This window comes from Hylobates moloch, unplaced genomic scaffold (genome assembly GCF_009828535.3).
Source record: "Hylobates moloch isolate HMO894 unplaced genomic scaffold, HMol_V3 SCAFFOLD_17, whole genome shotgun sequence".
NCBI classification, from domain to species: domain Eukaryota; kingdom Metazoa; phylum Chordata; class Mammalia; order Primates; family Hylobatidae; genus Hylobates; species Hylobates moloch.
Window position 1 is genome coordinate 44,439,416 of NW_026652292.1, and position 288,358 is coordinate 44,727,773.

At 36.6% G+C, this 288,358-nt stretch overlaps 2 protein-coding genes across 17 annotated transcripts in view; both read left to right on the top strand.

Moving 5' to 3' along the window:
• GABRA4 (gamma-aminobutyric acid type A receptor subunit alpha4) overlaps positions 1–57,515 on the top strand; it is a 77,204-nt gene extending 19,689 nt beyond the window's left edge. Inside the window, exons 7-9 of the mRNA XM_032135436.2 lie at positions 2,977–3,129; positions 8,580–8,839; positions 47,134–57,515. Of these exons, the coding sequence (XP_031991327.1) occupies positions 2,977–3,129; positions 8,580–8,839; positions 47,134–47,664 (944 nt within the window). The 3' untranslated portion in view covers positions 47,665–57,515. The remainder of the gene's footprint in view (positions 1–2,976; positions 3,130–8,579; positions 8,840–47,133) is intronic.
• A 9,333-nt stretch (positions 57,516–66,848) lies between these two features.
• On the top strand, positions 66,849–240,953 carry LOC116456710 (cytochrome c oxidase subunit 7B2, mitochondrial). Of its 16 annotated transcripts, XM_058430190.1 has the most exons (7): positions 66,914–66,975; positions 75,407–75,490; positions 131,191–131,245; positions 186,415–186,544; positions 192,153–192,256; positions 192,348–192,447; positions 240,548–240,953. In XM_058430190.1, the coding sequence occupies exon 7, from the start codon at positions 240,588–240,590 to the stop codon at positions 240,831–240,833; it is 246 nt and encodes an 81-aa protein (XP_058286173.1). In that variant the 5' UTR covers positions 66,914–66,975; positions 75,407–75,490; positions 131,191–131,245; positions 186,415–186,544; positions 192,153–192,256; positions 192,348–192,447; positions 240,548–240,587; the 3' UTR covers positions 240,834–240,953. The 16 variants fall into 16 exon arrangements, with proteins under 16 accessions (XP_058286167.1, XP_058286176.1, XP_031991390.1 ...); XM_058430188.1 differs by lacking the exons at positions 192,153–192,256; positions 192,348–192,447 and adding an exon at positions 207,977–208,119 and having other exon boundaries at positions 66,916–66,975; XM_058430192.1 differs by lacking the exons at positions 192,153–192,256; positions 192,348–192,447.
• Positions 240,954–288,358: the final 47,405 nt, after the last annotated feature.

Sequence of the window (288,358 nt, forward strand, 5' to 3'; positions counted from 1 at the left end):
TTCGCTTTGTTTCTGGTTTTGGTTTTTGATGATTTTTGTGGGGCTTTCCAAAAATTTTCTTTTATCTTGCCCAATTTTATGGTGCCACCTTCTCTCATTTTCTGAAAGTAAACAAAAATCTAAAACTTAATTACAAAGTGTATTATGGGTACACATTAAAGTTATCACATGAGTGGGGAGATGTTTATTATTTATGACTCTTGGTCTCTCTTTTCTTTTGGAACGTGAATAGAATTATAGAATTTAGTTTTTAATCATATTTAGTGGAAAAATTAGCTGATTGTTGCTTGTTCTAAGACTGTTCCTTACATACACATATCACCAGAAAAAATATTTTTTATGATAGTTATCTTAGTTTGGGCCATTGTAACAAAACAACACAAATAGGGTGGTTCATAAACAACAGAAATTTACTTCTCACAGTTCAGGAGTCTGACAAGTCTAAGATGAGGTGCTGTCAGAGTCAGTGTTGAATGAGGACCCATTTCTTTGTTCACAGAATAGTACCTTCTATGAATAAGTCCTCACATGGGGACCCCAAAGGTGTAGGGAGTGGGTGCTCACACTGGGGCCTCTTTTATAAAGGCACTAATTCTATTCCTAAAGGCTCCACCATCATGGTTTAAACACCCCAAAGCCAACCTCCTATTATTACATTGGCTATTATGTTTCAACATCTGAACTTTGAGGACCACAAACATTTAGACCATAGCAATAGTTAAACTTTATTCAGCAATTACCATCTGACGGGCACCCTTCTAAATTATTTCCATGTATTTTTTCTCATAACCATCCCATGAAGTGGATACTACTGTAACATTTATTTTATACATGAGAAGTTTAAGTACAATGTATTTGCCTAGGTCATACAGGTAATAACTGGCAAAACCCAAATTCAAATCGAAGTGTTATGACTTCTGAGTTTGTGTTCTTAAAAGGTGTTGGCCGGGCGCGGTGGCTCACGCTTGTAATCCCAGCACTTTGGGAGGCCGAGGCGGGCGGATCACGAGGTCAGGAGATCGAGACCACGGTGAAACCCCGTCTCTACTAAAAATACAAAAAATTAGCCAGGCGTGGTGGCGGGCGCCTGTAGTCCCAGCTACTCGGAGAGGCTGAGGCAGGAGAATGGCGTGAACCCGGGAGGCGGAGCTTGCAGTGAGCCGAGATTGCGCCACTGCACTCCAGCCTGGGCGACAGCGCGAGACTCCGTCTCAAAATAAATAAATAAATAAAAGGTGTTGGCTGCGAGATAAAATGCTAAGATTGCATTAGTAGAAAATGGGTAGTTTTAAGATCTGGAGCAAATATGTGAGGTAACAAAGTTTTTTGTTTTTGTTTTTGTTTTAAGAAAAAAATGGATAAAGCAGTGTTGTGAAGGGATGATGAATCTAAAACAGTCAAACTCAGAGGCAGCGAGAGGAATGGTGGTAGTCAGGGGCCTCCGGGAGGAGGAAACAGGGAGGTATTAGTCAAAGGGCATAGTATTTCTGTTATATAAGGTGAATAAATCCTAGATATCCACCATATAGCGGAGTGCATATAGTGAACAGTACTGTATTGTCTACTTAGAAATTTGCTGAGAGAATAGATCTCAAATGTTCTTATCACAGAAGATAATAAATAAGAAGGAGGGAACTTTTGGGGGTGATGTATATATTTGTGGCATAGATTGTGGTGATAGATTAATGAGTGTATACTTATCTCCAAACTCATCAAGTTGTATACACTAAATATGTACAATTTTTTGTATGTCAATCATACCTCAAAAATTGGTTAAAAATTAAACATAAATAAGATAAAATGGAAATTTATTATGGATAAATAAAATTAATACATAAGCCTTTGTTTTAAAAAAGGAATTTAGCCCACTGTCTCTTCTATTTAAACTGCTTTGTATAAGTCACACACTGTCTTTGTCATAAAATCAATGGCACTGCTCTTCTCTCCTAAATTTCCATGACTTTTATCTTTATGACACCTGTCATGACTGTTATCATTTTGAGGAAACCTTCTTCACATCAATTATGAAACAATACAGTAGCTTTCTAACAGGGCACTTTGCCTCTCATCTGTCCAGGAAAATCTATTTTTGGAAGGGCATTTATTTTCCAGTCTGCAAGTGGGATTTAGAACACATCGTAGCATGTGAGGTTTCCAAATGCTGTCCTCACGGTTTGTGAATAAGGCCACTGCTTCCTAGATAACTTTCTTCACATATTCTTTTCAGATGTAACAGTAAAAACACTTATCAACAGCTACCAGAAATCTTATGGTTTATTATACTTATTAGTTTTTCAGGTTTTCGTCTAAATGCCAGTAAAACATGCTTGAACTCAGGGGTGTTATATATGCCTGTATGTTATACACGTCTATATTTTTCTTCATATAAAGAACATTTAGAAATTCACCTCTTTCCTAAAACTATGGTAGCCTCTCTCTAAGCTTGTGACTGTGTATGAAATCTATATATGAATGAAATTTATACATATTTATATATAAATACGATATGTATATTTATTCCTTTCTAAAATTAAACTTTATATTTTCATAAATGTGTGTGTATGTGTCAGTGTCTGTGTATGTGTAACTGTGTGCATTTCTATTTTTTTCTAGTGGTTTTTCATAGAAGTTAGGTCTAAATGCTGTTTCTAAAAAATGCTAAAAATGAAAGCTAATTGCCTTAGCAATATTAGACTATCAAAATAGAAAGCACTACAGAAAATTTTTAAAAGTTTTAGCGCAATTTGTTAAATTGCTTAATCATTACACGGAACAAAGTGTTTTTCTGTATAATAACGTTCAATATCATTCTCTCCCTCGTTAGGAAACTACATACTTATTGATGTTTGTGTAGCTATGCACAAAAGAGAATTTCTTTCCTTAGAATCCTGTTTGTTAGTCTGAAATATGTTTATGAAGCCATTGACTAATTGTCTGCAGAACCGATAACACATTTTCCTCCTGTTTTCTTGGCAGGTGAATATATTGTTATGACGGTTTACTTCCACCTCAGACGGAAGATGGGTTATTTTATGATTCAGACCTATATTCCATGCATCATGACAGTGATTCTTTCTCAAGTTTCATTCTGGATAAATAAAGAATCAGTTCCAGCTAGGACTGTATTTGGTAATTGCAATTCATTTCTTGGGTGTTTTTGTTCACATTGCATTTTATTCATGATTCATGGGATATTTCTAAGAAAATCTTAAACCCTAATACATCAGGCTATCCTGAATAAGGAATCACATGGCTTTCATTTTTATCTAGCCAGTACAAAGTAATAAAGCTTGGGGAGATTCAGGCATCCTTCCTTTGCTCTGGGGCTATGCATCAGATTTCCCTTGTTGAGAACCAGACAGGCATAGACCAACTGTGAATCTGGACATAATCTCACTTTCAGTGATATTCTTGGGCTCCTAGTATAATGCTGTGTAATTGAATTAAAATTATATCTCCATGTTAAAATGAAATGCCCTGGCAGCTTAAAATAAAACAAATAAAAGTCATGGCTGAATGAATATGAAAACCTTATAATAATTTAGCTTTTAATGAAGAGGAACAAAATGCAAATGGTTTAAATGCATTGAATTGGAAGGTATTATGTGCTTAGTTTATAAGCTCATCTATTTACGTACTTCTTTTTTCTAAACATTGTTTTTTCTTTTTGTTTTTATAGTGGCTTCATATATACTGTATAGTATTCTGAACCATATGAAGTTCAGAGCATATGAGTTTACAATTTTTATAAATTAATGTGTTCTACATGTCAGTTATGCTTTTAAATAGTAAACTTTGTTATAATTATATTTATTTTAGTTAATGTCTTTCTCTATTATTTCTCTGTTCATTGTGAGTAACAAAAGCATTCAGTAGTAGAATAAGAAGGAAAATGATCAGAATTGCTATGGAATGGTGGTGTATTCCTCACAAGAGTGCCAATTCCTCTTTGATTTTCTACCTAGTAGGATCACAGCCATGGTATAATATCCATTATCACACAATAGCTGAAGAGATGCTGGTGCGAAGGAACTAAATAGAATGGGAACTTTTCATCCTACCTCCCCATCCTTTTGGAGAACTGTTGATTAGGGTGTCTTAGTGTCCTCAATGGATCTGAAATACTCTAAAGACAACTATCCTCCCTTTAATCTTAGATTTCTCTAAGAAGGTGTTGGAGTATGAGGATGCATTAAAAAAAATAGAAAAAAAAGTATTGGAAGTATACTGGAGAAACTCATATGGGGAAGCAATGGTGGAAGGAGGGTGTGATCTTAGGAAGGCAGTGAGGAGGTATAATGGTACCTTAAAGAGTTATAAGGGTTCCATTAAAGAATAACTGCACAACTCAAAGTGTTGAATAAATTTTAGCTCTTAAATATAAGTTTGAAAACACAAGAGAGAAAAAAACAAATCTAAGCTGTGGGTGTCAGCAAGTCTAGGTTTAAACCCAAATCTGCCACTTATTTTCTCCATTCGTAAAATTATGACAATCCATCTCACCCTCATAGACTAGTGAGGATTTAAAAAGTTATGTACAGTTCTCACTGTAGGGTATCTGGACCACTTAGTTCGTATTAATTAATTTCTCCAATACTTCTCTTATCTAAGGAAGATAGATCTTGTTCTGACTCAGTTTCCTTGACTTTTAAGTGTTTTAAAGAAAGCATAACTTTCTAGTGTGTATTGGATGCTCTGCTAAGTTCTTGATGTTCATTATCTCATTTAACACTCAAGCTAATTTTGTGTTTTTACACATCATCTTTCGAAGCACTCTGACCAGGCAAGAAGTATCTACTGAGGCTGAGCATCCAAAGTCTCTTAACTTTTTTCTTGTACAAAAAATATAAATATTTCAGGAGCTACCCTCACTAAAAATTTAAAAGAAAACCCAGAAGTTTCTATTATATTTTACAAATAAAAAAACTCTTGTATACATATTTTTTTAAATGATCCTAAAGAGTGTGCAGAACAGCAATTAATGATCCATCATAGGTGCCTGTAATCAAGAGGTGGTAGTGTCACAAATACAGAATGTGGAGGCAGAAAGCCTACTTTCTAACCCAGGGACTATCACTTATTGCTGTGGACCTTCAAAAAGTTACCTATGAAGTAGCAGGACGTAAGGATATTAGTATTACTAGTACCAATGATAAACAGATTTGCCAAATATTGTTAACCTTAATAATTACTCAGCAAGGTAGTCATTATTTTTATAGATAAGGAAAATGACTCAAACATATTAAGAAACTTGTATAAAATCAAATCGTAATTGGTGGACCCAAGACAATTTCTGTCTAACTTTGACAACTCAGTCATTCTGTCTTCACAGGAGGTGTGGGGATGTGGGGGCTTGTGGAGAATTCCAGAGCTGCTGAGTGAGATTATATGGATATGTGCTAAAGATACTTTGTGGGTGTTTTTTTTTTTTTCATTTGAAATTTACCCATCTCTTGTGCCCATGAGCCAAGATATTGTTTTCAGTTGAGCAGACAGATTATGTCTGTAATTAAGTCTTCAAAGACCTAAGATGTGTCAGATTGATAATTATTAGACTATCATTGAGGGCCTATGAAGGTACTTTCTTAGGAAAGTTAAGTTTTAAGTATTTAGGAGGAAATTAGCAATCTATTTTCATATGAGATTTAGGTAAATATTAATTCTGGGCAAATTTTTTTCTTTCCTAACTCTTATTTCCCTTTTCACTAATAAGAAGATAATTTGTTGGGTCAGAGACATCATTAGAGACTGTGTAAAAACAAAGCAAAAAAAATCAGTGCAATAAAAGGAGGAGAGTGTCCTAAAAATCTCTCCAAAGGCCTTCTATCTCCAAAGCTGTATGCCTCTAAGTTTTCTAATTATTCCAGTATAGTAAAACATTAAACACAAGTAAATGCCAGCTGGCATATCTTAATCATTGCTATTTCATTTTCTAGGAGTGGCCAGCCAAAAATTCACTCTTATGTACAGTCTTTGCCTACTCTTAGACATCCTCACTCAGCTTGTGGGCCAGCCAATATGGTGCATATTCAGCATGCTAAATGCAGGGAATGGCATCAATAATTGGATATATTTTTTAAAATATGGCTTTTAAATGTGTTCAGGGTAGATGCCGGCTAAGCCACACACGACAGATGAATTGTCTTCCTGGATGCAGAGGAAGCATGGATTCTTATTCTGAAGAATTGGTTTCTGTTTGCTATTCCACTGGTTTTCATTTAATCAAATGTTCCACCTAAACCAGTATAATCCACATCACCACTTAACTCATGAACCTGGTGATATATCCTCCTAAACAATTGGAAAGTAATTATTGAATTTATGGGTCAATAACTGCATCAGTATTCTGTTTGCTTGACATTGGTAAGGACATTTATTCACATGATAGTAGGAGAAGATGAAGAACACTACTTCTGATCACCAAGAAAAATTGTCCTATTACAAAAAAAAGTTCAAAGTAACATAGGGAATCTTAAGTTGCTTATATTTGAATTTGAGTATCCTTTTTGGTTATCACACTATGGTCTCTGTAGAATTTTCTGAGTACTGAGTAGTAGTATTATTTATATTGCACTGTTCATATTTTATTCTAACTGCTTTTAGCATTGTTTCTACGACATTAGAGGAAAAATATTGCTTATATATCTGAGAAAGTTATAGAACATTTTTGAATTCTTAATACTCCATTAAATTTAAATTGTTATGAACAAGAAAAACATTTTCATCTATCGTCAAACGTAGCTAAAAATTTTCGGTTATTTTATTGTTTATTCATATATCTCACAGCCAACGTGGGAATGGTGCCACTTTTCTGAGATTCAAAATGAAGGCCTGAATGTTCCAAGGTCTCTTTCTGAAATAAAATCCAATAAATTCACAATATAGCATTTTCATAGATATGTAGATATTTATATATTTGAATAAACTCATTTTATAATCTATTTTAGACTAATAAGAATGCTAACAATGTCACAAAATATTTTTAAAAGGGAATACAACCAAATTCTCAAGTTTCTTTCTCTGTATGGTTTCTCAGATCTTTATAAATGATGTGTAGCTCATGTGCTGCACAGTTGCTCCAATTTTTCATGTTCTAAGCATTGAAGATTTAGAAGAGACTGGATTTCAGAGAAAATGGATTGGTGAGGAACTGGAAAAATGAGTTTTTATTTCCATGCATTTATCTTGTGCCTAGCACCATGTGACATATTATAAACTTGAAGCAATCTTAGACTTGTCCGCCCTCAAGAAGACTGTGGTTAATAAAGCTGTGGAAATAAGGATTACACACATGTATCAGTTAAGGAACAGTAGTGGGAAGAATAAAACAAAATTCTGAATTGAGGAGACAATATCATTTTCTCCAAATCAAAATACTATATTCCTTTAATATCGCATTGGACTCATTATTTCTTTGGTTGAACATGCATTATTTGCTTTTCAGTTGGGGATTGGCATGGATTACAATATGCAGTTTAAATGCCTTCAACATCATTGTTCTATTATTATCATCATCACCATCCCCGAATGTGTTGTGTGTCAACTTCAGGAGCTATCCTAGTCGTTATATGATTCAGTTTAAATGGATGTAGCAAATCCTCACAAAAATTTCCAGACTTCACTGCATAAGATGGATTAGACAGATATATATAGATGCAGAAATAGACGAGTGTCCAAATATTAGCATTCCTAAATAACGTGTTACTCTATGGTACCAGTGGCAAGGATAATTTTTCTGCTAAGAGTGGGAACTGACATTTTTTCCAAGCTAAGGAGAAAACGTTCCTTGATGTGGTGCTTCAGAAGCCTATTGATGGAGGAGAAGTACTTCTGTTCTTTTTGCAAATATTTCCAGCCAGCTGTAAACTGATGGGTGGTATAGATCCAATATTTATAATGCCAAATTGCTCTGGAAATCTATTCGCCCAGTAATATAACTTTATTGTTTTATAAAAATGAGGCTTCTGCACAACTAGCTAATTTAGTATTTTAATTCAATAGATAATATTTAAAGTTAAGAAAGACCTATGTATAATTCATGCCTTTTCTGGCAGTGGTTCTCAATAGCAGTAGCCATGCTTAACTCCAGAAATTCTGATGCTTAAATTTTGGAGGCCAGTGTTGCTCACTTACCATTCCTGGATAAGAGTCAGTGCTTCAGTGAATTACTCTTCCTGATAGGTGTGTGTCAGTTGAGTCCGTTGGGTGTGTTGGCTCAGTTTCCAGTATCATCCCACTGTGTGCTAGGTGCGTTACATGCTTTTAACCTTTATAGAAAACCCAATCAGTAGGTATCAAATAAAGCTCAAAGAATTTTCCAAACTCAAGGCAAGACATATTAAGCCAAATATTATAAAAACTAGGATTAGAACCATATCTTTCTCTCACTCCAAATCCTGTGCTAATTTTATTGAACCACTAAGATTCCAATTCTCCATCAAAGATGGTTTTCTTTGAGTTATTGTGTGAGTTTGTTAACCCTATCCCACATGATTTTCTAGGTTTTTGTTGGTGGTGGCGGTGCTTTTTAATACAAATGATGGTAAGGTGTTCTGTCTCTCTGCTCTTTTGCTTTGAAGGAATAACAACTGTCCTCACCATGACCACACTAAGCATCAGTGCACGACATTCTTTGCCCAAAGTGTCCTATGCTACCGCCATGGATTGGTTCATAGCTGTCTGCTTTGCTTTTGTATTTTCGGCCCTTATTGAGTTTGCTGCTGTCAACTATTTCACCAATATTCAAATGGAAAAAGCCAAAAGGAAGACATCAAAACCCCCTCAGGAAGTTCCCGCTGCTCCAGTGCAGAGAGAGAAGCATCCTGAAGCCCCTCTGCAGGTATTTGACTTAATCTGCCTTCAGTTTAAGATTTTAGCTTCTTGGTCAAATTTATTTTGTCAGGGGAACAAACTGAGAACTTAAAAATCCCAATATCAACTTGTAAGTCATTTAAAAATCCAGAAAAAAATAAAAGTAACTGTATGAGCTTAAACTTTATGTTGGTGATTAACAGCTTAAAAATTAAACAGCTGTGACAGAGCTAGATGTAGGCGAAGCTAATTGTTTGAAAGTTTCTTTCGGAGTTACAGGGTTTTTTTACAGAAGGGGGCAAAATCTCATGTACACTATTAGGAGGAACCTGTGGACATCTTTAAGTGAGTTGAAAAAACATTTTAATAGAGTTCATTGTGCAAAGCAAAGCAGCAGTTAGTTTTTGTTTGTTCCTTTAAAAATTGCTTATGTTTAATTTTTGTGACTACATAATAAATGCATATATTTATGAAGTACATGAGATGTTTTGATACAGGCATGCAATGTGAAATAAGCATATCATGGAAAATGGGGTAGCCATTTCTTCAAGCATTTATTATTTGAGTTACAAACAGTCCAAGTACATTCTTTATTTCAAAATGTACAATTAAGTTATTATTGGCTATAGTTGCCCTGTTGTGCTATCAAATAGTAGGTCTTATTCATTCTATTACTTTGTACCCATTAATCATCCCCATCTTCCCTCCACCAAACTCCCGCTACCCTTCCCAGTCTCTGGTAACCATCATTTTACCCTCTATGTTCGTGAGTTCAATTGTTTTGATTTTTAGATACCACAAATAAGTGAGAACACGCAAGGTTTATCTTTCTATGCCTGGATCATTTCACTTAACGTGATGATCTCCATTTCCATCCATGTTGTAGCAAATGACTGGATCTCATTCTTTTTTATGGCTGAATAGTCATTCACTGTGTATATGTACCACATTTTCTCTAATCATTTATCAGTTTATAGACACTTAGGTTGCTTCCAAATCTTAGCTATTGTAGACAGATCTGAAACAAACATAGGAGTGCAGATATCTCTCTGATATACTGATTTCCTTTCTTCTGGGTATACACCCAGTAGTAGAATTGCTGAATCACATGGTAGCTTTATTTTTAGTTTTTTGAGGACCCTCCAACTGTTCTCCATAGTGGTTGTACTAATTTACCTCCAGCATTTGCTATTGCCTGCCTTTTGGATATAAGCTATTTTACTTGGGGTGAGATGATGTGTCATTGTAGTTTTGATTTGCATTTCTCTGACGATCAGTGATGTTGAGCACCTTTACATATATCTGTTTACAATTTCCATGTCTTCTTTTGAGAAATGTCTGTTGTATTAGTCCATTTTCACACTGCTGCTAATGACATACCCGAAACTGGGGACAAAAAGAGGTTTAATTGGACTTACAGTCTCATATGGCTGCGGAGGCCTCAGAATCATGGTGGGAGGTGGAAGGCACTTCTTACATGGTGATGGTAAGAGAAAAATGAGGAAGAAGCAAAAGCAGAAACCCCTGATAAGCCCATCAGATCTCATGAGACTTATGCACTATCACAAGAATAGCACAGGAAAGACTGTCCCCCATGATTCAATTACTTCCCCCTGGGTCCCTACTACAACACGTGGGAATTCTGGAAGATACAATTCAAGTTGAGATTTGGATGAGAACACATCCAAACCTTATTATCTATTCAAATTTTTGCCTATTTTTGATTGGATTATCAGATTTTTTCCTATTCAGTTGTTTGACCTCTTTATATATTCTGATTCTTAATCCTTTGTCAGATGAGTAGTTTGCAAATATTTTCTCCCAATCTGTGAGTTGTTGCTTCACTTTGTTGATTGTATACTTTGCTGTGCAGAAGCTTTTTAACTTGATGTGATCCCTTCTGTCCATTGTGGTTTTGGTTGCCATGCTTCTAAGGTATTACTCAAGAAATTTTTGTCCAGACCAATGTCCTAGAGATTTCCCTCAATGTTTTCTTGTAGTAGTTTAATGGTTTGAGGTGGTCTTAATTCATTTTGATTTGATTCTTGTATATGGCAGAGATAGGGGTCTATTTTCATTCTTCTGTATATGAATAATACAGTTTTCCCAGCACCATTTATTGAAGGGACTGTCTTTTTCCCAGTGTATATTCTTGGCACCCGTGTTGAAAATGGGTTTGCTGTAGGTGTGTGGATTTGTTTCTGGGTTCTCTATTCTGTTTCATTGATCTATGTGTCTGTTTTTATGCCAGTACCATGTTGTTTTGATTATTATAGGTTTGTAGTATAATTTGAAATCAGATAATGTGATTCCTCCAGTTTCATTCTTTGTGCTTAGGATATCTTTGGCTATTCTGGGTCTTTTATGGTTCCATATACATTTTAGGATTGTTTTTGCTATTTCTGTGAAGAATATCTTTGGTATTTTGATAGTGATTGCACTGAACCTGTAGATTGCTTTTGGTAGTATGGAAATTTTATAATATTGATTCTTCCAATCCATGAACATAAAATATTTTTCCATTTTTTGCTGTCCTCTTCAATTTCTTTCATCAGTGTTTTCTAATTTTCATTATAGATATCTTTCGTTTCTTTGATAAAGTTAATTCCTATGTATTTAATTTTATATGTGGCTATTGTAAATAGGATTACTTTTTTATTCCTTTTTCAGATTGTTAACTATTGACATACAAAAATGCTACTGATTTTTGTATGTTAATTTTGTATCCTGCAACTTTACTACATTTGTTTATCCGTTCTAATAGTTTTCTTGTGGAGTCTTTAAAGCAGCAGCTCTTAACATGGCCACACATTAGAGCTACCCCATGGGGCAGGGTGGGGCCTGTGCCTGTGTATTAAAGAAGAAAACAAAACCAATAAGCAAGAAGATAGATAGCTGTAGTAAATGTACAGTCAAAATTAGGAATTCTCAACCTAAAGAGCTAGATCTAAGAAGATGTGGAAAGCCCAATAAGAGCTATTGTATTTTACATTTGACACATCAGTGAGTCTGTGATTTAAAACAAACAAACAATTAAAAAGTATCTTTTTCTTCATAGAGTCCAACTGTACAAAAAGTCAGATCTTCATAAAAACATAGAAACAAACAAGCAGCGCCCCCTCACTCTCTTTCCTCTTCTTCCTCTTCTTCTTCCTCCGCTACTCTCCTATCTCCTTCTCTCTCTTTCTCTCTCACTATCACTCTACTCAGCTTCTTTGTTGAACCAGCAGACAAATGCCTGTGGTCACTTAAACACAGTCTATGGTATTTGCCACAAATGGTAGTCTAAGACTCCCGTTGTTTGCGTATACCCAAATCAACACGTATATAAATCATCAACTTCATTTCTCTATAGATAACAGATCAGTCCCTTATTCATTCGTTAATTGATTTATTCATTCATTCAACAAATATACAGTTGTGCCAACTTTGTGCCAGATTTCCTGTTTAGAGTCTGTGAGTCAATAGTGTACCAAAAAACAAATATCCTGCCAGGTGGAGCTTACATTTACTTGTGTAGGGCAAGGGAGAGGAGGCAGACAATACTAAAAAACATAAATAACAAAACAGGTGATGTGTTAGATGGTGATAGGGCTATGATAATAGTAAAGCACTAAAGGGGACAGGAAGTGCGGGAGGAGGATGAGGAGGATGGGATTCTGTTCTCTGAGAGATGCCAATTGAAGAAATTAGGTTAGGCGTTCACCCTGGCAGGGATTAACTGGTCAGGGTGCTGCAATTTATAGCTCTGCTCCTACAGGGCACTGGGCCCTTTAAGAATGGCATGTGTGCAGATGAAAAATTAATATCTTTCCACTAAGTAAGTTTAGATCGTTTATATTTTCCTTTAAATGAATCCATTTCATCACGATTTTGAAAATCATCAGAATGAATTTTACATACTATTTATTAGTTTAAAAAGTACTGATCGAGTATGCAGTTTTATTTTCTTTCCCATTCCCCATAGGTAAATTTATACCCTCTGTGCTTGCTGTTTTATTTTGCTTTGCCTTGTTGTATTGAAGCCATGATAGAAGATTCTTTTCATGGAACCTTTCAAAAACTTGAGTCTTGAATTTATTTATTTATTTCACTGTTTCTATTTTCTAGTTATTGAGTCATGATTGTATTTGAACTCCATCTTTCTGCAAGTTAGTTTTGTTACTCCTTTTCTAGCTCCTTGAGTTTGCCTCTTAGTTTATTTTCACTGTGTCTTATTTAATAATAAATTTTTCTTACTGCAATAAGATTTCCTTTGCAAACAGCTTTGGCCATAATTCATACCTTTAGATATGTAATATTATTATAATTATTTGCTAAATATTCTATAATTATGTTGCTACTTTTATCTGTGAACTAAGAATTATTTGGAGATAATATTAATATTTTCAAATGGGATTTTTGAAAACTTCATTGTTAATTTTTAGTAGTATTGCATATGTTCAGAAATATTACCTATACAGATTTGAATGTTACAGATATTTTTACTGTGCCCTGAGCTATGCTAAAAACTTATGAATGTTTGAAGCCAAATTGAAAAAAGTTAATTTTTAATTATTAAAACAATTTTACTTAAAATATGATTTCAGCTGTTTAACATATAACCTTTTATTATCTTGATTTTTCAAATACCAAGAAGTATTCGAAAAATTCTCCCACTGATATTATGAGATCATGTTAATTTTTTTGCATTTTATTTTTATTTTATACATTTTAATGCTATGATATTCAACATGTAAAGACACATAACTGCTTTATTTCTATATCATTCCAGGCATCTAATAACAAAATAAACATTGTTTATTCCAATGTAATGTTTTTTCCTTAAATTCTATTTGGTCTGATTTTAGTACTTTTAATTTTTATATTTCTTAATATTAATTTTGCTATTATGTTTTTATCACCAAGATTTTCCTTATTCTTTCTTTCTTCACGTATTTTGGAAGTTACTACATATTTGTATATCACTAGTACTTAACTTTAAGTTTTAAAACAATGTATTTCAATTTGTGATTTTCTAATAATGTTGAAATTATAAAATATACTGACTGTCTCATGTAGCTACTAACACTCCTCAATGCCAGGATTGCTGTAGGTCCAAGTATTCCAGTTTTGGAGACACAAACACACACACACACACACACACACACACACACACACATATATATATAATTTTTGTGTTATAGTGAGTTGATATAGTTTTATTTTCATTTTTTTTTTTTTTGCAAAGTGATGAGACTCATTGTACTAGTGCTATCATGGAATATTCTAAACACTTCAAAGTACTACTTAATCAGAATAAAACCATTCTGCTGAATTTCCAAAGATGGGAAGAGAATTAATAATCTTCCATAGGCTCCCTGAAACATACTTCCCGACTACAGCAATTGCCATTACAGTAAATGGTTGGTTGAGCTCATTCCATTGGCTAAGTTCATTCTGATTTAGTAACTCCTTTTTCAGCATGATCCACATGCTGTGTGCAAATGGCACATCCAAGGTCAAGAAGATCAAATTTGGTTGTGAAGGACATAGGATTATACCATTTAAGCATTGGGAAAGACTTTAAAATAAATATAGTCAAAGTATGCATTATATGCTTCATATCCTCTGCAATGTGTGACTATGTATGTGTAATGACTTAGATCTCCACAGTGGCTTACTTGAAGACTACCTGTGGTCTAAAGACAGTGATTAATGGGTTGGCCCACCCATCCTCCTGATTCTAGATCCCTGCCAGAGTGCAGCTGGTTTTACAGTATCACTTGTCATCGAATGCCTTCAGTATCAAGTACAACTTTAAAGATTAAGAACATATCAAAATTAAAGGACAGAGAAAGAGAAATAAGAGGAAAGAAATCAAGAAGGAAAAAGTATGTTAAGAGCAAAATGTTACAACGTATAACTAGAAAGAAATATTTATTCTAAGAATTATAAGTTTTGAATTTCAGTAGAGATTTCAATCAGGAAGCTGAAATTTGCTTATTCAAATATGTGTTCCAACTTGTAAAGCTATTTACTTATTCAAATGATACTGCCTTTGCTTAAAATGTGTTTGAACTCCTCACTTTGAATTGTCTTTAGAGTCTACACGACATTTGGTATTTCAGTAGACCTTTGGGTAACTCACTGGTAGTTTGATTCACTGTCACTATATGTGACCTATGGACTGTTGTTGATAACCTGGCACAGGCTTATGGTGATCATTTCGGTTCTTTGGGAATTGGAATAGTTCATAGAATATTCATGAAGCAAGGAGAAAAGGCCAATTGGTGGAATCTAAAAGCATCTATGGGTAGCTTGAGTATGTCTTTGGGCAGCTCAGAAGGCAAACCAGGTGTTCTGTTTCTGCTCATTATTACCTTGACGCTGCATTTGTTCCTCTTCTTATTTGAGTTGAGTCTCATTCTTGTGGTTCTTTCCTTTCACATTCTTAACTATTTCTTAGAGTACCAACTCTGTCATGGATGCAGGTGATTTGGATTAATAGAATGAAAAATAAACAACTATAGAACAAAAAATACAGCTTTCTTAATGAAATGTTAAGAATGTTAATGAAGTGATTTTTAAAAATCACTTCAATCGTATATTCTTTAGTTCTTGTCCAGCCACAAATTATGCATTAATATGTGCACACTGTATCTTATGAAACAAATCACTGATATAATGAGATGGCTAACATTAATTGTGTCAGGTACTATATAATGTGCTTTACGTGTATTACTCAATTTCAAGCTCACAATAACTATTTTACAGATGAAGAAACTGAGGTTTGCAGTTGTTAGGTAATATATTCAATATAACACAGATAGAAAATGGTAAACCTAATATTGAAATTAATTTGGCTCTGTCTGAATGCAGAGCTCTTTTTCTTAAACACAATTCTATGGCATTTAATATTTAATATCTCTATTAAGAATAGACATTAAATTGTATGTATTTTATATATATAAATGCATACATATACATACGATGCATGTATATATGAATACAGAAGATAATAAGCCCAACATAGAATCTTTTTGTTCATATTTCTATGAATAATTAATAGCTTAACATTCTGAATGCTTTCTATGTATCAGTAATAAAAACTTTTACATTTAGTCTATAATTGAATTCTAACAACTTATAAAATATGTTCTATTTTTATCCATGTTTTTACCATTGAGTAAATTATTAGTTAAAGATCAAATAATCTTCCCAAGGTCGCCTATCTAGTAAGTGGCAGGGCTGAGACAGAAATCCTCATGCTTTTAAGATTTCAAGACTTAATGACTCATTGGATATATTGAGTGAGGGAAATTGAGGCTGAGATAGATGGTGGTGGCATCAATCACTAGGATAGGGAAGAGAGATGAAGCACATTTAATGAAGAGGCAAATTAATTCAAGTTTAGATAAGTGGAGATTTCCATAGCAGGACAACTTGTCCTTTCCCACAATAATGACTTTTTTCAAAGTTCAAGTGCAAAATTCTCTACTGTATGCATTTCCTTTTTGATCTACCTAATTTCTATTTCTCTTTATTTCCATTTCACCATAACCATAACTAGTCTTCCCGGACTTTTCAATTTTAAAGTCCATAGATTCTTACAATTCTATTTGCAAAATTAAAGAGCTATTTTCTCTGCTTATAATCTTTAAGAAAAAGATTATGTAAAAAATGTATAAATAATAATTCAAGTACTCTTATGATAATTTTTTCTGTATTTATCCTTCAAAGTCAAACTGTAGCCTTATTTTCTTTTGGGGGCTCATTCTGACTGAGCTCTAGGATCTCGAGGATATGGCCGTGAGTATTCAGATCCTTAAAGTGGGGGTAATAATACAATCCACTAGAAAAGCTTATAATAAGGATTAAGTTATGTCATTCCATAAAGTACCCAGTACAGTGCTTAGTGCCCAGTAAATAGTATCTGTGATTATTACTTTTTATTTCTTTAGGCATCTTAAATAAAGTATGCATGAACTCATTTATCACTTTATAATATTCTGTGGCATTTTGCTTGTTTCCTATGTGATCGCTGTACTTATTTAGCGATATGGCGAGCTCATTAATAAAATGAATATGGCTTCATACAGCACACTTATTTTCCCATACAGCACATAGCATAATGCTTAACAATTACAGTTGTTTATTGGTTGGTTATGAACCAACTATAGGAATCTGACAATAGGAAATGTGATACTTTTAAAAAGCAATATATTTTTCCCCAGTTTTCAAAAAATGAGTCTTTGATGGCAATTTTTTAATCCTGAAATAAATGTCAGCATAAGGCAGATGTTAAGTAGTGAGCCGCAGCAGGCTTTCTGTGACCATTTAGGACAGCAAATACTCATTCTTAGTGTTCTGAGTCACATTTTCAGCAGTTGGACTTGGCTAATGGGCAGCAATAGAGAACTGAGGACACTCTGGGGGAAGAAAAGCAAAACAAAGAGCCTCGGCAGATCTACGCAAACAGCTGTGCAGTGTGAGGAAAGAGTAGTTGGCTCTCATAATACACAAGCTTCATTCCATTCCTAAAGGGTATATAAACTAGGTCAGTTTCAGATTTTCACTTCAATCATTCTCAAAATTCCTCTTAAAAATGCTGTTCTTTAAATTCTATAAATAGTTTAAGCTAACATTCAACAAACCTTATTTTATTCATTTGTCCTTATTTCTTTCATTTTTAAACTTTGTTTTTGGCAGTTTGAAAAGGGACGTGAGGCAGTACCGACAATTCATCTGACATTTAGGTGTGTCTATGACAGGAGTTTAGTGACGTTCTTTAAATTGTATATAAATCAGTACCTCCCCAAACTCATACCTGTTTTAAGTACAGAATGTTCTGTAATTAGTAATGCTCTTTAGGCAATGAGTGATTGTTTACTGCACAATTACTAAATTGTATGTTTTAAGTGTCCAATATATTAGAACTATGTTTCATTTCCAGCCATTTTTTTATGTTAGTTTGGTTATTTTTCACATGTAGAGAAATGATATGCTAAGCATTAGAACAGATCTCAGCTACTCAGATAGCAAGTGTTTACCAGGCAACTATTATGAAGTCACCCTGCAAAGCACTGAGGATTCAAAGACAAAACCCAGGAACTTAGCCTTATAAGAGAGACAGGCTATTAATCTTGTTAGTGGCCGTATTTACTATATAAAAGTATGGTCTGAGTATTAGTTTTAGAATTCAAGTATGTTTATAGTAGAGTGAACTTACTGTCAAATTTTTTTTATTATACTTTAAGTTTTAGGGTACATGTGCACAATGTGCAGGTTTGTTACATATGTATCCATGTGCCATTTTGGTGTGCTGCACCCACTAACTCGTCATTTAGCATTAGGTATATCTCCTAATGCTGTCCCTCCCCTCTCCCTCGACCCCACAACAGTCCCCAGAGTGTGATGTTCCCCTTCCTGTGTCCATGTGTTCTCATTGTTCAATTCCCACCTATGAGTGAGAACATGCAGTGTTTGGTTTTTTGTCCTTGCGATAGTTTACTGAGAATGATGTTTTCCAGTTTCATCCATGTCCCTACAAAGGACATGAACTCATCATTTTTATGGCTGCATAGTATTCCATGGTGTATATGTGCCACATTTTCTTAATCCAGTCTATCGTTGTTGGACACTTGGGTTGGTTCCAAGTCTTTGCTATTGTGAATAGTGCCGCAATAAACATACGTGTGCATGTGTCTTTATAGAAGCATGATTTATAGTCCTTTGGATATATACCCAGTAATGGGATGGCTGGGTCAAATGGTATTTCTAGTTCTAGATCCCTGAGGAGTCGCCACACTGACTTCCACGTGGTTGAACTAGTTTACAGTCCCACCAACAGTATAAAAGTGTTCCTATTTCTCCACATCCTCTCCAGCACCTGTCGTTTCCTGACTTTTTAATGATCGCCATTCTAACTGGTGTGAGATGGTATCTCATTGTGGTTTTGATTTGCATTTCTCTGATGGCCAGTGATGATGAGCATTTTTTTATGTGTTTTTTGGCTGCATAAATGTCTTCTTTTGAGAAGTGTCTGTTCATGTCCTTTGCCCACTTTTTAATGGGGTTGTTTATTTTTTTTCTTGTAAATTTGTTTAAGTTCATTGTAGATTCTGGATATTAGCCCTTTGTCAGATGAGTAAGTTGTGAAAATTTTCTCCCATTCTGTAGGTTGCCTGTTCACTCTGATGGTAGTTTCTTTTGCTGTGCAGAAGCTCTTTAGTTTAATTAGATCCCATTTGTCAATTTTAGCTTTTGTTGCCATTGCTTTTGGTGTTTTAGACATGAAGTCCTTGCTCATGCCTATGTCCTGAATGGTATTGCCTAGGTTTTCTTCTAGGGTTTTTATGGTTTTAGGTCTAACATGTAAGTCTTTAATCCATCTTGAATTAATTTTGTATAAGGTGTAAGGAAGGGATCCAGTTTCACCTTTCTACATATGGCTAGCCAGTTTTCCCAGCACCATTTATTAAATAGGGAATCCTTATCCCATTGCTTGTTTTTGTCAGGTTTGTTGAAGATCAGATAGTTGCAGACGTGTGGCATTATTTCTGAGGGCTCTATTCTGTTCCATTGATCTATGTCTCTGTTTTGGTACCAGTAGCATGCTCTTTTGGTTACTGTAGCCTTGTAGTATAATTTGAAGTCAGGTAGCAGGATGCCTCCAGCTTTGTTCTTTTGGCTTAGGATTGACTTGGCGATGTGGGCTCTTTTTTGGTTCCGTATGAACTTTAAAGTAGTTTTTTCCAATTCTGTGAAGACAGTCATTGATAGCTTGATGGGGATGGCATTGAATCTATAAATTACCTTGGGCAGTATGGCCATTTTCACGATATTGATTCTTCCAACCCATGAGCATGGAATGTTCTTCCATTTGTTTGTATCCTCTTTTATTTCATTGAGCAATGGTTTGTAGTTCTCCAAATTTTTACTGCCACCTTAAACCTGTCTCCTGAAATACAGACCTTTATATTCAGTTATATACTGGGAACCTGTTATATTTATGATAGCTATATCAAGTGTCAGTATGTTGGGAATACTGTGCTCCTTCCTTCATAGATATGAAGGTCGTAGGGAGGATAGTCATTCAACAATTAATTTAAAATAAATAGTGACAAAAAATGCTGTGAAGTAGAGGTAGAAGGGGTAATAATATATTGTAGCAGAGTTGAGCTTCAAATTACTCTTTGAAATGTGAAAAAGTAACAAATTAAGTATTACCATTCGAAATGGCAAAGAGAAGAAGCAATCAATTTTAGCAGTTTATTGAACCAATATTTTGCATATTTTGGTAATTATTGGCAATAATGTCACATGGAAAGAAAAATGCCAACATTCGCATCAAAATTGAAGATTTAGGTTCTTTCCTTTTCCGTAAGAGGAAATGCCATAAATTTAGTGCTGCATTAAGAAGGCTATATATATTAACTGGTGATCAAGGAGGCAGGAAGGCAACACAGTATAATATGGTAGGGTGTGTATGTGTGTTATGTGGTATAAATATAGATGAAAAGATGAATAGTATATTTGTTCATTTATTTTCATGTGTTCTGTGTTTATAAATAGCATGGCAAATGAAGAAGCTGTGAAATGTATTTAGCATAGAATTTAGAGAGCAGCATGTCATCATCATCATCATCATTTATTGAGTACCTACTATGTGCTACATACTGTGCTAGTTGCTTTACATGAATTATCTCTAATCTTTGTAACAAACTCTGCCATCTGTTGTTATGTTGTTATACACATAATTTTATGGTTGAGCAAACTGAGCCTTGGCATTTTGGTAAGTTGCCTAGATCATATGTGTAGTAAATGGTAGACTTGGATTTGAGCCCTGCCTGTTTGGCATCAGAAAGCTGGATGGTTTCAGATTCATGGTGCTGCCTCTCACCTAGAAATAACTGCAGGCAGGCATTAAGGGATTTCGTCTCTACTCTCAGTTCTCCAGTGTAGTGTAGCTTTAATCACACAACCTAATACTTAGGTTTCCATTTCTCCATCTGTTAAATGATGAAGTTAGGCAAGATTATATCTAAATTCACATCTAATTAAAAATGTCTGTATTAGTACAAACTCATCCATTCTTTGTAGCTAATGCAAGTTTGCTCTGCACTCTTATTTATTTATTTATTTTTGGATAGAGTTTCACTATTGTTGCCCAGGCTGGAGTGCAATGGCACAATCTTGGCTCATTGCAACCTCCGCCTCCTGGATTCAAGTGATTCTCCTGCCTCAGCCTCCTGACTAGCCGGGATTACAGGCGCCTGCCACAACGCTCAACTAATTTTTTTGTATTTTTAGTAAAGACGGGTTTTCACAATTTGGCCAGGCTGGTCTCGAACTCCTGAACTCAGGTGACCCACCAGCCTCGGCCTCCCAAAGTGCTGGGATTACAGGAATGAGCCACTGTGCCCGGTCGCTTTGCACTTTTTAACAAGTGCTTACTTTGCTACAAATGATGTATGAAGAGCTGATTAGAGGAAGGATGGTTCTTTGTGGGGTCACCGAGTCAGATCAAATTAAATATTCAGATTATTTTATGCTCACTTCTATAGCAGAAATCTACATTGCTCCAGCAGCAATAAAAACATCAATTATACTGTGCTTATTACTTGCTGGAGAATATTTTAAGCATTTCATATATATTCATATAGCCTTCACAGCAATACTTTTTACAGATGAGAAAATTGAGGTACAGAAATGTCTAAGTGATTTGCCCAGAATTACACAGCTGTTAAGTAACAGAGACCAGATTTAAACTTGGGGGTCTAGATCCAAAGTGTAGGTTCACAACCACTACAGACTGTTGTCCCTCAGTTATAACTCATCACAACCACTGCTGAGCTCTGCTGTGTCCCTGGCCCCATACTTACTCCCCAACTATCCACAATTTTTCTGAAGATTGTCTTAATGTTTACATTGTTAGAAGTGTAAGCCATACTTTGAAACTCTATCCCATTTATATACAAGCCATATCCCTTAGTCAGTGGTTTGGTTTACATAGAAAGCAGTCAGAGAAAATTAATCACATTTTTTAGATCATCTACTTTTCGTAAAATACATGTGGATTTTGTCACCTCTAAAAATCACCAATTAATTTTGCACAGTTATTTCAACAAATTGTAGATTAACTAATCCATAGTTTTCCCAAAATGTTATGACATTTTAAACATTTAGAAAACTTTAGAATATATTACCATTATTTTTTATTTGAAATAATCTATTTTATGTGCATCAACATATTCAATTAACAATACTTATTTACAACATATGTTGTTTTAAACGTGGGAAGTTTAAAGAGGTAGTTTTTGCCCTGAAATACTACATCAGGAGACAGAGTATAGTGATATAAATGAGACAGAGTATAGTGATATAAATAATCCAGAGGAACAGACACTGTATTTGGACCAAGGGACACTACAAAGAAGCTTGCTGGGCTTTAGGGGGTGGGGGATGGTGGCAGAACTCAGACTGGTGGTGAGGTGTATTTTATTGATCATCAGCAGGTAAAGGAGAGTAGCAAGGATAAGCCAGCTCATTATTATGAATATCATGAGTTGGTTTGTAATGTTTATGGCCTAGCTTAAGAATCATTCTAGAATTGCTGTATAATTTATAAACAATTACCATATTATTGGAATTGTTATTATTGGAATTGTTATTACCTCTCCATTTACTCCATCACTTCCCCAGCACATCTGGCACATATTTCCTAACACATAGCCAGGTGCTCAAGAAATGCTTACTGATTGATTTCATTCCTCATAGAACTGAGATACAGACATGGTTGCTGGTGATAGCAATATATGAAAAAACTACACATTTCCATTGGTGAAATTTTGTTATTAAAAGGTTTTTTCTGGTACTTCAATATTTTATTTATTTTATAATCTTTTTTTTCCATTTATATCGCAATGTGAGTGGGCCAGCACTTCTTTTTAGAATGGAAAAAAATCAGCTTCAAAAATATACAACTGCTTTAAACAACTTTCCTCAACATTTAGTTATATTTTCCACCAAGTTCTTATCCCTAAGCTACTGAGTAAGATTATTCATTCCTTCTGGTGTGTTCGACTAAGCTGCCAATTTTCCCTTTTGCTATTTTGAGGAGCTAATTTTCCCACAACATAATATACATCACTAAATCTCCAGCTTTTTGCTCAGCCTCAGATGATTTAGAAGTTTCAAGAAACATCAGTTTGGGTATGACTTATTTTATTTCACTTAAATGAATTAGAGGATATTATGTATGAAAAATGTCTTTGGAAAAAGAAAATTTTTATGTATTTTGATCAATTTTGCAACAGTTTTAGAAAGAGGACACTTTTCACTCAGATTGTATAGCATGGCATGCTTTTCTTAATATTTTCTGGTATTTCAGATGTTACAGGATTTTTTTAGCTTCCTAGATTCTTTACTTGACTAATACATCATGGACTTTTCCCGACTGTCTTTTGCTGCCATGATTAATACTCTTGAATCTTTAACTTCTTAGTTATTCTGTAAGACTATATTCCTTCTCCCTCAGTCTATACCTCCTGAACTTTGAGTTAAATTTTTATAACTCTGATATCTTCATATTGATGACCAGGATGGAGATTTCTTTATACTCTCTAGTCTCACGAATCCCAAACAATGTAGGCCACTAAAGTTTTCTTCTCTCTCAGACTCTCTGTCTCTCTTTTGAGGGTGGCTAAAACAAGCTTTTAAAAAATAAATACTTTGAATTGCTTTTTGTTGGCTAATTGCAAACAGTTTTAGGCTTCCTAGTGAGAGAGAAGGCCATTCTTAGGGGATTCACAGAAGCAGTAGTCAGGGGGGCACTCTGTTTTTGCTTCCCTAAAAAGTTTTTCTAAGTCCAGTAAGTTTAATGTGGATATCAAGATACTTCTTGAAAATTATATAGATACACACACACACACATATATACACATACATATACACACATATATATACACACACATATATATAACAATTTTCCTAGTATTTTATTATATATATTAATACTAGGAAAAGGGAAGAGCTATAGAGGAAGAAGAAGCCCCACCATTTAGCACATCTGCACTTTCTCTTTGTCTAGATCCCTGGCACTTGGGGATTGGGATTGACATCTCCAAAGAGAATTTGGCAAAGAGTGGCAAGGACTCTGTGTATTCAAAAAGCGGAAAGTCAACTCTTTAAATACAAAGTGGGAATATTACTATCTCCAGTGTAACAAGCTATGAGGACATATGGGTTTAGTTTATTGGGCAGATTTATTTGAAAAGTGTTTTGAAGAGTATGAACTTGAAGACCAATATTTAGTACAGGGCCTGGCACCCAATATTTGTTGATTGAGTCAATGAATGACTGTATGAATACAATGTAGTCTCTGTAAAATATTAATTATAAATACATGGTATATATTCAATAATACATAAAAATATTATTAATATTAACTGATTAGATAACATAATAACAGTAAAGAGCCCCACAAACCCATTCAACATTGTTAATTAGCTTTTTGAGGCTCACATATAGGTTTTGGATAACTGAAGGAAATCTGTGTAACTCTTCTCTTAACCACAAACAACCTAATTTCTTTGGAACTCACCCATATGAAGCAAGTGCTATTCCTGTATTCCACTGGCTTTTCCTCTGAGCCTTAGTTTTATTATGCGGGTTGTCTCTGTCTCCCAGTGCAGATAGGTATGAGATAGAAAGTAAGAGTCATGCTCAACTCTGCTGGTCAGAGATACCTGGGGCACCAGTATAGGTTTTCTGGCTGTGAGTGAAGGAAGGAATCTAATACTTGCCTGTTCTAATAATAATCAGATACTCTTCTGAGGGCTAGCTTGGCTGGAAGAGCTCTGATAAGGGTATCTTGCTTGGAAGGAGTAAAAACGAGATTTTCTTGGAGCTTGAAGCTTCTTGCTTCCCTGGAGAGTAAGCAAGAGCTGGACAAGCGTATAGTTATTTATTTATTTATTTATTTATTTATTTATTTATTTATTTATTTATTTATTTTTTATTTATTTATTTATTTATTTATTTATTTATTTATTTATTTATTTTCTTAGAGAATATCATTAGCTTAAAAAAATGTGGGAGGGCAATGATAAGTGGAAGCCTGGGTTAGGCACTTAACTTTCACATGCTGCTCCTTCCATGAAGAAATGAGCCTGAGATTTGTTTTGAGAAAAGCCAGATTTTATTAGGTTGAGCCATTAGAAAATACCATTTTGCTAGAAAAAAAAGGCTTTTAAAGAGGTGGAAAATGGTCTTTTGAAGTAAAGATGAGGCCTAGCTCTGACATAAAATTGCCTTATTAGTTGTCTCTTTTTAACAGCAAAAGAGGTAATTAATAAGAATTTGTCATGAATGATGATAGTGATTTGCATTTTTAAATTTGTTAGCTTATTTGTTTTGAAGACAGAGATTTAGGTTGAGCTGAGAGTATCAAAACCTTGGAGCTGTACTCTGTGTGCCTGGGCCTAATGGGGGCACATCCTCTCTGGGCATCCTAATGGTCTCAGTAGGATTGTTTTGTTAGTTTATTTGCTTTGTTTTATTTTGACTTGAAGCAGTTTATGCTTGTATAGATTCTGAGCTTCAACAGGCGCTCTCTCTTGTGCTTAGCTCACTATCACTGCTTCTGCAAGCAAGAAACCCACTTTGCTAAAGCCTTAGCTGATCCCAAAAAATGTTAACATGCCTTCTGCCTAATGTTTGCCAACGGGCTGATCTAAAAATGGCACCAAGGAGGTTACCTATTATCCATAGAACAAGAATACATTTTGGGACTGAAATAGATCATGGTCAGTGGGGACCTGGTCTGCTGACAGAAAGTTATTTTAGCATCCCCAAGCAATTCATAAAAATAGAATGAGATTTTTATATGGTGCATCCTATTTGTTTTTGGTTAATTAAAAAAAATGAATCCTTGAGTAGCTTTCAATACCTAATTTCTTTTTCTTTATACTTATTTTCCCACAGTGTTTCTTATGAATTGCATTCATATTTCAAAATTCAATAAATCATTCATTTTTGCACATTTGCAATAGGTAATATCCCTTGCATCACAGTCAAATCTATTTTATCAAATTCATTACTACGAATGTTTCAAAGAAGCATATCAACATATTATTGAGATAAAATATGGAAAAGTTTAAAACATTTTTTCAATGAAACATACAGATTTTTTTCCAATGTGATCTTCAAATTCCTAGCAAATGATTTTTTTTTCCAATTAATCTACAATGGATACTTTGATTTTGTCCTTATTTGCCTGCAGTTTCTGGAGTTTATGACTATTGTCCTTGTGGCCTACCCAGGTTAGCATTTGTTCTGGACAAAAAATGTCCTTGCTTGACCAATAGATTTGGTAATCACCCTAACAAGGGAACAAATGTAAAAGATGGTCTTCTAGCAGTGAACATTTGCTAAAGTATTTAATCTAAATGTTTCCAAATAGTAATCTAGATATATATGACTGTAATAGACGTACTATAATGGGCTTAAAGGTTAGTAGTACAATCAAAAAAGGATTTTAGAATACCATAAGAATGTGTGATAATTTTTGACTGCAGTTAACTTACTGTCCAGTCACTTTGTAGCCAGTAAGTGCACCTAGCTACTCACAGTTTTAGAACTCATAGCACTATGCAGTTTCTAAGCTTCAAAGAACATAAAATTGAGGGGTAAGAAGGATCTCAAGTCTTTATTACACTACAACGTCTGTGCAAGGTTTAGGCCAATTGTTCTATGATGTAAGACGGTTAAATACTGTCTTTAAATACTGCTGCTTTACTCTCAGAGATTTTGTTACCAGACTATAGTCCTCATTTAGGAAAAAAAACATATGGAAAGGAGTAAAATTTGGGGCTGAAGCACGTAGGATAAAATCGCAAATATGAAGGTGAGAAGTGAAATCCTGAATAAGATGTCCTTTATTCCACCTGCTGGGATCTAGCATGTGCATTACCTAAGTGCTTCCATTTTTAGGTCTATTTTGTAAAGCAGTCATCAAAGATACCTTAATGTTTAATCATATTTGTTGGCCTGAATGAAAATACATGCTGGACTTTTACTGGGGAGAGACAGTATGAATCCAAGTGTTACATTCGGGGTAGAACCCTGCTGTTGTTTGAGGTAATGGTAATCTGCTTGATAGACCGAATTTAGTACTGTGCAGTGCAGCCTAATTCATTACAGAATTGTTCATCTCAGAAATAGCTACATGAAATAAAATATTATATATGTTTATTTCAGGCCAATCTGCCAGCATAGTAGAGTGAGCACAATCATCTACTCTCAGCAATGCAAGCAATGAGACGTAATTTGCTTCTGTTTTACTAGCTCACCATAATATTCTTCCCTAGTTTGAATGCTCCCCACAATCAGATTACTGTGTTTCCTCCAAGATATTTCTTTGTCATTAATATCCTCTTTTCTGGCAGAGGGTCTCTTTATTTATGATAAAGTTTAATAGGTTTCCAAAGGATAAACAAATATGATTATTTTCAGGGTAACACGCAGATTGGATGTTCAGTGGAGGACTTATGACTTTTTCAGATCACCTGGAGGGGATTCAAGGTCTAGGTCTACCAGGTTCACTATTAGAATAATTTTAGGGTGCTGTGAAAATAAAGACATTAGCCAAAAGCCTCTTGATATATTGACAGTAGTTGATAAAGTAAAATAAAAAGAATGCAGCCCAAAGTGGGGTATGTAAAATGATGCAGTAATTTATTTGGTGCTGCTATTTCCAATATACTGTAAGGCATTCTGGCTGACAGCCCCAGCCTCAGCTGCCAGGCCTGGGAGTGAGGACATCTTCCAGGTGATTCCAACCCAGCCCTTCTGATTGAAACCACATGACAGACTCTGAGTGAATGCTGCTTACCTGAGTCCAGCCAGCCTCCAAACCCTTGAGAGAGAAAATTAAAATGATTGCTGTTGCTTTAAGCCACTATGTTTAGGGGAGATTTATTATGCAGCACAAGATTAACTGGGAAACACATGCTTTTAAGTCAGATACAACCAAGTTCAAATAATGACTCTGCCTCTTGCTAGTGGGATGATGTCAGCCAAGATCTTGAATTTTTCTTATTCTGTTTGTTCATCTTACAGATGTCTAATCTTGAATGCTGCAGGTGCTCAATAAATATGTTTCTCTTTTTTCCTTCCTGTTTAACTTCCTTCCTTCCTTTTTTGCGCCCTTTCTTCGTTCTATCCTTCTTTCTCCCCTTTGCTTCCTTCCTGCTTTCCTCCTCTTCCTTCCCCTATAAATTTAACTAAGTGCAGCTGCTTTTGTGGTAGGCCATTTTAAACTGGAATATGTTAGTGCCAGGTGTGGATTTAATTGGACCTTTACTTAGAACGCAGGCAGACAGAATTCAGGATGCATTTATTTTTTTCAGTGAAAACTGCTGAATCACTGGTTCCAAAATCGGCATAAAATATGCCCAGACCTTCCACAGACGGCGTGTGTGATGTGATCAAGTGCCTTGGGGGAATGGGGTAAACAAATTTTTAAAAAAGGAATATTTCCATCAGTTCACAGTGAACATTATCAGAATTCAGTTCAGGCAAAGAATATCTTAAAAAGCTAGATAAAGGAAATGAAGGCATGAGCAACATGTTATTTGTAGGAATGACATACATTATCTCCTTGGCAACTGCAGGGTGGCATGCAATTTGGCAATCTATGTTGTGTCATCTTGGATGCCTGGAAGTCACTGTTTCCTATGGAAACAAAGGAAAGAACAACATGAGAAAAAGAGTTCTGATTTTAGTATTCTGGAAAAGTATTTTAAAACCAAGAGACCAGCAGGCTTCCACGGCATAACTAGAACTCAAAATGGCAGTAAATTTTTATTTATTAATTCCACAATGCTTTAGAACATGAATTAGATCCAATTATTTTTGGATCTGCTGCACTTTTATTCTTGCTTTGTGTTCAAAAGATGACTTAAGAAATTTGTGTGGAACTTTCAATGCACCAGTGCTTAGTCTTTCATAAACATCAGATTCTCAACTTATGCACATTTATTTATCTATTCATTCAACAGATATTTGTTAAGAGACTAATTTGTGCCAGGCATTGTACTAGGTATCGAGGCTGTATAGACTCCTTATGTCTTATAATCATCCTTTCCTATCTGCAGAATGTTGTGGCATTTTTTTATTTGAAGTGAATCAATAATTTAGCAAGCACTGACTTAGCCCCTCAGTGGAGTCCCTATTATATTGGGAACTAAGAGTTAGCAGAAATGAACCATAGGGCTACACAATATTTGATGGGACACAAAACAATTCTCATAATGCTCTTTCTTTGGTTAGTCATTTGGGAAACCTTTCTTGGGTGTAGAAAAGTGCTGTTTTTATCAACAGCCTCCAAGTAAATGGCTCCAAAATATTTATAATAGTGACTCACGCTCTATATAATTTCATTTGATAGGTCATTTGACAGAAATTGAATGTCTTAAATGAAGGAAATGAAGGTTGCAATATAGCTGGCTAGAATCTATCAGTTTCCACTTTGATGAAATTCAAAGAAGTATCAACATTATAAAATGCTACAAATGCAGCCTAAAGGGTTGCAGTGAGACTGACGGCAGGAGAATGATATGGCCAGTTACATGAGATTAAAGCATCACGTCAGTCTTGCCAGGATCACCAGTGGCCTATAGAGATTTTTTTTTTTTTTTTCAAAATAGTGCTGGAGATAAGAACTTGAGGTTTTATTGTGAAACAGAAATTTGGGTTCAACAGTCAGCTCTTCCCAAGGACAATGTTACCTCTCATTGATTTGTTTACTGTCTTTAAAGCATTGCTTTGACTGCTTATTCTTCATCTATTTTCCAGTCTCTTCCTAGAAAAAGGTGAGGCATTTATTTACATTCCTGGAGACTATTAAGGAATGACTTTGAGGCAGATTGCTAGTATCTACCAAAGTCTCCACAAAAAGCCTGTAGGCTACTTTTTCAAATAGTGATTTAAGGTGTTCTTTTAGCTCAGAAGAGTGGAAGCTATATGCCTGATTTTATAATTCCAGTATTAAAATTAACAACCAGATTTCACTTCCTGAATTTTCCTCCTATAGGGTCTTATTTTACTATGTCCTCTCTAAGAGCAGTATTTCAGTTTAGAATTTTCTTGGGTTTGTGGAGATATTCATGGAAGATTTAAATAGCATTGCAGCTGTACAGAAAAGCTGTTCTAGTGTGTGCTTTAAAAATCAGCTTTTCAATAAACGATAGCTTTAGAACTATGATTGAGAGGAAAAAACCAGTCCTTGTTAAACAAGCTATCACAGCCACTGGCTACATGTTCCAAGCAGTTTGAAGAACAGGCTCATATTTCTTATCCCTTTGCTCCAGGAGAGGCAGGTTGGTGCCCATGGACCTCATGCCTTTCCTGTGTAGCCTCAAAAGGGCAAGAGGAAGGTGCAGGTTGATATAGGAGTTGACCCTTTCCAACTCAGTAGCAGTCACTCAGGCATACTTTTCAACAGGCAGATATATGAGACAGGAGAGGAAAAGCATTTCATTCTGGTTATCAGTTAATATTCCAGGACTGACTCATTAAACAGTCCATTAACTACTATAGTGACCCAGGAAGTATAATCTGGGTAGAATAAAAGACTGTCATCTAGTTTTCAAGTGGATTTAAATGCGCTACTTTTGACTTTACAGCTCTGCCAACTACTTACTTCCTAAACACATTGTGTGAAACTTATTTCTCCTGTTTTGAGCGTACAAGACAGAATGATTTTGTTGCTGATTTATTTTAATACTGTTTACTCATCATTTATTTTTCATCGAATTCATTTGACTTACTTTCATTGAATACTTTCCAGTGTTTGGTACTGTGCTAGTTGGTAGGGAAAGGAAAACAGTAAGACACTGTCGAGGCCCTTAAAGAAACTCACAGTCTGGAGGGTCACTCACACAAGCGTGCTAAATGCTAGGCTAGGAAAAAGCATTAGGATGCGGTGTGAAGATGCAATGGTCCTGATTTGAGTTTATATGGTGTAAGATTTGATGAGGGTGGTGGGGTGTCAGATTAAACCTTTCAAAGGAAGCAATATTTAGATACGATCTTGGAAATTATAAACGGGAGGTAAAGAAGATGGAGGAGAGAAGGCAGTGAGAAGAGAATGTGCAAAGAACCAGAAGCTAGGGAAAATGGCTCACATTTCTAGAACTAAACTAAGACATGCTGGCTAGAGTCCAGGTGTTTTAATTTGGGTTTCTCTCAGAGCAGACTCTGTTGCAAGGATGTGTGCAAGCAATTTATTTTTAAGGTGTTCTCAAGAAGCACTGTGAGGCAAGTGAGAAGGAAAAGAAGAAAAGCCAATCAAGTGTCATTAATGAGCGGGTTTACCACTGTGTGCTCATCGTGCTTGAGACCTTCCCAAAATATGTGGGGGACAAGCCTTAGAACTGCGCCACTGGGTGACAAAGAAGTTGGAGTACTTAACAATTCCTGTCTTTTGTTGATTAGGTTCACTTAGCCGTGTTTTTTACATTGAAATTGTATATACTTAAGGTGTGCAGCATCATGTTTTGACATACATGTACATGGTGAACTGATTACTACAGCCAAGCTAATTAACATGCCTATCTCTTAACATAGATACTTTTTTGTGTGTGGTGAGAATATTTAACTTTTACTTTCGTAGCAAATTTCTAGTATACCATACAGTATGATTAACCATAGTCCCGATACTGTACACTTGATCTCTAGAATTTACTCATGTTACATAACTGAAATATTGTACCCTTTAAACAACACCTCCTCATTCCCCCCAGCCCACACCACCACTAATATCCACCATTCTACTGAGAAATTAGTTAATGGGTACAATGTACGTTATTTGGGTGATGGATACCCCAAAAGCCCTGACTTGACTACTACACAATCTATGCATGTAACAAAATTGCACATGTATCCCATAACTGCATACACATTAAAATATATAAATAAATATATAATGTTTATAAAGATTCTGTAGGCAGAGTGTCCCTCAGGCAAAGAAAGGCAGTAAGTTACCAGCCTATGTGGAGTAACCTCCTGGGTAAACCAAGTGAATATGGACCAGACGCTGATAGCCTTTTCTAATGCCAGGGTACCTGAGATGGCTGAGAGGATGGTTTGGGGAAAGGAAGGGGATGATGAGGCTGGACTGGGAGGCAGGGCAATCATATAGAATGCTATGCCATATAATTTTTTCCCCTGAAAACAATCAGGTGCCACTGAAAAAGTTTAAATAAGAAATTGACATGATCACATTTATAGTGTGTAAATATTTTAATGAAGAGTAGAGAGAGAAAAGGTGCATAGGATGTTAAGTTTCAAAATGTTAATAGGCTGTTCAATGGCTAGGTGAAAAATGTTGAATGTCTTTGCAAGGGCTGTGGAGAAGAAGAGACAGATTAGAAAAATATTGAGAAAAACTGAAAAGAAAAGAGAATAAGGCAGAAGGAAGCAGAAACAGCTGAAGTTTTGTGGCTTGAAAGCTAGCTGGATAGTGTGCTAATCTCTGAGATCTAAACTACAGCAGGAGAGATATTTGTTTGGACAAATATATCGAGTTTATTAGATATGAATAAATTCATACCTCTATTAGACTTTGAATATGGGCAAGAATGTAAGTTCCCTAAGAATAAGAACTTTGGGCTGGTCTCTACTCTCCTATTACCAGAGCCAAGAACAGTGCCTGGCACTCAATAATATCTGAAGAATTGAGTGAATAAATGGGTAGATAGATGAATAAATAAATTAAAAGTTTGGTATGCCTCTAGGATATCTAAATGATGTCTTGCTGGCTATATGTGTCCAGATGTTAGAAAAAATTGGGGGGAGAAAACATTGATTTTATGATATTGATATAAATATTGTATTCAAAGCAACTGAACAGGCCCATTCACCTGAAGATTAAGAAAACTGTGATAACTGAGAGCTAAACCCTATAGAAAAATAACAGAATTAGGTAGGGAAAGAGCATCCCACATTGGAGACTCATAAAGGCAAATGGAACATTGCTAGGATGTAGAATTATGGGAAGAATTGAAAGAAACAAAGAATTCATTAACAGTGTTACATGCTACTGAGACAGTATGTAAGACATACATTTTTTTTTTCTCTGAGACAGAGTCTCACTCTGTCGCCCGGGCTGGAGTGCAATGGTGCAATCTCAGCTCACAGCAAACTCCCACTCCTGGGTTCAAGCAATTCTTGTGCGTCAGCCTCCCGAGTAGCTGGGATTACAGGTGTGCACCACCATGTCTGGCTAATTTTTGTATATATTTTTTAATAGAGATGGGGTTTCACCGTGTTGGCTAGACTGGTAAGACATGGATTTTTAAAAGTGCTAATTATAGTGATCCACAAATAATTTCAAAGGAAAGATGGGAGAATAATCAAATAACAATGAGTTGAAAAGTGAGTGACAGATGAAGAAGTGGAAACCATAATTGTAGACTATTTTTCCCCAGACTTGTAGTGGTAGATAATAGCTGCTGGAAGAGCTCACAGATTTGAGGAGTCTCATGAGCGGATGTTCCATAAAGAAAAGAATTTTGTACTATTTTTCTATACTTGTATCACCAGAACCAAGAAGAATGCCTGGAACATAAATAGGTACTCAATAAATATTTGTTGAATAATGGGATGAGTAACTAGATGGCTGGATGAATCAACAAATTAAAAGTATGTTATGCCGTTAAGACATCTGAATGATGTCCTACTGGATATATGAGTTTGCTTATTTATAACCCAAAATAAATTTTAGCATGGTATATTTTGAGTAAGTGCAAATATTTTTAAGTTGTTAATATTAAGTAGAATAATATCCACAGGATTCTTGATTTTATGCCTCTCTTGAAGCAGTCACCACCCTCAGAGGAAACCTTTTAAGCCTTTTAAACCTTGGAGCTCTTAATCATCTCTTTACAATTGGCAGATCTGGGCAAGATGGTAAGAGTTTTAGTTAGTTCTTAGTGTTGCTCCAAGAATGCTAATTATGTCCACCTAGGAAAAGTAAATAAAATGAATTTTGAACGTGGCACAAAATATAGGCTCTCATACTTTTCCAACATTTACCGAAGTGAAAGTTACAGTATTATCATTTAGTTCAGTTGAAAAAATACAAATATCTGAGTATAGAAATAATGGACAATTCTACAGTAATATCTTACCTGACAGGGGCCATCTACAGATCTGAGTTAGAATATTATATGATAACAATAGAATAAAAACATTTAACAAATATTGATCATTTACTATGTGCTAGGGCAATGTGTTAAGCACTTTATGGAAATTACCACACCACTAACTCTAAGTAGTAGTTATTGTTATTATCCTCACTGTACTCGGGAGAAACCTTAAGCACAGGAAGGCTAAATAAGTTACCCAAGGTTATAAAGCTAGTGTCTAGCAAAGTCCAAAACTTGAATCTATCTGATTTCAGAACCTATGGTTCTGACTTTGTTTTTTTTAAGTACTAACATAAGAATGATAATGAATGATAATGATAGTTGATAGTTTTGGGTTTTAAGATTTGTTTTATACAAGTTGGTAGAGAGCACATTTCCTTTACTGCCTACTAGATATCTGGGTCTTCTAGTTTCTGGCCTGCCTGGCTGAAGTGGTTATATTGGCAGTATACATTAATGTGCTGATGAGCCATTTGCCATAAATTGCAACTCAGCTACTGGTTCAATTCATGCTAAATTTGCAATCTGCCTTTACTGAAGTGCAAAATTGGCTTTCTTGTCATAAAGTGGTAGAACATGCAAAATAGTCTAATACCTTATTTTCTAGCTCAAGTAAGATTAGCTAGACTCAGAGAAAGTTAAAAAAAGTTTCACTTTGGATGAACAGCTGTTTCAGCTTGAGAGCCTTGTTAAACGTTGAATGTGTTTTGATAATGCCCATTGGAAACCATAAGCTGACAGCTTAGAGCTTACTCTTCAGGACAAGTTAAATTATTTTTGGAAAACAGCCAAATGGCTTCAGCAATTTTTTGGGGGGTGTTAAGAGTGGGGGGTGTCTATTTAACAATGTAAGTGCTACCAATCGGTGTCACAGTAGAACTTGAGTTTGTTCTGCTGACTTATTGTGCTGTTTTACTATAGATGGAGTAGATTTGCAATGAATCGTGTTAATAGGCTAATTCACCATATGCTTTATGACCAATTGACTCTACTTCCATTTGTAAAGACTAAGGGGGAGAGGACTGATTTAAAAAATACAAAAACTGACACAATATGTGACTTAATGAATCTTCTTCTGCTATATATACATGTGTACACACAGTTTCTTTATACATAATTTGGCAAGTGTGTTAATGAACTTTATTAACTTTAATTATTTGTAGAAAATTTTGAGAATGATTGAAGAATCATTCTCGAATCAGAAACAAGAGATAGAGCTCATGTTGATACCTTCTCTGGGCTACAAATGGAGCTGAAATTTCAGTGTCCTATGTACCAAAGGAAAAATGTTTCAATCAGTTTTACCATATATCTTGAATAGTAAATTTTTAAATAGCTTTTTAAAGTGCTATATCCAAATTTCAGGGATAGTTTGTGGAAGAAAGATAGGGAATAGATTTCCTCTTGTAGAAGAACATCATAAAAATATTTTTATCACATAGAAGATGCAGATTTTGAGTAGCGTTGATTCATTTTTAAAATAACTCACAGGGAAAGTGTCTTCAATTAAAAATACAACTTTGCTCAGCTAGATTGCACTTGTTAAGATAAAGTTTTCTGTAGAATAAATTAACTAAATGTAAGCCTATTTATAAATGTTTATTTATGCCTGAATATGGAGGGTATTTGTGATACAAAGTATTATCTGTAAGCACTTCATGACAGTCAAACACCAAAGTATAAAGAATATTATGAATGGGAGTAAGAACAATCAGTAAGAACCTAGAACAATTTTCACATGCACTGGGAAGGAAGGATTGTCTAATCAGGAGAAAATTTTTTGCGAGATACAAAAAAAGTTAGTACAGTACTTAGCTTATAATGGAAACTATGTAAACGTAAGTCAAATCCAAACTGTTTACAAGGTTCACTTTGCGGTTTTCCTGGACAAATTTCAGATAAACTTTTTTCTGTTTTTAAAAAAATCTCATAAGCATGTATTTTTAATTCCATGAGTATATATATTTGCTATTGCAGGTGGCCTCTTGAAGTGGTTAAGAGTATGTATTTGGATTCAAATCATGAATAGCACATTTTAATTGTATCATGTTGGGAGAGACAGGTGCTCAACTTTTTAGGTTTCAGTGCCCTCATTAGGAAAATGAAAACATTAGTACTATCTCATGGGTTGTTATAGGAACTATGTGAGGTTATTTGTGAAAGCCCTTTGGGTAGTGCCTGGCCCATATTAAGGGCTCAATACATTGTAGAAATCCTGATGAAATATTCAGGATTTCTGTCTGGAAATTGATATTATCAGATATTAATTATGTTAGAGTAGAATGTATTATAAAATTGTTCACTTTAAAAGAAAAAGTAAGAAGAGAAAGGGAAGAATTTAGAATATCGTCAAGAAACCTCAAATTTCTATTGACGAGGAAGAGTATTGGTCTTCCTTATCCTTATACCACTGAGAGAAATCTTTGAAAAATTGTTTCTAGTACCAACAGGCATCTTCTTCCCTCACCCCATAAGGGAATGCGGAGCTCTTTTGCCTATTTAAAACTTACTTGTTGCTAATATCTCAGCTTAAGTATTACTTCCACAAAGAGGTTTTCCCTCCAGGCTGGAAAATACATTTCCCTCCCAGGCTGGGTAATGTATTCCCTAGTACCTCTAATTTTTCTTTATACCATTTGCTGTTTATTATTTTTTTTTGTGATTCTTGAGATAAATTGCAAGGAGTGTATTATTTTTCACCCCGTGCTCCCAGTGCCCAGCAAAATAACTTGAAACAGTTGAATGAATGAATGAATGAGTTGAATCAGTGTCTTTAATAAGACCTTATTACTTATGTCATTAATTGTGGATAGTCTATTGCCCACTTGACCTGGGTAATAAACTCCAACAAGAGATGAAACATGGAACTTGAACTATTTTTCCCTAAAAATAGATCTAGTACAGTTATTATAAATGTTTACATTCAGTAGGCAAACATTGTCTGGAATTCCAAAGAAATTAGAATTGGAATTGGAATTGGAAATTAGAAGTCCAAATTCAGCAAGGTTCTTGGCTCATCAAAGACTTCCTCACCTTGCATAGCTATGATTTTACAGAGGGACTTGGCTTATAATTCCTGAGCTATGGAATATTTTCTCCCCAGCAAAAGTATACTGAAAATCTCACCTTGATAAATGATTGTTTTTAAGACAGTGCCCCTGTTGCCTTTGCTGATGTAGATAAAATTGTAATTCAGACTACTTGCTATGCCAGCCTTCTATAGGGTTGGCATGGACTTGAATCTTTCTGGATGGCTATTCATCATAGCATAATTTCATTATGATCAAGTCATATCAAGTCTATATTAAGAATAAAGCATTGTGCAAATATTGTCTGAGTTTGAATGTAATTTTCTGAATATATTGAAGCTGAATAAAATAATTCCCATCGGATAATGTGGATGCTTTAAAGGTGAATTTACTTGGTCATCTAATTCAGCATTCTTTTGCAATGTTTGATGAGATCTCTCTCTATATATATTAACTCCACTTTCAAGGATTAAAAATATTCTTAATATAAAGTGTGAAAAAGAAAAGTTATAAATTATATTGTTAATTACATTTTTCAATATTTAAACAAATGCATGCTTTGAAATCCAGAACACATGTACACTTGCACACATACACACAGAAACATACTTATTCACATTATGAGTGAGTCATAATCACTCACTGTCTGAGTGAAAATATTCAGGGAGGTGAAGATATTCAGGGAAAAATATTTGGTTGTTGAAGAAGCAGCTCAAGTTATGTCTAAACTCTGAGGTTAAATAAAAGCTCCACTTAACCGAACTCCCCTGATTTGGGTTAAGAGGTGCTGAAAATAACTCAAGAGTTACCTGGAGGAATCTTATCTAGGCAATTTTGACCAAATTAGGAAGAGGATGTAGATGCCACCTAGTGGGTGTGAAAGTATTTTCTCTCATCAACCACAAGTAAAAATATTAAAGAAGAAATTAATGCTTAATTCTTGTCAAAAGTATTTTAGCTTTTCTGCAAGTTTTATTTTTAATCTTGGCTCTATCTAGAATTTTGGGGTTATCAGAAAAGTATACCCACTCAGTAGAGAAGGCACAACAGAAGAGACTAGATACAAATAAAATACCTGAAAGAAGAGAGAGTGATATGTTGGGGTGGTTTTTTTCCTATAAAAAAGATTAGAAATTTTGGAAGTCTGTGTGTCTTGAATTTAATTTTACTGACATTAGATTATTCTTTTAGTTTGCTCAGGTTGCCATAACAAAATACCACAGACTGGCTAGCTTAAACAACAGAGATTTATTTCTCACAGTTCCGGAGGCTAGAAAGTCTAAGATAAAGGTTCCAACAGGGTTTGGTTTCTCGTGAGAATTCCTGTCTTGATGTGCAGATAGTTGTTTTCTTACTGTGTCCACACATGATGTGGAAAGGTGGGGGTGGTGAGAAGACAGAGAGAAACCTGGTATTTCTTTTTCTTTTATGAGGGCACCAGTTCCATGGGACAGGGCTCCACATTTGTGACTTCACTGAACCTTAACCACCTCCTTAAAGGTCTTGTCTCCAATATAGTCACGTGGAGAGTTCACTTTTCAACATATGAATTTGGGAGAACACATTCCAGTCCACAGTAATGATTAAAACCTCTTAATATTTGCATTTTTGACCTTTGACATTTGTTGCATTCTGCCATCCCTAGTCTGGTGGGCTACACTTCCCCATTTCCCACTTACAATTTATATGTTGAAGAAAGTCCTTTTGACTACTATAATTGAAATAACAGATAAAGGGAAAAAAGTGACGCTATAGTGCCAGACCAATAGATTCACGGATACAATTCTTTTAAATATTCCAATACGTTTAGAAAGAGGGCCAGCCAAACCGGGTTGCCAGTGTTGTAATTGTGAGCCAATGCTATGGGTGTGTCTTTTCATACATAATGGCATATGAATATTCTTGTAGGTTGGGATTGCAATACTTTCTCCAATCTGTGCTGTTTCCCTGACGAGCACTTTCTAGATTTTACTGCTAGTTGGTAAAGTCCCAGAAAGAAACAGTGATCTGGCCAGGTGCTGTGGCTCATGCCTGTAATCCCAGCACTTTGGGAGGCCTAGGCGGGCAGATCACCTGAGGTCAGGATTTCGAGACCAGCCTGACCAACATGGAGAAACTCTGCCTCTACTAAAAAATACAAAATTCACCGGGTGTGGTGGCACATGCCTGTAGTCCCAGGTACTCAGGAGGCTGAGGCAGGAAAATCACTTGAACCTGGGAGGTGGAGGTTGTGGTGAGCCAAGATTATGCCATTGCACTCCAGCCTGGGCAACAAGAGCGAAACTCCATCTCAAAAAACAAAAACAAAACAAAACAAAAGCAAAAAAAATAATAATAATAAGGAAAAGGAATAAAAGAAACAATGATCTGACAGAATAGTACACGAGATCCTCTTCTTACATAACCCACATCTTTTCTTAGACATTGAAACACTTGTGGCTATAGTCTTTCCTACATGGCACATGACATTAGGTGTAGTAGATAGTTCGGTTAAAAGCATGTTAGCTGAGTGCCAGGTGCAAAAGAATCACTCAAGAAAAGTTAACCCTTGTTTTGGCTGTTGTTGTTATTGCTACTTTTTCCTGAAGAGCTTTTTGACATATGTCTTATGCATAAGTTATAAGGTTTACTTTAGTGTTAATTCGCACCCTTACTACCAATATGAATTTTGATTTTTCTATTGCATTTTGTATTTCTTTGTATTTATTTCTCATTTTCACCATCCTTTCCCTGACTGACTTCACCATAGAATATTCTTTTTTTAAAAAACTTTTTTAAAATTATACTTTAAGTTCTGGGATGCATGTGCAGAACGTGCAGGTTTGTTACATAGGTATACTCGTGCCATGGTGGCATGCTGCACCCATCAACCCGTCATCTACATTAGATATTTCTCCCAATGCTATCCCTCACCCAGCCCCCCACCCCGAACAGGCCCTAGTGTGTGATGTTCCCCTCCCTGTGTCCGTGTATTCTCATTGTTCAACTCCCACTCCATAGACTATTCTTCCCTTCAGTGGTCATTTGCTTTGGTAATTATTAGACATGATGGCCATATTTTCACAGGTGTATATTATTGTCTTCTAAAATTTTGTTTCCTGTAATTATTTATTTCTTTTCTTTTATTTTCATTTTCATATCATTTTCTTTTGGAGGCAGAATCTTATTATGTGACTTCAGCTGGATTATTTCTATGTAATATTCATTTGAATCCTACTATGTGCTAGACATTGAGCTAAGTGCCTTACATGCATTATCTTATATATTTATTAGGAGGAAGGCAGCATTATTACTTCTATAGCAAGGGCTTTGAGGTTTTGAGAGGCTAAATAACTTGCTGGATATCTCATAGCTAGTAAAAGACAAATTCAGTACTTGCAACCAGGTCTGTCTGATTCAGGAGCCCACAATTTTAACTGTTTAGCAAGTGTTTTTCAATTTCTGATCCCTGGATCACTGACAACAGCGTAACTAATCTTGGCTCTATCTAGAATTTTGGGGTTACCAGAAAAGTATACCCGGCAAATAGGGCTTGTCTGAGACTTTGAGTTTTTAACTAGTCTCAGATTATTCTTATAAACATTTGGTATGACCACAATACTGCTTTTCTACATTGAATAAGAAAAGATTCATCTAGCTTAGTGTCTGTATTTAGAGGAAGTGAGTGGGGTGTCCTTTGCACTCTTCTCTCCAGGGTTATGTTTGTGGCATTGATGAAAGCAGTTCCTGGCGTGATTTCAGGTAGCATTTGAACAAGTCTGCCTAATGAAGCTAAGAACCTCTGCTCTGACCAAAGAAGTCTCTAACAAAGCGGTTTCCTCCATTGGAGCCATATATCTACAATACAAAACATTTCCAAATAGAAAGGAAACACTAGGAATCAGTATGAAACAAAAGTAATCACAAAGTCACCTATCAAAGAAATTCTAATGTTTTAAACCCTCAACTCTAAATATATAAAGGGAAAATGAATGGATTCTTTAAGATTTCCTTTCCTGGTAATCTCAAATGGAAAACAAAAGTTTATCCCAGTGCCTGATATTGAAGGTAATATTTCCATAACTTATGGAAATACAAACATTGAATTAAATGCCAACATTGAGAGGAAATTAAATCCAATAAATAGGGAACTCAGCATTTTGGTTTCTACATTTTGGAGCTCAATATATGATAGAGTACCTTGCTAACTATTTATAAAATATTTAGCATGTTTATTTGGAGGGGATGTGTTAAAAATTTCTACGTGTAGCGTGTTCTAAAAATGCTGTTGATAGTTCTTTTTTTTTCTTTTTCTTTTTTTTTTAATTATTATACTTTAGGTTTTAGGGTACATGTGCACAATGTGCAGGTTTGTTACATATGTATCCATGTGCCATGTTGTTTTGCTGCACCCATTAACTCGTCATTTAGCATTAGGTATATCTCCTAATGCTGTCCCTCCTCGCTCCCTCCACCCCACAACAGTCCCCGGAGTGTGATGTTCCCCTTCCTGTGTTCATGAGTTCTTAGTAAATCATTACCTTGGAGTTTAGTTCTAGCTGCTCTACCACACTTGTTTATTTCCCTATTAAATAAGATGTGTGGCTTACCCATGAAGTCCTGTCCAAATGATCTGGAATAAATGTCTTTATATTACTAGATTCTTTTTTTTTAGTATGTGACTCATTGATATGCTAGAAGATAAACCTATTCATTATTAGTCTTGTTAGTTTTTAATTTACAAGGACTAAATTACATTTTATTAAACTTCATTAGCTTCTCAAGAAAGTAATATGAATGTAACTGCGTGCATTCTGCAAACCTAATCTTAGTCACTTTATCTCCTTGCTGCTAGAATAATAAGTTGAGATGAATTTTTTTTGCAGTTGATAAAAATTATTTAGAAATTGTGTCAGATCACAGTCATGATTGACGAATTGCTTGGATCTGCTCCTGTTTGTCTGTTGCTGCTTTAATTTGTTGGTAATGTTTAAATCTAGCACCTTGCATCTCTTTTCTTGCTTCAGGCTATTGTGACTAATGACAAAGTAATTTCAACTAAATCATTTTTTTAAAATTCAAATGAAGCTTTTTCTTGTTCGAAACCACTGTGCATCAGCTAAATCATGATAGAACCACTGAAGTCTCTACACACTGTATGAAACACAACATCACTCTGACACATTAGTTGCACCAAAATGTGAAGCCTGGGTGAATATTCTTCCTGGTGAGTCGTGTGCCAGATGGATCAGCCTAAACCTTATTCCTTTTGTGGTCTGTCATCGTGGAAAATGACTACTTTTAACAGAGTAAAACTTGAGACATAACTACAAAAACAACTTGAGTGTCATTACCTGCTTGGCAGAGAGCAATGATTTAAGCCTCAACTCAGTCTAATTCCACTTTCCTTTATGTAGGATATGATATACAGAATAGTGAAACTTCTAAGGCCTTCTCAGCCAGACTTGGGATGGAGTCAAGATAACTTAAATGCCTTAGGCACTACCTGCAATATTCAAAAGATGTCCCATAGAAAAAGAAATAATAAATTGGAGATCAGATAAAAATTTTTGACACTTTCTAATTTGAAAAAGGATCTGGATTCTATAGTATATCCATTTTAATGCAATTTATCAAATATGAAATAGGTGTCTAGTGTGTGCATTAATCTACAATGATTGATAAGACAGTCTTTATACTCTAGCTCATTATTTCTTTGAAACTGGAGTGAAAACACTTGATCTTTGTTTTCAGACAGTAATCTTTTTGGTACTGTTCAAACTGCACACCCCACTCTCAAAAAGTCTCTTACTTCATTGTTGGTTTTTCTAACCACCTTAGACTGATTCTTTTTATTTTTGCTTAGACTCTTCTCTTTCTCTAGGCATATTCTTCAAATGTAAGCTTTTATTTATTTGATATTTATAACTTATCCAATAGTAGGTATCGTCAGAATGTAGTTTTCCAACTGTCGAAAACATGACATACAAATAATGAATGGACAGGCCTCCAAGATTGGTTCAATTGTTAATTAATGAAAGAACCACTTAGACGGTAAAATGGATTCAAAATCTTTTTGAGGAATGGCTACATATAGGCAATTTTTTAAAAGGAAAAGTAAAATAAGACTAATAGGTTAAATACAGAAGTGCTTAATGTCTGACAAGGCAATAAAACCAAAACCTTTGGTGATCTTTTGTACTAGGCAGGAATCCATAACTGAATATGTTAACTTGACAGTGTTTGGGTTCTAATCAAATATTAAATGGCAAAATCAAACTCAAGTAAATTATTCTAAAGACTTAATAATCCTTGAGTGGGCTTGTTAAACAATACTCTATTATGACATTGAAAGGACATGCTGTATTTTTTTCGGATGTCCAAGTCTTGTATAATTTTTCTTAACATTATACTATTACGAGTACTTGACTGACTCAGATATGTGTAGCTTGTTAAGTTCTTTAAAGCCTCCTCCACATTTGTGAGTAGAGAACCTCTACAGTGAGGCAGAACAGACACCAAGTAAGTAACTTGCTGTATGACTTCCAGCCACCTGTAACCTTTCTGTTCTTACTTTTCTCTACTGGTAAATGAGGTAATGGAATAAGTTGATCACTGAAATCCCTTTCTGTTTTAAAATATTATAATTCTTAAAGAGTAGGATTATGAAGGGCAAAATATCGTGGTCCTTCAGCTAGTGTGTGGATTAGGCAACAGTGCCCCCTAAAGGTCCTCTATGAGTTCTGGGCAGTCCAATCTTCTCAGTATCCTAGAATGTCTGAGGAACTTCCGCCCTCATGAGCCCTTGGCAGCACCTCCCATCAGGACCTTTGATCTAAATCATCTATCTATTATTTATTGCCACAATAATATTGCATAACAAAAAAACATGATACTTCAGGTACACGCAATAAATATTTATTTTTGCTCCCAAGTCTGTGGATCAACTGTGAATTCTGTTGATGTTGATAACGCTTGCTTGGGCAGCTCATTTTCTCTTAACGGAACACTCATAAATCTAGTGTCAGCTAGTTGTTGGATGTTCTAGGATTGTCTCATTGTGATAACTGGCTATTCTCCAAATGAGCCCTCAATCTCTAGCAGGCTAGCCCAGGCTGACCTGTTCTTATGGTGGTGGTGTCAGTGTTTCGAGAAAGAGTGTAAGCAAGTAAGAATTGTTGAGGTTAAGAATTGGAAATGACAAACTATCATTTTCGCCACATACTACTGGACAAAGAAAGTCATTAGGCAGCTTATGGAAAAATAGACTCCAACTCTGGATGGATCAGGAGTGGGTAAGCTCCTGGGCATGAATATGGAGCATGAATATGGAGGCATGAATATAGAGAGAAATGGTGAATTGGTGTCACTTTTGAAGCCAGTCTGTTATATAGAACACAATTCACAAGATTTCAGGACCTTCCAGAAGCATACTGGTCTAGAAAGAAAGAACTTAAATGTTTTAATACGTTGTTTTGGGGGGCAGTAAAGTTACTTGGAGTCAGTTTGATCCTTCCTGCTCTTGCTCTTAAAATTCATTAGACAATACGAGAGCAGTGTTTGAGGTTATTTATACTATACTATTAAGACAGGCACTTCTACGTACTCTACCAAATGCTACATGAATGTTGACATTTTCTAGTCCAGCAGGTGGAAACATGCACTATTCCTGGCTTTGGGTGAATGTCAGGTATTGTTTCTTCTAATCATTTTGGATGGTTCCTTTCAGCCTTGGGTAGTTACCTCACATCCGTAAACTGATCTTTGCTTAGTAAAATACTCAATGGGGCCTCTCTTTAGATCTTTGGAGTTCTCTCTTTGTTTAGCATTCTTATCTCTGGTACTTTGTCCTGTAAACTCTAGCCATCTTGGTCTCCCAAGACTCTCAACTCTATCTCTTCAGTTCAGGAAGGCTGCCAGTGTTTTTCTGGTTTTTCCTTTCCTAAACCACAACATGGCAACTCTCTCAAGTTTGCTTCTTCCCTCTGGTGATTATGGTTCTGTGTTGTCTAATGGCCAGTTTCTTCAAACAATAGTTTTTTTTTGCATATTTTGTCAAGTTTTGGGGGTCATTTTAGGCAGGAAAGTAGATTCAGTTCCTGTTACTTCATTTTGGCTGGAAGGGAAAGTCTCCAGTCCTTAGAATTTAGTATTAGGAAACATACAGATTTCTAAAGATCATGGACAACCTAACTGACTGAAAGAAGAAGACAGTATGCAACTATCTTATTTTAAAAAAATGTATTTCTTTCCTGTTTGTCCAATTTATCATATTTACTCTCTTTTCTTCTCTTCTTGGGATATTCAGCATTTGGTCCTAGTTTGGTTCTTGAATATATTTTACCTTTCATTATATTTTTTGTTGTATCATGTGTGTATGTATGTTTCCTTGCCAATGATTATATATGCTCTTTAAATTTTGAGGATATACCTTGTTCTTTTTTTATATTATTCACCGTGTATATAATATTTTAGGATCAATGATAATCAGTTAATTACTATCCTTTTCTGTAACAAGAGATTCAAAATCTGAGGATTAATTGGGAGACATTTACAATGTTCTGTATAGATGAAAAGTGCAGGATAAGTAATGGTTCTTCAGCTTTCAGGTTGACGTCAATTTTGATTTCAATTTTCTCCACCCAAATTCAGTGCCATAGGTTAGGCTACAATTTCTCATTAGTTCAACTGCAACCCGCTTAGAAGAATACTCCAAGCCGACATGACGAATGCTTTCTACACCTGTCAGAGTCTACGTTGGCTCTGTTTTGTGAGGCTGTTTTTCTTTCTCTACTCAGCGACCTTGAAGTCATAATTTATGAGATATGAATTGAACTTTAAACATGCTAGATGAGTATACTAAAAAAGATTACATTTGTAGAATAAACCTTTATGTCTAAAGTGAGATTTCAATTAATTGTGTATAATCTACCTACTTCATATATTAGTATCTGTGAATTGCCCTTTGAGGCTGGCGTCTTCCAATCACCCTTTTATGAGCTGCTCTTCTTTCTCTCTCCTCTATTTCTCCATTTTTTCGCTCACCATCTACTTCACGAAATAGTAAGGGGAGAAGTTATGGAAAGTAATGATCATCTAACATTACTATAGCTAAGAATAAGCATAGTTAGAGAGGACAAATTACTGCAAAAATATCATAGTATATTCTAAAAACTCAGATGTGACTATTTCGGGGAACATCTGAGAAATTACTGTCCTTCATTAGCATGGAGAATCTATAGTTAATTATGTATATAGTTATTTATTGTGGTTGTCAATATTATAAGAATTTTAGTGGTTTACTACACAACTTTCTTCAAATATAATCTTGTTCTACAAATAAAATAATTTGATGAAAAGCAGTGAAATGTATTTCAGTTTAACCACTTTATGGGTTAATGGTTTGAAATCAGATATTTATGCAACTACTGGTTGATGCTGTTTATAAGTCTAATACAACTTTTTTCTAATTAAATTTTATTTGTATTTTCACTATTAATTGAAGTAAAAAATAAAATATGTCAGGATTGTTAGATTTTATAATAATGCGTATAATTACCTATGCCTTTTATGAAAGTAAATTCAAAGGATTTGGAAATCAAGGTTTTTGGACTTTTTAAAATAAAGGAATGTTATGTACATATGGATAGTTGTTATTGTTGGTATTCTGTGTACATGACTAGGTATAGTTCTCCCTGTTTATAAAAACAAACACACAGAAACCTTTGAAATGTATATGACATATACAGAATATTATTTGCAATAAGACTAAACAAATAACTTTTACAGCAGTAATCGTTAACTCTTAAAATGCAATTAAGTATAACCTCAGCTTGTAGTTCTAACAACTTAATCTTCTTTCTATAGATTTAAGGTCTAATTATTTATAAGAATATGCCATATTTTGAAATAGAAGGTTTTTGATTCAAAGTTTCAAATGTATGCACATTATATTTTAGTTGTGTATTTTAAAGGTTTTAAAATCAAGATGAATACAGCTTATTAATAAAGTTTTATTTTATGGAAATGACTAATTTTAAGAATTTTGATCCCTTTACATTTTGTACAAATCTGCATAAAGTTACATAACCAATATATTTTTTCATATACCTTTTCAGAATACAAATGCCAATTTGAACATGAGAAAAAGAACAAATGCTTTGGTTCACTCCGAATCTGATGTTGGCAACAGAACTGAGGTGGGAAACCATTCAAGCAAATCTTCCACAGTTGTTCAAGAATCTTCTAAAGGCACACCTCGGTCTTACTTAGCTTCCAGTCCAAACCCATTCAGCCGTGCAAATGCAGCTGAAACCATATCTGCGGCAAGAGCACTTCCATCTGCTTCTCCTACTTCTAGCCGAACTGGATATATGCCTCGAAAGCCTTCAGTTGGATCTGCTTCTGCTCGTCACGCGTTTGGATCAAGACTGCAGAGGATTAAGACCACAGTTAATACCATAGGGGCTACTGGGAAGTTGTCAGCTCCTCCTCCTCCATCGGCTCCACCACCTTCTGGATCTGGCACAAGTAAAATAGACAAATATGCCCGTATTCTCTTTCCAGTCACATTTGGGGCATTTAACATGGTTTATTGGGTTGTTTATTTATCTAAGGACACTATGGAGAAATCAGAAAGTCTAATGTAATTTCGTTGCTATAGTAGTTTGCTAAAAGATGATGAAAATGCAGAATGTCTTTTTAAATGTTTTTAAATATAAACAAATATTCTTTACTAAAATAAAAACTCTATGTAATTTTTCCATTTAAAGATATAAGCCAGTTATTATTGGGAGAGTTAATTAATTCCTGAGTGAAAAAGTGAACTATGTTTTTTTTTTTTTTCCAGAAAAATTATTTTAAAAGAACTAAGCATTCAGTTAGATAGAATACACACCATCCTGGAAAGTTGGGATAAGAGAAATAGAGCTATTAGAGACAAGTGGCACATATTTTTTCATAGATATTTGAAAACAGACTATGACATTTAAAAAATCTACCCTATGAATATCAACCTGCCACCCTAAATTTCCCAGTGGCACTGCCCTTAACCAGAATTGTTTATTGGATGTCATATGCAGTGACCTTTGGTGACCTTCTTAGGAACTTCAAGAAAAGGAATTTTCCTGTTAAATGAAACATTGGCAAAAGGAAATGTTAATAGTATAAACACTGATCAATAGAGTAAAATCTCTGCTGCATAAAAGCCTAAGACAAAGACCAGAGGAAATATGTTCCCTTTCTCATGTTGGCTAAACAGTACTTAACAGTTGACTTGAAATTTTGTTCTCTGAGCCAAAGTTTAACTCATTGTATGAATTCTTTTTCATGGTAGTTCGTTCAGTTATGTATTTATTTACTACATAGTTATTCAGAGCCTACTGTGTTCCAGGAACTATGCTAGAAACTGTCTCTCTAGGAAAGCTCTTGCACCTTTACCTACAATATTACTTAAAAAGTAGAACAGTCAATGCATGCCAAAGAACCATAAACTAGCAGAGGACATTGCATTCTTTAGTGAAGGACATTTATTTAGAGTCTGACAACATATTCAAAATATTTTTCCACCTCTAGTGATAGTGGATAACAAATATATTTGTTCACATAACCACTTTGATGTTAGTACAACTTCAGCAATTGGTTTTCAAAATAGATGAGAAATGTGGTACAGATTGTTCTATAAGTGAAAAGCATTGTGTACTTGAAAGTAAAAATCTGGGCACTATAAGACTTAAAGATTAACTGTCTCAAATTTGATCAGAGTCACAGAGTAGAATTTGATCAGAATCACAGAATCATCAGACATAGGAACTGAGCACAGGCTTTTTCAGGTGCTTTCCCCAACATAGATCTAGATATTAGCTAGTGAAATGCTAAATTTTCAAGAGTTTTTGTGTCCGTAGTTCTGTAATTCTGGGCAGTCATCATGTTGGCTTTTTGGGGACTTTTTTTTAAGGTTTTATAACTAAGGGGGATATTTTAAAATTAAGAGATCAGCAAATGAAAGGAGTAAAGAAAAAAATAGCTGTGGGGTAGGATGCCACTGACTCTGCTATGTGAGTTATCAGGATTTTCATCTACTGACTTCTTTCTCATTAGGTAGGCTTAACAACTTAATTGAAAATTTTGCAACTGTCTATGCAGCTGAATCTAGGTCTGGTTTTTTGTCATATTGCCTCTAGATTTTCTTCTGTGCTTCTCTCTATCTGCTCTGGAATGGATGAGTGAATGTGTTCTGGGTGTTTTAGGGAACATATTGATAGAAATGGCCACCTTGCAGACAAAATCTTTCTCTCTCTCTTTTTGTTTTTATAGAAAAGAAATGATAGTAGTTAATTGGCATCAATTTTTCAGTTATTGCACTACCTTATAATGGTTGTTTCTGAGACCTGAAAATTGTGCAAATGCCAAATATTAATTGTATATCTTTTAGTCATATCTGAGAAATCTTTCTTGGCTGTCTTTCTAGGTATTCCATAGAATCAACACATTTTAAGGCTGAAAGATACTGTCGAAATCGCCCAGTCCCAATCCCCCATTTTAAAATTGATTCTAGTAAAATTAGGCCCAGTAACATCTGTATATATGTATATATTTAATAAAGAGTACTTGTACAAAAAAGCTTATCACAAATGATTTCATGAATGTGAATAGATTTCTGGCCTTGAGGACAATGTTTGGAAATATGGTTGGAAGCACAATTCACTCACTACTGGTTATTCAGAGCGTACTTTGTTCCGGGAACTATGCTAGAAACTGATAGTTCACTATTCTGATGAAAAGGCTGGTTTTGTTGTTGTTGTTGTTGTTGTTTTTGGTGAGGAACGCTTACTCTTTGCTAATCTATTGGCCTATCTTAAGAAATAATTCATTGGCTATTCATTGGCTTCCTTTAAAAAAAAGTATTCTTCTACAAATCTTACAGAGTGTAAAGAGATAAAAAGGAATGATTTTTTTTCTTACCTTTACATATGAAGGTTTAAAAATAAATCATGTGGCCAAAGAATGGGAAAGGGCAAAATTAACCAAGGATTCTTAATTGTTAATTTGAAGAACACATTAACCAGAAAGCTTAAACATTATTATTAAAATAAATTATTTCATTTGCACACAAAGTCAATAATGATGATGATGATGATGATGATGATGATGATAATAATAATAATAATATGTTGTTTGCTTTCCTTAACTGAATTTCATCAAATTCATTCAGTGATTTTCATTTTGGTCATCATTTCTATCTTCCCAATAACCCAGAGGTACCTCAGGTAAAAACACTTTGGTGAAGAGCCAGTCACTTTTCCCTCTTAGAAAATTTCAGAAGAATAATTAGGGGCACCCAAAGTTCTGGTTATCTGTGAATAATAATGAATAATTTTGGCTGAGAATGGTATCTTTATGTAACTCTTTTAAAGATGAAATTCAGAATAGTTTTATTCAGGACCTAGTATCTGCAGTCCAAGTTGGCCACTAACTGCTGCATAATTACTTTCAATTTCCTCCAGGCATGACTAGGTATAAAAATATATTTACATGATTAATCCACAGTTTAAAATGACTTGCACTTGTGCATATACATAGTACTTTGAATAATGTATATTTTAAATTGGACCTCACAAATTTTGTATTAAAGTAGATGGAGAGTAGAGTCACCTTTTTTTTGATGAAATGAGTCACAGAGAAGTTAAATGACAAAGATAAAATCACAGGGTTGGAAAGAACTTTGAAAGGCATTTTTCAATAACCTCACCTTAACAGTGACCCCTTTTCAAACAATGCATAAACAATTTATTTGTGGCTTATCTTACCCATGAGCTGGCCAATACTTCCTGGCCTAGAAAAAATTCTCCACTCTCCCCATTCCTGTTCTCAATGGTCTTCTCTTCTAAATTTGTGAATAATCTCCAGTAGAAGACACCAGGTGTGGAGATGGGTCACTTAATTTCAAGTTCTGAGTGTCTTGTGGTTTTAAACAAGTCTCTTAACCTCTCTAAGACTGATTCCTCATTTATAACAGGGAGGAGGTGGATAATGTAATATCTAAGAGCTTTTCAGGTTTAATATTCTCTGATTCTCATAGTAAATACAAGCATACTCTTGGAGGAAAAACACTGAATACTTTGCACCACAAATGAGTCTTTATGGACAAAAATTTAGTTCTACTGCTTGATTACTTTAAGTTCACGGCTTGCTTCAAACTAAGGTTTCCCTACCTTCAAAAATATATATAACATCTCTCCATTTAGATAAAGTGTATTCTTCCCTAGGGAAGATTGTATTCTTTAACGACAGTAGAATATTGGCTATTTCTCTTTTCTGGGATTTTCTGGGATTTTATTCACTAAATGGGCTCCTGCCCAGTCTGGGTACTGTGCTGATTTTTAGATACACAGAGATAAAAATAGCCCCTTTCGTTGCAGGTAGTCACAGTCCCGTAGAGATGATAGATGTATAGACAAAAAATTACGGGGTGTAACTAATGCTTCAGTAGAATACAGCAGGGCCAAAACTAGGGTGATACTCATCTCAGGCACAAATATACGTGGGGACATATCAAAACTTCAATAATCAAGATACCTAATATTTAGGTGAAAATTTTTAAAAATCCAAATTAATGCAAAAAATTTATGACGAACAGAATATACAAATTTTAAATAAGTTAATAGAATCAGTAGTAATAATATTTTCTTCTGCCTCAGGCTCCAAAATTGCTCAGCATAGCATTGATCTAGAGGTGGATAAAAGATGCACATAACTTAATAACATTGTTGATGGAGAGGAACAAGAGTGATAGCAGAGAAGGTTTCACAGATATAATCTTAAGCTAAATTTTATAGAATGATTTGGAGTTCTTATAGCCTCCATTCCCACTTCCACAAATAAACAATAAAACAAAAGCACAATTTTATCAGCACCTGAGGCAGGAGAAGAGATGAAGATGTGGAAAGTCAAGGGGAACCCTTACTACAAATTCTTAGTTCTGTGTTTGGAGGGAAGGGTGAAGGCAGGGAAGTGAGAGTTGTTGATGTTGGAAAGACCCAAAGGGCCTGGATTAGGAAGAGTTTTGTGTAAATTACTAAAGGAATGGAATTTGATCAGGATTAGTGGCAATTTATTAAAAATCTTGAAGAATAATACGATGAAAACTAATATCCTTATTTTTCTGTTTTAGAGAAATCACCTGATTATTGTGTGAACTATGGTTTGGAGGGCCACAAATCTAGAGGTAGTGGAACAATTGAGATCTCTTATTTTTTCTTTCCTCTCTTAAACTTTGCCTTCTATTCCTTTTTTTTTTCCTTTTTTTGTTAACCACAATGACTTCATTGTCATTTGTAAAAGTGATACATGACTGTTAAAGATAGATGTTGTAGAAACTTAAAAAAATCTCAAAATTCTACCACCCAGAAATTATAAATATTTTATATTTGAATATGTTTGTCTAGAAGAGTAGATTGCTTGATTAAAAGACACAGTTTTATAAATGTAGAAGCCAATATGACATATATGCTGCCATTAAATAATAAAAAATTAAATTGACTTTTATCTCAAGATAAGATTAAAATTGGAGGGTAAAACTGAAGAAATTGTTGAAATTTGGATGGTGCTTCTTTAAAGCAAGAGATTTAGAGAGGTGGAGATTTTTATCCCAGGTTTCAATCTTTATTTCAGGAAAGTTTTCTGCAATTTTGTCTAAGTTAATTTTTTTTTTTTTAGAAATGCCAATTATGTCAAATCCCTTTTGTCTCTATACAATAGTCCCCAACTGTTTTGGCAACAGGCACCGGTGAGGGTGGGGGAATGGTTTTCAGATGAAATTGTTCTATCTCAGATCATCAGGCATTAGCTGATTCTCATAAGGAGCGGACAACCTTGCATGCCCTCCTGTGAGAATCTAATGCCGCCGCTAATCTGACAGGAGGCAGAGCTCAGGCGATAATGCTCAATGGGTGCCACTCACCTCCTGTTGTGCCGCCCAATTCCTAACAGGCCATGGATAAGTACTGGTCAGTGGCCCAGGGGTTGGGGACCACTGCTCTATAACTATTTACAGTATTCTTTATAATGACTTTGGTATCTTCAAAATTTTCTTTAACTTTTGTCAACCATGACCCTAGTGAGTTTTCAGTTGTGATTATTCTATTTTGTAACTTCTAATGTACTTTTCAACTTCATAATGGTTTATTTTGTTTTCCATTGCTTTCTTGGTCACTGTCATTTCATTTTTCATCCTTTCTCTATTTTTACCATTGCTTTATTGAAATATCTTATTTGAGCTTCTCATATTTCTCTATCATGTCTATAATATTTTTTGAGACTACAGAGAACTGTTTATATAAACTCTTCCTCTATTTCTTGAAAAAGTTTTTATCTGGCATGAGCTTCATCTGCTTTTTCATTGAGTTTTTATCTCCCTTGCCTATTTTTGGGGCTGGTTTCTTTCTATTAATCACTGAGCAGAGCCAGCTATTTACTGAACTAGAGTGTGGGAAGTGGTGGGAGGGTGAGTCAGATCAGCCCACAGAAGCTATTTAAATTTCAGGTTTCAAGCCCACCTCCCCAAAACTGTTTTATGTGTTTTTTCTTCTGCCCAGGCACCATATTTTTATATCTATTTTTGACATTTGGGCGGCCTATGTAGTTCACAGTGTAAAACTCTCTGTTTTAATTTCTTTATGTTATTGCTAGTGATTATTGCTCATACTCCCACCCCCTTCCCCACATTAGCCTTAGTATTCTATATTATTCAGCAAGCTTGTTCACAACTCTCAAATATAGTCTATCAGAATTTTTATCTTTACCTCTACATTCCACTATTCGGAAGTATATAGTAAAATCGTATGAAGACAGATTTTGTTTTTTTCTTGCCTGTTTACACTCCATCTTACAGAGGTTTCAAACAAACCATCTTTGTTTGAAACATCTCAGGATAATGATACTTATTGAAATCTACATCCTGCCTAAGATATATGCCAGTCAATTTCCTTTCTCCTATTAGTGCAGATGGCTACCTATTTAAAAGCTACTGACTATAGTTTGTCATCAATTACTTGTTAATTACAGATATGGTTTTCATTTTTTGTCTCAATTTTTCATTATGTTATTTTTGGAGACTGTCTTAGGTGGGGAGTGAATTATAAATATTTTTATTTCACCACCTTTAACTGAGTCACCGTAAGTTATTTGCACTTCCAATAGACCAGGGATTGGCCAGAGTATCTTTTACTGATACGACCACCAGAGCTACATGGCTTTTACCTTCTGTATATCAGATGTCACTGGAATCAAGCATTAAACCTAGATTAAATCTGGATTAAACCAGCTGTATGGCACCTCAGAAAATTGAGAAGGACTAGGAAGCTGATAGAAAGAACCCCTGTATAAAAAATAAATTCTTTTTACATTTTCCTTGGTAGTATTTCTGCAAGCTTCTTTAGTTTCTATAGGGGAATCCCAGAGTTGTGCTCTGAGATTGCTTCCCTTTCCTTTGTATTTTCATTTTTCCCTCTTGGGTTTTACTTTTCAGTCATGTCTTTCTATCCCAATGTTAATTTATTACATTATTTATATTTTCCTGTCCTTCAATTCATCAGTAGATTAGTGAAGTACTTATTCCTTTAATTATAAGTATAAACATTTTTAATTTCTTTTTGGATAATGATACATTTAATGGAAAATTTTTAAATGCTAATGGTTTCTTAATAGCTTTTCTCTACCACTAATTACTTCTGTTCAAAAAATAAAAGAAATACCCACATGTAATATAAAATAAATTTTGAATAAAGTGGTATCCTTTCCTTTTACTAGAGACAAACATCTCCCCTTCAAAATGGAAAAATGGAGTTATGCAAAGGAAATTTACGATATTCAAGAGTATGATATTATCACTGAACCAATTAATTTAATTGAAAATACTAACCTGCAAAAAAGAATTACCAAAATGTATTTGAAATGTCATCAGATACCTCAAGCTATGACAGAGTTGATCATGTTACACAAGTAGTAAAGGATAAATTAAATATATTCTATATTAACACTAAGATTTAAAACTAATTATAGTCGTCTTTAATTTTTCTACTATATACATTTCATCTAGTTTTCAGTAAAACAAACTTTTCATTAATTTTACTTATCCCATGCAAATCTAGTTGCTATAAGATATAACCTAATTTGGGAATACCTCACTGTAATACATTGGGATTTTGGTGTGAGCGTGTGTGATCAGAGAGAATAAACAAATGGTGTCAGTAAAATAGAATGTAAAATATGGAGATAATGTGGATTTCCACAATTTGATAAAACTTTATCCCTTGAATTTTGCAGATCATATATGAATATCATAATGTGAAGTGCAATTAGGGTTTTTTCATATATTAATACATATACATCATCTCTTTAATACAATATTTTGCTGAACTCGTTTGTTTTGTATTTCTCATGTCTCATATTTTATATTTTCTCATGTCTCATATTTTATATTTTCTCATATATGTTTCATTTTTATTATTACTACAGTATGCATTAAAGGAGTCTGGCAAATACCTGAACAAAGTTATGTTGTTGGCAATATAAGATATTACCAATTGCATAATATTATTTCCAAAGGCAAATTAATATGCAAACTATAGATTTCCATGGGTATCTATACAAATTATTACTTGAAGTCCATAGAAAACAGCTTCCTTAGAAGGAAGTAAAAGAAGCTCTGATAACAGAAAATGTATAGTATTTCAGTTAAAGTTTGATTGACATATTTTTTCTCAGTCTTTTATATTTGTGAATTGCAGTCTGTATTTTCTCTTTATAGATGTTGCTAACACAGTGCAGCACGTTGGCTTGTCATTTTACTGATTATGTATATTGTCTCCTAGTTCAAGTATACAGTAAATCAGAGCTTTCATTTTTCAAGAGGCAGAAAAATAACAGTTGGTTGATAAGGTAAGGTTATATGATTTTGAGGGAGCTTCATTGTAAATTGAGTGAGAATCCAGTTTTCGTGCAAAGGTGTATCTATGCGATAATACTTTGAATGTCTATAGTTTGAAATAGAAGGTTAATTTTTTCCACTGGCTTATCCTTAATGGAAGAAATCCCCTGATAATTACTTTGATTGTGAAAATGTTGAAAACTCCAGAAGAAATAAAGGTTTTCTTTGATTTCTCAGCTGAAGTGTTGTACAAACTGAGGAATATAAAGTCCATTCCCTTCTTTCTTCTCCTGAATAATTTTAAAATTGTTTGTTTAGTTGTACAATTGAAAATATTCCTTATTATAGAAGTAAAAAAACAATAATGCATATTTCCTCATATCATAAAAACTAAATTTGTTATCATCTGAGCTTCAGTATTCTTACTCAATTAGAATAGTAAATGTGAAGTGTGATATTTATAACAGTTCAAGGTTTGATAGGAGATAGAGGTGTTTTGATTTTATGGGAAAATTACTTCCTCAAGATCATTGAGGTTTTAGTAATCACATTTGACTCCCTGAAATTGGAAATTTTATTTTATGTAGGAATACTATCATGGTATATTATAGTGAGGAGCACATAGTCATTATTATTTTGTTTTTGTAAGTTTATTTTGAAAAAAAAGGAGCATTATCAAATATTGGTTTACTATTTTAAAGTAATTCATCAGGAAATGATTTTTTAAACACTGTCCCTTTAAGTAAATGTCCCTTGCTTTTCAAAGCTCAACTTATTACTTATGGTAATAGAGTTACTTTGCTTCTTAAAACAAAGTTTATACTAGAGCATAGCATTGTAGAATTATTCAGGTCTAAATTTCTCACTGGAAAATGAGTCTTTAAAATAGTAAGGATTTAAATTTCTATAAAATTTAATCACAGATACTTATATTTTAAGATAAATGTGTTGGAGCTAAACTCTGGAATTATTAAAATATAAAACGTTATATCCCTCTAATGTATTTTTTCTATTTAAATTTAAAACAATAAACATAAATATCTTTGGAATATTTTTTGGTTTGTGTATTGTTTTTTCTGTCTATAAATATCCTTCCTTTAAACTGGTCACAGTATTGTGTCTGACTTGATAGTTCTTTGGAATCCCCACTGCTATCATGAATGTTCCCGGTTTTTACTTAACATCTAATTCTCTGTATGACCAATACCACCATCAAGATTGGAATTTTGCCAAGTTTTAATGATTTGAAAAATTCTTTGTAGGTTACATGGATGAAGAAAAGTTATAGGACCTGTAATATCTGATGTGGCATAATAGGAACTTTTCACTATGTGGTTTTGGTTCACTAATGGGGTTCAAATGTGTGTGTTTCTGTGTATTTTTTAAAGATTCAACCCAAGGAAGAGAGTTAAAATTAATAAAATACAGCAATCAATCTATGACTTAATCCTAACTTGGAAGACCAAAGTAAATGTCTGAGAGACTGAATAGGATTAACATTTAATAAAAACATGTGAGTTTATGCATTTTAATATTTAGCTCAGATTATTAACTGTAATTAGTTTGATGAAATAAAACACTTTGAATACTGTGACTGTCTTTTATAAAGTTTTTTTTACATCATATAATGTACTATGAAATATTCTAAATGTAGTATTCCAAATCACCTCTTTCTTGAAGAAAAAAATGTAGGTTTTTGATTATAGCTTTTAAAGAAGAGAATGTTCTTGAGAGGAAAAAGTTGACCGCAGATGTTCACAACACACACACAACCTATTCCTATATGAACACAGATTAACAAAACACATAATACACAAAGAATTCTTTTGTTTACTTGTTTTTTTTTTTTTTTTTTTTAAGACGGAGTCTTGCTCTGTCGCCCAGGCTGGAATGCAGTGGCGCAATCTCGGCTCACTGCAAGCTCCGCCTCCCTGGTTCACGCCATTCTCCTGCCTCAGCCTCTCCGAGTAGCTGGGACTACAGGCACCTGCCACCACGCCCGGCTAATTTTTTGTATTTTTAGTAGAGATGGGGTTTCACCGTGGTCTCGATCTCCTGACCTCGTGATCCGCCCGCCTCGGCCTCCCAAACTTGTTGTATGACATATTACTTGGGTTAAATCCACTCCCAATTTATGGTACTTGGTCACTTAAATATGATTTTATACTCTAGTAAGAAAAATTATATTTAAAATTTAATATTTAAAATGTACAGCTCTTTTTATTTATTGTCTAGTGATTTGTGTTATATAAATTTATGTGTGTGTTTTTATATTCACTTAATATTTATATGCACATATATATGTATAACTGTACATACACACACACACACACACACACACATTTCTGAAACTCTCATTGATTGCCAGACTCTGTTTCCAACTGAGTTGAATACTATTTAGAACGTGCTTGCCTCTTATATTCAATGTTGATAAGACAGAATTATAGTCAATATAGAAGAAGATGGAAGTCAAAATCAAAGAAACAAAATTTTCCACAAACACAAGCATAAATAGAGATGTAGGGGAAATAAATTAATGGAATACTTGGAGGTATGATAACTTTTAAAACTGGATTAAATCAATGGCATACATTATACTAGTTTCATTTGTTTTAATCTTTGATGAAGAATTTCTATATAGCTCATTTTCTGGATAAGTCTAGTTGTCCAAGGTCAATTTTCTTTCTGATTAATTGGAAGCTGAAGCTCAATGCTGGTCTCTTGGTTATGAAAATAAACTCTCGGGCGGTTCAGTAATTGTCTACTTGTTTACAATGTTACCTAGTCTGCATTGTTATCCTCTGTGCATTCTGAGAATTACTCTCTTTTACAAGAAAAATTATATGAATTCCTGCTACGTTATTCCAGTATGTTTTACTGATGTCAAATATGCATTCATCATGTGAATTGTTAAATGCTATCCCTCTCATTTTGTTCTGAAGAATGTAAAATAACGTCACCTATTTAACATTGGTTTGGATTATGTTCACCTTTGAAAACTCTTCAGGGTAACATTCATCAACTGAGCATTCTAGGCAAATGGATTCATGAATCTGTATCATTAGCGTTAAGATAAATGCTGATCAGTGGCATCATTTTTTAAGTAAGGCCCATAATTCTGCTTGTGTAATAATATTATTGTCAAGATGCTCCATATACATTTATTAGTTGAAAACTGAACATATTGATACATGTGTATGCTGAGCAGAGGGATATACCTCAATTGATATGTTACCCTGACATACTGATAGCATTTCCATTTTTTCTATGACTTCAGTTTCCTGCATTTTGCCTACTCTTAACGTGGTGTAAATGTAGTACTGTTTGGTGCCAAAACCCCTTCCCTCATATTTTGTAGTGTTTCTAGCAGGGCCACAGAGAGAAGAGAACAAAAATCCCCCTCTCTTCTGCGTGGAAAATGGAAAAAAAAGAGGGCATATTTCTATTTTTGAGTATTTTCAAGTGCATAGTTCTCTAAACACTACATCATATAATAAATAATACTCCTCTATAAATGAGAACAATCTATTTTTCACTCATAAGTAAGACTAGGTCTAATGCTTATTTTAGCACAAAAAAAGCAAATGTCAGGGGTTGGGGGAAGCTATTGCTGTTTATTTTGGAAAAGATTGCATTGTAAATAGAATTATACCTTCTGGCCACTCGAAGAATAAACCATACATAGAATTGAAAATGCCCTTTAGAGACTGTGCTAACTGAATTATTCAAATATATCTCTCCAAGAGCAGATCTAAAATGCTGGCATTCATCATAAAGGTTGAGTGATATGTAATTTATTTTCCATTAGACAATTACTCTTTGCATTTCTGCTCAAGTGATGGCCTTATTTCAGGCTTCTTGATCTTGTCTTTCCAGACTCATCCATTCTACACTCTGATGCCAAATATTTTTAAAGTTCATTTCTGTTCATTTCACATTTGCCGCAGTCTCTATTTGTTTCAGGGGGATAAAATATAAATTCTTTACCATGACATTTAGGGCCCAACACCATCACCTTTATCCTTTGCCTCCACCTATTCTATGACCTAGTCACCCAGGACTGCATGAAATTCTCTAAACATATCCTGTATGGACATACTTTGATGCTTTGTCAAGCTAAATCCTTCTCCTGGACTGCCTTTTTTCTGCTCTTGTCTTGCTGGCAACCTGTAAATCACAGCACTGGCCATCTTGCCTGCTGAGACCACCTCTAGGTTCTCCTTAGTGTAGTTCCTGGCATTTTCCTATGTTCTCCGTATCTACTTTGTGATTATTTGGTACAATTTTTAAATCTGTAAAGCAATTATATTTTGATAAAGGATGAATACTCTCGGATACAAGTTCACAGTTTTATCCTGTAAGTCTAACAAGCTAAAAATTAATATACTCATTTGATGACAAAATGAGGGTCGTAGCATAGCACTTTGCAATTTGTAGGTTTAGTTTATTGGCTAATTTGAATTGTAAGTTTAGTTGAGTAGTTAAAATCTAATCGCCTCACTAATATCACCTTGCATATTTTATCAATAAAGTGTTGATATTTTAATGTCAGAACTGACCTATTACAGCACGCCAACAATAATTTTCACTTTATGTGTTTTTGATAATATAATATTAACTATTTTTAAGAAATGGGGTAGACAAATTGCTTCACACAGTTCCAGTTTGAGATTGTGTACTATGACTAAAACAACCATTTGTAATGCTCTGAACTAAAGATACTACAATGGATCTATAATCATAATTCTGATGTTTAGAGCAATTGAAGAGGGAGTCAGATGTAATTAGTCAAGAATGTTTTTGATGTTTAAATAAGTTGAACATGTCTCGAAAGTGTCTTACACAAAGTTAAGTGCTTAATTTTTTTTTTTTTTTTTGAAATGGATTCTTGCTCTGTCGCCCAGGCTGGAGTACAGTGGTGCAATCTTGGCTCACTACAATCTCCGCATTCTGGGTTTAAGTGAGTTTCCTGCCTCAGCCTCCTGAGTAGCTGGGATTACAGATGCACAGCACCACGTCTGGCTAATTTTTGTATTTTTAGTAGAGATGGGGTTTCACAACGTTGGCCAGGCTGGTCTCGAACTCCTGACCTCAAGTAATCTGCCTGCCTTGGCCTCCTAATGTGCTGGGATTATAGGTGTGAGCCACTGTGCCTGGCCCTTAGTAAATATTGAGTGTTATTCCAGTTGTCCATTGCTTCTGAACAAAGTTCCTTGAAACTTGCTTAATAAAAAAAAAAAGCATTGTTTTGGGTTTTCTTATTCATTTTTTTGTGGGCTTACCTGAGTGATTCTCACTTGGAATTTCTTATGAAGTTGTAGTGAAATATTGCCAAAAATGGAGTCATAAGAGTGTTTTCTCACTCACAGGCCTGATGCCTGGGCTGAGAGAAGTACAACAGTAGTGGTTGTTTGAGGATCTTTCTCTGCAAATGGCTATATTGAGCTTTCTCATAGCATGGCAGTGTCAGAAGTCACACTTCTTATGTGGCAACTGGTTTCCCTCAGAGTAGGCATTCTAAGTGACAGGAAGTGGAAAGAGCAAATCCACTACTGCCCAGCATACAAACTAGAATATTGTTACTTCCGCCATCTTCTATTAGTCAAAGTAGATACAGAGTCCACTCCAATTCAAGACAGGGGGACATAGGCCTTGCCTCTGTATGGAAGAGAGTCAAAGTATTGTGGCCATCTTTAATTGTCATATATATTGGCACTATCCAGTAGTCTATTTAGTGAATGTCATCATTTCACACCTGCTTGGCAGTTGAAAAACTGTGAAATTTAGATGCCTTGGCCCTAGATCCTCTACATTGAAGTATCAAAAATATGATTGAGGACAGGCATGGTGGCTCATGCCTGTAATTCCAGCACTTTGGGAGGCTGAGGTGGGTAGATCACGAGGTCAGGAGTTTGAGACCAGCCTGACCAACGTGGTGAAACCTCGTCTCTACTAAAAATACAAAAATTAGCTGGGCGTGGTGGCACGCACCTGTAATCTACTCAGGAGGCTGAGGCAGGAGAATCACTCGAACTTGGGAGGCGGAGGTTGCAGTGAGCCAGGATGGCGCCACTGGGCTCCAGCCTGGGTGACAGAGCAAGACTCCGTCTCAAAACAAACAAAAACATGTGATCGAATAATTTGCCTTATAGTTAGCACATAATTGTGGCCTATGAAAAATAACCCTTCGACCCGTATTATTTGGTATGTTTTTGTGTATGCTGCCACTAACTAATAGTCAAACACTAATCCAGATAAGATAATTTAGAGGAAGAACTATTTATTTTTCATGAAATCCATAGAGGATACATATCTCTACATTCATAACACATGAAACAAGACTGTGAGAGAATTGGGTCACAGATGTTTTTCTAGGCAGGGTGTTAAAATTAGAGGTCATCAGGTTCTAGTAAAAAGAATTGCCAGAGTAGAGGGGCTTCTTTCTAAACCTTCACTAAAAATAACCATACAATTTAATAAATCAAAGAGACTCTGACCTTTGGGACTGTACCACTGAAGCTATATCCTTCCTGCTAATATTATGTCATTCCCTTAACTGTCCCTTTAAGTAGTTGATTAACTCCAGATCTGATAGTGGGCAGTAACTGAGCCATTAAGTGGCAATTTGAAACTAGGCAAATTTGAAATTAGCTTTTGAGGTTCACATTTCACAAAGTTGGATGGTCTATGTAAATAAGCAGCTCATATGATCTAAATAGAGATGTCACTTCTGCCAAATAACTTGCAAACCATTAGATTAAAAAACAAAAACTTTCCAGAAAGCATGAAATAGAGCCTTTCATAAAGTCATGTGGTCAGGCTGCAGGGCTATGCAGTCTGGTATCGTAGATAAAACACATTTTACAAGTGCTAGTATAGCTAAATAATAATTTCAGATTTGAATTCTTTCTTGATCAAGACATTATTTTATGAAATTTTTTTCTAAATTCCATTGGTTGTTCTCTTTTTAATCTTATTGAAATCACAGAATTACAGCATGGTAGTCAAAGAATAACAGCACAGTGATAAAAATTAATTTAAAAGGAAATTTATTTCCTTGGATTCCTTAAACACCATGAAGTGTACATATAACACAAATGAACACTTTTGAAAAACTCCTTTTATCTCTCATCTTTTTTCCCCATATTCCACATTTACTTCCATATCCTTGCCCCCAGATGTCTCTATGCATGTTTTCCTGAGACCTATGCCATGCACCACTCAGCTCCTTATCCTTCCTGTTTTCCTCCTGGCCCTGTAGTTTAATTTCTCCTCATATTCCATTACAAAAAAAAAAAAAAAAAAGCTAACCTGACAGTTGGCCAAATCTACTTTAGAGAGTTCCAATCACTCCTCTCCCTCAAATTGGATTTATGAGGGGATCTAGACTGAGAACAAAGGTGGGATGGTTGGTGTTTTGGAGACATATGAGACTTACGTGAAAAGAAGAGGTGAGCACATTGTGCTTCTTCTCACTTCTAAGATCAAGGCCTGGGAAGGGGTGGGAGATGGGAAAGTAAACAAAGTTTGTGTTTTGAGAGAAGTTAGGTGGGAGAAGATCTTGCCATAGGAGACTTTTATGTGTACTTGATCTGGCAAGTTCTGAAGGCATCAGGCTCACAGAAACATACCACCCAAAAGAATGTATATCTTCAGGCTCACAGAAACATACCACACAAAAGAATGTATATCTTACTTCTTAGCATCTTGTTCAACATAGTGTTTATCCCAGATGTTTTATTTTTGTTGAAAAATTACTATTTATGTTTGCATTAAAATAAGTCAGTGTGGATTTATTAGATCTTGACTTTTTACTTCTAGCTTCTGCTATTATCTCATTTTAAAAAGTATGAAATGTGTGCAGTAAACAATATTATGCCTTTAACACACGGACAAACCTGACAAACAACTAGCAATAGCCTGTTTCTGTTTATCTGACCTTTCCAGACCAAACTTTACTCACCACTGATATAGTTTGGCTGTGTCCCCACCCAAATCTCATCTTCCAGTGGGAGATAATTGAATCATGGGGGCAGTTTCTCCCATATTGTTCTTGTGGTAGTGAATAAGTCTCATGAAATCTGATGGTTTTATAAGGGCAAGCCCTTTCACTTGGCTCTCATTCTCTTTTTGCTGGCTGCCATGTAAGACATCCCTTTGCTCTTCCTTCATCGTCTACCATGATTGTGAGGCCTCCACAGCCATGTGGAACTGCGAGTCAATTAAACCTCTTTCCTTCATAAATCATCCTGTCTGGGGAATGTCTTTATTAGCAGCATGAAAATGGGCTAATACAACCACTATTCTATTAAATACATCATTAAGGATACTTACTAATAAAGGAAGGTGGTCTGGGACACTAGCAGCACAGGAAAGTTAGAAAAACTATATTGTAAATGTATATTTTATTATTTACTAAAACTTACATTAATTTATGCAGTCAAATTAAGACACTGGAAAATTCATTATTCAAAAGAGTAAAACATCAGCTGTTATCGGGAATGTGATTTTATATGCAGTTCAAGCAATTTTTAAAATAAATGATTACAGTAGAATATGAACTTGAATTGGGAAGAACACAAGGTCCTAGGAGAAAATAAATATTCATATTAAATTGAGAAACCTATGGGATAATTATATTCTTGGAATGGGCTGTGGTATGCACACAAATAATTAATGCCTCTAAACTGCGGTTGAAATATAAGCTGTAATTGTTAAAATTCACAAATAGTGTTATATGTAATAATTAGATGAATCAATTTTTTTGTGAAACTGGAATTGAGTAAAACAAACAAACAAAACTGTAGACTTAAACATAATGGAACGTTTTGTTTCTTTGTTGCTTCCAAACAGGATTTTACAAATATTTGATCCTTAAAAAAAACTTTGTAAATAAATTATCTACAAAAATAGTAAACTTTTTATGACAGAAAAAATGTGTTGAACTGTATTAAAATCATTTGAACATTTTCAAAGAATTCAATTGTTTTGCCAATAAAATATGGGTTTTGAAAATGTAGCAGACTGTAGTTATTAAAAACAAAGCCCATGACACAGGAAAATATTTAAAATACTCATTCAAAACCAAGGGATAATATGAACAAATTTAATTGGATCTTCAATCTTATATAATATTTAACTTTCACATTCTATAATTGTGCTTTGGAATATTCTAAATTTATATAATTTTTTTCATGGGATTTCTACTATAAGTAGTATAAATTCACATTTTTAGAGACTTAAAATTTAAAAGGCTTTCCAATTTGCAGAATCTAAATTTGTAAAACCTTCAAAAGAGGCCGGGCGCGGTGGCTCACGCCTGTAATCCCAGCACTTTCGGAGGCCTAGGTGGGCGGATCACGGGGTCAGGAGTTCGAGACCAGTCTGGCCAACATAGTGAAACCCTGTCTTTATTAAAAATACACAAAAAATTAGCCGGGTGTGGTGGTGTGCACCTGTAATCCCAGCTACTCAGGAGGCTGAGGCAGGAGAATCGCATGAACCCGGGAAGTCAGAGGTTGCAGTGAGCCAAGATGGTGCCACTGCACTCCAGCCTGGGAGACAGAAGAAGACTCCATCAAAAAAAAAAAAAAACCTCAAAAGAATCATAAATAACAACAAAGTTAATGAAATTTGTCTCATACAAATATTTGCTGAAGATAGGTTCCCTTAATACAGGCCAAAAGAAGGTACTTGTGAAAATATTTGGGTGCAAAAATTACATATTTCAAAATGAAAAAAATAGAAAGGATATTTTCTGTTTAGCAGAACTTCTAAGAGCTTATTTTCTCAATTTAAAATACTATAATACATGGTGAAGAGTTAAGTGAAAACGTCAAAAGTTTTACATATATCACCCATAAAGTATGTATTTGAGAAGACTATACAATTTTAATATGGTATTATTTACAAGCAATAATACCATATTAAAATATATTCTTTAGAAAATACCAGTGACCCAGTCTTATAGACCAAAACACTAATTAAAATACATCAGCATACAGCAAGAATGAACATTTTATTATATATTTATATATATTTTGAGATGGAGTTTCGCTCTTGTTGCCCAACTGGAGTGCAATGGCACGATCTCGGCTCACGGCAACCTCCGCCTCCGTGATTCAAGCAATTCTCCTGCCTCAGCCTCCAGAGTAGCTGGGATTACAGGCGTACGACACCATGCTCAGCTAATTTTTGTATTTTTAGTAAAGACAGGGTTCCACCATGTTGGCCAGGCTGATCTTAAACTGCTGACCTCAGGTGATCCACCTGCCTTGGCCTCCCAAAGTGCCATTTTATAATGTTCATATTATCAATACAGGCTTTACAAAAAGTTTTAGCTTTAATATTCAATTATATCATTTTAATTTTTAGAGCTAATTTACTTTCCAAAATGAATTTTGAATTGCACTTTATTGGCCCACAAATATAAAATCTCAAAGTCTCAAAAAATAAGAAAACATATAATTTTAATAAATTACATTGCCCTCTTTCACTTTCAAGGGTCTCAGTTTGAGCAAAATATTATATGGTCATCATAATTAGTATCCTAGTATGCTTAGGACAGATCAGATGGGCTACACGGGATTTATGACTTGCTTTGGGTTACAGGCAATCTCAAACTTCCCTCATCACCAGGTGGGATAAAGATGTAACACGGAGTTAGAGGGCTTGCCAAGAGATAGCTGTGACATGGAAGGAAAAGATCCCTACAGGTGTCACTAGGAATTATGTTGGTAAGTAGGAACACTCATCTCAATTCTTTCGTTTCCTTCATTACAGAGGGACTTATATTAGAAGAACACTCCTAATGGCTGTCTTTTTAGTTCTTCCTGTGGAGTTAGCAATCATCTATCTGACTGGTCAGTTTGGAACGTGCAGTCCTTCATGTGATCGCCTCTTCCTTTCGCCTAAGGCGGAAACTGCTCACCGGAAGTACCTGTTTTACCCGCCCCCTCCCGGCTGTAAAACGGAAAGGTTCGGAATTTGCGTCTGCGTCATCTTTTTTTGGCTGTTACCTGTGACGTCCTTGGTAAGTTTGTCTAATTCTGGGGTTCGTTATCAGTAAGCTGACAGTTATAAGACATGGTCTTCATTCGTGGCTCTAACAGTTATCAGGAAATATTTTGGATTTTTTTTTTTTTTTTGAGACAGAGCCTCACTCTGTGTCCCCAGGCTGGAGTGCAGTGGCGCGATCTCCGCGCACTGCAAGCTCCGCCTCCCGGGTTCACGCCATTCTCCTGCCTCAGCCTCCCGAGTGGCTGGGACTACAGGCGCCCGCCACCACGCCCGGCTAATTTTTTTTTGTATATTTAGTAGAGACGGGGTTTCACCATGTTAGCCAGGATGGTCTCGATCTCCTGACCTCGTGATCCACCTGCCTCAGCCTCCCAAAGTGTTAGGATTACAGGCGTGAGCCACTGCGCACGGCCAGATTTTTTTTTTTTTTTCTGCCACTTGTTTTGTTTCATTTCTCCCAGAGGGAATGGAAAGACGTTGTATTTTGGACCTTCCTCTCACTCTGACGTCTAGGACATAGGGTGGGAGTAAAAAGAAAATGAAAAGGAAAGGAATTCCATGTTGCAGAGCGATTTGTGTAGTTGTATCTTCTGGCATGGCTAAAGTGGGAAGTGTTGCACTCTGGCAGAACTGGTCTAGGTACCAATCACATATGTTCAGCTGTAGTGGCAATTTTGCCCACAGGAGAGTGGCTGTTTGTATGTAAGCAGGTTTGCATACCTTGGGCTGTAAGCAAAAGCCAATAAGCTTTGAGGGACTCAGCAAACAAAATCTGACCAGGAGTGCTGAGGCATCCCTATTAAACAGGTGTTGGTCAAGTGATTATTGCTGCTTGGCTTTGAAATCTGTAGAGGCAGTTTTTTCTAAGTAGCCTTGACTGGGAGAAGGGTTTGATTATAGAGTCTTTTTGTGTACGAGCCTTATAGATCTCAAAGTGGTTCTAGTATGGCCAGTGGTATTTGCAGGAAATGTTTAGTGCCAGGCCTACTTAGGGGGCATAGATAGTCTGCTCAAATTCTGGCCGGGTGCAGTGGCTGACACCTGTAATCCCAGCACTTTGGGAGGCCGAGGTGGGAGGATCACGAGATCAAGAGATCGAGACCATCCTGGCCAACATGGTGAAACGCGTCTCTACTAAAAATACAAAAATTAGCCGGGTATGGTCGCACACGCCTGTAGTCCCAGCTACTCGGGAGGCTGAGCCGGGAGAATCGCTTGAACCCGGGAGGCGGAGGTTGCAGTGAGCTGAGATCGTCCGTTGCACTCCAGCCTGGAGACAGAAAGAGACTCTGTCTCAAAAAAAAAAAAAAAAAAAGTCTGCTCAAATTGTGATCTTTTATATTGTTTTGACTCCTCTTCAGAGACAATAGATGGAAGTTTGGAGTGACAAATCTTGGAGTTATCTGACTTGGCCATCGATTTAATAGTTGTTCCTATTTTTTTAATCTCACGGTGGCTTTGAATTTAACAATTCTGTGTACTCTGGTCATAACTTTTGATCTTTGAGATTCACACTGTGACTCCACCCATAGGAGGTGCATATGGATATCAAATTATGGAGTTGGATATTAAATTAAAAAGCAATGGGAACCCCTTCTTGTAAAGACCATATAGATTTTCATAAGTCTTCATAAATTGAGGATGAGAAACCATTCAATACAATTATTGCAAAAACAGTGACTGAGAAAGCAATTAAGTCTCATGATTGGAATATCTGGTTCTAAAAATCATTTTTGCTTAGGATTTTTAGGTGCTAGAGTAGTTTAAAATTTATGCTTCATTGTTAATAGAGAGCAATAGAAAAATGAAAGCAAGAGTAAAATAAGAGCTGGGGAAAAAGAAAAGTTTTTAGGAGCAAATTTGTGAAATTAGGACACCAGCTTAAGAGAAATGACATAGAAAATGAGATTTCAAGTTAAAGTAGAGGGAAATAGAGATTCAAGAGGATCTAAATGTTGTATTCATAGGATTGGTAAAAGAAGAGTTTAAGAGTTTAGTTGTTACTAGATTGAGATAAGGACCTGAGTCAAATTAATCAAAAAGAGAAAGAGGCAAGATCTCAAATGGAATGGCTCCTTGAAAGAGAGTCAGGAAATAGGAAACTGTTAAGAAGTCACAGTTAAGGGATGACGTTAAAGGCAGTTAGAACTAAGACTAGGGACATCTGTTGAACTCACAAAGTGTCATTAGGTGATTTTCAAGGTAATATAGCCATTATAGATTTCGAACATAGTTACATTTTGTGCCTTGAAGGATTGTGCCCAAAAATTAGGATTGAAGACAAGACTCAAGCAAGAGGGGCATATTGGGATGAGCCAGGCAAGAAGATAAATTCAGGCCTAAATAGACTAGATGTTGGTCTAATGAGAGAAAAGTTCCTGCATGGAACTATTTGTCTCAGGTAGGAAGAGAGGAAAATATGCGTTTGAATGGTAGATACTTTTCGTAAATTCAGAATTGAGTGATTTCATCGTTATTGATAGAGAAGAAGATTCTGGAACTTAAGAACTAGAGGAGCATGTTAGAAAAAAACTAATGCCTAGAAAAAAAATAAGGTAGTCAGGTATTCATTTCCAGCAAACAGCATTAATGCCATGTGTGTTGGAGAAGAGACCAAATTAATAAGCAGGTTAAGCAGTTAGAAACTCAACTTCCTAAGTTGATTACATAGCTAAGAACAGTTAAAACTTTCTGAAAGATATAAGAGAAGGATAGAAGAAAATAAAAAGTAGAGGTGTGTTTCATTGTTGCAGAAAAATATGTAGCAGAAAAAAATGCTATTCAAGGTCTGCATAAGTTTATGATGAAAGACAGTGCCTAAAGGAGCACATGGAAAAGGAATTAGTTCTCTTTGGGCCCCTGGAGGCTCAGGCTTCAGAATCATCAGTTGCAGCTTCAATTCAGGAATCTGCTGAGAGTGGCTTTCCAGCTGAAATAAATAGATGAGAGAGAAACCCTCCCTGAGGGGCAGGTCACCAGCTTATCAATTCCATAACAAGAAACAGTGGAAAGAATTACTGTAATATAGGATTGAAGTATATGCTTATCAGAGATGGTAGGCTCTGTTTTATAAGATAGAGTCCACCTTCAGCTGCACCAAAGTGGCAGAAACTGAGGGCTCAGAGAGGGAATGAAAATGAAGGTTTTAAAAACAGGTTGTAGAGGGAAAATTTTATGCTTAATTAAAACCTGGTGATCTTGATTGGAAATTTTTAAACTTTTCTGTAAGGCAGAAATGTCTCAAATGTCATTCTCTGAGAGAGGCAACAGTATACTGAGTGCATTTGACTCCCAAGTGGAATGAATCCTTAATGTCAAAATTATCGTATTGATAGGAGTTTTCAGGATTTTGTGTTACTCACATAAATGACAAGCATCCTGATGAGGCTGCAACCAAGAATATTTTCATGTCCCCTTCTTCCTCTAGATGACATTCAGTTCCAGTTTCTAAGAACACAGTGTGCTTTGGGATAACTGTTTTAGGGTTTGGGAATGTGGCTGTGTTGAAATTACATAGGTGTGGGGACAGTCGTGTTGAGTATATGTATTCTTTTAGTATTGTTTTTGAACCATACATTTGTAAAGTTAAAACAGATGGAAAAATGTAAATATGACAAACCTTACTTCTATTCATATATTTACCCATGCCTGCAGGTTCTATTTATTTAGTTGTTTGTTGCTTTAAAAAAAAAACTTGTGTAATACTTAAGTGTCCAAATACAGTCCTATGTACTTTGCAAATATTAACTCATTTATATCTTGTATCAACTCTCTGACGTAAGAATTTCTATACTCCCCATTTTAAAGATAGGCTCGAAAAGGTTTTAATTTGAAAGTGGCAGAAACAGACTTAGGCAATCTAGCTTCAGAGTCATAAGTAGATAGGTAATCCATTTAGTAGGTTCTGCCATACTATGTATACCTTACATGTTGTCTTTTAACATGCAGACACATACAGATAGGAATCCACGTTCTTAATTTTTCCTTTTCTCTACAAAAGATAGCAAACTTTACACACTCTGCTCTGTACCTCATTTTTTTTTTCAGTCAACTGCATGTTTTCAGTATGTGGAAAACTTCTCCTTGTTGCATGGAATTAATATTTTGTGATGTGAATGTATCGTAAACAGTTTCCTGCTAGTGGATGCTTGCATGTATAAATTCCTAAAAGTAGAATTGCTGTATCAAAAGATAAATGCCTGTGTAGTGTTTGTGTATTACCAAATTTCTCCCTGTATATGTTGTACCATTTTGCATTCTTCTTACGGTGTGAGATCTGTTTCATTAACAGAGTATTATGAAAATTTGGATTCTTGAAAATCTGATAAGTGAAAAATATTATCTCAGTGTTGTTTTAATTTGTATTTATTATTTAATAAGAATATGTGAATGAGTTGTATATCTTTGCATTTCTTTAAGGGCCATTTTAATTTCTTTTTCTGTGAAGTGATTTTCATTTTCTTTGACCATTTTTAGGAATTTATTACTGTTATCTCCATTTGAGTTCTAGCTGCTCTTTTTATATGATGGAGATGAATCTTTTGCCTGTGATGTGAGTTTGAAATATTTTTTCTCTAGTGTGTCATTTGTCTTTTGACCCTGATTTTTCTTTTAATATAGTACAATTTATCAGTATTTCCTTCTTTATGTAATGGGTTTTAGTCATTTAGAAATGTCTTTTTCACTCCAGATTTTAAAGGAATTTGTTTGTTTTCATTTAGTACTTCACGGTTTCATATTTCTTTCCCTTTGTACATTTAAATCTTTGATTCAGTTTTAGTTTATCAGAGGTCATAAGAGTATGATAGAGATACAGCTCACTTTTTTTGCGGATGATTATTCTTTGGCCTCTTTACAATGTAGCTAGGAAAAATTTGTCTTTGATGTGATATAATATTTGAATCCCTGGAGGAACTACAGTCATGCATCGCTGAACAGCAAGGATATATGTTCTGAAAAATGCATCATTAGGTGATTTCATCATTCTACAAACATCATGTAGTGTACTTAAACAAACCTAGATGGTTTAGCTTACTACACACATAGGCTATATGGTATAGCTAATCGCTCCTAGGCTACCGACCTGTGCAGGATGTTACTTTACTGAATACTGAAGGTCCTTGTAACACAATGGTCAGTATTTGTGTAGGTAAACATATATAAACATAGCAAAGGAACAGTAAAAATACTGTATGAGATAAAAGATGATACACCTGTATTGGGCACTTAGCATGAATGAGGAGCCTACAGGACTAAAAGTTGTTCCGGGTGAGGCAGTGAGTGAGTAGTGAGTAAATGTGAAGGCCTGGGACATTACTGTATACTCCTGTTGACTTTATAAACACTGTACACTTAGGCTACACTGAATTTATTTAAAAAAAATTAAGTAATTTTGCTACAGTATTACAGGGACTACAATGTCACTAGGTGATGTGAATTTTTCAGCTCCATTTTAATAGTATAGGACAGTCCATCATTGACTGAAATGTTGTTATGTGGCACATGACTGTTTGCCCATTCCAAGTATTAAGAATGCCTCTGAGAGGTGGCAGAAGAATAAATTCATCATGATATTTTATTGACTTTTATCTAAGCATTCTGATTTGAACATTTTCAAGGTGTAGCTCATAAGGGCATGAAAATTTGATAATGGACTTTAATTTCTTTGAGTGTTAATGGTTTTTTATTTGAATTTCCAAGGTGATTTAGTTTTTGGACTTAAATTTATTCTTGGGAATTTAATAATTGAAAGGGCTTATTTTCAAATTTGGCGTATCTCTATAATGTTAGAATTGTATTCCTGGAATTTCTTAAGTTGTTTGATCTCATTGCGGGACCCAGATGTATTATGCTAGATATATACCTGTCATAATTTTCGATAAGACAGAATTAGAAATCAGTTTGCAGCCTTAGTTATAGAATGACTACAAATTTTTTATTTTTATTTTATTTATTTATTTTTTTGAGACAGGGTCTCCCTCTGTCACCCAGACTGGAGTACAGTGGTATGATCTGGGCTCACTGCAACCTCTGCCTCCCAGGTTCAAGTGATTCTTGTGCCTCAGCCTCCTGAGTAGCTGGAATTAACAGGCATGTGCCACCATGCCTGGCTAATTTTTGTATTTTCAGTAGAGACGAGGTTTTGCCATGTTGGCCAGGCTGTAGAATGACTACAGATTTAATTTAATTAATGTAGTTTTGACCTACTTTGGAGAATTCGGGGTTCAAAAATCTAACTGCTAACAGTGGTCTCAGAACGATACCTAAAGTAATAGATGGTGTAGGTGACTCATGAAATGGAAGAAGCAAAGAAGCAATGTCTTGATAGGCTGCTGATTCCCTTCTCTGAAGGAGAGCCATGCTGGCTGACCATAAGCTTAAAGATTAAGTCCAGTGGTTTAGTAGAACAAAAATGCTGCAGATTATTGGTATATGGAAGGGATTATAGAATGCTTTCTTTCTTTTTGTGATGTTTCCTTTTGTGTGGAAGGTCCACTGTTATAACATGTTTGATCTCTTGACCTAACTTTTATGTGAGTAGTTAAGGGAGTTATATGATCATCGACTTTAGAAGTAGAAACTAGAACATTGTCCTCCTTTTTTTCTTGGGATTCAGCTGTCCTCAGGAAGTTGCTCTGCACTTCCATTTTACAGGGGTAAGAGAAGGACTTTCCTTATACTGTGTGCTGAGACTGAGTGGGAAGATCTGTGTAATATTGGAAAACCCATTGTTCATAGATGTATTAGGCAGGGGTTCTCCAGAGAAACAAAGCTAATAGGATATATAGAGATAGATATAGGAATAAGAAGAGATTTGTTAGGGGAATTGTCTAATGCAACTATGGAGGCTGAGAAGTCCCATAATATGTTGTCCCAAGATGGGAAACCAAGAAAGCTGATAGTGTGATTCAGACTGAGTCCTTAAATGTAAGAACCAGAGGAACAGATTGTGTAACTTCCACTCTAATACCTAAGGCCTGAGGACTTGAGGGGGACCACTGATACAAGTCTTTGCATGTGACATCTGGTGAACCAGAAGCTGCAGTGTTTGAGGGCAGGAGAAGATGGATGTTCCAGCTTAAAGAGAGAGAGAGTTGGTTCACCCTCCTCTGCCATTTTGTTCTGTTGGACCCCCAATAGATTGGCTGACGTAAGTCCGCATTAGTGAGGGTGCATCTTCTTTACTCAGTTTACTGATTCAAATGCTAATGTCTTCTGGAAACACTGTCACAGACACACCTAGAAATAATGTTTTACCAGCTATTTGGGCATCTTTAAGCCCAGTCAAGTTGACACATAAAATTAATCATACAATAGATTAAACTGTACTCTCTAAATTTGCTTCATTAGATGCAGAGGTAATATATTAATTTCATCTTAGGACAACTCCTTTGTATCACTAAATTGTTTAGAACTTGGGTAGGGCTGCCAGTTACTGATTTTTTCTACCCCCAACTCCATCAGAGTGGGAAGCCTATGATAAGGACAATAGGATGATTTATTGGAAATTTCTGTTGATTGATTATGTCTCATAGCTGAGGTGGGAATCAAGTCCATCGGTGAGACCATAACTTTCAATACCTGCTCTAGTAGCAATCCATGTTGTGGCAGTATATGACAGGTTGTATTATCACAAGATATCACAAATAAAATGAACGAGGGTCATCTGAATGCCACCCTTCATACCTCAATGTTACATATGCTTTTTCTGAAACCAGAATAAGAAATCACAGGAAAATCTGAATTTATAAGCAGATTGAAGCTTTATGCTAGGCTAGGTAATCAAAGGCAGAAATCATAATAAGATGTAGAAATAAAGTTACATATTATACACCTGAAGTTCTAGAACTGCTAAGAATATCAAGTTCACATTGTGTTGAGTTTTTAATATTTGTCTTTGTCTTTTTGGGGCTGTTAATAACAAAATACCATAATCTGGGTAGCTTATAAGCAACAGTAATTTATGTCACATAGTTCTGGGGACTGGGAAGTCCAAGATTTAGGTGCCAGCAGATTTGGTGTCTGGTGAGGGCACCATTTGCTTATAAATGACATCTTCTTGCTGTATTCTCACATGGTGGTAGGGACAAACAAGCTTCATTGGGCCTCTTTTATAAGAGCACTAATTTGATTAATGAGGGTGACCTATCAAAGGCCCCCACCTCTTAATGTCATCACTGTGGGGGTTAGAATGTCAACAAATGAATTTTGGGGGGAACACGAACATTCAAATCATAGCAGTATTTGTTTTTATTAATTTTATTCTGAATTTGAGGTGCCCCATATCAGTAACAGATTTCTTACTGAGAAGTAAGACCCCCTTCCTCCCCGCCACCAGTTCTTATATTTCTGGTGAGACAATGAGAGCCAGGTCAGTTGTTCTACTCAAGAAGCCAAACTACCTATGGAAGAACAAGAAAAAACATTTTCTCTGCTTATTTAAGGGCAAGGAGGCAGCTGTCCACCTCTCTTTCTGCAAGGGTATCCTTGGAAACATAATGGGCGTGATTCCTATCTCCAGCACTTTGGTATGTAAATAAAAATCTCCCCAGGAGCCACATAGCCCTGTGTGTGACAGACCTAGAGATGTCTCCAAGCCCTGGCTCTCATTCTTCCTTAAAATATAAATATCTAGGAATTTTCTGCTCTATGCTTTCACCCAGTAACTAGGTAACTATCCCAGTATGTAACCTTTTGATTTGGGGAGAGCTAAGTTTAATTTTGGATCAGAACAGTTAGCTCCATCATTAGGGAAACAAATTGCTACAGATTTAATCCTTGTGGTATGTGAAAATGTTTTTATGAGAAGTGGAATTAAAGATTTTGTGACTATATAGTGAATATATTTCCATGTTGAAGGAGGCTTGGGCTTTTTATAGGAACACTGAGAAATCTAGGGTTGTTTTATTTCTCCATATATCCAGTACATGACTTTTTGTCATTTGTGCTTGATAAAATTGTTAACACTATACCTGGAGCATAGCAAGTACTCTACAAATGATAGCTATTATAATAATTACTATACTTATTATTTTAAGATGTCAAAAATGCCTGTGTAATTGTTGCAGAAATAACCATTCAAATGGAAAATACTTTTACATTAATTTATTTTATTTATGAAATGAATTTGTGGATGAAATTTAAGTTGGATAAAGTCTGTCATGAGCCTGGAGACCTACAGAGAAGAATCTATACTTTCTCATGAAAGGCCAACTATTTCGCTCATGACTCACAATCTCTCTCTCATTGGTGAAAAAGCACCCACCGCATACATAAATGCACAGATCACACACACACACACACACACACACACACCCTCCGATTGTTAAGCCTGTCTTCTTGAAGTGCATTTAGATTTTCTCTTAGGGTTTTATGAAAATGGATTTTATGCCTATCTAGGAATTGAGACTGAATCTATTCTCTTACTAGTAGCTAAACTCACTAGTTAGGAGATGATTTCTTGCCTTTCTTAACTCATCTTTTAGATTCTAGTTACAAGGTTTCACATTCTTTTTATTTTCTAATACTGTGACACTTTTTCAAATAAATGGGTACTGAAATCTAGCTCGAAAGACAAAATTGCTACAGATGGAATTATTAGCATACAGTATAATATAGCATATTTTAAAGCTATAGTAGTTGAAAAAGGAGAGGGATCAATAAGGGTAGGTTGGAGTAATTGATAATTTTTAGTAGAGAAGAAGGATAATGAGTTGGACCTTATTTTGTATAAGAGGTAAATAAAGAAGATAGCATATCAACAACAATGGGAATTGATAAAAACTAAGATCATTTCTTGAACATAATTTGTTAATTTTTTTCTCCACCGTAGTAAAATACAGCAATGAACAAATAAGAGGTGATGAACAGTCCCTTCCTTCATGAGGTTACACTATAGTAGGTTTACAGTACACTGTGTTCATTGATTAATTTTATCAGTGAATTTGATAATCTAATTTTATGATCAGGGAACAGAAAGATATATGCAAAAGGATACAGGGCTAGACCAAAGAGTTCAAATCAGATGCTACAGACAATGTGGCATTAACACAGTTTTTAAACAGGGAAGTGAAATAATAAGAAACAATATTTTATGAATATTTATCAATGGTAAATTGAGTGGACTGGGCATGGTGGCTCACGCTTGTAATCCCAGCATTTTGGGAGGGTGAGGCCAGTGGATCTCTTGGGCCCAGGAGTTTGAGAACAACCTGGTTAACACAGCAAGATCCCGCCTCTACAAAAAATAAAAAAAATAAAAAATTAGCCAGGCATGGTAGTGTATGTCTGTAGTCCCAGCTTCTTGGGAGGCTGAGGTGGAAGGATTGCTTGAGCCCAAGAGAATGAGGTTGCAGTGAGCCATGATCACACCACTGCACTCCAGACTGGATGACAGAGCAAGACCCTGTCTCAAAAAAAAAATGAATGATGAGATGGAGAGACGTTTGAATCAGGATGGCCAATTTAGGGAAATACTGGAATAATTTAAGAGTAAATGATAAGAACATCTAATATAGATTTGGCTTTTGGAGAAGAGACTTCAGAAGAAGAGTCCAAAGTTCTTGTAGACCCAAGTTATGAATGGAATAAAAGAAATAATTCCGAGATTACTTGAGGATTTGGAGAAAATAATATAAATTTGGAAGGGAAGGTGACAAGTTAATCTTTATGCATATTTAGATATGGCCAATGACTATATCCAGGAGAAAAATCTCTTTAGACATTGAATATATAGTACTGGGATTCTAGGCAGGAGATACAGGTTCAGACTTCTCCAACCTGAAGGTGACAGCAATCATGAGAATGAGTAAGCCCTTTGCGCTATAAGGCCAAAAATTAGGCTTAGAGCCAGCCCATAGAGAGTTAGAAGGAGAAACGGAGAGGTGGAGATCAGAGAACATAGCCAGCATAGTTAGGGGAACTGAGGAAATTACAATGTCAAGTTAATGTGGTTAACAATACCAGATTTAATGTGAGGTAAGGGAAAATGAGGTCTGTTAAATTCTCATTAACTTTCTGGCTTAAAATATTACCCAGGGTAGGGGTGAGCTGTTTATTGGGGGACCTGATCTCTTGTGTCCATGTAAATATACACTTTAAGCCACTGTCATCTGTTATTGCAGACTGATTTGTCAGATGAATTGGGAATGGGCTATTTAATTTGAGCAGTGGAGAGGAAGGAGGGATGGAAGTATGGACGGGGATAGGACAGCAGTGCTGAGTTGACAGCCGTAGGGATTACCCTGAGGGGTGCATGAGACAGAATATTTGAGAGAGAACAATAACAGACTAGTTACTAATTTTGTGTTTTCTGATCATATTGGGGACAATGAAGTACTCTTTATTAGCCACAATTAAAATGTTGTCTGTTGAATGGAAGTAAAGGAAAGGTGACTCAGAGAAACACAACTTTTCTTAATACTCAAGAGGGGACACACTTAGCATTCTCCTGAGACAGAGAGAAAGAATCCAGCTGAGCTGGTGTTGGATTGATTTTTTTTGATGTGGAGATAGATGAGAAGAAATCTGGAGAGATATCGATTCATTTTCTTTCTTAAGACCTGAAACATGGGTGGTGGTGGTGGGGAGAAAGGAGTTGGAACCTTTATTTTACAAGAGCTGGCAGTTCATGACAGGGCCTGTGGCCTGAGTGACCTGTATTCCCAGACAGTTGCACCTGTCTTGACCCTGTTTGTTCCTGGTTCTGTTGTCTGTGCCCCTGGGGTGAGGCTAACATAGGACATTTGGGAAGCCAGCCATAGTCTACAAAACAAGCCTTCAGTTGTCATTTTAATGGGTATACGATTTCACCTTAATTAAGTTTCCCTACCTCCAAGAATATATCTTGTTTTGTAAGTTCAAGAGCTGACACTTCATCCAGAGAGACTATTTATTTTCCCTATCTTCTTCACACAAAGGCTGAGATTATTCTTGCAACAGTAATCAAGATCTTCTGTCTTTGGGTTGCAAAGAAAATGCATTCAACTGTACTTGGAAAGAGAAAATTGAAATTCGGCTACAGATGATAAAGCACATTCTCCTTCTCTTTCAGTTTTGTCTGTCATATCAGCTGAACTGCATTAACAAAAGCAGAGGGTGCCTGTTGCTTGCTATTGGCAAAAAATACAATATTCATTGTCCAAAACTGTGTATGAGGTGTGTTGTGGTTTACTTCTATTAAGGATTCTTGTTCTTCTAGTCGTTTTTTTTTCTTTTTTGTTAATTCTAGCATGGTACAAAATGAACCAGGAAAATAGTCCCCAGAGGAAGGTTTTTCCACTAGCTTTAATGGCTGAGAAACTGTGAGTCTTTTAGAAAAATGATCAAATCTTGAGTGTGTTTGGCTTGCCTATATTCCTATTTTAACAGTTTTACAAAGCTGATGTAATTGTTTTAGGAAACATGTAGACTTATTAGCATACTTAATGCTGGCTTTAATTATTTATTGCATTTATTGGGTATGTAAGTCCTAAAATTGCCACTGGGTACATTTACCAATAGCATAACTGCTACAACAATAAAAAGCATCTAGAAATAAAAGTAGGTTGGTACCACTGAGATAGAGATTTCCATAAACAAAAGGTGTATTGCAGAATTTTCTTTTTCCCCATTAGACAGTTCTCATGGGCATGCCAGTTGTGAAACCATAGTCAAATTTATAGGTATGCAAAGGTAAGAATAAAATATGAGTTTATACTCAGGTATACGCAGTAATTCTTTTTAGTCAGCTATATAACAAGAGGCCAGTGACACAAGTCTAGGCAAAATTGTAAAGTAGGAATAGCTTATGTTCAGATACTTGTAGCCTGTGTTTTGTGTGTTTAATAATAACTTTTCCAGAAGCTTCCTTGATTTTTCTCTCCCCTCCAAATGTACTTATTCTCAAGAAGAGATGAAATGTATTCACACTGAGGTTTAACTGATAATAAAGGTGGTGAAAGTGCAATAGAAAGAACTCTTTGAGACCAGCCAGTCCTGGCTTCAAGTCTAATTGTAATTATTTTCTAGCGAAGTAATTTTACTGAATTTCTCCCTTAGGGAGATCAGGGTTTGGTGCAAATGGAAGATTATACAATTTTAGGGAGGCTTTAAAAAATACAAAACCATGTATATAAATTAAGAAAGTGATTATGTGTAATTACATATGAAAGTGACAAATCAAATAAACTCCAGAAAAACAAATAATTTCTAATTAACTTCCTAATACTTAAAAAACACTTTTCTTTTAGGTTTAGGGGTATATGTGCAGGTTTATTATATAGGTAAACTAGTGTCATGGGGATTTGTTGTACAGATTATTTTGCCACTCCGGTACTAAGCCTAGTACCCAATAGTTATTTTTTTCTGTTCTTCTTCCTGCCACCCTCCACCCTCAAGTAGGTCCCAGTGTCTGTTGTTCCCGTCTTTGTGCCCATGAGTTCTCATCATTTAGCTCCCACTTATGAGTGAGAGCATGCGGTATTTGGTTTTCTGTTCCTGCTTTAGCTTGCTAAGGATAATAGCCTCCAGCCCAAACATGTTCCCACAGAAGGCATGGTCTCATTCTTTTTTTATGGCTCCATAGTATTCTGTGGTGTATATGTACCACATTTTCTTTATTCAATGTGTTATTGATGGGCATTTAGGTTAATTCTGTGTTTTTGCTATTGCGAATAGTGCTGCAGTGAACATTGGTGTAGATGTGTCTTTACAATAGAATGATTTATAAACCTTTGGGTATATACCCAAAAATGGGAGTGCTGGGTCAAATGTTAGTTCTGTTTTTAGCTCTTTGAGGAATCGCAACGCTGCTTTCCACAATGGTTGAACTCATTTACACCACCACCAACAGTTGCTTGGCACAACTCCAACAATTGCTCAATAACCTCACCAGCATCTGTTATTTTTCAACTTTAAAAAAATAGCCATTCTGACTGGTGTGAGATGCTATCTCATTGTAGTTTTGGTTTGCATTTCTCTAATGATCTCTGATATGGACCTTTCTTTCACATGCTTCTTGGATGCATGTATGTCTTCTTTTGAAAAGTGATCATGTCTTTTACCCACTTTTTAATGGGGTTGTTTTTGCTTGTACATTTGTTTAAGTTCCTTATAGATGCTGGATATTAGACCTTTGTCAGATGCATAGTTTGCAAATATTTTCTCCCATTCTGTAGGTTGTCTGTTTACTTTGTTGATGGTTTCTTTTGCTGGGCGGAAGCTCTTAAGTTTAATTAGATCCCACTTGTCAATTTTTGCTTTGGTTGCAATAGTTTTTGGTGTATTTTTCATGAAATCTTTGCCCATAGCTAAGTCCAGGATGGTATTGCCTAGGTTGTCTTCCAGAGCTTTTAGAATTTTGGGTTTTACATTTAATTTTTAATTCATCTTGAGTTGATTTTTGTATATGATACAAGGAAGGGGTCCAGCTTCAATCTTCTGCATATAGCTAACCTGTTATTCCAGCACCATTTATTGAATAGAGGGTCTTTTCCTCATTGTTTGTTTTTGTCAGGTTTGTCAAAGATCAAATGATTGTAGGTGTGCAGCCTTATTTTTGGGCTGTCTGTTCTGGTACCATGCTGTTTTGATTACTGTAGCCCCGTAATGTAATTATTGAAGTCAGTTAACATGAATACTTTCAGCTTTGTTCCTTTCTCGCAGGATTACTTCGGCTATTCAGGCCGTCTTTTGGTTCCATATAAATTTTTAAATAGTTTTTTCTAGTTCTGTGAAGAACATTGTTGGTAGTTTGATGTACATTTCTTTGGGCCGTATGGTCATTTTAATGATATGGGTTCTTCATATTCATGAGTATGAGATGTTTTTCCATTTGTTTGTCTTCACTGATTTCTTGGAGTAGTATTTTTAGAATTCTCATTGTAGAGATCATTCACCTTCCTGGTTAGCTGTATTCCTAGGTATTTTATTCTTTTTGTGTCAGTTCTGAATGGGATTGACTTCCTGATTTGGCTCTTGGCTTGGCTGTTGTTGGTATATAAGATAATTCTTTTTCTTACTTTTTTAAAAACTATATACTCTTTGATTCTTTAATGTGACAACATTTTATATCATTGTCTGTAGAGAGAAGAGAAAGATATTTTGACTTCTTTAAAGAAGAAAGATTGGTACTTTTTGTTAGACTGGAAAAGTTTCTTCTACTTTGCTGTATGTTTTTGGAAATGCCACATCTTTGACTTTATCCATGGATTCTCACTTAGACTGCTTCTTGTCCATGAATAATCCCTGGAAAACTCTAGCATTTTGAAATTTCCTTGTGTTCCCTCATTGATGCTAGCTGCCACAGCTATTGCCACAGAACTCATTCAGCCTTGAATATATTTCTTAAACATTTATTCAGTGTTTTCTTTCTGCCATTGTGCCGAGTCTAGAGAATAAAAAATGAAGGAGGCATTTCTACCCTCAGAGAACTCACAGGCTAGTGCAAATGGATATTTTATAATGCAATATGAACAGTTCAGCAGCGAAGTATGTACAAAGGGTATAGCTTATCCGTGGAGGGAATTTCAACTGGCTGGTATAATGCAGACCACTTGTGTAAAATGCTATAAAGGAACGAATTTTTATAGCCAAGTAAGTTTGAAAGACATACAATATTATATATTCCTCTCAGACATTCACAATATACTCACCATAATTAAGGCTCTTAGAAGTCCTACACCCAAAAAACCTGTTTAATGGTTTAACTAGGCATTCCTTAACTCTATTTGTCCATGTGTTAGTCTGTTCTCATGCTACTGTGAAGAAATACCTGAGACTGGGTAGTTTATAAAGGAAAGAGGTTTTAATTGACTCACAGTTCCTTATGGCTCGGGAGGTCTCAGGAAACTTACAATCATGGCAGAAGGCACCTCTTCACAGGGCAGCAGGAGAGGGAAGAATGAAAGCCATGCCAAGGGTGAAGCCCCTTTTAAAACCATCAGATATCCTGAGAACTTACTCACTATCATGAGAATAGCGTGGGGGAAATCCCATGCTATTGAATGGAAATCCCCCATTCAATTATCTCCCACTGGGTCCCTCCTGCAACACTTATGGGAACTACAACTCAAGATGAGATTTGGGTGGGGACACAGCGAAACCATATCGGTCCATGAAAATAATTACTTCCACAACAACAAAAGTCAAAATAGCTAGTGGTCTGGACATAAAATGACCTATTTCACTCCTTATTTTCTGAAGATGTTGAGGCTACTTTGATTTTCTCTCTTGATAAGGAGTCATTTTTTTCTGATTATGGAATTTTATGTGGGGATGAAGCTCAAGGTTTGGGTGAAAGAGTCAAGTGTTATTGCATAAATCACCTTGTCAAGTACCCCAGGCTCTATCTTCCATATAAGCTGATGGGAAGTCATTAAAGTAACTCATATGCAAAGAATACATGTCACTACATGTTTCAGTTTCTGTATCATGGCCAAGCCAGTACACACCTCATGTAAAATGTGTCATGAATTTCATCATGGATAATAGAAGTAAAGATACATGACAATGATTCAAAACAAGTCTATCTATACTGTGTACATATGATAACTCATGTGACATGTCTGATGTACTTACCCCACTAACCTTATAAAAATCAATAAAGTTGAATAAACAATTAGTGTAATATTGCTCTTTTCTTTTTAGTCTATACCATAATCTATAACAGTGGTACCAGTAGCCCCAGTAGTTAATATCAAAGTCAGGAAGACTCACAGCCTATTGTAGTTAGCAAGAGGGAATCCATGACTCCTCTGGGAAGAAAGTTGATCATCTTTTCTTTGATATTGGTATGTTGATCAGTTCATTCTGTGGAACCTGTGGGTTGTACTCCAGTAGAGTCCTTAGGATGGTCTCTCCTGAAGGATGCCCAACACTAGCTAAAAGTAAATTTACCAGAATAGGGTGAAAAGGTAAGGAAATAAATGAATACATAAGATATGTGTTTCACAGAGCTGGACCAAAAGAAACCTACTTAGATCTGAGGCTCATTTTCTCTTCATTGTATCAGAATAGTGTGCCTGCAATTTAATTTTGTTTTACAGTGCTCACAACCAAGCTTGGCTTGCAGGATGTATTGCCCTGAAACATCTGTGGTCTCTTCAGCTTTTCCTGAATCTTCTGTTTTTGCCTAGTGACACAGGTTTGAAGAGAAGGGCAAGAAGCTAGAGTGGGTGAAGGGCTAAACAAACTTACCAATAATGGGATGACACTGAATTCACTGGTCTACTACATGTATTTCAACGGGATGTGGAAACTTCATTTTTATCTAAGGTAGTGTGTTTCCACCAGGGCTCCGATATCAGAAGCAAGACATGGAAACTTTAAGAAGTATTATTCAAAGTTCATTCTCTTAGATAGTTTTTTCAGTTGACTTTTGGAACATCGTTCTCTCACTTTCCCTCCTTGCCTCATTGCTGCTCCCTGTCAATATTTTCTGCTAGATCGTCTCTTCATTATGACCTCTAAATGTTGAAGTCCCGAGGCTTTGTCCCTGGACCCTTTCTCTTGTTTAAATGTGTTCACTTCCTATATTATGTTTTAATTACCATCTGTATATGGAAGATTCCCCAGGTTCTATTTATGCCTTGAATCTTTCCCTTGAACATCAGACTCATATTCAAATGCCTACTTAAATATGATATATCCAAACTTGATTTCTTGATCTGCCAAATGTGTTTCTACCATGATGTTCTCTTTCAAGTAAACAGTAACGTCTAGTTACTTAGGTGAGAAATTTTGGGATAATCCCTGTTGTCACTCTTTGGTTCACATCCCGCATCAGCAAAACTGTTGGTTCGACAACTTTTGAAGTTTACTCTGAATATAACCACTCCTCTCCATTTCCACTGTCACCACTTTCATCAAGACAGCATCATCTCTAGCCTAGACTCTTACTTTATCCTTCAACCCCTTGTATTTCATCTTGCCTCCATTTAATTATGTTTTACACATGACTTGAAAGATCCATTTAAAATGTAACTATGCTATTATCCTCTGTGTAAAATTCTCTAGTGACTTATTATATTGAATAAAATCCAAAATCCTTACTATTTCCCAAAGCACTCCATTAGCTGTCCCCAGACTACTGTATCTTTCCTCACTGTTCTCCAAGCATTGTTACTCAATACTTTAAGAACACTCCTTCAGAGTTTTTGCACTTTCTAATCCCTCTGTCCAGAATGCTCTTTAACCAAATGTTCATATGGTTTGTCCTTTCACTTCTTTAATTCTCTGTTTAAGTGTCAGCTTGTCAGACTTCACTGAATATCTTGCTGAAAGTAGCATCCTTTCTCAATTTTTCTTTATATTTTTGTTGCCTACATCCTGATAAAATGTAAGATCTGTGAGAGAAGAGACATTGTCTAAATGTTTCATTTGTCCTCTTTTGAATACCCAGAGTATAAAATGTTTTGGAATAGGAACTGAGTAGTCCCTCAGTAAATATTTAGGTAATGAATTAATAAAGCATCAATTGTGTTCTAGGGGTTCCATTTGCTTTACAACAATGCCCTTTCTGTTGGGGTAGGCAAAAAGAATATGGCCACAGTCAAATCTGTTATAGTTCGCAGCTAGTTGCCAGATCTAGCTTTTAGCAGCTAATCTCTACTAGAATGGAAGCCAAATCCTTGTGATTATGCAAACATAGCATGTACTAAGGAAGGCCTAGACTTACTTTTCTCTTCAAACACACTAGAGTAACATAAAGCTTTAGAACTCATTCCAGATTCTGCTCAGTGGGAGCTTAAGCCTGCTGTCTGCTTTCTTCATTATTATTAGATCCATTATTTCTGGAGCTGAGCTCAGTTGACCACGTAGGTTAGAGGTGTCAATGCTCAGATGAGTTTCTTACCATTCAGGATGCTGGCATATATTTCTTTTTTGGATAAGTCATTTTTTTTTCCCTCATAATAAAAGTAACCCAGACAAGATTCATTAGGAAAATTAGAAAAAAAAAAAAAAAAAAAAAACAAACTGTACCGAAATGCAGAAAAGTACTCAAAAATTCAACTCCTTAGAAACAACTATTATTAACATTTAGATGAATTTCATATCAGTTTTAGAGTGTGTGTGTCTGTCATTGTAGTGAACCAACAATATTTACTGAGCACCTTTGTTCCTGTACTAAGTAAACTTAATTAAAAAGCTGAGAGAATTTGAGTTTTTGCCCTCATTATCAGCTACTCCTCAAGAGGCATTCCTTTTGTTTGGAAATTATAGACTGTTCTGTCCACATTGCCATTACCCATTGAATGTGCACTTGTCCTCTTTTCATACCTTTCTCACCTCTCTGTGGCTAATATTTGACATACAATGCTTATGGCAGCCTTGCCTACCTTGCTTCTCCGTTTGTCAATTATTTCTGCTTAGACAAGCCACAGAAACATCGGAAAACAGAATTAATCAATGAAAACGTGAGTTAAAATGTGTGAGAGCATCCCTGACTTGAAGAAAAATGTAGTATTGTGGTGTTAGGTCTGGTCGACATGGAGAAGAGTTGAACGTTAAGACTACTTTGTGACAGTTCTTACATCCAGGGAATAGGTGACAGGTTTATTGTAGGACTACAGTTTGAAATCCAGGCCAGTTGTTAGAAGTCCTAGCCAGAGAAAATGTAAATAAGCATAATGGGAGGAGGAAATATGAGAACCATCTATAAAGGTGGTTTAACTAGTTCTATCAAATGGATTTTTCTCCTTAGATTTTTTAAAATTTATTTATCATTATATTTTTAAAATTTAAATTTGTGGGTACATAGTAGGTGTATATATTTATGGGGTACATGAGATGTTTTGATACAGGCATACAATGCATAGTACTCACATCATGGAAAATGGGGTATCCATCCCCTCAAGCATTTATCTTTTGTGTTACAAACAATCCAGTTACACTCCTAGTTACTTTAAAATGAAAAACTAATATGTAATCATTGCAGGAACACGGGATGGTACAGATAAGTAGCTGCTCACTTAAAGATATCTGTTGGCACATGTTTTGTGGTGTTGGTGGCATATAGAATGAGGGATTAGAGGAAGATGCAGAATTGGGATTGTAGTAATTATTATAAAAACACAGTAGGGAAGTAATATCAATACAATATAAAATGTTTAAGAAACATAGGCCGGGTGCAGTGGCTCATGCCTGTAATCCCAGCACCTTGGGAGGCCGAGGCGGGAGGATCACGAGGTCAGGAGATCGAGACCATCCTGGCTAACATGGTGAAACCCCATCTTTACTAAAAAAATACAAAAAAATTTGCCAGGTGTGGTGGTGGGCGCCTGTAGTCCCAGCTACTCAGGAGGCTGAGGCAGGAGAATGGCGTGAACCTGGGAGGTGGAGCTTGCAGTGAGCCTACATTGTGCCACTGCACTCCAGCCTGGGCAACAGATCAAGACCCCCCTCAAAAAAAAAAAAAAAAAAAAAAAAAAAGAAGAAACATAATCTGCCCCGTCCAGTACCATTATTTAACTTGTATGAATTACTTTTGTGATTATAAAACAAATCTAATATTAAAAAAATTAAATTCTTAAATGGGCATGAACAAGCTAGAAATAGGAAACTGGATGGGCCAAGATTTAAATGTGGCTTATTTCCCATAATCGTAAAGGACTGAAGTCTTGGTTGAATGCACCGTTTATTACATCTATTACCTGAAGGCACCACTGTGAGATGCAAAAGCCTTTCTCTCAAAGGAGAGCACTGAATTCTTGTGGCACCTTGAAAGGGACACCGCTTTGCTTCTCCTGTTGAGCTCCTAATGCACACTACACACCATGTGAGTTATTGCTTATCAGTGAAGTTGTGATCATCACTGTGAAATGTTGTTTTCCAGATGTTTGAGTCATTAAGAGTGGTGTCAGCACAGCAAGCAGGTCTTCCATTTGGGTATCTATACCTTCAGTAGGGGTTGGCAGCCTACTGGTTCTGGCTTGATGAATGGCTCCAAATAGGAGTGAACCATCTCCAGGAGATGACAACAGAATCCATGGACAACTCCCAACCTTTTTTTCATTTTTGAGGCTGCTTGCATGGTGCAGAGCAGAATGAGGGAATTTGGGGGAATAGTCAGGTAGTGACTGCTTGCCTAGTTGGGATGCATTGCCAAATATGACTTGATTGTCTTGTCTCTGTATAGGATACTTACTTTTTTGTTGTTTTTTTTTTTTTTTTTGAGAAAGAGTCTCGATCTGTCACCCGGGCTGGAGTGCAGTGGCGGATCTCAGCTCACTGCAAGCTCCGCCTTCTGGGTTCGTGCCATTCTCCTGCCTCAGCCTCCCGAGTAGCTGGGACTACAGGCGCCCGCCACCATGCCTGGCTAATTTTTTGTATTTTTGGTAGAGATGGGGTTTCACCGTGTTAGCCAGGATAATCTCGATCTCCTGACTTCATGATCAGCCTGCCTCGGCCTCCCAAAGTGCTGGGATTACAGGCGTGAGCCACCGCGCCCGGCCAGGATATTTACTTTTTAAATTAGTTTTGTGTACATGATCTTAGATGAATCCTCCAGGATCTGAGCCCTGGGTAGTAGGATGCATTCAAATGAAGGTCGTGTGGTAATTTTTTTCTGTTTTCTCAGAGTTATCAAGCCAGCTAGGACAAAATAAAGTTCTGCTTCTTAAAATGTGCTTGCATTTTTGTCCATACCCTTAAGGGTAGGATACTAGTATCTTTCAATTGAAAATGTACATGAAAATGTATTCGTTAAAATGCTTCTCAGAAAACAAATGGGAAGATTAGGAAGGAGAAATGGGATTCGTTCCCTCTCTTCTTTCTTTTTTTCCTTTCTTCCTATTTGATTTTTATTAAGCCTTCCTTAATGTGAGGCACACATAATGGTTAGAATTGTAATACAAATTGTTTTTAAAAGGCCTTTACATTTCACGTTGCTGAGAAGCTTCCTGTGTTGAGTTTAAAATGTTTGTGATTTTTTTTCCACACCAATTAACAGTCTGTCCAGTAGGTGGACTCCTTCATGTACACTTAAGGGTTTTCTCTTTCCTTTATCAAGTGTTCCTTAAATCTGTGAAAAGGCATTTTTGCATATTGAACTAATGGTTTCACCAATTTATTATCTGAAAGGCTGAAAATAGATTCTGAGATTCTGCTTACTTCTGTTCGAGAAAAAAATTCATGTTTAGTTACTTTTATCTTTCCCTTTGTTTTTGTTCTAGCATATATTCTGACATTTTTATTTTTTAATCAGGGATCTTTTAAAGAAACTAGTTGCTTTTCTTAGGTCAAACTTTAAGATTTATATCAAATTCTTCTAGAACAAATTACATTTCTGAGCTTATTTTCATCACAATATACACAAAGGACTAAATTAATTATACTTGTGAGAAAAAGAGTTGTTTAATGAGTATGAAAATAAGCTGGATAGAAGGAATAAGTTCTTGTGTTCAATAGTACAATAGGGAAATTACAGTTAAGAATAACTTATTGTATACTTCAAATCAGGTAGAAGAAAAGAATTACAAAGTTCCCCACACAAAGATAAGATGAATGTTTGAGGTGGTGGCTATCTTAATTATCCTGATTTAATCATTACACATTGTATATATGTATGAAAATATCACATGTACTCAAAAGTTTATACAACTATGAAATATCAATTAAAATACATTTTTATGGTCTCCATAGTTTTCTACATTTTGTTTTTGAGTGCTTTTAAGAATGGATTTTATACAGAAGAATCTGAATGAGTCATTTTTAACCTGATCCCTGTAACGTCTACCTAAAGTCAAGTGGCTTTGGCAGTTTCTTTGCCTGCCTTCAAGGCCATTGGGGCAAGTGCAGATTAATATTATTAATTAGCCTTCTTTTCTGCCCAAATCTTTACTTTTCACCCCTCTCTTTTGAAAATCTACCTCATCATTGGCTTGTAGGCAGTAAAATGTCTGCATGGTGAAATTTTCAATAGTTGATTCAGTACATTTATTCTAACATGAAAAATAAACTCTTGACCTGGAAACTCAATTTTGGAAAAACCTCATTTAGGTAACCTTGTATACTGTTTCTCTGTGACTAGGCCAGCAATGATAGACTGTTACTCAAAACTAACCTTTACTAAAAATTCATTGTCTTCTTATATATTACAGTTTCTACATCCACTGAAAGAATTAAATGTTAAGATAACTGAAGGAATTAAATGTTTAGATAAATGAGAAAAAAAACCACCTGTTTTCTGAATAATCAAGCCTAGTTTTGATGCTTTTAATCTAGATTTTTAAATTGTTGAAGAGAAAGGTTGTATCTTGTTCATACTTATGTCTCTCCTAGCATCTGATATCAACCATGGAGGTATAATATCCTGCCTATAATCACTGGTCAGCAGATGTTTCTTGAATAGAATGGGTTATGTTTATTCATTTCATAAACAAAAAACAGTAAGGCGCTGCACAAATACAAATCTACAAAATCATTTGGAACTTGTTTATATGTTTACTTATACAACTGCACTATTACGTATATATGTATATGCTGTTTCTCCTTGAGAAGAAGAGGCACATTTCAAAATTTTTTATATTTCTATTACCTACTACACAGCTTTATACATAGCAGCATTTATTAGGCGTGTGATTATATGCATGTTTTATTTTCCCTGCTAAAATATAATTTTCTAATAAGTATAATGAGTGTTAAATTCACATTTGTATCCAGTAGTGCCTTATATATTATAGTTTTCAATAAATGTTGTGGAAGGAGTGGGAAACGGCCACAAATCAAAACAAGACTTGGATGTAATAATAATGAAAATAATGTAAACACTAATATTAGTGGCAGTATATCCTAAATTAGCAAATAAAGGAAAATTATGTTTGATGTATTTTTATCTCTGTGATTTATATGTATTGGCATTTCTTTCTTACAACACATGTTTTGTGAAAAATTATAAACTAGTCTATAAAAAAAGATGGGGCAGACAATTGAAAATCAGGGCATTAACAAAAATATTACAGTCCTCAATAAAAATGCTAGCATAATAAAAAAAGGCAAATAGATCAAATAGATTGTTTGAAGCCAATACTCAATAAATTTAGAACTTCATCACAAAATAAAGTTGAAAGTAATTTGACAGAAGGAGATGTGAAGAAGGGTTGAGGCTGCTAAGCCAAGGAGACAAGGACAAAATTCAAAAAGATTAGGAAAAACTGCTCAAAAAACACTTCCAAAACAGAGCAATAAAAGGAGCCAAAGAAAATAAAAAGGGATGAATGCGCAATGTGAATATGACAGTACTCTTCCCTGGCTTGCTGGGTTCATCTGCTGGTACTTGGTAGCATAAAACATTAATGTGTTGGGGAAACAATCACGGATGAACTAATCTGATTTCTGTGTTATACTAACAGTACTCCACTATTTACTGATCACATATGAGCTAATTTTTATAATAAAACTCAGTGAGTAGAATATTTTCTGTTGCTTCAAAAACTGAGATAATAGAAGTCGGAACCTTCTATTAATCAGAATAATTAAGGACATCATTAGAGAACAGAAACTTTTCTTAAAAAAGAAACGCAGTCTGGCAATGGTGGCTCATGCATGTAATCTCAGCACTGTGGAAAGTTGAGGCAGGAAGATTGCTATGAGCCTAGGAGTTCGAGGCTGCAGGGAGCTATGATGGTGCCGCTGCACTCCAGCCTGTGTGACAAATGAAACATTGTTTCTAAAACAAACAAACACCACCACCCCCACCCCCCACCGGCCCCCTCACACACAATTAGATATGCTTGCGAATTTTGACTCTTCTTGGGCTAGTTATTGAAGTTCTTGGAGGTTTAGATTTCTCATTTCTAAAATGGGAAAAGCAATACTTAGAAATAATTGAAGATAGGATATTATTATAATTTATCCATTCATTTGTTATGAAAAATGAAGATTCAAATTCAGCTCTTCTGATTTTTACTGCATAACACTGAAATTGTCATTCTATACTTTAGTTACCTACAAAGGAGTCTCCAGACTAGTTGTAACATCATGTTTCCAGGATGATTTATAAGGAGAAGAGAAAAGATAATGTTTGAAACTTCATTCTGAAAGCAGGTTATTTAAGTTTTGAGACCTTGACAATAATTTAAAATTAATGTTCAGGTTTTTTTTTTTTTTTTTTTAAGGTTTATTCTGATTAATAGAAGATCTCGCTCTGTCGCCCAGGCTGGAGTGCAGTAATACAATCTTGGCTCACTGCAAGTGCAATCTTGGCTCACTGTAACATTGACATCCCAGGTTCAAGCAATCCTCCCACTTCAGCCTTCCGAGTAGCTGGGACAACAGGCACGTGCCACCATGACTGGCTAATTTTTTTGTATTTTTGGTAGAGACGGGGTTTTACCATGTTGCCCAGGCTGGTCTCAAACTCCTGAGCTCGGGTGATCCACCCGCCTTGGACTCCCAAAGTGCTGAAATTACAAGCGTGAGCCACCGTGCCCAGCCAATTAAATAGTTAATACTTAGTTGATATATGAGAATTTTTCAGAAAATACTAGTGCAAAAATTAAAAACAAATACAGAAAGGGAATTCTGAAAAGGCCAAATTAGTGAGGTTGCTATTTATGTAAATTAAGCCAGACAACCATGACTTCTACCAAAATACCAAATCTACAAAGTATTTAGGTAAATGAATCATTGGGATTGTCGGAGCAATTGAAAGCAAATGATAATGTCCTTCTCATGGTTAAACATTTCCTTCCAGAATTAAAACATTTAATCTACATATGATGCCAAAATAATTATACTCAGTATTGGTACTAGCTTTACCTGTGATTCAGTCTTAGATATGAAATCGGTTTTCATTATTTTCATTAAATGTTTAATATGGAGATTTTATTTCTCATTGCCTATCAATATAAGAAAAAATTAATCTTAACTTATAAAATTATAGCCTTCAAATTGTTACCTAGCTGAAGTATATTTATTAAACATATGTGAGAAATTAAGTCTCTTTCCCATTGCAAAATTTATCACAAGTAATGGAGATATATAGTGCAGATATATAGTGATAATGATTTGTGGCTTAAATTCACGTATGGTGGACTCATTTTGTCTTAGAAATCAGAAGACTCATGAAAAAAATTTAATAAATAAAACATCACAGTGGAAACACACATTCTTTATGTAATCAGTAACTTTAGAATATGTAGTTGTTAAAAAATTTGGGTCAGCCAGTAGTATGCTGTCTTCAAGAGACCCATATCATGTATAATAACACTCATAGGCTCAAAATAAAGGGATGGAGGAAAATCTACCCAGCAATCAGAAAACAGAAAAAATCAGGGGTTGCAATCCTAACTTTGGACAAACCAGATTTCAAACCAACAAAAATAAAAAAGACAAAGAAAGGCATTACATAATGATAAAGGGTTCACTTTAACCAGAAGACCTAACTATGCTAAATATGTATGCATGCAATGCAAGAGCACCCAGATTCATAAAGCAAGTTGTTAGAGACCTACAAAGAGACATAGATTCCCACACAATAATAGTAGAAGACTTCAACACCCCACTGACAGTATTAGTACAGATCATCAAGGCAGGAAATTAACAAAGATTCAAGACCTGAACTCAACATTGGACCAGATGGATCCGATAGACCTTTACAGAACTCTCTACTGAAAAACAACAGAATACACACTCTTCTCATCGCCAAATGGTACATACTCTAAAATCGACCACATAATTGGACCTAAAACAATCCTCAGCAAATGTAAAAGAACCAAAACCACACCAAACACACTCTGAGATCACAGTACAATAAAAATAGAAATCAAGACTATGAAAATCTCTCAAAACCATGCAGTTACATGGAAATTAAACAACATGCTCCTGTATGACTTTTGGGTAAATAATGAAATTAGGGCAGAAATCAAGAAATTCTTTAAAACTAATGAGAACAAAGATACAATGTAGCAGAATCTCTGGGACACGGAAGTCAGTGTTAAGAGGGAAATTTATAGCACTATAGGCCCACATCAAAAAGTTAGAAAGACCTCAGATTAACAATGTAACATCACAACTGAAAGAATTAGAGAATCAAGAAAAAAACCTCAAAGTTAGCAGAAGACAACTGTGAAAGGAAAATATCTTGGGCCCCCAAAATCACTAAAGAAAACCCAAGCTGGAAACTGCTTAGGGCAAACATGCCTCCTATTCTGTTGTTATTATTATTATTATTTGAGATGGATCTATTGCCCGGGCTGGAGTGCAGTGGTGTGATCCTCAGCTTCCTTAGTAGCTGGAATTACAGGAGCACTCCACCACGTCTGGCTAATTTTGGTATTCTTTTAGTAGAGATGAGGTTGGCCAGGCTGGTCTCGAACTCCTGACCCCAAGTGATCCGCCCACCTCGGCCTCCCACAGTGCTGGGATTACAGGCGTAAGCTACCATGCTCAGCCGCCTTCCATTCTATTCAAAGTTACCCCTCTGCTCACTGAGATAGGTGCATATCTGATTTGTATCCTTTGGAAAGGCTAATCAGAAACTCAAAAGAACGTAAACATTTGTGTATCACCTATTTGTGACCTGGAAGCTCCCTCCCTGGTTTGAGTCTTCCTGCCTTTGCTTCCAGTTGTTCCGCCTTTCTAGACCGAACCAATGTACTTCTTACATGTATTGATTGGTGTCTCATGTCTCCCTAAAATGTATAAAACCAAGCTGTGCCCTTACCACCTTGGGCACATGTCGTCAGGTCTTCCTGAGGCTCTGTCGTGGGTGCATCCTCCACCTCAGCAAAATAAACTTTCTAAGTTAATTGGGACCTGTCTCAGATTTCCTGGGTTCACACAAGAAATAACAAAAATTAGAGCTGAATTGAAGAAAATTGAGACATGAAAAAACCATTCAAAAGATCAATGAATCCAGGAGTTTTTTTTTTAAAGGAATAAAATAGATTATCTAGGTTAATAAAGAACAAAAGAGAGAAGATCCAAATAAACACAACTAGAAATGATGAAGAGAATGTTACCACGGACCCCACTTAAATAAAAATAGCCATCAGAAACTACTATGAACACCTTATGTACACAAACTAGAAAACCTAGAAGAGATGGATACATTCTTGGACACATGCACCCTCCCAAGACTGAGCCATGAATAAATTGTTTTCCTGAATAGACCAATAATGAGCTCTGAAATTGAAAAAAAAAAAAACTCCTTAACAAAAAAAAAAAAAAAAAAAAAAAAGAAGCCCAGGACCTGATAGATTCATGCCTGAATTCTACCGGATGTATTACAGAAAGAAGAGTTGTCCATTCCTACAAAAACTATCCCATTCCTATAAAAACTATTCCAGAAAACTGAGAAGGAGGGACTCTTCCTCAACTCTTTCTATGAGGTCAGCATCATCTTGGTATAAAACCTGGCAGAGACACAACAAATAAAGGAAACTTCAGACCAGTATTTTTTATGTACATCGATGCAAAAATCCTCAACAAAATAACTTGTAAACCGAATCCAGCAGCACATCAAAAAGTTAAGCCATGATACTGAAGGAACCTACCTCAAAATAGCAAGAGCCATCTACGACAAACCCACAGCAAACATTATACTGAATGGGCAAAGTTGGAGGCATTCCCATGAAAACCGGCACAAGGCAAGGATGCCCTCTCTCACCACTTCTATTCAACACAGTATTGGAAGTCCTAGCTCAAGCAGTCAGGCAAAAGAAAGAATATACTCATGTAATTATATCTCTCTACGGAGAAAAAAACTGTGAGTTCTCATTAATACACAGAACACCAGTCCAAAACCACAGCATTTATTTTGTGTTAATTAGTAGCACTTTTTGGGTACAATGAAGAGTTGTCATTACAAGGATCCTGAAGGATTGGAACAACACTCCTTCAAGTGAACTATAAAAACAAAATATGTCTCAACTGGCTTTTTTTTTTTTTTTTTTGAGGTCTTCGTTTTCTTTGATAAATCCATCAAGGATTCATCAAAGCGGTACAATAAATGTATTGAAGAGGTACAATAAAAGAAAAACTTGCAATTATAAAACAGATAAAGATTATGCAACATACTCTAATGGATCGTCATTTAGAAAAGATCAAGGAGAGGTCTTGGTGTGGTGGCTCCAGCCTATAATTTACATTTCATTGGCCTATAATCTCAGCATTTTAGGAGGCTGAGGTGGGAGGAACGCTTGAGGCCAGCAGTTCAAGACCAGCCTGGGCAACATGGTGGGACCCCATCCCTATGAAAAACTTTTTAAAAAATCAGCAGGGCAGCAAGCCGTGATCACGCTGCTGCACTCCAACCTGAGTGACAGTGTGAGACCCTGTCTCAAAAAAAAAAATAAAAATTAGACACAGTGGTACATGGCTGTAAGTAGGACTTACTGATTAGTCTTTGGAAGATTAGAGGCTACTTGGAAGGCTGAGTTAGGAGATCACTTGAGCCCAGGAGTTCAAGGTCAGGGCTTCAGTGAGCTATGATCACGCCATTGCACTTTGCCTGGGCAAAAGAGTAAGACCCTGTCTCAAAAAAACAAACAAAAAAAATCAAGAAAAGGAGAAAAAAATCACGGCCTTACTTCATTACGTCCAGATATACTAAATATACTTGCACCTTAATAGTAAGTTGAGAGTCAGTCAGAAAAGTGTCAAGTGACCTATATGTTGTTCACCTACAATCATCTTTGGGCATGAACTGGTTTAGTAATATAATCTTGAGTCTTAGCTGAGCACATGTCTGATTGGCTAAGACTGTAAGTCCTTGCCTTCTTTGTTAGGCGTGTCTGTGTGGTTAAGTTCTGGCCAATGAAATATAAGTAGAACTAGTGATGTAGGAAGCCTCTGAGTCATGCCCTCAGAGGGAAGGGGTAGACTTTTACTTCACCAGCTTCCCAGGTTTCTGAAATACGGATTCGATAAGGAAAGCTAGAGGAATCATAGTTGCCCGTGAGGTAGAAACTAAATATTGTGAAAGACGGAGCATTAAGATATTAGGAAACTGAGTGGTTCCTGACACTTTACAGCCAACATGTTTTCCCTGGGCTCTGTATGTTAAGATTATGATGTGGGAAAGAAATTTCTTTCTCTCTTGGCACTAAATTTTTGGGTCTTTAAAACATGTTATTGTATGTATTTAAGATCCTAAATATAATGTGTATATATGTGTATATATATATATATATATAATAGTGCTAATTTATGTATATGTAGTAAAATGATTACTACAGTCATGCAAATTATCCTATCCATCACCTTTGTTTTTTGTGGTAAGAGCACCTAAATCTACTCTTTTAGCAAATTTTTAGTATACATTAGAATATTATGAACCATAGTCATTATGCTCTACATTACATCTCTAGACTTAGTCATCCTATGTAACTGAAAGTTCATACCCTTTGACTTTTTTCTCCCCTTTTCCTTACCTCCTCACCCTTGGTAACCACTGTTCTACTGTTTCTATGACTTTGATTTTTCTTTTAAAAAAACTTCTGCATATAAGTGAAATCACACAGTCTTTCTTTCTGTGTCTGGCTTATGTTACTTAGCATAATGTCCTCCAGAAACATTCATGTCATGGAAAATGGCAGTTATTACCTTTTTTTTTAAGGGTGAGTAATATTCTTTGTGTGTGTGTGTGTGTGTGTGTGTGTGTGTGTGTGTACACTACAGTTTCTTCATCCATTCGTGGACATGTAAGTTGCTTCCATATCTTGGCTATTGCAAACTGCTGCAACGAACGTGAGAGTACAGATATCTCTATAAGGTGCTGACTTCATTTCCTTTAGGTATATATCCAGCAGAGATATTGCAGGGTTATGTGATTGTTATGGTTTTAGTTTTTTAGGAAACTTGAAACAGTTTTCTGTAATGTCTGTATCAATTTACATTCCCACAAACAGTGTACCAGGGCTCCCTTTTCTCCATACCCTCACTCATATTTATTATTTTTTGACATTTAGTATTTGGTATACCTATTCTAACAGGTATGGGGTGGTATATCATAGTGGTTTTGATTTGTACTTCCTTGATTATTATTGATGTTGATGCTTTTCATACACCTGTTGGCCTTTTTGTATCTTCTTTGGAAAAATGTCTATTCATGTTCTTTGCCCATTTTTCAATTGGGTTTCTTTGTTAGTAGAGCAGCTTAATTCCTAAGATACACGTAATAACTATACCAGGATCTATATCTGTGTAAAGACAACTAGATGTGAGTAGAAAACTTTGCGGTCACAATGTCCTCCTATACCAAAGAAGTAAAGATTAACCAGCAGTGAAAGACAAATATGTTAGGCATTTTAAGGAGAGTGAAAGATGTTTTATCCAGAGACATGTCATAGTAAATAAGAAAGCATCGGTTTTGGACACAGATGTCCTTGAATTTGACTATGAAACCCCAGCTCAGTCACATAACAAGCTAGTACTATGTTTCCTCATGTGTAATGTGGTAATACTTATTACTTATTCCATATACTCATCTCCCACCTCTTGTCCTCTACTTATCACTCCCTGATACACCAAGTTCAGAGTAATGTGCACTTTAATTCATTTCTATTTTGTATTTAGGAATTTTAGATCATTTTGCCATCCGTCATACTAGAACTGAAACTGGGTTTTGAGAGTTGTTCAATTCTTACTGCTAATGGTTTTAGTTCAAAAACTTAACATTGTAAACTCAAAGTGATAATATGATTTCTTTCCAGACTCATCACAGATTTGTTTATGTAAAGGTTGGTAAATTTTTAGATATAAAAGTAGCTGTTGTCAGAAAACTATGAAGTAGCTTTAGCCTTTAACAAAACTCATACTTGACAAAGTTTCACAAAGATTTGTAATGTAATGACAAAGGAGAATATTGACATTTGGACTTAACTTAATTCTCTCATCTTAACACAGCTGAGATTTCTCCTTTTTTTCTATTCTTGTTTTAGAAAATGGAAAGCTTTCTTAAGACAATAGGACAGGCCGGGCGCGGTGGCTCAGGCCTGTAATCCTAACACTCTGGGAGGCCAAGGTGGGCAGATCACGAGGTCAGGAGATCGAGAGTATCCTGGCTAACACGGTGAAACCCCGTCTCTACTAAAAAAATAGAAAAAATTAGCCGGGCGTGGTGGTGGGCATCTGTAGTACCAGCTCTGCGGGAGGCTGAAGCAGGAGAATGGCGTGAACCCGGAAGGCGGAGCTTGCAGTGAGCGGAGATGCGCCACTGCACTCCAGCCTGGGCGACAGAGCGAGACTCTGTCTCAAAAAAAAAAAAAAAAAAGACAGTAGGATGGACTCTGTGTTTGAAACTGAAAATCAGAGGATCATCTTCCCTTTATAAAGAGATACAATTAAATATTATTTAAATATCACCATCTGGTATATTTAGCCTACAGTTTTATTTATAAAAATGTTATCTCTAACTTTTTCAGAGCACATAGATTGCCCCATGCATGTCTCTTAGGCAGTCATTAATCTATCCCTGGTAATTGTACAGCTAGTACAGTTGTATTTTTAAAACCTTTTGTTCTTTTTAAAACATATCATATTGAGTTTACTTTGCATCCATAAGATGTAGTGTGTTTCCAGCACTGAAAAAGCACTGTGGTTAATATGAAAAAAATTGCATAATGAATATTCATGTCTTCAATTGTTTTATAATCTATTTGGACTAACAGTAGTTCCATAGGAGAAACAATACAGAGCAGCATATAAACTTCACTTAATTACTCTATGTAGTGTAAATTCAGAGATAAGTAAGACCAGTGGGCTGTAGTAGTTAAAATTTTAATAGAATTTATAACACTTCAGTTGTTCAGAATTAATAGAATTTATAACACTTCAGTTGGCCTTGGAAGGCAGGTAGAATGTGGACAGCTGAAGAGATGGAAAAAGTAGGAGAGAACATTAGGAAAGTCACCGAGCAGAGTGACTGGGCTACGGGGGATGAAAAAGAATGTGTTCTGATGGAAGCAGAATTTAGTTGGGAAGTCATAGGACATTAGATTGATAACTAAAATGGGATGCTGTTTCCAAAGCCTTGGAAACCTGTCAGTGTAGGGAGTATGGGCCTTTTCCCATAATCACTAGAACCACAGTATGAACTTGCACAAGATTGTGACATGATGAAGGTGGTGTTTTAGGAGATTTAATCTAGAGGATGTTTATAGTGTGCATTGGAGGTGGCAAAAACTGTCATTGGGCAGTAAAAATGAGCTGAAATTGTTCAGAATTGAGCTATGATATTAAGGATTGAAAAGATGGAACAATTTTGAGCTCTTTTCAAGGACAATTGAGAATACAGTATGAAGAAAAAATGCAAAGGGTTAAAACTGGCTCCAGAAGCTACTGGGCAAAATTAGTGCACAATGCTTTTTCCATTTGAAAGAAACATGTTAAAATCCAATGTTTTACCTGCCATTGAGTTTAAAATGCCTTTAATTTCCTTTTTTAGTAATTATTGTTCCATAACATTTCCAAAAAATCTACAAAATTCCTATTTAAAAAGCAAAACAGAAAAATTACAAAGAACTGGTAATGAATGGTTAGAAACACATACTTGTGCAGAAGGTATCTTTATTTGTAGGGTAGCAGGTACCAATAGGCAGATGTTTGTTCTAGATAAGTTATGCAGCCTTAGTACCCAGCTATAGTCCTGGAAACAAAGGGGCAGGTGTGAAGTATTTTTAATAAGCAGTACTAGGTGGCAGGAATGAGCCTGTAGTTTTCAGAGAATTACCTCAGAGACCAGCCTATAGTAACAGCAGACCGCTCAGGTAGAAAGCAGATTGGTTAAATAGAACTATGATTATATGTCTATGTACAAACAAAAACAACAAAAGGGAAACAATAAGAGTAGATTTGCATGTGTCAGTCTTACAAAAATATCAGTGTTGAGAAAAATTTCCAGAAGACATCTACCCAGTTTGCAGGAATTTGGCTAAGTATACATTTTTTTTCCTGACATTTTAAAGTAGTTTATCTAGTCTACATAGATAAATATTGTGTGCTTTCAAAATGCATCAGGGACTATATAAAACCTATGTATCAAAACATAAACTTGATTTTGAAATATGATTAATGTAGCTGAGAATGTACTCTGCTCTTGGAAGAAAAAAATCCACACAAGAGAATTGATATGATGGTCCATATGTTCTTTGGTAGTTACAGAAATGGAATAGAAAATGAAGATCAGATAAGTTTCAGCTTGTTGTTTGTTTTTTGTTTTGCACATTAGATGTAGCAATTGCAAAAGCATATTCCCAGTGAAGATTTCAGAGGTGAAATTCTACTCACCACTTCATTCCTTTGGGAACCTCTTGTCTCTTCACTGCAACTAAAAACACTTCAGCTTTGCCTGAAGCATATTTTGTGGTTCTTAAAAATAACATGAATTTAAGCAAATTCTGATTTTTTTCTTCTTCCCAACCATGTTGCTCGTACTTAAATAAAACATACATTTTGGATTTTGGTCTTATGTTTTAAATTATGCATATATTTTGGTCTTCAAGGAAATCTGAGCTGAATGCCCATGCTTTCTTTTTTTAAAAAAAGACAACAAAATGTATGGATAAGCCAACTTGCCAAACTAAGGGAAGCTTTGCTTCCCTTTGACCCAAGATACAAAGAGAATTATAATCTGCAACCAATATATTTTTCTGCATAGGGTCCATGATCTTTTAATCCCATTTACCCATTGGACATCAATTTCAGTCTCCTGATAATTTAACTAGTAGAATGGCACTGTGGCTTAAATAACAAAGAAAATAATACCTCTACTAAAAAAAAACACCACATGTTCTCACTCATAGGTGGGAACTGAACAGTGAAAACACTTGGACACAGGGTGGGGAACATCACCCACTGGGGCCTGTCATGGGGTGAGGGGAAGGGGGAGGGATAACATTAGGATATATACCTAATGTAAATGTCGAGTTAACAGGTGCAGCACACCAACATGGCACATGTATACATATGTAACAAACCTGCACCTTGTGCACATATACCCTAGATCTTAAAGTATAATAATTAAAAAAATAGTAATAGCAAAATTTATTAAGCTCCTACCATATTCTAGGTGATTTATATGTTAATTAAATTAATGCATCCAACAGACATATGAAAAAATGCTCCTCACCACTGGTCATTAGAGAAATACAAATCAAAATGACAATGAGATACCATCTCATGCCAGTTAGAATGGTGATCATTAAAAAGTCAGGAAACAACAGATGCTGGAGAGGATGTGGAGAAATAGCTTTTACAGTGTTGGTGGGAGTGTAAATTAGTTCAACCATTGTGGAAGACAGTGTGGCGATTCCTCAAGGACCTAGAACTAGAAATACCATTTGACTCAGCAATCCCATTACTGGGTATATAACCACAGGATTATAAATCATTCTACTATAAAGACACATGAATACGTATGTTTATTGCGGCACTATTCACAATAGCAAAGACTTGGAACCAACCCAAATGTTCATCAATGATAGACTGGATAAAGAAAATGTGGGCACATATACACCATAGAATACTATGCAGCTGTAAAAACGGATGAGTTCATGTCCTTTGCAGGGACGTGGATGAAGCTGGAAACCATCATTCTCAGGAAACTATCACAGGAACAGAAAACCAAACACGGCATGTTCTCACTCATAAGTGGGAGTTGAACAATGAGAACACATGGACACAGGGAGGGAAACATCACACACCGGGGCCTGTCCGGGGGTAGGGGGCTAGGGGAGGGATAGCATTAGGAGAAATACCTAATGCAGGTGACAGGTTGATGAGTGCAGCTAACCACCATGGCACGTGTATACCTATGTAGCAAAACTGCACGTTCTGCACATGTACCCCAGACCTTAAAGTATAATAAAAAATATTAACACCAAAACCCTATGAAGAAGTTAGCATAATTGTCCCCATTTTGTGGATGAGGGAAGTTAGGCACAAAATGAATCAGTAATTTGTCCACGTCACACACCCAGGAGGAGGCAAAGACATGCACTCAGATTCTCACATTCTGACCTCTGAGATCATTTCCTTAATACTGTGCAATAGAACTGCTCTATTGACAATTTATGAGGAATTGCCTTCCTGAGATAGAATTATGAAGCAATGGTGATGAAGGACAGGCAAGCCCCCAAATTGTAGTTTAGCTTGGGATAGTTCTTGGCTTTGCTTGGGAAAGAATTCAAGAGCCAGCAGTATTTGTTTATTTATAACTTTTAGGTTCAGGGGTACATGTGAAGGTTTATTACATACGTAAACACGTGTAATGGGTTTATTGTACAGATTACTTCATCACCCAGGAATTAAGCCTAGTACTCAGTAGTTACGTTTTCTGCTCCTCTTCCTCCTCCCACCCTCCACCCTCAAGTAGGCACCAGTGTCTGTTGTTTCCTTCATTGTATTCATAAATTATTATTATTTGGATCAGTTTATAAGTGATAACATGTAGTATTTGGTTTTCTGTTCCTGCATTAATTTTATGAGGATAATAGCCTCCAGCTCCATCCACGTTCCCACAAAAGACATGATCTCATTAATTTTTATGGCTGCATAGTACTCCATGGTGCATATATACCACAGTTTCTTTATTCAGTCTGACACTGATGGCCATTTAGATTGATTCCATGTCTTTGCTATTGTGAATAGTGCTGTAATGAACATTCACATGCATGTGTCTTTATGGTAGAATGTTTTATAGTCCTCTAGGTATATACCCAATAATAGGATTGCTGGGTCTAATGGTAGTTCTTCTTTTAGCTCTCTGAGGAATCACCATACTGCTTTCTACAATAGTTGGACTAATTTACACTCCCACCAACAGTGTATAAGTGTTCCCTTTTCTCCTCAACTTTGCCAGTATCTGATATTTTTTTTTAATAGCCATTTCGACTGGTGGAAGGAAATATCTCATTGTTTTTGATTGGCATTTTTCTAATGATAAGTTACATGGAGCTTTTTTTCATACGGTTGTTTGGCCACATGTATGTCTTCTTTTGAAAAGTGTCTATTCATGTTTTTTGCCCACTTTTTAATGGTTTTTTTTTTTTGCCTGTAAATATGTTTAAGCTCCTTATAGATGCTGGGTATTAGACCTTTGTCAGATGCATTGTTTGCAAATATTTTCTCCCATTCTCTAGGCTGTTTACTCTGTTGATAGTTTGCTTTGCAGAAGGTTTTAATTTTAATTAGATCCCACTTGCAAATTTTTGCTTTTGTTGCAATAGCTTTTGGTGTCTTTGTAATGAAATCATTGCAAGTTCCTATGTCCAGGATGATATTGTCTAGGTTATCTTCCAAGGTTTTTATAGCTTTGGGTTTTACGTTTAATTTAATCCATCTTTAGTTGATTTTTGTATATGGTGTAAAAAAGGGGTGCAGCTTCAGTCTTCTGCAGATGGCTAGCCAGTTACCCCAGTACCATTTATTGAATAGAGAGCATTTCCCTGTTGCTTGTTTTTGTCAGGTTTGTCAAAGATCATATGGTTGTTGGTGCACAACCTTATATCTGGGCTCTTTATTCTTTTCCATTGGTCTATGTGTCTGTTTTTGTACCATTACCATGCTTTTTTGGTTACTGTAGCCTTGTAGTATAGTTGGAAGTCTAGCAACATAATGTCTCCAGCTTTGTTCTTTTTGCTTAGGATTGCCTTGGCTATTTAGGCTCTTTTTTTCGTTCCATAGGAATTTTAAAATAGTTTTTTTTTTTTCTAGTTCTGTGAAGAATGTCATTGATAGTTTGATAGGAATAGCATTAAATCTGTAAATTGCTTTGGGCAGTATGATAATTTTAATGATATGATTCTTCCTCTCCATGAGCATAGAATGTTTTTCCATTTGTCTGTGTCTTCTATGATTTAATTACAAGTGTTTTGGAATTCTCATTGTAGAGATCTTTCACTTTCTTGGTTAGCTGTATTTCTAGATATTTTATTCTTTTTGTGGCAGTTGTGAGTGGTATTGAGGTCCTTATTTGGTTCTTGGTTTGGTTGTTGGTGGTGTACTGGAATGCTAGTGCCAGTGATTTCTGTAGGTTGATTTTGTATCCTGAAGCTTGGTGATGTTGTTTATCAGCTGGCAGAGCTTTTGGGCTGAGACTATGAGGTTTTCTAGATACTGAATCATGTCATCTGCAAATGGAGATAGTTTGACATCCTCTCTTCGTATTTGGATGCACTTTCTTTCTTTTGCCTAATTACTCTGGCTAGGATTTCCAATACTATGTTGAATAGCAGTGGTGAGAGAGAGGGCATCCTTGTCTTGTGCTGGCTTTCAAAAGGAATGTTTCCAACTTTTGCTCATTCAGTATAATGTTGGCTGTGGGCTTGTCATAGATGCCTCCTTATTTTGAGTTATGTTTTTTTCAATACCTAGTTTGTTGAGAGTTTTGAACAGGAAGGGGTATTGAATTTTATCAAAAGCCTTTTCTGTGCCTGTTGAGATAATCATGTGGTTTTTGTCCTTAATTTTTTATGTGATTAATCACATTTATTGATTTTACAATGTACTTACAAGTAGTAACAGTAAAATAAATCAAGCTGAGGAAAGAATCTCAGAACTTAAAGACTGGGTGTCTGAAGTAAAACAGTGAGACAAAAATAAATAGGAATAAAAAGGTCTGAATAAAACCTCCAAGTATGGGATTATGTAAAGAGGCCAAATCTACAAATCATTGGCATCTCTGAAAGGGAGGAGGAGAAAGCAAACAATCTGGAAAACATATTTCAGTATATGGTTCATGAAAACTTCCCCAACCTTGCTAGAGAGGCCAACAGTGAAATTCAGGAAATGCAGAGAACTCCCTCAAGACTCTATGCAAGAAGATCATCCCCAAGACACATAAGCATCAGATTTTCCAAGGCCAAAATTAAAGAAATAATTTAAAGGCAGCTAAAGAGAGAAATGGCAGGTCACCTACAAAGAAAACACCATCAGGCTAACAGCAGACCTCTCAGCTGAAATCCTACAAGCCAGAAGAGTTTGGGGGCCTATATTCAACATTATTAAAGAAAAAAAAAACTTCAACTAGAAATTTCATATTCAGCCAAATTAAGCTTGCTAAGCAAAGGAGAAATAAAATCCTTTTTAGATAAGTGAATGTTGAGGGTGTTTGTTACCCACCAGACCTGTCTTACAAGGGAACTTGAAAGGGTTACTAAATAGAGAATGGAAAGTTCACACGAGCAATTACAAAAAGACACTTAAACACACAAACCAGTGTCACTATAAAGCAACCACTCAAATAAGCCAACATAATAACTAGCTAACAACATAACGATAGGATCAAACCCACACATATCAATACAAACCTTGAATGTAAATGAACTAAATGCACCACTTAAAAGACACAGAGTGACAAGCTGGATAAAAAAGAAAGACTCAGTGGTATGCTGTTATCATGAGACTGATCTCACATGTAATGACACTCATAGGCTCAAAATAAAGGGATGAAGGAAAATCTACCAAGCAAACAGCAAACAGAAAAAATCAGGGGTTGCAATCCTAACTTCAGATAAAACAATTTCAAACCAAATAAGATCAAAAAAGACAAAGAAGGGCATTACATAATAGTAAAGGGTTCAATTCAACAAGAAGACCTTACTATCCTAAATATGTATGCACCCAACATAGGAGCACCCAGATTCATAAAACAAGTTGTTAGAGACCTACAAAGAGACATAGACTCCCACGTAGTAATATTGGGAGACTGTAACACTCCACTGACAGTATTAGATAGATCATCAAGGCAGAAAATTAACAAAGATATTCAGGACCTGAACTCAACATTGGACCAAATGGATCCGATAGACCTTTACAAAGCTCTCCACCAAAACCCAACAGAATACACATTTTTCTCATTGCCACATGCCACTTACTCTAAAACCGACCACATAATTGGACATAAAACAATCCTCAGCAAATGCGAAAGAACCACAATCATACCAAACACACTTTTGGACCACATTCAATTAAAAAATAGAAGTCAGGACCAAGAAGATTGCTTAAAACCATGCAATTATGTGGACATTAAACAACCTTCCCCTGCGTGATTTTTAGATAAATATTGAAATCCTGATTTTTTAATGATGGCCATTCTAACTGGTGTGAGATGGTATCTCACTGTGGTTTTGATTTGCATTTCTCTGATGGCCAGTGATGATGAGCATTTCTTCATGTGTTTTCTGGCTGCATAAATGTCTTCTTTTGAGAAGTGTCTGTTCATGTCCTTTGCCCACTTTTTGATGGGGTTGTTTTTTTCTTGTAAATTTGTTTGAGTTCATTGTAGATTCTGGATATTAGCCCTTTGTCAGATGAGTAGGTTGCAAAAATTTTCTCCCATTCTGTAGGTTGCCTGTTCACTCTGATGGTAGTTTCTTTTGCTGTGCAGAAGGCAGAAATCAAGAGGTTTTTTGGAACTAATGAGAACAAAGATGCAACATACCAGAATCTCTGGGACACAGCTAAGTCAGTGTTAAGAGGGAAATTTATAGGACTAATGCCCACATCAAAAAGTTAGATAGTCCTCAGATTAACAATATAACCTCACAACTGAAAGAATTAGAGAAGCAAGAACAAATCAACCTCAAAGCTAGCAGAAGATAAGAAATAATAATTGGAGCTGAACTGAAGGAAATTGAGAGGCAGAAAAAACATTCAAAAGTTCGGTGTATCCAGGAGTTGGTTTTTTGAAAGAAATAATAGGATAGGCCACTAGCTAGAATAATGAAGAAAAGAGAGAAGATCCACATAAACACAATTAGAAATGGTAAAGAGAATGTTACCACTGACCCCACAGAAATAAAAATAGCCATCAGAAACTACTGTGAACACCTCTATGCACACAGACTAGAAAACCTAGAATATATGGATAAATTCTAGTACATATACACCCTCCCAAGTCTCAACCAGGAAGAAACTGATTTCCTGAACAGACCAATAATGAGTTCTGAAATTGAATAAGTAATAAATAGCTTACCAACCAATAAAAAAAGCCCAGGACCTGAAGAATTCACAGCCAGATTCTACCAGATGTACAAAGAAGATCTTACACCATTCCTACATAAACTATTCCAAAAAACTGAGGAGGAGGGACTCCTCCCCAACTCTTTCTATGAAGCCAGTGTAATCCTGCTATCAAAACTTGGCAGAGACACAACAAAAAAAGAAAAACTTCAGGCCAATATCCTTGATGAACATCAATGCAAAAACCAAAAAAAAAATTAGCATACCAAATCCAGCAGCCTATCGAAAAGCTAAAATCCATCATGATGAAGTAGGCTTCATCCCTGGGATGCAATGTTGGTTCAGCATAAGCAGGTTTATTGAGGTGGCCATGTATGGCAGAGTGGCTGCTCCTTGTGGAGGAATGCCAACCCATAGGCAGTGCACTCAGAGCAGCAGGGTATGGGCTGTTCGTTAGATGCATTTAGATCCACTATTAATTACATGCAAATTAAGGGTTGGGCTATTCAGAAATATCTGGAGAAAGGAGTGGTTATTTCTGGATGTTGCCATGGAACTTGTAAACTGTCATGATGCTGGTAGGGGTGTCCTATGCTGATAAGCATCAAAGGCAACTGGAGACAGCCTTTGGCACCATTGGCTGGTTCCAACCAGTTTCTTGATTTCATCTGGTCAGGATCAGAACATAAATCCTGCTGGTCTCCTACCTTATTTTTTCCCATTAGGGATTATATACTACTCCTTAATGTTAAAGGGGTTGCAGAAGAGTGGAGGTCCATCTTCTGTAACTGCTTCCTGCTGATCTTATGAGTGTAGGCACTTGCTAACATTGGAGGAGTAGAAACTCTGGTTATCTGATGTAAGGAGGCCAAAGGCAGTATCTCTGTTTCCTGGGTCAGAAGGCAGGATGAATTGGAAGCCTTTTGACAACATTGTTTTTAAATGGAATTGTTGTAATCTGGAAGACACAAACTTTACTAAGGTAACAAGCAAAGGCCAAAAATTAGTAGTAACAAGATAGCTATTAAAGGTTTTATGAAAGGTAAAAACCAGGTGAGATTTGGTAGGGCACTTTTGATAGTCGATTGGATATAGGTGGAGTCAGTGCCCTGATTGTATCTATATAGCCATGTAACTTGTTCATATAATTTTTGAATGTTAAACTCAACTTGTCCAGAGTTATTAATATATCCACAGCAGGTAATAGTGACATAGACTATTGTTCAACTAGTAAATAATGCAACACTAGTCAAGGATTACATTTGCCAAAGGTCTAGGGACTCAAATTCTCTTCAGTGCCCGACCTGTGTTGGTGGCCAATGATTCTGAGGTTTGAGTCTAATTCCTTAGGGTTGTCTCAGGTAGGCAAAGCCACTCCAAGAAGCCGCTAGTCCTATTGCTGCCCTGCTTCCCACCAGAAATAATGCTACTGTTTGTTTATTTCCGGTATTATTAGGCCTTAGGGTGTTATAGACAGTGACCCTCAGAGGGGCAGTGGTGACCAACATACATTTTTGTTTTGATATACAAAACATTTTGTTTTTATGTACAAGTTTTTGATATACAAAAGAAAACTACTCCTAAAGGAATAGGTAGCTCTCCAGGGAGTCAGGAGTAGTTAGTTGCAGGGTCGGATTTCTTTCCAATCATAACCACAGACAAAAGTGAGCACAGTTAGGGCACAAATAGAGGCCATATGTGGTGTAACGTCTGTTCTCTGCTGCCAAGATGGATCTATAGAGGTATTTTCCCCAAATTCCAATGAGAGTGGTTAGACAGCTCCTGTTTTCCAGAAGGCGGGATACTTCCGTCTTCCTAGATCAGGCAGTTGCTTTTTCCTTGCATGTATTGACCTTGGACATGGCCTCATGTATGGCTTCCTTACTTAGAAGTTGGATCCCATTTATTTTAGTGCAGCCTTGGGACTTGGAAACTAGGGTTGGAACAGAGCACTGTGGGGAAACTTCCACTCTTGTGTCATTAACACAGCAATGGGTGCAAAAGATAGTGTCATTAGATCACTGGATGTACCAGTACCCAATCTCCCAGGTCCAGATAACAGTGGTGGAGGAAGTTAGGTAGAATCTGTTAAGTGGGGGAGAATTGCACCTAACAAGTAGGGGTCTGTGTACTAAGGGATCATGGTGGTTAATTAGAAGGTCCAGAGACATGGTCGTAAGATTTTCCAGATGTGCCAGAACGTGGAACTCTCTATCCTGGGGATGTTGATGACAGAGTTGGCAACCAAGATGATTCCTTGATGCTATACTTTTTTGAAATATTTACTATAGAGATTTCTCCCACCCACACTGAATTAGGTTAACTGGGGGAGCAAACAGGATTGTCAGAGGCAGCATGATGTCTGGCTGGACCTTAGAGTGGCCTCTACGCCCAACAATGACAAAAGATGTGTTTCCTAGGAGGAAGCGGTTGTTCAAAGCGGTAGAGAAGGAGTATTATGATCAAGAAGAAGAGAAAAATTGATACTCCTATGCTTACCACAGCACCACATCTCTGTACCAAACTGAGCGTTGGTCCTTTTACAAAGGTAATGGACCAAAGGAGAAGAGGTTGTTATATGAAAAAGATACTTGCACGCATATGCTTATCACAACACAATACACAATTACAAAGATGTGGAACCAACCTAAGTGTCACCAACTAATGAGTGGCTAAAGAAAATGTGGTACATATACAACCATGGACTACTACTCAGCCATTAAAAGGAACAAAATAATGTCTTCTGCAGCATGTTGGATGGAGCTGAAGGCCATTATTCTAAGTGAAGTAATATAGGAGTGGAAAACCAAAAAACATATGTTCTCACTGATAAGTTAGAGCTAAACTATGAGTACCCAAAGACATACAGAGTGGCATTAATATAATACTCAGAAGGGGGAGAGTAGAAGAGGTGCTGGAGATTAAAAAACTACACAGGTATACTGTATACTACTCAGGTGATGGGTGCCCTAAAATTTCAGAATTCACTACTATTTAATTCATCCATGTAACAAAAAACACATGTACCCCAAAGCTATTGAAATAATAATAATAATAATAATAATAATAATAATAATAATAAAAGCCCGGGTGTGGTGGCTTATGCCTGTAACCCCAGCACTTTGGGAGGCTGAGGCGGGCGGATAACGAGGTCAGGAGATCGAGACCATCCTGGCTAACACGGCGAAAACCCGTCTCTATTAAAAATACAAAAAATTAGCCAAGCGTGATGGCAGGCGCCTGTAGTCCCAGCTACTTGGGAGGCTGAGGCAGGAGAATAGCGTGAACCCGGGAGGTGGAGCTTGCAGTGAGCCGAGATCTTGCCACTGCACTCCAGCCTGGGCGACAGAGTGAGACTCTGTCTAAACAAACAAACAAAAAACAACTCTGACCAACAACTCTAGGAATGGGCTGACTGGCTTGATAAGAATAGGCTGATGGTGCCTGCAGAAGACCACAAAACATTGACCAAGAACGCAATGATTAACTGCCCACCTGAGACAGCACACGCTCATTTCACAAAACTGTTTTGATGATTTCTCTTAACTTCTCTTAAAAACTCCTGATCCAGAGGCACAACTTGGAGAGGTGGTTTTTGAATGCTACTTCACTGCCTCCCTTCAGTTGTTGGCTTCTCCAATAAAGCTAACTTTCCTTTAGTTAAAAAAAAAAAAAATCTAGTGGGTGGCCTTCAGGGACTCACAAGTGTAGGTAACATTGTTTGTATCTGAAACCTGGAGGGCTCCTAAGAAACAGGTTTAATCCTGGATAGGTGTACTCAGCTGGTGATCCCCTGAAGCTTAATGGCAGTGGGGATACTTAACAACACCTGACAGGGGCCCTTCCATTTTGGTTGTAATTCATCCTTGGGAGATCCTTCTTTCCAAATTTTCAGTAAGACTAAGTCTCTTGGTTGAAAGGGGGAATTAATTATTTCCCTTGTTGGAAAGGGCAATGCTTTATTTCCGTATTCTTGAAGGGCCTTTTGAATGTGACCTAAATTCCAAATAGGGGGCATAGTGAGGCATGTCTGGCCCCTGTTTCCCATCATGACCTGAATTAGTTTTTCAGGTTTCGATAGCCAATTAAACATTTTAGTCCAGGTGAGAATGGAGGTTGCCCAACACTCATTAGGCCTTAAAACTTTTTTAAAGCAATCTAAGAATTAAAAAACAAAGGTCAAATATAAAGTTTCAAGAACAGCAAAGAGTATAAAATCGAGCTATCCTGGAGGAAAACATTGCTTTTATAGACCTCTAAGATAAAATATTTCAGCATCAGTCAATATCAAGAGTTAAAACCGGAGGAGAAAAAGTCACAGGAGTTCATGAAAAAGCTGGAGCATTATCGTATTAGGCCTTCTCAAAGGGAGAAAGAATTGAAAGCAGCAAGGCGCAACAATAGTTGAATATGAAATATGAATCTGAGAAGTTTTAAAAGGAACAGGTTATGGAATTAAAATAAAAATTTCTTGTAATTTTATTAATGATAGACTGGATTAAGAAAATGTGGCACATATACACCATGGAATACTATGCAGCCATAAAAAATGATGAGTTCATGTCGTTTGTAGGGACATGGATGAAACTGGAAAACATCATTCTCAGTAAACTATAGCAAGGACAAAAAACCAAACACCGCATGTTCTCACTCATAGGTGGGAATTGAACAGTGAGAACTCATGGACACAGGAAGGGGAACATCACACTCCGGGGACTGTTGTGAGGTTGGGGGAGGGGGGAGGGACAGCATTAGGAGATATACCTAATGCTAAATGACGAGTTAATGGGTGCAGCACACCGACATGGCACATGGATACATATGTAACGAACCTGCACATTGTGCACGTGTACCCTAAAACCTAAAGTAAATAATAATAAAAAAACAAAACAAAACAAAAAACAACAACAACGACAACCAAAAAAGAGCAAATCAATATCTTAAGAAGATCTTGCTTTAACATGGAAGACCATTCTCTAGAAATACAATTATAAACAATTCCCTTCTAATGACAGCCACTTAATTACACACAAAATTCCTTCATGAATTTTCTTTTACAAACTTTATCATGACTTATACAGACTATCACATGCTTGTACTTTCTGACTTGTCCTATACTATCTCTTTCTTAAATAACCAGTTGTTCTACTCTAGGACAAGAATTCAGCATACAAGACCCTGTCTTGTATAAAATTAGTCTTTTTGTTTATATCCTTCCTTACCAAAAATACATATGTATATCTATAACTTTATTTACATTTCTCTCTCCTTATCAGTTCCTTTCTACCTCATTTCATAAATAACCTTTTCAAGTTGATAATTTGAATTAACCTTTATATAGCTTTTGAATTAGACAGTTATTCTTTTTCTCGATAAAAAGGCATCTTCTTTGGCACATATTATATAAACCTACGAAGCAAGAAATCCTGAACTCTTTACCAGATGTTAGCATTTTAAAGATGAGAACCATTTCACAATTTTTAGAAACTTATCTTCTCATATATTATAATAACCCTTTCTTAATTGGAAATGACCCAGACATCCAGTAAACATCCAAAATGATTTTAAGATTTTAAGCTATACAAAAAGTTCACTTACAAGCATTTATCTCATTACATTTACCTAATTTATTATTACTTTTTAATAGTTTAGCAAGATTACTTATAAAAGTTGTGCTATTAGACAAATCTAGTCATCATTCAAAGTTACTTCCTGATTAAACATTTTTAAAGTCTGAACATTAGGTGAACACCTAAATAAGAATCTTACAGTTGAATACATGAGCATTTTGCTGATAACCCCGAAGATTCAGGTGTTTTTATTGAACCAACAATCTTAAATTAGTCTTATTTATCAAAATTTGAAAATTTGGAAGACATTTCTATTTTTATCGATAATTTTAAAGCCAGTTTTATTTACCAAAGATTCACATGACTTTGAAAAGCATTTGGACTTAATTTATGAATATTCATTTGCACTAATTTGATAACATGCTAGACAGAACACATAATACATGTACATACATAAACATATCTAAACATGTGTATACACACAGAAAGATGGAACACTTACCCATTTGTTTTTACCTCAGAATTCTAGTCATAAGATAGCAATACAAAATTTACCACTTTATAAAATATAGCTGGATTCAAATTATTTCTTCAAAGATTGAGACCTGTCCATGTGGCTAAACTTCGTTTTCCCTGATAGGTAAGCCAAGGAAAGCTATAGAATAGAACTAGGGTAAAGTAGTTTTTATTACAGTTTTGATTTTAAAAACCTCTTTTCTCCTTTTTAATGAGGGGAGAGAGGGAAGGCGTTGATAGGATTGTTCTAGGGGTGCCCTTGGAGTCCTTGAGCGGCTAGAGAACTTACCCAGCAGTGGAGAAACTGAAGAAAGTGTTCAGGTGGCCACTTTCTGATGCTGAGTGTCTGCTGCTTCAGGGAGTTGTCCATCAAGTCAGGGGTCTGGGACCTCCAGACAGATGGACTAGAGCAAGGCAGTAGTAGGGAGTGTAGGCTGGGGCTAATTGGATAACAGGGAGGGGTGTCTCATGACCTTGGGGTGGAACCCTGAGCTGGAGAACTGGCAGGATCTCTCTTCAGAATCAGGGGACTGAGGACCCTCTGTGGGAAGGGGAATGGCCTTTCTAGGAGGAACAGCTAAAAGGGGGTTGTCTAGCAAAACTGGCACAGCTGCTTCGTGCCTGGAAGTAACATGAGCCAGAAACACTCCACGACCTCCCCTTAAGTCAGGATCCTGGTAAAGGACCATAAAGGCCTTTACTTAAGTAACCTCTCCCCATTTTGTTTCTTTTCTACAGAATAAATCTAATTGTAAAAATAGTTTTATAACAAAGAACCATTTCTAGGCCAAATATTTTGTTTTCCAATTTGTACTAGACCTGAGCAACGTTGCAGTAGAAATGAGTTTCTTTTTTTTAAGCCTTCTAATTTGAATTTAATTGCCAAAAAGGCAGCCCAGCAGTGAGTCCTTCTGGATGCTCACCATTGTCCACAAGTCTAACAGGGTTCTCTACCAGACACAGAGGTTTATCTAAGTCTAGCAACAGCTCCGTTATTTTCTCTTTTGCATTCCCACCTACTTTTTCTCAAGAATAGTCAGTACACAGTTGCTGCCAATTCCTGCAAAGAGGGCATAGGTACAGGGTATAACAAAAGTAAATGATGAGATATGAGTGGGCAGTGGAGTGATAACTGCATTCCCAGCAAACAGAATATGACAAAAGAGGTGACTTTTCTTTTACTAAGCCAAGTATAAAAGGAAAGATAAAAATAGAGTGACAGGATTAAGAACCCCCTAGAGAGGGACTCTAACCCACACTCATAGAAGGGAAACTAAGGAATAAATGAACCCCCTTGGGTAGGACTCTAATCTACAATCTTAGAAGGACATGCCAATGCTGAAAACCCCAGAGCATCTGAGGGTAGCCAACAGTACCAAATGCTGAAAAACCTGCAGCACCTGGGTATTGGCCAGTGAGGGTCCCCTTACCATAGGCCAGAATCCCCAGAGCATCTAAGGGGTGTTCAAGAGTGAACCCCAAAGACCACGTTGGGGCTACAGAACAATGTGACTCTGATGTCACAGGGTCCTCTCACAACAGGGGACCTCTCACAACCAAGTATCCTGCCTTACACAATTGCTCAAATAAAGTTGGCAGGGAGTAAAAGCAAAAACTGTAAATGAAACATACATTGCAGGGACGAAAATAAAAGGACCCATGGAAAAATAAAATGGCATTAGAGTAAAAAGGACCTAGAGAAGGGGCAATGATGATAAAGTTGGTCAGATATACCTCTGTCTAGGCCACTCAAACTATGGGGGATTTTGAATTGACCATCTAGCCAGAGACTTCATTTCCTGGTTCACCAGATGTCAAAGAAGGGGCAGAGGGAACATTTACCCATCTGCAGAAGCCAAAATGACGCTGACTGGTCTCTAACTTGGGCCCCTGGTGAAGGTCTCCCCTAGGTTCCCAAGTTTGGGAGGGTTTGACTGCTGCAAGGAGACCAATGTGCTGACCATCAACTTGCCGACCACAGTTGGTCCAAATGAGGTGTCAGCCCCTTGCCCATCAGCTCAATCTGCTGCTGTCACCTGACAAGAAAGATGATGGCTCTGAAAACAGCCTTCGGCTGGTTTTATAGCTCTGCAGTGTTAGTAGGTATTTGGTGCTATAGCGTCTGTGCTACAGCTCTGCAACTTGGATTGTCACCTTGCTGTCTCTCTCGACTGTACCACCAATCACCATCTCACTGCCTTGCCACCTCTCTTTACCATCTTCTCACCTTCTATTTGCCATCTCACCACCTTGCCAACTCTTGCCATCTTCTCGAGCCATGTATTGGGCACCAGATGATACAGGGCAGGTGAGCTTCAAAATTTGGGCTTATCCTGGGAGTATTCATGGCTTCACTCAGGAAATAATTCAAGAGCAAGCTGATGGTGGAAAAAAGCAGGTTTATTAAAGCGGCAATGTACAGAAGAGTAGCTGCTCTTTGCAGAGCATGGCTAACTCCTAGGCAGTGCACCCAGAGTAGGAAGTTATAGGCTGTTGACTAGCTGTATTTACACCCACTTTTAATTACATGCACATTAAGGGTTGGGTTATTCAGAAATCTCTAGAAAAGACATGGCAACTTCTGGGTGTTGCTATGGCATTTGTAAACTATCATGGCACTGGTGGGACTGTCTTATGCTGATAAGCAGCAAGGGCAACCAGAGGTTGCATTTGGTGCCATTTGCTGGTTCTGGATGGTTTCTTTATTTCATCCTATTCGAACCAGAAAATAAGTTCTGCCAGTCTCTGATCTCAAGGTTATGTATTGCTGAAAGTCAGATAAAGATATAGAGAAATCAAAATTGCCATTAATCTCATAAATATGACAGTAATAGTTACCAGACAGACCTCTCAGGTTTTCATAATTAGAAGTCCTTCAGTTATTCTACTTCCCCAGCACCATTTTCCAGATGAGAAAGGTAGAGCTCAGAGATGTGAAAGCTCCTTCATCAGTATCACAGACTTGTAAATGTCAGATTCAGAATTTTAAAATAGATATCTGACCCCTAAAATCTGTGCTCCTTTCAATAGGACCTAGTAGTTAAAAAAGAGGGAGTGTAGAGAGCAGTTGAGTCAACATTGTGAGAAATGTTTGGAAGAAGCTGTACCTGTGGCTATGGCAGTAAAGGGAAAGCAGGTAGCTTGATAGGGCTGGGGTCTGGGTGGAAAGGTGGAAATGACTTCAATAGGAGGAGGACACTACATTCCTTGTGAGACACAGACATTTTCAGCCATCTCAGCCCATTTATGGAGCCCAAGGGTAAGGACTATTTCATCTAATCATGCATTCTTCCTCATACTCATCCACATATTTTAAGAACAACACATTGTCTCTGAAAGAGTATTTTTTACATCCTAAGTTGACAGATCTAGTTTGAGGTTCTGACTTTGCCAGATACAAGATGAACAGTGAAAGGAAAATCATCCTTTATGAGCAATAAGAAGCATTAATCTCATAAATTGGTAAGTAGCATTTGATGATGTTTGTGAAGTGACTTATAAAAGTGGTTAATCCCTTCCTACGTGTTAGGCTGTTATAACTGGTTACCTTTTATTTCCTTATATGTCTGAAGAGTAAGTCACTTCCACATCAGTTACTGAAGTCTAAGGCTGTGACTGAGAATCTTGACAACTCCTTTGACTCAGGCAAATGCCACATCTGTACACACACACACACACACACACACACACACACACACACACACACACGCAGCATTCATCAGGAATTGGAGTAAGCAGAGCTATAGTGTTTCCAAAAGTCTCCTACTCCCCCCAAATTATTAAGTACTCCTTCTTGGCTGTCTCAACCTTCCCCAAACCAAATAATTAGGTCAGGTATAACTTTGAGATGCAGCATTTTAAAGCTCTAGAATGATATCTTTCTTCCTCTTTTTTTCCTAATGTTTAAAATGTATTAAATATAAAACTAATATTTTCATGAATGAAAAACGGCCTGAAACCAACATGCTACTTGCATTATTGTACTAATATGTCTTAAAATATAAGCGATGTGGCCAAGCGTGGTGGCTCATGCCTGTAATCCCAGCAGTTTGGGAGGCCGAGGCGGGAGGATCACTTGAGGGAAGGAGTTCCAGACCAGCCTGGCCAATATGGCGAACCCTCCCATCTCTACTAAAAATATAAAAATTAGCTGGGCATGGTGGTGTGCACTTGCAGTCCTAGCTACTCAGGAGGCTGAGGTGGGAGAATCTCTTGAACCTGGGAGGTGGAGATTGCAGTAAGCTGAGATCACTCCACTGCACTCCAGCCTGGGTTAGAGTGAGACTCCATCTGAATGCGATGCTACAATAATTGTTTACTTTTTTCCAGTGTATATTGGGGTGGAATGGGATTGGGATGTCAGCCAGTGGCAGGATGTAATAAAGTTATTCAAAAATATCACCAGCTTTGAGTAGTTACGCAAAATGGTAAGTTAACACATGCTAGTTAAATTAGATTATGAGGTAAAAGGATGTAACTATTTCGGTAGAATACATTTTAGACTATAAAGAAGAGAAACACAGAGAAACAAAACAAAACAACACAAAAAAGCTCTTATTCCTTTTACTCTTCCCAACACCAGGGTTAGTTTTTCAGGTCTTTTCTCCCATTCATTGGTTCACTGAAACTTTAGTATTGCATACATTCTGAAAACTCCGTGTTTTGATCTGTTTTTACTTCTGTAGCTCTTCCACTGGGGAATTCTACTTGCTTTTTGTTTAATTTGGCTGTTACATAAATATGTTGAAATGTTCCACTATTTTAGTTCCTACTGTGAAAATATTTTGTAAGCAGCAGTATTAAAACTCTTTTACTCCCAGCTCTATAGATCATAGGAATTTGAAAGCAGCAAAGGAGTATAAGGCTTTATCCAGTACAACCCCTCATGACACCACTGAAGCCTAGAAAAGAAAATGGTTTGCCCACAGTTCACCTGGAGGTAGAAGACCCTCAACTAGGATTCAGCATTCATGACTCCAGTGCAAACTGATGTTTAAATTATAAAAATACATTTAGCTTTTTATGATATTTGTAAAGCAAATTAAATGGATTTCACTGAAAAATGTTTTCCATCTCACAGTCCAAATCAACTAGTACTTGTCAACTATGTGGTATAATTCTATTCTCACAAGAACTAGATAGGGTAAATGTTGTTATTATCTTCATTTACCGTGGGAACTTTGAGGTATAGAAAGGCTAAGTAACTTGTCGAGTTACAAAGCTAGTGAGAGGTGGACAGGAGATGTGTACTGTTACCACCAGGCTCCAGTTCTGTGCCCTTAACCACTAGGCTTGTCACCATGTGCTTGTTTTCTTCACTATGTAATACACTTAACCATGTGCTTGTTTTCTTCACTATGTAATACACTTACCATGTGCATGTAAGAACTGGTATAATGGCAAAGTTTTCAGTTTTTTACCTCTGATTACTTGAAGTTTAACTTTTAAAGTTAAAAGTTTCTGCCTTCATTACACAGGTCTATCAAACTCTATCTCTATTGCCCAATTATTTCTACTCCTATTCACCATTTCACCTATCTGTGAAATTCTGAAATTACTATAGTTGTGACGTTTTCTAGTGCAAATATATCTTACCATTCTTTGCCTCTACAAAAAAACAAACCTTCAGCTATTGGATGAGTAAAAAAATAAAATTTATCTTAACAGCTTTGCCTTAAGCCCTTTCTCAATTATTTAAAACAAACCAAAAATACCTCTTCACCTGTAGGGGTAGTTTTGTCTTTCAACTATTAATTTTACCCTTTCTGAGAAAAAGGTGCTTTCTAGGATGAAAAACTATAGTTTCTATTTGGGGTTGGGGCAGGGGCAGTGTTCCCTGTCCAACGTTTTGATGTCATTTTTGGCTCAAGTTATATCCTGTACTGAATGAGTCACTATGGGAGGAAACTAAAGAATAGAAACTGGACTTCGCAGTTGAGAAGGAGAACTTATGAATTCCATGACAAATTACCTTAGTCCATGTAAAATAATCTGAATAGTGAAAGTTAATGCCCCAGTCCTCTAGTGCTGAGCTGAGGTGAATGTGTGGAGTGAAGCAGGACTGAGTTTGCTGATGTTAGCTAAGAGCTTTGGAAAGAAATACTGGTCCCATAGTCACACCCTCTGCCTGGTTCTCAATCCTCACTGATCTTTAGGAATTGGAGAAAGCAGATAATTTAGGGATTTATTTTATTTTATTTTTTGAGACTGAGTCTTGCTCTGTTGCCCAGGCTGGAGTGCAGTGATCTTGGCTTACTGCAACCTCCACTTCGCAGGTTCAAGTGATCCTCCTGCCTCAGCTACCCAAGTAGCTGGGATTACATGGGTGCACCAACATGACCAGCTAATTTTTGTATTTCTAGTAGAGACGGGGTTTCTTTATGTTGGCAAGGCTGATCTCAAACTCCTGACCTCAAGTGATAAACTCGCCTTGGCCTCACAAAGTGCTGGGATTACAGGAGTGAGCCACTGCGCCCAGCCAGGGATTTTTTAAATAAACATTAATTTTTCTTATTACTAAAGAAAACCAGACTTATTTCAGTGTTTTAAGACTATGAAAGTGTTTTAAAACTATGAAAATTACTTGTCACTCCAAGACCCAGAGAAGCTCATTGTAAAGTTTTTTGTTTCCTCTCGTTTCATGTATTTAAATACTTAAACACCTGTCTGAATGAAAAATGATCTGAAACCCACATGCTATTTGAGTTAATATGTTAAAGTATCTGCATATCATGTAATAAATATTACATATCTCTTCATTACATGAGTTCAACAAATTTGGTTCTTGTTATTTAAATGTTTTTTTTTTTAGTTTTTTTTTTGTCAATCTGTAAATCAGAGTATCACAATATAGATGAATAGTTTACCACAGATTAATATTATTCAAAAACATATTTTTAATGCCTTCATCATATTTTCTTCTATGAAAATTACTATTTTGTCATTCTCCCCGTATGCTTTTCTGTCTTTATTTTAAATCAGGAATAAGTATTGAAAATCTTTACTGAAAATCCTTATTTTCAATACTTATTCCTAATATAAAATAAAGAGAGAAAAGTACACAGGCACATAAATCATTGATTTTTTTTCCTTTTTTAATCAAATAAATAATATATAAATATTTTTGCTAATAATATTTTATTAATTTCTTGTGCAATGGTGCGATCTCAGCTCACTGCAAACTCTGCCTCCTGGGTTCAAGCGATTTCCTGCTTCAGCCTCCTCAGTAGCTGGGATTACAGGTGTGTGCCACCATGCCTGGCTAATTTTGTATTTTTAGTAGAGATGGGTTTTCACCATGTTGGCCAGGCTGGTCTCAAACTCCTGACCTCAGGTGATCCACCTGCCTCAGCCTCCCAAAGTGCTGGGATTACAGACATGAGCCACCGCACCTGGCCTAATAAACTTTTGTTAATTTCTTTAAAATTAATTTAAAATTCTATGACAAAGTACAACATTATTACAGAAACTTTATAAAATACATAATGACAAAAGAAAAAATGTCTGATAACTTGATACCACTCTTAGCTTTTGATGTTTATATTTTCATTATTATTTCCCATTAAAATGTTACAATAGCATATTTCACTTAACTATAGAATATAACTCTTTTGAAGTCTTAATTTTTTGTAAGCGGCCTCTTTAATGGTTTTATAATATTCTATTTTAAGAATGTATTACTTTAATGACTGCATCTTATTGGATATATAGGTTTTTCTCAATGTCTTATATTATAAATATTCTGTAATAAACATCTTTTGATATATGTTGCCAGATTTTGTTCCTGATACTATTGCCATTTATTCACTTCTTTCCCAAATCTGTCCTTAGTGTCTACTACGTATTAAGGCACTGTGCTGGCACAAGAAAAATAGGCGCTAGCCTTACGGATTTACAGTGTAGAACAGTGCTGCCCAATAGAACTTTCAGCAGTGATGGAGGTGTCTGCATTGTGCAATGCAGTTATTTTATCTTTCTAATTTAAATTTGAATTGAAATAGCCACATTTGGCTAGTGGTTACTGTCTTGAATATCATCGTGAAGAATTCTCCTGTTCATACCGTCAAATCTGTCAGCTTTCTTGATTACTGTATACTGTTAGCACTCTCATGGGATCTATATTAAGATGTCCTTTCATATATTATGTAAAGAGGAATACTTATTCTATTGCATGTTTTATAAATTCAGTACTACTTTTTAAAAACTCAACATATTAGCTAGCCAGTTACCCAGAGTAAATGTGACAACCCTAATATCTTGTATGCTGATACATATTGATGCATATGTTAATATAGATTATAATATATTTGGTCCAAGTGACTAATTAAGAGGCACTGGAAAATCAACAATTAGTCTAATTTTAAAATAATCACTCTATATTCTACTCAACATATCTTTCTGCTTTGATTTATATGGCTAAAAAATAGTTTTAAAGAAACAGAGTTAACCTTCACTTGAATTATCCACAAGTAAGACATTTAATTATTTTGCTTTAAAATTTTCTCATTCCACCTGTGTGAAAACCTATACTTAAATTTACAGCTACATGTGGTAAATTTAAGTTCCACAATTGAAATGGAAACAGTTTAAATTCATAATTTGTAGATAATGCAGAATCAATTGAGTGAAAAGATAGCACTAATCACAATTCTATGAATATATCTTTTTCTGTAACTAACTTTTAGAATTATAGTACTATTTTATATATTCTCTTAATAAACAAACAGTTAAAACAAATACTGATGTTAGGGAAGCCAAAATAAAATACAAACAATAAAAGACAAGCCTAATTGTATTACAAATGAATAAGATAACCACACTAAAGAGAATAGAGAACAACTAACTAAAATTACTATGGTAAAACATTATCTTGACTGGATACTGTATGGTTAAAGTAAAAAAAAAATGTACATAACTGCTGTAATCATATTATAAATGTTTTTACAGGAGTGTTGACTAGCAAAATATGTATTTTATACACATATTTGCTAAAATGTTTATGTATATGCCATAATTGAACAAATAAGTAAACAAATTTTAGATGATGAGAGTCAGATTTCTGACTGTTGGAGAAAGAAGTATATAAATAAGGAAAAGAGGAAGGGTTAAATGAATCCTGTGGTGTTATGTGGATTAGAATGATAGGTATTGATATAAGTTCTTTGTTTTTAGCATATATACTGCTAAGTAGATAAAGAAATACAGCTAATCCCTGTTACTCACAATAGTGATGGTCCATAAAATCACTGAGCTAGCAAATACAGCACCATTGCTCCTAAGGAAATACAGAGTTAGGTTCCCATGAGCCTCTGGTCACGTTTTCATCAATCAATCAATCAATGCATAACCTTGTTTTATGTATGTTTCTAGTTAAAGACATTTAATACACATTACTGACTCATTACCATTGAATTCACAGCCAACAGCACTATAATGTATGCCTAAAGGAAGCTTATCTAACATACATATGTTCTCTGTAAGGCACACCACAACCGCCTTGTGCCTAAGAACACTAGCCAGTGCTTCGGCACTACACTCGGGATCTATTTTAAACAGCAAAGTCAGCAACACAAAGCACAGGAAAGCAAAAAATGTACACTAGATAGATCTCCAGTGGGACATGTATCTACAGTATGAGAACTGAAACAAGATGGCAAAGCATTGCCTTGTTCACCTTCAGCTGTGATCATGTGCATTGGGTGACTCAGATTTTTCACACTCTGCCCAGGTCTGCAAATGACTTTGAAAATATCTTGAGAATTGATTTGATTTTGGGGTTACAAACAAATTTTAATGAATTGGTGAATTTGCGAATAAAATTGCAAATAATGAAAATCAGCTCTGTGTTTGTGTGTCTGTATTTGTGTATTCATATTTATATAATCTAGCTATGACTGGTAAGAGGGTCAAAAGCAATGGCACCCCTTTAAAAATGATGATTCCTAGCACCTAAACTTTGGTCCTTAAACACCACTACCCAGAAAAGGAAATTAGAACTCCTTAGAGAAGTAGTTGATTTCAGGGTTAGGGAAAGAAAAATGCTAATTAAGTATTTAACATGTTGAGTTATTAGAAAGTAAGAAAGTGCTAAATGAGAAAAGAAAAAAGTGGTTTGTCACAAGAGCGTAGGAGACAATCTGAAGGAGCTCCTAATGAACAAATTGAGCAATAAATAATAATAGTGCTGGATTTTAACGTCCAGAATAAAACAAAATGCTCTTGAGTCTTTGCTGACATCAATAAATAATTCAGTAAATAAATTGATATATGAGGGAAAAGAGACAACCCCTTTTCACAGTAGAATTTTAATTAATAAATGCAGGAGGAAATAAGGAAATAGAGAACACCATTAGGCAAACACTGTAGTAATACATGTCATAAAGTCTCGATGGATACAAAAATTAATTGGGAGAAACAGAATTTTGCATAGTTTCAAAGTATATTCCCAAGATACTTACCAACTACAAAAAGAAATCTGTGGGAAAACCTGGTTAACACCAGCTTTATCAAATCAAGGTAAACATCATTTGGAATAAGACACACTGATAAATATGTGAACCCCTTGGTCGTGATGCACTAAGAAAGTCACAAAACCGTTTTTTGTAGTATTCTTATCAAAAAATGCATAACCTCATTCTAATTTGATAGATCATTAGACAAACATAAATTGAAGGACATTTTACAAAATAACATTCTTCAGAAGTATCTAGGTCATTAAAGAAAAGGGAAGACTGAGGAACTATTACATTTTGGAGGAGACTAAGTAGAAAAAACAGCTAAATGCAGTGTGAGATCCTGAATAGGATCTTTTGGAACAGAAAAGGGCCATTAGTGGAAAAATGGGTGACTATCAAAGTCTAGAGTTTGGTTAATAATATTGTATCACTGTTAATTTCCTGTACTTTTGTTATGTAAGTTGCTAATATTAGGGAAATGAGTGAAGGATATAACAGAATGCTTACTAATTTTGCAGCTTTTATCTATGTCTGAATTACTTCAAAATAAAATGTTTAAAATACTATTAAAATTCATTGAGTTCATTTTCCTTCTTTCATGTCTGATTTGAAATTAGTTTTATTATCTGGAGTAAGAGAAACTGAAATTCATAAATATCTAAGAATACTTTAAAACTAGTTTTGCTTACCTTAGACATACAATTTCTTTTTCTTTTCTGGTTCCTCTCAAATAATACTTGCACAAGTTATCTCAAGACAAAGATGTTTTCTTGTTACAAGTGGATTAATATCTAACTGCAAAACCAGTCCTCTCGGAAGTCACCTACCTTCTTGGATCCTGTCATGGGCCAAAAGATCTATAATAGCAGCTCTACTGCTCTCTAAGACGTTGTTCCCCAGTAACTTGCATTACCTCTTTCTTTATGCCTCTGTCACAGGCTGTCACTGCTTCGTGTTCTTGGTATTTCTTAGTTCACATCCAAAGAGAAGGAAATAAACTGGCAACATCAGTTTTTTAAGTTGAACCCAGTCCTCATTGAATGTCACAAGCAAACTTAATGGATTCCTTGTCCTTAGATTACAATGGTAATCTTGTCAATTCTGGCCCTTTTGGTACTTGGACACATAGTACAAAGCCTGACCACCTAATGATTGCACTTAACAGGGGCAGTGGGTTAAGTAGCCGAGCACAGTATTGGCAGGCAATATGTTTGACCTATATACAGTAGTGAAGAATAACAGTTTGCTGTCACTTATGTAATACTGTGGTAAGTAATTTTACTTCTTTACAGTGTTAGTAATTTATTTTTTTTCAGTACTTTACAGGCTAACAATGTGTTCACTCATGTAACTTCATGTGGCACTTTATATTAAAATGAAGTCTTACACTTTTAGGAAGTGGAAAATAGATATTAATACTGAGGTATATTGAGATTTTTTATGTGAGATATCTATATTATTTGAATACATTGTGCACTTTGAAAGTACAAGACATTTTTGTTCATTTAGCAGTCTGCTTTTCCCCCTCGGTCTTGAAAATGCTCACCAGCTTGTCCTAATGATTAATTACTGAGGCGTCAATAACACAAAGAGTGACAGTTAACAGAATCAAAGTGTAAATCCTAGGAGGAGGCTTGTATCTTATTCAATCCAGTATCTCATTTTTAAATCAATTTATCTATCTTCCCTAAGACCATTAAGGAAGACACATGCTCTTATTTTTGCTTTAGTATAATCATCCTTGTAATAAATTCTTACTAGAATTTACCACTCAGGAAAATTTTTGTTGTTGATAAAAAAAATCTTTTAGTTGGAAATACAATTACACAATCTATGTTTCTCTTTTTATGATCGCTGTGAGAAAGCACAGGGCTAGACTTAATTTTCAAGTATGGTAGTTATATGAACATATTTTTAAAATAGAAGGGGAACATCACACACCAGGGCCTGTTGTGGGGTGGGGGGAGGGGGGAGGGATAGCATTTGGAGATATACCTAATGTTAAATGACGAGTTACTGGGTGCGGCACACCAACATGGCACGTGTATACATATGTAACTAACCTGCACGTTGTGCACATGTGCCCTAAAACTTAAAGTATAGTAAAAAAATATTCATTGTCTCCAGTTCATTAAATTGTTAAGTAAAAGCTTTATTAAACATTATGTAATACCTTATTTAGCTGTAGTTTATACATGCTTATCTAACAGCGTATGTTCTTCTCTGAGTCTCTATTCCATTTTCATGCAAGCCACCTCAAATCATTTTGGAAAGCTGCTAATCAGTCAATGCTTATTGAGCATATACGATCCATTAAAAGCTACATCAGTGAAAAATTCACAGGAACCTCTGTTGTGGAGGAGCCTACATTCAAATGGGGAGGGCATTTAAAAAATAGAAAATTGTTAGTAATAAAGTAAGTTAAAAACTCCTCCATGCCATGATCTAATCTTATATTTCTCTGTGTTTCACAATGTCAGAGACATTACTGAGAGAAGTGAACACTGCTAAACTAAACAAAGCAAAACATAGGAGCAGTTGATTTAATCTTTTAGCCTTGATGATGGAGCAAAACCTGGGGAGAAACTGATGGTGCAAGGGGCAGAGTTGTATTACTAGCAGATGCAGAGCCACATAAAGTGTGTATGTGTGTCGTGTGTGTATAGTTAGCCCTCCATATCCATGGATTTTATAGTCATGTATTCAAATAACTATGGATTTAAAATATTTGGGGAAAGAATTGCAACTGTACTGACATGTACAGACTTTTTTTCTTGTCATTATTCCTTTAACAATGGCGTAACACTACGTAGCATTTACATTGTAGTGGCTATTACGGGTAATCTAAAGATGATTTAAAGTATACAGGAGCATGTGAATAGGTTATATGCAAATATGACACCATTTTATGTAAGGGAATTGAGCATCTGAAGATTTTGGTATCCAAGGGAGGTGCTGGAACCAATGCTCCGTGGAATCCAAGGGACGATTGTGCATATATAAATATATATACACATATACACACAAACACACACCATATATATTATGTATGTAGACATATACACATACATAGATAAAGTGTATTGAATACATAAAATAAAAGGGACACATTTTGGATGTGCCTTACACAACTTTAAATACTCTATTTTTTAAATCCTACTTTCCACTTTGTGTAACTAAGTAAGTGCTCAGTAAATCTTCATCGAGTGAATGAATAGAGGAAAAATTGCTTTCAAAGCGTTGTAGGAAAATAGTATGCTCCCTATAGCTAAATATAGATTAAAGCTGAATACTAATCACATTAGGGCGTAACACAGTTTTTGTACAACGGTAAAAATAGCATAAGTTTGCATACAAATTATAGGTATACAAAAAGCAATAGGGCCAGCTTTTTTCACTGAGCTATACCTGGTTAATTCAGGGCCTTTCGCATAATAAATGCTCATTAGATTTGATTGTATTGATTTTTTTGAAAAATAAATTAAAAGCCAATCCAAGTATGTCTTACAACAATGAAAAGTTTAAAAATAAGTATGTTAGTGATTTAGTAATTAAAATGAGTCTACTTTGATTAGTATTAGTTAGTGACTTTTGAAATACCAACCTTCAAAGCCTCATAAACAGTGAACTAGCACAGCTCTGGCACTAATTGGGTCTTCTCAGGAGCCTAATAAGGCTGAATGTCATTTACTTAGCAGTGAACAGCTTGGCTAGGTTACGAGGACTCCCACTCCCCAAAAAATTCATCTATGCTAAAATCAGCTGTAAATCTTTATATGTAAAATCTAGTGTGGTTAGTGAATGAGCATCTAGAACAGAAAGAACAGAAACACTTTCTGCCTTCTACCAATTTCCATGCAACATCGCAGCCTCTTACCACCTTCCACTAAGAAGGGGTAAAATAGAGGACCTTGAGGCTGGAGTGGAAGTGGCTGAACCTGGCTTTTCCTGTCCTTTTCAATGCTGATTACCTGTCAGCTTCTAGAAGATTCAACTTTCCCTTGCATTTTTGTCTCTATTCCTCTCTGAGAAAGCTGGCAAGAAACCACTTGCTGAAATGCTTTTCTCTTGGTTTTCCTCTTACCTCACTGGCCTTTCTCTTCCTTGGTCTTTTTGTTGGTGCTTTCTTAGCTCCCTTGCCTGCAAATGCAGGAGTAACCCAGGAATTACATTACTTTTTCATTGGTGCATAACAAATTACTACCAATGTAGTGGTTTAAAATAACAGACTTTTTCTTTTTTATCTCATAGTTTCTTTGTGTCAGAAGTCTGCTCACAGCTTACCTGGGTCTTCTGCAAGGCTGCAGTCAGGGTATCATTTGGGCCTGGGATATCATCCGAATGCTTGACTTCAGAAGGATTTCTTTCTAAACTTACTCAAGTTTTCTGCAGAATTTATTTTATTCGAGCTATAGGAGGGAGGGCCTTATGTTTCATTGGCTGGAGGCTGAAGGCCTTGCAAGCTGGCAGCTGGAGGCTGCCCTAAGTTTCTAGAGGCTTCCCTCAGTTCCTTGCCAGACTGTTTCCCCTCCATGACTGTTTGCTTCACATACATCTCACCGTCACATATTCTATTGGTTAGAAACCAGTTACAGATCCTGCCTACATTCTGGGAGATGGGCATCATGCAAGGATGTGAACACAAGAAGGTGAGGATAATGGAGCATCTGAGTCTGTCCACTTGAGGGCTCGTTCTCTGTGCTCTCCCCTGTATCTGCACTCATTTCTTCTTACATCTCACGGCTATATCTATGGTGTTAAACTTGATCGTCCTCAAACTTCACACCAGTATAGCCAACTGCATAGTTTATATATAGTTCCTCTTGGATAGATTAGTGGACATCTCACATTTCACATACCTAAACCCAGAATAATTATTTCCCACCAGTCACCTGTTTTTTCCCACACTCTTCTAGCCTCACCAAATGCCAGCTCAGTTACTCAGATAAAAACCTTTGTATCATCCTTGACTCCGCATTCTTCATACCCACATCTAGCTTATCAGAAAATCCTGTCCCATCTATTTTCAAAATATATTCAGCCTCTGACCATTTCTCTCCACTTTGTAAAAATGCTTCCCATGTTGTTCCCAGTAAAAGCTACACCATCTGGCTTTTTTGTTACCTCTCTAGCCTCTTCTACCACTGTTCCCTTTTTCATTCCATTCCAGAATAGTGGCTAACTTTCTGTTATCTGAGCAGCCCAGGCACCCTCTCACTTTAGAGCCTTTCAACTCACTGTTTCCTTTTACTGGAACCCTCTTCCCCCAGAAGACTGTATGGCTGACTCCCTCACCTCCCTCATGGCCTTTCATATGTGAAACATTACAGATGAGGCCTACCCTATTCACCTTTTTGCTGTTGCATCTGTTTTTTCTTTTCTTCCTGTGTTCCAAATGTCCTTTATACTGCTCTCCCCTGTCCTTTTTTTCTTGTACTTATAATCTTACAACATTCTATATAGGTTATTCATTATATTTATTGTTTATGGTCCCTGTTTCCTACTAGAATGTGAGTTTCATGAGGACAGAGATCTCTGTCTCTTTTGTTCATTGCTCTGTCTGCAGCCCTTAAATGTTCGTAGTATATAAATAGATGCTCATTAAATATTTGTTGAATGAATGAACAAATAACACAGTTAGTCTTGTTCTCATCTTGGTATCTGCAGCACCTTCAATTAATTCCGGATTCATAAGCACTTACAAAACTATTTTACCTTCAAAACGTTTGAAACTTGCCATTTCTTGTTTAGTATCTTCAGTTGGCACTAGGGTCTGATTTAAAATTTAGGTTACTTGGTAGCCCTCTGGTTACTGTTCCAGCCCTAATGGGGGTAAGTAAGGTCTACCATTTCCTAACAACTGGCTCAGAACCTACTTCTAGCCAGATTGACCACAAAGAACCCCAACACCACTGCCTCTGACTTTGCTGTTGATGGAAACTCATGCAGTTTAACCATATGCCAGATTATTTTACATCAAATGTTGCCTCTCACCAAACATGGCTACACGTACCTTGGTGAATATCTCAGTTCTTGTTTCACTCCAAGCATTAAGAAGGAGGTAAAACAGGCAACGGTAGTCATCTGACTCCTCTCCCAGCATACCCCTCCAGGGTTTTTTCTTCTGAGGACTGTTTTTCTTTTATCCTGTGCTCTTTTTTTCTGTGTCCCTGCATCCTTAAGAACTAACTTAATATCTGCTTTTTGGGTAGGACTTTCTGTTACTCACATATACTATAAAGTAGTAAATAAATGTATCATTTTCTCTAGATTTTTTAAATTAAAATCCTCACTATTGTTATAGAATGAAAAATGTATTCCTTTCAACCACATTCGAGGCATTAGTATGCTGGTTAATTTGATTTAGGGCTCAAACATTAGAGAAGTCCATTTCTGTTTCCTTGAACTTGCATGAAAGAAGTTGCTGAGAAGTCTCCATGCATATTAGGCAAACCTTGGCCAGAACTTTCTGTTTAAGGTTGGGTACAGGTGAATGGTGACTCATGAAGGTAGCTGGTATAAAAAGGAGAGTTAACCACATGGGTTGAGAAAAGTTTAAAGACTCGTTCTCTACCACTACTGGAAAACAGGTAGCTAGACCCTTGTCATGTGCTTTATGATGCTTCCTTTTCAACTTTAAGTTGTTCCTTAAAAATTATTTTAATCAGATATCATTTGTATGACAATATTTACTGTTAATGGAGTAGTATATGGTGATTTTCTCTGAGTAACATAGTCTGTACTTACCTTTGGCTTTTTCATTGTCTTTGAAATCTGACAATTTTCTAATTGTATTTTTTTTAGGAAGCAGAATCTGAAACTTTCTGAGGAGAGCATTTGGGCTTCAGATTTCTAACAGGTAATGAGAAAATGTGGAAAAGACCCACACTACCTAGATTACACTTTCACAAAGTAAAAGTTCTGGTAGAAAATTTTGTAAAAAATAAAATTCACACTGAATTCAGTTTTAAAAATTGTATGTACTTTTAAGCACGATGTTTATTATTGAGAATCAGCTCAACTACACAAAGAGACAGATGTCAGTTTAAGTAGACAAATGTTTCAAAAATAAAATATTTTTTATCAGCGGTAAATGTTTTACTTGATAGACTAACTTGATAGTCTTAACTACGCGAACAGTTGGATACAAAAGAAAATGTGTGTATTGCCAGCAAACATTTTCAAAAGATAAGCACTTGCGCCAAGTACTACATGCTTAGAAAATCTTTCATTTGGCCAGCTGAGACCACCACGTGTCTTAAAATAGGCCATCCATCATTTCAGTGTTAAGAGCGCCCCCTGGTGTGGTTGTATATTTATATGCTTCTGTGACTTTCAGATGTTTTAAAAATTTCATTTTGCTATTAGATGGTGATGGGCTTTTTTTGCTGGGTTGACTTGGTCAGTATGGTGTGTAACTGTCTAGAAATTTGTGTTTAATATTTTTCTTGTCTTTATCCATGACCGTGTCTGGAGTCAGTGGTCAGCTTGAAAGCCGAATTTGGGAATATTTAATTCCTAAACTTCCTCAGTAAAGCTAATGGCCAATAATATATTATTTATTAAGTGTGAAATTATATATTGCGATAAAATTTTATAGGATAATCAAGTTATTTGGTGGTAATAACTTTGTTAAGTGGCAAATTGCTGTGAACAATTTCTTTTTGGTAAGCTCATGGACATTATAATAATTTAACATGAGAATTCAGACAATATATTTTGCTTTTAAAATATCTATTGTATAAAAACTAAATAACCCAAATGTTGATATTTCCTTACAAGCCAGCAACTCCTCTCTGGTGACATAACTTGCAAATATAAGCAAAATAATTCACCCATATATCATAAATAGGACTCTTATTTATTACCTGCCACCAGGGAATAACCCCATAGATTTGCAGCCAAAATTGGCAGTAAAGTACCTGTTTTGTAACTTTTTTTTCTTGTATTTGATTTTTAATCCTTTAGGAATATAAACCATTCTTGCAAAGTAAAAGTACACATAATATTCGAAATCACATTTCTGTAAATTTGATAATTGCAATTATTTTCCCTTATTGTCTCTTCTTCAGACTAAATTATCTTGATTGTTTTAACCATTTCTCGTATAAGTTGTTTGAAATTTAATAATTTGCAGAACTACAATTGTGAACTGTTTGCAGTAGACTGCTTTTTTTTTTTTTTTTTTTTTTCTCTATGTTCCTCTCTCCTTTGATTCTGAAACCATAAGCTCAGTACAATATTTACAGTAATTCCTGGCTGGTTGAAAGAATGTTTTTAAAAACATAGATGAAAAGAATCAGAGCAATGAATCTGCCTTAGTAGACCTGTGTTTGAATCCCAGCTTTCATATTTACTTGTGAAAATCATGACTGTGGACAAGTTGATGACTCTCTCGGAGCCTCAGTCTTTTCTATAAAAGAGGAATGCAAATCACTACTTCAGAGCATGTCCTTAATACATTCTTTACATTAATATGTGCTTAAAACTTATTATATGCCAGATATGGGTACCTTACGACACCCCTTATTTTTCACAAGTCTGTGAATGTGGTACTATTATTTCTATATTATTGATGAGGCTTAGTGATGCTAAGAAGCCTCATAAATGGGCAAGCCAAGATTCTAATTCAGGTCCTTCTGACTTAAAGTGAGCTCATAACCACTGTGCTATGCATTTAATTTAATCATGCTTATTCATTTCTACTGATTCGTTAATTTATTAGTCATCACTGTCAAATAATCTCCCACTGCACATAGAGGGAAGCAACCTTCAGAAAAAGCATAGAGGCATCATTTTGTATGGATGCTCTTGTCTGAAAATCATTTTGTATGGATGCTCTTGCCAGAATTGCTTTGGGCATTTATTCTTCTATGAAGTTTTTTCAGACCAGGTGGTGTATTAAGACATTGCTTGTTATTAGCATGATTGAGCTGATAATAGCAGTGACAACAAATAGGGGTATTAGGTTAGTGAACTTGAAGGCTCCTTTATGAATAATATAAAATCGGGGTAATGGAATGTTAATTTTAGAAACTGTTGCATCCTTCTAACCCACCATTTATTTTGTGTTTTTTGTTTCTTGGACCTGGGAGCATAGTATAAGTTTTATGTGCATTGCCATTCAATTTAAGTGTCTAATTGCTTGCATTGGCTTCCTGAAGCTTGTATCATTTTCTTTATGGGTTAAGAATTATTTTTGGATTTTTATATACCAGATTTTCTGTAATTGCTACAGAGGCCAATGTAATAAGTTTCTCATTTCATTAGTAAGTAGTTTTGAAGGCTACTAAGTAGCTCATCACAGAAACACAGAGTGAACAGGCCTGTTCTTTGCTTAATAAAATCTGGTGTTGCATATTATTTCCTTGTTCCTTGAGATTTGCTCTAAGAATTAGGCTGGTCAACCACAATTCAGAGCACATTGTTAGGCTCCCCAATGGCTGAGTGACTGTTTTCTTGTTTAGGTTGTGTCATGTCCTGCTTGGGTCAGATGTATAGGCATTATTAGGAGTATGTATGCATATTATTATGTCTTACAGAGAGGTGACAGCCTGCTGGCAGTCCTCACAGCCCTCGCTCGCTCTTGGCACCTCCTCAGCCTGGGCTCCCACTTTGGCGGCACTTGAGGAGCCCTTCAGCCCACCGCTGCACTGTGGGAGACCCTTTCTGGGCTGGCCAAGGCTGGAGCCTGCTTCCTCAGCTTACAGGGAGGTGTGGAGGGAGAGGCACTAGCAGGAGCTGGAGTTCCGGGTGGGTGTGGGCTTGAGGGGCCCAGCACTGGGAGCAGCCGGCCAGCCCTGCTGGCTCTGGGCAGTGAGGGGCTTAGCACCCGGGCCAGCGGCTGCGGAGGGTGTACTGGGTCCCCCAGCAGTGCCAGCCCACCGGCGCTGCGCTCAATTTCTCACCGGACCTTAGCTGCCTTCCCGCGAGGCAGGGCTCAGGACCTACAGCCCGCCATGTCTGAGCCTCTCACCCGCTCCGTGGGCTCCTGTGCGGCCCGAGCCTCCTCGACCAGCGCCACCCCCTGCTCCACGGCGCAGTCCTATCGACCAGCCAAGGGCTGAGGAGTGCAGGCACAGGGTGCGGGACTGGCAGGCAGCTCCACCTGCAGCCCGGGTGCGGGATCCACTGCCTGAAGCCAGCTGGGCTCCTGAGTCTGGTGGGTACGTGGAGAATCTTTATGTCTAGCTCAGGGATTGTAAATACACCAATCAGCACTCTGTATCTAGCTCACGGTTTGTAAACACACCAATCAGCACCCTGTGTCTAGCTCAGGGTTTGTGAATGCACCATCGACACTCTGTATCTAGCTACTCTGGTGGGGCCTTGGAGAACCTTTGTGTCTAGCTCAGGGATTGTAAATGCACCAATCAGCGCCCTGTCAAAACAGACCACTGCGCTCTACCAGTCAGCAGGATGTGGGTGGGGCCAGAGAAGAGAATAAAAGCAGGCTGCCTGAGCCAGCAGTGGCAACTCGTCGGGTTTCGTTCCACACTGTGGGAGCTTTGTTCTTTCGCTCTTTGCAATAAATCTTGCTACTGCTCACTCTTTGGGTCCACACTGCCTTTATGAGCTGTAACACTCACCGCGAAGGTCTGCAGCTTCACTCCTGAAGCCAGTGAGACCAGGAGCCCACCGGGAGAACCAACAACTCCAGATGCGCCGCCTTAAGAGCTGTAACACTCACCACGAAGGTCTACAGCTTCACTCCTGAGCCAGCGAGACCAGGAACCCACCAGAAGGTAGGAACTCCGAACACGTCCAAACGTCAGAAGGAACGAACAACTCCAGACGCACCGCCTTAAGAGCTGTTAACACTCACTGCGAGGGTCCGTGGCGTCATTCTTGAAGTCAGTGAGACCAAAGACCAACCAATTCTGGACACATTACTAAGATAGCACATTACCTCAAACCTTACGAAAATCAGTTTAACAGAACCAATGAATGAGTGAAGAAATGGAAGTTTTCTTAGTATTTTGCCTTCATTTCTGCCCTGCAGTGGCATCTCCTGCCAGCCCCTCTTACACACACACACACACACACACACACACACACAGAGCACATTTGGTAAGTGGGATCTTTGACTTGTTTACTGTCTGTGGAACCTCTGATATTGTTTTAGTTTAGGCCCTGATACTTCGAGCAATTAGAATAGTTTCCTAACTGGATTCCGCCTCTCTATTTTTATCCCTCTCTAATCAATTAAGAGCAGGCTAATTTTTCTGAGGCATAGAACTAATATCAGGTTAAAATAATTCAGTGTCTCATTGCTCAAAACCATCTTCTGGTTCTTGCTTACCTCTCTTCTAGTTTGTCTCACTGCCTGCCATTGTCCTCACTCCTTGAATGTTGTGCTTTGCTGTACTGACAAAATTACAGATCCTAGAATGCTTTTTGCTTTCTTTGCCTCCCTTTGTCTTTATGCACCAACTCCCTATATCAGTAACAGCCTTCTGTACTTCTTCATTTAATGAGTCCTTTAATTTTTTTTTCAAAACTCAGCTCTACTTTTATTTTTTACTGTAATCCTTCCCAGACTAACTTCCCACTGCACAAGCATACACCCAGGCTGAATTAGGTACCTCTTCAGGGGGCCACTAAAGTCCCTATGACCACTTCTGTTACTGCAAAGTTCTGTTTACAGTGGACAACTTGAAGTAGGTATTATTGTATCACAATACGAGGTACATTGAAAGTGTTCAGGAAAATCATTATTTATGAAGTTCATGAAGAGGCTGAATGAAAAATATGAAGATGTTGTATTAGAAGTCCCATGAAGCCCATGCCTTCAGTCAGGCTTTAAAGCTGATAGATCAAATGCCTGCTATCAGCCATTAGTGGGCAGGATGGGAAAGCAGCCATTAGTTGACTTCATGTGTGCTTTCTTCTATTTACCTTGACTCTCTCAGCACTCATGTACTCCTCAGTGCACCCAACTATCCCTCATGACAGAGAGTTCTTGTGGCTTATTTAATATAATATCCTCTCTTTCCTACCTGCTGAATCCTATTATTGTTGCAGGCAAAAACAAATATACAAGTCCCCTGTTTTCTAATTCTCGTTATTGGTATGAAAGATAATCTGCCATAATTCTATCCAGTGAGATATGAACAAAAATCCGATGGAATTTCTGGGAAAGTCCTGCCTTATTGATATAGATTTTTGCCTCATCTTCCTTCAGGCCCCTCCTTCCTTTCTCATTCCTGGAAAGTAGACACGATGACTGGAACTAGAGCAGTCACCTTGCAACCTTGAGGGAAAGGTCAGAAATCACTGAGACTTTAGCCCTGACATCCTTAAACTTCTAAATCAATATCAGCAATTGCCTTCCTTTGGACCTTTCACCACTGAGAGAATGTCCTCAGGTTGTGTTGAATCCTTTGTTATCTGGGTTTACTGTTGCATCAATTGTCTCTGTTCCCTAATGGATACTCATTAGTATTACAGTTAAAATAAATGCATTAAAAGTTAATGGTATAAGTTTTTCACCTCTCCACCTATATTTTGTATTTTTTAATTCAACAACCATATATTAAGACCCACCATTACCATGTACTACCTTAGATACTAAGATGTAAGTATTGACACACCATTATTATGCAAATGGATTTCAGTCTTATGAGGGCACAGAAACATAAAATCAATTGCAATAAGCAATACAGTGTACTATGGAATATATAACATGATAGGCACAACAGTAGTTGTGTAGAAAAGCCTGATAATTGACAGAAGATATTATTTGCATTTTGATCAGGATGCCCTAAAATATTAAAAATTTCGATAATCAGGAAATGAATCTCTCGTGTGGAATCTCTGGCAGCCTGGACAGGACTAATTCCTTGTGCCTTTTCAGTAACACAGTGTAGGTGGTCACCTACTTGTGTCAGCCTTACTGCCTCTTAATAATAATTAAAATGAGCTCAATCTAGGGGACTTTGAGCTGCTGACAGGCTGTCTTTGGAAAGCCAAATTGGTGAGAAGCAATCTGTGGAGAAGGAGGGGCCAGAGATGACACGGGAAGTTACCAAAGATGCTATTGACAAGCGGACTGAAGCACTAAGCAGAGAGCTGTAACAATGAGGGCAGTAAACAGGAAACTGAAGCTCTGTGGTTGAAAGGCAAGAGTTAGTTAATGGACAGAGACATCAAAACATCAGGCAGCCCACAGCCCAGAACAAATTCACAGTGAGGGAGGGCTAGGGAACAAGTCTCCTCAAGAGAGCACAAAAATAGGCTGCTCTACTCTGGGAGTCTCAGCAAAGTCTCTGTGAGAAAAGCCAGAAGCAGACCATAATAAGGACACTATTTATAAAATCACAGAGGCTCAAAGGAGTTAAAATGAGAAAATATTCCCAAAATAAAACATAAAAATTATAATGAGTTGATGTTTTGAAAAGGGACTAAATGCACAAAGAACCTGATTCAAAAACACGGTCTGGGGACTTTGATTTCATGGCATGATCTTGAGATTTATTTGGTGCAGATTTTGAAATTAAAAAAAAAAAGTTCCAGGAAAGGCAAAATTAATCTGGAATAAAATTTCTATGATTGGGCCAAATGCCATTCAAAATTATCAGGTCTTGGGATAAGCTACAGAAGGAAATTTAAGCACATTATCACTTCTTCCAACTGTGACACGCAGAGTTTTCCCAGAAGACAAGTGAAATGAAAGCTGCCAATGATCTAGGTTTTGAATAGTAAGGACTGACCATCTTCAGTGTGCCTTAACACCACACACTTGAGAGAAACTGTGAATACTAATAAGGCATCAAGGTATGTTTATGCTGTCACAAAATACTCCATACTGTTACTCTACCCAAGGTTAATGGACCAAGTTATGCTTTGATGCATGACCACCATGTCTGATAGTGAATAATAGATACTTTTCTTTGGCAAAAGTCCAACCTTCCTTAAAAATAAGTAAACTGGCTTCTGTGACTATAGTCAGCCTGCACACTTCACCTAATACAGAATGCCAATTATGTCATCTAATTTTACTGAGAGTGATTTTCTGAAATATATATATTATACGTTTGCATTTTGTATAGAAGTATATATTAGATCACTTATAACATTACAGATGATTTAAATTATTCCCAGTACAAGACATAATGCTAGTACATGCATAATTTTTTTTTTTACTTTTAAAGTGCTACCTATGAGGCAGCATAATTATTTCACATGATGTCAAATTCCATAGAATACAGACGTAACCTATATACCTTTTAACTTTCCTTGATAATTTGATGCTGATAAAGAATGTACAAATTAACCCACAAATTTTTTGAAACTATTTTGCTTGTAGTTGGCAGACTGCTTTGATCTATGAAACATAGTAATGAACCTCTAGAGTGTACTGTTTTCGAGATTTAAGTTCTAGGCATTTAAGATTCCATAAATATCTATGTTGACTTCCATGTCTTCAATGTTTACAATGATTTCAGTTATTTCAACCTTAGTGTTTAGATTGAGAAGTTCTGACCTTTTGTATCTTTCTTCATTTGTAAATTTGTTCTATGGTTAATTATTATTATTCCCCATACCTTATCCTGAGCTTTGATATTTCTGAAATGTGGCAACAAACAGCATAAGGCAGTGTGGGAACACACAAAGCAGAATGTTACAAAAAAACCTCTCAGGGATATTTAATTGCTATTAGTTTTCCAAAAGTGCTATCTTATCCTTATTTTTATTTTTTAATGTAGAAAAATATCTATATAATGTAAAATTTTTAATTTTAGCTATTTTAACTGTACAATTCAGTGGCATTAGTTACATTCACAGTGTTGTTGAACCATCACCACTACCCATTTCCAACATTTTTTAATATCCTAAAGAGAAACTCTAAACCCCTTAAGCAGTATCTCCCCATTCCTATCTCCCCAACAGACTCTGGCAATGTAATGTGCTTTTAGTCACTATGAATTTGTCTATTCTAGATATTTCATATAAATAGAATCATACACTATTTGTCCATTTGCATCTGGCTTATTTCACTTAGCATACAGTTTTCAGGGTTTATCCATGTTGTAATGTATATATTACTTCATACCTTCTTATGGCTGAACCTTATTCCTGTGTGTGTGTGTGTGTGTGTGTGTGTGTGTGTGTGTCTGTGTGTGTTCATACTACATTTTGTTTATCCATTCATCTGTTGATGTACACTTGGGTGTTTCCACCTTTTGTTATTTTTAAAGCAGCTGTATTTCTTAAACTACTACATTTTTATTGAAGTAACTCTGAGAGTCTCTTAAAGATCTTTAGGCACACTTTCTTTTGGAAACTGAATCCTGCACTGAAGTTAACATGTTAAGATGAACATATCTCAATTAAATGTTGCTGTATTTATGAAGTGGATTAAACTGTTGACTAATCCATATGTAAAACCGTACACACATTTACTTGTAATTCATAATTTTAGTGTCAATATACATTCATGTGCTGCATAATGATGTTTCGATTAAGGGTAGGCTGCATATGTGACAGTGGTCGCATGAGTTTAAAGTGGAGCTGAAAAATACCTATTGCCTAGTGACATCGTAGCTGTGGTGAAGTTAAGGCTGTCATGACATTGTAGCTGTCATAATGTCATAGTGCAATGCATTACTCACCTTTTTCTGGTGATGCTGGTGTAAACAACTGCATTGTCAGTCATAAAAAATCTATCACATACGATTATATGCAGTTCATTATACTTAATAACAAATGACTATATTACTGGTTTATATATTCACTCTACTATGCTTTTTATTCAATATTTTAGCTTGTGTTCCTTTTTTTTTTTTTAATTTAACTGTAGAACAGCCTCAGGCAGGTCATTCCCTAGGATATTCCAGAAGAAAAGGAATTGTTCTCACAGGAGATGACAGCTCTATGTGTGTTACTGCTTCTGAAGATCTTCCAGTGGGACAAGATGTGGAGACGGAAGATAGTAATATTGATGATCCTAACTCTTTGTAGGTCTAGGCCAATGTGTGTTTTTGCATTTTAGATTTGAACTAGTTTAAAAAATTAGAAAAAAATTAAAACTTTTTAAAATAGAGAAAAAAACATATAGAATAAGGATATAAAAATATTTTGGGACAGCTGTACAATGTTTGTGTTTTGAGCTAAATGTTATCACGAAGGAGTCAATAAAGTTAAAAAAGTAAACTTACACAGTAAAATGTTAAAAGAAGCTAAGGTTAATTTATTATTGAAGAAAGACATTTTTAGTAAGTTTAGCCTAGCCTAAGTGTACAGTGTTTATAAAGTCTACAGTAGTGTACAGTAATGTCCTAGGCCTTCACACTCACCCAGCACTCACTTACTGCCTCACCCAGAGCAATTTCCAGTCTTGCAAGCTCCATTCATAAGTGCCCTATCAAGGTGTACCATTTTTATCTTTTATACCATATTTTTACTGTACCTTTTCTATGTTTGGACATGTTTAGGTACATAAATCGTTACCCTCGAGTTATAGTTGCCCACAGTATTCTGCAAAGTAACTTGCTGTGCAGCTTTGTAGCAGACGAGCAATAGCGTGTATCGTATAGCCTAGATGTGTAGTAGGCTATATCATTGAGGCTGTGTAAATACACTTCATGATTTTTATACGTTGATGAAATTGCCTAATGATGCATTTCTCAGAACATGATCCCATCGTTAAATGACACATCACTTATTTATATTTTTTCAGTACACATTTTCAAAGGCTATTGAAAAAGCTTGTGGCTCTAAGAAATAAATGGACCTATGTTACTTTATGCATTGAATGTCTAGGTTGATAGTTGACTGTTCTGTAACGTGCTATATATCTTACGCAGTTTTTTCCATTGAAAACCATTTTCATTTCTGTTTCACCAGGAGGACTAGGCCTGCTTACCGTCCCAAAATGTAGCTGCCAGACTGTTCTTCCACCATGATTCTCGAACAGTCTGCCTTATTAACATTTGTATGTGTGTTTTTGAGGGGAGATTGGTTTGTGTATCTCATAACAGTTATTGCATTTTTTTTTCTGATTTTAAAAGCAACCCATTTTCATTTTAGGATGTTTACACACTAGAGAAACATTGGATTTGCTAACTTTGCTATTATAAACAATGTTACAACATATAGCCTTGTGCCTACCTTTCATGTCTGTGTGCAAATATTCCTGAAGTTAAAACTGGGTACATTTGTAATTTTGATAGATGCTTTCAAATTGTCCTTTATGTCATGCTGTCATACACATTACATTCTCACCAGCAATGTGTAATAATCCCCCTTTTCTTACATCATCCTCAATATCGTAAGTATTACCAGGTTTTTGAGTCTTTATCAATCTATTAGGGAAAAAAGGTCTTACTTTTATTTCTCTTATTATGATTGAAAGTTTTTCTTGTTTAAGAATTACTCATATTTCTATTTTTGTGAATTATCAGTTTACATAATTTGCTTCTTTTTCTTTCAAGGGATTTTTTTGTTTTGAAGTTTGGAGACTTGCACATTGCCTAGCATATTAGTTGTCAATATTTTTCCCAGTTTGTGTTTTGATATTTTTCCTCTAGAGTTTTGTCATTATTTTTTAATGTGGTTTTGTTTTTGTTTTTCTGTTTATGATAAACAATAGCTTCTATGTGAGATTATTTTAAAATATTTCCATGATTTCTTTTAGTAATATTATGCACACTCTTCATATTCTATATTTAAATATTTGATTTATTGATAATGTATTATATTGGACTGATAAGACAACAATCAAGAAGTAAAGTGTCGGGGAATAATTATAGTAAAGTGCTTCCAAAAAAAGTTGGATAAAAGCACTTAAATGTTTTTATTTGTTTTCTGAAGGGTAACTTAGTTGCCCTAATGTCTTTTATTGAAATATTCATTTTTTTACATGAATTTGCAATGCCACGTTTATCCTATACACAATTTCCAAATGTGCTAGGGTTTATTTGCAGAGTTTTTAATGCTATTGACATTATGTCTTCATGCTTAGCACTATACTAGTTTAGTTATTCTAGCTGTAAAGTGTATTTCAACATTCGAGATAGATACTGTTTTTGTATTTCTTTTCTTGTCTTTTTTCATGAATTTCACAGATTTTCATGCCTGTTTGTATTACCATCTGAACTCTAGAATCAACGTATGTACTTCTCCAGAAGAAGACAAAACTTGTTGGTATTTTAAAATTGGGATCATTCTATATTTATAGTTTGACTTAAAAATAATTGTCATCTTTATGCTTAGTGTTTCTATCCAAGAATATGTATCTCTGGTCACAATTTTTATCTTTCAATCGTTATAATGTTTCTTCATAAATAACTTACATAAATCTTTTCAGATTTTGTTGTTGTTGATTTATTTGCTTTTTTTTAGCTTCTTATTTACTCCCGTTATTCTCACAACTCTTCTTCACACTCTCTGTGACCTTGTTTTCTCAGTACTACAGTTTATAGCTACATCTTTACATTCTTGTTCTGAGCTGGATCTTTACCTTCAAACTTAAATATTTTTCATAGAATTCCAATTTGCCAGCCCAACAAAATTTCTGTCAACCCACCATATCTTCAACATTCCATATTTTTTGCACACTTCTTTTTTTTCCCTTAAGTTATCTGTAAAGATTAATATCTACAAAAGCTGAAGTTTCTCAAAATTCACTTGTTCTGTCATCCTTTTTCATATGGTTTCTGTTCCCACAACTGTTAAAGTCACAGTATTATGAAGTGACATAATGGTCTCATAGTCATCAATTCCCATCAATGTTTCTCTCTATTCATCTTCCTTTCCCCAATGCTTCTTATTGCCTCTGCTCTCTTAAAACACTCTATAGATTTTTCATTGAGTTTCTCTGAGTTTTATTTTCCCTTTTGAATCTTACTTCAAAAAGTATCTGATTGCTAGTAACCTCCATTTGGTATACTTTTTCCATACTTTCTCCATTGGAATGTCATATTTCCTATGAGTTCTGCATAGGAATTAAGCATACACCTCCCAAATTTATATATCTATTTCTAACCTCTTTTCTCGTTCTAGTTACATCCTCTTGTTTATGTTCTCTTTGGTGAGCCATTCGTGAAAGATATATGCTCATGCTCGCTTTTTAATTGTAGAGTTGATGCCAGGACATACTGTGTTAGTTCTCACATTGCTATAAATAAATATCTGAGGTTGGATAATTTATAATGAAAAGAGGTTTAAATGGCTTGGTGGGGCACGGTGGCTTACGCCTGTAATCCCAGCACTTTGGGAGGCCAAGGCGGGTGGATCACTTGAGGTTGGGAGTTGAAGACCAGCCTGACCAACATGGAGAAATCCTGTCTCTACTAAAAATACAAAATTAGCCAGGCAAGGTGGTACATGCCTGTAATCCCAGCTACTCAGGAGGCTGAGGCAGGAGAATCACTTGAACCCAGGAGGCAGAGGTTGCAGTAAGCCAAGATCGTGCCTTTGCACTCCAGCCTGGGCAACAAGAGCAAGAGTCCATTTCAAAAAAAAAAAAAAAATGGCTCACAGTTCAGCAGGCTCTACATGAAGCATAGTTCTGGCATCTGCTTCTGGTGAGCAGAAGGCGAAGGGGAGCTAGTGGGTCACACGGTGAGAACAGGAGTGAGAGAGAGTGGGGAGGTCCCAGATTCTTTTAAGCAACCATTTCTTAAGTGAACTAACTAAACAAGAATTCTCTCATCATCAAGAGGATGGTACTAAACAGTTTATGAGGAATCTGCCTCTGTGGGCCAATCACCTCTCTCTCTTATCTGGTCCCACCCACATCTTGCTGATTGGTCCATTTTACAGAGAGCTGATTGGTCTGTTTTAACAGGGTGCTGATTGGTGTGTTTACAATCCCTGAACTAGACACAAAAGTTCTCCACGTCACCACTAGATTAGCTAGATACAGAGTGCTGATTTGTGTATTTACAAACCTTGAGCTAGATACAGAGTGCCAATTGGTGTATTCACAATCCCTTAGCTAGACATAAACATTCTCCAAGTTCCCACCAGATCAGCTGGACACAGAGCACAGATTGGTGCATTTACAAAACCTTGAGCTAGACACAGAGTGCTGATTGGTGCATTTACAAGCCTTGAGATAGATACAGAGTGCTGATTGGTGTATTCACAATCCCTTAGCTAGACATAAAGATTCTCCAAGTCCCCACCAGATTAGCTAGATACAGAGTGCCAATTGGTGCATCCACAAACGCTGAGATAGGGTGCTGATCGGTGTGTTTACAAACCTTGAGCTAGATACAGAGTGCTGATTCATGTATTTACAATCCCTTAGTTAGACATAAACGTTCTCCAAGTCCCCACTAGACTCAGGAGCCCAGCTGGCTTCACCCAGTGGATCCCGCACCGGGGCCACAGGTGGAGCTACCTGCCAGTCTTGTGCCATGCGCCAGCACTCCTCAGCCCCTGGGTGGTTGATGGGACAGGGTGCCGTGGAGCAGGTGGTGGCGCTCGTCAGGGAGGCTGGGGAGGTGCAGGAGCCCGTGGCGGGGGTGGGGTGGGGTGGGGTGAGGGGGCACTCAGGCATGGCAGGCTGCAGGTCCGGAGCCCTGCCCCACAGGGAGGCAGCTAAGGCCCGGCGAGAAATTGAGCGCAGCGCTGGTGGGCCGGCACTGCTGGGGGACCTAGCGCACCCTCCGCAGCTACTGGCCTGGGTGCTACACCCCTCACTGCCAGGGGCTGGTGGGGCCGGCCAGCCACTCTGAGTGTGGGGCCTGCCAAGCCCATGCCCACCCAGAACTCTAGCTGGCCTGCAAGCCGCCGCAGCCCGGGTTCCTGCCCATGCCTCTCCTTCCACACCTCCACGCAGGCTGAGGGAGCTGGCTCCAGCCTCGGCCATCTGAGGAAGGGGCTCCCACAATGCAGCTCGGGCTGAAGGGCTCCTCAAGCGTGGCTAGAGTGGGTGCTGGGCCGCTGAGGCCGAGGACGCGCCAAGAGCGAACAAAGGCTGCGAGGGCTGCCAGCATGCTGTCACCTCTCACTTTCTCCATACTTTGCCTCTTGTGAGCTGACTGTACATTAATGCCCAGTAAAACTTTGAAAGCCATTTGCAGAGACTTTCAGCCAAGGTTCCTAAATTACTGTGGAGCAGACTCCCTTCCTCCTGCCGTGCTCTTACTAGGCTTATATGAGCAAGAAATAAGCATTTATTGTGTTAAGCCACGTAGATTTCAAGGTTTTTCTATTACATCAGTTAGTATCGCCTCAACCAATACAATTGCTCTGTGAACACTTCCTGTTAAAGGTATTTTAGACACTTCAAACTATGTCTAGAATACATTTTCATATGTTTTGTTAGACCTAATCTTTCTCCTTTTCCTATTAATGAATACAATATACCGTTATATTATTATATACCAAATACCCAGACTACAATAGTCATTTTAACTTTTTATTTCATATTTTCCTCAGTGGAGTATAATACTTTCCATTGCCTAGAAAAGTTTTCCTACATACATTGTTTCTTTTCTCTCCGTTTTCTCTTTCTTTCTTTCTTTTTCTTTTTCTTTTTTTTTTTTTTTTTTTTTTTGGAGACAGAGTCTTGCTCTGTAGCCCAGGCTGGAGTGCAGTGGCATGAGCTCAGCTCATTGCAACTTCCACCTACTGGGTTCAAGCGATTCTCCTGCCTCAGCCTCTCCAGTAGCTGGGATTACAGGCACACACCACCACCCCTGGCCAATTTTTGTATTTTTAGTACAGACGGGGTTTCACCATGTTGGCCAGGCTGGTCTCAAACTCCTGACCTCATGATCTGCACGCCTTGACCTCCCAAAGTGCTAGGATTACATGCGTGAGCCACCGCGCCCGGCCTCTCTCCATTTTTGTAGTATCTATTCTATTTCAGGTTCTTGTTATCTCTAATTTGACAGTTGCCATAACTTATAACCAATTTCTCCATTTAATTATTTCTTCACATTCTCCATACAACTGATTAATATTCCAAACTTGGTGTGATATGTCATTAGTTTTTACTCAAAACTATATGTAATAAAGTTCAAAATCTTTATCTGTATTGTACCCTTCAATTTAATTTTGCTGTTATTTTATGTCACTTCCTATATGGTATAATATATTGTGTAAACAAAAATACGTAATACATCTTTTACACCCTGCTCATTTTCCTACTTCCCTTTGTTCTGTTTACATGGAAATTGTAAACCTTCTTAAGATCCAGTTCAAATGTTGTTTCTTTCACAAAGCTTCTCTGATCCCCTTCTTTAATAATAAGTAATTTCTTCATCCCATGATGAAGTGCCATCAGATGGAGTGTCATTTATGACACATTGCTTTAATTATAGCTACGTGTGTCTCATCTCACCTACTAGAGGAGATTCATGATGACATGCTTTAAAAAAACTATTACTAATTGAATGTTACCTGGAAAAAAAATTGCATGTTAAAATAAACTTATTTTTAAGAGTTGTATCAACAATTTTCTTATCAGCAATTTTTCCAAAAGATAAAAGTGGGTGCAAACTGAATTAGAAAATAGATCCTCAATGTGTTTCTAAATAGATTATTAGTAGATAACATAAAACATATTCCATGGTCATTAAATGATTGTTATGAAATGAGAGACTATTACTTTATAATATTCAACTAAATCGACTCATGATTCTTTACATATTTTTCAATTTAAAACAAGATGGGTATGGGCAGTATCACATACACCATGAAAAATAAGTATATTCTCTTTGGAGATAAAAAATTTGTGATGAAATGAGACTTTGATGTTTCCCAAGGAATGCTGTATCCATTTTAATATGCAGAAAGACAGTAATCTCAAGCACATGCTCAGAATACTGCTGTTGTCTTCATAGTTTCTTCATTTGAGAAAGGCGTAATAATAGTTCATATATAAGGCTCAGCATTACAAAAGTATTAAGATTCATGAATGGAGAGAAATACATTTTTTATTTTATATGCAGAGAGTTAATTATACTTCGCTGTTATCAATCTGCACAAGGTCTCTCTTATATTTTTCTGCAATTACCTTTTTTTACATGATTTCTCATATTCACTGACATTTCTCTCTGCCCATATCCGTAGACAAGACTTCACGTGTATCCCTGAAAACTATATAATATTACTCCATATATTGATGTGTTCATGTTTTCATTTATATAAATGATGTTGAATTATTCTATTTAGTAGTTTTATCACTCATAATTTTCTTATGATTTACTAATTGTACTCTATATGCACTTTTCTTCTTTTCCTTATTGCCTGGAATTCCATCTTGTGAATATTATCACATTTTATTCCGTTTATCTCTTATGATGGGCACCTAGTATTACCAGTGGAAGGTTTTGTAAGTTATTTGCACATATAATTTTTACTACTTCCTGAATGCTTTACAGAATGGCTGACTCAATTTCTAAGTCCGTCAGCAAAACCCAGCAGCTTAATTTCACTATTATACTTTCTAACATTTGGTGTTAACCAACTTTCTGAATTTTGTTAATTTGAAAACTCGTAATTTGAACTTTGTGCTTCTTTAGTAGGGAATATGAGCCTTATTTTCATATGTGAAGCTTTTGTCAACTCCTTCTATTGGGTTTTCTGTTTTTCTTTTTTGTTTTTCGGAAATTCCTTATATAATCTAGATTAATACTGTTAGTTGTAAACATTGCAAATATTCCTCCCTGTCTTTAATCTTTCTTTTAACTTTACATTGAGCAGAAATTCTTCTTTGTATTTTGTCAAATTTGTTACCTTTTGCATTATGTTTTCCTAAATCAAATTTATTAAGGTACAATTCATATACAGTAAAATGCAGCCATGCTAAGGGTACAGTTTGATGAGCTTTGACAAATGCATGCATCTGTGTACCCTCCACCGCAAACAACATATAGAAAATTTCCATCCCCTCCAAAAGTTTTCTTGTGACCTTTTGCAGTCAATTTCTGCCTTTGATCCCAGTGCCAGGCAACCAGTGATCTGTTTTCTGTCACTAAATATTACTTTTGCTTCTTCTAGAATGTCATATAAATGGAACCATGTAATTTGTACATTTTGCGTTTGGCTTCATTCACTAAGCACAATGTTTTGAAAGAAAAGGAAAACAGGTATATATTATATATAGAAACACACACATTCACACATACACTATATATATTGTTTGCCATTTCTGGTGCTCTTCATTTCTTCCTGTATATCCAGCTTGTTATTTGGCATCACTTTTTTTCAGTCCTTTGAACTTCATTGAGCATTTCTTTTTAGTGCAGATATGCTACAAATAGCTCATATTTTAAAGACACAAAAGGTTTTTATTTCAACTTTTAAAATTTGTTTGTTTTGCTAAGCAATTCTACAGACATAATTACTTTATTTTTGTAGGGCACTTTCTTTTTTTTTTTTTTTTATTATACTTTAGGTTTTAGGGTACATGTGCACAATGTGCAGGTTTGTTACATATGTATCCATGTGCCATGTTGATTTCCTGCACCCATTAGCTCGTCATTTAGCATTAGGTATATCTCCTAATGCTGTCCCCGCCCCCCGCACCCCCCACCCCACAACAGTACCCGGAATGTGATGTTCCCCTTCCTGTGTCCATGAGTTCTCATTGTTCAATTCCCACCTATGAGTGAGAACATGCGGTGTTTGGTTTTTTGTCCTTGCGATAGTTTACTGAGAATGATGTTTTCCAGTTTCATCCATGTCCCTACAAAGGACACAAACTCATCATTTTTTATGGCTGCATAGTATTCCATGGTGTAGGGCACTTTCAGTAGATACAGAATTTGGCTGAAAAACTTTTCCTTCTTTACTTTGGACATGCCATTCTGATGTCTTCTGGCCTCCGCTGTTTGTGATACAAAAACCTACAGTTGATTGCATGATTGTTACCATCTACATAATTTCATTTGTTTTTAGGTGCTTCCAAGATTCTCTATCTTGGAACTATGAGTTTCTCCATTGTGATTTTCTTTGTATTTATCCTATTTGGAGTTTGTAAATTTCTTGGACCTGTAAATTTATAGCTTTTTCCTTTCTTTCTTTTTACCAAATTTGGGAAGATTATAGCCTTTTATTTCTGCAAATATTTTTTTCTTTCACTTTTTGTCTCTATTCTCCTGGAACTCCAGTGACATAAATGTTGAATCATTTGATATTATCCCTCAAGTCTCTGAGCCTTTATTGTTTTTCAATCTTTTCTTCACTGTACTCCAAATTTTATTCAATCTATTAATCTATTTTGAATTTTATGGATTTATTTTCTTTTTCCATTTTAAAACCATTTGGTCATATTCAGTGAATTACATTTCAGTTATTGTACTTTTTGGCTCTAGAATTTCCATCTCATTCTTTTTTTATTGTTGCCATTTTTTCTGCTCCTCTCCCTCCTCCATCCCTCCACACGCTAGTAGATCACAGTGCCTGCTGTTTCCATCATTGTGTTCATAAGTTCTTGTCATTTAACTTCCATTTATAAGTGAGAACATGCAGTATTTGGTTTTCTGTTCCTGCTTTAGATTGCTAAGGATAAGAGCCTGTAGCTCTATCCATGTTCCCACAAAAAACATGATATCATTCTTTTTTATAGCTACATAGTATTCCATGATGTATATGTACCACATTTTCTTTATCCAATCTGTCATTGATGGGCATATAGATTGATTCCACGTCTTTGCTGTTGTGCATAGTGCTACAATGAACATTCCTGTGTGTGTGTTTTTTTATGGTAGGATAATTTATATTTTGGGGAGTAATGGAATTGTTGGGTCGAATAGTAGTTCCGCTTTGTAGCTGTTTGAGGAATTGCCATACTATTTTCCATAACAGTTGAACTAATTTACACTCCCACCGACAGCATATAAGCATTTCCTTATCTCCACAACCTTGCCAACATGTGTTATTTTCTGACTTTTTATTAATAGCCACTTTAACTGGTGTAAGATGGTATCTCATTGTGCTTTTGATTTGCATTTCTCTAATGATGAATAACATTGAGATTTTTTCACGTTTTTTGACTGCATATATGTCTTCCTTAAAAAAGTGTCTGTTCATGTTCTTTGCTCACTTTTGAATGGGGTTGTTTTTCTCTTGTAAATTTTTAAGTATTTTATAGATGCTGCATGTTAGACTGTCAGACGCATAGTTTGCAATATATTTTCTCTCATTCTGTAGTTTGTCTGTTTACTGTCAATATTTTCCTTTGTTGTGCAGAAGCTCTTAAGTTTAATTAGATCCCACTTGTTAGTTTTTGCTTTTGTTGCAATAGCTTTTGGCATCTTTGTCATGAAATCTTTGCCCATTCCTGTGTCCAAGATGGTACTACCTAGGTTGATTTCCAGGGATTTTATAGTTTTGGGTTTTACATTTAAACCTTTAATCTATCTTGTGTTGGTTTTTGTGCATGTTGTAGGAAGGGGTCCAGCTTCAATCTTCTGCATATGGCTAGTCAGTTATCCCAGCACCATTTATTTAATAGGGAGTCTTTCCCCATTGCTTGTTTTTGTTAGGTTTGTAGAAGATCAGATAGTTGTGGGCATGGCCTTATTTCTGGTCTCTCTATTCTGTTCCATTGGTTGATGTATCTGTTTTTGTACAATTACCATGCTGTTTTGGTTACTGTAGCCTTGAAGTATAGTTTGAAGTCAGGTAACTTGATGCCTCCAGCTTTGTTCTTTTTGCTTAGGATTGTCTTGGCTATACAAGCTCTTTTTTGGTTCTATGTGAATTATAATATAGTTTTTTTCTAGTTCTGTGAAGAATGTCATTGGTAGCCTGATAAGAATAGCATTAAATCTGTAAATTGCTTTGGGCAATATGGCCATTTTAATAACATGGATTCTTCCTTCTATGAGCATGAGATGTTTTTCTATTTGTTTGTGTCTTTTATGATTTAGTTGAGCAGTGTTTTGTAAATCTCATTGTAGAGATCTTTTACCTACCTAGTTAGCTGTATTCCTAGGTATTTTATGCTTTTTTATGGCAATTGCAAATGGGATTGCCTTTCTGATGTGGCTCTTGGTTTGGCCGTCATTGGTGTATAGGAATGCTAATGATTTTTCAACATCGACTTTGTATCCTGCAACTTTGCTGAAGTTGGTTATCAGCTGGAGGAGCTTTTGGGCCAAGACTGGGGGCTTTTTAGATCTAGAATCATGTCATCTGCAGAGATAGTTTGACTTCCTGTCTTCATATTTGGATTCCTTTTATTTTTTTTCTCTTGCTTGATTGCTCTTGCTAGGACTTCCAATACTGTGTTGAATAGGAGTGATGAGAGGGCATCACATCTTTGTCTTTTGCCTGTTTTCAAGGGGAATGTTTCCAACTTTTGCCTATTCAATATAGTGTTGGTTGTGGGTTTGTCATAGATGGCTTCTATTATTTTTAGGTATGTTCTTTCTATACCTAGGTTATTGAGAGTTTTTAACATGAAAGTTTGTTCAATTTTATCAAAAGCCTTTTCTGTATCTATTGAGATAATCATGTGTTTTTTGTCTTTAGTTCTTTTTATGCAATGAATTACATTTATTGATTTGCATATGTTAAGCCAACTTTGCATTTGGTGATGAAGTCTACTTGATAATGGTGAATTTGCTTTTTTAAATTTTTTTCACAAACAGTAATACTCACAGAATAAGCGGGCTCAGAAATATATCAGAAAGTTGAACTTCATTTTTGAGTAGGCTAACCAACAGTAAATGATCAAGTGTTTTTTTATTTGTTTGTTTGTCTGTTTTTCTGCTTCTTGACTGCAATCACATATGGCAGCATGACAGGTTAGGGGATAACAAAAAAGCTGGTTGACTTTGGTGCAAGTAAGGCTGGTTCAAAGGGCTAAATTTCATTCTCTCATGAGGGCCAGCAATCTATACCTCACTATCTTGCAAGGATGTCTTCCAAAAGATGGGCATGTTGCCAGATTTTGGTATGAAGATGATGCTTGCCTCATAGTATGAGTTGAGCAAGAGTCCCTCCTCTTCAGTTTTTTGGAATATTTCTGTAGGAATGGTATCAACTTTTCTTTGTACAGCTGGTAGAATTTGACTGTGAATCCATCAGGTCTTGGGCTTTTTTTGGTAATAGTAGGCTATTTATTACTAATTCCATTTTGGAGCTCATTATTGGTCTGTTCAGGGATTCAGTTTCTTATTAGCTCCGTCTTTGGAGGTTAATTTCATTAATAGATATAAGGTTATTCAGGTATTTATTTTTCCTTTAGTGAATTTTGCTAGTTTGTGTATTTTTAAGGATGTGGTAAATTTCACCAAAGTTATTAAATTTGGGGGAATAGAGTTTTATAGTATTTTAAAATTGTCTTTTGGGTATCTGTGGTATCCAGAATGATGTCTTCTTTTTTTTTTCATTCCCGATATTAATAATTTATGTTTTCTCTCTCTTTTTTTGATCAGTCTTGTGATAGGTTTGTCAATTTTATTAATTTTTAATTTACCTTTGTTTGCTTCTTTGATTTTTGTCTGTTGTTTTCTGCTTTAGTTTCATGATTTCCACTCTAATCTTTACATATTTTTTCCTTAATTTTGGCTTTGTATTTAGTTTGCTACCTTTTTTTCAATTTTTGTAAGTAATTTATGTTGCTGACCTTACAACTTTATTTTTAATGTAAGCAATTAATGATATAAATTTCTTTCTAATACTACCTTAGCTGAATTCCACAATTTTTACACATTGTATTTTATTATATTAAAATTTTTCATTTTATAATTGATCCTTGAGAGTTCCTTTTCAATTGATAAGTTATTTAGAAGTGTGTTGTTTAATTTCCAAATATTTGGGGCTTTTTCAGGTGTCTTTCTGTTATTGATTCATAGTTTAATTCCCTTATGGGCTAGAAATGTACTTTGTTCATTTCTATCATTTTAAATTTCTTAAAGTTTAGTATATGGTCAAGGAGATATACATACACACATTATATATTATATGTGTGTGTGTGCACATACATAGAAATACATATACTAATATAGTATAATATAGTATAATGTAATATAATAAATATAATATGATACAATATAATATAATATAATACAATATAATATAATATAATATATAAAACTCTACCTACAGATCAAGGCTTTTATTGTATAAGATAATTAGTAGTGATGTATCTAGATGGAATTTTGGAAATACTGGCTATTTCCCACCCAGCAGAACCTTGGAGGGCTCTGTTTCAGGATTTTCACTGATTTTCCTAGTTATCATGTGATGGGTTTCCTGGAACAAAAGCCTATAAAACAGAACACACCTATATCTGTAGGCCCTTCTGGGCTTCACACTGTAACACTGGCACATTTCCATGTTAAGGAAATGCTGGTCCTGCTTCTCCATGCAGGCATCACTTTCCCTCTGGATTTAGAGTAGTTGTCTATATTGAGACCTCGGTTCTCCACTGGGCTTAAGAAAATTGTTAATTTGCTATTTGTATAGTTTTGTTTTTGTTTTTTTGGTATCTAAAGATAAAACTGAAGCTCTTTCTAGCTATTTTTATTTCTGACCTTTTTTTTATGTATTGGAATATTCAATTATCTAATAATTTATGTCTACATTCATGAACCCTTTTCTTATCTGGTTTTAGAATCTGGGTTTTAATAGGCCCATGAAATACGTTGGGTAATCATTTAAAAAGTTTATGTGAGATGGGTATCTGTTCTTTGAAATCTTGACAGAATTGTGAAAACATCTAGGCCATAAAGGCCATTTTAAAATAGAATTTATTCCATTTATTTAATGGTTTTTTTAATGCAGTTATTTTTTCTGTTTCTTTGCCAGTTTTTCTGTTTCTGTGCCAAGTTGACATGGTGTTGTATTCCTTCCTGTGACAAAGGGTGGGCAAACATTCATCCAGGTCATGTGAGGAAAAAAAAAAAATCAACAAGTAGATACCTCTCCCTTCCCCTGTGCCCCAGAGCCCTCTCCTCACCTGGATCCTCTCTATATTATTATTTTTTTATCTCCTCGAGCTTTTCTCCTAGTTTATTTTGTATTCTGGAGTCTTACAGCTGTAATCTCTCACTTTTGAGGCATATGCCATGTTAGTTTTGTGGAAGTGATTTAGTTCGTGTTTGTGGCCCTCTCCTCAAGAAACAGAAACTCCCGTATTTTCTGTTGAAAACAAGTGAGGCTGGGCATGGTAGCTCACGTCTGTAATCCCAACACTTCGGGAGGGTGGGGCAGACGGATCACGAGGTCAGGAGATGGAGACTATCCTGGCCAACATGGTGAAACCCTGTGTCTACTAAAAAATACAAAAATTAGCCCAGTGTGGTGGCGTGCACCTATAATTCCAGCTACTCAGGAGGCTGAGGCAGGAGAATCGCTCGAACCCAGGAGGTAGAGCTTGCAGTGAGCTGAGATTGTGCCACTGCACTCCAGCCTGGCAACAGAGTGGACTCCGTCTCACAAAAAAAACAAAAAACAAAAAAACACACACACAAAACGAACAAAAAAAATTGAATAACCTCTGTACCTCTACTGTACTAAACACTTGGCAACAATTTTGGCAATGTGAGAGACATATGCCATGATTTTAGTTTCCTAGGCTTAGTTTATAATATAGGTAATCAGCAGAGACTCCATAACATTTCATTATAATCTTCAGTGTTCTTTATTGATAATAAATATTTTTGATAATGATGATTATTTAACTTATACATTTGAATAACACTTCAGATTTTATACTGTTTACACTCTTTATTCTATTTGATTCTCCTTCCTACGTGTGTGGTATAGGTATTAATAGCCACATTACTGAAGATTAGGGAACTTGTTGCACAGAAGGATTAAATGATTGGCTTAATATAAAAAAGTAAAGGGTAGAGTCCTGTCACATTCTGTATCTAGTTCTTATATCACTGAACACACTGCTGCATAGGATTAGACATTCTTTGCTTATTGTGTTGTGTACTAATTTATGTCAGTTCAAGCATAGATTGCTAACACATAGAGTCAAATATATTTAAGGTTTATTTGGGATTTGATGCAAACTTCAAAGAATGTTGCTACCAAATAGAGTCCATGTTTTCTTCTGGAAAAGTCATTTCTCTCAGAAGAAATTATCTATGCTATCTAACAATACTTTCTTTGATGAGAGTGACTGAATTCTCTCTGGTGCATCTTTCAAGTGTCTCTCATGGCTTTTACCTCATGATTCCTTATTGAATTTATTTGACACCTTGTTAAAAATAATTAATTGAAAATGCATATTTGAGACTGAATTCAGAGCAGAAGAGCCTTAACTAAAACAACCAGGTACGAAATGCAGTAGTTTTTAAAGAAGCAAGGTCAGCATAAGGCAGTGGATCTTACTTTAGCATGCATACAACTCACTTAAAAAAAATTGTTAAAATTCAGATTCTCAGGTTTTGACTGTAGTAATTCTGACTGACTTTCTGTCATGGGCTATTCAATCTAAATTTTCAACTCTTACATGAGATTGGATTACTTTTTGAGGTATACTGCCTGCCTACTGCTGTAATATATATATATATATATATTTTTTTTTTTTTTTTGAGATGGAGTTTCACTCTTTTTGCCCAGGCTCGAGTGCAATGGCACTATCTCAGCTCCCTGCAACCTCTGCCTCCCAGGTTCCAGTGATTCTTCTGCCTCAGCCTCCTGAGTAGCTGCGGTTACAGGCATGTGCCACCATGCCCAGCTAATTTTGTATTTTTAGTAGAGACGGGGTTTGTTGGTCAGGCTGGTCTCGAACTCCTGACCTCAGGTGATCCGCCCACCTCGGCCTCCCAAAGTGCTGGGATTACAGGTGTTAGCCACTGCGCCCAGCCTCCTTAATATCTTAACCAAAAGCAAGATATCAGATTAGATAGAGCTGGGATCCCCAACCCGCAGGCCATGGACCGGTACCAGCCCATGGCCTGTTAGGAGCTGGGCTGCACTGTAGGAGGTGAGAGGCAGGCGAGTGAGTGAGGCTTCATCTGTATTTACAGCTGCTTTCCATTGCTCATGTCATTGCCTGAGTTCCACCTCCCGTCAGATAAGCAGAGACATCAGATTCTCATAGGACTGGAAACCCTATTGTGAACTGTGCATGCTGAATTGTGTGCTCCTTAGGAGAATCTAATGCCTGATAATAGGTCACTGTTTCCGATCTCCCCAAGATGGGACCATCTAGTTGCAGGGAAAGAAGCTCAGGGCTTCCACTGATTCTATATTACGGTAAGTTGTATAATTATTTCATTATATATTACAGTGTAATAATAATAGAAAGAAAGTGCACAATAAATGTAATGTGCTTGAATCATCCTGAAACCATCCCCACTGGTCTGTGAAAAAATTGTCTTCCACGAAACTGGTTCCTGGTACCAAAAATGTTGGAGGTCATACATCAGCTTTGAAGAAGAGATGAAATGCTTGATGGAATGAAGACATCTAATTGAAATATCTGGCATATGGTGTTGCTTATCCTAATCCATATCTAAGAGTAGATCAGGATTCCCTGTCTAGTCCCAAGTAAGGATTAGGATGATCAAGTTAATTGTGACCATGCCACAATGACACTGACAAAATTTTATTTATTTATTCAGTCACACATTCAAAAATAGTTGTTGAGCACCCTAATATATAAAACAGCTGATACATTGTAATAAGTAGAATTATATACTGTTTTACTTTAACACAAACAATATACTGCTTTAACACGAGCTTCTCTAACCCTTGGCCTATAGGCCACATGTGGCCCAAGACAGCTTTGAATGTGGCCCACCAGAAATTCATAAACTTTCTTAAAACATAATGAGAGTTTTTTGTCTGAATTCTTTTTGGTTTTTTGTTTTGTTTTCGTTTTTTTTTTATTTTTTTTAGCTTATCAGCTATCTTTAGTTTTAGTGTATTTTATGTGTGGCCTAAGACAATTCTTCTTCTTGCAGTGTGGCCTGGAGAAGCCAAAAGATTGGACACCCCGATTTAACTTTTAACCATGGTTTGTAATTGTTGTCTCTTTTAGTGACTTTCCTACCTTTGAACTGAAAGCTTCCTAAGAGTGGCATGGTAGTTTGCTGCTCTGCCTCCAGCCCTTAGCCTGGGGAGTCAATATACCTCTGTAGAGAGAATGAATGAGGTGTGACCCTGAGATGGTTCCACTAAAGGGTTTTTGATAAATGAGAGTGGGTTGGAAAGTCCTCCAGATCAAATTTACCCTCATTTTTTAGATTTTTTTTGCATGAGAAGTGGTCATTTAATAATCTCTATTATGCAAGAAAATCTGTCACCTATCAGCCAAGAGAAGGCTATGTGGTTTTTTAAAAAGGCTTTGTTTTAAAAAGGGCAAAATTCGAGGTGATTGTGAACATACCAAAGTGAAACTGAAAACATTTTATTCATTTATTCAATCATATATTCAAAAATAGTTATCAAGCACCTTACTGTATAAAGCACCTGATACACTGTAATAGTAGAAAGAATTTTTTATGCTTAAAACTTACAGTGTTGGGGGGAAAAACAGCCAAATAAGTAATTCATGCAACATTGGCCTATCTAAAGTCGTTAGCACAGAACATTGTCCCTGTGTCTGTGGAACAGTTAAGACTAATGTACCATCTGTGGTTCATTTTATAGAGAAGACTGATAACTCATGTGTGTGCCATGCCAAAGGGCAGTGACCATAATAATGACAACATTTTTGTGTACTTGTTTTTCCATTACAATGAAAGATGCTTGAGATCTAGTAGTCTGTTTTCTTTCTTTTTTTTTTGAAACAGAGTCTAGCTCTTTCGCCCAGGCTGGAGTGCTGTGGCTTGATCTCGCTCACTGCAAACTCCACCTCCTGGGTTCACTCCATTCTCCTGCCTCAGCCTCCTGAGTAGCTGGGACTACAGGCGCACGCCACTACGCCCAGCTAATTTTTTTAGTAGCGACGGGGTTTCACCGTGTTAGCCAGGATGGTCGCGATCTCCTGACCTCATGATCCGCCCGCCTCGGCCTCCCAAAGTGCTGGGATTACAGGCGTGAGCCACCGCGCCCAGCCTCTAGTAATCTGTTTTCTATGTTCATGTATTCTTTATCAAGTTCATTGCAATTCTCTGAACAACGGACCTTCAGTAAAAGACACTGACAAACTGACCCTTCCCTCTTCTGCTGGATGTGCAAAAGATTAGTGAGACAGGAGATTCCATAAAGGTCACTGACTGCATAGAGGGGCATTGATTAATTGAGAATTTATCTTTTCCTTTACCTATTCTCATTTTTCCAACCATCCTGTGTGTTTTCAAATAGTCCATCCAAGTGTGGATGCCAGTGTACTTACCTTTTGTAATGAGCATAATAAGACTCACTGGAAGCCTCTGCATAGTATTTTGGGAAGAAATCTCTATTTTGCAATTTTGAATGTTTCTGAAATTTAAATTTCTAATCAGTTCCTTTCCTGTGTTCTGCTGAGAAATGCGTAGGTTCAAAGATTTATTCAAACATCTCATATACAAAGTAAGTTCTGAAGCTGAGGGAAAAACATGCTTGAAGGGGGTCTCAGTAGGGTGACCCTTCAGCTCTTCTCAGTAACAAAACTGTAATCTACTGAGATGATTAGGGAACCTGCCCTTCTTTCAGCTGTCCCAGTTTTATCCTCACCTCCTGGCTTTCTTTAAATTTCATTGAGTCTGACTCTGCAACTAGACTATTAGCCTCTTCGGGCTATATTCACTTTATCATGTTTCCTTAAGAGGGAAGAGTATTTGAGAAAGTTCGACTTACTTTGTGACCTAGGATTATGACTTGATTATGTAATTATTCAGAATGTTTAGAGCCTAAAATTAGATAAAAAATTAAATTTGCCCAATTAAAGAGTGTCAGAAAAGTTAGAGAAAAGAGGACAGTAAAAATGTGAATATTCAGCTTATATTTGAGTTTATTCAGCATGTTATAATGGAGAGCCCATAGACCTGGGGGACTGAGAGACTGAAATGTGTACCCCGGCTTGTCTATTGACCTTGTAGCTACATTTATATCCTGAAAACCTCAATTTCCTCATCAATAGAAAGGGGATATTGAATCTACCTATATCCCAAATTGTTATTATAATGGAAAAAAATAATTTATGCAAATCACTTAGCAGAGGGCCTGACTCTTGGCAAACATTAAATAACTTTTACTTTCCTTCTAATTCTTCCTATTGTCCATGCATACACAGTTCAATCAAGAGAGACTCTAGCAAAGAACAGTAACTGGTTGTCAGTTAACCATTTAGCTTGAATAACTGAGGCTTAAAATTAACTTGCTTCCCCTCAGTTATGACTCTATCCTCCTTTTTCTTGTATGTCTTTTTAAAAAATATTTCCTACTCTGTAGCATGAGCAGCTGCTGAAAGCACTGAGCTAAGATAGAATCACTCTTTCTCTTCAAACACTGAATCTAAAAGACAAAGTGAAGCAAAATACTGAATCTAACTTCCCACTTAAAAAAATTCTCTGAGGCTTACCCTCACAAACAAGCTACAAGGACTTAAAAGTAGGACTCAATCAGTAAGCGGTGATAGCTCAGCAATTACTTATTACATGAACGTCTCTAACATAGATTTATTTCTAGTCTACATACAACCTCAGCTATAGTGAAAACAAATCAATGAGAAGTTATATTCTGCTTCAAGTGAATCCCTCATAGACTATAATTCCTTTATTATTTGCAGCAGATTGTTTTTCTGCCTGTGGAAAAGCATCCTAATGCAAAAAAAATGACATTAAATAATATTTTCAGCATTCATTTGAGGTCCTATGATGTATAAGATGCTTTGCTCGTAACTGCAGGAGATTAAAAAGATTCAGACAAATTATAATTTTATGATTATTACAACATCATAATAGATATAATAACTATAAATAACTATAATACAGAATAGACCTTTTTAAAGAGTTATGAGTAAAGTACCATGAGAATTTAAAGAAGAACTTCAGTTCAGGTTTAAGGATGGTTGGAATTTCAAATGTGGTCGCATTTTAGTGGCCATTAGAGATAGAAGATAGAGAAAGAATTAAGAGGGGTCATTCAAGGCCGAGAGAACAGCCCAATAACATAACTGGAGGCCAGAAAGGACAAAGCATATGTTAACGATGGCAAAGAAATTCAATATTCATGAGGTTTAAAGGAAGAATATGAGTTAAGGTTTGACCATATCAAGGTCATTGAATACCAAACAACAATTTGTTTCATTCAGAAATATTCAGACACACAACAATTTTACAGGCTGTAATAGTTGTAGGGTATAATGTCAGTCCTGTACTCAGTATATATTTATATGTACACTTTATTACCCAGAGGACTGACCGAGAGTGGCCAACATTGGTGAGGATATAAGGAGGGCCTACATATCCATAACAGTCACGGTCTCATTTCATGCCTGAGAGTGAGAGAGGAGAGGAGTGTTAGTGGTCCTCTTGTGGTTTGACAAATCTTATAAGTATTGGTACTTTTTCAAAACAGAAAGGTCAATATAAATATTATTACCAGGGAAACAAAGTGTTATCTGCTAAGACAACTAATCTGTATTAGAGACATTTTAGAGGTTAAAGCTTATTTTCACAGAACACTGCAACATATCTCTGAAGCCCTGATATCATAAGAATCCTTTGTTCAAATAACACTTCCAGGGACAGTTTTAATAATAGAAAATAAAAGGATTACATATTCCCCTCATCCTGGACAAGAAATAAGAGTGATACTCTTTTTTTTAAGTTCTTAATTCACCATTTGTGCAAAATTGAATCTGCATTTCTGCATCTGTAGGAGAACTCAGATTCTTTTTAATTTGCTGAAACTTCTTTTATTTACAGTTAACCTGTAATTTCCAAGGTTAAAGTCTGGAATTTTCTTGATTAGTAGTGAGGAGAGGCAAGGAAGATTCAAGATGCACAAAACATACAATATAAAAAGAAAAAGGTTTTATTAGAATTAACAAGTAGGATAGATAATTATTACACTGCAGGCCATAATAATAAATGTGACTGTCATGAGTTCTGAGTAGAGTCAACTCTGTGTCAATTTATTGAACCTGTAGTTTTGTTTGTACTTATTCCACAAAATTAATAGATACCACAAAATGTAAGAGAAGAGTCTAACTTTAAACCTCAGTTGGAGATAATTATTACTTGCTGTCTGAGTACTTTCTTGCTTCTCAAGTCACGTTTTCTTTTTCTTTTCTTTTTTTTTGAGACAGAGTCTCGATCTGTCGCCCAGGCTGGTGCAATCTCGGCTCACTGCAACCTCCGCCTCCCGGGCTCAAGCAATTCTCCTGTCTCAGCTTCCTGAGTAGCTGGGACTACAGGCATGCACCACCACGCCCGGCTAATTTTTGTATCTTCAGTAGAGATGGAGTTTCGCCGTGTTGGCCTGGCTGGTCTCGAACTCCTGGCCTCAAGTGATTCACCCACTTTGGCCACCCAAAGTGCTGGGATTACAGGCGTGAGCCAACGTGCCTGGCTGTCAAGTGACATTTTCTTAAACCACATCTAATTTATTGGAATATACTGAGGATATAGAAGAATGATAGAATTGTTAGAATTTTTTAATCAACAGATACAAATTCCCTATATTAAAAATGACTACTGTAAATGATCATAAATAATGCTGAAATATCTTCAACAGGAGCAGTCAACTCATCAGTAATACATTGACATAAAAAGAGATCAATCCTGCAGTATAATTAATTAAAATCATTCATTGCCAAGGACCTTATCGTAACTTACCGTCGTTCATTAATATGAGGTATATAACTCTTGCTTTACATATATGTTTTTAAAGGAAATTTTTCTAAGCTGGCTTTATTAAAAAGTAACTATAGACTTAGTTTATATCCTAAATAACTAAGTAAACTTTTCTTTTGGCTATAAATGTCGTATAGTTTGCACTCAGGTTGACTATACAGTTAGTAATTTTTGTGGGAAAATGAACACATCTAAAAAGGATCCACTTAAAGAGACACATTATGGATCACTTTTTCCTGGTTTGCATAGGACTGGGGATTAATGATTCACATTGGAAAGCCAAATTTTGTTATCACCTTGCAGAAAGCACTTCTCCAGTGAGTAAGGAAACAAAATGGAAGTCTATTTCTGAAATCTGAAACTGCTACAAGTTTGGTGTTCAATGACAAACCAAGATTAGGCAAATAAGTCTTTAAAAACAGTCCCTTTAATATACCGATTTCCTTTCCTTTGGCTAAATACCCAGTAATATGATTGCTGAATCACCTGGTTTTCTGTTTTTAGGTTTTAAAGAACCTCCATACTATTTTCCATAATGGTTACCAACAGTGTATAAGAGTTCCCTTTTCTCCACATCCCCACCAGCATTTTCTAGTTTTGTCTTTTTGATAATTGCCTTTTTAATGGAGGTGAGATAATATCTCATTACAGTTTTGATTTTCATTTCTCTGAAGATTAGTGATATTGAACATTTTTTCATATATTTCTTGGCCACTTGTATGTCTCCTTTTGAAAAATGTCTATTCAGAATTTTAAAATCAGATTATTAGTTTTTTTTCTGTTAAATTGTTTGTGTTTCTTTTATATTCTGGGTATTAACTGCTGGTCAGATGAATAGTTTTCATGTATTTTCTTCAGCCCTACAAGTTGTCTCTTTACTCTGTTGATTGTTTCTTTTTTATTTTTATTTTAAGTTCTGGGATACACATGCAGAACGTGCAGATTTGTTACATAGGTATACATGTGCCATGGTGGTTTGCTGCACCTATCAACCCGTTATCTAGGTTTTAAGCCCAGCATGAATTAGGTATTTGTCCTAATACTCTCCCTTCCCTTGCCCTCCACCCCACGACAGGCCCCAGTGTGCGATGTTCCCCTCCCTGTGTCCATGTGTTTTCATCGTTCAGCTCCCACTTATGAGTTTCTTTTGCCGTGCAGAAACTTTTTCGTTTGATATAATCTGAGTGATCTATATTTGCTTTCATTATCTGTGCTTTTGAAGTGTTCCATTTAAAATCTTTGTCCAGTCCAATGTCCTGAAGTGTTTCAAGGAAAAGAAATTCATATATTGAAGAGAGAATCTGCACTCCCATGTTTACTGCAGCAGTATTTACAATAGCCAAGATATGGAATCATCTGAATGTCCATGAACAGATGAATGGATAAAGAAAATTTGGTAAATAGATGTACACACACAATTGAATATTATTTAAACATAAAAAGGAATGAAATCTTGTCTTATGGCCTACTCCCTAGAGTCAAGCTACCACAAAGCTATTCTTTTACCCCCATCCCAGTTGCTGGTGCATTCTTCCCTCAGGGTCAAGCTGAAGTGGTGCCCTGCCCTCAGGAACCTGGAGCCTTTTAACTGTGGGGACAGTCATGCTCTGGTGCCACAGCTGAGGCATCAACTCATTTCCCAGGGACCTCAAGCCACTGGCATACTGGAGCAGTACCCCCCCTGCCCTATGCAATAGGTGAGGCAGCAGCCTGCACCCTGGAAATATGAGCCTCTGGCCCAATGAAGCAGCTGTACCTCTAAGCATCATAGCTGATGCCACACCCTGAGCCCAGTGATCCAGAGGCTCTGCTGACCCATGTAGCTTCACTTTCTGGGGCTAAACAGACACAGTGCTTTTAGTCCCAGGGAATCACAGCCTTGGCTGAGCTGCGGTTATGCACCTTCAGGTCGAAAAGCCCACAGTGCCCTCTCTACCTGGAACTGGACTAGACTCCCACAGTCTGAGCTGCCAAGACATCCCCCTCTTCTGGAAGTGGAAGCACCACTGTACTGCTCCCTTCCCCTGGGGCCTAAATCACATCAGGAACTTACATCCTTGCTGCTATACCTGGCCTTATAAAGTCTGGGATACTCCTATGTCCTACCATTTCCAGTTCCAGAGTCACCACCTCATGGTACCTTATTCCCTGGAGCCCACCTGCCAGTGTGCCCTGTTTGTTCTGGGTCCTGAATTGCAGCTGTGCCCAACTCTCTGGGGCCTGAGCCTCTGTAGGACTTCTTCTTTTTTTTTTTTTTTTTTAATTCAGATCCATGCTGGTGTCTCCCAAGGTCAGAACCATAGCTACATCCAAGCTCCTGGGACAAAGCTACTGGGATGTGCCTCAGAGAGATAAGCCTCAGCTTAGTGGGAGAATTGCATTCTCTTGTGCTTTGGAGAGTGAGCCTGTGGCCTCAAGTTCTGGGAACTACAGTATTTTGACAAAAGCCTTAGCCCAGGAACCCAGTTCCACAGCTGTTCCAAGCACATGTGTCCTATATTCCAGTGCTACTGTATTATATACTGTATTATATTATAGCGCTGCACTATATTTCAGTGCTGCTTGAAAGCCGTATCAGACCCAATTTCAAGAAAAATCCCCAGCTAAGACTCCCCACTGTGAGAAAAACAAGAATAAGAGGATCCCTAAAGCCTTTGCCCTAATAACCTATGCAGCCACCATTACTGAAACAAATTCCTATAGTCTAGGCCACGTAAGCACCTCCAGTCATCACTAACACTGATCACAGTGGAAGGAGCTGAATGTAGATTACACCTCTGTGTCCACATGGAGAGTTGCTTGCACCCTGTTCAACCTGTATGTGAAGGTCTCCCCCTATGAAAGCTGCTCTGTAAAGTTTAGAAGAAGTGACTGCACTGTCTGATGCACAGATATCAATGCAGAGACACAAGAAACATGAAAAGGCAAGGAAATAGGACTCCACCAAAGGAACACAATAATTCTCCAGTAACTGACCCCACAGAAACAACAATTTACAAATTGCCTAAAAAGGAAATCAAAATAATGATCTTAAGGAAATTTAGTGAGATACAAGATAATAGAAATAAATGATTCAATGAAATCAGGAAAACAATGATCTGAATGAGAAATTCAAATAAGAGCTATATAAAAGAACCCAACAGAATTCTTGGAGCTAAATAATTCAATCGATGAAATAAAAAAAATATATATATGGTTTAGGTTTAACAGCAAACAAGATCAAAAAGAAAGAATTTTTGAACTGCAGTATAGGTCTTTTGACGTGACTCAAAAGAAAATTAAAATAGTTTTAAAAAAAGCCTACAGGCCTGATGGCACACCATTAAGTGAATAAATATTTGATTATTGGAGTCCCCAAAGACATAAGAGAAAGACAAAGGAACAGCAAGTCTATTTAATAAAATAATTGCTGAAAATATTCCAAGTCTGCGAAGAGATATGGACATCCAGATCCATGAAGCTCAGAGATTTCCAAATATATTCAACCCAAAGAGATTCCTTCTGAGGCACATTAAAACCAAACTGTTGAAAGTCAAAGATAGAGAATTTTAAAAGCAGTAAGAGAAAAACCATCAAGCCACATATAAGACAATCTCTATTAGACTATCAGCAGATTTCTCAGGAGAAACCTTGCAGTTTAGGAGAGAATGGAATTATATTGTCAAAGTGCTGAAAGGAAAAAAATAAATCTGTCAGCCAAGAGTAGTATTCCTAGCAAAGCTGTCTTTCAGAAATAAAAGGAGAAATACTTCTTTGACAGACAAGCATAAGCCAAGAGAATTTATTACAACTGGAGCTGCCTTACTAGAAATGCTTAAGGAAGTTCTTCAAGTAGAAACCAAAGGTTGATCATTACTATCATTAATACATATGAAAATATAAAACTCACTGCTAGAGGCAAATACATAGTCAAATCCTGAGTGTTCCAATACTTTAATGGTGTTGTGTAAGTCATACATATCTCTAGTATGAAGGTTAAAAGTCAAAATCATCAAAAATAACTAAAGCTATAATAAATGTTAGAAAGTACACAGTAGAAAAAGATGTAAATTATGACATCAAAAATTTAAATGGGATTAAAGTCTCGAGTTTTTGTATATAACAGGAATTATTAGCTTAAAATAGTAGACTATAAGATGCTTTTGCCAGCCTCAGGGTGACCACATACACACAAAAAAACCTACGTCAGCTACACTAATAATAAAGATAAAAGAAACAAAGGTTAGCACTAAAGAAAATTATCAAATTATAAAGGTAGATGACAAGAGAGAAAGGAATAAAGAAACTACAAAAGAAGCAGAGAAAAAATAGCAAAATGGCAGTAGCAAGTCCCTATGGATCAGTAACAGCCTTGAATGTAAATTGATCACATGCAACCAATCTGTGTAATTTGATTGGATAATTTGATCCATTTACATTCAACACAGAGTAGCTGAATGGTTAAGAATCAATATCCAACTATATGCTGCCTGAAAGAGACCCACTCAAGCTTTAAGGATATACAGAGGCTAAAAGTGAAGGGGTGGAAGAAGATATTAGATGCAAATTGTAATCAAAGAAAGCAGCAGTGGCTATACTTATCTGATAAAATAGACTTCAAGTCAAAAAGTAACATGGGACAAAGGAGATTGTGACTGAACGACATGGATCAGTTTATCAAGATGATCTAATCATTGTAAATATATATTTACACAACATTGGACCACCTAAATACACAAACTATTAATGAACATGAAGAGAAACAGATAGCAGTACAATAATAGGATGAGGCTTCAGTACCCCATTTTCAACAATGGATATATTAACCAGAGAATTAATTAGTAAATGCTGGACTTAAATTGCACTTTTGACCAAATGGACTTAGCAGACATATACAGAACTTTCCATCCAGCAGCAGCAGAAAAATAGACATTTTTTCCAGAATACATGAAACAGTGTTAGGTGATAAAACATTTCTTTAAAAATGTATGAATATTTAAGTCCTATTGAGTATCATTTCTGACAATAATTGTATGAAACTAATAATTAGATAAATCACAAAAAATTCATGAATTTGTGGAAATTAAATGACATGCTCCTGAATAACCAGTGAATTGAAGAAGAAATCAAAAGATACATTTTAAAAAAATCTTGAGACAAACAACAATGGGAACACAACATACCAAAACTTATGAAAGACAGCAAAAGCAGTTTTAGAGGAAAGTTTATAGAAATAAATGACTACATTAAAAAGAAGAAATATTTCAGAAAAATAGTCTAACATTAAGCCTCAAGGAACTAGAAAAAGAACAAACTAGAAGAAGGAAATAAATAATAAACATCAGAATAGAAATAAATCACATAAAGAATAGATAAGCCATATGAAGAGTAAATAAAACTAAGAGTTTTTCTGAAGAAAAAAGAGTTGTCTAACCATAAAAAAGACTCAAATTAATAAAACCAAAGATGAAAGAGAACAAATTACTGCAGACACTTTACAAATAAAAGGGATAATAAGGAACTATTATGAACAATTAAATGCCAAAATATTGTATAATCTAGGTGAAATCAAAAAATTCCTAGAAAAATACAACCTACCAAGATTGTAGGTAGGACCTTGATACCTAAGTCAGACAAAGACATAACAAGAAAAGAAAACTACAGACCAATTTCTCTGATGAACAGTGATGCAAAAATCCTTAGTAAAATATTAGCAAATCAAATCCAGCAACACATCAAAAAGATCGTGACAGAATGAGATTTATCCCTGGCATGCAAGGCTGGTTGAACATATGCAAATCAATCTTTTATTTGTGACACATCACATTAACAGAATAAAAGATACAAACCATGTGATCATCTCAATTGAGGCAGAAAAAGCCCTGGCGTACCCCAATGTCCTTTCTTGATAAATACGCTCATCAGTTTAGGTATAGAAAGAAAGTTCCTCAACATAAGGGTCTTTTATAAAACACCCACAGCTAATATTATAATCAATGGGGAGAAACTGAAAGTTTTTCCATTGAGATTTGGTACAAGGCAAGTGATAACCACTCTCACTACATCTATTCAATATAGTACTGAAAGTATTAGCAAGAACAATCAGACAAGAAAACAATAAGAAACAAAGGACATGAAAAGCCATCTAAGTTAAAAGGAAGAAGTAAAATTATCTCTATTTGCCCATGATATAATTCTATATGTAAAAACACCAGAATTCCATAAAAAAATTCATAGAACTAATAAATGAATATGGCAAAGTTGAAGGATACAATATTGACATACAAAAATCAGCAGCATTTATATACACAACTGAAAACCCAACCTAACTAAAAAGATCTTAAGAAAATAATTCCATTTACAATAGCACCAAGAAAAAAATATACAAGAACAAATTTAACTAAGGAGGGAAAAGATCACTACACTGAAAACTATAAAACATTTAATGAAAGAGATTGAAAAGACACAAATAAATAGAAATGTATCTTGTTATCATGGATAAGAAGAGTTAATATTGTTGAAATATTCGTAGTACAGAAAGTCATATGCAAATTTAACACAATCCATATCAAAATTCCAATAGAGTTCTTCACAAAAAATAGAAACAACAATTTTAAAACCAATATGAACCTTAAAAATTCCTGAATTGCCAAAGCAATTCTAAGAAAGAAAAACAAACTTGGAAGCATCATATTTCCTGATTTAAAAATATATTACAAATCTATAGCAATCAAAACAGCACGGTACTGGCATGAAAACAGATACATGGACAGTGGAACAGAATAGAGACCCCAGAAATAAACCTAAATATATACTATCAACTAATTTTAGACAAGGACTTGAAGACAATGTAATGGAGATAGGATAGTTCCTTTAAAAAATGGTGCTGGGAAAACTAGATTTCCATATGCAAAAGAATGAAGTGGGCCCTTATACCATACACAAAAAGTCAACCCAAAATGGATGAAAGCAGCTTAAATATAAGACCAAAACCATAAAGCTCCTGGAAAAGTATGTAGGGGAACTGCTTCTGGACATTGACCTTGGTAATGATTGTTTTGGACAGCACCAAAAGCTCAGGCCACAAAAAAACAAAAATAAAATAAATGAGACTACATCAAACTAAAAATCTCCTGCATAGCAAAGAAAATAGCAAAACAAAATGACAGCCTATGGATTGGAAAAAAATACTTGCAAACTATATATCTGATAAGCGGTTAATGTTTAAAATTTAGATAAAACTGATATCACTCAGTAGTGGAATAACTAATAACCCAATTAAATCATGGGCAGAAGACATGAATAGACACTTCTCCAAAGAAGACATAAATGGCCAACAGATATGAAAAGTGCTCAACATAATTAATCATTAGGAAAATGAAAATTGACACCACTATGAGATACCACCTCACACCTGTTAGGATGGCTATTATAAAAAAAATCAAAAGATAACAAATATTGACAAGGGTGTGGAGAAGAGGGATCTCTTGTACACTGTGGGGCTGTCGATTAGTATGACCATTATAAAAGAAAACACAGTGTGAGGTTTCTAGAAAAATTAAAAATAGAAGTACAGTATCATCAAGTAATTCCTCTTCTGGCCATATATACAAAAGGAATGAAATCACCACCTCAAAAAGACATCTGCACTCTCATGTTCACTGCAGCATTATTTACAGCAGCCAAGATATGGAAATAATCTAGAGTGTCCATAGCTGGATGAATGGATAAATTGTAGCATGTAAATACAATGGGATATTATTTAGCCCTAAAAAGCAAGATCTTGCCCTTTGTTATAACATGGATTAGCCTGGAGACATTATGCCAAGTGAATTAAGCGAGACATAGAAAGACAAGTATTGCATGATCTAAGTTACATGTGAACTCTAAAATAAATTCACAGAGATTAAAAAAACAGAGTAGTGGTTATCAGAGGTGGAAGTGAATGTGGGAACTGAGAGATGTAAGTTAGAGGATACAAAGTGGTAGATATGAATGATGAATAAGTCTAGAGATCTAATGTGTAGCATAAAGACTATAGGCAGTAAAATTGTATACAGGATTCATGCTAAATGCATAGCTGTTCTTGCCTCAAAAACAAAAAAATGAGTAAGTATATGAAATGGTGGATATGTTAATTTGCTTCACTATAGTAACCTTTTTAACCTCATAATATCATATTATATCCCCTAAATATACAAAGCAAAATCTATTTAAAATAAAAATTAAACAAAAAAACTCATGAATATTACATGAAGACATGGAAAGGATTTTATTTTTTACTTTATTTTTTATTTTTTCATCATATGGAAGGTCTGTCATCAGTATTGTTTTTTCTCTTCCATTTTGATGCTTTAAGTTATGCCTATTGTCATTTTACTTTGTTGGTTATATAATATGAAATATTAAAATAAGATACAAAAATATAGACATCTGTTCCCATCATCATTAATAAAAGGAAGAAGATTGCAAGGGCATATTTAGGGCCAGTACATTAAAAGGCAATGTGAATCCATGCAACATACAATAACAGCAAAGAGAAGATGAATATGCAATAACAAAAGACTGAATTTTAAACATGTATTTTATATGAGGCAATTACAAGGACACAAATAATGCCTCTGAGATTGTATATGTCCATATTAATTAAGCTTACATTCTGTGCCAAGAATTAGGAAGATAAAGGAAGAAGAAAAATCCTGGATCCCAAGTGATTTTAAGGATAATTTTTAAGGACATTCAAGATATTTTCTAGTAAAGGGTTTGTTACCTTCCCCGTGTCTTTAAATATATAGAGGTTACATAGAGATGTCTATGGATGTTCCTTTTATTTTACTTTATATATATATTTAAAGCAACATCTAATAGAAGCAGGAGGGAGTAACAGTATATCAAAAATTACACTGATCTATGAAAATCCATAAAGTGGATGAAAATAAAAAGGGGCCTTGTGTGAAGATGAGTGAAGAACAAAACAGGGCAAAAAGGAGAGGGAAATAGAAATTACATCATTAAAACATTAGACTCAAATTTTTAAAAAACCTGAGTTCAACCTATATATACTATTTGTTATCCACATAAATTTGCATTTCAGTAGTCTTACCTTTAGCATTACCATCTGTGAAAAGGGAATGAGAATTATTGATGTATTTACCTTGCAGTACTGTAACACAGATAAAACAAGATAATGGATGTAAGGGAACTCTCCCATCTATAACATAGTCTCACACACACATAAGTAGTTTTGTGGTATATTATTTACTTAACATGTAGCATATTTTACATAATGTGATACTGAGAGGTGACAGCGTGCTGGCAGCCCTCACAGCCCTCACTTGCTCTCAGCACCTCCTCGGTCTTGGCGCCCACTCTGGCCGCACTTGAGGAGCCCTTCAGCCCGCCACTGCACTGTGGGAGCCCCTTTCTGGGCTGGCCAAGGCCAGAGCCGGCTCCCTCAGCTTGCGGGGCGGTGTGGAGGGAGAGGCGCCGACGGGAACCGGGGCTGCATGCGGTGCTTGTGGGCCACCATGAGTTCCAGGTGGGAGTGGGCTTGGTGGGCCCCGCACTCAGAGCAGCCAGCTGGCCCCACCGGCCCCAGGCGGTGAGGGGCTTAGCACCTGGGCCAGCAGCTGCTGTGCTCAACTTCTTGCTGGGCCTTAGCTGCCTCCCCGTGGGGCAGGGCTTGGGACCTGCAGCCCGCCATGCCTGAGCTCTCCCCCTCTGTCATGGGCTCCTGCGTGGCCTGAGCCTCCCTGATGAGCACCACCCCCTGCTCCATGGCACCCAGTCCTATTGACCACCCAAAGGCTGAGGAGTGCGGGCACACGGCGCAGGACTGGCAGGCAGCTCCACCTGTGGCCCCAGTACTGGATCCACTGGGTGAAGCCAACAGGGCTCCTGAGTCTGGCGGGGACCTGGAGAAACTTTATGTCTAAGGGATTGTAAATACACCAATGGGCACTCTGTATCTAGCTAAAGGTTTGTAAACACACCAATCAGCACCCTGTGTCTAGCTCAGGGTTTGTGAATGCACCAGTCGACACTCTGTATCTAGCTATTCTAGTGGGGACTTGGAGAACCTTTGTGTCGACACTCTGTATCTAGCTAATCTAGTGGGGACCTGGAGAACTTTTGTGTCTAGCTCAGGGATTGTAAACACACCAATCAGCATCCTGTCAAAATGGACCAATCAGCTCTCTGTAAAACAGACCAATCGGCTCTCTGTAAAATGGACCAATCAGCAGGATGTGGATGGGGCCAGATAAGAGAATAAAAGCAGGCTGCCTGAGCCAGCAGTGACAACCCGTTCGGGTTCCCTTCCACACTGTGGAAGCTTTGTTCTTTCGCTCTTTGCAATAAATCTTGCTGCTGCTCCCTCTTTGGGTCCACACTTCCTTTATGAGCTGTAACACTCAGCGTGAAGGTCTGCAGCTTCACTCTTGAAGCTAGCAAGACCACGAACCCACCAGGAGGAACGAACAACTCCACACTCGCCACCTTGAGAGCTATAACACTCACCATGAAGGTCTGCAGCTTCACTCCTGAGCCAGCAAGACCACGAACCCACCAGAAGGAAGGAAGTCCGAATACGTCTGAACATCAGAAGGAACAAACTCCGGACACGCCACCTTCAACTGTAACACTCACTGCAAGGGTCCGTGGCTTCATTCTTGAAGTCAGTGAGACCAAGAACCCACCAATTCCGGACACAATGTTTTCCTAAGAGACCTCAAAAGTAGCACAAAGGTAAGATTTAGTAGAGAAGATAGCTCTAGAAAGCTTCATTTTGATTTTTAAAATATTAGGTTGGGGAAGGATAAACTGTATTAAATACTTTCTTTGTGGAGAACTTTATCTCATGGAATGTAACAAAAAAAAAAGTAAACCATTCTTAATTTAAGCTAATGAGCAACAACATTTGTGATATGAAAGCACTGGAAACATGAGAAAATATCCACGTGATCTGAGAAGGAAGATGTGCTATATTTATAAATATATGCTAAACACTTTTGGAGGGAAATTGGGAGAAAGTGTAAGCATATAATTATATAGTTTGAGACTCTTAAAGGAGCATTACCTTAAGATATTCTCATAGTCTTCAAAAAATATGACCAATGAAATATTTGATGAAGTGGGAAGCATGCCAACTAGATCATAGTAACTGGACAGGGAGCACTAACCGAACTCAAAATTTTGAATATACAACAAATAATTTTTGCAGTACAATTATATCCCAAATAGTTTATCTGGCAACCCTGTCTCTAGAGGGCAACACAACTTTTTTTTTCTAACGCTTTTCTGGCTTACATTGTATCTTTTTCTGGGAGGGTAAGGAATAAAGAATGAAGAAATTACACGCAAAGCCACAAACTACTGAGATTTGATTTCAGGCACTTTGCCAAAGATCGTTAAATGCTATAACCCATAGAATCACAAAACTGAAAAGAACCTTTATACAACTCCTGGGCAATTCCCTGATTTTAAGAGGAAAATGGAAGAGTTGACTTCTCTGAGACAGAACATAATGAAATATAAAAATATTTATCACAGATACTGGTTGCTAAGGAAGTTTATGGAATCTACTTACAGTCATTCAGGATCACTTAATGGTAATTCTTACTGTGTATATGGGAGTGGAACGTAGGACTTCTTCAGGTACCTATTAGCTCAGGATGCCTATTTTTAAGCATTACTGGAGTCCCCCTTTAGTACAATCTCTTCACAGTTTTATAGCTCTATGTTTTTCACCTCATCAATCCTTAAAGTTCCAGTAACTTCATTACAGATAGTTGTGGGGATAATTTAAGCAAGTTCCAGATTCCTCTAATTTCCTTTTGCACAACTTCTCTTACAAAATAACCCATGCGTGAGACACTTTGCAAATGTGACAGCTGAGTTTTTAAGCCTCTGCTGTAGTTAGAAACTCTTGTGACTAACCTTTGGAGAGCTGACTCAAACTAGGTATCCCTCAAGTAGATTGCAGTATTGTCATTGATTCTTTGTTGCTTGAATAACTTATATGAAAAGAGAGCAATGTTTCTGGAATGTGATTATCTGACTTATAATTAGAGCCGTATGCCCCAAAAGCAGCACATTTTAAAAAAAACAACTGGAAAATCCTCTATGATCAACATATCTCCAACATTAGCATTTCTATAAAATCAACATTGATTGGACATTTCATGAAGGAAGTCATAGAAACTAGCTAAATAAGCAAGTTCTTGCCATATCAAAAGAGACCTTCCAGGATGTTTAACATGGTTCCCTCGTTTAGTTTTGTGTATTACCTTTAAACAATTAGCCTTTCCAACGAAACGTGGAGGCAAAACCACAATATAGGTCCTACAATCTTTTGGGCTTCTACCTACCTAAAAGGGCCAGGTCTTAGGTAGGAAGCAAAGTCTCTTTTTGCTTCTTGCCTAAGCACTGGTCCCTTAGAGTGACACTACTTTTTGATTTATTTTGATCACATGAATGGAAATCACTTCAAACTGAAATCCCATTGCAGAGATTTCACCTCAAACTGAAATCTCATTGCCTTCTAAGCTGGTTGTCATTTACCAAGGGAAGGGTTATCTCTACTCTGTTGACATATAGTCTACTCTGTCTAGAGGCTATTGTGTCTAGGCCTCACTTACCTGAGAGTGAGTTTCTCTGTTCTAAAATCTGAAGAGCTATACAAATAAGGGATACATTCAGAACTTCTTTTTCCCCCCACTATTACCATTTTAATTCAATATTTTCTTGGAGATTTACAGATTCAAAGAAATGTAATAATGTAAGAAAATGAAATGATTAGGACAGATATTAGAAAGAAGTGATAAAGTATTGGAATATTTATTTTTGCTCCTGTTTCTATCTGTTCATTTTTTTCCGCTTCCAACTTTTATTTTCGGTTCAGGGGATACATGTGCAAGTTTGTTTCATGGGTAAATTGTATGTTGCTGGGATCTGGTTTAAAAATCATTTTGTCACCCAGGTAGTGGGCATAACACCCTATAGGTACTTTTCATTCCTCACCCTACTCTCACTCTGTCCCCTCAAGTAGGTCCCGGTGTCTGTCGTTCCCTTCTTTGTGTCCGTGAGTGTTCTCACTTGTAAGCAGGAACATGCGTTATTTGTTTTTCTGTTCCTGTGTTAATTGCTTAGAATAATGGCCTTTAGCTACATCTGTGTTGCTGCAAAGGACATGATGTTGTTCTTTTTCTTAGCTGCAATGTATTTGTGTATATGTACCACACTTTCTTTATGTAGTCCATTGTCGATGGGCATCTGTGTTGATTCCCTGTCTTTGCTATTGAAAGTAGGGCTGTGATAAACATATGTGTGCATATGTCTTTGTGGTGGAACAATTTATATTCCTTTTAATATATACTCAGTATTAGGATTGCTGGGTTAAATAGTAGTTCTAAGTTCTTTGGGAAATTTTGAAACTGCTTTCCACAGTGGCTGAACTAATTTACGTTCCCACCAGGAATATATAAACATTTTCTTTTCTCCCTAGGTTTGCCAGAGTCTGTTATTTTTTGACTTTTTAATAATGGTCATTCTGACTAGTGTGAGATGGTATCTCATTGGAGTTTTGATTTTATTTCTTTGATGATTAGTTGAGAATTGTTCATATGCCTGTTGACTGCCTATGTGTCTTCTTTTGAGAAGTTTCTCTTCATGCCTTTGCCCATTTTTTAAATGGGTTGTCTTTTGCTTGTTGAGTTGTTTAAGTCCCTTACAGATTCTGGGCTTAGACCTTTGTTGACTGCATAGTTTGCAAATGTGTTTGCCCATTCTGTGAGTTGTCTGTTTATTCTGTTGATAGTTTCTTTTGCTGTGCAAAACTCTTTAATTAAGTCCCACTTGTCCATTTTAATTTTTGTTGCAATTGCTTTTTAAGTCTTTATCATGAAATCTTTACCAGGTCCTATGTTCAGAATGATATTTCTCAGGTTTTCTTCAAGGGATTTTATAGTTTTAGGTTTTACTTTTAAGTTTTTAATTCATCTTGAGTTGATTTTTATATATGGTGTAAACAAGGAGTCCAGTTTCAATCTTCTGCATATGGCTAGCCAGTAATCCCAGCACCATGTATCGAATAGGGTGCCCTTTCTGCATTGTTTTTTATTGATGATTTGGTGACGATCAGATGGTGTGTTCTTTTTTTGTGGTTCTCTAATCTTTCCCATTGGTCTGTGTGTCTGTTTTTGTGCCAGTACCATACTGTTTTGGTGACTGTAGCCTTGTAGTATAAAGTTTGGTACTGTGATGCGTCCAACTTTGTTCTTTTTGCTTAGGATTGCTTTGGCTGTTCTGACTCATTGTTGGTTCCATATGAATTTTAGAGTAGTTTTTTTCTAATTCTGTGAACAATGTCCTTGGTAGTTTGATATGAATAGCATTGAATCTGTAAATTGCTTTGAGCAGTATGGCCACTTTAATGATATTGATTCTATTTATGAGCATGTAAACACCGTCTGTTTGTGTTATCCCTGATTTTTTTCCACAGTATTTTATAATTTTCACTGTAGAGATTTTTCAGCTCCCTGGTTAGCTATATTCCTAAACTCTTAAGAGACTAATAACGAGTTCTGAAATTTAATCAGTAATAAAAAACTTACCAGCCAAAAAAAGTCCTGAACCTGACAGATTCACAGCCAAATTCTACGAACCAGATGTATAAAGAAGAGCTGCTGCAAATCCTCCTGAAATTATTCCAAAAATTGAGGATAAGGGACTCCTCCCTAACTTATTTAATGAAGCATTATTTTGATACCAAAGCCTGGCCAGAGACACAATGAAAAAATAAAACTTCAGGCCATTTATTTCTGATGAACATAAACAAAAAGATCCTCAACAAAATACTGGCAAATTTAATCCAGCAGCACATCAAAAAGCTAATCCACCAAAATCAAGTAGGCTTTATTCCTGTGATGCAAGGTTAGTTCAACTGCATAAATGAATAAATGTGATTCATTACATAAACAGAACTAAAAACAAAAACCATGTAATTATCTCCATAGACACAGAAGAGGCTTTTGATAAAGTACAACATTCCTTTATATTATAAACTCTCAACAGACTAGTTATTGAAGGAACTTACCTTGAAATAGTAAGAGCTATCTGTGGCAATCTCACAGCCAGCATCATACAGGTAAAAGCTGAAATCATTCCTGTTGAGAACTGGAATAAGACAAGGATGCCCACCCTTGCCGCTTGAATTCAATATAGTTTTGGAAGTCATAGCCAGAGAAATAAGGGGAGAGAAAGAGATAAAAGGCATCCAAATAGGAATAGAGAAAGTTAAACTCTCTCTTCACAGATGATATGATTTTATCATTAGAAAACCTCATCGTTTCTGCCCAAAGCCTCCTAGATCAGATAAACAACTTTAGTAAAGTTTCAGAATAAAAAACCAATGTACAAAAGTCAGTAGTGTTTCTATACACCAATAACGTTCAAGCTGACAGCCAAATGAAGAATGCAATCTCATTCACAATAGCCACCCACAAGAAAGAGAAAACCTTCAGAATACAGCTAACCAGAGCTTCTGAAGATGAAGTTTGTATGACTTCCTTGATCTTTCTAGCAAAGGCCCCATTACTTCTGTGTTAATAAATGGGGAGCCAGATATATCAAGAGTAGAAGACACTTAATTGGGGGCCTCTTAGAGCTGAAAGAGCTCGTGAGTGCAAGTTATCTGACGATGTAATTTCCTCCGTCATGAGGCCACTGGTGTAGGCTAAGAGAGAAAAGGCATTGTAGCAGGCTTGGGGACCATGGGCATTTGGCTACTACTTTATGTAACTTACTTATGCCTTCAGAGCCTACTCAGGACACATCATGTATATATCACTTCTGTTGGATGATAGAGTGTTGCTATACATGCCAACTTTATGGCTTGGTATGTCAGAAAACACCCAGTTTATAAAGGGCAACTCAGGTCGCATGGGAACTTGGTGACCCGTGGTTAAACATTCAGACTCTACTAAAGCCCAGTAGCAGGCCAAGAGCTATTTTCCAAAAGGAGAGTAGCTATCTGCAGATCATGGCAGGGCCTTGTTCCAAAATATGAAAGGCCTGCACTGTGATTCACCCACGTGGGTTTGCCAAAGACTCCAAATGGCATTTCTATCTCTAAGTGACACTTTAAGTACCACAGGGGAGGCTGGGTTATATGGCCCAAGTGAAATAGCAGCTTGCACAGCCACCTGAACCTGTTGTAGAGCCTTCCTTTGATGGCCCCACTCAATGCTACAAGCTTTTTGGGTCACCAGGTAAATGAGATAGAACAGTATCTCCAAATAAAGAAAATATTGCCTCCCAAATCCAGAGAGGCCTATCAGGCATTGTGCTTCTTTATTGGTTCTAGGAGAGGCCAGTTGCAATGACTTTTCCTTCACCTTTGAAGAGATATTTCAACATGCCCCATACCACTAGACTCCTAGAAATTTCACTGAGGTAGAAGGCCTGTGCATTTTTTTGTATTTATTTCTCAACATGTGATATGTAAATCTTTTACTAATGATAGAGTAGTTGCTATTTCTTGCTCACTAGTTCCAATTAACATAATGTCATCAATGTGATAGACAAGTGTGAAAGCTTGTGAAAGGGATAGGTGATCAGGATCCCTTTGAATTTAAGACCTGGGGCTGGCCAGTTTATATAATCCTGGGGTAGAACAGTGAAGTTATATTGTTGCCTTGCCAGCTGAAAACAGACCACTGCTGGTGTCTTTACTAATGGATATTGAGATAAATGCATTCATCAGATCAACAGCTTCATACCAGTTATCAGAGGATGTGTTATTTGCCCAAGTAATGCAAACCTCATCTGGCACAGCAGCTGCAGTTAGAGTCACCACCTTATTAAGCTTATGATAATCCACAGTCATTCTTCAAGATCCATCTGTCTTCTTTAAAGGCCATATAGCCAAGTTGAATGGAGAGGTGGTGGGAATCATCGCCCCGTATCCTTCAAGTCCTTGAAGGTGACACTAATCTCTGCAGCCCTTCCGAGAAAGTGGTATCGCTTTTGGTTTACTATTTTCCTAGGCAGAGGGAATTCTAGTGGCTTCTGCTTGGCTTCTCCCACTATAATAGCACTCACTCTACAGTCAGGGAACCAATAAAGGAATTCGGCCAGCTGCTGAGCATATCTATTCCAACTGTATATTCCAGAAGTTGAGAAATAACTATAGGATGGATTAAGGACTTACTGAGCCCACAGTGGGACAGACCTAAGCTAAAACTTCATTAATCACATGGCCTTCAGAAATCCCTCCTTTGACTGGTAGAACACAGTGATGTTTGGGTTTCCTAGAATTTGCGTCAGTTCAGAGCCAGAGTCCAGTAGTTCCCAAAAGGTCTTATTTTTACCTTTTCCCCAGTGTACAGTTATTCTGGTAAAGGGCTATAGATCCCTTTGGGAAAGACTGGGAGAAAGATGAACAAAATAAGTTTTTGGTAGTGCACCAGAATCCTTCCTTGAGATAACCCTGACTCTCCTTTATTCTAGGGATTCTGAATCTGTAAATTGGCTTAAATCTGGGAATTCACTGAGGGGCTGTTACTTTCTGTTTTTATGCTTCAGATTAAAGTTTTGTTCACTTGACCTTGAACTTTTCTGCTTCAGCAGATCAAGAAAGAATTTAGTAGGCTCCTACTATTTTCTATTCTATGTTTTTTACTTCTAGGAGCACCGTAGTCATTTAGCCAACACCATAAGTCTGTGTGAGTAGATTATTATTACTGCTGCTTTGACTCTGCTCTCCATCATAGTAATCATGCCCACCTTGTCTTTGGCAGTTGAGTGCTACCACTTGGCCCCTGCCACCCTAGGATCTCATTATTTCCTTTACATTTAGGTTTCCTAGTTCAGTTTCTGTAGTTCCCACTACAGACGAGAGAAGAGCAATTACAGAGCTCTTCAAGGATGCTGGGGCTCCCCTCAAAAATTTATTTCTCATAGTATTGGTGAAAGTCATGTCTCTTGGCCCCTCTCAGTATGGGTGAGTAGGTCTTAAATGACAGAGGTACTCTAACAGTTCTGTCTTCCTAAGCCTTTGAATATCTTCCTACATGTTAAACCAAAGCATTTCTAGAATACCTAATTTACTCACTGTGTACCACCTTTTGGTCCATGTTTTAGCCAACCAACCAAACAATTATAATCCTTCCTAATTCCCTGAACTGCAACATTAAGTGCAGAATCTCTGTTTTGTGAGTCCATGTCACTATATTCATCCTAATCCAACTTGTTTCTTCCACCATTATCCCACAGCCACAGCTTTAGCATCCATTTAAACATGTTTTCCCATTTTCTCTGTGTATAAATTAGAAAACTCAAGTAGTTGTTTTGGAGTGTAACATACTTTATGTGTTATACTTTGTACCTCACCTTTGGAGGCCTGCTGATACTTGAGCCTTGTCATAGATGTAGAAACAAAGAGAGGCTGGGAGATGGGTACTGAAGAGAATTGGTATTGTCTTTCATGGCAGCTGCTTCAGGGGAGGCCATTATACTGTCCTTAGGAGGTGGAAAAGCCAATACCACTATGAATATAGATGCCACAGCCAAAGGGTGGGGAGACCAATTTCACTAGAAAAAAAAACTAATCAGAATTTAGGGGTTCAATGTAACTAGCTTCATCAGGGTCCTCCCACACATCTCAATCCCAATTTATAGGATCCCATTATTTTCCAATCAATACCCTCACTTCAGCAGCACCTGGCCTTTGAGGCTGGGGGTTCAACTTGCATTGTAATCAGCCAGTCACAGGATGAGATTCTCTGTTTGATCTCCAGCAGTCTCAGCCCTGTGGTTATAGGAGCTAAGGGTCTCCTTCAATGTACACATAGATACCTCTGGTCATTTATGTGGTGTTTGAGCTGCACATCTGAATCCCTGAGCTCATCCTTTTCTTCCACCACTTTGGCAACATTAGGAGCAACCAGCCAAACTTACTATATTTGTTAGTTTTCCAAAAGTCACCCAGTTGCTTGTGACAGAGCAGGAGCATTGCCATCTTGGACAAGCCTCTCATTCTAAAGTTCACCTTAATAAAAAACCACCTAAATCCAAAGGTCATCAGCCTAATGGCTAAGGTTAGCATGACCATAAATCATAAATAACATCTCCAACCAGAAACATTCCAAACTCCTCCCCGACCGGAGACATGCGCTAGCCCCGAGATAACCCCTCTCCAGCCGGGAAGATACCAGTCTGGAGATAACCCCCCTCTGGCTGGAAAGATGCCTGGCCCAAGGTAAATTCCCCTCCACCCAGAGACATTCCAACCCCGCCATAAAACTTCTCCTGCAAACAGGAACATTCCAAACTTCTGATAAGCCCCCTTCACCCTAAAACAAATATATACTCTTAGTCTACGAGAGAAAGCGTTCCTGACCACAGTCGGCCAGGAGCGCCTCTTAAGTTTTAACTAAAGAAAACCTGTCTTTGACTGCCAAGCCATGTTTTGTGTTTCTTTCCTCTTTCTTTAATTCTTACACCTTGCTTATGGTTGGAACTGTTGGTTGATTTGTGGTTGATTAGGTGTATCCAATGCAGATGTTTTGTGTGTCTCTATTGCCAGATTATGCCATGGACTGTCAGTGCTCTATTACTGGAAATAGAGTCATTAGCACCTTAAATCTAATCAAATTAGAGACAATTCTAGAAAGCCCAGAGTCAATTTAGAAAACTTATCCTTAAAATTCTGTTACTCTGCAGTCACTCTAGGTATCAAAATCTGTCCTAGACTTCTCCAGAGAATGAGAAGAATTAGGATGAATGTGTTGTAAGGAATTGTCTCACATGCTTATGGAGGCTGAGAAGTCCCACAATCTGCTGTCTGCAAGCTGGAGACCTAGGAAAGCTTGTGGTGTAAATTCCAGGCTGATTCTGAATGTCTGACAACTAGGAGCACTGATAGTGTAAGCATCAGTCCAAGGGCAGGAGAAGACTGATGTCTCAGTCTGAGTGTCAGGGGGAGATAGAGAAAGAGAGAATTCAAACTTATTTTACCTTTTTCTTCTGTTTGAGGCCTCAGTGGATGGGTTGGTCGATGGTCACCCTCATTGGGGAGGACAACGTGCTTTACTCAATCCACCCATTCTAGTGTAATCCCTTCCAGAAATGCCCTCATACACAAACCCAGAAGTAAAATTTAGCCAGATATCTGGGCATCCCATTGCCCAGTCACATTGATACATGAAATTAGCTATAACATTGGCTGTGAGAATGCCTTATAAGAATTCCAGGTTCAATATATATAGAAGTACTTTCAGTAACATCTCCTCTTAGTCAGTATAGAATTGCTTGATTAATCATCTGAAGGTGAAGGTCTTAGGCAATCCAATAGGTTTTGCCATCATAAATGATCCCTGATCTGTCAAGGGCACAATAGGGATTCTTACCACAAGTGCTGACACCTACTTCTGGTAGTTAATCAGGCATGTTTTATAGGATCTTGTGATAGCTGAAATATTTAAAGAGTTTAAGATCCTCTTTGGCTCTGCACTGATTTGACCTATGTTATCTCATTTTACTGGTATAAACCCCAGAATCAAAAATAAAAAAGAAGCCATCTTTCTTGTAGTGTATAGTGCAGACTTGGGTGAACACCAATAAACATCACTGGGTGCAAACTGGAACTCACAGGCAAGAGAATCAACAGATACAAGGATCCCGTTTTTTCAGTGTCCTATGGAAAAGACTGCTTGGATTTGAGCACTGCTATATGCTGCATGGGGATGGGTTCCAGGAGAGGAACTTCAACACCTGTTGTTCTTTTTACACTGGGCTAGTGTTTAGAGTGCAGACTTTGTTGCATGGAAGGAAATGGACAATTTGGATTAAGGTGCCAGCCGTTTAGTTGAGTGTTAGAAAAACAACTGCCCAACACTTTAGAATTTTGGAGGTTCCTGGTCACTTTTGAGTTTAGAAGGATGGGAGCATTTAGTTCTAGCTAGCTAACTACAAACAGCCCAGAAGAAGCTCTCAACATTATTTACCAGTTTGTCCAGTGTGAAGTTAAAAAGACAAGTAAAAATACCAAGGCGAGTTAAGATTCACCTATAAACTTAAAACCAATAATTTTTGTTCAAAATAACAGTTGTTTACATTAGAATTATAAAATGTCATGTTTATGTCCTCATGTTATTTCTACTTAAAAATGTGGGTTACTGTTGCCAGGCATGGTGGCTCACGCCTGTAATCCTAGCACTTTGGGAGGCCAAGGCGGGCGGATCACGAGATCAGGAGATCGAGACCATCCTGGCTAACACGGTGAAACTCCGTCTCTACTAAAAAAAAAAAAATACAAAAAATTAGCCGGGCGTGGTGGTGGGCACCTGTAGTCCCAGCTACTCGGGAGGGTGAGGCAGGAGAATGGCGTGAACCCAGGAGGCAGAGCTTGCAGTGAGCCGAAATTGTACCACTGCCCTCCAGCCTGGGCGGCAGAGCGAGATTCTGTCTCAAACAGACAAACAAACAAAAATCTGGGTTACTGTTACATAATATTAGGACTTCAGGCATTGGCTGAGGCTAAAACAAACTTCTCTCATGAAATGGACCGAAGTTCACAGTGCAATTTCACTCTCACTGGAATTTCAGTTTCAGAAAAGTGGTAATAAACCTAGGGTTTGATTCTTAAGCAGCAAGTATCAGGTATTATCAAAATTAGGAGGTTAATAGAAATGATGGTTGGCCACGTGACTCATCAGACCCCAGTGAGACTGTTCATATATTGCCTTCTTTGACCAGATTTGCCGCAGGAATACTAAAGTCCAGGTGGTATGGGGACCCAGAACAGATACAGGCTAAAAATAATTATAATTAATTGGAAGGTGAAATACTAAAAGTTAAAAATACAGTTTGAGATGACTGTAATTGTCTTTGTCTTAGGTGAAAGAGTCCTAAATTGGGATAGTGGCAGTGACAATGGAAAAGTAGCAACAATAAGATAAGCCCAGCAATAATAAGTAATAAATTACCTGTATAAATATATTTGAGTTTTGAAAATGAAGTGACCAGACTTATTGCTCAAAAACATATAATTCAAAATGAGGCACTGATGTATGTATGAGTGAATAAAAGATTCAGGAGTCTGGCTCTTCAGGAGCTATTTATCTGCCTCTTTCTTCTCAAATAAAATAAAACCAAATAAATTTAGCATGCAAACTGTTAACCATCTGCAGAGCCAACCTTAGGTTAGAATTTAATAAATATTTGTGGAGTAACTTAACAGAATCACAAGGAATACACCTAAGACAGATAAATTGCTCGTTCTGTTCCTGCTTCAGATTTTTGTTTCTTGAGTCTAAGCAGACATCATGGTGTAAAGATGTGCTTAGATAGCAGATATAAAAATTATAAAGTAGTACCTTTTCACGTAAAGTATATTTGATTTCAAGATGTGTGGATATCTAAAACCAAGTTTTTGCTGTTTTTTTTTAACAAACCTACATAATTTTTTGACAGAAAAAAATTATTTCCTTCAGTTACTAAGTCACAATTCCAGAGAGAGTCTCACTTTTATTATGTTTTTAAAATCCTAAGAATTGTCACCTACGTTGGAAATATTTGCTAAACCTGAACTTTCAAAATGCTAGTAGGATACACTTTAATTGAATCGATAAAAGTAATTCCCCAAAGAGTATACCTTTGACCAGTTTACAGAAACCAGTTCAGGATTTACAGAGGAAAATAAATAAATAAAACTGAAAAAACGACTGGTCTTCCTTTGTTCAGCTTAATGTTTAAAATTTGAAAGACTTAGGAATTAAGCTTTAGTGATTCATATGGATGGCAATTCGCTTTTTTTGTTTTTCACTTGGAACAGTTGAAGTGTATATCTCTATTCCATTTTATATGGTTCACTCCAACGGTCCAGGACATTGTTAATGTCATGAACAGTAATAGGCCAACTAGAAGTTCTTGGATTTCCATGGTAGTCGTGAGCAGTGGTAGATCAATGAAATTAACAGATAACTCAAAAAGATATTTTTATTAAATAAACAGTGTTAATATTCCTAGACAAGATTTAAAAAATTTTTTTGAGATTATTTTTGTGATGGTTGTTTTTGACCAGAACTAGCATAACAAGTTGGAGAAGCATAATATTGGTCTTTGGTGTTCTGTGATTCCATAGACTTGTTTTACTTGTTTTGAACTTTCCTATACTTGAGTCTTATCTGATAACAATTCAGATAGACAATTTAATAGTCAAAGAAGAAGCAACTGGAGAACACAAGTAAAATAGCCTTGATAATCTATACACTAGCTAATCAACTTCCTAATTTTTGAATGTTGATTGGATTCATAGACTGTGAAATGGAGTTCTGTAAAGTTTTCTTAACTAAACCTCAACTTAATTTTGCTCTTCTATAAAAAATTTGCCCATGTTTGTGAAGTTCAGAAACAAAATACTAAGTTGAAATACACCAGGGTTGACTTAGGTCCCAAAGCAGAAAATGGAACAAGCAGATATTTTAGGAAATAGGCCGAGTCAGCATGGTGCTTATTAGAAATGGTTATCTGCACACCTAAATCTCTCTACCACCCTGAGGATAAATAATTTTGTTCTATGAATCATCTCATTCGCTGACTTAGATCAATGTAAGTTTATGGTTTCCATCAAAAGGTAGATGAAATCATGTTTTCCAAGCACTTCTGTTTGTTTGTTTGTTTTCCTGTAGCATTTCATTAATCTGGAACAATGTGAGTTTACTATTAGCTTTGCTTTGATCATTATCCTCATTTTGTGTCTTCTAAAAATAAGTTATATATACACATACATAAATTGATTTCTATATGTAGAGATATACATCTGTAAATATGTATGTAGGTAAAAATATTTTATCAATTGTAGTGAAACCAAGGATTCTAAACATTACCATTTGAGTCAAAGCATGTTGGCTAGGAATTCTTTTTACATTTATAACTTCTTATTTTAAATTTCTGACTCCTTACAAATAGCCATTTTACTTGAAATAGATTTTAACTGAGAAATGACCCCTAGCTGTTAAAAAATATCATATGTTTAACAAGATAAGCCTTTTCAAGAACGCATTATTGTCATCAAAACTCACTAAAACTTTTCCTTGGATAATCTTAGTTATGTATGATTTTTTATTGTCTATCAAAGAAATAACATTGTTTTCTCAGTTCAGATTTTAAGGTGTTATGCAATATTGAGTATTGTTTGGTTCTATTTATCTTTGATTTAAATATAATGGGACTGAATATAAATGACCAATCATATTAAACATGATATACCATGAAATATGGAGCTTCTTTCTTATTTCATACTTTGTTTTACATGCTACTGTACTACGTTTTCCTTTACTTTTTTTCTCTGGTTTTGCTTTTGTTATTTTCTCAATCTGTAAACAAGTCTGTGTGCCCAGCTGAGTTTGTTGAAAGCCTTGGTCTCTGAAGTCCTAAATGCAAGAAAGCTATAGAGGAAGGAGTTGGGGATCGGAGGCCATACACATTAAGACTGCAAGCTATCCAAGATAAATTGAGTAAGTGAGAAGACATAATTCATATGGTGGGATGACATGGGTGGTCAGCAATTAGATAAATAAAGCCTCTAAAACTCGGTTGACTAAAACCCCAGGAAAGGAAAAAGGCAGAACACACAAAGTAAGTAGAGCCAAGGCAAGCTGTGAACCATTACAGATTCATCTCCAGCCTCCCTGGGCAGCTCAATAAGTCTTGCTGAGCAGGTGCCTAGGTCTTTGTGTATCAAGGCTCTGCTAGACATTGTCTCCTTAGCCTTTGCGTCTCAAATGTTATCTCTTCAATAGAGTCTCTTCAGTATCCCCAAAGCTACAGTTAATCTGTTCCTCAATACTTTATCAGTTCCCATTTTATTTTTTTCTCTCTAATGTTATTCAGTCAACATTGAGCATCTACAGTGTGCCAACCATTCTGGTGAAAGTACCAAATGAGGTATGAAAGAGCTGTCACATGTCTCTCTCTTTTTTTTTTTTTTTTTTTATTTGAGACGGAGTCTCACTCTTGTTGCCCAGGCTGGAGTGCAATGTCGCGATCTCGGCTGATTGCAACTTCTGCCTCCTGGGTTCAAGCGATTCTCCTGCCTCAGCCTCCCGAGTAGCTGGGATTATAGGCATGCTCCACCATGCCTGACTAACTTTGTATTTTTAGTAGAGACAGGGTTTCTCCATATTGGTCGGGCTGGTCTCAAACTCCTGACCTTAGGTGATCTGCCTGCCTCGACTTCCCAAAGTGCTGGGATTACAGGCATGAGCCACCGTGCCTCGGTATCATATTTTTTTTAACAAACACCTTTTTTTTAACTTTTTATTCCTGATAAGTTTATTTAAATATTTATTACCAACAATTCTTTATCACTAAATTTCTACTTTCAGGCTTACAATATTTACAGTTACTTTTTTTTTATTGTACTTTAAGTTTTAGGGTACATATGCACAATGTGCAGGTTTGTTACATATGTATCCATGTGCCATGTTGGTGTGCTGCACCCATTAACTCGTCATTTAGCATTAGGTATATCTCCTAATGCTGTCCCTCCCCCCTCCCCCCACCCCACAACAGTCCCCAGAGTGTGATGTTCCCTGTCCTGTGTCCATGTGTTCTCATTGTTCAGTTCCCGCCTATGAGTGAGAACATGCGGTGTTTTTTTTTTGTCCTTGCGATAGTTTACTGAGAATGATGTTTTCCAGTTTCATCCATGTCCCTACAAAGGACATGAACTCATCATTTTTTATGGCTGCATAGTATTCCATGGTGTATATGTGCCACATTTTCTTAATCCAGTCTATTGTTGTTGGACATTTGGGTTGGTTCCAAGTCTTTGCTATTGTGAATAGTGCCGCAATAAACATACGTGTGCATGTGTCTTTATAGCAGCATGATTTATACTCCTTTGGGTGTATACCCAGTAATGGGATGGCTGGGTCAAATGGTATTTCTAGTTCTAGATCCCTGAGGAATCACCACACTGCTTCCACAATGGTTGAACTAGTTTACAGTCCCACCAACAGTGTAAAAGTGTTCCTATTTCTCCACATCCTCTCCAGCACCTGTTGTTTCCTGACTTTTTAATGATCTCCATTCTAACTGGTGTGAGATGGTATCTGATTGTGGTTTTGATTTGCATTTCTCTGATGGCCAGTGATCATGAGCATTTTTTCATGTGTCTGTTGGCTGCATAAATGTCTTCTTTTGAGAAGTTCATGTCCTTTGCCCACTTTTTGTTCATGTCCTTTGCCCACTTTTTGATGGGGTTGTTTGTTTTTTTCTTGTAAATTTGTTTGAGTTCACTGTAGATTCTGGATATTAGCCCTTTGTCAGATGAGTAGGTTGCGAAAATTTTCTCCCATTTTGTAGGTTGCCTGTTCACTCTGATGGTAGTTTCTTTTGCTGTGCAAAAGCTCTTTAGTTTAATTAGATCCCATTTGTCAATTTTGGCTTTCGTTGCCAGTGCTTTTGATGTTTTAGACATGAAGTCCTTGCCCATGCCTATGTCCTGAATGGTATTGCCTCGGTTTTCTTCTAGGGTTTTTATGGTTTTAGGTCTAACATGTAAGACTTTAATCCATCTTGAATTAATTTTTGTATAAGGTGTTAGGAAGCGATCCAGTTTCAGCTTTCTACATATGGCTAGCCGGTTTTCCCAGCACCATTTATTAAATAGGGAATCCTTTTCCCATTGCTTATTTTTGTCAGGTTTGTCAAAGATCAGATAGTTGTAGATACGCGGCATTATTTCTGAGGGCTCTGTTCTGTTCCATTGATCTATGTCTGTTTTGGTACCAGTACCATTGCTGTTTTGGTTACTGTAGCCTTGTAGTATAGTTTGAAGTCAGGTAGCATGATGCCTCCAGCTTTGTTCTTTTGGCTTAGGATTGATTTGGCGATGTGGGCTCTCTTTTGGTTCCATATGAACTTTAAAGTAGTTTTTTCTAATTCTGTGAAGAAAATCATTGGTAGCTTGATGGGGAGGGCATTGAATCTATAAATGACCTTGGGCAGTATGGCCATTTTCATGATATTGATTCTTCTAACCCATGAGCATGGAATGTTCTTCCATTTGTTTATATCCCCTTTTATTTCATTGAGCAGTGGTTTGTATCATATTGTTTAAATTGACTCAATTAGGCTTTAAGCCACCATTCCAAAAGGATGCTAGGAAATTCCTTATCAATTCTTCTTAGTCTTCCATTGTTTCCTAAGATCACACAAGGAGAATTTGCAATGCTCAGAAGATGGAAGAAAGCTACTGCCTGTTCTCTCTGTCATGGTTGTTAGTATCATCATCTTTTCCAAGTTCACAGCAGACCCTGGAAGTCCAGGAACTCTCTCTTTTATGCCACATAGGAGGGTGGGTTCTTTGCTCAGATTCAAACTTCTTATACTATCCTCCTATCATACTCTCTTAGGTCTGGCTACCTCTTTCGGGACCAACTATGGTCTGTACTACTGAAGAAACCTACAGGCATCTTTTTCTCTAGCCAGGCATCCCTACCTTGCTACTTTCCTCCCTAAGATACCTGACATAATCTCCTCAGTGATTTTAGGCTTTTTATAAAAGGCAGGCTTCTTCAGGCTACTTTTACTTCCTACCAGGCTGTAAACCCTAAGGGGAAGAATTACAAAGCTAGATTATCTCAGCAAAATGAGAAAAGAAAAAATATATATCTGAACCTCTCACAAATGTATTTGTCAGTCTAAAATGGAAGACAGATATTGTACAAGTGACTATTATACATGAGAAAAATAATTGTAATGCACCCAGAGAATTTATTCCTAGAAGCAAAATAAGTAAGCATGCCAATATTTAGCTACATTTGTGCCCATCACAGCATTACTTACTTACTAAAGCCAAAAACAAAAACAACAACAACAGCAGACACCAGGAATCAACATTAGTGTTCAACAATGGAAGAGTGGTCAGATAAAGTATGTTGCACATGTGCAAGTCTGTATTACGTAGGTACATGAGTATCATCAGAATTTTGACATTAACATGAGAAGATGTTCATAATATATTTTAGGTGCAAAAGTAAATTATAAAGAGTGTGAATGGCAAGATACTTTCCAATATTTTACCAGTGGTTATGACTAAGTAGCCTGGCTGGTGGGAATTCAGGAGTTTTCAGTTTTACTCTTTTGTTCACTTGCATGTTTTCATTTTTTTTAATCAAGGAATGTGTATTTTCTTTTAACTATGAAAATAAAAGCAAAAAGAACTATTTTGAATTTCAAATAAAGAACTAGTAGCTTCTATCTATTGCATTTAACTGTGTCAGTCACTTTGAATAAGCATTTTTTCATGCATTATTTATATTCTTCTTACCAATCCTGAGAAATAGGTATAGAAAGATGAATTTTTTTTCTGTTTATTTCCCTTTTTTGTTCCCCATAAGAGAGAGTATTAGATTGGTGGATGGAGAGGCCATGTTTCCTCCTAGGCAGGGTTGCTGTATGGTAACAGATTGCTCTCCCATGGGTTGCTCCCCTTCTCTATTCATGTGGTTAGGTGAAGATCTCCCGTCCCCTGTCCACCCAGGCTTTCTTTTATCCTTGTCCTTCTATTAATATCTTAACATGCTTGTCATTGCTTTTAATTTGGGTAGAATATGGCAATAAAGTGAGCATAAAAAGGCTTTACACGTATGAATGATATGAAGAAATCTAATCTTTTAAAAGATGTATGTTCAGTGATTTCCATACAAACATCAAATTGCTGTATGATAGCCGGGCGCGGTGGTGGGCGCCTGTAGTCCCAGCTACTCGGGAGGCTGAGGCAGGAGAATGGTGTAACCCAGGAGGTGGAGCTTGCAGTGAGCTGAGATCGCACCACTGCACTCCAGCCGGGGTGACAGAGCAAGACTCTGTCTCAAAAAAAAAAAAACAAAAAACAAAATTGCTCTATCAGATTTTGTGGAATTCTTTCACATCAATGTTTTCAACAAGAATAGAGATTTTTTTTTTAATGAAAGCAGTATTGTATTAGTTTTAAATTTTTGGTAGTTGTTTCTACATCATGATGGCATACCTTTCCTCAGCAGGTTCTCATCTGCTCAATATTCATGTGAGTGTAGTTCTACCGATTTGTCAATATACGAGACAATAGCTGCACAAGCAATCAGACATAAAGTGCTAAAGTCTGTGCTTTATCTGAGACTTTTTAATGCTATTTAAATATATTTTTAAAACTCTTTGGAGTAGTGAAATAGATTCTAAAAATTTGTTTGCATATCTTTATAGTTTCTTTGTAATTTCATGCCAGATTTGTGCATGTGCCTTAAACATATTATGATTTAATTATTTCCCTTAGTAAACACTTTTAGCTGAAATTTTGAAAAGAAAAATAATTTGTTGTGAAGTGAAATATGATAAACTGTCAGAATCAAGGAGCTAATATGTGATGATATTAAGTATTTTACAAATACAAAACTGTATAAGCAGCACTTCTGGATGGCATTAAATATAAAGCTAAGCAATCAACACTTATTCATAAGACAATTAAGTGACGAGTAGTAGGACATGTCTTTGCAAAATTGATCCTTCTGTGGATCTTGGGGTTGAGAATTTTACTTCAGGTAGTTATCAGTAATATGGAAATAGATCATTTACTTGATTAAAGCTTCTTTTCTAAGTCTTTTTTTTTTTTTTTTTTTTTTTTTCTGGAGTGCAATGGTGCTATCTTGGCTCACTGCAACCTCTGCCTCCCAGGTTCAAACCATTCTCCTGCCTCAGCCTCTTGAGTAGCTGGGATTACAGGCATGTGCCACCATGCCTAGCTAATTTTTGTATTTTTAATAGAGACGGAGTTTCACCATTTTGGCCAGGCTGGTCTCGAACTCCTGACCTCGTGATCCGTCTGCCTCGGCCTCCCAAAGTGCTGGGATTACAGGCATAAGACACCGCACCTGGCCCTTATCTGTCTTTTTAATCTTTAATATCTAAGGCTAAATTAGATATTAAATTAGTATTACTTTTTATTAAATTTGTATATTATTTTATTTTACAAAATAGTATTTTTTGTAATGCACAGCCTGATTTTTGTCTACTCATTATATGTTTTTCTGATACAAATATCCTCTCCTTTGTAATTTTTCCCCTCTCTTATTCCATGAGGTTCTGATGAGACTGCTATTCAAAAAAGTAACTGGGTTATGTAGCAGAGTTGTGACATAACTGATGTCTGGCTGTGATTTGGAAGTACATGTAACCTAAAACAAGTGAGTTAGAACTTTTGATGAGATATACACAGACAATGGGAAACAGAAAATAAGTTCATGATACTGACCCAATCATGTCATCTGCCAAAAGACAGGACTCGCCTTAGTAGAAGAGGAGGAAACCATAAAGAGAAGTAAAGCTGCCCAATTCAGAGTCCTGATAATATCTGATTGTTTGATGTCTGATGCAGGTACCACCCCTAACTTTCCCAGTTGTGTGAGTCAGTTACTTTCTCTCTTTTCTTCTTCTTTCTTTTCTTCCTTGTTTCTTCTTTCTTCCCTTCCCTTCCCTGCCCTTCCCTGCACTGCCCTGCCCTGCCCTGCCCTGCCCTTCCCTTCCCTTTTTGTTTAAGCTAGTTTGACTTTTGTTCATATCATTTGCAAACAAAATGTTATTTGGCCTCACGGAATGGGCCTAGCATGTGTGAGTTTTCCTTAGGAACACCTGGCTTGAAAGAAAGCTTTAAGTAAACAGAAAAATAGGATGATCCCCTCTGTAGATGTAGTCATTCTCCCTCCTTAGTAAAGCCAGGGTTTATTAGTGGACTTATTTTCAAAATGGCAGAATACGGCAAGTATGGAAGTGTAATACATGTATTAATAATATGGATTTCTCACTTACCACCAGTGACCTAGCTACTAGTAATGTGACTGTCTAGTTTTCTGAAATCACTGGTAAGCAAAGGATCCCTGTTATGAAATGATAGTTCGAAGACATCAGCCAGCTACCTGGTTACAGGTCAATTACACTGACCTTTTTCCACTTTACAAAAGTGAGCAATCTGTAGTTTCTAAAGTACTTCTTTTGGATTTGGTTGTGTTTTCCAGCCTGTAATGCTTCTGTCAAAGCCTTTACTCGTGGGTTTACTGAATGTTCTAAACCGGGTTGCAGTATTCCACTCAAATCACTCTCATCTTCTAATTTACTTTACAGTGGAAAAAAAGCAGTACAAGGGACTTGTTTGTTCATGTACCCCATTTTTAGTGGAGTTTCATTTAGAATATGTGATCATTTAGCATTATCAGGTTATCACTTAGAATTATTTTATTGGTGAATAAAGAACTAAGCCAAGTATAGTATTGTGTCCGGAATTGGTGGGTTCTTGGTCTCACTGACTTCAAGAATGAAGCTGTGGACCCTCACGGTGAGTGTTACAGTTCTTAAAGATGGTGTGTCCAGAGTTTGTTCAGATGTGTCTGGAGTTTCTTCCTTCTAGTGGGTTCGTGGTCTCCCTGACTTCAGTAGTGAAGCTGCAGACCTTTGCGGTGAGCGTTACAGCTCTTAAAGGCAGAGCATCTTGAGTTGTTTGTTCCTTCCAGTGGGTTCCTAGTCTTGCTGGCTTCAGGAGTGAAGCTGCAGACCTTCAAGGTGAGTGTTACAGCTCTTAAAGGTGGTGCAGACCCAAAAAGTGAGCAGCAGCAAGATCTATTGCAAAGAGCAAAAGAACAAAGCTTCCACAGCGTGGAAGGAGAACCAAGCAGGTTGCCCCTGCTGGCTTGGGCAGCCTGCTTTTATTCGCTTATCTGACCCCATCAACATCCTGCTGATTGGTCCATTTTACAGAGAGCTGATTGCTGCATTTACAAACCTTGAGCTAGACACAGAGTGCTGATTGGTGCATTTACAGTCCTTTAACTAGACACAAAAGTTCTCCAAGTCCCCACTAGATTAGCTAGACACAAGCACTGACTGGTGCATTTACAAACCTTGAGCTAGACACAGAGTGCTGATTGGTGCATTTACAATCCTTTAGCATTTACAGCCCTCTAGCTAGACATGAAAGTTCTCCAAGTCACCACCAGATTAGCTAGATACAGAGTGCTGATTGGTGCATTCACAAACCCTGAGCTAGACACAGAGTGCTGATTGGTGCATATACAATCCTCCAGCTAGACATAAAAGTTCTCTAAATCCCCACCCAACTCAGAAGCCCAGCTGACTTTGCCTAGTGGATCCCACACAGGGGCCGTGGGCAGAGCTACCTGCCAGTCCGCGCCAGCGCTGGCACTCCTCAGCCCTTGGGTGGTCAGTGGGACCGGGCACTGCAGAGCAGGGGGCGGCGCCCATTGGGGAGGCTCGGGCTGCACAGGAACCCACGGGGTGGGGTGGGGGGTGCTTGAGCATGGGGGGCCGCAGGTTCTGAGCCCTGCCACGTGGAGAGGTGGCTGAGGCCCAGCGAGAATTCAAATGAGGCACGGGTGGGCCGGTAATGCTGAGGGACCGGGCGCATCCTCCGCAGCTGCTGGCCCAGGTGCTAAGCCCCTCACTGCTTGGGGCCAGTGGCACTGGCCGGTCGCTCCAAGTGCAGGGCCCGCTGAGCCCACGCCCACCTGGAACTTGCGCTGGCGCCTGGGCACATGGGCTCAGTCCATGTTCCCACCGGTGTCTCTCCTTCCACACCTCTTGGCAAGCAGAGGGAGCCGGAGAGGGGCTCCCACAGTGCAGGGCTGCACACTGCAGGGCTCCTCAAGTGTGGTCAGAGTGGACACCGAGGCCAATGAGACACGGAGAGCGAGCCAGGGCTGCTAGCACATTGTCACCTCTCAGTATGTGTAGGAAAGGATTGAAAAGGTTTGAAAACCAAACCTTGAGAAGGGCAGAGACCAGGGAGGCTTTGCTTATGTCTGAGGAAGGTGTGTCAGAGGACTCAATTCTAACTAATCTTGGTTTCTGAATGTGTGTGTTCATGTTAACCATGACTGAAATCTATGGAGGAGAGAATCCGTTTGACTTAGTTTGGGTCGTGTGCTCACGTTTGTGATCAGAGTGGGAAGGGGTCCATTATCCGAATAGCAGTATATCAGTATATTAAATGGTAAGCAGTCCAGGGCAGAACTGTAGTAGCTACATTTTTGCTTTCTCAGTGTGTTGCCTTTGTGCCCCCTTTCTCCTCTACTGCCCACCTTCTAATAGTAAGTCTACTAGCTGTATGTTGGTACATATGATCAAAGCTGTTGGTAATCATATCTGCCTGCTCTTAGGGTTACTTTTCTAATGTAAAAATAACAGATACCCTATATTTGCCATATTGAAATCCATTACCAGCTGTAGACACCTCTGCAGAGATAATTATAATGAAACATATTTTCATATTTTTGATAAATGTTAATGGTTTCTGAAGTGCAGTAAAGTAAGACATTGACTTATGAAAATGATATCGTTTTGTGAAGTAATGCAGTGTTGTAATATTCATTAATTTTATGGAGATGATGAGTATGGACCAAGGCCAAATGTTACTGATGGTATAATCTGTAAACAAAGGTTTCACAGTTGTTCAGATAGATTAAAAATGGGAGCCAAAGTTAGTCTTTTTATGGAGCACAGAAGGAGGCATGCTGAAGACAAGTAAAAAAGCCATAGCAATTAGTGTTGTATTTATGTTTCAAGTATATGTAATCACATATCCAATCATTTAAGTCCTTAGGGAACCAAATGTCTGCAAGGCAGCGATCTTATACCTCTATCATTCTATCTGTCCTCTAGTTAGGGATCTGATAGCAGTGGTTTAGACTTTTTTTTTTTTTTCTTTTTGAGACATAGTCTCGCTCTGTCACCCAGGCTGGAGTGCAGTGGCATGATCCGGCTCACCACAAGCTCCACCTCCTGGGTTCACGCCATCCTCCTGCCTCAGCCTCCCAAGTAGCTGGGACTACAGGCACCCACCACCACGCCCGGCTAATTTTTTGTATTTTTTCTTTTTTTTTTTTTTAGTAGAGACGGAGTTTCACCATGTTAGCCAGGATGGTCTCGATTCCTGACCTTGTGATCCACCTGCCTGGGCCTCCCAAAGTGCTGGGATTACAGGCATGAGCCACCACGCCCGGCCAGCAGTGGTTTAGACTTTGAGCAAGAGCTTTACCTTTAGTCATAGCTGAGTTTGATTACTGGATCTACCATATTCTAACCGTGTAACCCTGGATTAGTCATTGAATCTAATCAAGCTTATTAAATTCTTTTTAAAAAATATTTTTAATACACTTTATTTTTATTATGTTTGTTATACAACAAAGTTTGATATGCATATCCATAGTGAGATTATTACCACAATCACACAAATTAACATGTCGATGGTCTCGCATAGTTATCTAAAATCTACTTTTAACACATTTTTACTATAGCATATAATATTATTCACTATAGTGAATTATTTATTAGAATAATGTATTTCACATAATTATTAATAAAACTTTGTACCATTTGACCTCCATTTTCCCATTTACTTCCCCCCACTCCATCCCTGGCAACCACCACTCTACTTACTGCTTCCTTGTATTCAAGTTTTTTTTTAAATTTTTTTATTTGGTTTAGTTTTTTTTTTTTTTTTTTTAGATTTCACTGTTAGAATGATAGTTATCAAAAAGACAAGAGATAGCGAGTGTTGATGACGGTGTGGAGAAAAGGAAGCCCTTGTGCACTGTTGGTGGGAATGTAGATTGGTGCAGCCATTGTAGAAAACAATATGGAGGTTCTGAAAGAATTCAAAACTAGAACTACCATATAACCCAGCAATCTCTCTTCTGGGTCTATACCCAAAGGAAATGGAACCACCATTTTGGAAAGATATTAAATATCTGCACCTTCTTGTTCATCACAGCATTATTCACAGTAGCCAAGGTATGGAAACAATCTATTTCCATCAGTGGATGAATGGATAAAATGTAAGACATATATATATATATATACACACACACAACAGAATATTATTCAACCTTAGAAAAAGGAAATCCTCCTATTTGTGACAACACGAATGATCCTAAAGAACAGTTTGGTAAGTCAAATAAGCCAGACACAGAAGGAAAAATACTGTATGATCTCACTTATATGTGCAAGCCTATTAGATTCTCAATGTGTGATTTGGAAATAGCATTGCCTCTTTGGGTTGCCTGAGAATTAAATGTAATAATGTAAGTAAATTTTGAATCACAGTCTTCAGCATGTAATATTTAAATGAATTGTAGCTATAACATTGGTTATTCATTAAACACTTGTTGGATTGTCAGGTCAATGACTTCTGAGGACTTCTTAGTTAAAGCCACACTCTTTGTCAAAAGAATTATATCAATGAATGTAAAAATTTTCAGAATCTACATTGCAAGAATAACAACTAACATTTGTTTTATATTGTATTTTTAGATCCATACACTTATGAAAACTCAGTGTATTATTGAATCAGAGCACATGTTTGCCACATAAAATATTATTATTTTTAAAGGAGTCCAACAATTTAATAAACTAGGCAGATGAACTATTCAATTACTACAGTGAAAATTTAGTTTCACTGATCATTCTACTCACTGAAGTAACAGATGCTAAAAATACTAGCAAATACTTTAATACTGATGGAGCTAATTGATATATCAAATTATTCAGTGGATCATCAGCTGATGTGATTATACATGCAAGACATAAGCTATATTTAAAAATGTCTGCTGATTCTATATTCTTCATCTCACACATTAGCATCAGATGCACATTTTTTAATTTGAATGTGACAGTGGGAAGCTGTTTAAGTAGGTCACTCATAATTGAATTTGATATACGGTGTTTATTTTTCTTGTTCTACTAGTCAGTGAACATCTTGGTTGACTGGTCATAAAAAATAAAGAAACTGAAAATCCGCATGCATTTACCTAGAAATGCAGTGTTACCATAAGAAAATAGCAGTAACAGAGAGAGTTCAGATGATAACCTGGTTTGCTGACTACATGTTCTTGTCATTGTTACTGTATATTGAAAAAGGAAAGTTAATGAGTATAGGAGACACTTGTGTAATATGAACTAGGTTAACTACCTTTGGGAGAATTATCAACAGAAATTATAGTGATAGGAAAAGTTTTAGCCTTGTTCATGGATACTCCTGAGACAGAATCTTGAAATTTTCAAAGTTCCTATCACAGAATTTGATTTTCAAATCACACATTCCACACTCTTCCATCCCCACCTTCAGACTCATGCCAGTTAAGAAAAATGCCCTTTGTCTTTGTGAAGATAAGGATCACTTCATTTTGAACCAATGGTGGTGTCAAAATGAGCTGGTAGTGATAATAATAGATCACATTTATTAAATATTTACTATATGCCAGACACCATGTCAGTACAATTAAAAGAGAGAGAAAAAAAAAGATGGAAATCCATGCCTTCAAGGAGCTTATATTTTACTGGGAGAAGATAGATATATCGTGTCATCATCTGTTTATGAAGTAAGCACCAGTGTTCTCTCCATCTATTTTTGAGGAAATTGAAGCATGAAGAAGTTTAGTATTTGCCTTATGTCACATGGCTAGTTAAGGACTGAACCAGCTGCAATGTCCAGCTATTCCATGATAATTCTATTTTTCCTAGTCTTTTGCTTCTTATTTTGACAATCTATGCATTTCTTAGACTGAAGCTATCTACTTGCTGCCAGCCTTCATAACTACATTCTTTCCCTTCTTTCTTATAATACAGATGAACTGAGTACCTTTCTGAGGCAAGCTCCCCCATTTATACCCAAGATTCCCTTGTCCTTGTTTAGTCAAAGGACTTATCCAAACAGTTCCTCCTTTTCTTTTTCTACATTGGTGTTTCCTGTGTCTCCACTGGATAATTCTACATCAGAGGACATACATGCTATTGTTTTTCCATTCATTAACACTCACTCTCTCCTCACCGCCACCGCCTTCATCTCCCTGTCTCTCTCTCTCTCTCACTCCACTTTCCCCTATAGCTACTGGCTCACTTATCTGCTCTTTGATAAAACAAAATTCTTCATGAGTTATCCATACTAACTGTATTCAATCGCTCTTCCCTTTATTTCTTAACAGCATTTCATTCAGGCCTTTTATTTCATGGAATTTTTTTGGTCTGGTTTCAAGGTCCAGATTCTGTTTTCAGAATTAGAAAATACATTTTAAAGACCATTGAGTATCCTTACTTTCATATATGATAAGCCTTATGTCCATGGCATGAGCTTACTAACACACATATATATTACATTTCCTCTGGATGATGCAGCAGTTTAATCTGCATCTTTAGCATGTTTATATTTAGTATGCATCCAATGGAAGGGCGTAAATGGTAAGAAGAAATTGAGATGTTGACAGAACCATCTTACTGCCAACTGCGGCAAATTAGATGTTTTGCCACATAGGTAAAAAGAAGGAGGACAGCCTATACCATTTAACTTTAAACTAGCTGGTGTCTGGTGATCAAGAAAAGCCCTGAATCTCTGGGATAGAACTCTTAGAGATCCTATCTTGCATTTGTAAGTTCTATGAGGTTCATGATCTTTACTAATCTCTTCCTGGGTATGTGGAGAAGCCCAAAGGTTTATCTTATTGCTCCATCTGTAGCTGCTGAAATAAAACGGCTAAAGAAAGGAGACAGAAAGCCAAGAGGGATTATTAATTACTCTTTTGTCTTTCTTCTTTGCAACCAACCAGTCACCAAACCCAGGAGAGACTGATATTTTTTGATCTTGTCCCCTTCTCTGAATTCCCACTGCCAGTACTTTACACGCTTAATCATATCCCACTGAGTTTATTACAGCAGTGCTTATCTTGCTCAGAGACACATGGCTCAGAGACTTTTCTTTCTAACACACACACACACACACACACACACACACACACACACACACTCTGAAACTACTCTGCAGCTTAAAAGTTTGTAGTGACCGCTTATGGCCATTAGGATATAGTCCAGACATTGTAACAGGAAATGGTTAAAAACAAAGTTCAAAAAGTTATATTTTTGCCATCATTGTTATTTTGCTGTTTGGGAATACTGTATGCATATTCCTTTAAAAGAAATTTTTTTAGGGCAGACCCCCACTTTCCCCATATCTCAGGCATGGACTTTGTCTGTCTACTAGATAATCCTCCACTGCCCCATATTCATAGGAGCAATGGTATATGCATTTCAACCTGCCTATAATTGTCTGCTGTCAGAAAGTATGTCTTATTTACTGGTTTATCTTCAGGGCACAGGAGCATTCCTAATACACAATAAATACATCTTTAGATAAATATTCTTCAATTTAAATAAACATTCCATCTTTTCTCAAATTGCCAAGTATTGGCATCTCATATTTTTATAGAAACTTGGGAATAACGTTGGGGACTGTCTTACCAGTATTTGCATTTGTCTTCTGGCATCAGGCCTCTCTGAACACCTCAGATAACAGCGATCTCACTACCTCATAAGAAAGTCTGTTTCTTTATACGATACGATAAACTTTATTATTTATAATCCTCTTTTTGTGTTTAACCAAAATTTACTTATAAATTCCTATTCTAATTTGTAATACTTTAGCCCCATTGAACACCATCTACTCTTCTTGTAGACATCATACATAATGGAAGATTTTGACTCTCCATGTATCTTGCTGCTGTAATAGGTTTTACATTGTGGAGAAAAAGACATTATTCAGAAGCTTCTTTTTATAATATCCATACATAATGGAGGGGGATATTCATTGCGGTATGACCCAATTGGACAAAAGCATTTAAACAGCTTATTCATCACTAAATAGTAAAAGATTCTGCTAATGGAAGTAGTGCACAGTAATGTGTCATATACTTCAGGAAAATGTAAAAGTCTAAAAACTGAGCATTCTGTTTTCCATGATGAAAGATTTAGTCATCCTAAAATACAGTGACTTTTTGCAATTTTGTTACAACACCAAACTGAATAGAGATTATTCTGTTAACAACATATGACCGTAACACTAAAATTTGGCTCCAGAAAACCTGATACTCTGTTGCAAAATACTGCCTTATAATATATGCTTTTCATAACATATTGGAAGTCATATTTGTTATGTTTCATAAAGAATATAAATAATTTCTGTTTTCTTAGTCATTATCTTAAAGAATCTGACTGGCAAACCATATGTACTTGTAATTTATGTTTAAGTATCAAGCAGTATCACTTACGATGTCTAGAATTGAGGTAATTATGTAGTTAAGGTCTCATATATGTGACCACAGAAAATCCACAGAAACCTAATTTTATTTCATAGATATGGAAACATCAACTATTTGAAAATTAAACAACATATCTTTGTTTATATATTAAAGTAAGTATAAGCTGTGTTCTTATTCAATGCCTTATTTTTTGAGTGAATAACTTGCTTTAAAATTGTATAGTGAAAATGTAAATCACATTTAGTCAAATCTCTGATACATTTAAATTGTTTACCTTTTGGATTCCAGATCACCCCTAGGATCAATTATTCCTTCATTCCAAGAGTGCTTATTATCAGCTACCATATTAACCCACCAGTGATAAGACTTGAGGGTATAAGAAGTCCAGATAAAAATGGATAGAGATATGAGAGAAGAGCAAAGTAGGTATCAGAGAAAGAGAAAAACAATACATAATTTTATTTATTATTAAAACTCTGTATTAGTAAACTCTGTATAGCCATCAGTACCAACAAATGGCACTTTAGACATGGAAAATAGGGGGAATAGACAACAGTCCACCAATGATATAGAGATAAGACAGATATCACTTTCCCTTTAAAGTCACGTCCCTTACATTGATGCCAATATAGTAGGACTATCCACAAAATATTTAGAATGGAAATCTTCTGACATGAAAAATTAATAAAACTAAAGCACTGGAGCAGAATATAGTCAGACAGAGAGTTAGTATAATTTCTCTGAATTTGAAGACGAGGTCAGGTAAATTTTAAATTCAACACAATGATTGAAAGTAGCCGTTGATAGAAGAACCAGACCCTAAGATAATGGGTTATAAATGTGTTGCTAACCAAGCCAAGAAGGGAATTTAGTTTTTTGTTTGTTTGTTTTAAGATAAACACTTGAAAACTTGGGGGCACTTTCCAGAAAGGAAATAACAGAATAACATCTATTTGAGTTATTGAAAATATCGAAAGCGTGAACATCTTGACTGAAACGGAATCACAGAAAGCATAACTTAACTAATTCTGTTGGATCTGACTGTCTAGCAGGAGATTGTTAATGAGCCGTCATGGATTCTGGAAAATCAGAGTCAGAGAGGAAATATTCAGGTCAGCCTAAAGAGAATGATGGAACAAGGGAATTAGGACGGCACATGTTTCCAATTACTGTGGAAGTACAGCTTTCTCTGAATCATGAAATTCAGTTTAGTCATTGTTTGGCTGAAACATGCTTCTAGATAAAAGCCTCAAAGTGGCAGTCTATAGACTAAAGATAGCCCCCAGGTCTCGCTTGCCCTACACTGTATTTTAGAAATTAAGTCTATTAAAAATGAACATATTTTAAATTAGAAATCTAGATGCTCAGCTTCTTTCTAAAAGATTAGATCCAGAAGCCCAGCTCAAATTCCAGCAAGGCAACAGTCAAGTTGCACATGATTTTGCTACTTCACCGTGGTTTTTAATATAGCTTATTTCTCCCCAACATTGAAGCTTTAGTGTCAGTTCTTATTTTTTATCATGCTTATACTATGCATTTTCCTTATGTATTAGTCCATTCTCCCACTGCTATAAAGAACTGCCCGAGACTGGGTAATTTATAAAGGAAAGATGTTTAATTGACTCACAGTTCAGCATTGCTGGGGAGGCCTCAGAAAATTTACAGTCATGCAGAAGGGGAAGCAAACATGTCTTCTTCACATGGCAGCAGGAAGGAGAATCGCTGTGCAAAGGGGGAAGAGCCCCTTATAGAACCATCAGATCTTGTGAGAACTCATTCACTAACAGCAGCATGGGGGTAACTGCGCCCATGATACAGTTACCTCCCATCAGGTCCCTCCCATGACATGTGGGGATTATGGGAACTACAATTCAAGATGAGATTTGGGTGGGGACACAGCCAAACGATACTACCTTATAACAGTAGAAAATTATTTTTCTCTTTTCTTGTTTCTATCTGGAATAGAACATAAAATCAGTTAAAAGACATCGTATTTCATGTGCTGCAAAAGAACAGAGAATATGTGTACTTTCATTGAAGTGTAAAAATTTTCTACCTAATTTTAGGAAAATCCTCAGCCAATTTACTACTTTTCCATTATTTTTCTGGTTTCCACGGACATTTAATTATGTGTCTTATGTTCTAGAGTCAACAATCAAAAAAACATTTTTAAGTCTATTTAAAGCCCACCAAACAAACTCCATTGGTAATTTGGTTTCCTACTGTCTACTTAAAGGAAATAGGTACCTTTACTACTGGACTAAGTAAGCACTAGCAGTAAATCATCCTGTTGTTTAAAACTGTAAGTTTGCACGGTGTGATTGGATCATCTGAAACCAAAACAATCCTGCGTATGTTGAAAGAAAATAAATTTCTGTGAGATGAGAATCAGGTACTAGATTGCAACCACTCTACTTAAACTCTACAGTAGCTAACTTTTCTGTTCCTTGGCATTTCTTTCTCTCCCTTTCTTTCTTTTTTCCTCCTTCACAGCTTTAATGAGGTATACATAAGAAATACAAATTATACATATTTAAGATACACAATGTCATGTTTTGATTTATGTGTACATTGTGAAATAATTACCACCATCAAACTAATTAACATATTCATGAACTCAGATACTTACCACTTTCTTTGTGTGGTGAGAACATTTAAGATCTACTCTCTTAGCAAATTTCGAGCATACCATACACTATCATTAACTATATTGCCCATGCTGCACATTTGATCTCTAGAACTTATTCAATCTACTGATACTTTGTGCCCTTTGACTTGCAGCTCCCCATTTCCCCCACACCCCAGTGCATGACAACACCATTATTCTCTGTTTGTACGAGTTTGATTTTTTTAGGTCCATATATAAGTGAGATTAACCAGTATTGTATTTGTCTTTCTGTGCCTGGTTTATTGCACTTAGCATAATGTACTCCAGGTTCATCCATATTGTCACAAATGGAAGGATCTCCCTTTTTTGGCTCAATAATATTCCATTGTATGTGTGTGTCTAATCACATTTTTAATATATTTATCTGATGATCTACACTTAGGTTGATCCCACATCTTGCATGTTGTGCATAGTGCCACAAGGAATGAGATACAGGTTGTGCATGCCAAGTCCAAAAATCCAAAGTTAAAAATACTCCAAAATTTGAAACTTTTTGAGCACCAACATGATACTCAAAGGAAATGCTCATTGGAGAATTTTGGATTTCAGATTTTCAGATTTGGAATATTCAACCCGTAAGTATATACTGCTTTAGTATTCCTTATCTGAAATGCTTGGGATCAGAGGTTTGTCAAATAGAAATTTGATTTGTTGTTTTTGTTGTGGGGGGGTTGGATTTTGAAATATTTGCATTATATTTACCAGCTGAGAATCTCTAATCTGAGAATCTGAAATGCTCCAGTGAGTATTTCCTTGGAGTATGATGTTGGCACTCACAAAGTTTTGGATTTTGGAGAATTTCGAGTTTCAGATTTTCAGATTAGGGATACTCAAAACTGTAAAGCAACTATTCCAAATGAAAAAAAAATCTGAAATCTGTAACACCTCTGGTCCCAAGCATTTCAAATCTGATATAGTCAACCTGTACTGATTTCATTTGCTTTAAATGTGTACCCAGAAGTGAGATTGTTGGATCATATGGTGGTTATGTTTTTACTTTTATGTAGAGTCTCCATAGTGTTTTCCATAATGGCTATACCACCTTACATGGCCACCAACCATGCCCAAGGGGACCCCTTCTCTCCACACTCTCACCAACAAATATTATCTCTTGTCCTTTTGATAACAGCCATCCTCATGGGTGTGAGGTAATTTCTCATTATAGTTTTGATGTGCATTTCTCTGATAGTTAGTGATGTTGAGAATTTTTCCACACACCCGTTAGTAGTTTGCATGTCTTCTATGGATAATTGTCTTTTCAGATCCTTTTCTTGTTTTTGAATTGGGTTACTTATTTATTGCTGTTGTATTGTTTGCGTTCCTTATATATTTTGGATATTAGTGCCTTATCATGTATGGTTTGGAAATATTTTCCCTCATTTCTTAAATTGTTTATACAGTTGATTTGCTTTGCAAAGCTTTTTAGTTTGATGCAATCCCATTTGTATGTTTTTGCTTTTATTGCCTGTGCTTTTGGGGTCATATAAAAAAATTACTCTCAACCAGTGTCAAGAAGCTTTGTCTTTATGTTTCTTTTGGTAGTTTTACAGTTTCCGGTCTTATTTTTAAGTCTTTAATCCCTTTGGAGTTGATTCTGCATATAGGGTAAGATAAAGGGCCAATTTTATGTTCTTGGATATGGAAAACAATTTTCCCAACACCAGTAAATGAAGATACAATCATTTCATCATTTTATATGATTGACACTTTTGTTGGAGATCAATTGACCATAAATGTGTGGTTTTTTTTTCTGGTCTCTCTATTCTGTTCCAGTGGGTGGTCTATATATCTGTTTTTATACTAGGGCCATACTATTTTGGTTAGTAGACCTTTATGGTATATTAGAAATCAGATGGTGTGATGCTTCCAGTTAAAATTGATTTAGGAATTCTTTTATCTTATGGTTCCATATGAATTTTAGGATTTATTTTTATTTTCATGAAAAATGCCATTGGAATTTTGATAGAGATTGCATTGAATCTAAGATTTATTTGGGTAGTATGGACATTTTAACAATTTTAATTTCAACTCATGAACATAAGGTTTTTTTTCATTTATTTGTGTCTTCAGTATTTTTATCAATATTTCATAGTTTACAATGTACAGATTTTTAACCTCCTTGGTTAAATTTATTTCTAAGTATTTCATTTATTTATTTTTGATGCTATTGTCATTGGGATTGTAGTTTTGGATTCTTTTTCAAGCCGTTCCTTGTTAGTGTATAGAAACACAACTCAATTTTGCATGTTGATTTTTTATCCTGAAACTGAATTTATTTATTATTTCTAGCAGGATTTTGGTAGAATATTCAAGGACTTCTTTGTATAAGATCATGTCATCTGCAAACAGAAAATTTTAATTTTTTCCTTCTGATTTGGTTGCATTTTATCACTTCCTCTTGCTCAGTTTCTCTGGTGAGGCCTTCCAGTACTGTGTAGGATGGAAATGGCAAGAGTGGGCATCCTGATCTTGTTCCTCATCTTAAAGGAAAGGCTTCAGCTTCTCATCACTGCATCACTGAGTATGATATTAGCTGTGGGCTTATTGTATATCATCTTTATTTTTTCGAGGAACATTCTTTCTATACCTAATTTGTTTTTTTTATCATGACAAGTTGGTGAAATTTGTCAAAATTTTTTTCTGCATTTAAGATCATTGTATACTTTTAAAATCATCAGTTTTTTTTTTTTTTTTCTTAAGACAGAGTCTCACTCTATCACCCATGCTGGAGTGTAGTGCGTGATCTTGACTCACTGCAATTGCTGCCTCCCAGGCTCAGGTGATTCTCCTGCCAGTCTTCTGAGTAGATGGCATTACAGGCACATGCCAACACACCTGGCTGATTTTTTTTGTACTTTTAGTAGAAACGGGGTTTCACCATATTGGCCAGGCTGGTCCCAAACTCCTGACCTCAAGTGATCCACCTGCCTGTGATTATAGGCGTGAGCCACCGTGCCCGGCCAAAGTCATCACTCTTAATGTGATATATCATATTATTGCTTTGCATACATTGAACCATTGTTGCATTTCAGGAGTAAGTCCTTATTAACCTTTTATTGTTCTTTTTAATTTGTTTTGCTAGTATTCTGATGAAGATATTTGCATCTATGTTCATCAAGAATATTGTCCTATAATTATTTTTCTTGTAGTGTCCTTGTCTGGCTTTGGTATCAGGGTAATGTTACATCATAAAATGAGTTTGGAAGTGTTCCTTCCTCTTCAGCTTTTGGGAAGAGTTTGAGAAGGATCGACGTATATTCTTTTTTTTTAAAATTTTATTATTATTATACTTTAAGTTATTCTTATTTAAATGTTTGTTAAAATTTACCAGTAAAGTGATCAGATCCTAGGCTTTTCTTTATTGGGAGGGTTATTGGGAGGGTCCATTGAGATTTTCTGTTTCTTCATAATTCAGTATTGATATCATGTATATTTCTAGGAATTTTTTTCATTTCTTCTATGTTATCCAGATTGTTGTGTAGTTAGTTATAGTTGTCTCTTATGATCCTTTGTATTTTTGTGGTATTAGTTGCAATGTCTTTTCTTTCATTTGTAATTTTGAGTCTCTTTTTAGTGGGTATAGCTAAAAGTTTGACTATTTAGTTTATCTTTTCAGAAAACTAATTTTAGTTTCATTGATCCTTACTGTTGTCTAGTGTATTTTTTTCATTCTTTCATCTTTATTATTTCATTCATTCTGTTAACTAGCAGCTTAGTTTATTCTTGTTCTGGTTCCTTGATCATTAAAGTTAGATTGTTTATTTGAGATGTTTCTTTTTCTTAATGTAGGCACTTATTGATACAGACAGGAGGCAGAGAAATACTAGGTAGAAAAGAGTGGGGTCCCTGGCGAGGGTTCCACCCTCAAGCATAGACCCATGGCCCTAAATGAGAACTTCAAATCTCCATTTTCCCACCAGAATTTTGCCTTTTGGCCTGCCATGCCCCTGTCCTGTTCCCATAAAAACCCCAAACTCCACTGGCAGAGGAGCAGAGTAGCACGGCAGAGGAGGGAAGAGAGAAGCATCTAAATGTCAAGAGGAGAAGCAGCAGCTAGATATTGGAGACTATGGTTGGAGTGGAGTTTGCCTGGGGACGGCTGAACTCCAGGGGAAGACTGCTTTCCTATTCCATTTCCTTTCCAGGTCCCCATCCTGCTGAGAGCCACTTCCATCGCTCAGTAAAATCTCTGCATTCACCATCCTTCAAGTCCATGTGACCACATTCCTCTTGGATACCAGACAAGGACCCAGATGCGGGTGCACCAGGCTGTCACACTGACTCTCCAGTAAGCTGTTTAACACGCAATCCATGAACAGCAACGTTAAAGAGCATGCTGTAGCACGCGCCATTTGGGGCTCCAGAAGTTGCGGGCAACCCCTGACGCTGCTGGGACCTGTACAGGGTTCGTTCCTGCCAGTGCCCAAAGGCACTCACCCGAGCCCTTGCACATGCTCACCTGTGTGCTCCCCCTCCCATAAGGGATTTGAGCACTGCCGACTAAGTGAGCCACACCTTCAAGGGTCAAGGGAACTATCCCATCTCATTATCACTATAAACTCTTAGTTTAGAACTGATTTTATTGAATATCAGAAGTTTTGGTATGTTGTTTTTTTAGTCTCCATTGTTTAAAGATATTTTGTGATTTCCTTTTTGATTATTCTTTGAGAATGTGTTTTATTTTCACATACCTGTGAAATTTCCAGTTTTTCTCTTGTTAGTGATTTCTAATTTTATACCATTGTGATAGGAAAATATATTTTATATGATTTTAGTCTTTTTAAATTTGTTGAGACTTTTTTTGTAGCCTAATAATATCTAACCTGGAGAATGTTTTGTGTGCTTTGGAAAAAATGTATATTCTGCTCTTGGATAGAATGTTCTGTATATGTCTGTTAAGTTTATATGGTCTATAATACTGTTCAAATGCCATATTTCTTTATTGATGTTTTATGTTTGGATGATCCATTGTTGAAAGTGGGGTACTGAAGTTCCTTACTGTTATTGTATTGTCTATTTTCCCTTCAGTTGTGTTAATTTTTGCTTTATATACTTAGGTAATCTGACTTAGAGTGCATAAATATTTACAATTGTTAATTCTCCTGATGAATTGACCACTTTATCATTATATAGTAACATTCTTTGTCTTCTATGACAATTTTTGACTCAAATTGTCTATTTTCTGATACAGCTGTAGGTACCCCTACTTTGTTTTATTTGCCACTTGTGTGGAATATCTTTTTGCATCTCTTCACTTTCAGCCTTCATGTGCCTTGAAAGCTAAACTCAGTCTCTGTAGGCAGCACAGAGTTGGATCTGTTTTTTAAATCCATTCAGTCACTCCACACCTTTTGATTGGAGTATTTAATCTATTTACAGTTAAAGCAGTTATTGATGGGTAAGGACATTTGTTGTCATTTTGTTAATTTTTTTCTGATGGTTTTGTGGTTTTTCTTCCTCTCTTGCTTCATTCCTGTACAGTGTGATAATTTTTTTTGTGGTAGTAGGCTTTGATTCTTTTCTTTTTATGTTTGGTGTATCTATTACAGAGATTTACTTTGTGGTTACTATGGAGCTTACATAAAATATTTTATAATTGTAACGGTCAGTTTAATGCAGATAACATTTAACATCAACCATATGCAAAAATTCTGCACTTCCCTTCCCCTGAGTTTTTTTTTTTTTTTTTGAGACCGAGTCGCTCTTTGTCGCCCAGGCTGGAGTGCAGTGGCACAATCTCAGCTCACTACAACCTCCTCCTCCTGGGTTCAAGCAATTCTCCTGCCTCAGCCTCCCGAGTAGCCGGGATTACAGGCATGTGCCATCACGTCTGGCTAATTTTTTTTTATTTTTAGTAGAGATGGAATTTCACCATGTTGGCCAGGCTGATCTCAAACTCCTGAGCTCAAGTGATCCACCCACCTTGGCTTCCCAAAGTGCTGGGATTATAGGCATGAGCCACTGTGCCCAGCTGCTTCCCTGACATTTTATGATGAAGTGTGACAAAAAAGATGTCACACTGTACACCTTTTGATATTGTGGATTTGTTAACAAATTATTATAGGTATAGATATTTTTAGTACTTTTGTTTTTTAACTTTTATACAGATTTAAATGTTTTACACACCACCATTACAATAAAAGACTATTCTGAATTTTACTATATTCCTACACCTTATTGGGGTGTTTTATGTTTCTTTGTGTGTTTTCATACTATTAATTAACATCCTTTTGTTTCCATTTTAAGCACTTCCTTTAGCATTTCTAGTAAAACAGGTCTAATGTTGATGAACTCTGTCATCCTTTGTGTTGGAAATAGGGTCTGGCTGAGTGCTTGTGTCTGTAGGTTTATGCCTGGGGCCTGTGTCCACTGAGTGGACCTGGACTGGAGTTTGCATCCACATGGGCAAGCTTGGCACCTGGATCCACGGAGACCATCCCAGTGCTGGAGTGGGCCTGAAGACTAGATCCCTGGAGGCTAGCCTGGAACCTATGGCTGTGGGAGTCAGCCTGGCACTGGGATAGGCCTGGAGCCTTGATCTGCAGGGACACACCTGGGGCCATATGGGCTGGCCTGATGCTAATATGGGCCTGGAGCCTGGGTTCATGATCCTGGAGCCTGGGGACTCAGTTGTGGTCCCTGAGCTTAGAGCCCCAGGGTCCAGCCTGGAGCCTTGGTGTGCAGTGATGTGCCTGGGGCCACATGGGCTGGCCTGATGTTGGTGTGGGCCTGGAGTTATGGGGCCTAGCCTGGAGCCTGAGACCACAGGAACCAGCCTGGAGCCTGAGACCACAGGAGCCAGTCTGGAACCTGGGGTCATGGGAGATTGTCTGCTGTTGGGCCAGGCCTGGGGCTTCAGTTTACAGTGACTTGCCTAGAGCTGGAGAAAGCCTGGAACTTGAGTCTGGGGGACAGGCCACGTCATCAGTGTGGATCTTCGGCTTCAGAGACTAGCCTAGAGTCAGAGTTCAGCAGTGTTGACCTGGTGCCTGTGGCTGGTCTGGTGCTAGGATTCACTGGAATACCCATGCTGCTAGGGTCCATGGCAAAATTGAGTACTCACTTCACTCTCCTTACCGCCTACAATGGCTATCTCTCTCCATGCTGTACAGGCTTGAGGGAGGGATGACACAAGTTTTGTGAAATTGTTTTTCCTACTTCAGTGCGTCTTTTCTTATTCTGTGTGTCGCCCAGGTGCTCTAATATCTCAGTTGAATTTCTTAGCTCTTGAGAATTTTTTTTTTCACGCATGGATGATTGTTCAAATTGATTTCTGTGAGTGGACAAGTGCTGGCAGCTTCTATTCTGCCATCTTGTTGACATCACTTCTGCTTGGCATTTCTTTAAATGAAAAAAATGCATTTTATTTGTTTTGAATTTTGTGCGTGTTAATACTTCAGAATAAGTTCAGAATAAGGATTTATCTTTTTTTCTTGTCCTGTTGTCATTTTGTTAATTCTTTTCTGACTGTTTTGTAGTTCCTTTGTGTTTTTTTTCCTCTCTTGCTATATTCCTGTATGATGTGATAATTTTTTTTGTGGTAGTGTGCTTTGATTCTTTTCTCTTTATGTTTGGTGTATCTATTACAGAGATTTACTTTGTGGTTACTATGGAGCTTATATAAAATATTTTATAATTGTAATGGTCAGTTTAATGTAGATAACATTTAACTTCAACCACATGCAAACATTCTACTTTTTTTTTTTTTGAGGCGGAGTCTCACTTTGTTGCCCAGGCTGGAGTTCAGTGAGCCACTGTGCCTGGCCAATGATTTATCTTTCAATAAATGTGTACATTTCAATGTGGCAGTATTTTCTTTCTTTTTTTCATTTTGGAGACTGAGTCTCACTCTGTTGCCCAGGCTGGAGTGCAGTGGCCTGATCTCGGCTCACTGCAACCTCCACCTCCCAGGCTAAAGCAGTTCTCCTGTCTCAGCCCCAAGTAGCTGGGATTACAGGCGCCCACCACCACACCCAGCTAATTTTTGTATTTTTAGTAGAGACTAGTTTTCGCCATGTTGGTCAGGCTGGTCTCGAACTCCTGACCTCAGGTGATCCACCCGCCTCAGCCTCCCAAAGTGCTGAGATTATAGGCGTGAGCCACTGTGCCTGGCCCCAGTATTTTCTTCTTATATCTCTAAATAACTGTTATTAAATGGATAGCATCTTCAAAAAGAGGAACTTAAGTAATGCTCACTGCCTTAATATGTACACTCAAAGGTTGTACATAATAAGCAACTATGCTGAAGAATCCTGTAGTAGCAGTTCTAGAAGAGAAATCATTTTGGAAAGGTAATCTTTCAGATCAATTTCAACCAGATATGTAGGTAGTAATCTGCTCCCTTACCTGAGTATGTTGTTCATAGCCATATTTTTAATTCTAAATTCTTTCTGACTGCCCTAACATTCTACAAGAGTTTTAATTGTTTTCTTCATGTAGCTAAATTATAGTCAGGCTACATGAACAAGTTCAAGTATTAGCTTAAGTAAAATCTGGACTGGGGAATCAATTTTTTCTAAAGTCATTAATCATTTGTCCGTTTCAATGCATGTGTGTATGTGCATGCACACATATATTTATATATACATATGTGTTTACGCAGCTTTAAGTGTGATTCTCAAATTCTCTGTTGTTTAGTCTTTAGTCCATTAATCAAAACCTTGTTTTTTCCATTTAAGAAATCATATATAATATATACACTATCCTTGCCTCTTGCTGGATGTCTTCTTTTGTAAGTTCATAAAGTGTATAATCCATTTGGCAGGAGTAGGGAGATAGTTATATATAAGTGTGATGAAATAAGGGCTAAATTTGGCTGAATTATAAACATGTGCATGAACTTAATAGACATGGTCAGAAGCAGAATTGGAGGCCATGTTTTGTGCATGAAAATTTAAATGTAGTCCTCTGGAAAATGTTTCAAAGAAATGTTTAAAGACAACTCGAACAACTGGATCACCACTGGTAGGAACAGGATTCAACACTCGGGCCTGCGGTAAGATCATGCAACATAAAGAACACACATACACAAACATGAGAAAACAAGCAATAACTTTCCCTCTAAGAACATGAAATTATATGCTTTATAGAAGGGGAAATTGAAACAAACAATTGTGTGTGTGTGTATATATATGTATTTATAATTATATATATTTAATATACATATTACATATATGTGGTATATATATTTAATATATATATTACATATATATGTGGTGTACACTACCACAAATAACCATATGAACAGTGTGATTGTGCATACAGGATCCCACAAATGCTAGTGTCGGCTCTGCAACTTTATTAATTATGTGACCTTGAGCAGGGTGCAAACTTTCCTTGTTCCCCTTTTTTCATATGTATATGAAGATAATAACATCTATTGTAGTCTAAACAGAAATGGCTCATAATAGATTTAACAAGAGTAGTACCAGGTGACAATGGAATATGCCAAGTAGAGAGAAGAGAATAATAATAGACATCAGTCATGGACAATACACTCAAATATCCACTTCTGCAGATCTTCTATGCTCTCTACCTCACAGTTTAGAACATTAGAAAGCAGCTTATCTAAAATTTTCATTGCATATACTGAACTATATTAATAATGGCTGCCCTCTGTTTTTCTACTTAATCATAATATAATATATATTGTAAATATATATTATAATATATAATATAATACATATTTAATATATGTTACATTTTATATTTTATATATTACATAAAATATATAAATATATTATATATAAATAATATATGTATTAAATATATTTAATATATATAAATAAATATAAAATATATTTAATATATAATATATATAACACATATATTATTATACCCAATATATGTCTTATTTTCTGTTTAGACTACAATAGGTGTTATTATCTTCATATACATATGAAAAAAGGGAACAAGGGAAGTTTGCACCCTGCGCAAGGTCACATAATTAATAAAGTTGCAGAGCTGACACTAGCATTTTTGGGATCCTGTATGCACAATCACACTGTTCATATGGTTATTTGCATTCTCACTCAATGGTTTAAAAAACAAAAAGACAGTAGGTGAGTAGACAGCAGTTGTGATTAAGGAGATCAGTAAGATGCCTTAATGGATGGTGGAATTTTGGGGTCTTTTATAATTCACTCATCTCAGCAACTTCTGACCTGTAGTTAGAATTTCTGATTTCTCCTGGGCTCTCTTGATTCTTAATCCCTAGTACTTTCAAAGGTCTGAGAAGGGCAGAACAAAAACCAATTCATCATGTGGGCAAGCAGAGATCTATATTTCCCTGGAGGAAAGCAATGAACCTTTGAGTTTCAACCAGCTTAGGATATTGAGTCCAAACATTTGGATTTCAGACATAAAAGAGTAAAAGAATTAGTAACCTCTGGAAAATGCGTTCTCAGCCTGAAATCTTATCTTATACTTCCTCAGAAAGAAAGAATGTTACTGTAACAGAAACAGGAACAGTTCAGCTCTTTCACCTGCCTTGGGACCAGGAGAAAACAGTGCGAATGATTGACAAATTAAAGCAATATAATCTATATGTGGAAGGAAAAGGAGACTGTGTATTTAGTGAAAGCCATTTCTAATGTGCTTCTCTAAGCTGTGCCAGCTCTTTAATGGATACCTTGGCTGCATGAAAACAGCAGGAAACTATATTGCAGTCCAGATGCTACCATTTAGGTGGCCCCCTGCTACTGGTTCTGTTGACAAGTAGGTTGTACAGATAGAACAGGGGCTATTTTTCAAGAAGCTCTGGTTTCTGATGTCATAGCATCCTTTTAAAAGCTTGTTCTACTCACTTAAAAATGCTCTAATTGAGATAGAGCTCAGGTCCTACTAAGAGAACACTTAAGCTTGCTATGTAAGTAGCTCATCTGCCTTACAATAAGTTTTTCTGTGTTTGATTTGCAGCCAGCTCAGGTGACAAAGCAATAAAAGGCCAGAAGGACTTTAAAGGCTCAAAAAAGAAGGAAATCCCCAGGAAGTCCAGTAGGAAGGCATAGTTTTCTATAATTTGTTGCCATATACAATCACCAATGTAATAATCAGTTCACTTCAAACACATCAAACACTTTTTTCATATTCTTTCTTCATTTCTTTGCTGAATTTTGAACACTTAACTAAGATTTATCTTCTTGTTCATTAATTGTTTCTTTAGCTATGACTAATTTGCCATTAAATGTATTCACTGAATTTTTAATGTTAATTATTTATATTTCAGAAATTTTATTTGGTTTTGCTTTTAGTCTTTTTAGGCATTCCTTTTTTAATTATACTCTAAGTTCTGGGGTACATGTGCAGAATGTGCAGGTTTGTTACATAGGTATACACATGCCATGGTGGATTGCTGCACCCATCAACCCATCATCTACTTTAGGTATTTCTCCTAATGCTATCCCTCCCCCAGACCTCCATTCCGTGACCAACCCCGGTGTGTGGTGCCCTGCCCCTCTGTGTCCATGTGTTCTCATTGTTCAACTCCCATTTATGAGTGAGAACATGCAATATTTGGTTTTCTGTTCTTGTATTAATTTGCTGAGAATGATGGTTTCCAGCTTCATCCATCTCCCTCCAAAGGACATGAACTCATCCTTTTTTATGGCTGCATAGTATTCCATGGTGTATATGTGCCACATTTTCTTTATCCAGTCTATCATTGATGGGCATTTGGGTTGGTTCCAAGTCTTTGCTATTGTGAAAAGGGCTGCAGTAAACATACATGTTCATGTGTCTTTATAGTAGAATGGTTTATAATCCTTTGGGTATATATCCACTAATGGAATTGCTGGGTCAAATGGTATTTCTAGTTCTAGTTCCTTGAGGAATTGCCACACACTGTCTTCCACAATGGTTGAACTAATCTCCTTTTCCTTCCACATATAGATTATATTGCTTTAATTTGTCAGTCATTCCCATTGTGTTCTCCCGGTCCCAGGGCTGGTGAAAGAGCTGAACTGTTCTTGTTTCTGTTATGGTAACATTCTCTCTTTCTGAGGAAGTATAAGATAAGACTTATATAACTTATATAAGATAAGACTTATATAACTTATATAAGATAAGACTTACATAACTTATATAAGATAAGACATATAACTTATATAACACTTTTCCTAACAAGCGTTCCTAAAAGTATTCCTATTTCCCCACATCCTCTCCAGCATACGTTGTTTCCTGACTTTTTAATGATCAACATTCTAACTGGCATGAGATGGTATCTCATTGTGGTTTTGATTTGCATTTCTCTGCTGACCAATGATGATGAGCTTTTTTTCATATGTTTGTTGGCCGCATAAATATCTTCTTTTGAGAAGTGTCTGTTCATATCCTTTGCCCACTTTTTGATGGGGTTGTTTTTTTCTTGTAAATTTGTTTAAGTTCTTTGTAGATTCTTGATATTAGCCCTTTGTCTGATGGATAGATTGCAAAAATTTTCTTCCATTCTGTAGGTTGCCTGTTCACTCTGGTGATAGTTTCTTTTAGGCATTCTTCATAGTTTCTTGTTCACATAAATATTTTAAGATTAGAAAAAAATCTCTGAGTATATTGAATATGTTTTCCTCATAGTTGATCTCTAACAATTACATTATCTGAAGGACTTCTTAGTTTATTTCTTCTGGTTTTTGCTTCTGGAGCCTCATTTCTCTATGTATTTAGTACTTTTGTCCATGAGTTCCTCATTTTCCTTAGATTTTTAATTTTGGAATTTCTCTGAGATCTGGGATAGAAGTGTATCTTTCCAGAGAGGATTTACATTTAATTCTGTTTGTCTAGGATCTCTGCAAACTATATTCTCAGTTTAAAGGCTATCAGACTAAGACAGTGTGAGATTGTGCATAAACCTGCAGGAGGGCCAGTTTGTGGTTCCACAATCTTATTCACTATTTTTCACCACTGCCCCTTTAGGCAGTTTGGAGATTCGAGAGAGTTAATTTTTCATGTGGTTTTCTGCAAAGTGGGTTATTTATGGACTACCCTTTGCGTGAAGATATAGCTGTTTGCTATCACAGTTTTAAGAAGATAAATGTTCTGTCTTAGGCCTAGACTTTGATTTTTATTTTCCATGTATTGTGAGTCCATGAAGACTGAAATTCACGTTCACATTTTTGGGCAAATGCTCTTTGAGTAAATGCTGGCTACGCTCCTATGCTTATTTCTTTGGGTTCACTAAATTTCTACTTTGAGAATATATATCCCGCCACTTTGTTGCAAATAGAAATCTTAATCAAAAACATTCTGGCTAAAAAGAGTTGGACTTATTCACAGCTATTCATATACAGCTTTCTTATAAGTTATTTTCTTGCTGAGATAGTACGGATACCTCTTTGTTATTTTTCCCTTGTAATATCAGCTTTGTCACCTGAACTTTTGGGGATGGAAATATATGAAATTTTCATCAATAAAAAGCACACAGAGACTGTCTGTACTTTAGGCACTTGCCAGCATGCAGAAACATGAATTGACTATCATCTAACTCCTGCCAGATATATGACTGAAATAATGGTTAGTTGAGATAACTGACTCTCTTTTGAAGAGCCATATCAACCACCCACTTTGATATATTTTCTATGCTCTATACCTCTCAGTTTAGAACATTAGAAAGTAACATATCTAAAATTATATTAATTACTATACACAAAGTTTCACAGAATTCTGATTGAATAAATGTTGCCTCAGTTTTTATAGAACAATGTTATAATTCTTATGCTAGTTATAAAATTACTATAAAGTATTGTAGAATACTTATAGAATGAAATTACCATAAAGTATTGTAGAATACTTATAGAATGAAATTACCGTAAAGTATTGTAGCTGCAAATAAAATCCAAAATTGCTTGGAGGCCTGCAAGCTTCTGCATTATGCTCTCCTGCTGACCCTTCCTAGCTTACCTGATGCCAGCTTCCCTCCACCACATGATGCCCCAGTCACATTGGGCTTTTTTCAGTTTCTGCCTCAGGGCGTTGTGTGTTAAGCCTTCTGCTTATAATTGCCTTTCTTCTTTGCTACAGAACGTTTCTCTTTTTATTTTTATTTTTTCAGTCTACAAATATTTATTGCACACCTGAGCTATGCCTTCTCTGAACAGCAGTGGATAAGACAGAGTTACACAACAGTGAACAAGATAACATAAACTCCGTAAGAATAAGAGTTTATATTCTAGGGGCGGAGTGACAAATAAACGAACAACTCCCAAAATGCACAGGCTGTATGGGGAACAATTTGGCTCGAGAGAGTATGTCTAAGGACTGGGGAAGATAAGATTTTGTAGAAGTAAGGCAAATTGGTAAAGATCTTTGCCTTGCAAAAGGGCAGTGTTTTGGGGGTTAGCAAAGCAGAGAAGTGACAAGTGAGTTTTTTAAAGAATAGCTTATTGGCTGGGCGTGGTGGCTCACGCCTGTGATCCCAGCACCTTGGGAGGCCGAGGTGGGTGGATCACGAGGTCAGGTGATCGAGATCACGGTGAAACCCCGTCTCTACTAAAAATACAAAAAATTAGCTGGGAGCAGTGGCAGGCGCCTGTAGTCCCAGCTACTCGGGAGGCTGAGGCAGGAGAATGGCGTGAACCAGGGAGGTGGAGCTTACAGTGAGCCGAGATCGCGCCACTGCACTCCAGCCTGGGCGACAGCAAGACTCCGTCTCAAAAAAATAAAAATAAAAAAAAATAACTTATTGTAGTAAATTTAAGGGGTACAAGTGCAGGTTTCTTACATGCATATGTTGCATAATGATAAAGTCTGGGCTTTTAGTGCATCCATCACTAGAATAGTGAACATTGTAACCAGTAGGTAGTTTTTCAGCCCCAACCCCACTCCCATCCTCCCACCTTTCATAGTCTCCGGTGTCTACTATTCCACTCTGTATGTGCATGTGTACATATTGTTTAGCTCCCACTTATAAGTGAGAACATATAATATTTGATTTTCTGTTTCTAAGTTATTTCACTGAGGATAATGGTCTCCAGTTCCATCCATGTTGCTGCAAAAGACATGCTTTCATTCTTTTTTATGACTAAGTATTATTCATAGATAGATAGATAGATAGATAGATATCACACATGATATAGATAGCACTTTTTAATCCAGTCCTCTATTGATAGACACTTAGGTTGATTCCATCCATATTTTTGCTATTGTGAAGAGTGCTGTGATAAATGTACAAATGTAGGTATCTTTTTAATATAATGATTTCTTTCCCTTTGGGTATATATCCAGTAGTTGGATTGCTGGATTGAATGGTAGTTCTATTTTTAGTTCATTGAGAAATACCTAGTTTGTTTTACATTTGTTTGTACTAATTTACACTCCCACCAACAGTGTATAGGTGTTGCCCTTTCTCCACATTCTTGCAAACATCTGCTGTTTTTAGACTTTCCCATTCTGACTGCTATAAGATGGTATCTCATTATGGTTTTTATTTGCATTTCTCTGATGACTAGTGATGTTGAACATTTTTTCATATGTTTGTTGACTGCTTGTATGTCTTTTAGAAATGTATGTCCTTTGCCCACTTTGTAATAGGGCTATTTCTTTTTCCTTGTTGTTGAGTTGCTTAAGTTCTTTGTAGAGTCTAGATATTAGTCCTTTGTCAGGTGCATAGTTTGCAAATATTTTTCCCATTCTGTAGGATGTCTGTTTACTCTGTTATTTGTTTCTTTTGCTATACAGAAGCTTTTTAGTTTAATTAAATTCAATTTGTCTATTTTTCTTTTGATTGCTTTGCTTTTGAGGACTTGGTCATAAATTCTTTGCCTAGCCCAATGTCCAGAAGAGGATTTTCCTAGGATTTTTATACTTTTAGGTCTTATGTTTAGGTCTTCAACCCATCTTGAGTGAATTTTTATGTATGGTGAGAAATATGGTTACAGTTTCATTCTTCTGCATATGGCTATCTGATCTCCCAGCACCATTATTGAATAGGATGTCCTTTATCCACTGCATATTTTTGTTGATTTTGTTGAAGATCAGTTGGTTGTAGACAAGTGGCTTTATTTCTGGGTCCTCTTCTCTGTTCCATTGACCCATGTGTCTATTTTTATACCAGTACCATGATGTTTTGGTTACCATAGCTTTGTAGTATAATTTGAAGTCAGAGAATGTGATGCCTCCAGCTTTGTTCTTTTTGGTTAGGATTTCTTTGACTATTTGGGCCATTTTTTGGTTACATATAAAATTTAAGATTATTTTAAATAATTTTGTGAAAACTGATACTGGTCATTTGATAAGGATTGCATTGACTCTTTATATTATTTTGGGCTGTGTGATCATTTTAACAATTTTGATTCTTCCAGTCCATGAGCATGGGATGTTTTCCATTTGTTTGTGTCATCTACAGTTTATTTCATCAATGTTTTGTAGTTCTCCTTATAGATATGTTTCACCTCCTTGGTTAAATACATTCCTAGGTATTTTATTTTTGTATCATGTTAAGTGGGATTGCTTCTTGATTTGGTCCTTAGCTAGATTATTATTCGAGTATATAAATACTACCAATTTCTGTAACTTTATTTTGTATCTTGAAATTTTATTGAATTCATTTGTCAAATCTGAGAATTTTTTGGTGGAGTCATTAGGATTTTCTAGATATATTATCATGTGATCAATAAACAGGGATACTTTGACTTCCTCTTTTCTAATTTTTTTTTCTCTTGCCTGATTACTCTGTTGAGGGTTTCTAGTGCCATGTTGAATAACAATGGTGAAAGTGGGCATCATTTTCTTGTTCTAGTACTCAGATTAGAGGGAATTAGAAATCATCAGAGGGAATGATTTCAATTTTTCCCCATTAAGCATGATGTTGGCTGTGAGTTTGTCATATATGGCCTTTATTATGTTGAGATATATTGCTTTTATGCCTAGTTTGTTGAGGATTTTTATCATGAAGCTATGCTGAATTTTATCAAAGAATTTTTATTCATCTACTGAGATGATCATGTGGTTTTTGTCCTTAATTCTGTTTATGTGATGTACAGAATTTATTGATATGAGTATATTGAACCATCCTTGACTCCCTGGGATAAAGCTCACCTTAATATTGTGTACTATTTTTTGATGTGCTGTTGGATTTGATTTGCTAGTATTGTGTTGAGGATTTTTGTATCTGTGCTCATCATTGCGTGTTTTCTTTTGTTGTTGTTGTTGTGCCCTTGTATGATTTTGCTATCAGGGTGATACTGGCCTCATAGAATGAGTTAGGGAGAATTCACTCCTGCACAATTAAAAAAAAAAAGTTACAGGAGGATTGGTATTAGTTCTTTGTACATTTGGTAGTATTTGGCTGTGAATCCACCTGGTCCTGGCTTTCTTGTTGCTGAGAAATTTTTTATTAATTATTTTATCTTGCCACCCATTACTGGCCTATTCCAGAATTCTTTTATATATATATATATATATATTTATATATATATATACATATATATAATATTTTATATATATATATATTTTATATATATATAAAATATATTATATATATGTACTTTTAATTCTGCAGGTTTGTTACATATGTATACATGAGCCATGATGGTGTGCTGCACCCATTAACTGGTCATTTACATGTGCATGTGTCTTTATAGCAGCATGATTTATAATCCTTTGGGTATATACCTAGTAATGGGATGGCTGGGTCAAATGGTATTTCTAGTTCTAGATCCCTGAGGAATAGCCACACTGTTTTCCACAATGGTTGAACTAGTTTACAGTCCCATCAACAGTGTAAAATTGTTCCTATTTCTCCACATCCTCTCCAGCACCTGTTGTTTCCTGACTTTTTAATGATCTCCATTCTAACTGGTGTGAGATGGTATCTGATTGTGGTTTTGATTTGCATTTCTCTGATGGCCAGTGATGATGAGCATTTTTTCATGTGTCTGTTGGCTGCATAAATGTCTTCTTTTGAGAAATGTCTGTTCATATCCTTTGCCCACTTGTTGATGGGGTTGTTTGTTTTTTTCTCGTAAATTTGTTTGAGATCTTTGTAGATTCTGGATATTAGCCCCTTGTCAGATACGTAGATTGCAAAAATTTTCTTCCATTCTGTAGGTTGCCTGTTCACTCTGATGGTAGTTTCTTTTGCTGTGCAGATGCTCTTTAGTTTAATTAGATCCCATTTGTCAATTTTGGCTTTTGTTCCCATTGCTTTTGGTGTTTTAGACATGAAGTCCTTGCCCATGCCCATGTCCTGAATGGTGTTGCCTAGGTTTTCTTGTAGGGTTTTAATGGTTTTAGGTCTAACATTTAAGTCTTTAATCCTTCTTGAATTAATTTTTGTATAAGGTGTAAGGAAGGGATCTAGTTTCAGCTTTCTACATATGGCTAGCCAGTTTTCCCAGCATCATTTATTAAATAGGGAGTCCTTCCCCCATTTCTTATTTTTGTCAGGTTTGTCAAAGATCAGATGGTTGTAGATGTGTGGTATTATTTCTGAGGGCTCTGTTCTGTTTCATTGGGTGCTGGTTTTTTGAAAAGATCAAAAAAATTGATAAACCTCTAACTAGCAAGACTAATAAAGAAGAAAAGAGAGAAGAATCAAACAGATGCAATACAAAATGATAAAGGGGATATCACCACTGATCCAAGAGAAATAAGAACTACCATCAGAGAATACTATAAACACCTCTACACAAATAAACTAGAAAATCTAGAAGAAATGGATAAATTCCTTGACACATACACCCTCCCCAGACTAAACCGGGAAGAAGTTGAATCTCTGAATAAACCAATAACAAGCTCTGAAATTGAGGCAATAATTAATAGCTTACCAACCAAAAAAAGTCCAGGACCAGACGGATTCACAGCTGAATTTTACCAGAGGTACAAGGAGGAGCTGGTACCATTCCTTCTGAAACTATCCCAATCAATAGAAAAAGAGGGAATCCTCCCTAACTCATTTTATGAGGCCAGCATCATCCTGATACCAAAGCCTGGCAGAGATAACAAAAAAAGAGAATTTTAGACCAATATCTCTGATGAACATCGATGCAAAAATCCTCAATAAAATACTCACAAACCAAATCCAGCAGCACATCAAAAAGCTTATCGACCACGATCAAGTGGGCTTCATCCATGGGATGCAAGGCTGGTTCAACATATGCAAATCAATAAATGTAATCCAGCATATAAACAGAACCAATGACAAAAACCACATGATTATCTCAATAGATGCAGAAAAGGTTTTTGACAAAATTCAACAGCCCTTCATGTTAAAAACTCTCAATACATTAGGTATGGATGGGACGTATCTCAAAATAATAAGAGCTATTTATGATAAACCCAAAGCCAATTACATACTGAATTGGCAAAAACTGGAAACATTCCCTTTGAAAACTGGCACAAGACAGGGATGCCCTCTGTCACTACTCGTATTCAACATAGTGTTGGAAGTTCTGGCCAGGGCAATCAGGCAGGAGAAAGAAATAAAGGATATTCAATTAGGAAAAGAGGAAGTCAAATTGTCCCTGTTTGCAGACGACATGATCGTATATCTAGAAAACCCCATCGTCTCAGCTCAAAATCTCCTTAAGCTGATAAGCAACTTCAGCAAAGTCTCAGGATACAAAATCAATGTGCAAAAATCACAAGCATTCTTATGCACCAATAACAGACAAACAAAGTGCGAAATCATGAGTGAACTCCCATTCACAATTGCTTCAAAGAGAATAAAATACCTAGGAATCCAACTTACAAGGGATGTGAAGGACCTCTTCAGGGAGAACTACAAACCACTGCACAAGGAAATAAAAGAGGACACACAAAAAATGGAAGAACATTCCATGCTTATGGATAGGAAGAATCAATATTGTGAAAATGGCCATACTGCCCAAGGTTACATAAATTCAATGTCATCCCCATCAAGTTACGAATGACTTTCTTCACAGAATTGGAAAAAACTACTTTAAAGTTCATATGGAAGCAAAAAAGAGCCCCGTATTGCCAAGTCAATACTAAGCCAAAAGAACAAAGCTGGAGGCATCACGCTACCTGACTTCAAACTATACTACAAGGCTACAGTAACCAAAACAGCATGGTATTGGTTCCTGATTTCTTTTTCTTTCTTCTAGAGAAAATTTCTAATCATTGCCTGGTCTCACCCTAATTGTCTTTTCCTCAATGAAGTCTTTTCTGCCCACCTAATATAAAATCACTTTCCTAGTATTCTCATTTTTATATCGCTATATGTTTTATACAGTTTATCTCATACTACAATTATATAGGGTTGTGGTTGCTACAATAGTTTGCTCTCACACTATACTGATTTCCACAAGGGCAAAAAATGCATGTGTTTTATTTATCACCACGATTCCAATATATACATGAGTTGACAGTAGCATAATGTAAAAATATTGTTTCATTTGCTCTAAACTGAATATGATAACTAACATGTACATTTTTTGCTAGAAGTGAAAAGAGAATTAAATGCTGGTGTAAGAAATGGACTATAAAAGTAGACATATAAACGTTGAATAAATAACATGGTATACACTCTACCACCAAGAATGAACAAGTTCATATGTATGCCTTTGCAAAATTTTAAATGATGCATGACATATACCTAGTTTGTCACTTAGAAGCAATTGAAACAGTAGATGAGAGAGTATAAATATCTCCCCACGAACAGTTTGAGCTGATGACAGGAGGATGAGTTGGAACTGACTATGTGAAATGAGAAGCAACAAAACTAAAAAAAATCTTTGGGAAGAAGGAATGTCTATTCCAGGAAACTGAAAGAAGGTCACTGGGATGTAGAAAGTGAATAGGAGATTTGTGTGAAATGTTGCTGATTAAGTGGTCAAAGACCATGAAAGTTTTATAGTTCATTGTTGTGGACTGTTTGTGTCCTCCCCAAAATTCATAATTTGAAGCCCTAACCCTCAATGTGTCTGTATTTGGAGATAGGGTCTGTGAAGAGGTGATAAAGGTTAAATGAGGTTATAAGGGTGCATCCCTAATCTGAAAGGGCTGGTGATTTTATAAGGAAAGAAACATCAAAATGAGCTTCCTTTCCACTATTTCAGGACATGACGAGAAGCTGGCCATCTGCAAGTCTGCAAAAGAGCCCTCACTAGAAACAACCCTGCTGGACCTTGTTATTGGAATTTCTAGCCTTCAGGACTTTGAGAAAATGTATTTTTGTTGTTTAAGCCATGCAGGCTCTGGTATTCTGTCTGGGCAGCCTAGGCAGACTGAAGAAGTGATATCAAAGAAGTTAGCCTTTACCTTAAAAGAAGTTAGAAACCATTGAGTGTTATTCTGTCCTGACTTAAAACAACTGACCTTTCCACCATTTTCAAGTTATTTTGGTAAATATCTGGACTCTTTAATAGTTATATTTAGGAACATAAAGAGTCTTGATACTAGATATCATTATAATCATATATATAGTCATTATAATAAAAGAAATTCTCATTTACTTTTTTTTTGTTTTAGTTTTGAGACAGAGTCTCTTTTGCCCAGGCTGATGGAGTGCAGTAGCATGATCATAGCTTACTGTAGCCTCCAATTTCTGGGCTCAAGCAATCCTTCCATCTCAGCCTCCTGAGTAGCTAGGACTACAGGCATGTGCCACCATACTTGGCTCGTGTGTGTGTGTGTGTGTGTGTGTGTAGAGATGGGATCTCATTGTGTTGTCCACGCTGGTCTTTAACTCCTGGCCTGAAGCGATCCTTCCACTTTGGCCTTCTGAAATGCTGGATTATAGGTGTAAGCCACCGCACCTGGCCAGTAAAAGAAATTGTTAAACTTATTCTGTGGAATTGGATAGAACATAAGAATAGGAATGTACATCCAGTGAAGTCCTTACTCTTTGTCCTTTGGCGTACTCCTTACATTAAAATAAAGCCAATGGTATTCCTTTAACGGTAGGAGCATCTGGTTTGGTTGTTGAATCAGGTAATAGAATTCTCTGTGCAGAGGAGAAACTTTCCACTAATAGAACTCTAGATCTGAATTATTATTCCCAGTGTGTTAGACTGCTATACTTGCCAGATTCTCATACTTTATCCCTACGAAAGCATTAGGCCTGACACAACCTTTCTAATCAACCACATATCTTGAATATCATTCATCTCATCAGTGAAAAAGTATTTCTAACATGCATTAGATGAATTAACACACCCTCTGGTTTATACTTCTATAATTGTGTGGCAGGTACATCTTGTAGCCATTCCTAGAGTATGGATTTCTGATTAGTGTACTTCAGATGCAAACTAACAATCCTTACACTGTAAATTGAAGTTAACTTATGTACATGTACATAACACTATTTATACTAAAATGTTTTTAATGTAAATTATCACTTAGAGAGTATAACAAAGAGTTTTCATTGTGGATGTGATATAGTCACGTTTCTTCTCTTAGGCCACCTTGTTAGCAGTTGGGAAAATAGATGGAGGATGGGGAATGGCAGAGGTATTGTGGAAAGACCATTTAAAGAAAGCATATGAAATGAAGTTAAGTTAGGATGGAGACATTTTGGATAGAGAAAAGTTAGCAGATTTGAGATATTTTTAAATATTTTAAAATTTAATTTAAATTTAAAAATTAAAGAATAAAATATTATATATTGCGAGGGAGCTGAAGGCATCAAGAATGATTTCTACATTTAACTTGCTCAGCTAAATGATGGAGATGCTGTTCACTGGGATGAACATCAATCCCAGGCAGTGTAATACACTTATTTGAAACTTTAGATATAGAAACAAAATCATAAAGGAGGAAACATTCATAAGGATCAAACTTGGGAGTAGAAGAGCATGATTGTACACTTATTCTATTGATTTTGCAGACACTTTGAGCTATTTTAGGAGAGGTGTTGGGAAGGAAGTTTAATGTACTGTATTGCTCTGGAACTAACAAGAGAGTTCATGTGTGCAGATGTAACATGGGAGTTGTCTAATTCCCCATGACAATTAAGTTTATTAGTGTGGTTGAACTACCTAGAGAGAGAGAGAGAACATAAAAAGCAAAAATAGATGAGAACCTATGAGTGAACCCTGAAGAACTCCTACTTCTAAGAATTTGTTAGAAACTGAGTTTGTAAAGAAGAAATAGCCATATAGACATGAAGAGTAATAAGGAAATATCATGGAAGCTAATGGAAGAAGAGTTTCAGAACAGGGAAGCATCATTGGTATTATTGCAGTGAAAAGTCAAGAAAAGTGAACTAAAATGTTCATTTTGCAGGATAGAGAGGCCATTGACCCTTGGACTACTTATTGATATAGAAAGAGGGAATGGAAACTGCATGGAGTGAAAGAAGAGTGACTGGAAGTTCAGGAAATGGCCAAGGTTTTTTGAATAGTTGTCTGAACCTAGATTCCTTTTCCTGTGGGCAGCCCCCTTTGCTCTTGCCCACCACAATTATATAATATTCTCATGCTGTGTACAGTTCACACAGTATAAATTGCTGTTTTAGCCTAACGTATTTTTTTGTTTTGAGACTATTTTCTTCAGTTAAATACAATAATGTTTTATGTAGGGTACTTTCATGGTGGGTATATGCTTTATCAGTATTTTTGGTTGTTGCCAGTATTTGAGCAGTAATAATTTGTAGGCTCCTAAGATAATTTGTGACAATTGTTGTAAGACATACTTAAAGGAATACCTTCATAAATCTAGCTTAAGTCTGGTCCTGGATGAAGCATGTGCTTATGAAGCATGGCTGCTATTGAATTGGCCAGTATTGGTTTCAAGATTTTTAAATTTATTCTTTCTGGTTCTTTAATGTAAATCAGAAAGTTATAGGTGTTGATGCAACATCATGAACTTTGAAGTATATATAAATGGCTCCACTTTAGATACTGTTAATTCTAAGCACAATTAGATTTTAACTATGTTGGTTCTGATTATTTTGTGTATATTCAGTATTATAAATTACATTTGTTCTTAAAGATGTCTGTGAGGTATATTGGCTATTATTTCATAGTAACGTTAAAGACAAATTTTATGGTGATTACAACATGATGTTCAATCAAGATGAAAATGTGTTACATCATTGGCAAAAAGCCAGAAGGAGCTTTATTCTAATGTGATGCTTAAGTATAATATCAATATTATTTAAGCTGTCTTTAGGAATTTGACATTAAAGGAGATTCTCTTGATTATATAAGGTTGCACTTGAAGGTCACCTTTAAAGGAGAAGTGTTTGAAAACTATATTTTATCCTTGATAGGTAAAGAAAAGTCCACTTATAAGTGGGAGCTAAGGCCGGGCACAGTGGCTCATGCCTGTCATCCCAGCACTTTGGGAGGCTGAGGCGGGTGGATCACGAGGTCATGAGTTCAAGACCAGCCTGACCAAAATGGCGAAACCCCGTCTCTACTAAAAATACAAAAATTAGCCAGGCCTGGTGGCACACATCCGTAATCCCAGCTACTCAGGAGGCTGAGACAGGAGAATCGCTTGAACACGAGAGGCGGAGGTTGCAGTGAGCCGAGATTGTGCCATTGCCCTCCAGCCTGGGCGACAGAGCGAGACTCTGTCTCAGAAAATAAATAAAATAAAATAAAATAATAAAATAAAATAAATAAAATAAAATAAAATAAAAATAGTGGGAGCTAAATGATGAGAATATATGGACACATAGAGGGGAACAAAACACACTAGGGTCTTTTGGAGGGTGGAGGGTGGGAGAAAGGAGAGGATCAGGAAAAATAACTAATGGATACTAGGCTTGATAACTGAGTGATGAAATAATCTGTACAACAAACCCCCATGACACGAGTTTACCTATATAACAAATGTTATATAGGTAAACTTACTCCAGGAGGCTTTTCCTGGTCTGTTTGTTTGGGAAAGATGTCTCGTATTTTTGGTGACATAGCAGCCTGATCATATTTTTTATTACTTTTTGCACATTGAAACCTTATCATTATCTGTCTCTTCTGCTGAGCATTCCTGAAAAGATAAATCATTCTTATCCATTTTTTTGTGGTAATTCCTGTTTAGTAGGCTGTAGTCACATAATAGGAGCTCAGTTTAATCATGTTTAAGTAAACAAAATAAGTTTAAGTAACAAAATAGTGCTATTTAGGGTTTTCTAAGGGTTCTTGTCATGCACTAAAAACCTTGGAAAGGGCAACTTTTATTTGTGGAAACAAGTTGCATAAAAAGACTGCATGTTCCCATCCTCACACATTGTAGATTTCCCCTAGCCTTAGACTCCTCTGGGGCAGTGTATCACAGTTATATGAAACTTTAGATACAGAAACAAAATCATAGAGGAAGAAGAAACTTTAGAAAATCTAGTCCACTGGTCTCTCTCAATGAATAAACCTCTTTGTTTCCACTGCACTTTCAGTGTATAATGGATATCTTTTGTTTGGGCCCCATTTAATATCCATTCTGCCTACTTCTGGTGACAGCGTACTCCATGTTCTACTTTTGGTCAATGCCCTGATTCTAGAGGAGGGCAAAAGATTCAGGTCCCTTACCTGTTCTACACTTAGATCTTTGTGCCACTTTTATAATTACTTTTCATTAAAAAACACATATATGAGTTTGGCTCTCCGCCTTTTCCTCAAATAGAGTGTAAAGCCAGGAAAGGATTATTGGGTTCTGTGTATTTACTATTTGCCATTCACCCTCTAATTTCTACCCACATTATTCTTCAACATCCATCAAGTCATGAATGGCCAGTGACCAAAAGATTATTAAAATATTAAAGGTTAATATAAAATGATCTCTATGTCTTTCAGATCTGATGATTTTTATTTGATGAATATGATAAAATACATTATCTGTATAAGAAAACCTACCATTCCATTATCAACAGTGGCTCTAAACTATATAAATTCTATCTACTTTTGAAAATTATGGCCTTTTTGCATAGAAATCTTAATTTTCCAATTAACAAATATTCAAATGATTATGTTAATTTAGTTTAGGGGTGCCCTTTTAGACTAAGAAATTTTAGACTCAGATTAATGAAATAGAGGTTGAAACCTTGTAACCTCTCTGAAACAAGAATGCAATTGGAAATTGTAGGATTTCAAAACAAAAATCTGTATTCTGATTTTTTGTTGCATGTTTTTAGATGGGTAACCTCTTTTAGGCTTGCTTTCTTCCTTAAGATCCTTCCCTCAGGAATTTAAAAGAAAAACTAAAATGAAATATCAGTTCACTAAAATAAGCACCCTGCCCCAAGGTTTAGCAAAGTGCATCCTGTCTCACTGTTTCTGCTGAGACATCTACAAGAAGGAAAAAAAAATCAGTTTACCAAAGTTTGCCCCTCTGGCCAGTTTTTCTCACTTACAAATAATGAATCCAAGGGGGAAAAAAGTATAAGTAAAATATCTCGTTAAAAGTTATTTTAACCAATATCTTGTTAAAAGTTTTTTTAAAGTCTCCAAAATGTTATGAAAGTGAAAAAAAGAAAATTATACTGAAAGCACTGGCCTAGTAAACCAACTTGCAATGATTAGAGTTACTACTTCAATGCTGTAATGTGTTCTTCTCATCAGATGAAATTTCTCTGCAAATGCACCATAAGTTATCTAGGTGATAGCAATAACAAGAGCCTTATTCATAAAAAGATTAATTAACAGGTATAGTTTGAGCAGAATTTAGGACAGAGATAGTCCAAGTTGGAAATAAATAATCCGGAGTTTGCAGGAGCAAGGTGGAAAAGATTACTTTGCAGTGCTAAATATTCCAATCTAAATGGGTAGTTTTATCAAAATTAACTTCTGGACTGGACCCTTACTGGCTTGAGTTCTGGTTGGCAACTGCAAACAATTTTAATGCAAAATGGAAACAATTGGTAAATGTGCCTTTAAAAATTAAAATATCTGGCTGGGAGCAGTGGCTCACACCTGTAATCCTAGCACTTTGGGAGGCCAAGGCAGGCAGATTGCCTGAGCTCAGGAGTTCGAAACCAGCCTGGACAACACAGTGAAACCCTGTCTCTACTAAAAACACAACAAAATTAGCCGGGCATGCTGGCGTGTGCCTGTAGTACAGCTGAGGCAGAAGAATTGCTTGAACCTGGGAGGTGGAGGGTGCAGTGAGTGGAGATTACGCCACTGCACTCCAGCCTAGGTGAGAGAGACTCCGTCTCCCCAAAAAAAAAAAAAAAAAAAATTAAAATATCTTTGATATCTAAAAGTTAAACAGGCCAATGTTTCCTGTATACTTTTACCTAAATGTATCAGTGATAGATTGAAGGCAGAAATGACAAGTCCATTTCAAAGTTTTAATGAAAGTTTCAAATTATTCAATGAGGGGTCACTGATTCACCTCTAATGGCCACTGTAGAATCATGAAATATTTTTTTTCAGAGTCTATTTAATTAATAAAGATGGATGTGTTACCATAACACCAAGGGTTTGGTCCAGGTTCTGCTGCTCAACCACACAGAAAGCCAATGACTGAGGCAACGATTATAGCAGAGGTTGGCTGCTATAGCCAAGGAGATGGGAGGGAGCTCAGTCTCAAATTCGTCCCTCTGATTGACTGAAATTAAGGGCTTATATAGCAGGTAAGAAATGTAGCAATGCATAGGAAAATAGGAGCTCAGGAGGCCTAAGGAGGTAATCATGATGAATGAGGGGCCTGGTGTCACATTATCTGGATGCAGGGATCTGGTACTTTGATGCTTTTTGAGACACCTGGGGGTCCTTTTCAGAGGAAGGAACTCAGATGAAACAAATGTAAGTTTCAAGCTTTAAAACAAGAACGGTCAATTTTCTGTTTATACAAAAAAAAAACTATGGGACCGTTGGGTCAATTTCAGATGTTGAAACCAGAGAAACATCTGCACAAATATTAAAACTGCCAAAATTAGAATCATGTAATGAAGGCTAGAGTTCATTGCCCTTATGAGTGTTGTTAAGACAAACTGGGATTACCTCACATGCTGTACTCCTTGAATCTTACATTAGAAGTTCCCACAAGGAAATGATTTAGTTTGTGAGATGCCTCCTGGATCCATTAAGCCTTTGGAAATGAGTACAGTGATGTAACAGTATTGAGAACACAGAGGCATCCTTTGGTTTTCCCCTAATTGTGTTCTGCAAAATACTAATATGGAGATATGCTTCAGGGGGAAAAAAGCATGGCATGTTTAGCTACATTTGGAATACACCACATGCTATCCCTCTCAAAGAATCACTGTTTAGCACAATAGATGTTGGAAAAAATACTTCAATAAAGAAAATATGACTTTGTTAACTGCATACTTCTCAAAACTTAGATAACATTGAAACCCCGTTTTCAAGTAACTTCTATTAATATAACATCAAAGAGAACTAGTGAAATAGGCATATTTTGGGAAATACTGACATAAAATCCCTTTTCAATTGGAATCAGTGTCAAACTATTAAAGATAAGAAACTATTTCAGCCATTAGGATGGAACATACTTTTTTTAAGTTAATGAAATACATTCCTACATTCCAGTTTATACATCAATTTCTGAGAGTTCCATTAGCATGAGACAGATCCTCTGAGGTTTGTCCTTTTTAGGTACCTGTGCAAAGTAACTGTGATCTTGCCCTGCAAAGCTGAAGATTGAATGCAGAGATGTGATTACGCTAAGGGACTAGCACATTTTGGGACCTTAACTGGTGAACTGTACATATTTGAAAGGTAGTGTAATGTCAAAATAACATAAACATGTGATGGGCCTACTTGAAGTTTAATAATGAACAATTATAAGAATTGTTGCACAGTTGGTACACTGACTCGCAGCGTGACATGTAGAAAAGCCTTCAACCTGTATGCCACTGTTTTGTTGTCTCTTACTCATAGCTATCAGAAAGGAAAAAGAGTGAGTATAGTTGGAAGAACCTTATGATTAAAGAAAATATTATGGGTACTTCATGAGTGAACCACCTTAATGTGATCCGCCCCATAAAAGAAACGGCCTTAATGGGCACTGTGATTATTCTCAGACTGGACATTACTGAGTGCTTTCAACACTCCATATGGGATAGAAATGATCTGTTCATTTAGACTGTGACTGGGAAGGATGTGAGTGAGAGTGCATACCTCAATATCCCTTTACTCTTCAGGCAACATATGGCATTTGAGGACACCAGCTCACAGGTTCTTTGTCCACTCTCTTATTTTTCCTCCTGGCATAACAATTCACTGCTATAATCTGCCTTCCTGTTTGTTTAGGTAGCATCCATTTATGTAACTTTTTAGGCTTAATAAAGTGACATAAAACACAGCCTTAAGCAAATGGTTGTACCATCCATCAATTCAGTGACTTAGGAGATGATGCCATTACATATAAAATAGAACCATTGTTCAGCATTTTTACCAGCGGCGTTGCTTCTTTCAGAGTTCCCATGTTTCCTGTTATGAAATGGCTGAAAACTTGAATACACTGTGAAGGGGGACACTTTGCACTGTGTATACTTAATCCCTACTTGAGCATCATCATCTGCTGACAAATACATAAATGAACTGAAGACACTGCAGGTTATGTGCATTTCCGTTTCAAGAAGATTGCCTTTTTTATTGTTTCTTATTTTGCATTGATACCACGAAGCTATAAAAAGAAGAGTGGAAATAAAAGCAAGTGGAAATCAAGGTATTTCAATTGAGTAATGTCCAGGAGTCCTAGCTCCGAAAGTGTGTCATTCATTTGTACAGCAGAACACCTGTATTACTAACGCTTTTAATGTTTTTAAACGCTACCAAATGTTTCTCTTGACTAACTTATTCCCAGGGGGTCCCTATAACTCTTTCAGGTCACTCAGGTACTGCTTTCTAAATTACCATGGTAGTAGATTCAATTACTACTGTACTCTTTCAGTGGCCTAAAAGAATAAATGGTCTTCCTAAAATGCTTCTTTTTATTTTTCCCCCAAGGAAAAGCCCAGAGTGTTAGAGCTGGATAGTACCTTAGAGATTATCTGACTCAATGTTCTATAAATATTTCTGATGAAAAAACTCTCCTGAGAATTTGTTTTAAAAATACAGATTCTCAGGCTACTCCTCTTGGAGACTGTGTTACAGTACATTTGAAATTGAACCCGGTAATCTACATTTTGTAATAAAGATTCCAGATAACTTTTAGGATCAGATAGGTTTGGGAAAACTAAATTAGTTCAACTTTTTTATTTTATAGGGGGTAAGCAGATGTCCAGGTAGATTAAGTGATTCATCTGAGTTGTATCATACAACATTTTAAATATTGGGATTAGTTCAGGAAAAATGTTGATGGGCAATCTTTTTGCATCCCATGGTAGGGACCAGAATAATTTATTTTCTTAGATTTTAAGTTGCCTTCTCTATTGTATAGAATGGTGTCATTCATGGTGGAGAAGTGATAGGGGAGGATACACCTTTCTGTATATACAGCAGTGGTTCTGAACTGGGAATGATTTTGCACCCCAGGTAACATTTAGCAAGGTCTGGAGACATTTATGGTGTCAAAACTGGAGGATACTACTGCTGTTATTTAGTGGGTAGAGGTAGGGATGCTACTAAACATCTTACAATTCACAGGATTACTTTTCCCCTCTCCAACAAAGAATTATTCAGACCAAAATGTCAGTTGTATCCAGACTGGGAAACCCTGATATACACCTTAATGCCTTCTTGAGCTTCATCTTCCTCCGAACTATTTAAGAGTAATATCTGGGCAATTTGAGAAATAGGACTCTGTTTTGTTTTCTTCTTGAGATTACATAGAAAGCCTATATCGAAGCTAAGTGGGTCATTTGTTGGTCCATGTTGGGCTATACTTACTTAGACTGGATACAGTTATTATTTTCTTTTTGGATCATACAGCAAATCCTTTCAAGATGCCTCCCCCTTCTACTCAGGCATCTAAACCTGCCTTTCTGTGGCACACCTTAATTATGTTTGCTTTGACCTCTCAGTATTCGGTGCCTAGATCACCCAAACTCTGATTCCCAAGGTCAGCAACAAGCTACAATGTCAGTATCTGCTGATTTTGAAGAGAAATCAGGACAGAGGTTTTGGCTGAAATCAACCCAGAGGTTAAGTGAATGGAATACTCAATTTAGTTAGAGTAACGTACTTGCTAAGTTAATCGGATTTTTATTTTATTTATATTTCTCGATTCTATCTTCTATTTCTGGTATCAGTACTTAATTTAGATCCTTATTTTATTTTTCATTAATCATTGCCATCAATAGTTAACTAACATCTTAAATGTTTGCCATTTTTGTCATCTCTCCATCCATTTTACACCTAACAATTATGTTTGTAAAATGTGTTTTCTGATTATACCAGTCAATAGTTTCTCCTCACCTGCAGGAAGGTTTCTCAAACTTGAGTTATGTTTGGAATCTTCTTAAAGGGGAAACTTTATTTCATCACGTACCATCTTAAATTATTTTATTACAAAATCACTTACATATGGGTAAACTTGAAACTGAATAGATCTTCATTATATTGGGAGCTTAATACAATGATAAAACCAAAACATGTTTTCAATAAAAAGAACTATACAACAAATAAAGTTCAAATTTGTCATATTAACAGTATGACAGTTAACGTTGTCCTAAAACTCTAACACTGTTTGTAGTGATCGTAGTTCTTTTATTTTCACATGTCTATGTCTATGGTTAGTAAGCTTTGGTATGACTCAGTTCTTCTAATTCTTTATTTTGTCCCTTGCATACGAACACTTTAACATAAAAGCTGCATGCATTCTTTTTGCATTAACCCAGGGCAAATAATTGCTATACCTAAAATGCAGAACAAACATAAACCAAATTTATCTCTGACAAGATAAATTTGATAATTTGATACTGATAAGCTACATCATCCAGGTCTCATATTATTTTTATATTATGAAAATTAAAAACTAAAAATGAATTTTGATTTAATTTATTAATAAATTAAAAATTCTCATTGTTAACACCAAAGGTTGTGAGTATGACAACTGTTTTTTAAATAATGGGAAACACTGACCTGTAGAACTGACTCAAATGCCATAGCAAAGCATTTAAAGTCCCCAGTGTGCCATTCTTTTCTCTTGTCTCCAGGCTCATCTGTTGGGCATTTGTTGCTTCAATGCTTATTACGTAGTGTTATCGAGCTCACCAGATTGCCCTGTCTCTGTATGAGTTCCAACCTGTGTGCTTACGCTCTGCTTCTCCATCTGTGTATTCCCTCCCACCACCAATTTTTGTTTCTGTCTATTTCAAAGTAATATTTCAAGATCTAGCTTAGGTATCATCTCTTCTAAAACCATTCCTAGGATCCCAAGATAAAATGCCCCCTCCTCTGTGAACTAAATACACCCTGTGCTAATTTCTAGCCTACTTCCTTCTGTAGAGCAATAATTATTTATTTCTCCACTATACCATAAGCTTCTTGAGAGTAGACATTGTACTGACGACATCTATCCCAGGCTGTAACGTACAGTAGTTAGTAGGTAAATAAATAGCAAAGTGCTGTGAACCATTTGCAATTAAAGAGCCATCTCTGGTAACCAGCTTGGTTTTGTTTTGGTTTGGTTTGGTTTGGTTTGGTTTGTTTGATCATTTTCCAATACTCAGAGTTGAATACACTTTTTTTTTTTATTTAGGTTTTAGGGTACATGGGCACAATGTGCAGGTTTGTTACATGTGTATCCATGTGCCATGTTGTTTTGCTGCACCCATTAACTCGTCATTTAGCATTAGGTATATGTCCTAATGCTGTCCCTCCCCCCTCCCCCCACCCCACAACAGTCCCCGGAGTGTGATGTTCCCCTTCCTGTGTCCATGAGTTCTCATTGTTCAATTCCCAAGAAAACATGGTATGGCTGAAGAATTCGTTGGATTTAGAATCAGAGGACTTACATTCACATCCTTTCCTGTCATTTGTTCTTAGGTGTAAAATGGGCTTAAACAGTCATCCTTCCACACCATTTTTTCAGATGTGCAAAATCTTGGCACAATGTCTTAACACACAGGTATATACTCAATAAATGTTAGTTTCCTTACTACACTATTGTTTTACTTCTTTTGATAGCCTTCAGAGATTATTATTGTTACCAGTGAAGCTTCAGATTTATGTACTTCCTTATTGTAGTTAGACTGAGATCAAGTATTAGTTATTTTTTTCAGAAAGAACTTTAAGATGACTACATATAATAGATGACACAATAAGTCTTTCAACTTCAATGAATACTTCACTCCCTTTAACCATTTATATTTATTCGGAACATACTTCTTTTATTGCCATGGGCATGAGGGAACTTTTACTTTGTTTTTACTAACTAGAGAAATCTGTCTTCCTCTATCTTTTTGTAGTCTGTTTTCGTCAGAAAGATCTACTTTCAGAAACATTGCCTTTACTTACTATATTATTGAATTTCTTTTTTATGCTTTCATATGGATATTAGAACCTGTAGCTTTAGTTGTTTAGATAATACAAGTAGGACTCACTGATAACACAAAATTTATTGTAGAGGTATGTAATATGGGTTTAAACAATATGGAAAATTCCTTGAATTTTCTTAGCTTTTACATGTATTTTATAAATAAAGATAAAAAGATAGATCTGAAGGCAGTTGAGACGGATGTAGCTGATGCCGACAAGGAAAAGAGAAAGAGCAAAGAGACTGCAGTTTGTTTATTATAGGATGAAATGCCAGCCGCAAACTATGGAAGGAGTTCCTAAAGGAGAATTCTTAGTAATAGACTTACTGGATCAAGAAAATTCAGGCTAGATGGAAAAGAAAAGCTTTATAGATATGGGAATAGCCAAAGGATGAACTAAGCTTCTAAGAAATGTGATCAATGTCACTAGAGACAAAGGATCTGAATTTAAATGTAACATCATGAGTATAAGAAAAATGAAATCAATTTGTCATAAAGCAGCAAGCATGAGCCGACCCACTAGAGATCCCTGTTATCACAAATTATTCTTTGGTCATGTGTCTTCCTAAAGAACGAAAGCAATGTGTGGCACAGGTCCTTTTGTACTGGATTAAGGCTGCACCTGTCATACCCTGACCGATGTCACCTTCTGCCTACTCTCTGAATTCAATTCAAATGAAAACCTTGGTGTCTTTGGGTGGGAAGATTCATGACTACAGGAAACATTTTTGAATATCTGGAACCTCGGAAGAAATTAACTTGGCTCTATTTTGCCCTGTTTGTCACAATCATGATGAGTACCACTTACCATATGGTAGGAAATAAAAGAGAACCTTAGGGTCTTGTTTTCAAAGTTGGAATAAAGTCTTCTGAGCTGGAAAATCTCAGTGAATAGTTATGTTTACGAGTATTGACCTCAGGGCCTTTTATATGTGTGTTGTCTACCTTTGGGCCACAGTTAACATATGTCATTGCTGAAGACAGTGTTGTTTGACAACTTGCACACAGGAAGATACATTTAAAGAATTATTTTATGTTTCTACTTCCAGATTTTTTGTAACTATCTAAGAAATAAAATAATTTTGGCTATTATGAAATGCACATCTAATTTCATTGTATTTCGACTTGTTCTTAGTATTCATTTTAGCTTCTTATGAGGATACCAATATTCACTTATATTTCAGATTGGTTTTAAAAAGACCTTTTTATGCTTTTGTGTCAGCTACTTTATATGCAGTTACCTCCCTTGCTCTTGGAGAACTTGCAGTTTATCAGGAGAGAATAAAAAGATAATTCCTTAGGAGAATGACAAGGCAAGCCACAGGCTCGAAGAAAGTATTTACAAAATCCATATCTAATTGAGGACTGTTATCCAGAATATACAAAGAACTGTTAAAATTCAACAATAAGAAAATGAACAACCTGATTTTTTAAAATAAGCAAAAGGCCTGAAATAGCCACTTCTCAAAAGGGAGATGAAGATGGCAAACAAGCATATAAAAATATGCTGGACATTATATGTCATCAGGGAACTGCAAATGAAACACCTATTTACCGATTAGAATGGCCCAAATCCAGAACACTAACATCAAATGCTGGCCAGGGTGTGGAACAAAAGAAACTCTCATTCAGTGCTGGTGGGAACTCAAAATGGTACAGCCACTTTGGAAGGCAGTTAGGCAGTTTCTTGCAAAACTAAACAAATTATTACCATGTGATTCAGCAATCATGCTCCTTGATATTTACCTAAATTAGTTAAAAATATATTCAGACCAATCCCTACCCACAGATGTTTATAGCAGCAGCAGTTGTATTCGTACTAATTGAATCTTAGAAGCAATCAAGATGTCCTTCAGTAAAATAATAGATAAATAAATTGTGGTACATCCAGACAGTGGAATGTTAATTAGCACTAAAAAGAAATGCACTCTCGAGCCACAAAAAGATATGAATGAACTTTAAAAGCATATTTTGAAGTGAAAGAAGCCAGTCTGAACAGGTATACTGTATGATTACAACTATATGACATTCCGAAAAAGGCAAAACTGTGGAGACAGTAAAAAGATCAGTGGTTGCCAGGAGTAAGTCAAAACAGAAAGATGAATAGGTGAAACGGAACCATTGCCCCGTAGACTGTTCTTTTTGATAAACATAGAAATTGACCCTTGTAGTGTTAAGAAGGTTGAAACTTATATTTGTTTTATCTGAGTTCCTTCCTCAGGAAATGACCTTTAGGTCTCTCACCAGATGCCAGACCCATCATTCACCGTGATTGCTTCCTTGCTCTTCCCAGATGCCTGTTTTCTTACACATTTTTACATTTCTTGCCTGCTATATAAAGCCCTGGTTTAAGTCAGGGAGATGGATTTGAAACTGAGCTCCCATCTCCTCTGCTGCAGCACCTGATTAAACCCTTCTTCCTTGGCAATACTTGGTGTCTCAGTGATTGGCTTTCTGTGTGGTGAGCAGCAGGACTGAGACCAAACCTTTGGTGTTTCAGTAACATAAGCAGAGCACAGAGGGCTTTTTAGGGCACTGAAACTATTCTGTATGATACTAAAATGGTGGATACATGTCATTATACATTTGTTAAAACCTATAGAATGTACAATATCAGGAGTGAACCTTAATGTAAACTATGGACTTTGGGTAATCATGAAATGTCAATGTAGGTTTATTGATTCTAACAAATGTACAACCCTGGTGGGAGATGTTGATAGCTAGGGAGGCTGTAGGTGTATAGAGTCAGGGTACATGGGAACTCTCAATGTCTTCTGCTCAATTTTGCTGTGAACCAAAACTGCTTCCCCAAAATATGTCTATTTAAAAAGATAATGCCTCAATGTTAAGTGTTATGAAAAAAAGGTTGTAAATTGTGTGATAACTCAGAGACAAAGGGGCGTATTCAACTTAGTGAAGTATGGAAAAGACTTCACAGAGGTGGTAACTCTTAGAGTGGAATTTCAAAGGCAAGCAGAATTTTGCCTGTAGGAGGGGGAAGGTAAGTATTACAGTTAAAGAAGAAGGAAAAGGGTTAAGCAGGAGGGAGAAAACGAGGAGGAGGAGAGTGAGGAGGCATGGCGTGTTCTGTGACTTTCTGTCTATTGTAGCCATGTTAATAAGTTTGCAGTCTATAGAGTCAATGAATTGGATATTTGTGATGAGTAGAAAAGCTAACATTTATTACATGCTTACCTTGTTGTTGTTTTGTTTTGGATTATCACACGTAATACTGAGGCAAAAAGAGGTTAAATAATTGCCCCAAATTCATATAGCTAATCGGTGGCAAAGCTGGGATTCAAATTCAGATATTGTTATATCAAAACTCACATTCCTGAACACCACTCCAAGGGGTGATGTAGCCAAACATTCAAAGTGGAAGGATTGAATGAAGATTGGACATCAATGCATTTCTTTTCTGTCTTTCCAGCCTCTTTGCAACAAAATAGACCAGTCAACTGCAATCCTTCATGATGTTTCCCTTGGCCAGAAATGCACTAAGCAGTCTCAAGATTCGAAGCATTCTGCAAAGTATGGCAAGACAGAGCCATGTAAAACACGCACCAGATTTTCATGATAAATATGGTAATGCTGTGCTAGCCAGTGGAGCCGCTTTCTGTGTTGCTACATGGGTGTTTACAGCCACTCAGACTGGAATAGAATGGAACCTATCCCCTGTTGGCAGAGTTACTCCAAAGGAGTGGAAACATCAGTAACCATCACAGTTGCTGTAATGAGAGAATTGTTTAAAAAATCAACTTGTCATGTAAGCACTCTACTGCTTATTAAAATATAGCACAATTGAAAAAATAAAATATGTTTTAAATCTTTAAAAAGCCATTGCAAATGGTCATTATATTGCCTGGAAGCCATACAAGAGCAGTGGGTATAGATTACAGGGGATTATGAATAGCAAATATTTGAATGTAGGATTAATAAAACATGCATTCCTCTGGTTTAATGACTTACACCAGGTATCTTTCAGTGAATATAGACACATATGTAATTTACAAATTAATTTATTTGGCTGGAAAATCCTATTGAGTCTTCCTTGAAACTCTATAGATGTTTCTTGACTGGGGGTTACATCCCAGTAAACCCATCGCAAATTGAAAATGTTGTAAATTGAAAATACAATTAATACCCTACATACCCATTGTAAAGTCAAAAAGTTGAACCATTGTACATTCAGATGCTCCTCAATTTATGATGGGGTTACATCAAGATAAACCCCTCAAAGTCAAAAAATCATAGGTTGAGCTGTCCTTAGTAGGGGACTATCTGTGTTCAGAAACTGACCATTTTTCACGTCCTTCATCATTCCCACCCTGGTCTGAACCATTATATTCACTGAGATTATTATAAAAAACTTTCTAACCAGCCTTCTTGTCTCCGCAGTTTCTGTCCTCCAAACCTGCCTCCCACCACCACACACAATCTTTTTTCAGCTCATCAGCCAGTGTTCATTTTAAAACATAGTCTAGTCATGTGACTCTTCATTCAAAACCTAATTCTCATTTCATTCCAGAGTTAATGCTAAAGTCCTTAGAAAGGTACACAGGTCCCCTAAATGCTGCACTGGCCAGTTTACCTCCTGCATCAACAGGTTTCTACTGTCTCCTCCCTCTGGGTGGCATGCACTTCTGGATTCTGTATGACTCCCTCACACCTTTTTGGGTTTTGTTCATGTCATCTTTTCAGAAGAGGCCTTTATCCTTTCTAAAATTGCAGACTTTACTTTGGCCTGGCTTTCTCTCTCTTGCTTCTTTACTTTTTTCTATATCACTTATCATAATCTCACTTAATATATATATTTATTTATTTGAGATGCAATCTCACTCTGTCGCCCAGGCTGGAGTGCAGTGGCACAATCTCATCTCACTGCAACCTCTGCCTCCTGGGTTCAGGTGATTCTCCTGCCTCAGCCTCCCGAGTAGCTGGAATTACAGGCACCCACCACCATGCCTAGCTAATTTTTGTATTTTTAGTAGAGATGGGTTTTCACCATGTTGGCCAGGCTGGTCTCGAGCTCCTGGCCTCAAGTGATCCACCCGCCTTTGCCTCCCAAAGTGCTGGGATTACAGGCTGAGCCACCGCAGGCAGCCCACTCTTAAGATATATTTAACTTACTTATTTGTTTATTGTCTACATACAAAACTCCATAAAAGCATAGGTTTTGCAATTTTTTTTTATAAGTTGATCACAGGACTTGGTGGCTTTCAACTAGTTTGAATTAATGCATTAATGAGTGGCTTTAGGTAATTCAGAGTCCCCATCAGTCTGAAATTAAGAATTTGCCTATCAATCATTGTGGGTTGCAATGATTATTGGAAGGCATATTAGTTCTATATTGCTGTTTTGCAAATTATCCCAAAACTCAGTGGCTTAAAACAACATTTATTATCTCATAGTTTCTGTGGGTCAGATCTGAGCATGACTTAGTTGGGTGCTCCTGGCTCAAGATCTGACATTTCTACAACCAAACTGCCAGACAGGGCTGCGATCATCTCAAGGCACAACTGGGGGAAGAAGCACATCTAAACTCACTCATAAGATTGTTGGCTGGCCTAATGATCTTGCTGAATGTTGACTGGAACATCATTCCTTTGTCATGTGAGTCTCTCCATAGAGCAGCTGATGATACAGTAGCTGGCATCACTTAAGAGTGCGAAAGGGTGCCCAAGACAGGAGCTTTTTGTAACCCAATCTTACACATGACATAACACCTCTACCACATTCTATTGAGAAGAAACGAGTCATCAAATCAAGCTGATACACAAGGGGAGGAGATCACACAAGGGCATGATTACCTGATGGCAGGAACCACTTGGCACTATTCTAGGGGATATCTACCACAGTTGGCAGTACAGACCTTCTCCTCCTACTGGATAACCAACTTCAGTCTGTTTCTCAAGCTCTGTTATATATTAGTATCATTATTCTCTAGACAGAGATCATTAAATGTGCCCAGCCCCATTTTTACTATTTGAAAGTTTCTGTATGGTCCCTCCTTGATGTGAAATTGGTAGGTCTTAGGGGTTGCCCATTTACAGTATTTCTAAATCATTCTCCAAACTGGTTAAATGGTTTACAGTCTCACCAGCAATATAAATAACTTTCTCTTGTTCCACCTCCAGACTTACTCTTAGAGTTGTCAAACATTTTAATATTTTTGTTCCTTTGATGAGTGTGAAATAGTAGCTCATGGCTGGGCGCACTGGCTCACGCTTGTAATCCCAGCACTTTGGGAGGCTGAGGTGGGCGGATCACGAGGTCAGGAGTTTGAGGCTGGCCTGGCCAATATGGCGAAACCCCATCTCTACTAAAAATACAAAAAATTAGCTGGGCGTGGTGGTGGGTGCCTGTAGTCCCAGCTACTTGGGAGGCTGAGGCAGGAGAATGGCGTGAACCAGGGAGGTAGAGGTTGCAGTGAGCTGAGATCACGCCACTGCACTCCAGCATGGGCGACAGAGCGAGACTCCATCTCAAAAAAAAAAAAAAAAAAAATACAAAAATGACCCGGGCGTGGTGGTGGAGTGTGCCTGTAGTCTAGTCCCAGCTACTTGGGAGGCTGAGGCAGGAGAGTCGCTTGAACCCAGGAGGCAGAGGTTGCAGTGAGCCAAGATTTCACTACTGCACTCCAGCCTGGCAGACAGAGCAAGACAGTCTCAAAAAAAAAAAAAAGAGTAGCTCATGTTTTAATTTGTATTTCTGTGATTACTAATGAGGCTGGATATCCTGTGTTAGCTCTTTGCTTTCTTCTGTTTTGTGATTTTTCTGTTTATTCATGTTGCTGCTTTTCTATTTGGTTATTTGTCTTACTCATTCGTAGATTTTTTTTTGTATATTTTGCATACTAATTGTATCAGGATTTAATGAGTGAGGCAGAACCAGTATGAGTAGTATGCAATACAGGATTAATTGTGAGCATTAAAATGAATGCAAATATGGGAGCTGGGGGAGAACTCTTTACAACGTTATGGCCTCCATGTCTGGTGTTGAATGGTTCTCAGTAAAGGAAGAAAGCTGCATGTGAAGTAGAGAAGAGCTAGGACCAGCTGGAATTGGGAACACTGAAATCAGGAATACAAATTGGAAGGTGTGCCTTTTTCTCACTTTCTCTATCTAAGATGACGTGGATGACCTGTAGGAGAAATTGATGCCCTTCACTATAGAGCTGCACATTCAACTGGCCCAGAATTCACAAAAGCTGAAGGAGAACAATTGATGGGATTTTGAATAGCTGTCAGTGCGGCAGGCCAGAAGATCAGCAACAAATTGCATAAGCTGCCACAGTGTTGGTGCTCTATGCCCACTTTCTAAATATAAAATGGTTGATATTTCATGTTCATCTTTCCTATCTCATACATTGTTTGTTATTCTTGTGGCCAACTGTAATCTGAAAATATAAGGGGAAGGGTGTAAGTAGTTCAAACTTAGCAAAGTTGACACTCAAAGAGCCACAGTAATCTACCCTGTGTCAACTTCATATCAGTGTACATCTTTTCTAAACATACCTGTATTTCAAACAAAGACTGTAGCAACACATGCTTCTACTAGCATGATGGCAACCTTTCCTCATAAGACTAAAAAACATACTGTTTGCTCTTACTCTCAGGGTGGCACTCTGAATTTCCAGTTTAATGGCACCATTGCTATGGTCCGTAGTTGACACCTAAGACTTCTAGAACAGCAAAGCCTAAAGTAATGGAAACAAGAAACAAATATTTCTCTAGTGGATCACTAGGGATAATAGTGAAAGGAACCACTCCCATATTCACCTCTTGATTCCCAGATCTATAAATCCTGGCTCTGGGAAAATAGCACCATGTATTTTTGCTTATTTAGAGCATATTCAGCATTCTGGGAGACATTACCTCAGCCTTGCAAGGTGGTATTATCCAGCTGTTACTGTAACTAACACTTCAAAAAATTATTACTCCATTCTATCAGTGATGGGAAACATGGCAATACCAGTGACTCCCATAATCAAGAGCCCATTGCTGCACTCATTTGCTGTAAAATGAGTTTCTTAACCAAAATCAGTGATGCATGCTATACCATGATACGGAATAAGGCATTTTTGCAAGTCCGTGGATGACAGTATTTAAGAAGAGTTTTAGGGAGGGTAGATAAATCTACACACTTAGTAAATGTACATTCATGTGAAAACAAAGTGCTGCTTTTTCAACAATGGAAATGGTCCAGTGGAATCAACCTGACACAGATGGCTGCATGATCCCCTCCCTTCCCCCAAGAAATGGTGCCAAATGGAGATGCAGTGTTGGTCTCTCCATTTGGTAGGTTGGGAACTTAGCAGTGGCTGTAGCAAGACTAGCCTTGGTAAGTGGAACTCCATGTTGTTGAGCCCATGCCCAACCTCCATTTCTGCTGACATAGTCATTTTGTCTCTGAGGCATTGTGAAAACACAGGACTGCTAGGAAAGGCTGATGGACATAAGGATGGGTCATCTTGTCCACCTGATTATTGAGATACTCCTCTGCTGATTATCCTTTTGGTGAGCATTGATATGGAACATGAATATCTTCCACTCTTTGCACATTTGGAGAAGTCTGTACACAAAATCCATTCCCAGACTTCTTTTCACACATTTTGCAGTAGTGTCTCTTCTAATTTCCCAACCATCCTGTCAAGCCATTGGCTGGAATCCATGACTCAGTGTAGAATTTTATCTTTGGCCATCTCTCCCTCCAGGCAAAATGAACGACTATGTACATTATTTAATGCACTGCCCACCAGGAAAATTTCCCTTTTACTTTAGGGCCAACATAGAGTTAAATTACATGGCTGAAGCTGTCTACATTCAGGTATGGTCAGCATATCTTGCAGAACCAGACTTGAATTTTTTCTTCTTTGGACAGCTCATAATAGGAAGTCTTACTTGTAAACTTTAGGTTCAAAGTGACATGAAACTTTCTCAAACACACAGCTTACAAAGAATGGAGCCAGGACTCAAGCCCGTATCTCTCTGGCTTTAGAATCTGTTCTTTTACTTGCACGTTACACTGTTTACCAGTCTTTCTTCATATATGTAAGTGGCAAGCTCTGGAGAAGGATTCAACTCGAGCTAGAAAAGACAGGAAGTCATTGTAGATTGTTGTAAAAATTATGGGAAGTAAGATCAAGAAAGTGCATCAGCCTGCAAATGGGGATATAAAATACATATGGAATATAATGAGGTTTTTTTTGTTGTGGTTGCTTTTTTGTTGTGATTTGTTTGTTTGTTTTTTGAGATGGAATCTCAGCTCACTGCAACATTTGCCTCCCGGGTTCAAGTGATTCTCCAGCCTCAGCCTCCCGAGTAGCTGAGATTACAGGCACCTGCCACCACACCCAACTAATTTTTGTATTTTTAGTAGAGACAGGGTTTCGCCGTGTTGACCAGGCTGGTCTCGAACTCCTGAACTCAGGTGATCCACCCACCTCGGCCTCCCAAAGTGTTGGGATTACAGGTGTGAGCCACTGCACCCAGCCTGGTTTTTGTTTTTAAACAGAGTCTCGCTGTGAGGCCCAGGCTAGAGTGCAGTGGTGCGATCTTGTCTCACTTGGTTCAAGTGATTCTCATGCCTCAGCCTCCCTAGTTGCTGGGACTGCAAGCGTGCACCACCATGCCTGACTAATTTTTTGTATTTTTGGTAGAGACAGCGTTTCACCCTGTTGCCCAGGGTGGTCCCAAACTCCTGAGCTCAGGTAGTCTGCCCGCCTCAGCCTCCCAAAGTGCTAGGATTACAGGCATGAGCCACCACGCCTGGCTATAGTGAGCGTTTTTAAATAATGGCTTATTTCTTAATTTTATGTTGAACATTTTCTGATTTGAAATTAGAATTAAAGTCTACCTCTTTGGGTTTATGTATATATATATGTAAGTTCATGTCTGAGGGAGAGAGAGAATGTGCATGTGTATCTATATATCTTTCTTTATAGATACATAGGTATAGATATATATGTATACATATGCATAAGTATTTTTTTTTTTTGAAACAGAGTCTCACTCTATTGCCCAGGCTGGAGTACAATGTCATGATCTTGGATCACTGCAACTTCTGCCTCCCGGGTTCAAGGGATTCTCATGCCTCAGCCTCCCAAGTAGCTGGGATTACAGGCGTGCACCACCATGGCTGGCTAATTTTTGAAATTTTAGTAGAGATGGGGTTTCACCATTTTGGCCAGACTGGTCTCAAACTCCTGACCTCAAGTGATCCGCCCGCCTCAGCCTCCCAAAGTACAGGGATTACAGTTGGGAGCCACCACACCTGGCCTACACATCTGTATTTTTAGGATCAAAATTATTTTAGGAGCATGTATATGCTTAAAATTATTATTAAATCTAAATTTTTGGCCACAGATTTCTTATAATCAAACTTAGATGTTGATTTTAGTTACTGTTTCTTTCCTTTTTTTTTTTTTTTTTTTGAGAAAGGGCCTCACTCTGTCACCCAGGTTGGAGTGCAGTGGCTGGAGTGCAATGGCACAATGGCAGCTCACTGCAACCTCCACCTCCTGGGTTCAAGCAATTCTCCTGCCTCAGCCTCCTGAGTAGCTGGGATTAGAGGCACATGGCACCACACCCAGCTGATTTTTGTATTTTTAGTGGAGATGGGTTTCACCATGTTAGGATGGTCTCAATCTCCTGACCTCAAGTGATCTGCCCTCCTCAGCCTCCCGAAGTGCTGGGATTATAGGCATGAGCCACCATGCCCAGATGATTTTTTTTACTGTTTCTAACCTTTCTCACTGGAAATTATATTCAGGCCATATGTAAAACATAAAAATTATAAAAAATGCAGGGTCTGTTCCAAGACGGCTGAATAGGAACAGCTCTGGTCTGCAGCTCCCAGCACGATTGATGCAGAAGCCGGCTGATTTCTACATTTCCAACTGAGGTACCTGGTTCATCTCACTGGGACTGGTTGGACAGTGGGTGCAGCCCTCAGATGGCAAGCCAAAGCAGGGTGGGGCATCGCCTCACCCAGGAAGCTCCTTGCCAGCAACAGAACAAAGCTGGATGGAGAATGACTTTGATGAGTTGACAGAAGTAGGCTTTAGAAGGTTGGTAATAACAAACTTCTCTGAGCTAAAGGATGTTTGAACCCATCATGAGGAAGCTAAAAATCTTGAAAAAAGATTAGATGAATGGCTAAGTAGAATAAACAGTGTAGAGAAGACCTTAAATGACCTGGTGGAGCTGAAAACCATGGCACAAGAACTATGTGATGCATGCACAAGCTTCAGTAGCCCATTTGATCAAGTGGAAAAAAGGATATCAGTGATTGAAAATCAAATTAATTAAATGAAGTGAGAAGATTAATTTAGAGAAAAAAGAGTAAAAAGAAACGAACAAAGCCTCCAAGAAATATGGGACTATGTGAAAAGACCAAATCTACATTTGATTGGTGTACCTGAAAATGATGAGGAGAATGGAACCAAACTGGAAAACACTCTTCAGGATTATCCAGGAGAACTTCCCCAACCTAGCAAGGCAGGCCTACATTCAAATTCAGGAAACACAGAGAACACCACAAAGATACTCCTCAAGAAGAGCAACTCCAATACATATAATTGTCAGATTCACCAAGGTTGAAATGAAGGAAAAAATGTTAAGGGCAGCCAGAGAGAAAGATCAGGTTACCCACAAAGGGAAGCCCATCAGACTAACAGCAGATATCTCAGCAGAAACTCTACAAGCCAGAATAGAGTGGGGGCCAATATTCAACATTCGTAAAGAAAAGAATTTTCAACCCAGAATTTCATGTCCAGCCAAACTAAGCTTCTTAAGTGAAGGAGAAATAAAATTCTTTACAGACAAGCAAATGCTGAGAGTTCTGTCACCACCAGGCCTGCCTTACAAGTGCTCCTGAAGGAATCAATAAACATGAAAAGGAATAATAAGAGCTATTTATGACAAACCCACAGCCAATATCATGCTGAATAGGCAACCAGCCACTGCAAAAACATGCCAAATTGTAAAGGCCATTGATACTAGGAGGAAACTGCATCAACTAATGGGCAAAATAACCAGCTAACATCATAATGACAAGATCAAATTCACACATAACAATGTAATATAATGTAATATAAAACAATGTAATGTAATGTAAATGGGCTAAATGCCCCCAATTAAAAGACACAAATTGGCAAATTGGATAAAGAGTCAAGACCCATCAGTGTGCTGTATTCAGGAGACCCATCTCACATGCAGAGACACACATAGGCTCAAAATAAAGGGATGGAGGAAGATCTACCAAGCAAATGGAAAGCAAAAAAAAGCAAGGGTTGCAATCCTAGTCTCTGATAAAACAGACTTTAAACCAACAAAGTTCAAAAGAGACAAGGCCATTACAGAAAGGTAAAGGGATCAATTCAACAAGAAGAGCTAACTATCCTAAACATATATGCACCAAATACAGGAGCATCCAGATTCATAAAGCAAGTCCTTAGAGACCTACAAGAGACTTAGACTCCCACACAATAATAATGGGAGACTTTGGCCGGGTGTGGTGGCTCATGCCTGTGATCCCAGCACTTTGGAAGGCCGAGGTGGGCAGATCATGAGTTCAGGAGATTGAAACCATCCTGGCTAACATGGCGAAACCCTGTCTCTACTAAAAATAAAAAATAAAAAATAAAAAAAAATTAGCCAGGCATGGTGGCGGGCGCCTATAGTCCCAGCTACTCAGGAGGCTGAAGCAGGAGAATGACATGAACCTAGTAGGCAGAGCTTGCAGTGAGCTGAGATCATGCCACTGCACTCCAGCCTGGGCAACGGAGCCAGACTCTGTCTTTAAAAAAAAGGGAGACTTTAACACCTCACTGTCAATATTAGATCAACGAGACGGAAGGTTAACAAGGATATCCAGGAATTGAGCTCAGCTCTGCACCAAGCAGACCTAATAGACATCTATAGAACTCTCCACCCCAAATCAACAGAATATACATTCTTCTCAGCACCACATCACACTTATTCCAAAATTGACCACATAGTTGGAAGTAAAGCACTTCTCATCAAATGTAAAAGAACAGAAATCACAGCAAACTGCCTCTCAGACCACAATGCAATCAAATTAGAACTCAGGATTAAGAAACTCACTCAAAACTGCACAGCTACATGGAAACTGAACAACCTGTTCCTGAATGACTACTGGGTAGATAACAAAATGAAGGCAGAAATAAAGATGCTCTTTGAAACCGGTGACAACAAAGACACAACATACCAGAATCTCTGGGACACATTTAAAGCAGTATGTGGAGCTGGTTTTTTGAAAAGATCAACAAAATTGATAGACCACTAGCAAGACTAATAAAGAAGAAAAGAGGGAAGAATCAAATAGATGCAATAAAAAATGATAAAGGGGATATCACCATCAATCCCACAGAAATACCAATTATCATCAGAGAATACTATAAACACCTCTAGGTAAATAAACTAGAATATTTAGAAGTAATGAATAAATTCCTGGAAACATAAACCCTCCCAAGACTAAACCAGGAATAAGTTGAATCACTGAATAGACCAATAACAGGCTCTGAAATTGAGGCAATAATTAATAGCCTACCAAGCAAAAAAAAAGTCCAGAGCCAGATGGATTCACAGCCAAATTCTACCAGAGGTACAAGGAGGAGATGGTACCATTCCTTCTGAAAATATTCCAATCAATAGAAAAAGAGGGAATCCTCCCTAACTCATTTTATGAGGCCAGCATCATCTTAATACCAAAGCCTGGCAGAGACACAACAAAAAAGGAATTTTAGACCAATATCCCTGCCGAACATCGATGCGAAAATCGTCAATAAAATACTGGCAAACTAAATCCAGCAGCACATCAAAAAGCTTATCCACCAAGATCAAGTTGGCTTCATCCCTGGGATGCAAGGCTGGTTCAACATATGCAAATCAATAAATGTAATCCATCACATAAACAGAACCAAAGAAAAAACCACATGATTATCTCAATGGATGCAGAAAAGGCTTTCAACAAAATTCAACAGCTCTTCATGCTAAAAACTCTCAGTAAACTAGGTATTGATGGAACATATCTCAAAATAATAAGAGCTATTTATGTTAAACCCAAAGCCAATTACATACTGAATGGGCAAAAACTGGAAGCATTCCCTTTGAAAACTGGCAAAAGACAGGGATGCCCTCTCCCACCACTTCTATTCAGCATAGTGTTGAAGTTCTGGCCAGGGCAATCAGGCAGGAGAAAGAAATAAAGGGTATTCAATTAGGAAAAGGGGAAGTCAAATTGTCCCTGTTTGCAGATGATATGGTTGTATGTTTAGAAAACCCCATCGTCTCAGCCCCAAATCCCCTTAAGCTGATAAGCAACTTGAGCAAAGTCTCGGGATACAAAATCAAAGTGCAGAAATCACAAGCATACTTATACACCGATAACAGACAAACAGAGAGCCAAATCATGAGTGAACTCCCATTCACAATTGCTAAAAAGAGAATAAAATACCTAGGAATCCATCTTACAAGGGATGTGAAGGACCTCTTCAAGGAGAACTACAAACCACTGCTCAACAAAATAAAAGGGGACACAAACACATGGAAAAACATTCCATGCTCATGGATGGGAAGAATCAATATAACGAAAACGGCCATACTGCCCAAGGTAATTTATAGATTCAATGCCATCCCCATCAAACTACCAATGACTTTCTTCACAGAATTGGAAGAAAACTACTTTAAAGTTCATATGGAACCAAAAAAGAGCCTGCGTTGCCAAGACAATCCTAAGCAAAAAGAACAAAGCTGGAGGCATCAGGCTACCTGACCTCAAAACTATACTACAAGGCTATAGTAATGAAAACAGCATGGTACTGGTACCAAAACAGATATATAGACCAATGGAACAGAACAGAGGCCTCAGAAATAACACCACACATCTACAACCATCTGATGTTTGACAAACCTGACAAAAACAAGAAATGGGGAAAGGATTCCCTATTTAATAAATGGTGCTGGGAAAACTGGCTAGCCATATGAAGAAAGCTGAAACTGGATCCCTTCCTGACACCTTATACAAAAATTAATTCAAGATGGATTAAAGACTTAAATGTTAGACCTAAAACCATAAAAACCCTAGAAGTAAACCTAGGCAATACCATTCAGGACATAGGTATGGGCAAGGACTTCATGACTAAAACACCTAAAGCAATGTCAACAAAAGCCAAAATAGACAAGTGGGATCTACTTAAACTAAAGAGCTTCTTCACAGCAAAAGAAACTACCATCAGAGTGAATAGGCAACCTACAGAATGGGAGAAAATTTTTGCAATCTACCCATCTGACAAAGGGCTAATATCCAGAATCTACAAAGAACTTAAACAAATTTACATGAAAAAATCAAACAACCCCATCAAAAAGTGGGCAAAGGACATGAACAGACACTTCTCATAAGAAGACATTTATGCAGCCAACAGACACATGAAAAAATGCTCATGATCACTGGCCATCAGAGAAATGCAAATCAAAACCACAATGAGCTACCATCTCACACCAGTTAGAATGGCAGTCGTTAAAAAGTCAGGAAACAGCAGGTGCTGGAGAGGATGTGGAGAAATAGGAACACTTTTACACTGTTGGTGGGAGTGTAAACTGGTTCAACCATTGTGGAAAACAGTGTGGTGATTCCTCAAGGATCTAGAACTAGAAATACCATTTGACCCAGCAATCCCATTACTGGATATATACCCAAAGGATTATAAATCATGCATATGAAGGATTAGAAAGACACATGCCCGCCTATGTTTATTGTGGCACTATTTACAATAGCAGACTTGGAACCAACCCATATGTCCATCAATGATAGACTGGATTAAGAAAATATGGCACATATACACCATGGAATACTATGCAGCCATAAAAAAGGATGAATTCATGTCCTTTGTAGGGACATGAATGAAGCTGGAAACCATGATTCTCAGCAAACTATCGCAAGGACAGGAAACCAAACACCGCATGTTCTCACTCATAGGTGGGAATTGAACAATCTGGACACAGGGCAGGGAACATCACACACTGGGGCCTGTTGTGGGGTGGGGGGTGGGGGAGGGATAGCATTAGAATAAATACCTAATGTAAATGATGAGGTTTACCCATTAGGGTGCAGCAAACCAATATGGCACACGTATACATATGTAACAAACCTGCACGTTGTGCATATGTACCCTAGAACTTATGTATAATAAAAAAAATTTTTAAAAATGCAAGCCATATTGCTGTTCTCTATGTATTTGAAAATAACTTTTGAATAAGTTTTTCAAATTACCAGCCACAACGTCAATGTTATATTGCCTCACACTCTTCTTGGAAATTACATTAGTGTATATTATTATGAGAAAAATGTTACTTGACGGTTACTGAAAGCTTCATTTTGACATGTGTTCTTCCTTTATTTGGAAAAACTGTGCTACTAGGGCTATGTTTTGCCATTGCAGTGTGGATAAGTGTGAATCATAAGTGTACAGAGAAAAGCTAGAATTTGCCATATCAATGTGCCATGACAGTTGTTAAAGGATTAAATTTTTTTTCCCATTTGAAATATACGGTAATCCCAGAAAGTCTGTAAGCTGGTCATTTACCCTATTGAATAGATGTTTACCTATTATTAGCCATGGGTTGGTTAAGTGACAAGGAAGTCACTTAAAAATAGAGATAGAAATAATATCCACCTCTCCTGCTTTTTAGTCTACTGCTCCTTTGGAAATTTCACATACTTGCTCCAACCAGACAACCTTGATCTCATCCTAAATGATGATGGTAAATGGATAGATAAATAGTGTATCTGCATGCCAACTACTGGGAGAATTGGTAAGCAAAAGAATTAGACTGGTGAATAAGGCCAATATGAGGCTGTGTGTTTGATCAGTAAGATTTATGTGCAGCCATTTTAATGGGATTTGAATGTTAGGTCCAGTATTTACTGGTTCACAGCTTCATCACTAATAGTAAAATCTATCCAAAAAACTGTATGGATGTTGGTCTCAGGTGTGAACAATGGATAAAGAGATATATCTCTGCCATGGAATTTTACTCATGTACTGACTTAAATGCACTGTGTGACATCTTTAAAGATGTGATGTAAGGAAAATGAAGTGGAGATTGCAAGCCAGTTATCAGTAATCATTGCTAAAACATGTTTCATTAAAACCCCTTTTAAGCGAGTGTCTGCTAATTTGGGAAATTATTCATGTATCATGATAGTTCCTCATTTATTACAAATGCAGAAAAGTGCATACGTGTATAACATACATCATAAAGTCTTTCATGTTTTGCAGTAACAGCAGTTGTTTTCCTTAGGTCATGACATTAATTTGAGCAGTATTTCTTATTTTCTAATAACCTTTTACATTACAAAAAAATCTGCAACTTCATTTTCTTCCCCTATCTGGAAACCATAGAAACCAACGTGAAATTATAGCTAAGAAGCTCGTCACTGGGCTATCTCAAGCTGATCTCCATGGAAACATTTCACATTCTTGAAAGGAAAGATCTTCCAATCAGACAGACAACCATAACTGATGGGTGTCTGACAAATATAACAACAAGAAGAAAGAAGTATATAGATATTTTACTGGATAATATATGCAGGAGAGTTTTTAAACTACTTCAAAAATAAGAACATTTAAATGGTAAATATGATGCCAACTACAGAAATAAAGTAGAATACAGTTTTGAAAAAAACATTCTGTTACTCTTTTTACATATTGTTCTTTCTAGATTTTTGCATTAAAGACAACTTCCTAAAATAGTATGGACTTTGGATTCAGAAAAATCTGTATTCAGAGGCTAAATCAGCCCTTTAGCTAACTAGCTTATCACTCCCATTTTCTTATTATAAAGTTGAGGGGAATACCTGATTTACAGAATTTGAAGATTCCATTAGTTAAAATAAATGCTTAATAAGTAATCATAAAGTTTTATCTGGTGAAATGAATAATTGAGTAAAGGAAGTATTGACAATAGGATGATGATAATGTTGATCATGGTTTCAACTTTGTAAAGAATGGTTATTAAGGGGTAGTACTTAAATATGAATGCCACATTCTCTAATGTAAAGAGCTCTATTATTTAACTTTGATAATATAAAGACTGTTCCTAGTTCAAAATTTGGATAATCTCCAAAAATTCACTTTATTGATTGTTTGGAGCTTGGATCACATGAATGGGGTAGAGGAAACAGCTTCATCATATTGTAGGATTGGACTCTAAAAATAAACCTGTTAAGGTAAAAGTTATATTTTCAAAATTATCTTAAATTACACATATAATTTATACATATAATTTTTATATAGCTTTCTCTTATGCATATATAAAATGTATATAGTAATATACATTTGCCAAGGCATATATATGATGAATATAGTTGGACAATAGACTCAGAGTGTGAGGCTGTGCCCTTTTGTGACAGTGAAGTGCAACCAAAGAGCATGTAGACTTATTGAGCAGAAAAACGGATGCAATTTTCAGCCCTATATACATTTTTTCTGTCCTTTTTTGTCTTTGTGATTCTATATCTATATTCCAGTCTCTTTAGTTTCTCCCTGCCTTTCTCTCTGTTTGCCTTTCCACTGTCTCTGTTTCTATCTTTGTCACAAAGCCTCTATAGTTGAATCTAATTAAGTTAAATACATATATGATGTGATTCCACTATATTACCATAGAAACAATATTAAAATTAAGCAGTTTTTAAACTATTTTTGCAACACATGCTGAATAGTGGATGTATGACAAATTTCTATGAATATATTCAGAATTTGATTTTTCAAAAATAGGGAAATAAATTGATAGAAACAAATGTGAGTTAAGAAGTCATAGGTATTTATTAAATTATTTTAGGCATATATAAGTACATTGATTATATAATTTCTCAAATGACTGTTAATTTTAAGGAAATAACTAGAGATTCATAGGCCATGTGTACATTAATGTACTTTTAAAAATTTTGATTACCCCAGGTAAGCAAATGAAGTTTGCAGTTACTACAAATTTCAAATACGTTATATTTGGCCCCACACCAATGAAACATTGAAACAGAAATACTGGTATGTAAGACAAGCATATACTAGGAATAACCTTAACCTTAAATTCTCTCCAACTTTTTTCTTTTCCTTTGTTTATAGAGATCAGGTCTCACTCTGTCATGTAGGCTGGAGGGCAGTGTTGCGATTATATCTCATTGCAGCCTTGAACTCCCGGGCTCAAGTGATATTTCTGCCTCAGCCTCCCGAGTAGCTGGGATTGTGAGTCACCATACCTGGCTTAACTTGAGTATTTAACTCTTACAACTATAATAATAGAGTACTCACAACAGTCTATTATTATTGCATCAACTGATGTAATGAGAATGGTGATTAAGTTCACAGACCACCCTAACAAAGTTTGTGTATCTCATAAGTTCCCTAACTTGTCTATAATTTAACAGTTCCAATAACTCCATAAATTACTACCCAAGAATACAAAAGCAATAGAGGTTATCATCCCCCATTGAATGGGATAGGACTTCTGACCTCACGCCATTTCAGAAAAGTTATTCATATGTTAATTACTTGTAAGTAACTGCTCAGTTCTCTCGTATATGTGAATATTCAACTTGTCAACATATTTACAAAGTACTAAATCTGAAATGCAAATACATTTGAATTATGTTTCTATTATGTTCCTACTGTGACAACATGAAATGTATTTGTTGAACATGATAATTATTTTGTAAAATTAAAAAATAGTATTCATTTTATTTTATCTTGATGGAACCATATTGAAATTTAGTCATTTTCAAATTTTCAATTTTTTGGTAAAAATAAAGTAATCTTTTTTCTTTTTCTATTTGATATGGAGCCTCTCTCTGTCACCCAGGCTGGAATGCAGTGGCATGATCTTGGCTCACTGCAACCTTCGCCTCCTGGGTTCAAGCAATTCTCATGCCTCAGCCTCCTGAATAGCTGAGATTACAGGTGTGTGCCACCACACGTGGCTAATTTTTTTTTTTTTTTTTTTTTTTTTGTATTTTTAGCAGAGACAGGACTTTGCCATGTTGGCCAGGCTGGTCTCGAACTCCTGACCTCAAATGAACTGCCTACCTCAGCCTCCCAAAGTTCTGGGATTACAGATATGAGCCACTGCACCCAGCTTGTGTTTTCTTTATTTGCTAAATGTTATACAGCTGAAAAGTGACCAATTCTTGAGCTATTTCCTAATATGTGAGAAAATTTAGAATGGTAGGTTTTGTGAAATACAATTGTAAGAAGAGAAATATATTGTTTGGAGATAGTTAATCTGATATTTGAAAATTTTAAGCAATATTATTCACTTGGTCTTAAGTATAACTCATTTATATAGTCATTCAGCTAATAGTTTGCATTTCTTACCCTTTAGAAATTAGTAACATACTGGATTGTGTTACGAGTACCCTAAGAATACATAACTAGTTTATGGAATTGAATTACTGGAATTTGAAGTGATTGTGGGGAAGAAAGTGGCAAAATAACAGAAAGCATCTTCCTTTATGAATTAGTCCCAAATGCAAGCCACATTTCATTTTCATTAGGTGGAACTGATCGTTTGATGAAGGTATCTTGTCACTGAGCCAACCTCTCTTTGGAGCTACAAATTTGTTACATTTGTCTATGGTTAGTTATATACAGTAAAGTGAAGCTGAATAGAGAGATCAGAAATGCAGTCTCAAAAAATAGAAGTTTATTTCTCTCCAATTTACCATTCCAGTTTAAGCAAACAGTTTAGAGCAGTAGGTTGAATACACCATAGAAATGACTTTCATAAAACAGAAGCCACAGGAGACTCAAGGACAAATAAAAAACATCAATGACTGAAAGGAGAGTTACACATTTCTAAAGCCAAAACAGATCATGTTCTAACATTGCCCCACAACAATATAGTTATAGAATTCCTAAACAACAAAATTATGTATGCGTAGTTGAAATAATATAAATACCATTATTTGAACATACTGCAGTTAAAACAAAAAAATCCAAAATCATAAAACAGAAAGCTCCTTCCACTTGTAATTTAAAAACAACAAAAACTCTGTTAAACCACTTGTATTAGGGTTCTCCAGAGAATCAAAACCATTTGTGTGTGTGTGTGTGTGTGTGTGTGTGTGTGTGTGCATGTATGTACATATTATATGATATGTTTTGGCTCTGTGTCCTCACCTAAATCTTATCTTGAATTGTAATCCTCGTAATCCCCACATGTCAAGGGGGGGACCTGGTAGGAGGTGATTGAATCATGGGGGCAGTTTCCCCCATACTATTCTTGTGATAGTGAGTTCTCGTGAAATCTGATAGTTTTATAATGGGCTCTTACCTCTTCACACACTCACTCTCTCCTGCCATCATGTAAGACGTTCCTGCTTCCCCTTCCTCCATGATTGCAAGTGTCCTGAGGCCTCCCCAGCCACGTGGAACTGAGTCAATTAAACCTCTTCTTTTAATAAATTATCCAGTCTCAGGTATTTCTTTATAGCAGTGTGAAAATGGACTAATATGTGTATGTATTAGAATACATATGTATTCTATATATAGATGTATTATATATACATATATGATGCACATATATGTATACATTATATATACACATATATATGTATGTACATAGTATATCTATAGAAAGACATTTGTTGTAATAAACTGGCACAATTTTGGGCCCTAAGACATCCCTGGATCTGCAGGTGGCAAGTTGGAGACCTAGGAGGGCCATTGTGTAGTTATATTATGTATACATACATATATATATGTAATACACATATACATATACATTACATATGCATATGGTATATGTATATATACATATATATACACATATAGAAAGAGATGTATTTACCAAATTTGCTGACATGATTACGGAGGCTAAGAAGTCTTGAGACCTGCAGTTGACAAGCTGGAAACCCAGGAGAGCACACATTTAGTTCCAATTCAAGTCCAAAGTCCTAAAAACCAAGATAGCCTATGGTATAAGTTCCAATTCAAAATCCAGAAGGCCCAAGACCCAAGAAAAGCTGATGCCTCAGGCTGAGCCCAAAGATCAGAAAGGACTGTGTCCGAGTTCAACAGACAGTAGGAGGAGTTCTTTCTCATTCATGGGACTATCGGGGTTTTGTTCTATTAAGGCTTCAACAGATTGGATGAAACCCACCCACACTGGGGAGGGCAATTTGCTTTACTCCATCTACTGATTTAAACATTAATGCCATTGAAATAGTCCCTCATAGACACACTCAGAATAAAGTCTGACCAAAAATATGTATACCCTGTGACTCCATCAAGTTGACACATAAAATTAACCATCACATGCCTGTTGTGTTGGAGAGAATATACTAAAATTTCAGACCCCAAAAATAAAGGATCATGAGAATGCAGTATTCAGAATTGGTGGGATATAGCAAAGTTTAGGTATTAGAGAAAAATTACAGATTATATAAATACCTATAACAATGAAAATGAAAAGTGTATTAAATACTCAACTGTTAGGAACAAGAAAATTTTAGAAAGGACTATACAAACAAAAATGAAGCAGAACTGACTCCAAAACTGAAATATATAGCAAACAGAATACCATTAAGAACTAACAATAAATCCAAAAGTAAACCCTATTATTTGAAATTATCAACTAGACTAGATGAACAACTAGACCAATGTTTTTAAAAAGTGAAGGGCAGGAACACAAATACAGAAAATTAGAAATGGCAATGTTTCCTTCTCAACTGAAGGAAGAATACCACAGATTATTCTGCATACCTCTATGCAAATACATTTGAAAATCTAGATAAAATGAATGATATTTAATTATAAGACAGCTATCGAAGAAATGTACAAGATAGAAATAAATGGAAGTATCCTTTCATTTATTATTCTATGTTTATAGATTAGAAAAAATTATTTATTTATTACTTTATTATTTATTATCTTATGTTTATGGATTAGAAGAATTGATATTGTTAAATCTTCATAATACCCAAAGCAATCTACAGATTCAGTGTTATTATCAAAATTCCAATGGCATTTCAGAGAAATAGGAAAAAAAAATCCTAAAATTCACATGAAACCACAAAAGACCTTCATTAGCTAAAGCAATTTTGAGAAAGGACAAAGCTGGATAATCATCACACTTCTTGATTTCAAACTATATTATGAAGCTATAATCATCAAAATATTATGCTGCTAGCATAAAAACAGGCACACAGACCAATGGATTAGAGAGGCCAGAAATAAACCCACACATATATGGTTAACTAATCTTTGATTAGAGTTCCAAGAATACACAATGAGTAAAGGATAGTCTCTTTGTAACAGTCTAGGGAAAACTGGACATCTACATGCAAGAGCAGAAACTGGACCCTTATTTTACACTGTATACAAAATTAACTTCAAATAGATTAAAAACTTAAATAGCAAATTTGCCATTTAAGATCTAGAACTATAAAACTTCTAGAAGAAAACATGAAAAAAGCACTTTGACATAGGTCTTGGCAATGGTGTTTTGGATATGGCACCATAGGCACAGGCAACAAAAGCAAAAATAAACAACTTGAACTATATCAAACTTAAAAGCAAAATCAACAACCAACAAAATGAAAAGGCAAACCACAAATTGGGCGAAAATATTTGCAAATGATGCCTCTGGCAAGGAGTTAATATCCAAAATAAAGGAAGTCACAAAACTTGGTAGAAAAGAACCAAATAACCCAATTTTAAAATGCTCAAAGGACTTGAATAGACATACAAAAGGCCAACAGCTATATGAAAAGGTGCTCAACAGAACAAATCGTCATTCAAATGCAAATCAAAATCACATATATCACCTCACATGTTAGAATGTCATTATCAAAAAGACAAGAGACACAAAGTGTTGGTGAGGGTGTGGAAAAAAGGGAACCCTGGTATCCTGTTGGTGGGACTGTAAATTGGTGCAGCCATTGTCAAAAACAGTACAAAGTTACCTAAAAAAAAAAAATAAAAACTACAGCTATCATATATCTACCATCCCAGTTATTCTTCATGTATATCCAAAGGAAATGAAATTAGTATGTCAAAGAGATATCTGCACCAGCATTATTCACAATTCTTAAGATATGGAAACAATTCATGTCTATTAAAGGAAGAATGGATAAAGAAAATGTGATATATACGTGTGTGTGTGTTGTGCACACACACAATGGAATGTTATTTATCCATAAAAAAGGAGATCCTGCCATTTGGACAATATGGGTAAGCCTGAAAAACACTATGCTAAGTGAAATAAGTCATGCATAAAGAGACAAATACTGCATGATCTCACTTATATGTGAAATCTAAAAAAGTTGCATTGAAGCAGAGATTAGAATGGTAGTTACCAGGGGCTGGGGGTGAGGGAAATGTGGAGATTTTTGGTGGAATGGAAGAGTAATTTCCTAGCAAAATACAATTTGTCAAAATGAAATGATCCTAAAACATACAAAGTTTAAACATATTTACCTTAGGATAAATAGAGGAAATACTTAATGAAATTACTCAACAAAATGAAACCAAAACCAAGAATAAACCTGAACGGGTCCAGAGGAGAATTTTGCCAAAATTTGAAAATAAGAAAATCATAAGGCTGTCTAAACTCTTCTAGAACAGAAGTAATAAAGAAAAACCCAAATTGATATCAGGAAGTGAGTATATTATTGATTCCAAACATTATACATATTGTTCCAATAATAAAATAAAATTAAAATCAAATCTAATTTCTTAATATTGGAATAATAAATAATGATCATGTTGAAATCAAACTATTCTTGTATCCCAGGAAATGAACAAACAAATTCCAGAAATGCAAGGATAGTTAAATATTAACAAAAAAACTCTAGGAATGTAAGGATAGTTAAATGTTAACAAACATTAATATAATCCATTTTATTAATATGGAGATAAATCATATATGCATAGATGCATAAAGATATTTGACAATATTTAAAATCTATCATGCTTTAAAAATAAAAATTTATGACTTTTATTTGCCTGAGCATGTGTACACATTCAGACACATACACATCTTGCCTGAAATTCAGTCTCTCACCTAGTGGGAAAACATTGGAGACTTTCCCTTTCATGTTAGATACAAGGCAAATGTATTCTCTATTTCTATTACTATTCATCATTTTATTGCAGATATTAGCTTACAAAATTAGTTAATAAAAAACACAGAGGCATAAGAATTGGAAAGCAAGAATCTCAATTTCAGATGATATGATTATACATATAGAAAATCAAAAGAATTGGTAGAGAAGCTATATAAGAATTTGAGGGCAGTATCAGCTTACAAAATCATAAAATGAATCTTCAAAAAGAGGATAAAGATGAAACAATAGCATTTACAAAAGGGAAAATAAATAAACAAATAGAATACCTACATGTTAACTTATGTCCAACAAATGTGTATTTGTGTGTGTTTGTGTGTATAAACAAAAACACATACTATGTTCTTGGATAGAGAGACTTAATATCACATAGAATTTAATCTTCCATGAGTTGATTGATAGCATTAAAGCTTCCCTAAGAAAAAAACTAATTTTTTTCCTTGGAGTATGGGAATTTAATTATAAACTTTATTTAAAAGAACAAATAAATAAAATTCAGAAAAAGGCTAATTTTATTAATTATTAAAACATTGTCTTGAGTCTCTATATTGAAATTACTTTATTATTGTACAAATAGAAGCCAGACCAATAGAATAAGCAATGCATAAATAGACTTACTGCATATGTAGATGTAGTTAGTATATGCTAAAGGTAACATTAAACAGTGGGAAGGAGATGGACTTTTAATAAGTGATGATGAGACAACTGGTAAACCACAGGGAAAACAGATAAAGTTGTATTTATTTCTGACACTGTAGACAGGATAAATTCCAACTGGTTTAGAGTTCTAAATGAAAAAATAAATTACACAATATCAAGAAAATATGAGAAAACATGAGAGTGAGGAAATGTCCTAATTATGAGTCAAAATTCAGATGCAGTAGAAAAATATTGATTAATCATATTAAGAAATGACTTTTGCATTGCAAAAAAATAAGCAAAGTAAAAAACACAAATGAGTAATTGGAAAAAGTGTTTAAAAAGTATATCAATTAAACTAGTTACTATCCCTAATATTTATAAACCTTCTGAAAATAGAGAAGTAAATGACCAATGAGCAAAAGAGGTAAAAACAGATAGTTCACAGAAAAAGAAATGCAAATAGCTAATATATATGTATGAAAATACAACTATCTCATAACAAGAGGATATGCTAATTTAAACTAGACTGAAATACTCTTTCTCACCCATCAGACTGGTAAAAATCCCAAAGTTTGACATGACATGTTGATGAGGCTGAGAGAATAGAGGCACAGTCATAATTAATGTTGGAAATGCAAAATGATAACTATCCTAGGAGGAGAGTTTCTCAATATTCTGCATTTATCCTTTGACCCAGCAATCTCATTTCTAGGAATCTATCTTAAAATCTGGTAAATAGATGAAAAATTATATGGATAATGCTACTCATATAGCAATTTTTTTTTTGTAATTGCAGGAGACTGTAAATAAGTCAGTTATTAAGCTTTTGTGTCTGAGCTTCAAATCTCGCCCTTCTTTAACTGACTTGGTATGCATGCTGGGACTCATCCCGCTGCATTTGTTTGCTTGCTGTTTTTCTTAGTCTCTGTCTGCAGGAGGCACTATAGCAAAATTGGAGCCTCTAGGAAAAGTAAAATGATGATAGCCTTCCTGTCTTGCCTCCAGTTCCTGTGAGTGTCACAACAGCAGCACTTCTTCATCCCAACTACAAGAATTTGTCCCCCGCTGATTTAAATACTACCTTTATCATGTACTAAATGCTTGCGTCTGGAGCTTGACATGTTGATTACAAAAACCCATTTAAAAGAAAAAACAATATCCAGGAAAACCTTGACTTTTTAATAAGTAATTTTGAGTTAACTGATTAATCATAGGAAAAATAAATAAACTGTTTCAATTTCTGGTATCATTGACAAGATTAGTTCAAAATTATTCAGGGGGTTAAATATTTTAAAAATGAAATGATTTAACTAGAAAAAAATAGGAATACCAAGATTTCATACAAGTATTAATGACAAAAAACAACTGCTACCTATGACCAGGAAAATAAAGGAAGAAAGTTGCAATTATTAGAAATTGGAAGCATAAAGAGGAGCTCAACAGAACTGGGACTCAGAACTCTGAAGAAGGGTTCTTCAGAGATGGTGCTGGCATCTTTGAACTTGGAAGTCCTGTAGAGTAGGCATTCAGACCTCCAAGAGAAGGCCTGTGCTGGTTGGTATCTGCAATCAAATGCTAAAGACTCTTCCACTAGAATAAGAAAAACTCTAAACTAGAATCAACAGCTCCCCTTGAAGAATATTAGGAAACCACCTTATTTAAAAAATGTATATGTGTATATATACACATTTAAATTACATACGTATGTTTATATATTTAAACATGTATATATACATTATATATAATAAACCATTATTTATAATAATTTTACATATTTTATATACATTGTATATATATACATATATAATTTATATATACATATTTTATATATAATTTATATATATATTTTAAGTCTAGTATTCATCCTGCCTTTTTTATGACTCTAATAAAAAGTAAGCAAATACATGGATGATGAGGGGAAGTTTCTTTTCTTATTATTCCAACAAATAAATGGAGGGAAAAAAATGACAGAATATTGCCATCACATGAAAGAATGTATTGAGGCAATGATAGTTAGTGACAATTAATATAAAAAAGAAAGCAACCAGACTTACACCAACTGGTTGTAGAAATGCCATCTATTAGCTACTCTTGCCAAAAAACACAACGCTGACTTTCAATCTAACTGCCAACTTACAGGAACTAAGGAGATGGAGGAAATTGTTGGACAACACCATGGGACGGGAGTAAGTAAAATCAAGACTGTGGGAAACTCTTCTGTACAAATAACCAGTTTCATCCACAAATAAATGGCAGAGAAAGAAATAGAGGAATTGGAAACCTATTTATTAAATGACCCTGATGTGGTTATTAAACATTGAATACCTATATCAAAATATCTCATATACCCAATAAATTCCTACAAGTACTATGTAGTCACAAAAATAAAAAATATGAAAACTAAAGAAACAAATGAGACTAATGAGACATAATAAAATCACAATTTATGGTCGTTTTTTATCTTAATTCAAAGAAACAAAAGGTATGGGGAATTTGAACAGTGTATATATGGCAATTTCAAAGGATTTTTAGCTATAATGATAATATATCAGTTATGTTGAAAATATAGGTGCTCATCTTTTAGAGCTATAAAATGATGAAGCAAGATTTTTCTTCTCAGTCACTCTGCAAGCCGTGGACCTCTGGCCAGAAACACCCCACCTGTGCCTTGCTCAGCCATGCTGGCATGCCCCAGCTTGCCTGTGTTATAGCTTGTACCCATGTTCAATGGCTCCCAAGCTTTTGTACTCCACCCAAAAAGAAAGGATATTCTGGACATTGAAGGGTGAGAAGGGTGGAGAAGAATTTGAGTGATGAAAACGGCTCTCAGTGGGGAGGTGAGCTGGAGAGGGGACAGGAAGAAAAGGTTGTCTTCCCCAAAGTGAGGCTGTTTCTTCCCTGAAATTAGGCCATCTCTCCCTATATTAGTCTACTTTCACACTGCTGATGAAGACATACCTGAGACTGGGCAATTTACAAAAGAAAGAGGTTTATTGGACTCACAGTTCTCTGTGGCTGGGGAGGCCTCACAATCGTGGTAGAAGGTGAAAGGCTCATCTCACATGGCAGCAGACAAGAGAAGAGAACTTGTACAGGTGAACTCCCCTTTATAAAACCATAAGATCTCGTGAGATTTATTCACTATCATGAGAATAGCATGAGAAAGACTCGTCCCCAAGATTCAATTACCTCCCACTGGGTCCCTCCCACAACACGTGGGAATTGTGGGAGCTACAATTCAAGATGAGGTTTGGGTAGGGACCCAGCCCAACCATATCACTCCCTCTACTGACTGAGTTTGGGGCCTTTATAGGCACAGGATGGGGAGTGTGTGCTGATTGGTTTACTACTATGTAAAAAAAGGTTAAAGCAAAGGCACCACTGGAAGGTGGGCACAACAGTGTAGAAAACCAATTAGGAAAGGGTAAGTATATGTTAAAATAGGTGAAGGGTGGGGACCAATCAGAAAAAAGCTCGCCAAACAGAAAGACAAATTCTCAATCCAGTACTAGGATTTAACATGTAGCTTGGCTTTTGGGCTTTAAACTGTCTTTGGCTTGGAGGTGGGGTTGCACCAAATACTATGCCTATCTGCTTAGGCATTTGGCTGCCTCCTATCACTATCAATGAGATGTTGTCTGGAACTTGCTTCAAAATAATCCACTGTTGAGAGGATGGCAGAGGGAGTATGCATAAATGAAACAAGATTGGCCATTTATTGAAAAGTATTAAAATGCTTAGAATTGTATCTATGGGAGGATTTTCTAATTGCTTTCTCTGTATTTCTATCTTGTTTTTGAAATTTTCCACGTTAAAAAAGACATACATTCAGTATGCTCATTTGTAGTATATGTTTTTGATATACATAATGATGACAATGTGCATTTGAGTATTATTGAGAGGTGAAGCAGGCCTGGTTTCTGGTTCCAGTGGGGACTTAGAGAACTTTTCTGTCTACTAAAGGATTGTAAACACACCAATCAGTGCTCTGTGTCTAGTTAAAGGTTTTTGTAAATGCACCAATCAGCACTCTGTAAAAATGGACCAATCAGCGCTCTGTAAAGTAGACCAATCACCAGGACTCGGGCAGGGCCAAATAAGGGAATAAAAGCTGGCTACGGGCCAGCAGCAGCAACCCCCCCGATCACCTTCTATACTGTGAAAACGTTGTTCTTTTGCTCTTCACAATAAATTTTGCTGCTGCTCACTCTTTGGGTCTGCACTACCTTTATGAGCTGTAACACTCACTGCAGAGGTCTGCGACTTCACTCCTGAAGTCAGTGAGACCACGAAGAAACTCTGGACACATCTGAACATCTGAAGGAACAAACCCTGGACACACCATCTTCAAGAACTGTAACACTCATCGCGAGGGTCTGCGGCTTCTTTCTTGAAGTCAGCGAGACCAATAACCCACTGAAAGGAACCAATTCCAGACACATTATCATGTTTTGGTCACTATAAATGCATGTCAAATGTATTATTTCTTCACATCTTCCCAACAAATATTTGATCTGTGCATATTTATCCTCATTTGTTTGATTTCAAAACCTTTACTCTTTCAATTAACTGCCCCTCTGCTGTTATAATGAATAATACAAGGTGATAATAATTTTAGTTGTAAGTTGGTCAGTTAATCCTAAGCCCTTTTATTATTACTTTTTTTTTTTTGAGATGGAGTTTTGCTCTGTGGCCAGGCTGGAGTGCAGTAGCGTGATCTTGGCCCACTGCGACCTCCACCTCCTGGGTTCAAGTGATTCTCCTGCCTCAGCCTCCCGAATAGCTGGGACTATAGGCATGTGCCACCAAGCCCAGCTAATTTTTGTATTTTTAGTAGAGATGGGGTTTCACCATGTGGTCCAGGCTGGTCTCGATCTCTTGACTTCATGATCTTCCCACCTCAGCCTCCCAAAGTGCTGGGATTACAGGCGTGAGCCACCGCACGCCCCAGGCCTGTTATTAATATTTAATCATGAAGAAATAATAATAGTTAATGTTTATTAGTGTTACGTGCCGGGCACTATTCTAAGGGTTTATATGTATTTATTTAAAAATTTCAACTACTCTATGAAGTAGAACTATTAGCATTGTTTTATAGAAAATGAAATTGAATTTGCTGCAGGTCATGCAACATGTAAATTGCTTATAAATTTGAGAATTAGGATTTGAACCTAGGTAGTCTTGTACAAGCTCATGATATGTGCTTACCTTTGTATTTCCCTCCCAAAATCTGAATGAAAAAGATTTAGCAATTTATTGTGCTTGGAAAGCTTGGGTGATTTGAATCACCTATCCAGAATTATTTAAGTAATTTCTCTTCTGTTAGAGATGTAGATTTCTCCTTCATTACTATTAGAAATGATACTATATTGAGCAGCTCTATACACAAATCTTGAACCTTCATTTTGGCATTTTTAGGAAGAGTCATGACTCTACTAGGTATAACCATTTTTAAACTTTTGTTATATATTGTCAAAATGCTTTGGGGAAAAGTTTTGCTAGCTGTCACCAGTTTCACACAGTAGTTTCAACATTCTGGAATACTTTAGCCCCACTTAGTAATCTTATTTTTTAAAATGAAAAACTGAGAGGTGAAAAATACCATGTCATTTGTATGTTAATTTTCATTTCTTTGAGGATTAATCGTATCACGTATCTTAAAATATGATTGTTGTGTGTATGAATATGTGCATGTGTGTGTATGTACTATCCATTATTTTTCTTCACCTGTTTTTTGACTGAAGTTCTTGTCATTAAATTGTAAGACCTCTTCATATAGTAAAGTGCCTGTTCTTTTCTGTCATGTATACTGTAAGTATTTTATTACTTTATTGTTTGCTTTTTACGTGAGTTCCTGATATTTTTGACAGGTGAGTTTTCAATTTTGATGTAGTTGTTTAATCAATTATATCCTCTGACCTTTTCCAATGGACTTTTTACTTATGTAGTCTTTTGGGATTCCATCAGAGAAGCATTCATAGGCTCTTGTCTTAATTGATTAGGTCTTGAAACATTGTTCTTCCCTTTTTTCGTAATGTTCTAGACAACTGATTTCCTTTCCGATCCTTCAGTCTACCAAGCTCTTTGCCAACTTGGGCTGGAAGGGACATGTAATGCCTTCTCTTTTGGAACGTCAAAGCTGGACAAGCCCAAGTTGTTCAAAGCTGTTTTGTAGTCTGTATTAGTTGAAGAATCCTGGCTGTCAAAGAGCCTGATCTCAGCAGGGACTTCCTGGCATTGAGCTGAGGAGCATTATTAGTCTAAAGGCTGCAAGACTCAACTTGTGACTGGAGAATTACCAATGCCTTGCAATATGAACATATGATTATGATGCAAATATGTAAATAGGTCAGGAATAGAAAACACAGAAGAGAAGTAATGAAAAGGCCTCAACATTTTTAAAGCAGGATTTAATTTTTGTTGGCATTGACTCTTTAGCAATGACATACATAGTCAATATTTTGTAAAATTCTTGGACAATTTTATTCGTGTACATGGCTTATCTAAAATTGAATTTCCAAAGTTTCCTTTCAGTCTTTAACTCACATATAGTACATATTTGACTACAGAAATTCAGCGACGACAACAAAATAAATTTTTCCATTTAATATTTCAGAGATGACTTTCCGTGTCTATTTTCACTACTCAGAATTTGAGTCAGAGTTACAGCAATTGTGAATTTCAAAATATGATTTTTGTTTAAAAATCTTATTATTTTGAGAAGGAACATTTTGAAACACTTTTTTTCTTCTATTTTTAACACATTAATTTGTAACAAAGTAATACAAGTGCATGGTTTAAAAACTCAAGGATTGAGGAAAACCTTAACCTAAAAACAAGCCTGCTATTATACCTCCTTCTATCTTCAGTCTCTTTCACTAGGACCATTTTACAATTTTCTAATTGGTTTTCTGTTTTTAGCTCATCTTGTACCTCTACTTTATAAAATTAAATTGATATTTCTCAATCTATTGTATCCGTTGTCTATTGATGTTTTATGATAGATGAATTTTTAACACTTTATTTCGAATAATGTCCTGTCCTTATTTTGGGATTGCAATACTTTTTTAAACATCTGTGAGATTGTGGGTCAACTTCTTAAAGTTCTCTTTAATTCCAAGATAGTCAATATTTCCACTGAGGAAAGTTTTCAGATTTGTTCATCCTGATCTTTCTCTTGCCATAAGTTTTTTTCTTCAATTACTAGTAATTATTGATTATCCTGTCACATTGACAATAACTGGTAATGTCAGGTTTACAAACGGGGCATCTCAATTGGCAGACTTCACTTTAGAATAAGTGAGCAGAGAACTGGAGTTTCCCTAATTGCAAAAGTGGAATAGTTTTTCTTTGGGGGCAAATGCCAATCATCCCAGTTTACCCACATTGAGCCATTTCAGTTTCATTAGAAACAAACCACCCCACCCAACCCCACCACTATGTGGGTTTGCGTCGTATAGGGGTAGGTATAGATGGAAACTATTTCAGCCCCTTTATAAATTAACCCAGAGGTTTTATAACTGGAAGGCTGTCACCCTCTATTTTTGTATCCCTTCTCCATCTGCAATGAATTCTGTGGGCCAAAAGTTTTCATCCCTCTTTGTTAAATTTATTTATACATTTTATTTTTTATTGTCCTTTTATGAGGATCTTAAAGGCAGAAAAATTTGTATTTAGTCTGCTACTCTGAGCCAGAAGCCACAAGTTACTTTTTAAAATAAATTGTACTGTATTTTAAAAACAAATATATACTAATTGAAGAAAATGTGTAATACTTAGAAACATGTAAATAAGGAAATAACCATCAACAATGATCTCATCATTGATAATAATGATTTTTGGGGTTTCTCCCCCAAAGATATATCTCTTTTTACTTCTACACATATATCTCTAGCATATTTTTGTGTCTTACTTTTAATACAGCATTGAATAGTAATGTAATTTCATGTAAATAATAATTACTCATAAATAAATTTTAAAGAACACATAATTCTCCATTTTTCTGCATGTATGTACTATTATTCCCTCATGGTGGCAATTGAAAATGTTGTCTTCCTCATCACTATTATAAGTAATGCTATAGGCCAGGTGTGGTGGCTCATGCCTGTAATCCCAGCACTTTAGGAGGTGGAGGTAGGCGGATCATGAGGTCAGGAGTTCAAGACCAGCCTGGCCAATATGGTGAAACCCCATCTCTACTAAAAATACAAAAAGTAGCCGGGCATGGTGGTGCGCACCTGTGGCCCCAGCTACTCAGGAGGCTGAGGCAGAAGAATAGCTTCAACCCAGGAGGCAGAAGTTGCAGTGAGCCAAGATCAATCATGCCACTGCACTCCAGCCTGGGAAACAGAGCCAGACTCCACCTCAGTAAATAAATAAATAAATAAATAAATAAATAAATAAATAAATAAATAAAGCTATAATGATAATTATGTACAAAAATCTTTACTTGCACCTGTAATTATTTCCTTGGGATTTTATCTTAAAGTAAAACTTATGAATTAAAGGCTGTAAAATATAAAAAATATAAAAATAGTAAAAGTTCACAATTGGTGTGCCAAATTGCTTTCCAAAAATGTTTCCCTCACTGGTATAGAAGAGGGCCTCTCTCACCAATAATTTTATAGAATATAATATTGAACTTTTAAAATCTTGCCCGCTTTGTAGATAGAAATTGCATCTGGTTTTACTTGTTTTTTTCTTTGATTATTGATGAGGCTTAAGCTTTTTATTTTTAATTGGATATTTTTGTTTTTTCTTTCATGAATTATCTGCTTGGATCTTTTGTTAATTTTTTGCATTAGTGACATTTAATGGTTGCATTTTGAATTTTGTAGCAAACAAAATAAAAATTTGTTCTTTATTGAAAATAGCTACATATTAATAGTTCATTGAGAAATGTTGTAGTGTATAGCCTGAGTAAAATGTTCAATTTTTAAGTTTTCTGTGGATATTTTTATCATCTCCATATGGCTATATGTGTTGCCAAAATTTTAAAAGTAAATAATAAATGACAGAAACATAAATAAATAGCAAGAATTGTACTAGATTTTTGGTCAAGGAAAATAATTGGAAGACAACTAGAAAGAATGTAAAGAAATATGGTACCTAGCACAGAGTCTGCCTTAGAGGCCGTCACTCCATAAATATTTAGAATGAATGAATCAGGAAATTACGACCAAGCAGAGTACTACAGAGTCAGCTAGTGATAACATCAACTCCCTCTTTCAGTCTTTTCTGCAATTTGATAACTAAATAAAGCAAATCAGAAATTCTTTCGTTGTGTTAGTTTTTCTCTATGGCTGAAAATAATCACATCTTCAATACAAAGAATTTATTAGCTGGTATTGTCAAAAATGGTTTAAACTCTTCAAAATAGAGTTGGACAAATATAAGTGGTTCTTATCAAGTTATAATAATGGAGAGATCATTAAATTCACATTCAAGGCAGATACAATTGCAAAATTGGTGTTTCTTTAAATAGCAGGTGGTTTGGTTGTTTCTATAGCAATAGAAACAATCTTCAAAATGTTTTAAAAAATTCTCTTTTTGGCAAGAATTCTCTTTTTTTAAAAAACTTATAATTGTAAAAACAATATAAGAATTGCGTTAAAGATAATTTTGGGAAAAAGAAACAAGATTTTTTAGAGGCACAGCTGTTGTTAATTTACATTGTATTTTTCTTAACTGTTAACGGATATATATTTGTTAGAGGCTATTGCAAAGCTAAAAGTGGGTGAGAGATTTAATAAATTTTCAGTGAATTTCAGCTTTATGTGCAAAAAATAAATAAAAACGTGGTTATGTATAATGAATTTAAATTGTCCATTCAGACGTCTAAATTCATTATCTGAACCTTTTTTGAGACCCTGCTAGGTTAAAAAACACAGAAATTGTGTGTGGCCTTTGTATCTTGTCTGTATTCCTTCCTTGGGGTAAATTCCTCTCCTCCATATGGAAGATTCCTGGCTACTGGACAAATAACATAATCTGTGCTGGCTTGTAAGAATAACTTACTTTTGAGAACAATAACAGCACCAGGACTTTTCAGGTGATTAATATAGATATTGGGACTGGGTACTGTGGCTCACTTCTGTAATCCCAGCATTTTGGGAGGCCAAGGCGGGTGGATCACCTGAGGTCAGGAGCTAGAGACCAGCCTTGCCAACATGGAGAAACCCCATCTCTACTAAAGATACAAAAATTAGCCAAGGGTGGTGGTGCACACCTGTAATCCCAGCTACTCGGGAGGCTGAGGCAGGAGAATCGCTTGAACCCAGAAGGCAGAGGTTGCAGTGAGCCAAGATCCTGCCACTGCGCTCCAGCCTAGGTGACAGAGCAAGACTCTCTCTATCTCTCTCTTTCTCTCTCTCTATATATATACACACACACACATACATGCATGTATATGTATATGTTGGTAGGAAAGGGACCATGATACTTCCGTGACAGGAATATTAGCTATAAGGAAACAGCAAACCTAGAGCTCCCATCTTTGTTGAGATGAGGACATTGTCCATTTGAAAATGAAGAGACGGGATTTTATTGATAACATTGGAACCTCTGAATGGAGTCATGCATGAAGCAAGAACCACTACGTGTACTTTCTTATTAAATGAGCCAACAGATATCCTTTTTCAACCTAAGCTAATCTGGGTTGCTTTTCTGTTCCTTGTTAAATAATAATGTCCTGATGACTTGTATAGGCACTGCCTGAGTATATAGCTTCCATCTTCAAGTAAAACTAACAAAAATCAATCTAAATCCTTGTAACCTAGTGTAGATTTGTGTAGAATGCTGCAGCAAGTGCAGAGAAGCTCAGCTATGTAGAGTAACTTGTGTTAACGCTTCAAGATAAGAGACATACCAGGACATATTAAGAAAATGAATAGTTAACAACATTTGCAGTTTTCTAATTCATCATGTAAGGGAGCCTGGAAGATACCACTTTGTCTTAACAGTAAAATGCTGCACAAACTGTAAATATACAACTCTTCTTAGATCCACCAGAGAATTCAGATCGCAAGACAAACTGCTGTCTTTCAAATTGGAGAGGCAGACAAGCAGATACAGAATGGACAAATCACTGGCGAATGAAGTCTAAGATTTAAAAATGCCAGGGGGTCCAGGCTTGGGTTGGTGGGAGGGCCACACTTTTGAATTTTACCTCTAGAAGCCCTATCAGGTTCTTGCAGAGCATATTGGTGAAAAATCCCCTCATGCCTTCAGTTGAGGGAGGAAAAAAATTAACTATTATGTAATAGGCCCAGAGCATTCTGTTGTTCTTAATCCCTGACGTCAAGAGGATATAATTTACTAGAGTCCAAACAATTGAGGTTTTGCCAGAGCCCAACGCTATCCCAATCTAAACATCCTGTCCCACGTAAGGGTGAGGGTGAGAGGAACTGAGAAGCAGCTGTGAAGGTCATGGCCCCTATGCACACAGGCTTACTACAAGACTAAGACATAATCATAGTGTGTCCAGAATTGGTGTATTCTTGGTCTCACTGACCAAGAGTGAAGCCGCAGACCCTTGCAGTGAGTGTTAGAGTTCTTAAAGGTTGTGTGTCTGGAATTTGTTCCTTCTGATGTTCGGACGTGTTCGGAGTTTCATTCTTCTGGTGGGTTCATGGTCTCACTGGCTTCAGGAGTGAAGCTGCAGACCTCGCGGTGAGTGTTACAGCTCTTAAGGTGGCGCGTCTGGAGTCGTTCGTTCCTCCCATCTGGAGTTGTTGATTCCTCCTGGTGGGTTCGTGGTCTTGCTGGCCTCAGGAGTGAAGCTGCAGACCTTCGCTGTGAGTGTTACATCTCATAAAGGCAGTGCAGACCCAAAGAGTGAGCAGCAGCAAGATTTATCACAAAGAGTGAAAGAACAAAGCTTACGCAGTGTGGAGGGCACCCAAGTGGGTTGCCACTGCTGGCTCTGGAAGCCTGCTTTTATTCTCTTATCTGGCCCCACCCACATCCTGATGATTAGTCTATTTTACAGAGAGCTGATTGGTCCATTTTACAGAGAGCTGCTTGGTTCATTTTACAGAGATCTGATTGGTCCGTTTTGACAGGATGCTGATTGGTGCATTTACAATCCCTGAGCTAGACATAAAGTGCTGATTGGTGCATTTACAATCCTTTAGCTAGACACAAAAGTTCTCCAAGTCCCCACTAGATTGGCTAGACACAGAGCACTGATTGGTGTGTTTACAATCTTTCAGCTAGATGTAAAAGTTCTCCAAGTCCCCACCAGATTAGCTAAATACAGAGTGCTGATTGGTGCATATACAATCCTCTGGCTACACATAAAAGTTCTCCAAGTCACCACCCAAATCAGGAGCCCAGCTGGCTTCCCCTAGTGGATCTCGCACCAGGGCCATGGGCGGAGCTGCCCACCAGTCCGGTGCCACATGCCTGCACTCCTCAGCCCTTGGGCGGTTGATGGGACTGGGCTCTGTGGAGTGGGGGCTGCATCCGTTGGGAGGCTCGGGCCGTGCAGTAGCCCACTTTTGGGGGGCTTGGGCATGGTGGGCTGCAGGTCCCAAGCCCTGCCCCGTGGGGGCATGGCTGAGGCCCAGCAAGAATTCAAGCATGGCGTGGGTGGGCCAGCAGTGCTGGGGGACCCAGTGCACCCTCTGCAGCTGTTGGCCTGGGTGCTGAGCCCCTCACTGCCTGGGGCCGGCCGGCCGCTCCAAGTGTGAGGCCTGCCGAGCCTGCGCCCACCTGGAACTCACGCTGGCCTGCGAGTGCCCGCGCGCATTCCTGGTTCCCGCCCATGCCTCTCCCTCCATACCTTCCTGCAAGCAGAGGGAGCCGGCTTTGGTCTCAGCCAGCCCAGAGAGGGGCTCGACAGTGCAGTAGCAGGCTGAAGGGCTCCTCAAGCATGGCCAGAGTGGACGCCGTGGCCTGAGGAGGTGCTGAGAGCGAGCGAGGGCTGCTAGCACATTGGCACCTCTCAGTAGGACTATAGACTGCTTTCTCCCCACTTCTTAACCACCACATCACTAAGAGCATTAAGAGCATATTCACTAGTTTCTTCTATGCAATACATCATGTCCAGCTTTCAATAATTTGTACAAGGCATAATAAAAACAGTAAACAAAGTTTGAAGAGATAGAGGGAGCATTAGAATCAGACTCATTTGGCAGGAATGTTGGAATAATCATACAAGGAATTTTTAAAAACCGATAAATTTGCTAAGGGCTCTAATGGAAAAAGTCGACAATAAGCAACAACAGGCAAGTAATTTAAGCAGAGGGGTGGAAATTCTAAAAAATGTATATATATATAAGTGCTAAAAGTCAAAATTGCAACAGAAATGAAGAATGCCTTTCATGGGCTCATTGGTGGACTAATGAAGGTGGAGAAAAAAAATCAGTGATCTTGAGGATATCTCAATCAAAACTTCTAAAGTTGACAAGCAAAGAGAAACAAACAAACAAACAAAAATCTTCCAAACAGAATATAAGAACTATGAGACAACAACAGAAGGTGTAAAATATACATAATAGCAATACCAGGAGAAAAAAAAAAGTGAAAGGAACTGTAGAAATATAGAAGAAATAATGACTAAGAATTTCCCCAAAATTGACATCAGGTACCAAACCACAGATCCAGGAAGCTCAGAGAACATCCAGAATGATAAATGCCAAAACAAAAACAAAAATACCATATCCTTAGGTGTAGTATATTCAAAGCATAAATCAAAGACAAAATCTGGAAAGAAAACAACCTTGAGAGAAGCAGGGGTCAGGGATTTCTATGTATAGAAGAGCAAAGATAAGAATTGTATCAGTCTTTTCCTCAGAAAGCATGCAAGCAAGAGGAGTGGGGTAAAATAAAGTGCTGAGAGTAAAAACCCACCAACATAGAATTCTGTATCCTGTGAAATTATCCTTCAAAAGCAAAGGAGAAATAAAGACTTCCTCAGAACAAAAATGAGGGAATTTGTTGCCAGTAGACCTGCCTTGTAAGAAAAGTTAAAAGAAGTTCTTCAGAGATTAGGGAAACGACAGAGGTCAGAAACGTATCTACATAAAGAAAGAAAAAGAATTTGAGAATGAATAAGAGAAGGTAAAATAAAAATCTTTTTCTTATTCATAATTGGTCTAACATAATATTTTGTTAATAATAGCAACAATATAGTCAATAATTATAGGTATGAATAAGTAAAATGAATGACAACAATGATACAATAGATGAGAGGGAAGAATTAATAATTTGCTATTGTAAGGTATTTGTACTATCTGGGAAGCAGTATAGTGTTATTTGAAGGTGAACTTGGGGCCGGGCGCGGTGGCTCACGCTTGTAATCCCAGCACTTTGGGAGGCCGAGGCGGGCGGATCATGAGGTCAGGAGATCGAGACCACAGTGAAACCCCGTCTCTACTAAAAATACAAAAAAAAAAATTAGCTGGGCGTGGTGGCAGGCGCCTGTAGTCCCAGCTCCTCGGAGAGGCTGAGGCAGGAGAATGGCGTGAACCCTTGAGGCGGAGCTTGCAGTGAGCCGAGATTGCGCCACTGCACTCCAGCCTGGGCGACAGAGTGAGACTCCGTCTCACAAAAAAAAAAAAAAAAGAAAGTGAACTTGGTATAACAGTAATAGTCGTAAATGTATGTTGCAAATTCTAGGGGAACCACTAAGCAAAGCTAATATAAATATAATTTATGTGCTAAAAGAGACAGAAAAAGAGTCATAAGAAAGAAATCAAAGAAGTAAATACATGAAAATATATTCCATTTTATTCCAATTTTGTGGATAGAAAGACTTAATATCAAGATTTCAGAGTTTCCCAGCTTGTTATATAGATCCAACACAATACCAAATACAATCCTAGCAAGTTATAATGTGGATATCAACAAACTAATTCTAAAGTTTTTATGGTGAGGTGAAAGACTGGGAATACTTAAGACAATATTGAAGTAAAAAAAGTCGCAGACCTGAGTAGTCGTTTGTGTTTTTTTGTCTGTTGTTTGTTTTGTTTTTGTTTTTGAGACGGAGTCTCTCTCTGTCACCAGGCTAGAGTGCAGTGGCACATCTCCGCTCACTGCAAGCTCTGCCCCCTGGGTTCACGCCATTCTCCTGCGTCAGCCTCCCAGGTATCTGGGACTACAGGCGCCGCCACACGCCCATCTAATTTTTCGTATTTTTTTTTAGTAGTGATGGGGTTTCACCGTGTTAGCCAGGATGGCCTTGATCTCCTGACCTCGTGATCCACCCGCCTCGGCCTCCCAAAGTGCTGGGATTACAGGCCTGAGCCACCTCACCCGATCTGTGTTTTTTTTTCCTTCAATATTGAAGGGGACTGACTGACACTTCTGCTCTGCAAAAGACACTGACAAGATAATGAAAAGACAGGACACAGACAGGGAGGAAATATTTGTAAAAGACGTTATCTGATGGAAGACTGTTATCCAAAATATACAAAGAACAGTTAAAAATAAAACAGAAAATAAACAACCACATTCAAGAATGGGAAAACATCTGAACAGACACTTCACCAAAGAGGATATACAGATGACAAATAAACATATGAAAAGCTCAACATCCACGTCATTAGGGAATTACAAATTAAAACAATGGCAAGATACTACTATTCACCTGCTAGAATGGTCACAATCCAAAATGCTAACACCAAATGCTAACAAGGATGTGGAGCAACAGGAACTCTGTTCATTCTACTGACAACCCAAAATGGTACAGTCCTCTTTAGAAGGCAGTTTGGTGGCTTCTTATGAAACTGAACATATTTTTATCATACAATCTAATTATTGCACTCCTTGTTATTTACACAAATTAATTGAAAGCTGATGTCCAAAAACCTACATACAAATGTTTATAGCAGCTATATTCATAATTGTCAAAACTTGGAAGCAACCAAGATACCCTTTAATAGATGGTTTACCCAGACAATGGAATGTAATTCAGCATTAAAAAGAAATGAGCTAGCAAGACAGAAGAGACATGTAGGAATCTTACGTGTATATTAGTAAATGAATTAAGCCAACCTTATAAGATTACATGCTATATGATTCCAACTATATAACATTCTGGAAAAGGCAAAACTTTGGAGACAGTAAAAAGATCATTGGTTTCCAGGGGTTAGAGAAAAGGAAGGGATGAATAGGAGGAGCACAGAGATTTTTAGGGCAGTAAAACTACTCCGTATGACAGAGGTCCTCAACCCCCAGGCCACAGAACAGTACATGTAGTCCCTGGCTTTTTGGAACTGGGCCAGGGACACACAGCAGGAGGTGAGTGGCAGATGAGCAAGTGAAGCTTCATCTGCATTTACAGCTGATCCCCATCACTCACATTACTGCCAGAGCTCTGCCTCCTGTCAGATTAGCGGTGGCATTAGATTCTCATAGGAACATGAACCCCACTGTGAACTGTGCGTGCAAGGGACCTAGGTTTCAAGCTCCTTATGAGAATCTAATGCCTGATGATCTGTCATTGTCTCCCATCACCCCCAGATGGGACTGCCCAGTTGCAGGAAAACAAGCTCAGGGCTCCCACAGATTCTACATTATAGTGAGTTGTATAATTATTTTATTATATATTACAATGTAATAATAATAGAAATAAAGTGCACAATAAATGTAATGTGCTTGAATCATCCCCATGCCACCCCACTGCAACCTGGTCTGTGGAAAAATCATCTTCTAAAAAATCCATCCCTGGTGCCAAAAAGTTTGTGGACCGCTGCTGTATGATACTATAATGGTGAATATATTGACATTACACATGTATACATCATTATGAACTTGTCAAAACATACAGAATGCACACCACCAGGGTTGAACCCTAATATAAACCATGTATTTTGGGAGATAATATTTCAATGTAGGTTCCTTGATTATAACAAATACACCATTCTGCTGCAGGATGTTGATATCTGGGGAGGCTGTTTATGTGTGGAGGCAGGGAATATATGGGAACTCTGCGTACTTTCCATTCAATTTGGCTGTGAACCTAAAACTGCTTTAAAAAATAGTCTATTACAAATGACCTAGAATATAAGACTAGGAATAAGGCATATGAGAAAATTACAAGGGGCCAAGCATAAAAATCATGCAGCGTTCTTAAATGTTGTGATAACATATACAGGTTTTATTCATAATTGGGAGCTGTTTATGTACTTAAAGCAAGATGATTATATCAACTTGTTAGATATATAGAAAAAATTGCTTTTCTGAATTGTGATAAATTGATTTGATGAGAGTTAGAATGGAGAAAATGAGACCAGTTCAGGGGAGACTATTGTAATCATCTAGATTAAATCCATGAGAATATGAATGAAGAAATGGCAGATAAAGGGAAAGATTCAAGAAGCACTTAGGAGCTGGAGTAGCAGGACTTGGATTAGTAACAGGACAGGGATTGGATGTGGATAAGAAGACCAGGCTGGTCCCACACATTTCAAGGTGACAGTATCTGAGTCAAAGACATTCTTTAAATGTTATAAATAGAACGATCAGCCTTTCAACTAAAATATGCTCTATTCTCCTATCTTGAAAAATATAGCCCCATAACAATAAATTAACCACAGTGTTCATCTGTGATTATTATATTATGATGTTGGTAAAATATCAAAGACAACTCAATTTAATAATTATTGTGCATGTCTGAGTGTTTTGGTCAGCATTTGTTTCATAATAGCAATCATTTAAGGAATTAAAAACTAAAATGTAATTTTACTTAAAATATACACATTTAGTATCTTTTCAACAAAATTGTAAATATAATAAGTAAAAGTTGTTTATTATATTTTTATGAAGAGTTTTTCCTCCAAAATAATTTAAATTATATATTATAATTAAAATGTAATATGCAAGCTATAATAAAAATAATCATTTTAAGTACAATTTTGGCATTCACTCTCTATCTGATTGCTGATGTAAATAATTGGTATCATGCTTCATATATCTTTCCTCTACACCTCTATATATGGAAATACATAGTACTATTACATATACAATATATTATTGCTAAGTGTTCTGCATTTTCCATTGAGCAGTTTTGGAAATACAATACTAATTATTGAGGACCTCTGGAACTACAAATTGGGATATGAAGAGAACAAGAAAATGGATGCTTGGTGTTAATGGGAAATGATATTTCATTATTGCAAACATTTATTATAGTCATGCTCCCTGAAGAAGGATTCGACAAGTTCATTAATTTATCTTTTCATTTAACTAAGCACATCCACAGCCTGAATCTTCGTACCTCTCCACAGCAAGTTCTGTCTGTGAAGTTAGTAGTGACACAATCCCCACGTCTTCTCAACGTCAAGAAATGTTCCCTTTTGTTTCAAGATTATCGGACAAGAGATGTGAGAAGCATTCTCATGGATTCTAAAGGGTGCTATTAAGAGAAAAACAAAAATGGTTATACAGTTCACCTTGTGCCACTGCTGAGTGCCAGATCCAGAGTGACAGAGGTGCCCACACCTTCCTTTATAACTGTGTGTGTGCATCTGTGTGTGTGTGTGTGTGTGTGTGTATGTGATGCTCAGCCTCCTCTAAAATGTGTGACTCAGTACAAGGGTCCCTCTTGCCTCAGGACAAGGCCACTTGGAGGAAGACTGTGGCAATTTTACATTGTGCCTGGGTCACTGGTCGGCTTTCAGAAGGGACAGAGATAATCACTGTAAGAAGAACAGGTTTAGAAGAAAATTATAGGTTCAATTTGGACAAGTTAATTTTAATATAATGGTGGGACAGCCAAACTGAGAGAGTTAGTTACGTTAGAATACAGCTCCAGGCTACTGAATAGAGGACTGAGTTTGCAGTATAGACTTAAGAATTGTCAGCTTTGTAGATTCTAGAGAAAAAGAAGATTTCAAGGCTTTAACCTCACATTTTCCTCCTTATTTCTCCCAAAGGATAAATCTGTTTATTAGATCCCACACTGAACAGGCTAGATCAGCCAATGAATGAAGTTAATTTGTATTAAATGGCTAGCACCATTTGAATTTATCTCTCATTTCTCCTTTACTCTTGCAATTAACTTGTCCTTCTCAACAGTCCTAGGGCCCACTTTCTTTGTCTTTCTTTGCATATCTCTGCCTCTTCCTGCCATGATGTTGTAGTGTAATAATATTGAAAACCTGCCTTAGATTGAATTGGTGTGCGTCTGAGAGTTTAAGTGAAATAGAGACGGTAACAGGTCATGCTCCAAAAATCCCAGTTTATAAGGGTCATAAGGTTTGAGAGTTAGGGTCAAAGACACCCCTTGCTAAAAGCTTCTGTCTGCCATTTGTCATTGTTCTTTGCATGTCAATCTCTGAAATACAGCATAGTGTAGGTTAAGATTTCAGTATTACTAGATATCTAGTTCATCTGGAGCTGTGAAATGTTACTATGATGTTAAGTGCCAGGATATTAGATAGTAATAGTATTATTAGTTGCATCAATAGTAATAAAAGAACCAATTCAAATGGTAACAATTGAACATATACACAATAAGAAGAGTTTTTAGCCCAGTCTAGGTCCTGGGTCCCAATTGTCAACACAAACAGGAGCATTCCCTACAAATTCCTCAGTGCTGTACTTTCTTCATTGTAACAATATACTGATGGACAAAAGCACTGTTAATAAATGCCAGTACTTATATTTTGTATATATGTACATACAAGAATATATTCCCAGAAGTAAAATTTCTAAATCAAAGAATTTGTGCCTTTGAAATTTTATTTTTGTCAAATTGTTCTCTAAAGAGGTTGAGCCAATTTTTTTTCCTTCACCAGTGTATAAAAATGTCAGACTAATATTACTAAATACTTTTGGTTTTGGTAATGTTTATGGTAAAGATGATATTAATTTTTTATTTTAAATTGCATGTTGTTGATTATGATGTTTGTAAATTTGTAATATGTCTTGTTTATATAGTCTATCCATTTTTAGTGGGTTGTTATGTTGTTAATGTGTTACCTTTAATGCCTTTATATCTTCAAAAAACATTCTTAGTTTATTATTTGCCATTTGTACTTCTTTATAAGATTTCCTCCTGTATTTACATTTAATAATTTTGGTATAGGCAATTTTAATAATAGTTTTCTCTATAGTTCCTGGGGTGTGTGTCCCATGAGAAAAGTTATTTCCTACACTAAAATAATAAATAAATGCACTCATTTATTTATTCCTTATGGCATTAATTTTTACATTTTCCACTTTGATCTGTCTAAAAATTATTGTGGTAAAAGAGTGATGTTGAGATACAGATTTATTTATTCCAGATTGCTAACAGTTATTCCAAACCACTTTAATAAAACAATCCATCTTTTCTCTTATTGGTGTAAAATGTCACATCTCTAAATCTCCATGTATGCGTTTGCTTCATTTATGGTTTGTATTGTATTCTTTGGATATGTCTACTTTTCTCACCCCAAGAAAGATTAAGTGAACAAAAATTTTGAAATTTAAATAACTATATAAAATCAATAGATTTTATATAAATACATATACCTGTACACAAATATATATATAACCAGCAAATATCATGTATAGACAATTTATAGAAGAAATGCAAATGCCCTGTAGAATTCAAAATATAACCAGCTTCACTCAGAATCAAAGACACTCAATATGACAATGACATTCCATTTTTTGCCTCTGATGTTGGCAAAAGTTAAAATGTTTGATTAACACAGGTTCTCACTCACCATTAATGGAATTAAATTGGCACTTTTTCTTTTGATTAACCACCTGATAGTAACTGTCGAGACTGAAATTGCTCATAATCTTCAACCCAATGATTTCCTACAGACATACTGGTATATATTTAAAAAGATATATATATACAATATGTAGCATTACTTGTAGTATCAAGTACCAGAAATGACCAATCCGAAGTATGAAACATTTTTCAGTGAAATATCACATACGGGTCATGCATGGTAGCTTACACCTCTAATCCCAGCACTTTGGGAGGCCAAGGGAGGAGGATTGCTTGAGGCCAAAAGTTTGAGTCTGCAGTGATGTGTGATGACACCACTGCACACCCCCTGGGTGACAGAGTGAGACCCGTTCTGGAAAAAAAAAAAAATACATACATTGCAGTGTTACAGTCTTTAAAATGAGTGTGTTAATATATATTAATGATTAAAAAATAACCTCTGCAAATATACTATAAATGAAAAAAAATTAAAAGCTTATTAGGCAAATACTGAATAGCTTGTAAGTTAAGATGTATGATAAAGCGTATACATCCCTTATATAGAAAAGGTATACACATATATAGCTGCAAATGGATGGAAACATTCTGAAATATACAAAACTACTGAAGGTTGATCACTCTAATCCGTGATGGGATGGAGTTTTTGCACCATAATTGACATATGGTTGATTTGTTTAGTAATAAGATGTTTTTATACATAAGAAAGTCAACAGTTCTTTAAAAAAGTGGACAAAATAAACCAGTAAGCACTTTACATAGAAGAAATTAAATACAATTGGCCAACCATACTACAAAATGATTCTTAAAATGAAATTTCATTCTTTACCTATTAGATTAGGAAAGTTTGGCAATACAAACTGTTAGTAATTTTTCTTCATAGTTTGTAATTTAGTATTATTTTATTTCTAAGGATAACTAATAGTCTGTGTGTGTGTGTGTGGGGGGTGTTTTCTGGCTTTTGAAAATAAAAAGATACTATAGATGCCTTTTTTTCACTATACATTCTTGATTTTCTGTTTGCCTCCACTCCCACCTCAGACACCTTCTCTGACATCTTTGCTCAGCTCTAGTCCCCAGGGAACTGACCTGTAGCGACTGTATTTATCCAAATTCTTTTCTGGCTGTCTTCCTTTTAGGTTTTACAAAAAAGAGGCATTGAGATCATCACAGAGAAATCAGAGAGAGACTGGGAAATTTCCTTCTCCATGATCGCTCCTACTATGGTACTGTTGAAACAGGAAAAGTTCCCTTATTCCCCTCGCAGGACTTCTGACTAGGGGTGTGACTCGTTTCTTTTGTGCCCTGTTGCTCGCATCCCTAGGGGGAGCATGCAGACGGGCAGGTCGTGGTCACGGGCTCCAACCCCAAGGCAGTGGCCAGGGGTGAATGTTTACAGCTTCTGAAGCCCCAAAGGGCATGCATTACAGTGTGCTCTTTTAGTTTTGCCATCTGTAAATGGCTTGTGTTAATCAGCTCAATTAGACCCTCTGCCTTATCGTAAGGACAGAGGGCTTTCTGTATCCCGGGGTTGCTGCCCTAGTGTACTTAAAAAATCGGATCACACGTGGGCTTGGAGAATGAGTGCAAGGTTTTATTGAATGATGCAGATAGCTTTCAGCAGATGGATGACAGCCAGAAGGGGGACGGTCGTCCCCTGAAGTCAGGCCGCTCAGCAGTGGGGCTCTCCTCTGACCGCCCTCAACTGAACTTCTCGTAGTCCTGCTGTAGATGGCCTACTGGCGTCTGCTGGTTTTTGCTCATGTGTTCTTCTGCCGGTGTGTTCCTCTTGCTATCCAGATGCTTGTGTGTGTGCTCGCTAGGGTCTCAGGGTTTTTATAGTCACAGGATGGGGGCGTAGTGGGTCAGGATGGTCTTGGAAAATTCAACATTTGGACATGAAAACTGGAGTGCCTGTCCTTACCTAGGTCCATTGGCACAGGCCTGAGGGCAGAACCCTTCCCAAGGACCCTGTGTTTCTCTACCCAGCACTTCCCTGCCCCCCTACCATATCATTCTTTCTCTATAAGTTGCTGAATCCTTCTTCAATTAAAGCATGCACCAGTTGGGCCCTCTTTCCTGGATCCAGTTCTTAATGTGTTTCAGGAGCACCCTCTCCCCTTCAAGCCTAGGAGTGGTAATGGCTTCTTTCTTTTGTGAGTTGCTGCATGCTATTTCCCTAGTTTGTTATCTTAACCCTTCCAACACCTAGGCAAATAATCTCTTCAATAAAATCCCTTTATCTAAACATTAAGACAGGAACCACATAAGGAAATCTGAGTGAGAAGCCTCAGAGTACAGGCAAAACCAAGAAAAAACATTTACACAAAGGGCAATGCAAGGTGAGAGTTTAAATTACTAAATATTACATGAGATCATATATGGCAATGGCATCAAATCAATGAAGCAATGAAATTTGGCATTCAGCATAAGTAGGTCATTGGTGATTTGGTGGTCTTATTGCAAATAATTTCAGCAGAGGACTGGAGCAGAGGAAATAGATTGAGTTGGTGATTATTGGCATACCATATTTAGAAGCCTTAATTGAAAACTATTGTATTCATTTCATATAGAACTGGACAATTCAACCAACCCAGTGAATTAAAACACTGGTTAGTTTTCTTTTTTTTGGACAAAACGTAGTGTATTTTCTCATCGTTCTGAAATTAAAAACTCAACTATGGAATGTGAAGGCAATAGAAGACAGATTTAAACTATTTTTCATTAAGATTCTTCACCAACCACCCAGTCACCAACGTGGTTCTTAATTTATTTTCGAAGTATTTTGTATAATCAACCCCATTCTCAAATACAGCTCAATAGTGAAATAGTGCCTTTAAAATTCTATTACTGCATAGTGGAATTGAAGATCACTCCTCTACCACCTCTCTCAATATGAAATATTAATAACCACCTACCTTAATATTTTCATAGACATCAATATCTAAAAAACTCTAATATCATTAGAATTATATCTACATTAGAGTTGATAAATAAAACATAAATAAACAAGCTAATGGGACTACCCAGTGTAAATGCTTGCCAGAAAAAGTTTAGTTCAATGGAAACGCATATATCTTTTGTAATGTTCCTGAGAAGGAATTTTTTGGATAGTGTTTTACTTTGCTTAATTGCAGCAGAATCATGTCAATTTTAGTATGGTTTTCAATATATCAGTTTAGAAAGGTAATGTGTTTTCTGGAAAATCAAGCATTAAAAAGAAAGCAAAATCAAGACCTTTACCCACATCTTATGAAATGCAGATAGGATACTAGATTTGGGCACAGTTTTCAGGTGTGAGTTAGAAGACTATAGACATCAATTAATATAAGACTTTCCAAGCATTTTAAATTTCAATGAAAAGCCATTTCTATTGTTTTTTCTAAAATGAGTGTTAACTTTATATTAGTAGCAATTAAAATTGTCATCAAATTTAGCTCTGAAGAAAAGCATCCACCTTCAAGAAAGCGTAATTTTCTATATTATTTAACTTGGGCACTGGATCAGAACACTGTGTTTTTTACCCCAAGTCACAAAAGCCATGCCTTTTTATGAAACCCAAGAGGGCACTGAAATCTACAGGTAGAGCCAGAGATGTGTAAATCACTTGATTGAAATGATACTAAGAGAGTCAGATATACAGCAGAGTCATGTTCTATGAGAAGGAGAATAAAAATGTAAGTGAAACTGAAGGAAACATTTACTGAATGAGGCAAATTATTTGATGGTCTGATAATTCTGTTTTGCAATAATCTGTCTACACAATATATCTACATGTGGCATGGCCAACTGTGTCAGGATAGAAAATTAAATTTTCTACAAGGATAGAAGGTTAAAACTTTCAGTGGAACCTGATTTTCTCTGCCACAGTCTGATCATTTTTCTTTGTAAAGACATGGAAAACAAGGTAATGATTTCCATGGTAGATGGGGTCTAGATGGAAGGAGATTAAGTGGCCAGCTCTATGCTTGAGACATGGAAACAGAAACCCAAAGTAACCAGAAACAGTATGCCACATAATTTATTGTAACATAAGGGAAGTTAGCTTTTCTTACCTTGTGTCCATGTTTTAATCTCACAGTAGTGATGATAGTTCTGAGATATTTCTAACTAAGAAATGAACTGTGTATTTTTCTCACTAGATGCTTTGGAAGAAAAACAAAGAGAAATGTCTTTCTCTTTGCCTTTCCAAGACAGCCATAAGTTTTATCTCTCTAAGCTCTCTTGAGAACCGGCGAATATATAATAAGTGAATCTCTTTGGGGGAAACACCTTAAAATAGGTAACAATCCAGGCATTATTTATGAAGACAGGCTCATCAAAATGTTTATCTGAAATTGTCCGCAAGCAGCACTGTCCAATAAAATACAATGTGAGCCACACTTGTAGTTTTAATTATTTTATAGCTGTATTTTTAAAGTAAAAAGAGTGAAAATAATCTTAATAATAGATTTTAGTTAATATATCTAAAATATTGTTTCAACACATAGTCAGTGTAAAAATTATTAATGCAAGTACTTTAAGTTCTTCCTTTCATATGAAATGTTTGACACACAGTATGATTTTTATACCTACAGAATACCTAATTCAGACTGGCTACATTTCCATGGTGCTCAATATCTATATGGAGCTAATGGCCACTGGATTGGATAGCACTGCTCTTGAGAGTTACAGGCAGAGAGAGTGGGGTGGAGGTAGCCTGATCTGGGAAACGGTGAGGTTCTCATACTGTGAGAATTGAGAGATGGCAGGAATCTGTTCTCCATCTCCTGCAGTGTGACA

Excerpts from the sequence above, each read along its gene's own strand:
- LOC116456710 (XM_058430184.1), top strand. The coding sequence starts at position 240,588 with ATGATGTTTCCCTTGGCCAGAAATGCACTAAGCAGTCTCAAGATTCGA.